The sequence below is a fragment of the Momordica charantia genome (assembly GCF_013281855.1).
Source record: "Momordica charantia cultivar OHB3-1 chromosome 10 unlocalized genomic scaffold, Mcharantia_2.0 BLBB01000010.1, whole genome shotgun sequence".
NCBI classification, from domain to species: domain Eukaryota; kingdom Viridiplantae; phylum Streptophyta; class Magnoliopsida; order Cucurbitales; family Cucurbitaceae; genus Momordica; species Momordica charantia.
In genome coordinates, this window is record NW_028275158.1 from 1023479 (window position 1) to 1249153 (window position 225675).

Here is a 225675-nt window from a genome sequence, read left to right on the forward strand (position 1 = left end):
TAGATCGAGAGTTGAGTCCGCCACCGTCCAATGAGTCATACAAATTATATACCTTTTAGGTACATAATTATTTAACAACTTCTTAATTCCGTGAATTAATATTTTAGACAGGAATAAAGAAATCTACAAAAACAAATAATGAGATGACACGTGTACTTTAACAAATCTAGACAATTCAGATCACACAATATTTATACAATTTTTTAATGGTGCAATTTAAAGAGAAGATTTGGAGGAATATCCATCAAAATCTTGGAATTTAAATCAAGTCCACGTGTCCGGTAAAGAATGGTATTGATGCAAAAAGCAGCCTCAGGAAAAGTGCCACGTGGCTGGTTTGACTAAAATTAATGCGGATATATTCTGGCTGACTTGGTGGCGATCCCTTTCCGCTTTGTCTGCCTGTCTGTTCAATCTATCATGAAAGATTAGCATCACATTAAAAGAATAAAATTATATTATTATTATTATTATTATTATAATATTATTTCATGAACTTTTTCTTTTGACAAAATAATCCCAGTTTTAATTTTTAATGCATGGAATCTAATGTTTCTAAACCTTTCCTACTATATTTTCATTTTTCATGTGTAAAGTTTCGAATATTTTCATTTAATATAAAAGATAACTTCAGTAACCACAATTTTTTTATTAAATTATTTAACAAAAGCTCACTCAAAATCGCACTTCTAACATGTTGTTCAATTTTGAAAAGAGATCAATACAAAATAAATATAAAAATCAATAGATGACTAATAGGATTTTATTTATTATTAAAAAAAAAACATTACATCAAGGTTCGCAATGAAAAAAAGAGAAATCAAATTTTCGATGTATGGAAAAGAATATAAATGTCTAATCAAGGCTCGAGTTAAACATATTACTTAGTGAAAAAAACATTCCATCAATGATATGAACTAAAATAAAATAACACCAAAGGGAAAAAGGATAATAAGAAAAATGTGGTAATGTATATTCGGTAGTATACTAAAGGACGAAAAAACATGTTGGGAGTGAAATTACAATTTATTGATTGAGACTTGACGTAAATAAAAATAAAAGGAGAAAATGTGGAAGAAAAAGATAGGGAGTGGCGGCGGTCCAAAGTGTCAATTCGTACAAGAATTTTTGTTTTTGAAGTGAAGACGTGTCGAGTTTTGAGAGGGTTTATTCGGTTCAACTAGTTTTCAGGCCCATCCAAAATCTTCCACGCTTCTATTCCATTCCCTTTTTCTTTTTTTCCTAAGGTTCGTTTTTATTATTTCCACTCAATTTCTTACTCCCTGAATCATATGAATATGATATTATGACTTTGAGCAATGTATATGTATTTATTCTTTTCTCTTCAACATGTATAGTAAAAGACGAAAAATAAGATCTTCAGCTTTCTAAAAAATATAGATGTGTTATTCAAAGAATTTTACAAAATGAAAGTTCAGTATCGTAAATATGAAAAATTTATATATTCGTCAACCATACATCCAGATGAATGTATACCTTCACACTTTTTGGACTTTAGCTTTGGGATGGATGGATTGTTTTGAGATGCAATGGTTGACCATCTCAATTATAAAAGTTGGGAATTAAAAATGAGATACATGGTTTGTCTTTTTTAATTTTAGACGAAAATTAGAAAAAGAAAAGAAAATAAAAGGAAGTCTTTTTTTCGTTATATATCACATGGATTGTAGATTTGTTGTAGTGGGATTGGATGTTACTTGCAGAAGATCATGATGTGAGAGAGAGGACCGATGACCTCCAATGGCGGCTAAAAGTTATTTATATATATTATGAAAAATCTTAAAATTTGAATCAATCTATGTCCATTCAAATCTTTCGTATTATTTATGTACATTCATTTCTTTTAGAAATATTCCTGAGCTACCTAATGATAGAAGAGATGATGATATATATATATATATATTCTAACTTTAATAGTGAAACGCTAGTTAGGTCAAAAAAGTATTTTTTTTTTCAAAATGAAGAAAAACGAGTGTATATATATAAAATCTATCATACTATTAAACAATAATTAAAATTAATTATTTTCTTAGAGAAAAGCTTGAATATAAGTTGCGTATATTTTTTATTTCTTGATTTTACCATAATACTTTTATAGATAAAGTGATGATTCAAATATACGATTTTCAAGGAGATACTCATACTTAGTTTGATAATAACATTTATTTATTTGAGCATATATGCCTGATGGAACTTTTCTTTGCCTATATAATTGACTTTAGAATGTTTACTATTTATAGTAAAATGCAGATTCGGATCAAGTTAGTTTTTACACGTAATAATTCCCATTCCAAAAACGTAATTAGTTGGAAAAAAAAAGCATATATTATGGCAAAGAGAGAGTGAAGCACATTAAAAGTTGAATTCCCCATTTGCCAAAGATATTGTATTTTAAAAGTGGGAGAGAACAAAAAGTTTATATTCTTTTTCACTCTTCTCAACATCTCACATACGTGTTCGATTCTAACGTTAAGGAGTAACATTAACTTTCATTTTCTTAACTTTTGGCTGATCATAAGAATAATAAATCTGTTGCGATACCAACTCACCAACATCGCACAACTCTTTCTGATCCATAGCTTAATTAAAGCTAATTAATGCCCTATCTTACGTGTTTTTAATTATTTACCTTTTTTCTTCTATGGAGATTTTTATTGGCAGAGAATATAGCATATATTTGTTTCTGCTGAACAACCAAAAAAATCAATACCTTGGGAAAGATAATTACAAAAACTGTTTTAGGGGTTCACGTTTAACCAAATTATGATTATTTATATTTCATACTAATTAAGTGAAAATTTTGGTTAACAATAACTTTTTATATGGTAAATTACTCACAATTCACTCCTATATATCATATGACATATTCAATGGTTGATAGTCATAGTTAGTTCGTTGTCTCAAGGAACATAAAAATTTGAAAGAGTGATATAGATCAATCGCTAACTAAGTATTGGTCAACTGGCTAAGAGTACATGTAACTTCGTTATTAAAGATCATGAGTTCGAATCTCTAACTTTCTTAATTAAATGATTCATTGGTAATATTGTGTTAGGATAAAAAGGTTCTTTAAATTCATTTTTTTTATTTATAATCTTTTGGTCGAGACATATACCTTAAACAAATTGAATTATGCTGGCTCATATATTTTCATTTAATGATATGATAATGTTGATTTTGCCTTTAATCTTGCTGGGTAGACATTATCTTAAAAATATTCTCACCTCCACCTCAAAGTGACTTGGATAATGTTTTGCATTTCCCAATAAGAAGAAAACTATCACATAACACAACCCACTATTAACAAATATTTACAATGTTCCATTCCACTAAATACTAATGAAGCTACCCTGGAATTAGGGCTAAAGAGGCTTATTTTGATGGGAATCCAAGTTTTGTTCCTCAAAAAAAAAAAAAAAAAAAAAAAAAAAAGGTTTGGTACTTTCTCATAGGCCCTTTTGGTCAGTCCATGTTGAGATGGGGAATTTTGAATGGAATCTCTTGAAAGTCTCTCACAGTGTTGAGCTTAAAACTCCAGTCCTATAAATGCCCTTCATCTTCTCTCCAATGTTCCCCACAAAATCTCCAACATTGTTATTTTTAATTTCCTCTCTCTCTCTCTTTGGAGTGTTAAATTTGGAAATTAATTAATTAAATTATGTCAAGGGGCATTATAGAGCCACTTATAGTGGGAAGAGTTGTGGGAGATGTTGTTGATCTTTTCACTCCAAATGTGAAAATGAATGTCATCTACAATTTCTCCAAACAAGTCTCCAATGGCCACGAGCTCCTCCCTTCTTCCATTGCCTCCAAACCCCGCGTTGAGGTCGCCGGCGATGACATGAGATCTGCTTTCACTTTAGTATGTATAAACTTTCAATCTTTTCGTTTTCTCCTTTATTAATTAAGATAATTAATTTCTCTTTCTAACTTTTAATTTGTAGATTATGATCGACCCAGATGCTCCGAGTCCGAGTGATCCTTACTTGAGGGAATACCTCCACTGGTTCGTAATCTATAAGTTTAAGCCTTTGAGTTCATTTGGTTGTTTATTCATGTTTAAGACGGTGTTTGTTACGTTCAGGATGGTCACGGACATTCCTGGAACCACGGATGCTTCTTTCGGTATGCTTTTGATCATCCATTTAGATGTATTCACATGCAAATTGCGGAAAAATTGAAACTTGGGTTGAATTATAATATAAATACAGGGAAGGAGATGATGAGTTACGAGAGTCCGAAGCCGAGCATCGGAATCCACCGTTACGCGTTCGTGTTGTTCAAGCAGAGCGCGAGGCAGACGGTGAAATTGTCGTCGTCGTCGAGAAGCCATTTCAACACCAGAAGCTTCTCGGAGGCCAACGGCTTGGGCCTTCCCGTCGCCGCCGTCTACTTCAATTCCCAGAGAGAAACCGCCACAAGAAGAAGATGTTGATCATCATCAACTAATAATTAATTTACCTCTTTACTTTTTTACTTCCAGCATGCCCTTGTTTCTGCATCTCTCCCCTTTTAATTTGTTTCTCTAATAAAATCTCTCTTTCGCTGCTAGTAAACGTTTATATTTCTCAAAAATTAGAAATGAAAAATGACAAACCAGAAACACGAGTGTTATTTTAGAAATATTTTAAAAAGAATGGGTGATCGTTTGAGTGTGTTTATTAAGAAATGCGTTGCCTTAAACTGTTCTACATAATCTTTTCTTCCAGAAGGGTTTTACACTGTTGATCATGTTGTGTTAGTCCAAGTGTCAACTAATTTTTACTGTTCATTGCTCATAAGAATTGTTTGTAAGAAGAACATAATTTTGATGGTTATCCAATAAACTGTTTCTATTTATCTTTTTCAAATAAAAAAGTATAATTTTGAGAGTTTCAGAGTGAAGACTTATTTTAAATTATCAAATTATTTGGTAAAATATACGTATCATAATCAAGCTGACTTAGACAATGCTCCTAACGAGCCCTTTTCCTTCCATTGGGATACTCCTACCCATATATCATCCTATACTCCCATTGAAAAATACAACTTAAATTTGAATCAAAATAACATCCTCGCAATTGGTAGGATGAGATAGTTATAATCTTCATCTTCATCACATCGTAACCTCATCTTTTGCTTCGATTACCAAAGAATGTCTTTATGTTGATAGAGGTTCTCTCACCTACGTACCTAACTTATATATGTCATTCTCCAAAAGTAACTATTCATTCTATCATCAAATATCGTACTTACAATATATTTCATTATCTATAACTATCTAAACTTATCTCTAAAGTATTGATTTAAATTTAGCTATTTATCACCACATGTGATCTTTGTTCAACCCCCAAAGATTAGTGAAGAAAGAGGCTAGAATTTGGTAAACAAATTGGCAAAGGGTTATTGAAGAAAAAGAGGGGGAAGATGAGATTATTGGAGGCTTGAAAAGGAAAGGGAGTGGGATACAAATGTAGGTGAACATTGTGTTAGGGGTATGGAATGGTATGTACATAATGACTGAAGTAGGGCTGTGCGGGGGCGTGTAAGCAGGTGATTGGTTGGAATCATTTGGTTGGGTAACTTTAAGGATCTGATTGGTGACAGACACATAATAATAATAATAATAATGATAATAGCATCTAGACCAGAGGTAAGTGGTCCTGGGAAGTGGGTAACGTGGCAAGCAACGGGAGGGTCTGTGATGGTGTGTTCTGTCACCACCCAATCAATGAACAGTGACGTTTTATAAAGGGCTTTGTTTTGCCACTGTTTCCCCCCCAACTTTTTGGTTTTTTGTTCAGTATTTTGGGCGGCGGAAAAAGAGGTTTTTACTGCACTTGCATGTGCCAGTGCCATTTATTCCCCCAACAATCATATGTTTTTATCAAAAAGAGTTTTTTTTTTTCACATTATTTCATAAATATTAGGAAGATGAATCAGAAAGCCCAACAATTTAAGTAATTGGGCCGAGGATTTAGTCCATCTCTCCACCGTAGTTCTTAGGCAGGTGTGCAAGGAATGGGATTTCGTGGATTTCTAAACCAAAAACCAAACTGTAAAGTTATAACGTATAACCAGATTTTTTGAGTTGGAGAAACAAGTACATTACATCAGAAACAGTTTTTTCACGACACAAACAAGAAAATAACTCCGTCCTCCTCACCGGTCGTCGAGTCAATACCCGAACCACCCACACGACAACAACAACGTTCAGAACCTGACAATGAGTCCCATATTTGCGGTTCGTTCTTGACTAGAAACCTGTGTTTTGACGATTCTATGCTCGAGCTCTTTTCATGTTGATTCTATCAATTCTTCCCATAAGCTTTGCATTATGAGACTACTCTTACCTTTTTGACAAAAGAGATTAAAAAAGAGAAAAGGAAGACACTGAAAAGCTTGATTACCGAGCAAGCATCGTTAAGATACTTCAAGGGAAGTTTTGATCTTTTGGATTGTGCAAGAAATGAGATTGTTAACTGTCTCAACCGACTCGACGGTGAGTTTAGCTGTTGGAAGGCTATTCACCAAAATCTGGAATGCAACTGTGAGCAGACATCCACCGGAATGGCCAATTTTGATGTCCGAAGTGACCGAAGCATCTTTGCCGTTGTTTGTACAAGCATAGCTGGATAGACCGTCAGGGAGAATTGCGAATCCTGATGGTAGTAGTGACACATAAGTAGAATCTCCTCCGCGCATCACCAAATTAACCGAGGCTGTGTCGACCGGAGCATAAACAACCAGTGAGCCTGATATGTCAGTCCAAGTCTCTTGCAATATAAGCATGGTGCTCTCATTAGCATTCATGGGCTGCAAAAAGCAAAATTTTAGTAAGCAAATGAATGATATACTCTTGAGGATAAGAATTCAACATCGTTCATCATCTTCACGGAAACTATTTTGAGATTGCTCACATTGGCACGTAGAAGAGAAACACGGTTATCCAGTCCCTGGCCCTTTGAGATGTGAAGCATCTCTAGCATTGGCCTGCCATTGGATAAAATGTCCCACTCGCTCCGTAAATGCTCGTTTTGCAAGAATGCAAACAACCTCTGCTGGGCTACTGGCATCCAAACAGAAGTTGAAGCACTCAACACGATACCTGGTGGCTCACCGGGATCATCAATGCTCTTTCTAGCCATCACCTTCACATCTTCACTTATATTACCAACAACAAGTTTGTCCCACTTGTGCAAAGTTGAAGTACAGATCCCAGAACAGAAGTTGTCAACCATACGCTGTGATAGTTTCAGCATACTTCGTCTACCGCATGGTGATATTCCTGTTTTAAATCATACACATAAGATCCTGAAAGCAAACATGATAAGGAACAATAAACAAGACGAAACCGAGACCTGCAGAATCTTCAGTATGGATAGTAGAAGACATAAGAATTGCCAAACAGTCGCATTGCCTTTGGAGGGTAGCAAGCCACCGTTGTGCCCCAAAGCCGATGCCCGAACTAATTAACCGGCGGTAGAGTTGGTGCATAACAGTCTCATCATATTCCGTATGCTCAACCCATGTAACCTGAAAACACAAACCATCAGTATAATGGCAGCAAAAGGAAAGCCCCACCAAGTATTTGTTTATTAAAGAGAAAATGTTTGGTCCATTTTACCTCCAAATATCTCATTAACGACTAATTAATTTTAAGTGTTAACATTTTAAAACTCATATGGGCCACATTCTTGCTTAGCTTAGTAGTCCATCAGAGATGGAACCTATCAGAACAGTCTACGTTGTGAGCTTACTATATTGCTTGGAAATGGAGGGGAAACAATTTGAGGGTATAAAAAACAATAAAGGAGAGAGGAGCTGAAGGTGAGAGATTTCTCTGAAGACTAGCAAATAATCGTGAAGATTCTGATAGAATAAGTTCAGGAATCTAGGTGTTCCAAAACCTTGACCAGCAGATTTTATGGAATACTTTAATACATAAAAAGGCTGTCTAGTATTTTTAAAACAAGGATAAAACGTCATCATGTTTCATGAGGTTCTATGTAAGATATAAGAAGACCAGATCCAGGTCGTACAATCTCGTGGATCGAAAACAAGACATCGGTGAAAGAGGGAGCAGAATACAGGCATCAAATGAATAAAATATGCACATCATGTAATGAGGATTTTATAGATCCCATTTGATAAGGATTTTTCTTTTAGTTTTCTACTGTTTTGTTTTGTTTGTTTTCATACATTTTTTAAAACTACATCTTTAGTTTTTAAAATTTGGCTGACTAGATTGAAAAACAATGTAAACAGAAAATAAGCTTAATTTCTATAAAAATAGAAAACTAAAAAAAAAAACATTTTTATCAAACAGACCCTTTGAAATTGACCAAGATTAAAAAAATATGCAGTTTCCTTGTTTTGCTCAACTCTGATTAGTTAAGGACTTTTAAAGTACAGACAACAAGTAGCCTGTTTCTTAGAAATCCAAAAACTAGTAAATAATAGGATTGAGAAGCATCTCCTACATTAAGATATTCATAAAAGGGTGCAGATTCTTAGGTTAAATACTTTATTATTTCTCAAAAGCATCCCAAAGAAGCCCATCCTGATGGATAATACTGATAAATAAATCATGTTTGGTTGGGAAAAATCCATGTGCCAAATTATTTTAACCTATAATAGACTTGAAAAGAATGAAACCTGAAGATAAGCAATTACCTTGGAGAAACCATTAGGCATATCTTGCACGACACAGCCTGAAGGAAGCCTCCTGCAACTGAAAAATGAGTGTGAATCGGAACCTTCTCCACTAAAGTCGATGGAAACATCAACTACAGCCCATAGACCATCAGCATGCTGCTTGCAGAAGCGGAGGAACTTCAGTGTCCGTACAGGAACCAATGGGGAAAGCACTCGAAGTTCGGCATGTATCTGAATGTACCGATGTCTGTTAGTTTATCTAAAAGTATCTGTACGTTTAAGGTTGGTAGAAGAGGGGGCAAAAAGAGAAATGTACCACTTGTAATGCACCATTCCTAGTTCCGCCCATGCCACTTGATATCACATCAACTGTGGTAGCTCTAGCAATCAAGCAAGGAAACATCTCTGCCCATCGATTCTATTTTAAAGCCAAACAAATAATCTGTTATCAAAGCATGTAGACTCGAGAGGATACACAAGGCCAAAAATAAAGTAAATCATACGAAGAAAGAGAAAGACTACATAAATTTGATTGCATACATCTAAAGAGATAATAATTCATAAAGAATAGTTAATCGGGTCGAGAAAACATACTGCATCCATCAATGTCTCAACGAGTGCCAAGCTGTTGATGATGAGCATAGTATTATCTCTGGTAGCCTCTGTTGTCCAATTTCTATGCTTCATGCGAGCCGAAGAAGGAAATGTCCTTGAATATTCGTCAAGGTTCAGTGTCTCTCTGCCACCGCCATCCCGACTTTTGATCCAAAGGGGACCATCCATTTGAGCCATCTTAACCAATTCATTCATTGCTGCCAAAGCAAGATCCACATATATTGTTCTCTCAAGTGGTGTATCATTGCCTGGCATGCCAATTCCAGGCTTAGTGATAGGCACCATAGGACCAGCACTGAAAAGTCCGTCTCCCAAGTTAAGCCCCATAGGGATAGAATCGTTGATGGTACTCAAACTTCCGAGTCCGTTTCTTCCTACAGAAAGTTCCAAGCAAGAGTCAGAGCTTGGTGTAGAGCCATGACTGACAAAGGGTAAGACCGGCCAGCCCAAGAACTTGTTCGTGACAGAATATAACCGGTGCAGTTCATCCCTTAATCTGGCATTCTCAATCCTAAGCTGGTGTTCTTCAAATGATAGATGAACGGGCATTGAAGGGCCACCGCATGTATTGCACGTTGGGTTTTGAATAGCATCCTTCATCACACTATTCTCAGCTCGGAGCTTATCGTTTTCTTGCTTAAGAATTGCATTCTCATGGCGTTCTATTTGTGTCTGATACATTCTCAAAATGGTTAATTGCCACAGATCTTAACAAATAAACATAAATCATCAGGATATGCAAATGCACATGAATCATGGTTATTTACCTTCATCTGCGTTCGGCGATTTTGAAACCAAAACTTTACTTGCTTTGTCTCCAAGCCAAGCCTCCTACTGAGCTCGCTTCTTTGTTTGTCATCAGGATGTGGACATTCCTTGAAGAAACTAAACCAAACAATAAAGCAAGACAAAGAAAAGACCCAAATCATCAAGCTCGTCTATACAGTTCGGAAAAATATTACCATGAATGCACAACCAAAAGCAAAAAATAATCGAATGAGCAAATTAAGAGATATACTTCTCAAGCTCTTGGATCTGATGGGGAGTATGCCTATGATACTTCTTCTTTCTTGGCGGTTGTTCATCATTAGCATCTTGATCATCCCCAGATACGGCACCATCGATGTTATCGCTCCCTGATCTGCTATCATATTCATCTTCCCTTAACCTCACAACTCCACTCGGATCAAAGCTGTCTCCAAGCAGACACACTTCGCCATAACCATCCATTTTCCTCTGCAACATAAAGCCATTAGCAATTCATTCACAGACAAGAAAGGATCCTAAAACTAATGCACAACATAAAGTTAGTAGGAAACAATGATACATATGGAAGTGGAATAAAATGGTTCATACTATGGAGGTGGAAAGTTCAGAACTGGAAATTGGGTAAGCCAGAAAGCTTGGGTCGGCAATTGCACCACTAGGCATAATGTGGTTGTATTAGCCACGGCTCTGGAATTCTGATCAAACCACCAAAATTCAACAGATTACGCAACTTTTTTTTTTCTTTTTTGTTGTTTAGAATAGCAAGTTATCTCTCTGTGTGTGTGAATTTGAGGAATTTGACGTCTGTTTAGGAGGGTTTAAAGGTTTACAGAAATGTGAGTTCTTGGGAGATATTAGTAACCGCCTATTTGATTTTCCAGGTTTGACTATAGCTAAGCAATTCACATATTCAGCAAACTGACTGACAAGTCGACATTTCTCGATAGAGAACAGAAAGTTAAAGGTTTTTTCCTTGTCAACGCCCATGCATGAATCATGACATTTTCTCACCTCCCTGTCTCTATCTTTTGAACACTCTCTCCGTCCAGAAAAGCAGTTGCAGAACAGTACAAAAACAAAGGAACAGGACAAGAAAAGTCCTTTATTTCCTCAGTTCCTTCCAGTTCACAACTCTATCTCTCTCAAGGAAAAAAAAAATCAACCAAAGAAGGCTGATACAGTATGAAACATAACCCTAATATTCAACCTGCTTGACCCCATTATCTGTCAGAACTGAAATAGACCCAGAGAAGAGAAAAACAGAAAGAGCCTAACAAAAAGCCAAAGGAAGACAAAGAGCCAAAGGAAGAAGTTGCAAGCTTTTGTTTTCGTCTCTGTTCGTATATTCACACTGTACACCGTGATTTTTACTCTACCTAAGATCGAAGACCAAGAAAATAAAAATAACCCATTGACCTTCCTCTATCAGATAAGTAAGAATGGAAGAAAAATAAAGTACAGTGTAAAAAGTGGCACCTTTTAGATTATTTAAACGTGAGAACCAAAGCAAAAAGAGAGCAAAAGGGGGTCCTTTCTTACAAAGAGCCAAGAAATTAATGGACTTTCAGATTCTCGCGATGGGATCTGTGGAGGAGAAAAAGACAGATAAAATATACAATAAAAAGAAAAACCCTTCTTCAGTGTTCACTAAAGATGAGATTAAGACTAAAATAATTGAAAATTTAGGACAAGAACTGTAAGTACTGGAGCAGACTTACAAAGAACCTAGAGATGAATTCTTAATGAAGAGTCAAATGGGACTCCTTAATACTATTTATAAATTATTTTTATCATAAACAGAACAGGAAAAAATGGAAAAAGAAAATACCATTGGACTGTTTGGATTCTCATTCCCAAAAAAAAAACCCAAAATTTTGTCCTGTTAATTACGTTTGATTGATTTTGATTCCTTTGTTTCTCATATTTTTTCTTTCCATCAAACTGATTTTTCCTTCCATATATAAAAACCATTTTCCTTTTTTTCCAGATTCAACAAAAAAGGTATATATTTTTCTAGACCCCTCTAGTTAGGGAAGTGCAGAGTTCACTTATTGGTCATATTTTATGAAGTATAATACATTAAACTAATAAACTATGTGATTTTAACTATATATATGTAATAAAAATACATATTTTATAGCAAAAAAAGTAATGCTCAAATTTTATTTTTAAGAAAATACTTTTTCAGGACAGACGGTTGTGGATCCCACATAGGTTCCTGGGTGTCCTCTGATTGGTTGTCCTCTGTCCTGTTATGGAGTAGGAATCCGGTGTGCGCAAAACTATGTTAAGCTGGTAGGCTGCCTAATCTCGACCAATGAGGTAATGACATAGCAAAGGTCTTTTATTATTATTATTATTATTATTTTATTTTTTGCAAAAGAAATAAATGGAATCTTTCTCGGTTGCGTTAGAAATTGAAACGCCTGATTTTCATAACTTACCATGATTGTGAGTTAGCAAATTTGTCCTCTTCAAGTAGAAAATATGAATATTTTTTGTGGTATAATTATTTTATGTAATATTTTCAGTTTGGAATGTATTTGTTTTCCATGTAGGATCAAACTCAGTATGAATTTTCTTTGTTTTTGTTTTTTCTTAAATAGAAGAAGGGTAGTGAAGTATCGAAATCATTATTGAAATGATTCATTATCTCCTTTTGTTTGATAAAGGTATGAGTCTATATTGAAAAAAATTACCTTTTCGGGAAAAACACTAACTTTAAGTTATCTTGTGAGTTCGATCTCCTATCCCTCATGTTATACTAAAAAAAACTTTAAGGTCATTGTATAACGCGATTGATGTATAAACATCGCAACATCACGACCTTAAAATAACATTTTGGTGTTTTCCACCCGAATATGTTACACTGAGTTATTTAATTCGAATCATATCATGATAGGGGTTTAAGGTCTTGATGTTCATTTTTCAATTGTATTACACAATGACTGTAACAAGATCGCATTGTGAATACTGCATTCTTGATTTCAAATACAGCCACGATAGTGTCTAATATCAATATTCATCTTCATATCATATTACATGAAATCCTATCACAGTAATAGCCACTCAATAATCCCATCAATTCGCTTACAGTCAAACAACTTATTTTCATAACTTTGTTCAATTATATGAATCGACTCATGCTCAGAATGGATAGAGAATGATCTTCATTTATGCTCAAAAGAGTTTAAAACTAAATTAAAAAATGATCCATTCATTTCTACCATAGAGTCCAATCATTTTAGTTAGATACTTTTAAGTCAATTCCTTAAAACGCATCGGGACAAAACAAACCTACAGGAATATTTTTCCAATTGGACAATGCTTAAGTTTGCAAAATATTTTTAAAAGTTTATTTGTCATGGCATGTATTTGTTGATAAAGTTGAAGAAATTGTTTCAGCAACGTTCATTTGATACCAAGTTGCCAAATTTTTATGACTCACTATTCATTCTCATTAAGGAAATCTAGTTGTAAACACAGTAAATTCCAAACCAGATTTACAATGGGAGTGACCCAATTGTCCTTTTCCTTGAATCAATGTGTAAAAAAAAAAACAATGTGTAATCTTATCTTAGAAATACATTTTGGAAAGAGAAAAAGTTTTTCACATTTCCAAACATTATCTCAATGTTTCTACAGTTCTTCCAATATCAAAATGTTCAGCCAAATGGTTCAGGAACTTGATTGTCTCGGCTTCTGTTTACTTATATGAACCCGTTCTTTGCCAGTTCTAAAGGAAACTTGGTAGACACATTGTAGAAGAAAAAACTCAAAAACTGAATGTTCGGTTCAGAAGGGACATGAATCTAACCAAAGATGAGATTAAGCTCAGATTCTCGTTAATGTCAGTCAGTAAAGAGATACAGAGACTTTAAAAACAGCAGCTTGGCTTCTATGACAGTAAAACTTAACTAACAGCAGCTGATGTGCCTATTTACTGCATGATAACAATGGAGCAAACCAGCCAGCCCGACCATTGTTGATAATATCCAAAAGAATATACAATTGTGCAACGATGGTGAATGAAATACGAAGCGAAGTTTCATGTTAATAGCTAACTATAAACGCGAAAAAAAAGTAGGAGAGAAATTCTATGTGCCATAGAATACTTGTATGCCATGCTCAACAGCCAAACAGCAGTGAATATAAAAACAGCTAAGTATATACTTCAATGACAGATGCACTCATTTGAAGCGGCCTTCACCTGATTCCGAATGAGGTTTCTGAATCGTGTCGTTGAGCAGCATCCACAATTCTGGCTTTGCTTGATAAGCACCACATCAAGCTTCAAACAAGATTGAGCATTTGAGCAAAGCCAAACCTTCTGCCCATTGTCATTAATATCAAAGTACAACAACAAAATTTATTTTTAGTCAATAATGTCAAAAAGCAATGAATGTTACTCTCATGACCATTTGAAGAACTTTGTTCAGCATGTTGTATCCAAGCCTTTTCAAAGAAAATGAATCTCCTAAAAGTTTGCCTTTCCTTTCTCCCCAATGTCTATCAGTTCAAATGCCTTCTTTATATCGACAACTTTCTCTATTACAGATTGTTCAATTCAACAATTTCCAAAGGGAAGGAAAGTTCAAAAGTTGAGGTATATGAAATATTCATTCATTAATGATAAAAGGGAAACATATGTGGAAAGTACCTTGCAAATTCATTCTTCAGCGGCTCTTCGACATGAAAGACTTGAGTTTGAGATATTTTTGGCATCAAGAGTCCGACGGTTTAGAGCAGACAACAATTAAAATGGATTAAAGAATGCATTGGTCATATTAGAGGTGTTTATACTATATCTAGTTCCTCCTATTGGCATCTGCAGGAATAACTTCAAAGAACCCAACTCATGAAGGAAGTTTTGTTAAGTAAACATCATATTAAATCTTTATTATAAGAGTCAACTACATGAATAAATTTTTCATGCAGAGACCTCTACTTCTACTCCAATCAAAAGCCCAAATAGGCTTGAGAATTGCAATAACCACGTAAACGTAAAGTTTGGCAGGTATCAAATTTCTCTCACTAAAATTTATATTTGATCTAAAAGAATGAAATAAAACATATATGCTATTTCCTAATAAATACATGCTTAGGAAGCCTGAATCTGCTTCCTATGAATCTTGTCACAAAAATGTGAGTTGTACACGTGCCATATAAATAATAAAAGAATTACCAATAATCTCCACAGGAGCAAGAACCATCCCTGAAATGGTGGAATCTATTTATGTCTCTAATTATAATCTCCCGTGCAGAGACTTTGCAGATGAATTTGAATGCAGTATGACAATCAATACAAACCCTCAGATTCTTCTTAACTCTGATGGGAGCCCCTGGTGGAGTTGCAATCAACCCAAAAGCCACCGCTAGTTTCTCACTGTGGTGCCATAAGAGTTGTTCTTTTTCAATTTGTTCTACATCATGCAGATCAGTCTCAATCATGGGAAAATATCCCGCTTTATTCAGAAGTTCCCGCAAATCGTCAAGTTTTGCATATATTTCTTTACTCCTAGGATGGCTTCTATCTCCAACGATGAAGGTGTACACCTTATCTTTCACCTCAATCCAGCTCATCCCTGGTTCCTTCTTCAGTGAGCTGTCTTTCATCAATCTTCTTACCTTTGCAACATTATCCCACATTCCCTTCGATGCGTAAATGTTTGCTAGGAGTACATGGGTTCCAGATTTTTCGGGTTCAAGAGCTACGAGCATCTCAGCAGCCTGTCTACCGAGCTCAATATTTTTGTGAATTCTTGCAGCACCAAGCAGTGCCCCCCAAACAGCAGCATTTGCTTGAAATGGCATCTCTTTTACAAGCTTCATTGCCTCATCCAATCTCCCAACTCGACCGAGGATATCAACCATACAAGCATAGTGCTCTTGCGTCGGTACAATTCCAAACAATTCTTCCATTAATCCGAAAAATCGACGAGCCTCTGTCACCAAACCAGCATGATTGCATGCAGAAAGGACGCTGACCAAGGTTATGTGATTTGGAGGGACACCATCTTTAAGCATCTGATAGAACAGTTGGAGGGATTTTTCCCCATGGCCATGTTGAGCAAGTCCTCCAATCATTGCAGACCAAGATACAATTCCTCTCCAAGGTATCTCAGAGAAAATGCAACTAGCATCATCTATACTTCCACATTTTGCATACATATTAACTAGTGAATTTCCAGCAAAAACGTCTGATAGGAATCCACATTTCAGGACATGGACATGAATTTGTTTTCCTTGTTCATATGCTGATAAATTTGCACATGCGTTAAAAAGCGAACTGAAAATGAATGCATCAAGCTTCATATCTTGATCTTGCATTCGCAAGTACATCTTTAGAGCCTCCTCTCCCAGGCCATATTGGGAATAAGCTGTAATCATTGATGTGTACGCTACCAGATCTTCTGCAGGGCATTCTTCAAAAATTTTTGCTGCATCTTCTAATTGACAACATTTTCCGTACGAATCAAGGAGGCTGTTTGCAACATATCCATCATATTGATAACCTGATTTGATCGATATCGCATGTACTTGTTCGCAAAACCCAATGGCCTGAGAGCCAGCTGTAGATTTGAGGATTGTTGACAATGTGGTCTGGTTGAATTCTAAACCGTCTTTATACATCATTGTGAAGAGAGATATAGCTTCCATGTCATACCCACTATTGGAGTGACTAGAAATAATAGAATTCCAGGAAATCAAGTCCCTTTTAGGCATTAAATCAAACACCATCCTTGCCTCTTGTATCAAACCACATTTGGAATACATATCTATCAATCCGACACTCACAAACGAATCTGATTCCATATCCATCTTCATCAATGCTGAGTGCAACTGCCTACCTAATTTTATAAGCCCGATCCCGGCACAAGCTTTAAGAGCACTTGATAGGGTAAACATGTTAGGAGTCACTCTAAAGCTTCCCATTTTCCCAAATAATTTAAGAGCTAAATCATTATATTCATGAAGAACACAGCCAGCAATTACAGCATTCCATGAAACAATATCGGGTTTCGGAATTTCATGAAATACGGTTATTGCAGCCTCAGGACATCCAGCTTTTGCATACATGTCAAGAAGTGCATTTGTAGAAAATGGATCAGTATCATATCCAAGCTTTATCAAATACCCATGAATTCTCGTTCCATAATCTTCGTCCTCCAAACCGGCACAAGCATTCAATACAGTGGAGAGACTAAATTCATTGGGAGTAATTCCAGTGGAAATCATCTCTTGAAACAAATTAATTGCTTCTTTAAAGAAATCAATCTGCACATAACAGGAAAACAATGCATTCCACGACACAACATTTCGGTCTGGAATTGCCTCAAATAGCTTCTTCGAATCACCAAACTCCCCACATTTTGCATACATAACGACCAAAGTGTTGGCAACAAACACATCAGACTCAAAACCAGTAACCAAGGCAATCCCATGAATCTGCTTCCCCAATTCCAAGTCCCTCGTCAAATAACAGGCTTTTAAAACACTAGGGAAAGTGAACTCATTGCCCTTCACTCCCAACAAATACATTTCATAAAAGGTCAAAAGGGCTTCTTCACCACGCCCATTCTGAGCATACCCAGATATCAGAGCAGACCAAGAAACTAAATCCGGCTCTGTACTGTCCATAACAAGTTTTCGGGCAACTCGAAAACACTGACATTTGGAGTACAAATTTATCAATTGGTTCCTTAGCCCAGTGTCTCTACACAATCCTAACCTGATCAAACGAGCGTGGATTTCCATGCCCGAGCTCACATCCTTGGAAGCAGTAAACTGCAATAAAAGCTTGGAGTAGGATATGGATGGAGTATTGCTACTACCATTTAGAATAAACCCAGAAACATCGTTGATTCGTAGGTAGCTCATACACCTAACCGATGGGTTGATAAAATTGGTAGAAGTGAAAAAATGGGTAACGGGAGCAAAGGGTTTAAGAGGTGTGCAAAGAAAGCTCCGTAAAGAATTAAGGAAGGAAAAATTGACGGGCCACATGATAGAATACAATCTATTTGCTCATTCAAGAAACTAAAGTCACCTCTTTTACCTCCAGATTTTCGGCTGCCGACGATTTCTGCTTCTGACTGGGCTTGAATCCAACTCGGCGATGGACTTTCCAGTACGAGGATTGAGGGGGAAGTCTATAGACCAACCCCGCCGCCGCACGCCAAGACAGAAAAGAAAAACCCGCCTTTGAATCATCTGCTAAGTGCTAATATTACTTGAAAAGCTGTGAAAGAGAAATATTGGAGCTTGACAGTGCCCTGCCTCCCCGGTCGTCTCTACTTTTCCTTGTCCATTGGCTGTGAATTGAACTAAATGTTGGAGCTTGACGCTGAAGAAGTGGTAACGTAGGATTCTCCTTGAATGGCCATTGCCCACCACCACTGTAGTCGCCATATTTGCAGAGGCGGCAGGTCTAAAGTTTGAGACTTTGATCCTCCCAAAGTGGGGGTTGCATTGCATGTATGATGAAATAGAATTGTGAAAACATTAACTTCAGAAACTTTTTAATTTCTAGTTTTCAATTTTATTAAAAACTCTAAGCATATCTTTCTTATTTTTCATTTGTTATAAATATTTTTAAAATTATATGAAAATTTTGAAAACAAAAATATATTTTCAGTTTCTGTTTCTAATTTATTTCAAAATATAAATAAAAATATTTTTTATCATTTTCTAATACATAGATATTGAAGTCCATTTGATGCTATTATTCTAGAAACAAAAAGCAAGAAATTGTAACGATATAGATGAGCCTATATTATTCTTTTCTATTATTAGGTTAAATGGTAAGATTAACTCTCCAATTAAGTCTCAATCAACTTTCAAGTAAAATGACATCTATTCCAGAAGGAAAAAAAAAAGACATCTATTCCTTCCTTCTTACTAAAAGTTCAAATTTTTGCACATTTACATTTGTTGTGCTAAAAAAACTTTCTAATCGTATAACTAAAATAACCTTAATTGTATTTATTTAGTTGTGTAGTTAATTAATCTATATGATTAAAAAAACATCTAATATATTATTCAACTTTCAATTTGATGTTAATAGTTTCGCGACCGAATCCTTTTAATATGTTTTTTAAGTACAATCCTTATTACTTATATGATATGTCAATTGTGTATTATTTCATAATTATGTGAGAGATTGATTAGGTTGCCTTAAATAGTATATCTATACCATCATTAAAATAATGGAGTTGATGACATGGACCTAAGTGACTAATCATTATTTTTTTTAAGTATGAAGACTAAATGATAATTTAACTAAACAAACACAACAACATAGGGACAAAGCTTCTCATACCACCTTAATATCAAATTAATGTTGGTTCAAGTATCTCTCTTTTATATATATATTTATATTCAAATTGTCGAGTTAGCATCATTCAATTGGTAAAGACATATATCACAGAATAAAATATAGATTAGAAAATTCGAATTCATGATATTTTAGTTATAGATAGATATAAATTATCACGGGTCTATGTTGATGTTAAACGTTATTTTTTTCCTTTTTAAAGTTTATAAGGAATGCGACCTTGAAAAGATAACAAAAGTGTGTTGAATATTTTGAGAGAGAAAATATTGTTAAACAAACCATGATAAATAAAAAGCGTCTGGTGGATAGTTGGTGTGTTTGAGGTCACGTCGCAATGATGAGCAAACGACATGTCGTCTTAATGGCTTGAGCTTGTGAAATAAAAATTGTACGATCAGTCTCCAAACCGTTGACGACCCCATTTGGGGCCGAAGAAAAACGCGCTAGTGGTTCGGATTAACCGCGAAAGGAAACTTCTTTGTAGTGGGATGAAGTGGGGGAATCAACAGAAAGTGAAACCCCACGTACCCACTAGAACTAATCCACCGTTTTCGTTCACAATCCCATCAAAATGCAACCTTCAACCTAAACCATTAACTTCTAGATTCAACGAAGACATGAATTCGGCCACTTGAATGGAAAGAAATTACTGGTCGATCTTGCGAGGGCGTTTGAGTTTGAAATGCAGAGGATTCCCGATCAATATGGCAGTTGATCTCTCTTCCATTTCACTCAATAAAGACCCTCCACCAAACTTCATCACCCCAAGTTTTCGCTGGCGCGAGACACCCACATCCAATTTTCGATTCTGAGTTTCAGGGAGAGAAAGTATGGCCAGGCAGGATATTGAGAGCCGGGAAGTGACCGGAGGAGTAGCGAAGAACAGAGGAAGCAGTAGCTTCTCATCTTCCTCGTATTTGATTGAAAATACTGAAACCCAATGGACTTCTTGGCTTGTTCCTATGTTTGTTGTGGCTAATATTGCTGTATTCATTGTGGTTATGTATATCAATAATTGTCCCCAGCACAATGATGGTCTTGAGGGGAAGTGCGTGGCAAGGTTTCTGGAGAGGTTCTCTTTTCAGCCTTTGAGGGAAAATCCCCTCTTCGGCCCTTCTGCTGCTACGTAAGGCTTGGTTTACTTCCCTTGATACCCATATACCAATTTTTGGTTTCACTTGATTTTCTCTTGTTATATTTCCCTCGTGTAAGAATTGTCATCATCGCGTTGCTTAATTAAGAAAATTTAAGTGCGGAATGTTATGTTGAATATGAGGTTTGGTTGTATGTAAATGTGAAATTAAGTTTTGATGGTTTTGGTTTCTTACAACTCCACTCAACCATGTGTTCTTGTTATTGTGAAGTTGTTTTTGGTTTCACTATTGTTATTAGTATGGTCTGACTCTCATTTGCTTAGTTTACCTTTACTTAAGAAGCTCTGCGAGCAATCATTTCGGTGAAAATTTGGCGAATTTTTGCTGGGAGCATGGTGGGATCTTAATATTATTCTCATAAATTGCTTCTTTTTATTGAATTTCTGATGACAGATGTGTAGATCTTGTTTTCTCTTGTACTTCTTCATAATGCCTTACAAATGTTGGATGACTTGTCTAAGTAACTTCGTAGATGAGCAGGAAGAACAATGTATAGTAGTTAGCTTTGTAAGAATTTACTGGTAGAAGAACTAGCTTTCAGCTTTTTGGATGCGCCTTTTTCCAAAATTGAACTATGTGGTGAACTTTCTTCATCTCAAACTGGACGTTGTTATGCGTTTTGAACTTGAAAGGAACCAATCAAGAGTTTTTTTATTTTATTGCAGATTGGAGAAGATGGGAGCTCTAGAGTCGACAAAAGTTGTCAATAAACATCAAGCATGGAGGTTGATCACCTGTATCTGGTTACATGCCGGTGTATTTCATCTGCTTGCTAACATGCTATGCCTGGTCTTTATCGGCATTCGCCTTGAGCAGCAATTCGGGTTTGGTATGTGCAGTTTTTTCTTTTGTAAGGTTAATCTACTTGATAACTAAGCTAACGAGTGCTTGTAAATAGCTGACCTAAAGAAATCATGGCTGCAATTATAAGTCAAATTGTATTCGTATGCATTTTTCAAATCTTCTCCAGGTGATTAAAATTAAAATGTCTACTTCCATCCATTTCCCTTTCATATATTATGTGAAGATCCTTGCAAGATACATTAACATATAGCGTACTACCTATTATAATAATTTTTTGTTGGCTGTTCTTGGAGAATCAAGCCCATGAAGTATATTTTCTTTTCACTCTAAGAGAGCAGCCTTTATGCTTCCTTTAAGGCTTTTCTTTTCTGCGGCAGAAGTATCTCCACTGTAAGCTGATTTCTTCCTTTCATCACATATGTGCAGTGCGAATCGGAGTTATTTACTTGCTCTCAGGATTTGGAGGGAGTGTTCTTTCTTCTTTGTTCATTCAGAACAATATCTCTGTCGGTGCTTCTGGTGCTCTTTTTGGTCTTCTTGGAGCTATGCTTTCAGAACTTTTCACAAACTGGACTATCTATACCAATAAGGTTGGAGATTTTAGACCAGAGAGTCAAATGCATTACCTTTTACATGATAAGTCGAACATAATTTCTCTCATGTTGTTTATGTTTGTTCTTGTGATGGATTTGGCATTTCTTACGACTATAGGTTGCAGCATTGATCACACTTCTGGTTATCATTGTCATCAATCTCGGGATTGGAATTCTGCCACATGTTAATAACTTCGCCCACATCGGTGGATTTTTTACTGGATTTCTGCTTGGATTTGTATTGCTTCTCCGTCCCAAGTACGGATGGTTAGAGCAGCCAAATCTTCCTGGTGGAGTTGGTCCGAGCTCCAAATACTACGCTTACCAATATGTTCTATGGATTGCTTCGGTAGTTCTATTGATTGCAGGGTAAGTCCATCTTCATGTTTTCATATATAGTCGATAAAATCTAGATATAGATGTGCGTCATAGTGGCGACTTTGGTTTTGCTGCTTTTGATAATTGTTTTACTATCAAGACAAGGCTAAGTTCTTCGCATAACTGCATACCTATTGTTTATAAATATGCAGATCAACCACTGCACTTGTGATGTTGTTTCGTGGGGAGAATGCGAATGATCGCTGCCATTGGTGCCACTATTTGAACTGTGTTCCCACCTCAAGATGGAATTGTGATTAGAAACATCTTTAGATATTTTAACATTTGGATCATTCTATTTCCCCTGTAAATGTGTAGTTCACTAGAAATATAGTTTACACTTACAGTTTCTAGTTGCTTGGCTGAATAATGATAATGGTGCTATATTGAAGTATATGTTATTTATATATTGTGTTCTCATCACATCGTAGTAATGGTTTGTTTTGTTTACGGCAACTTTGGCGATTTAGCCGATCTGTAGGAAAAAACAACTGCCTGCCAAATTATGGATCATAACCCATAATAGTTCTAATCTCATTTTTGCCTTCAAGGAGATTTCTTATCCTTACAATTCAAGGGCGGGAAAATGGACCTGGTAATCATTTTTCTGCATAGTTTAAAACTTTATTGTCAAGATTAATGCTTCAGACTGCAGAAGAACTTTAGCCATTGCTCAACCGTGACAGCACTTGTCAAGAGCCGCTCGGTCTTCATGAATGGCTCGTCGGGATGCAATGATGAGCCTCAAAGATCTTGCTATTTTCCTGGATTGCCAGACCGATTTTAGTAATTTCCAGATGAGACTCCTCATATTTTAACCACAATGCCCCCGCAGAGGCTACCAGCTTACCTGGCTTTGACAGAGTTTCAAAATTTCTAACTGCAGGTTCCATCTCTCTCTTCCTGCACTCTTCAAATCTCTGACTTCAAATTCAATATTCATTTTAGTTTCTTTAGTATTTTATGAATTCTTACAGGGAAACATGACCATTAGGGATAGCATTTTAGTTTCTTGTGACTGTTCAAATTGAAACATTAACTTCCTATCCTGCATTAGACTTGGATAGAATGATGGGCCAACACCTTAAGTTCATCAATGGGCTGTAAAGATTGATTTTAGTTCCTTCATAGGCAACAGTAGAATTGTATAAAAAAATTGTTCTTTGTTATAATTTTTTCATTGTTTGAATTGGGCCTAAAGAAGCACTTAGTAGGACAAGAAAATTATCACTTATGATGACTCTTTGTTGGATTTGTCTTTAATACTCTTATAGTCTTATGTTTACATTTCGAGTCTCTTTTTTCTTCTTTTATACTGTTTTCATTGTCAAGCATAGCCACGTGAATTGCATTAGTAGAAGACAACAAGAAGGATTCAGAAAGAAGGCCTTCCTCAGCTGTACTCAAAAAGAGAAATAGTAATATTTAGACTTTCTAGTGGTAAACATTAAAAAAATGGAAGAAATTTTGAAAAATATGTGAGTTACTACTACTACAGAGCCTATTTCATCTAACATAAAAAATGGGATTACAAACAACTTCAAGTTCTTCAAGAGGCTTAAACTCTCCTCATCTTATTGAACTCTAGAATGGTATATTCTCTGCTTGCCACCTCACTCACTGCTTATTCCATGCCTTTACATAACATAATGTTATATTATTTGTTACTACAAAATGCCACATGTGCACGAGTTTAAGAGTTCTCTCATTCTGAACTACATTAGGATCTCATCCACATTCTTTGATGATCCTATTAGAAGTGAACAATCCTAGGAGTGCAAGTCTGCAACTTAATTTCCTTTCGAATATTACATCATAAATATTAGGTGAAGATGTAAACTTTTGACCAATTGAAGAGGCAGAGATGCATTAACCATTAAACTATATTATGTCTAAACAGTGTAAAACAAAATCATAGAAAAGACCTCATTTAATTGTGCTTCTGTAGCTTTTGAAGATATCAAATAGTTGTATCTTTTCTTTTTCAAATTTCAATCATTTCAAATGGGAAAACTCAACTGAATAATCCAAAGAGAAAAAGAAATTGCCTCTTAACAACTGACATGATTTTGCACATCAGATTTTGTCTTGAGGCTGCCTTCCATGATGATTTTCTGGAGGTGGAAGGGTCAACCAGACAGGAACTGTTATAATTGCATTGATTTTTAACTTCCAAATTAATTCAACCATTTGGAGAGCAATTAATTCTCTCTTTTAGAAAAGCAAGCTGCATTGCATGCTCTCAAAAACAGGCCCTTTTCACGTGAGACTGAAAAAGTTTCATCCTTTTGCTTTAATCTCCAATGGTCCCATAAAGGAATTCATAAGCTGATATTACCAGTAACAATGAAGAATCGAGAAGGAAAAAGAAAACAGAGAACCATTATAAACTGCTTCCACTTCATTATCTCTTTCTTCTGTGTTTCTGAGGTTTTCAAAAATACTTTTTGCCTTAATGTGCTTTTCGTTAGTTAAAGACATTTTTACGCTATTCTAAAAGTCATGTCAAACTCAATCTAGGAGATGGTAAAAATTTTGAAAAGCATTTTTAGTGAGTAAATACAACTATTTGGAAACAACCCCATCTACTGGAGCTATTCATACTACTCGAGGACAAGTCACATTTGACAGTGAAATCTAGAGACATCTTAACCGAAGCTCTTGTACCTTAATATTCTCCCTCTCTCTCACTGTGTAACTCATTGGCCTGTTGTGAGTATCCGAGGCTGCGTTTTGTATTCACCATCCTATTTTGAATGCATAATGCATTGCAGCAACTTGCTGTGGTGTGGTCTTGTGGCCGCCGAGACACAAAAATTTGTTTAAAAGCGAACTTATTTAAAGTGGTTTCATTGTCCGTGAATGCATAGTGATTTTTTACAACTCCAAATTGCGCCATCTCTGTTGCCTTTTGAAAACACCTCTCTCCAACTTATTAATTGGTCTTATTTTTTCACCAAACATTAGCTTTTTCAACTTATGAGATCTGGATTTTTTCCCCATTTGCCACGCCCGTGATTTCCTTTTTGGAGTAGACTATATATTACATTTCCACTTTCAAATTTAGTCTGTTTCTAAAGTTCAGTTCCTGTCAACTTTGTAATGATGTTGATATGATATTTTACCATATGGTAACTTTTCTACTTGAAAGTTGTTAGAATAGTAGCCATGGCTGTTGCACTTTGATTCGTAATTATATGGAACTATTTTTGGAAGGATAGTTAATGGATTTGAGGAATCAATACGTTGGTTTTTAGATCATATTCTCAGCGTGGATTTTGAAGGCATGCACATAACATATGCAGACTTGGGAGGAATGTTCTATGGTTCTAACTGTCGCTGTGTGGTCTGTTATACATTGTCACTCGTTATTGTTTATTTACAACGTGAATCCACCTATCAGAATACTCAATCACAGCTGAAAATTGAATATAATCTCCTAGAACATGAAAGATTCCCAGATCAAGGTTCATCGAAGAAGTTGCAAAATTGCAGCAGTGTTTGAAAATGCACAGATTGTAGAGATGAACAGAGGTTGATGAATGGTCATATTGGCGTACAATTAAAATTTCAAAGTCATTGGCTAGCACTCGAAACATGGAAGTATTGTCTATTTGTGGTCAACAAGTTGTAGACTAAACATCAGAAGTGGTCAAATAATTACAACAATTACAGTGCTACTGAATAAAGAAAGGCACACGCACACACACAACATAAACCAAAAAAAAAAAGATGGAAGGAAAGTTACAAAACAAACAAAGATCATCTTGATTTGGTACTTGCAAACTTAGCCATGCGGCCAGCTACAGAATTGACATTGTTTGATGAGTTGGGTTCATGGGAGATACCGTTGTTAGAAAAGCTCCCTGCATCCCAAGATCCCTGAGCATACCACTTGTTCGATCCATATTTCTCAAACTCGACCCTCTGTTTCGGGGCACTTTGCGATCTGACTTTTGCTTTCGACGACTCTGTGTTAGCCATATAGTTTGGATAGCCTGCATAGCCGCTAAAATATCCCCATGCGTACTCGCTTCTTGTTGGCGACAAGGTAGCTCTCCTTGCGCTATTTCCGCGCCTGGATGAGGCAGAATGCACTTGCGGACTATTTTCTGCTGTTCTTGGAGCTGCTTCATATTTTCCAACAGGGAATTTTAAAGAGCTCAAGGATGCTTCACCCGATGAAAGACTTGACATTGGATTTGCAGCCTTTGACGAGTGTTTCAATGGGGAGTCGACTGTAATAAAGCTCTGATTTTTGAAATCTGGAGCCATTTGAGAATTCTTAAAGCCGCTGATGTTGCCTTGTTGGGACTTCAAATGAGGTTTCCATGTATCTACTTCAAGGATTTTGTCAATTTTCTCATCTTCAGCATGAATATTTTTGAGTGGCATATCTCGATTATTCCACAAGTTTTCTTCCATCCAACGGTCTAACCAACTCGACCCGACTTGCGGTCTATCAATAACAGTGCCATCCTTCAAGTTTGCATTGGAACCACATCTCTGCAAGAGTTGGTAATGAGAGTTGAAAATAAATATTACTCTTGGGGTTAAAATATTCAAGCATCAGAATCTGATCGCAATATCAGAGTCTGCAATAACTTGAATCAATTCAAGCATAACAGAATATAAAGCGCAAATATGAATGAAAATCACACCAGAGCTTAGAAAAACTAAAAAAAACAAAAGCCATCCAGCTACAAATGACTTTAACTCTAATACCTTCAGAAGAGTGGAGTTGTCAAATTAACTGTGATGGACACAGAGTTGATGTTCATTTCCGTTGGGGATCGCTTGGACCTACCAAAAGAAGGAAGGTAATAGTGAGCATTTTCAGAAAAAAATAGAGCTAATTAAAATGCTAAAACTTTAGTGTATCAAACGAGTAACCAGCAGAGAACTTTTCCTGCATATATTATTGCATTTGCAATGAAGGAACAACCAATTCAAATATTGGTTTTGCCACTGCTGAATATTATTATCGTTTAGATCCAAGTACAGAGTAAAATGCATTTTCAATAGAAATTACCGCGGGTGGTATATTATATTGTGATTATATTCAGAATTACTAGACATTACATAAAGTCAGGAGGCAAACAGAAATTCAACGATTTGGTTTACCAGATTCCAGGATCTTTTCTATTGAGTTGAACCCACAAAACAGGAGTTCTAATTCATTCTAAGCTTTATGGTTGTAGCAAGCAATGAAGCAAATGTGCAACAGCTCCTTTGGAGCTCGAAGAAGACAATGTGCTACAATGGCATTAACAAAAGCATCAAAAAGAAGGATTAAAATAGGATGACGAACACGTACATGTACATGAGCGAGTGAGGACTTTCTGGTAGAATGCACCGAATCGGATAAGTTTGAGCGACCAGCACGAGCTCGGGTCTGCAATCTAACCAGTGTCTGCATCCGCCGTAGCATGTCAGCCATTTGCTTTCTCACAATGTGACCTCTCACCAAAGCTTGAAGCTTTACTAACGCTTTTAGTGCCCTAAGTGCCCTCCTTGCCTACAAAGTTTCACCCAAAAGTTAGACACAATAATAGCCAAAACTCTTTCTGCAACTCATACTAAAAAAGTCTCTTGAATTACTATTATTTGGTCAAATGAATGTGGAAGGAGCCATGATGGGGGAAGGGGAACAAAGCGTAAAAGAATTGCCAGCAATGCCAAAATGCAGCTTTTTTTAAAAAAAATGCAGCTTTTTTACAACCATTTGAACAAAACAAAGGCTATGGAGTCACTTTCATTATTATAAGCAGACCATTTAATTAATTATACAGCAGGTATAGCTTTTTATTTCTCCCCACAATTTATGAAACAAATCCCAAAAGTTAACGTTAAACTCAAAAAAGGAGAAGCATGGCTGGCAATGATCCACTGGATTAATTATCAAGGAAAAAACCTAAACTTGAAAGGGAAGGACCCACCCCACCAATGTCATTTATAATTTAGGCAAAGAAATAGGCAATTAGTTGACAAAAGAAAGTGGAATCATGTCAACAAGTATAATCTCCTACGGCCACCACCACAAGAAATGGTCGTGATCGCCTTGGAATTGGTCGAGGAACAGCAAGATGTCAACACGTGTTGATGCAATACACGTGCAACCATTAGAACAGTGGATGGAGATACAACACAAATAGACATCCATGGACAATACGGAGTTGGATGTTCTAAGATGCTGAGATCACACATCCACTTGTGTCGGCGCACTAACCCAACCCATTTTTCCTTCTACCCACTTAATTTTCCGGGAAAATTATAAGGACCACTTCATTTTTTGTGCTTGAACTTAGCTAAGAATCAAGACCAGAACATAAAAGAAAAGGGAAAGTGAAGTATCGGATAATGGAACGTGGAGACGCAATCCCGAATGCCCATGTGAAGTTTTTTTTTTTTCTCTTTTTTCTTTTCACTGTCTGAAAAGATAAAGAGTAGCTATTCTAAAGAAATGTAGAAGTAGCCGAGTAGGTAAGTTTTTTTTTCCCCCATTTGGGTCAACAGGGAAAGGGGGAATTCAAATTTGTAGATTTGAGCTCAAACGAAATCAAATTCTAGAAAACTACGGCGAAATGCAAACTTTCTAAAAGTTAATGTTTGAAAAAATTGAAGCGAAAAATTATCTCCAGCCAAAAGCAAAACCCACTTCGAGTAACTCGAAAAGGTCAAAACTGGGGCTTGGAAACGGACCCCCCACTATTGCTAAAACTAAAATCCTCCACTATTCCAGGTCAATGGGAATGATTACAGCCATAGTGGAAGGGGAAATTTGAGGGCAAAAGAGGGAACTCACCAAATAGCCCCGAAAAGCCGACTGGATTTGAACGGCAGCCGCGTCCTCCATCCAACGGCGGTTGGGATTTGCGTGAGTGGTGCCGGTGGTGGTGAGGCGGACAACCTCGGCGGCGGCGTGGGCGGCAGCTAGGGCGGCCTCGGCGACGGCGGCGGTGGCGGCGGCGACCGCAATCGCGTGCTTGTTGGCATCGAGAGGCTCGGTGTAGGAAGAGGAGGGGCCAAATGCATTGGGTTGGGGATTGTGATCGGTGGATTTCGCGAAGCTCCAGCGCTTGTTCTTCTTGTTGGAAGGGTCGATGGGGGGCTTTTTTGGAGCGAAGAGCCGCCGGAGAAAGCCCATGAAATGGTTGTGGGAACAGAGGGCTACGAAAGTGAGGTGAAGACCAAAGTATTGGGATTGGAAAGCAAAACCATGGCTGTTCTGGTATTGGTAATTTGGTAGTGGGTTGGAAAATAAATATCAGAGAATGGAAGAGAAGAAGAGGAGAGTTAATTCGTGTAGAAAATAGAAACAGGGAAGGGGCAGAGCAGAAGTAAGGGAGTTTTGGATTTGGGAATTGTGATGTGAGCAACTTACGCGCCAACGCGCTTCTACGACCTGTCTACATCACGCGCCCAGCTTCCATGTTTCTGTGGTTCAGGATTTCTGATGCTTTTTTCATTTCTTTCTGATGCTTTTTTTCTTGCTAAGTTTCTGGAGAGTTTTTCATGAGTCCATTTTCTCTATTAATCAAAATATCGCGTCAAACTTTATCTTGGTTAATTTAATGATTTTTTTTTTTAGAGTTTTCTACGTTATTTTATGTTTAAATTAATAAGCGAATTAAAGGAAGTTTAATAGATGGTATAAATTGCATTGCCTATCTAAATTTATTGTTTAAGATCATCAAATTAAAAGTTTTTAGTTATAATTTATAAAATTTCTCGAGTTTACGGCTGAAAAAGGAAAATTTCTGAAAATAATTTATTATTAAGTTTTCTAAAATAATAATTTAACCAAAATACTTATGAAAATACTCTTCAGATTTATATAGCTTATTTAGTCTATAGACTTTCAATTTGTTATTTTGATTTTTAAACTTAAAGCAAATACGTTATTTTAATCCTTGTTGTGTTATTCTCTGCAAATGGATATTGTGATTCCAAATATATGTGTGTTAATGTATAGATGTGGATATGTATTTGAAATAAATGGTAGATGGCAAAATAATAACATACTGCATTTGTTAAAGAGCGAATTCTCAATTTAATAGAATTTTGTAAAATTATAATTTTACCTTCAATATATTCCAAACGATCCCGTCATTGGGTAGAAAGAAGGTTAAGATTTAAAAAAAAAAAAAAAAAAAAAACTCATTTATCAATTATTATTACTTTAATTATTTTATTGATTGAGAGGTGGAATTTGATCAGTGAACTGAGTTGAGTTTCATGAGCGGTATGTTCACGTATTCAAATATATTACTTTTTTCGACAAATTTTAACGATTTCTTGCAAGAACGCATAAAAATTAACATTGAATTGATTTTAGACGGATTGAAAATGTGACAATACCTGGCTTTTTGTTGTTGTTCCTGTTTCAAATTGATCTATTTGAAAGAGATTCTTGAGTTGAGGATGAGAAAGAAAAGGGTGTGATTCTCCTACCTCATTTTCAAATTGTTATATTTGAAAGACATTGTTGAAGAAAAGAGTGTGATTCTCCTAACAATCGTTCATATCTACCCTTCAACCACAAATTCATTCAGCAAACAGCTTAAAATCATCTCTCTTTATCCCTCTCAGATTTGGTTGAATTATCAGCATTATTAATGCAGGATTAGGTAGTTTCTTTCCTGTTTATTGTTATTCAACCCCAACTTCTGCTCTTATTTCTTCAGTTGTTGTAAACTAATAATAGAGAGAGGAAAAAAAGCTTCCATTTTATTCAACTAAACCTGACTTCTGTGAACATTGGCCTGGCCTCAGATCAGAGGACACCAGAAACAGTAAAGAAAAAACCAAACGACAACAAAACAAAACCAAATTATAGAACTCCACCATTATTCATTTGCTTTGAATCTCCCTCCATTTACCTTCTCCTCTAGTTTGTGCCTGAAATCAAGCAGAAATAAACCCCCTCATCATTCAACACACCCAATTCAAATGGTTAAGAAAAACAGAGAAAAAAGGAAAAAAACTAACCACAAGAGAGAGGTGGGAGGTGGCAAAGAGAAGGGAGGGTGGAGGCAATTCTGATGGTGCTGCAAAGGCAATCCTGCTGCACACCTTGGAGCGCACCACAGCACTCTGGGCTTGGGTTGCTGGCTGCACCAGGCAACACAAATGGTGCACAGCCATTCAGGTTGCTGAGCTGAGCTGAGCAGCTCTGTGCCTGTCCCTGTGCCTGACCCAACCAGCTCTGCCCCATCACCACAGCCACTAAAAACACCACCGCAACTTGCTTCATCATGCCTGCCATTCTTGATTGCTTTTATTTCTCTCTTCTTTCTGCTTCTGCTTCTGTTGTTTGATGATTTCTTCAGGCTTTTGGGTGTTATTTATAGGTGAAGGAAGATTCAGTTTTGCATGAGTTACCTACACACACCAATTCTGAGTTCATAGCTTTTTTGTGTTGGGTAGTCCAAAATCAACCTCAAATGGAGAGATTCGAAATGCTCATTCATCACAACAGTTTAGATAACACGCTTTGTTCAATGATCCACAGTTCTTTGATTGATTACACCAAAAAGGAAAAGCAAAAATGGGAGGGGAAATGTAATTTTATAAAGCCTACGGTAGGTAAAAAATAAAGTAGGAAAAAAAATGGAAAGTGAGAGGCAGTGGTTAAGTTGCTTTAGATCCCTGTTGATCTGAAAGTGCAGGAGCTGTCCAATAGTTTTTTACTGCAAATAGAAGTTTCTCATTGTGATTAGGTCCATCTTCACCATGCACAATTTGACTGCTCCAGTTCAACTTATCGGTTATCGTCTTGATTTTTGCCAAAATGTCGATGTTTTCTCGGAAGATTACGCTTCCTTCTGGCCTCAGAATTCTGTCCATCTCTAGTAGAATATCTTCCATCTCACATCTGCAATGCAGTTTCAACAAAAACACCATTTTGACATCTTTTAGAAGCAATGGAAAATCAACAAAAGCTCAAAATGCTCTGCTCTCTACAGAACTTTGTTCAAACTGTTGCATGAATAAATCTTCACATTTTCATAGTCTATGGAAAAAGGCAATACCTATTCTCATAGAGGCTAAAAACTGAATCTGCGTGAATGAAGTCATAAGTTCTTGGATAAGTAGACATTGCCTCACACCTGCAATCCATCCACAGGACATAAATTACTCAAAATGAACAAAATCCAATGAGTTTTTTAATGCATGATCACATGTCCATTTTCTTGTGGTGCTCATTAAGTAGTAAAATCATCATATTTAGGCGTGTGTCATGGTAACGTTTTCGTTTTCTGTTTCTTGTTTCTCACGTCATGGGCGTTAAATACTTACCAATCTTGATACGTGCCGATCAAACCCCTGTCGTATATGACTCCGAGCGTATTGACTTTGACATTCACAGGGACGACATTCATCACCCAAACTGGATCATCAACCAGAGCAGCAGCAAATCCACCCAAGAAAGCATTCATGTCTAAGAAATTGCGGTAGCGGCCGGGCTGACCCAGCTGATTGTTGATGGTTCTGTAATATGACAACCTCTTCTTCCATAGTTCAGAATCATGAATGAAAGTTTCCTGTGTCACCCCTTTCACATTTCCCCTGCTGATCCTCTGTGGGATTGCATTTAGCCTCTCTGGCCATCTCGCCAACTTCCCTCCTGCAATTTCCTTGCTGCTTGAAACCTCTGGCAAGTGTGTCAAACAAGCTTGCATTTCTGTATACCTGAAAAGTGAAAAGGATCAAATTCAACTCCAAATGAGAGGGCAAAAGTTCTGAATGAGAGGAGAATGAAGAGAGGATACCAAGCTGTGTCAGGATCTTGAGCATCACAGAAAGGTGGATTCTTTGCTATCTTGCGGTTGGCTTTGCAGTTGAAGTGATTGATGGGCTTCTGCCAAATGGCAATGTCACCATCTTCCACCAGCTTAGTCCAGCACAGGCTTTTGGCCACCCTTTCAATGGCAGTCTGCTCAGCTTTCAAGTCCTCTTTAGTCCTCTCCCAGCCTTTCCAATGCTTCTTCCAGTTGATCGGAGGGCCCGACAAGATCCAGTACCCGCCGGGGCGTAGAACTCGGTCAACTTCTATGAGGAAAATCCCATCTGCAACATAAAAAATGACATCAAAACAAAAGAATGACATTGCCAAAGAGTGCAGGAATATGGGAGTTTTTTTAAATTGTTGAAGTAAATACCATATTGGGACCAGGGAATGAGGCAGCGAGAGCAATGAGCCATGTCAAAGGCGGAAGAAGGATAAGGCAATCTCTTAGAAGCAAGAATGCCAATGAGTGCAGGAACTCCCCTCTCCAAAGCAAATTGAACTTGAGCTTCGTGGGTGTCCCTTGGAGCAAACGACATCGTTACAATGTCCCTTGACAGCAGATAAGCTCCCCAGCTTCCCACCTTGTTCACCATCACCCAAATTTTTTACTTAAGTATTATTAGTTCGTTAATGAAAAGAAACAGTTAAATTATAAGTTTAATACACCAACTTTTTGTGTCTAATAACTTCTTACTTCTACATTGTTGTGGTTATATAGAAAAACACACTCGTATTAAAATTCAATATAATGTATTATATTATTTACCCTTTTTATTATATGTCTAAAGAGTAAAGACTCCCTTACAGCAGAGTTTTACAACAGAGTTTCATGAATGAAATATAGAATGAAGATGGTCCCTAAACTTTAAAACGCAATTTTTAATTTTCAATTTCATGGTTAATAGCTCACATGAGTTTAACTTTGTAGTAATTGACACTTGTCTCTAACTAAGATGTCATGAGGTTGAGTCTTCCACCTCCACTCTTTGTATTCAAAGAAAAAAAATTATATCTAATAAATTCTCCAAACTTTTAATTGAATATCTAATAGCCCTTAATTTATTTGACAACTAAAAATTCATAAATTTATTAGATACAAAATTTGAAGTTAAGGATTTTATTATCTTATGTTAAATAAATTTGTCAATTTTGAAAAGTTTTAATAAATTGAGGACTTTTAGACATAAAAGTTAAATTTTCAAACATATGCTCAACTTCAAAAACCTAGACACAAAATTGTACTAAAAAAACAAATTGGAAGTTGAAAAGTTTACTACGTAAAATACTAATAATACAAAAAGAAAAAAAAAGAGAGAGAGAAATATTTTATTGGGAATACTAATATTATTATGACAGAGAGAATCATGGGATTTCCCAAACCAATTTCTGCGCCATGACTGCCACTTGGACCGTCCATTTTAGGGTCAACCAGAAAAGGAAGCGTTACCCTTATGAACAGATTTCAAAACTGCCTTGTTTCCTTTTAAATTCTTTTTTTTTTTTCATAAAATTATATTTGTACAAAAACTGCTACATACTTTCTTCACACTGTACTGCATGTTCTAAATATCTTAATTTTCAAACCTTCACACTTCAAAAATACTTTTTATGTACACCCGTTTCAGAAAAGTACTTGAATCAATTTAATTAATTAAAAGATCCATGATTTTCTCCAACCCATTCTAATTAATCAATGACCCAATTTCAGATTTTTGCACTTCCCATATGTAGAATAATAACATTATTCTAAAATAATAAAACGGTTTCCTGTCCTTTCCACTTCATCAGACATGATGGGGGAATGTTTGTTAGCAAATTAAATGATTTCAAACAAATTTAAAAAAAAAAATTGAAGTAATTACCCCACAGCCGGTATCAATGGCGGTTCTGATGGAGCCATCTTTGAGATTAATGAGCTTGCCAATATGGTCAATGTATGCATCAGCTCCATCAGGGAACATGGTCCCTCCGCCGGGGAATCTGAAGGTGTCGCCTTCGTATCTGATCCAATTCTGCACAGCCTTCTCCACCGTCAGATCTTTATGTGGCACGTTGACGTACCACGCGAGATCTCTGCTGTGGGGCCACACGAAGGGATTCCGGTACCCCGGCGGCGGAGGAATCCGGCACTTCAAAACCTCTTCCTTTTCCGGGCAGTGCCTCTCTCTGTAAATCAGTCTGTTCCTCGTGAATTTCAGCGACCTCTGCGTGTCCTCGCATGGCGTGTACTCGCTGTACTCCACGCCGCACGCCGGAAAGTACTTCACGGGCGCGGCGGCGGCGGTGATGGTGGTGTTTTTGTTTTTGGTTTGGATGGTAGTGGTGCATTCGGCGGCGCCGGAGGGCTGCTGGCGGAGGCCGAGGAAGTAAGAGGAGATGGAGAGAATGAGGATGAGGGAGAGGGTGTAGATTTTCCTCCATTGGCCATGGGAATTATTAGTGGGTTTTGAAGATTTGGAGGCCATGGGGGAGAAATTTTAATTAATTGAAACCAGATTGGGATTCTTCTAATTGGCCATGGCCATGGAGAGATTACAGAACCAGAGAGGAGGTGATATATTTATATAAGGCAATGAAATAGAAATTGATTGTGAAGGATTTTGAAATAATATTATTATTCTCTGTCTCTGTGCGACCAAAATTTGGAAGGTTCAGTGCCAGCCAGTGATATGTGTAAGAATGGTATTATGTCAAGAGAATCATTGTTCGAAAATATTCACCACCCATTAAATTAATTGATAAATAAGATAGAAAAATGAAAAACAATAAATTGGTGGTCGTCGGTATATACACATTGTTCATAATTGTTTTCCATTCATTAACTTGGTTGTAACTTAGGATTTGTACGTGTATCTTTTAAAGAGGCTTTAATTGGTTTCTTTTAACTTCTAATTTTTGTATTTAATACACATTCTGGTTGGTTAGATATTTACTTGTGTGCATGCATTGTTGATGGTATTATTTTGAAGATTATGCGGTGGACTTGGCGGCGATAAAACTAGAGAGATGCAGATGATAACACGAACTTCTAAATGTAAATAGAAAAAGAAAATACTTGGCTCATTTAACGGCGGCACCAAATATTGCCCTTACTATTATTGAAAAATTGACAATTCATTAATTTTTATAAACAATTTATGTTTTCATTTATATCTCATAGTTGTCAAATATTTAATAGTGACGAGGACAAAATTGATCGTTAAGGAATTAAATATTTTTTAATAAAAAATTAACCATTTTGGAGCACGTTATACATTTTTAATGGGTAAGAAACTTTGAGTATAATTTTTAAAAGTTTTGTCACAAATTTATCGTCTATCATATGGTGTTGGTCCATTGGTTTCAAAGAGATCAAGAATGTAATTCAAATTATGATGGTCATCTACACGCAATCTGACTCGAATACTCATGGTTATCAAAAAGACAAGTTACAAGAATAAATATCTCATTCATACTGAAAAAGTTGACTGTGTGCGAAACAGATAAGTTCAAACTTGTTTTAAAATTTTAATGAATGTCATAAATGATTTTGACTTCACAATTTTCAAAATTTTTATTTAATTTGGCTCCATTAAAAATGCATTATTGTAGAGAACTATGCACGTTTGATAATTAGATTATCTCGCTATTCTTATATTTTTAAATTTTAAGTATTTGGATTTACTAATTTCTCTTTATATATATACCTAAGGGTTAAAATAATTATAAAGATAACTATTTTGTTTATATATTAATGTCTTTGCGTATATGTTAATAATCTCTCTTTCTAATTAAATTGGTCATCGCCTACGTTTAGGTATTTATGAGTTTTATATTTTATTATGTTTTTAGCAACTTTGATCAAATAACACTGGAAATAAGTTAACAACTTGAAAAAATCTACTATTTACAATCAAAAGAAAAAAGTTGTCAAATAAACTTAAGTTTTCAAAACTGAATAGTAGAAATCAATTTGTTCCCACATGATAAATTGTTTTCCAAATTTGGAAACATATACAAAAATAAATTATTTCCAAATAAAAAAAAGATAGAGAGATTATTTTCCAACAGTAACAATCTCTTTGAAAAAATAAGAGAGAAAACCCACAACTCTCCGATGCCAAATAATATATACTTTCAAAAACACATTAAAATTTTAAAGTAATGATAATTTTAGCCCAAATTTTGTCCCCGGTGGAAAAAAAAAAGAAAATTTGGTTGTCCTGGAAAAGAGAATGGTCCTTACAAAGTTTATAATAAACATAAGTTACTCCTCTTATTATTAACCGATTTTGATATGAAACTCATGAATGTTGACATGGTATTCCAAAAAGTTGAAACGAATATTCGGCCAAAAAATGAAATTTGGTCTATCAATGGACCAAAAGAGTCACAATGGACATTGAACCATTCCTCACGGTATCAATTAATATTTAGATAGAACTATGAATATTGAGGCCTATTTGATTGGCTAAATCAATATGATATATCAACCATATTAACATTAAAAAATATCGAAAATTTGTTACAATTATTTATATTCCGCGTAGTAATGAAAAAAATCGAAAATAAGTAATAATTGACTAGTCAAATAGATTTTAAGAGGGAAAAAAACAGTAAGCTGTGTAAGGAAAAACCAATAGATATTGCTGAAACAGGACACATATAAGTTATAATTGGCAAGTCTCCTTTCCTTTTCGCGAAATGCCAAAGAGGTAATTAATGAAATTTAGCATTTTCTCAAAATTTCAATAATATTTTCACTTGGACAGCTATACACCCATTTTACTTTTCATTTTCATTCTTTTTTCTTTTTTTTTAAATAAAAGTCTATTTAATACCAACCTAAATATAGCTAAAGCATCTCGCTAATTCTTTACAAATTAGAGGTCTAATCTTTCATCTCTATATTTGTTGTACTAAAAAAATATCATTCATTAAAAATTACAAAAGTCACTTGAGCTACATTTGATCTCTAAGTTCCAACAATATCAATAAAAAACCAAGGAAGAAAACAAGTATTCCAAAGAAAGAGTGACGCAAAGAAATAACCTATTTAGCTAACAGAAAATGAACAATAAGAAATGGTCAAAATTTCACCAATATTAAAAATAACTCAATTGGTTAGTGTTAGGGATGGGGACACATTCCACATCTCCAATCGTATGATATTTTCTACTTTTGAGCACCAGCCCTCATGATTTTGCTCCTGGTATCACCCAAAAGATCTTGCATTTATGAAGATAATGTCCCTAACTCATGTGCTAGAGATCTTTTTCTTTTCTAGCTAGCATGGACTTTAATCGTATTTCCAACTGTTTTCATCTTGATTAAAGGACTATTGGTGTAACTTTGACTGCACATCTAACAGTTAAAAACATACATCATTCAGTAAGAAGTTAAATTATTATCTAAAATTTAATAATTATAAAGATAGTTTTAATTTATCATCTACCACATGATGGGTTTTTGAGAAATTCATATCATAAATAATTAAACATATATTAAAAATATTAAAAATCTTAAGAGGGATTCAAACCTTCCCACTCTTCATTATTTGCCTCTTCTGAAAGACACTGTTCATCATTTTTATTAAAAAACTATTAAAAATTTAATATTTAAGGCAATTATAAATTACCTTTTTTGATTTTGACAAAAAATTTTAAATTAAAAAACACAAGTCCTTTCATAGAAAAACTTGGTGGGGGTGAAATTTAGAATTTCAAGGAAATTCAGGAGGACTAGTGATATTATAGAAATTTAGGGGGAAAACTGATATTTTGAGGAATTCCAGGAGGAATAGTGATATTATTAAAGTTGAGGGGGTAAACTGATATTTTAAATAATTAGTAGCTATTTTTATTATATTAGCGTGTTTTGTTTGAGGTTCGCCGTTACGGTTATTTCTGAAGTTCTGCGACTGAGGGTTTTGGGGAGGAGTAACCAGAGGTGAGAGGCTGACCAAAGCTTTTCTATCGAGTATCAATGGCGGACGACGATTACAATGACCTGGATATGGGGTTCTCCCTCTCTCTTTATCTCTTTATCTCTATTAAAATTACTTTTCTTGAATCTTTTTACTCTCTCCTTTGGTCAATTGGTTTAAAAATTTGTCAGATGAAAAACCCTAATTTTGAAACTAAGTCTATTTTTTCAAGTTCAACTTGGTGTAGAATGGATTTGGAACTGAATTTGCAAGGAAAACAGTTCCGCATGATGGAATATCATGACGGTGTTCGGAAGGAGATGCTATCATGCATCGGAACCAAACTTGATTGTTCGACCAGTACTGCATGAAACCGATTTTCTATAGCTTTAAGCGTGTGACGAGGAACTTACATGAACAATATTCGCAAGTGCCTGATTTTCTGGCTGCCTAACAGCTCACAATACCAAATTTTGAGGTTTAAGCGTGCGCAATAAATTTAGATAGCGGCTCGCGATATATTAATTTTCTTAGGTATAAATTATTGACTTCTTCAGCACTCGAAAGCTTGGCTACTGGAGAAATTTTTTTAATTCAAAATTTCAACTTTTTGACCTTCATAATCAGATAACAAATTAGGTTTGTAACTGTCACTCGTAATTGTGGATCCTACAGCATAGGCCTCGTGATCTGAAAAGATTCTGACAGATTTATGCTTATTACCGGATGCTTATGTTCATAAGTATTATGTTTTACTGAACAACTTTAGGTTGTGGTGGTTTTGCTTATTTGTTGGGGAATCCACGTTTTCTTTATCAGTTAACAGGAACTCTCTTAACTTTTATCTTTATAGTGGATTACTATGTCTAAGAATTAAACGATATGGGTTGAAAGATTGTTTCTTAAGTTTTTCTGCCAGTGGTTTAGTGCATTAGGATATTCCATTTGCTGCATATGTATCATCAATCTTCATTTGCAACATCCATAGATTACTGAAAATTATCAATTCTTTGAAGCAGGCATCTATGTTTATTGTTTTTTATGCCCCTTTCCTATTTGCATGAAGGACTCAGCCCTGCATCCAGAATACAGTTTCATCAGATTGCTGTACCAGCTCTATTTTGTATTTTTATTTTTACGTATACCATCTGGTAATTTAGCAATAGATATATTAGTCTTAGTGTTTTACACCACATTTTCAAACTTTTGTCCTTATTTGGGTAAGAAAGTTTAGTAATCCAGAGTGTACACTAGGAAAACAGATAAATGGAGTTTGGTTGTGAAAGTCTATAGATGAGGAGCTGTTGTAATCCAACTTTGAGGCTACACATTCCTATTTGATGTGAATATACTGATATCTTAGTTGTAGTTTGATCACATTGGTATAATCCTGTTTTGTGAAAGGCCTTTATATTTTCATCTAGGAGTGGAAGGTACAAATATCTTTCAGCTCTTATATTAATATTAATAAGTGGTTTTTGATGCAGATATGAAGATGAGCCACCAGAACCCGAGATGGAGGTAAGAAATCATTGGTTCAATTCTCTGTGAAAGAAAGTGGATTACTGTTCTTTTTTATTTTATAAATAATAGTGGAACTTGGATGATTCACAGGAAGGGGCTGAAGAAGAATTGGATAATAATAACAATGATGATGTTCTTGGTGAACCTGTTGAAGCTGAGGAAAAGGAAGATGAAGAACCTGTTGAACGTGTGCGTAAGACCTCAAAATTTATGACAAAGTATGAACGTGCTAGAATTCTGGGTACACGTGCACTCCAGATCAGGTTTTCTTTCTCAACTTTTGTTACATCCAAATTTTTACTTGTCAGCACGTTGGAAAATAGTATGACAATTCTCTTTCCTTTTGAGCAGCATGAATGCTCCTGTGATGGTTGAGTTGGAGGGTGAGACTGATCCACTTGAGGTTAGATTTTTAAATGTTCAGCTTTTGAAAAGTTCTCGTTTGGTTTTGGCATTCAGTACATGTATTTTAGTTGCCCCATATGTGCATGCAATAGTTAGTACGCCTACTCAAAATTAAAATTTATTGGATGATACTCTTGAATCTGGCTCATCGAGTTAACTAAAACATCTTGTTGTTTACAGTTCGATTAACCCATGCTGAACCCAAAGAAATGTGTTGCATGCCATCGTAGATCTGACTTACCAAGTTACTAAAACTGATAATATTGTTTGCAGTTTGTAATAGCTCATGCTTTTCTGACATCTCGTCTAACCCTATACTGTTTCAGATTGCAATGAAGGAGCTTCGTGAGCGAAAGATACCCTTCACAATCCGTCGCTACCTGCCAGATGGAAGGTTAGGACTCTTATTTCTCATACTTCATTCTTTTTGTCATTCGGATTTACCTGTCAGCAGGGTGTGTAGAAAACCACGAAACTGGAAAGGAAATTTAATTTTTTAACTAAAAAAGAGAGAAACACTTGAGCTATCACAATATGCATTCTTTTACCACCCCACCCCTACTCCACCCGCAGCCGCCTTCTGCTAATTGCACCTGATTAATAATCGATTGCTGGTTCCTAGGATAGGATAAATTGGTTGATAAGTGAACTCTCTCCATTTTGTGCAGCTATGAGGACTGGGGTGTCGATGAACTGATCGTGGAGGACTCGTGGAAGAGGCAAGTTGGCGGCGCTTGATTGAATCTTGTTTGGTTGTGTAGCTGACACCGTATGAATAGTTTCAACTGCATAGCGATTGTGGCACCATATTCCCACTTAAGCACCTTGTGAACGATGCCATGGTTGTGCTTTTGATTGACTGCTATGGTTTTGTTGCATAACTATCTATGATATATTGAATAGGAATCACCATTGACAAACATTTTTTACTTTTTTAAAGCGTACCAGTAACAATTATTTTTCATTAATCGATATACCTTTTTAATCTTCAATTTCTCTTTCCAACTAATGGAAAATCTTGAAAGAACTCTTACATTGAGTTTGTAATATCATTTTCTAACAAAGAGTTGAAAGAAAATATAGCACTTCATCAAGTTAATAAAAGTCACCACTCTTTTTCTATAGCTGTTGCTGTTGTGGCTGCATGAGGGATGATTAGGCATGATTATACTCTTCAAAGTAGATATGTACGATGCTTCAAAGTGACGAGAAAAATAAGTTTATATGATCTTACGAAAAACATCATAAAAAGTAAGTATTATTACTTTATAAGGTTTAAGAAAAGTAAAAACAATCGACAACAAAAATAAAAGAGTTGAGTAAATGACATGTTTGTAATATAAGAAACCTACGCATATAACCTTTGAAGATGTGCAACGTGATATTTTCAGTTTATTCAATCATATATTAAAAATTAATGATAAATTTATCAATTCACACCGAATAATTAACTTTTTATTGTAAGTATTAAATTAAAGACGTCAATCCTACATAAATTTTTAAAACAAAAATAGTAACAAATTTAATTATAATATATATTTTATTTTCAATTATAAAGTAACTTCAACACATCAACGTGATTGCTACAAGTGTTTGAACTTAGAAAGAGAACACTAAGTGAGGAAGGTACGAAATTTTTGTAAAAAAAAAAAAAGTAGAAATGAGAATATAAGTTGAAGGTCGAAATCTATTAAAATTTCAAAATTTTTGAAATTCTATTGCTAAGTAAAGGTCAAGTTAAGTTTCTTAAATAATTTTTAGAAATAAATTAATAAAAAAAATTTATATTCAATCTTCTTATTTATTAATTTTATGAACTTAATATAAAGATTAAATTATTGTGGCACGTGGAACTGCGAAAAGAATTAATTAAAAAAAAAGACTATGAAATTATTTAATTGATATATAAGAATTAATTAAAAGCAGAAAAGTATGATGCTTTGAGGGTATTATGGAGTGTATACGTACACGTAAATCATGCTTGAATTTTATTTTATTCTTTGAAGAATTACATTCCTCTTAACACTGAAAACGCCATTTCTAATACTAAACAAATAAGATGGTATTAAATAGAACTTGAGTGTAAAAAGAGGAATGGTGAATCTCTCCTTATGGCTGCACCATTCACATAATGATGCTTATCAAGAGTGATAAAATTTCAGTAACACAATAGTAGTTTGTTCCTTCAGAAGGAGATGCAAGTATTTTCATAATATAATAATTGATAAGAAGGAAAAAGATAACAAAGATCCGCCAGGCAGTTGTCCTTTTGAACTACCGAACGAAAATGCATAATCCACGCTAAACTTATGGATCTAAGATAAAAAAAAATAGATAAGAAGAAACTGAGGTAGTTCCTGAGGCTGTTTTTGGGGTTTCCATGTTAGTTGATTGAACTTGGGATCATGGAACGAAAACCCCAAAGAAAGAGCTAAATCAGGCAAGGAGTTAACACACAGAGAGCATCTCCACAACCAGCAGTGCCAACAGTGGGGAGTATTCCTCAAGGCATTCAAATCAAAGGTTCAATCGTATGATCCACAACAAAGCCAGATTACGAGGGGAAAATAGAGAGGGAAAAAAAAGACCCAACTACTTCAGATTTATCATCCTGTACACATTTCTCCACCACAATTCCGGCAAGGGATGGCCAAATTACGTTAGTCAAGCCTTCCAGACATAACCCAAACATCATCCAGGTCATTGTTAATAAACCCGTTTTCTGTGAAATCTTGGCCTATATCTTCAACCAGACCCTCTGGCAGATGAAGATCATGCGGCAAATCAGATCCCTTTTGATTGAATCCACTGTTACCAGCGGAGGACTCGCTGTTTGAAGCAGCTTTGAAACTATTGCTTCTACTTGGGCCAGGGACACTGCTCCCAGACAGATTTGCAGATGTCACAGCTGCAACCGAGGTATTTCCAACAAAACCCATTCCCCTTCTTGCCAAACTTCTATTTGCATTTGGTCCAGCCAGGGGTTGCTGTTGTGCACCACCACTCTTACTGTTACTTGACATCTGCAGTAGTTGCTGGATCATCTGTTGTTCTAAGGCCTGGTTGCCTTGGACCGTCTGAGGATGATTTTGTTGGACCAAGGAGCCAGCAGTTGGTGGATGCTGTTGCAGCTGCTGTGATTGCTTTTGCAAGGGTTGCTGGACGCTTGAAAAGCCACCGACAGAAGAGTTCTGCATGGATCCAGGCATCAAAGATGCAGTCCCCTGTAGTGTAGGGGATGGATTATAGCTGGAGTTATTATAGGAAGATGAGGCCTCCTGTTGATGTGGGCTGGGGTTCGAGTTCATAGAGTTCTGTCTCATGAGAATATTCTGGTATGTAGACAGTGCCAAAGCAGCTTGTGCCGACCCACTCAAACCTCCACGACCGATCATTTGATGGTTGTTCATCCCATGGTTATCAAGTTCAGGATGCATTGCCATCAACTTATTAATTGTGTTGCGATCTGTGGGAAGACCTTGAATACTGGCTAGCTGCTCCATCTCCTGCATTTTTTGCATCTGGAGCTTGGCTGCAGTCGCATGTCGGGGGTAATTTTTCAAGCCCTCTGTAAAAACATCATTGTAAGTTCCAACATATAGTAACAGAAGACTCGAATTTACACACCACCCCCCCACCTTTAAAAGGAAAAATGGAAAAACGCAGTGCAGAGCACTAAAGAAATAAAAGTAGTCAATTCAGAGGTGAGAAAAATATCCTAGGCAATAGGCATGCGGAAAACTTATCCTCCACCAGAAAAGAGATCCCTAGAAAAAGACAACACGAAGGAAAGGAGTGATTAGAAAGAAGGGTGGAACTGTGAGAGAAGACTAAGAAGATACACATGAGCAATAGGAAACTGGTTCTTTCAAGATCAGGCTGTTAGGGTTTAGGGTTTAGGGTTCTTTGAACAATTTTGTTCATTTTCATTTATCAATGAAAAGTTTGTATCTTGTTCAAAAAAAAGTTCAGGCTGTTAGGGGGATTAGGATCAGATGCCGCAAAGACATTTGACCAACATGATTTTAGGAACATGACTTTAATCCTCAGTTAGTGCCAAGGATGTGTTTCATCGCTGATTGTTGATCTGAGCAGCATGATTTTAGGAAGTTAAGTTTCAGACTAATTAAACAGATGTAAAGATTCAAGAACGAATGGCTCTTTCTAAAATCTAACCTTATAATTGATATTAAGCCCACTCAAAATGAGGGTGCTATGCAACAGGAACCTCAGGAAAGTTCTCGTGTAAAATGTCATTTAGATCATTTATCCTCCATCCGTAACATTTTGGAGAAAAAGGCTTTGCACTTGAAGGGCTCAAGGACTCAAGAGACCGAAGAAGACAGACTAAAGCACTTCCATGGGTTAATGGATAGAAAGGAAAGGGTGTTCTTGACACGAGTATAGTCGTATAGAGTAGAGTGATTGTTGAATCTTATTTTGTTTGTTTATTCTACTTGGTGTACACCCTAAAGAGATCTGACTGGAGTGCCTTTTATGTAAGCTCCTAGGTTTCTAGGGAGAATTCTGGTCTTCCACCTTTTTGTTTACTTTCCGAAGGGTGTATCTGTGTAATGATTCTATCTTTAGTGGTAAAAAAAGGGTTTCTTTTCCACAGAGAGAGGAAAAAGATAAGACCATATTTCAACTAAAAATGGTTGATACTCAAGTAATCATTTTCGGTATGCTAACAGCCTACTCTCTTAGAAGCCATACCGAGTAATGATAGGACCAATAAACAAACCGCACCTCAGAAAATAATATTTAGAAAACCTTAAAAAGTAATTCCTATTAAAAAAATTTGAAATATAGTAATGGATACAAATACGTATTTGAGAACCACAATCAATCATCAATAAGTTGCAGTATATGGGGATGTAGGTGCATTACCAATAGGCCCAACTTTTTGATCGCGGCAGAAACCAATCAGATCTTTCATACTGTTGACAACCTCTGATATCTGAAATATTTGAAGGTTTTAACGAAACAAACATTGTGTGAATGAAATGAAAAAAATTATTCTCCAGTAATGCATTTTAAGAAATGCACGAAAGCCTACCTGCAAACACCTCACGTATCTTTTAGAGAAACCCAAATCATTCAGCAACTGCAACTCCAGACTCTTAGCAAGCTGACGGCCAGCCGTCAGTACCCTAAGAAATCAAACATGTTAGTACATCATGCTGCACAACGAGTTATTCCAGCAGTCCTGCAACTCAATAGTGAATTGACAAATCTCCAACAATTATTCCTATTAAGAGAACTCTAGATTCTAAACCGGTGTTAACAAAAGATTGTAGTACCACTACCCCTACAAGTTCTGCATATGTTAAATTGACAGAACATTTCACAAGGGGAATCAAAATCCTGTACACCAAAAACAACATGGGCAAACAAACCCGCATCACACATCACAGTGGACAACAGAGGCAGCCCGGCCAGAAATTGATGCATTTGGGCAGGTTTCTGATGTTATGTAAAATTATATTGATGGAGGATGTACAGTTTTTTTTTTTTTTTGGGTACTTAATTTTATTATTTTTAAAGTCAATTGAGTTCACGAAGAAAAAAGCTTCGCAAACTAAGCAGCAATGAATCACTGTGATAAGTGCTGTAGTTCAAACAACTCACATATTGCTATTTGTCTGCAAATCTTTCTGAGAAACACCATCAGGCCCACTTTCAGCAATTGTGCTTTGGCATTTCTGGGCAACCTGTACCAGCTGATTTACCTGCAAAATATATATACCTCATTGAATTACAAATGATTTCTCTATCTGAAGGGTTTACAAGAGTGTGACTGAAAATAAAAAAATTTATAATTCTAATACTTTAAAAGTAAAATTAGAAAGCTAATCTAAAAGGTCAAATAAGGATAAGTCACTACATGAATAACAAAATGAAACTTTTGAACAAGTTCCTACACCCTAGAACTGGATGAAAAAGATAAAGTTTAAAATGGCCTTTAACAGGATAGTATAGAAGGGCGGGCTAAAAATATAGGAAACTCGGGAAATTATACGACTATGTTAGTATGTTTTCATGCAATTACTACAGAAGGATGGGTATGCAGACTTAGTGTGGTTCAGAATAATATCTAGAAAGCAGCCTGTGAACTTTTATGCACGGCCAACCAGAATCGTGCTATGGTTAAATCTAAAAAGGTTTTATTGGTTTGCTCTTAAAATATCTTCCTCAGCTTTCATATTACCCTAGCCCCCTTGTGTGCATCAAAAAGCAAACACATGTCAACTGCTATTCATGTTTAATAAAAGCTCAAATGAAACAGATTCCCCATGCCCATTAGCAAAAAAGTTGGCTAAAATAACCTGAAAAAGTTAATCAGTCCACTCCATATTAAGTACAATTGTGATAAGGTTCAAAACCAATACCTGAGGTGCAACCAACCTACGTGGAAGAAGTTCTTCATGGCGCCTTGCACAGAATTCCCAAGACAAGATCTGAAAAAGATTACACTTACATTATTAGGCTACTAACAAATAAATTAGCTGACAACGCTGGTCATTTAGAATAGAAATTTTTAAACCTTTAAGTCTTGTGTGAATATGATGCGAAGCTGACCCTCACGAACAACACGAAGTTGCTCATACACGCTCTCTTGAATTGCTTTTCCATATTCTAACATCATAATTCCAGAAGGAAATCTCTTTTCATAAGGAAGCTCTAGAAATAAAAGCTCATCAATAACTCCACTTCCAAATTTGATCTCACTGAGTCTTGGGAGTACTTCAAACGTGGCCTCTTCAATTCAATTCAATTCGTTAGCATGAGAGCAAAATGTTAGATCTCACAAGAGATCAGAGTGCTAAAACCAGCATACATGAAGTTCAAATTCAAAATTATAACTCACCTGATCTTCTATTAGTAGTTCAAAGAAGTAAAGTTTTATGGAATATAAAATGCCATCCAATGGGATTTTTATGTCGTTTTTGGTCATCACATGCTTAGTAGTTAATATCATTGAATCTTTCACAGACGCCAAATAGGAGAAAGGTAATACACGAAAAATAAAGAGCACAAGGGCTAGATTAAATCGAGTCTTTAACATGAGAAGAAATAAAGTATTTCTTTTAGAAAGAAATGCTACAGAAAACACAGCTTTTAATAGGGAAAAAAGAGACTAGAAAGCCATTGAAAACTGACAGAACCAAATAGTTTCAACAAACACTGCCAGCTAATCCGAAGTAATTTCTCAAGGAACTACATATTTAAATGCAGACCCAAATAAAATACTGCATATTTCCTTGCCTCATACGAAATCGAGCACCAATGAATATCAAAGACTGATCATTCTGCATTGTCAAAGAACATAGAGTACTTTACGTATGGACAACAGGAACAATAGCTATAGATCATATACGCTTATACAACTAAGCAAAAAGATATAATGAAGTTAAATACAAGCATGCTCAAGCTATGTTTTCCTTTTTCCTTGTTTATTGTCCTTTATATCCTACATATTTTCTTTATTCGTACGGTCATTTATTCTTCCTTAAGGGAAATCAAGGTTTTCAATGCGTCGCTGTGTGAAAATATGCAGTAAAAGATCACTTTCTTTATCCTTACCAAAGCCCCTTCCTGATTTGGAACCGCAGATGTCGCACTGCCATGCATCCTGAAAACAGTAAATGGAACACATATGGACATAAATTTGTGGGCAAGTTAACAATAACTCCAAAGCGGCAGTTAGAGTGAATTGAAGTGAATAGCTAATAGCATTACTGCAGCACGGACAACAATTGAAACAAATAAATCTGACCGCAATACTGAAGCATTTATAATTCTAGAAGGAAGAATGAGAGATATTCAAGACTTAAATCTGGACCCATTATCAAGGAATAAATCTGACCGCAATACTGAAGCATTTATATTTCTAGAAGGAAGAATGAGAGTTATTCAAAACTTAAATCTGGATCCATTATCAAGGAATTCTTTCCTCTTTAAAGCTTGAATGTGGAAAAATAACCATATTTCAAGAATATACAATCCTATCTTTTCATAACATTTCTGAATCACAAATGTATAATATAAATTAAGAGCACAAGAAGGGAAACTGATGATATTAAGCAAAGAATATCACAAATTTATAAACTGACCATGGCTGCCTGGGGAAACACACCAAGAGCATGGTGGCCAACATTCTCATACAATGACAAGCACCATCTTTTCTTTGCACGAGGAGAGTAATACTCTGCTACAAACTTTCTCCAGTAAGCAATACTATTCTCCTACAAAAAGGTCATTAGTAGGAAAAATAAGGCAAAAAGGGTTAAATGAAGCCTCAAAATGCGGGAAGAAATACATAACTAGTAAAGGAAGACAGCCACGTGAAAAAATTAGGTAATATAGATGAATATAAAATAATAAAAAAAAAAGATATAATCAACATAACTAGAGATAATAACTCACCTGAGGTCTTTGCCGCTGATGATATAGATATTGCATGAGCCGACGAGCACAAACACCACCACCGTCATATGGGCGCTTCATGGGTGATACTTGCTGCATTGCCTGCTGTTGTTGCAATTGCTGCCTCAACTGTATTTGCTGCTGCTGATGCTGCTGCTGCAACTGAGCTCTCTGGAATGGGGGCAGAGACAAAATTTGCTGCTGCCGCATTCTTTGTTGATGTTGAAATAAAGCTTGTAACTGTGTGTTACGGTTTTGTGACTGCATGGAATCCTGTCTCTGAAATAGCTGCTGCAAAACTTGCTGTTGCAGCACATCTTCCTGCTTTATATCCAATCGTGGTTTCTTCTGCACCTGAGAAAAATTATTTGGATCTGGAATGAAAGATCCCTGGAGTTTTGCACCCATGGGAAGTGATACTTGGCCCATTTGCGATGTTGGTAATGATGTGGCATGCTGTGCCTGTTGCTGCACGTGTTGGATATTTTGGTCCTGTTGAGGATTTTGCTGCACTACGCAGGATCCATCCATAACTGAGGACCCTGACACACTAATGTTATTTGAATTGAATGACATAGGCGATGCAGGCAAGCGCATGTATGACTCTGTATTGATGCTTGCACTCCTTTGCAAATGTGGCCCCCCTGAAAGGGCAGAGTTCGCATCCGTAACTAGTGAACTTGCACCAACACTTGGTCCTGAATTTGCAACACTATTTAAGACTGCATTATTCATGTCTCCGGAAACTGGACCAAAATCAGAACATCCAGTTCCTGGAATTGAATTTGATGAATTTGCAAATGATTGGCTCAAGTGAGAACTAACAATAGCTGGTGACTGCCCTTCTCCTTGGTAGAAAATCCCGGAACTTGATGAAGACTGTGCTAATCCTCCAGCCAGACGAGAAGATGCCATTGAAGCCACCACCCCTTGGTGGCTAGAATCTAGGTAGCCAGCCAGACCTCACCAAAATAAATATTCTCAACACGCTCAATAAGATAGCAAAGCCATACCCATGAGAAAGAAATCCCGAAACCCTCACAAATTCCACATGTCAAAATTTAGAGAAGAGAATGTGGATAATAACATTATTCCACTTGAAAGATTAAGTAGAAAGTGTCTAAGCCCTTTTACCCTTGAGGTCGGGGGAAAAATAATTACTATAAATTCAAGCTCTAGTCAGCCCACTTGAGGCGCAGTGCTATTGGAGTTTCAACAGTAAGTCGAGAAAACCTGGGAGGAAAAAATAATAATAATAATAAAAATAAATGGTTAGCAGATGAATGCGAAAATGAGAGGAAATAAATCCAATTTAATCGAGATCAAAAGCAATCTCTCACAGAACCCAGACAACTTGCTCTAAACTAACAAAGACAAATTTTCCTTCCGACTGGTGAAACCCTAAATTAGCTCCGTATGAAATAAAGCCCGAGGAGAGCCAAGACTGAAAATTAAACTTAGCGCAATAAGGTTACTTCATTCTCTTGAATTACCCAAAGCAAATTCATCCCAATTTCTCGTCGTTCGAGAATATAAAACGGCGATGCAACGGGAATCAACTCAAATCGAACATGAAAACACATCCTCCCTTCCCTACCCAGAGCAAAGAGGGGAAAAAGTGATAGAAAGAACCCAACTCAGCAAATTAATCAGTTCCTCAGTTCAGCATCTAAACAGAAGCTGAAGATGGACAGCAAGAGCTAACATTTGAAAACAAAAAGGAAAAACAGTGAGCTTTAACAGTGTCTCAGAGATCAAATCATGGCATCCAATGAATTCAACGGAGAAGCAAAACAAGAAAACTTCAACAAAATTCTCGCAAATGAAGACAAGCAATCAAACCTCGTCGGGAAGGTGTTGAGAACTTAGCAGAAGAGCGTCGCCATTTTTCTTGCTTAATTCGGAAACCTGAAAATTCATCCAAAAGAGGGAGAGAGACACGGAGAATACTCCCGGTACGTAGCGTAGGCAGCGGAATTGCAGCCAGGGAGTGACCGGCTGCATTGATAAGCCAGTCATCTGTCACCGGCTACTCCCGGTCTATCTCGAAACACGTGTCATTGCGGTGATCGAGAAACGTAGACGATGCCCGATCTTGCGGTGACGAAACGAGGTCGGTTACTACGTGGCGGGTTTTCATTAGTCTGTTTGGGGGTCGCTTATGATGGGTTCTAAAATCTTTCGTCACCCTAAGGGAAAAAATCAGGCGCATTAAAGCCCATCGATGTAAAACATCCCCGACTGCCACCTCATTGATGTGGGGTCATTTTTTTAATTTCGGAAAATATGTAGGGGTCGTATTGTACTTTTGCAGGCAATATTACGTGACGTGTCTCTCATATATTGGACAGCGGTATGATTCTTAAACAACGTGAGCATAGATTTTCGAGGGGATATTTTCAATCACGGCTAATGGATAGAGATTTAAACTTCAAATACCACGTGTAATTCCACTGTACGATATAGATTAATTTTGAATATTTGCAAAGGTTGGTCTGCAATTTTAAAAAAATTAAAATCTTATACCGCTTATAAATTTTAGACTAAATATATATAATTTTATTTCACCATGACTTTTCAGAAGTATTATTTCTAAGAATGATGAACGGTATAATTTAATAAACCGTGCAAAAAAAGGTTAAAGTTTATCAACAATAATTGATATACTTCCAACCAAGAAGTTGTGAGTTCAAATACCTTCTCCAACGTGTTATACTAAAAAAACAAATATGTTTGTCACATTATTTATTCACATGAATATAACATTTATTAGAGTAAATTATTTTAGTACATTTATTCAAGTAATTTTAACGATTAACACAAATGGCAAATCTAGATGTGTGGTTAGAAATTTAGAATAAAATAAACGTGTAGGTGTTAATATAATAACATTTAAAACTAAATTTGGGCATAAAAGTTACCAAAACCCTTAATTTCCATATTAAATTAAAGATATTGAGATAATTTCTTTGATAAAACTTAAATGTTTATTTATCAGCGTTTTTTTTAAATGTTGTAGAAGGTAGAAATTTAACTAGTTAGATTGTTTGGCACAGTAACAATAAGATTTGTAGAGTAAATCCTTGATGTTCATGAAAAACTTTGCCCGGATGCATTCTGAAGCTTTGTTTGTTATTTTAATATAAATACATATGGTAAAGGTGAAATGTTATACAAATCAAATTAGAGAAACATATATATTTTTTTTATGTAAGTTAAATGCGTGAAAATTATAACGTCCCCTATATTACTATTTAGGCATACATTGAACTACAAAAAAATACTTTTAAATTGCAATGCTTTGATAATTTATATATCTCGGTGAATTTTTTTTTATCAAATTTATAGATTACATTGTAAAGTGTAACTTATAATATTAATTTTACGAAGTTGGACACGAAGATCAAAATTTCTAAGAGAACATCAATGTTGATCCAAATGTGGTTGAATTTCTTAAAGTTCTTTAGAAATTAATTGTTTGATCGTTGAATTGAGAGTAATTTGATATTGCTTTTGAAAATAGTTGTTTTAGTGAAGTTTGTTTCTATGTATAATTTTGAAATATACTGATTGATTACTTTAAGGTATAAAAAATACTACTTTTAATTTCAATTTACTAATTTTCATTCACCAACAAGACTATGTTAGCCCAATTACAAATGATAAAATAAAACCGCACTTTGAAAGTTCTAGTATTACTCTCTCGAGTACGGAATAGTAAGTCGACCACGAGGTCAATATAATTAATCGCACATCATATCTCAATTTAACCCCACTAAGGCAAACAAAAGTTTTTTACCCTAGAAGCAATTAGCAACTTGACATGTTTGGTTTAGACCGGGCACCATAAATGAACTTGAGATAATTAGTACAAGTAAGAAATACTTTAAATTGTACTCCTATTTGACATTATACATCATGTCATTCCCTGACACTTTACATGACCAATGTGTTCGTTTACTTTTATAAGTGACACATGAAACATCAATTAATTAATTACATATTTTCAATAAAACTAATATTATTATCACGTTAAATCTCGGTATAAACTCAAAATAAGTGAACTATATCAATAAATTTTTGTATCAACAACTTTTTGAATTTCAACCCTACTAATCAATTTAGTATTTAATTTCAACCCATACAAATAAATTTAACAACCTTAATTAAAAAAAAAATAATAAAAATGGGAGACAAAATGTTAGAAAATTAATTTAGGCAGATATTTTAAGGTAGGTACAATGAACAACCTTTCATTGCTCTCTCACATTGAGTTGCTTGGAAAAAGGGCAAAAGGTCTAGTCAATGAGCTCCATCAAATGATTGCTTGTTTGGTATGGCCCTTTATTTAATTCCTTTCTTGTTTTTTTTTTTTCCAAACCAATTTCTTATTTATTTAAAACTTAAAAGTATTTGTATAAAGAACTACCCTCCGCTTTCTGGATATTGCAAAGATATTATTCATGGAATTTTAATTTGATTAATTTTTGCAACCGTGTTAAAAGAATTTTACACTCTCTAACTATTAGTATAATAACAATTTGGACCCAAAATCTATGCTATTATCTCAACAACTAATAATTAGTTTTGACGGATTATATTCTTCAAATAAATTTCAATTATAACGATAGTGATCGAATCTCTCTCTAATTTAATTATAATTAAAACACTTTAATTATTAATTTTAGTAATCAAATAGCCAAAGCTGAGCATAGCTCAGCGGTAATTGGCATATATCTCCAACCAAGTGGTTGTGAGTTTGAATCCGCTCCTCAACATGTTGTATTCAAAAAAAAATTTAGTAACCAAACATCCTTTTAATTTATAATTTCGTTTGGTTAAAAATGATTTTTACTCCATAATTTTTAACTATTGCATCATAGCAGTTTATATATAGTGCTGTTAAAAAATTGTTTATAGTTTGCCATTCAAATCCTTACTTATATTTGTAGTGTAATATTATTAAAATAAAAAACTATCGATGTATAATAGTGCAATCTTTTCATTTGATTTAAAATATGAATTTCAAAGGAATGGAGGTGGCCTACCACAAAGTTTTAATTGACCATCCACCATGATGTGAGGAGGCACTAATTTTCATGTTTAGAAAGCAAAAGCAACAATTTGTCCTTTATGTTTTAAACAATAAAATTCAAAATAGGGAATTTCTTTGAAACAAATACCAAGTTGCTTTTAGTTTTAACATGCTTTATGGTACAATTTACAATAACATACAATATTTTAATCAACCCATTTCTTATTTCCAGCATTACTATATTTAGAAATTTAAATTTATTTGCAAGTTGACCAAATTCATTAATAATATAAATTTGTATATATTTTAAGACAATTATTTACACACACATACTCCATCTAATCACAACTCCATTTGAATCGATATACATGAATACCCATTAAATATCAGATCTATAATAGCAAAAGAAAACCTATGATGCAACATTAAAAGAAAAAGTTTCTTTTTTTCCTATGTGATAATAAAGTAACGGTGGTAGAATTTCAAAAGAGAATATTAATGTAAATAATGAAAAGCAAAATAGGTGTAAAGGGAAGATAAGATGTTGCTTGCTTTTTCTTGAACTTTTTTGTGAAAAAGAAAGGATTCTTTGACACATTGTTTGATTCTTGGTGCTGTAATCAATCCAACTTTTGATTTTTTTTTTCTCTTCTTTACTATATTTGTAAACTTCTAGGTTTCTTTCATTTTCATATCAATAGGATTTTTCCACTCCCCAAATTTGTAGACAACAATATACAATCAAATTATTTGTGTGAGAGACAACAATTTTTCTTTCTTATTCATCGCAACAATAGAGATACAAATAAAATAATTTAGAAAGCATGTCTAATTTATTGAAAATTATATAATTTTTTAATGTAATATTAAATCACAAATAAAAAGGGGTGTATTTGAATCTACAACTTATCTCAATTAGGTATAAGTATAGTAGTTAAAATACCTATTGTTTTTTATATAATTGAAGAGGTAAGTCAAACAAGTATGAAATTTGATAAAATTTTGAGAATTAAAGGTGCCAAAAGCATATTTTCAAAACTTTGGAGCAAAATATAAGATATATTTATCTTTAACATATCCCAATTATTTGTGGTATATTAAAATATTGAAAATGTGCATGAAATTTTGTTATATCCACTCATGTTTCGAGGTTTGCGCTTTCGAGGGTACAAGTTATCATATTTTTGGGTATCGAGATATCTCATAGATATCCTTTGCAGAAAAAGAGAGATTTTAGATTTATGAATTTCATATTCCCCAAAAAGAAAATACATGGAAATTTGTATATAACGAAACACGTGTTTGATAAAGTTTTCTAATTTATCAAGACTACATGCAGGCAAAGAAAAAATAAATAATGCAAAAAAGCAAAAATTCTTCTTAAATTTTGAAGAATGAATAATACTTCGGATTCGCAGGGGGCCTCAGGCCCTACTTAGTTGACTGACAATGACGAGTGTGACTTCATAACGTGAATTTGTTTAGACTTTGAGTTATTTATGGCTCGTTTGGTAACATTTTGTATTAATTTTTAGTAAAGAAAAATAGAATTGTATAGTTCAACCCTCATGAACTCAAGGATGATAACATAATATTTATATTTATGTATTGTAACAAATTGGAAACAAAAATAAAAAATAAAAAATTTGTTTTGATTGTTTCTGAAATTTTTATAGAATTTTGAGAATGTTTCCGTATGACAAACAATAAACATATTTAGTTGCAAAATGCTTAAGTATTTTAATAAAATTTGAAAACAATAACAAAAAACAAAAACGTTACCAAATGGATCTTTACTTTTTCTTTTTTTCTTAATGCGGTAAAAGTCTTATTTTAACTAGATAATAAAACGGAAAATCTACCATTAGACATTTCCATTATCATACGATATTTTATCTTAAGTGATATATGCTATTTTGGGTGAAAATAAAAAGTGCAACTTTTAGAATTTATGCTCAAGTGAACAATATCACACGATCGTAGATTTGTGTAAGTTCCATTGAAAAAGTAGTAGGGTCACGACCCAAACAAATCATATTAGTATAATCTTCGAGTGACCGAACAAAAAGGATGTGAGAAGAGTTTGCAATATTGTCCACGCCCTATAACAAGTTAATTTTCTCTCTCTATATATTTTATTATTTTAATCCATAATATGTACATTATCCAATTGAGTTAGGTTATGATTGTCCATATTTTTTATATTTCATAAAGGCAGTATTGTTATTTAAAAAAAAGGTGCCATGTAAATATATATTAATACACACATACTACACATATATTTAAAAATTTGTTTGTATTGTTGGCCCAAAAATCAAATCTAGATCATATCATACTACAATGTACGTGAAAATTTTAGAACAAATGAATGTTCAACAGAACCAACTCCAATTTGTCGAATAAGGAAGTATATTAGGGAGATTTTTTTCTATTTATACTTATTATAAACATAAGTTTCAATTTGATTAAAATTCTGCATCGAGCCCAGAGATAATGTAATCTGTAAACAAGTTCGTCAAATTGAGACAGATTGAAGGGGTTTGGATGTGGATCAAACAGCGAAGCGTCCAGCTCCAGCCCACAAACCCTCAATACTGAAATTTAGAGATTTTCTAATGTAATTCGTTTTCTCGGTTGCCAATCATGACCGGCTCAATTCTCTCTCCCAACCCGTTAATTCGGTTGACATCCACTCCCCGATTTCGCGCTAAAACTAGGCTGAAGGCTCCAGCAGTTTCTGCTCGTCTCGACGATTCTAAGAACTCGGCTAATCAGCAACTTAATCTCTCTGTCCTTCGATTCACGCTCGGTATCTCTCTCTCTCTCTCTCGGCATTTTCTGATGCAATTAGAGAATTTGGGGCTTTGGGAAGCAGTGAAAACTTTGTGTGTAACATTTCGTTGTACTTTGGGGTTCAGGGATTCCTGGATTGGACGAGTCTTACTTACCTAGATGGATCGGTTATGGATTTGGTTCACTTCTTCTCCTGAACCACTTTTTTGGTTCGAATTCAGCTGCTCCCACCACCCCAGCGCAGTTAGTAAGCACACACAATTTTGGGAAACGCCTTTGTTTTCAGATTCTCGTTGGGTTTTGATTATTTCTGCTATTTGATGTGATTTTAATTGCTCGTAGAGGACTGAGGCTTTAGGCCTTTCCTTGGCAGCATTTTCTATTGCACTCCCCTACTTGGGAAAGTTTCTTAAGGTAACATATTACATTATTGTTCTGCTTACTTTCGTTATTTTTTTCATTCCCTTCCTCTACTTACTGAAAATTTCCGTTAACCTCAAAAAGGAGGATTAGAGGTCCTTGAAACTGCTGGTTTATGTAGTCCTTAGCATTGCCACTGTCTGCCAATCCCCCAGTATGTATTGATGGGGGAAAGTTAGTACTCTAAGTAGAGACTGACGAGGAGTAAAAATATGAGATGGAAATTGTAAAGTGAGAATGTCCTTAATGATGATCGGAAAATCTAGCACTGAGGCCGTGATGTGGGAATACTTAGTAATCAAAATTTCATGATTTTGTTCTCGTGTAGGACTTTAAGTACTGGAGATTAGATTGAGAAGAACTTGTGTCAGTATGTGACAGTATTTGTGAATGAACTCCAAACCTAGGGACCTAGAAATCTAAAAAGGAAGGAGTGATGTCTTTCTAGACGTTTGGGTTGGATGGATGGCCATCAACAATCCTATGTAAGTTCAAAGATTCTGGATGCCTTGTTCAGCCCAATTCTTCTCAAATACGATCCATCCTCTCTTGACTTCGAATAGGTTTGTCATTCATCAACCTCAATAATTTTAGTCTTCTTATGCTTCTACTTGTAGAGCCCATCTTGGAATATCCCTGTAGACAGAAGCTCTATCATTGCTAAATTATTCTCTAACATCCTGTTCTTGTTACATCTGTTCAGCTCAAATGTCACCTCATATCTCAACATCTAGCCTTTTTCATATCTGATAATGACTTATTTGCTCAAATATAGGACCATACAACAAAAAAGAGTCTCACCACCTTCTTAAATTATTTTGATTAAGGTTGCCCACATGACCTTTTTTATTAAATAATATCTTCTCACATCATTGACGAGGCCATTGTGACATGCTTCTTCTCAATTCTAGCATCATAGCATTCCACAAGTTGCTGACTTGAGTCTTAGGGTAACTTAATCAAGGCACCATGTTCATGTCTAATTGAAGCATTGAGACTATTTCTCCCCCACAGTAACTAGAGTCCTGTTTTTGCTTTTCGATTGATTGCTCTACATGTCAAACTGTCAATTCATTTAAATAGTAGTCAATAGATATCCAATCTAATTGGCTCTACACTTGCATGGGCAATGGTTACTGCTTAGATAATTGAAACAAGAAAAAGAACTCTCTGATTGCAGGGTGCAGTTCCATCAGGCGAAGCTAGCCTGCCTGAAGGCACTGAGCAAATATTTGTCCTGTCTCAAAATGTATCAGATAATGTAAAGGAAGACTTGGCTTGGGCAACATACATCTTGCTGCGCAATACAAATAGTATATCAGTGGTATCTCTCAATTTTGTGTCGCGTACATTTTACTTCACAAACATATAGAAAGAGAATGCACTATAGTCTATATTCAAAAGATTAAACTATTTAGCTTAACTTGATGCTGACCAAGTTTTAATCCAAGTTTTAATATTTGAATCATTTCTTATCTTTGGAATCAGTTAATACAAATTCGAGGGGAATTATGTGTTCGAGGATACTGGAATAGTCCAAATGATATATGCGGAGCAGATTTAGTTGCCTGGTTTGAGGAGCAGCTTCAGAGCATTGGTCTGTCTGCATTAAATGATGACCTCTATTTCCCTCAGATTTCAGGTATATGATGAGCTTAGCCGTTGATAGTGTTTTCATCAAGGTCCTTTTGCCTTCTAGTTGCACATTAAAGAATGTGTTAGAAACCACCATAATTGATGGAGAAAATCTTGTTTTCTTCTTAAAGAGTCCCTGATGCTGACAGAGGAATAAATTGATAAATTAGGTTGAAGACAGATAATGCTAATTTTGAATTTCTATATTCTATTTGAAGTTGTAATGATAGGCCACCGGTAATACATGTTTACCAGAGAAAACGAGTTAAAGGGAGAGGGGCAGAGAGCACAGTATTTATTAGTTAGTTGGGTTGGCTCACTCATGTAACTCGTGCATGTTGCTTGGAAAGGAGAGAAGCCATGAGTGAGATGGGATATTAGATGGGGGTATCCAAGGGATATCTACCCTTTAAAAGATTCAGGTATTGATTATCAACCGATATCAAAATTTCAAGTAATCTTCAAAGTCATATTGGTTTCTTTTCCTTGTGGTGATGAGGTGTTACTCCTGGTTGTTCTCTGATTTATACATGCACTGATAGTAAATTTAACGAATACCATGATTTTCTATGAAACCTTTCAAGGTTTTCACAACTTTTTTCAGATTCTGAACTCTGGAAAATGCTGCCCAATGGCACTCGCTCAGTTTTAGTACAGCCAGTGAAACAAAGTGGCAACAAGATGGAAAAGATTGGTGGATTCATATTGCTGGCTTCAAGTTTAAGTTATGCCTTTAGCGACAAAGACAGAGCCTGGATAAGAGCTCTTGCAAACAAGTTCATAGATAGGGACATACTCTGAAATTCATGGGGAACTAAGTAATGACTCTCTTCTATATCTTTTAGCTTTTGGCATGTGCAATTATCTGAGGTCATGAGCATGGTCCGGTACTTCTTTTTGCAGATATAAGACAGATTAATTTTGAGTTTACCCAGAAACTTGAGAAGGAAAAATCTATATATCAGTGCTTTTTCTTTTTTCCTCATTATCATTAGGCCATGGCAAGTGCTTTGTAATCTTCTCCAAAATATATTGTTCTAGGAACCTGCCTTTTTGTAGAGATATCATGGAATGTGGAATCAAAATTTGTAATATCCTCCACCCATCTTATAGATGTGAAGTTTTCACTTGGACAATCAAATGAATGGTTGTTGTGAATTTGTATGGAACAGATGCCCAGCAGATTCTTGGCATGAGAGTTTGAACAAGTAGCAGTATCAAAGTTTTTTGAGATCCACTGATTTTTCTGGCCTGATCTGTTGACCGCAACTCTTTTTCCTCAAATGTAAACTATAGGACGAAATATGTACGAATCCATTAGAATCTGTGTTTTCACGTGAAAAAAAATGTACCTTGAAAAAGTATATAAAGTGAGGCCATTTTAGCTGGCTCCTAGTAACCATTTCTTAATGGTTCTTTCTTTCCCATTAAACTGAAAATTAGATTGACATTCCAACTTGGTTTAGCTAATGCCAATTAGGATATTTAAGTCATTGTTGGGTTGAAATATAGACACTGAGGTTGTCATAATCTCAGAGCGGGTGTGTTGTTAGCGGCAGCAAATTTTGAAGTTTTCTGGAGATGGGTAATTGGGCAGAGAATGATAAGGAAATAAAAAACATTGGACTATAACCCCTCTTGAAGAACTAAATAATTTTAAGTTTTCCATGTACACAAAGGAAAATGAAAAACAAAAATTTTCTTTCAAATCTCTCTCTGGCTTGAGCTCCTAACTTTCCTTTTTGTAAACAGGCTGAGATGGTCGCTCTGTCGAATGAATAGCAGAGATTGGGCTAATGGGTTGAAGCTTCACAAAAATTTCTCCAAGCCGTACACCAAACTCTGACACAGAAGCAAAGAAAGGAAACAGTCTGACATTTTCAATACTGGATGAATAAGATTATTCAAGAAAATTGAAGATGTATATATTGTCGTGTGTTGAGGTACCTTAAGGCGCACCACCTTTCTAATTGCCAATAACAAGCCAGGCATGAGGCATTGCACATTTATGATATCATGTTTGAGAGTGTAAACCTGTGATGCAAGCCAGGGTAAGTGTTGGAGAAGGAAAAAACCAACCAGTCTCGTTTCAGAATGAATTGAAAAGATAAAATTCACCATATGCTACAGCTTGAGCTCACGGAATTTCTTAATTTTAGTTAGATGAGGATAGAAACACAATCTTGTACTCACCTCTCCCGGGCGAGAGAAGTAGACATTGGTGCTGGAAGGAAGTCCTGGAAGGACTAGGCTGTGAACTCGAACTCCATCTTCTCCAACAACTTGACCCCTTGCCTTGCAAGGAGAAAGGCAAAATAAGCAAGCTAGTCCTTTACATGGGTTTCTAAGTTTGATGTCTTAGCCATCAGTATGATGAATTCTCATCATATTTCTAGAAGTTCTACGCCAATCTTGTACATGTAGTTGGGTTCTTGTTGGTCAAATTTCTTTAATTCATGTCATATGCATAAGTTTTTTCTCTCATATTCTTTGAAATTAAAAGATAGTTATATGATGTGAAAGTTAAGAGAATTCAGTGGTCTCATATTTTACTTTTACCTTCTGTCTCTCTATTCTTAATGAGTACTGATCCATCAAATTAAATGAGGCAGAGACTACTCATATGGAGTCAGCTTACCACAACTTCTGTTGAAATATCTTCTCTGTTGTAGATCTGGCCCAAGTTTGAGAGGTTGTTGGCTATTTGGGCTGCATCTGAAGATGGCAGATCCTGCCACCCAAAAAGTCAGTATTTAATGTCCATCTGCCACATTTACTGCTCTCTCTCTCTCTCTCTCTCTCTCTCTCTCTCTCTCTCTCTAACCTTCCAATGGTATTTTTAATACACAAATGAAAGTGGGAAGGCTAAAAGTTGTTTACTTGATTCAGATGTTTAACTAACCCAATGTAGGTGAGTGAGAAGAAGGCATGTTGATTTGTCGTATTTAATGACAAAGGTCACGAAGCCTTGTTTAAAGACGATGAAATGGAAAGGTAATGCTTATTTTTCTTTCCCCCTGAAACTGAAAGAGTAAATAGTTGATGATGTAATTGGATAACCTGTGCATTCTCTCTGGATTCCACAATCTCTACATTGCTGTAATGGAATGAAGCTGAAATTGCAGCTTGCTGGAGAAGAATAGAACCAATGGACAGAGTTGGGGCGACAAGACAACCCTGTAACAAGAACCATAAAAGCATTCATACAGGGAGAGAGAGAGAGAAGAGAGAGAGAGGGTTGAATTAAAATCTCACCCTGTGCTCACCATGCTAGCTTTCTCACAGAAGTTGGATAATGCAGCCACTGTGTCCACTTCTAATCTGGGCACATAAACCACACTTCTCATGCCAAATGCAGCTGCCTAATTTGAAAACAAAGCAAATCAGAAGGATGAACTTTTGGGATTTGAACATTTCTAGAAGAAGAAAAAGTTTGATGTTTGCCCATTGAGGAAGAAATATGAAGATTCTAGCTACCTGCTTCACATTCTCATATACTTTAGAAGGTTCGGTAAAATCAACAACAACTCCTGTTGCCTTTGACTGCAAATTAGCAATGAAATAGTAAAACTTTTGAGACTTAAACCAGACATGCCATTAAGTTTTAGTACCTGAGATATTGAGCCTAAAACCATGGTGAGATCATTTAATATGGGTATTTCCAGAGGTTCTTCCATGTCACACACCTAATTTTACTCATACGGATCAGTAAAACTTAGAAGTTTAAACAACAAAACCACACAGAGGAGAGAGAGAGAGAGAGAGAGAGAGAGAGAGAGAGAGAGAGAGAGAGAGAGAGAGACCTTTCCAATGTCTTCTCCTACAGAGTGTGAATCAACAGCACCAGCAACCTCCATTCCTCTTGCCTTTGTCACTGCAATAACTGCAGCTCTTCCAATTTCCTTTGCTGCTCCATTTATAATTACCTGTTTTAATCCAAAAGAAAAAATTGAATATTTGGTGTTGAACAGAACAATGAGATTTATTAGAGAGTGCTGTTGGGTCACCTTGATATTGCTCTGACTCTGAGATGGTTGAACCGAGCAGAGAATTGAAGAGTTGGGTCTCTTTCTCTCTGAGTTTCTATACACTGTAAAGGGAAATTGGCAACCCAGGGCCGCCATTGTTGTTGGTTTCAAAGCTCTGTTTCTTCTTCTCCGCAGCTGAAATGGGTCTAATTCCCACAAGAAGATAAGCCCATTTTCACCTTACCCTTATGTCTTCGTTTGATAAGGTTTTTGTGTTTGTGATGTGCCAATTTGATCCCATGCGACAACGATAGGATATCAATTTTCTTGAGAAAATGTAATGTAATTAATGGGTGTGAGATTTTTTTACTCCAAATCAGATTTTGGCTATTCTCTCTCTCTTATATTTATATATCTTTTCTCTGGTTGAATACAACAAAATGTGGTGATGGGATAACGAAACTCCTAACAAAAAGAGGAGAAAGAAGTGTCTTGATCATGCTCGTATCACTTATGAAGATAAGGATCGAACAAAAACAAAAAAGTTGTAATATTTTTATGTTAAAAGTACCGACCATCCCGATACAATTAACGATTTTATAAATTTTAATTTGCAATGATCTGGTTTCATGTACTTTCGGTGACAATTTAATTCAAAAACTTTAATATATAATAAATTGGATTATATGGTTTAAAATTTGTAATACTTTAGTTTCTATTGTGAAAAATATAGTTGAAATTTAATAAGATTTTTTTATATGATGGATCATAAACTAACAAGAGGCCAAACCTATTTATAAATTACAAATATTAAATTGTTATATGTAATAAGAACCGACACTTAATTTTGATAGATTTTTTACTGGTAAAGATTAAATTGTTACAATTTTTAATTTATAGGAACTAATATTAAAGCTCAAAGATGAAATTATTTCCAATCAAAAAGTATATGGACTAAATAATTATAAACTAATATTATTAAAGCATAGGAATCAAAATTATTTTTTAACCTTATTATTATTTAAGTTGAACATTCGCAGGAATGTAAGATCAAATTATAATGGGTAGTTGTTTTTATGCATTGCGCTCTATTGTCCCATATTATTGACAATATTTTCCTATTGAAGCCTTATCAGAGAAGGTTTTTATAGCCGTTTTTGAACTATCCTCGGTTAAAATATATATATATATATATATATACTCCGTAGTTTTAAATATAAAGGATGGTGTTATTTTTCCAACCTGAATATAATTTAAAGGATTAAAACATGAACAAAAATTCGTATTCAAAATTCTACCCTACATATTGTTGTACTGAAAAAAATACAGGATGGTTTTGAAGAGAAAAAAATGAAAGAGAAATAGAATAAGATTATATGATTGGAAGAGGAAGGTATTAAAAATTATAGGTGAGCTATATAGATTTGTATAATTGAACCTGATTTTTATCAAAATTAATACCAAATTGACATGTGAGTTTGAGGAAAACAAATAATTTAAGACTAAACAACAAGGACGGATTGAAATAAATAAGATATCAATCTTACTTATTTCCTATGTATATAGGACTTTATATATAGAAAAAAAATATTTATATATGTTTCTTTGATCTATGATTCCTCAGATTTGACCGATGAAAAGTAAGCAAATCCAACGGTTCAAATTAATCCACTAGACTACACATTTCCATCATTGTTCTTCTTACTTCCAAAAATAAAATAAACCTTTCAAACCCAACCACTCCTCTAGAGAGAGAGAGAGAGAGAGAGAGAGATTTCCATTTCCATTTCCATTTCAATAAAATAATTTATTTTCTAGTTTTGCATTATATCAACATCATTATCTTTCCATCCCCCACATAAAGAAAGGGAAATAAAATTTCAATCTTTAAATCCTCTCCCCCTCTAAAAATAGTATAAAAATTTAAAATTGACAGTGTTAGTACAAATAATTATGACTTGTAATTGGGTTATTACTTAATTAAAGTTCTTTTATACAAATATTTCTTTTTTGTACTTTGGAAGAATTCCCCCCCTAATTGGTTGCATGTTTTAGCTTTAGATATTTAATCTTATAATTACATGCTTTGGTTATTCATCAATCATTTAGAATAAGTGGGAGTCGAAAAAGGGTAAAATGGAAAATTTAAAATTAAAATTAACCCATCCACTCAGAAAAAGGAAAAAGATATGATTTGATTTTGTTTTTTGATCTGATATTTTCCAAACGAATCAAACTTATTCAATAATTGGGGGTTTTTTTTAAATCAATAATTGGTATTTGGTGACTCGACATTGTGAAAATTAATAAAGTACGAAATAAAATCATATATCATAATTGATAAAATAAAACTCCATTTGAATTCTGAACAAAAATCAAATTATCATCATAATTCCATCGATTTACTGATTTTTCAACCTAAACAATTAAACAGTTTTTTTTTTTGGTAGATTTCAGAGTTTAACATTAAAAAAATGTGGGTAAGATGCAAACCCTCCCACTTAGAAAAAAAAAGATTCATATCTTTGACTATTTTAAAAAACATTACATAAAAAATATAGAGTCGACTTGCCTATTCAAAGAACTAGGAACATGAACAAAATTTAGCCCACTAAACACCTCCTCCAAAAGTCACAACATCCCCAACCTCATTAAATGACGTCGGGAAGACTCTTTAACTAATGAAGTGATCTTGTCAATTATGACACATTTCTTTAGAATTTGAAGGAAAATAATTTCCTCCAAAATTGCCTTATTCTACACTATGACAAGTAACGAAGGATTAGACAAATTAAGTTCGATTACTTTCACAGATTCTAAAACAGGGTCGATGCCTTCAACATATAACCTCTTTTTAACCATACGTTTTGAAACTAATTAAGCTAGATTAGAGATATTAAAAACGTTTTGAAATTAAGAACAAATGATTACTTAATAGCTTAGATATATAGGAAATAAAAAGTGATATTATTTATGGTCATTTTTAAAGAAATTTACCAAATGGGTAGAAAATGCTATTTCCAAGTGCACCGACAGCATACAAATTAATTGAAATATTGTTATAAAAGTATTAGAATATAAAAAAAAAAGGTGTAAAGTATATAGTTTAATAAGAGGTCAAGTCATAATAAAACAACTAAAATATTATAATTGGATGAATAATTAAGAGTCAACGAATATAGTAGGTTGCAACGTCACCATCGAAACCACGTCCGCATGGGATAAACTCTTGATTTGACCTCCCACAGGCAAAATGACTTTTCTGCCCAATGGATAGTCGACACGTGTTTTGCACGCTCCGGAGTGTCGGTGGTGGTTGCCAATTCGTCAGACCAAGCCACGTAGATGTGGCGCCCTTCTGTCTACCGGGCCCCACTGCCAAATGTAATTATCGCATTTTTCATTTTTATGATTTTAGATTTTAAAATTTTTGCTTGACATTTCAAAAGCATTTCATAAAATAATAAAGAATTTTAGATGAGTAAATTCCTGTGATCAAGTTTAATTTTTAAAAAATAGAAACTAAAAATATTTCTGTTACTAAACTGGCCTGAGTTATTCTTATAAATTTGGATAATTTAGATCTTAGTTCACGTTTAAATATTAGGCCTAAAGCGAAATATGAAAATATTTCCACTTTAATTCTAAAAAAAATGTATACTCTCAAATCATAATAATAATAATGCATCCATTATTTTTACTTTATTAATTAAAAAACCTACATATTATCTATATTATCTTACTTAGAATATGTAAAAGTTACCTCCCATCATATTTTCAACAGATTAAACTCAAATGTAATGGTTCAAATTAAAAAAAAAATAGAAAAAGTTTTTCTGTCAATATTTTAAGTATACAAAAATTAATAATAAAATTAACCTAAATATAACGGATTAAGACGTAGAGTTTGAATTCTCACTCCACTCCACTCAGGGTTGATGTACTCAAAGAAAAAGTAATAACAAAATCTGAAAACGTGAGATTTTTTCAATCTGAATGAGTTTGTGTGGTTTTTATTTACTCTAAAATTTTCATAAAAAATCAACTTAAGGAAGTTTGGGAAATTTCAAAATTGCCCTAATTTGGAGAAAAAAATACTGGAGGAAAAAAAAAAGGGAAAGTTTGGATCTTGCTTTTGGAGTTCCAAGGCTTCCAAAACATTCCAAAATGACAAAATGATATTCATAAATCAGATCAAATTGGTACCGTTTTCAGAAAAGAAAAGAAAGAATAAAATTAGTAATATAATTATATGGAAAGTTTTTTTGTACCAAAACCAATCACCTTATGCAAAACTTATCGTGGAAAGGAGAGAAATAGTTATGGGTGTTAATTTCATATAAGAATATTGTTGTTAGATTTTCTTTAAATTTCTTGGCAAAGTAATGTTATATGGAAATATTAATTAGAAAGAAATCAGTTTCCAGTGGGAGTAGTTGAAAAACAGTGACCAGTTTAAATAGATTCCTATTTGATCTATAAATTTTCCCATTTTATTCCTTTGAAAAAGAAAAAACATTTATTATTATTTACTGAATTTTTAATAAAAAACTATTTTAAATTTTTTTAGTACCGCACATGAAAGTAAAGATTTGGACTCACGACTTTTTAATCGAGAGTATGTGGCTTAACCAATTGAACTAAGGTCTCAGACTAAAAAATTTATTTTGGTGGTGGTTTATATATAGAGTTGATAAATTTTCATCCTAATTTTTTGAATGACAAGACCTCACAGGCCATTAAATATTATGAAAAATCAAACATTTCTAACTTCCTATCCCGAGCATAAAGAAAATTAGAAGAAAAAAAGGCATAAAAAAATAAGTATATATAATGAAAGAGACGTTTGAGAAGTTTAAACTAACTTTTGAATTTCCAAAAATGACTGGAAAAATACCATATACCCAATTGAGAAGACAATAAAAATCTAGAGAAAAAAAAAGAACACGTTTGGTGTCTAAATTTAATAAATAATTCATCTTAATCCATAAGTTACATAGAATGACCTCTTTCCATCCCATTTGAAAGATTATTTAAATTGTTTAAAATTAAAAAAAAATGTAGAAGACGGTTTTAAGAAAACATACCCTAACCATCGTTACAATATCGTAACTTATATCAATAAATCACATGTTAAATGGTTAAATACCTAGCAATTTTTGTGCATTAAATGGATCAAATACATTCGTGTTCTTTTAAATTTTTTGTTTAGCTTGATTAAAAAAAATCTTTTTTTATTAAGTTAAAAAAGAAAACAAAATTACGAGAGTTTAATATGTCTAGACTCAACAATATTGTAGAAACATGAAGAGTAGTTTGATTGTCTTTAAGAATTATTATTCTTAACCAAACCAAACGATAGGACAAAGAGAAAAAAAAAATTAACTAATTAGGGATTTGATAATTAGATTGAAAATCAAGCCCACCATCGAGACCTCGTTTTTTTTAAGTACATTTCAAAGAATAAAAATAAATATTTTTATTAATTTGTTAGTGTTTACTAAAGTATAGGTATAAAATCAATTTTGTGGACCAAGTTACGCTTGTCTCCCATTGAGAAAGTTGTAAATTTGAATAGTAACAAAGAAAAGAAAAAAATCATTTTTTTTGGCGGAAAAAAAACTACCCTGTCAATTTCATTGCCATTCATCTTTCTTTCTTCTTCTTCTTTTTTTTTTCCCATAAACTTCACACCTTTTAGGTAGTTACTTTACATTTTTTTATAATTATCTCTCATTTATTAACCTTTTTTTATTATTTTTTTTTACAAATTTACTATTTTATTTATTTATACTTATAATAAAAAAATTATACATGTTTTTTAATTGCTGTGATATTATTATAAAATATTTGAAACTTATATTTAATTGATCAATTATTTAATTTTAATTTGTCATTATTAATTAATATCAATAATATTATTAAAATATAATTAATTATTTTTAAAATTATAATAATAAAATTAATAATATTTTATATTAATGATGAATGTTCTAATAAAAAGTTAGAGTTGAAATGCCATTTTAGCTAATGTAGGTTTTTTCCTTCATTTAGTTTTTGTACTTAAAAACATCGTTTTTTACTTTCAAAAACATTATTTTTGGCTACAATTACCCGCGAAAGATTGTTCCAAGTTAAACACGCTTAATTTTTGGAATTTTTACGATTGAGTTACTGAAAAGAAATGTAGAACTTGTTAGTACATGTAGTACTATCAATTTTTTTAAGTCTTTCCTTAACCAATCTTTCATTGTCTCAAGATTTCTCTCATTCGGATAAGACATGGGTTGTACCTCTCCGACGTCACGAAAACATTCACTGATTCCCTAGATTTTGAGAGGGGTACTTTCCTTTGGTTTCAAGAGAGAGAAATAAAGGAGAGTATAGAATAACGTATTGGAATTAAGACCACACACTTCCTCCGTACATACGTAACTCATAACTCTTAACACTCCTTTTACTCTCTGTTTTTTTTTTTCCTTTTGCTTTATAACCCACTTCCAACACAAGCTTTGGCGGCTTTTTTCTTTCCTATTATTATTAATTCTCATTCTTTTTTTCTCTCTTTTTTTCCATTTACATATATATCTGATCAGACATCAGAGTACCCAACAGCCAAATTAGCTGGCCTCCCCACTCGTTTTTTTTTTTTTTTTTTATATTTTCTTTCTTCTTTTCCCTTTTTCATTTCTTCTACCTTCAAGTTCAACAGAGCGATACAGTTTCTTGGGTTCTTTTCTTTCAAGTTCCATGTTCTTTCAAATTCGAGACTTCCGCAAGTGGGGGAATTTTTCTCCCAGGTAAGTTCCAGGCTATTTTGGCTGCATCCTGATTCCCTCTGCTCTGACAGATTCTGGGTTCTTCAGATTTTACTCAAACAAGAAACATTTGTCTCAAAGATATCTATTGGGGAAGTGATGGGAAGGGGGGGCCTCGGATTTTAGTCTTGTGAGAAACGCCATTTCAGATTTAACAAGGAAATTTTGGTTCCTCAATCGCTATTTTGGAACGCGTGGCTTTTGCAATTGCTTTGGAACTCAGTAAATGCAAGCTGCCCTCACTGGATTCTTCCACAATACCCTCTCAACTTCCAATTCTCTCTATTGGGTGTCCTTCATTTTCTTTCGCAGATCGCCGGAAATTATTTCCTTCGCCGCCGAGATCTGCCGCTTTCCGATTGGTCCTTGGGTCAAAGATGATGAAAATGAAGACTAAGACCACAGGGCTGTCGCAGATGAAAGGGAGTTCTGCCGTCGGTGACGCCGGCGGCGAGCCCCGGCCGATGGATTGGGAATTACGGCCAGGGGGGATGCTTGTTCAGAAGAGAACCCCAGATTCCGACCAGGAATCTACTCCGCCGCCGACCATCAGAGTCAAAGTCAAATACGGCTCAAATTACCACGAAATCAGTATCAGTTCCCAAGCTACATTTGGTAAACACCAAAAATCCGACCTTTTTTAATTTTTTTTTTGCTGTACAAATTCCTTAGAATCCGAAAAGGAAGTCGAAACGATTAGGGGGCTGATTCGGTGCGAAATTGAAGGCTGATTAGTATGGCTGCTGCTGAAGCTTTACTTATTTATTTTTCTTTTGGTGGTTCGTTTTTTTGGGGTTGCAGGGGAATTGAAGAAGATGTTGGTAGGACCTACAGGATTGCACCACCAAGATCAGAAGCTGTTGTTCAAAAAAAAGGAGAGAGATTCAAAGGCGTTTCTGGACATTTCTGGGGTCAAAAACAAATCCAAGATTGTTTTAATGGAAGACCCAATTAGCCAAGAAAAAAGGTACCTTGAGATGAGGAAGAATGCCAAAACGGAGAAAGCTTCCAAATCTATATCCGAAATCAGCTTGGAAGTTGATAGACTTGCGGGACAGGTAACTAATTCTTGATAAAATGAATGAATCTCATTTCATGTTTGTTCTGTTTTTTGTGAAATCCAAGTTTGGTGGGTAATGGAAAATTGGCAATGCATATAGGTTTCTGCTTTGGAATCTGTGGTTTCTAAAGGTGGGAAGGTTGCAGAGAATGATGTGCTGAATTTGATTGATTTGTTGATGAATGAATTGCTTAAATTGGATGCTATTATGGGAGATGGAGATGTAAAGTTGCAGAGAAAAATGCAGGTTCTGTTCTGTTTTTTTATGATCATATCATTCATTTTCCTGTTCTTGAATTGAAGGTTTTGAACCACTTGATCATTTTCAGGTAAAAAGAGTGCAAAAATATGTTGAAACTCTTGATATGTTGAAGATCAAAAACTCCATGGATGCATCCCAAATACCAACTCAACTCCAACACAACAATAGTTCTAATCATCAAAGACAAACAACTAGGCCTTCCTTTGTCAACAGTAAGCTATCAACAATTTTAGAGGAGCAGCCACCACGCAACCCGGCCCTCATCGACGATGATTTGCTAACATATCAGCAGCAACCTCCACAGCTTGCCAGAAAGTCGTCGACCACATCCACCACAGTGGTCACAACAAAATGGGAGACATTCGATTCTTCCCCGGCCTCTTCGACATCGGAGCATCCCGTCCCGCCGAGGTTCAACTGGGAATTCTTTGACTGAGAGCCATACATTACATTTTGTGAGGATGTGTGATTTGGATTCAGAATTTAGCTGGTTTGCCCCTTTATGATGAGTCTTCCATTCTTTACTGTATCTAGATGGAAATTTAGACACCCACCCCCGTCTTCAGAAAAATAAAATGGGGCTATAACAATAGTGAATCATCACTTCTCTTCTTGTTTGGCATTCTGAAAATTCTTTTCTCCCATTTGTATCTTCTCCCCTTTTCACTTTTATAAAAACACATCTGTAGCAGATTCTTTTTCTCTGTTTCTGAGTTTCAGAACCAGAAATTTCAAAACCTTCCTCCGTTACAATAATGCTGTTTTCTCTCAAAACCCATAAAAATGCACAAAAAAGGTTCCCTCTTTCTCTCTCTCTGTTACCCAGAATTATAATTAAGAAGCAATGATTGTTTTTCTGGGTGTTTCCAGGATCTATATCAAGCAGAAAGGGTTAATCAGAAGAAAACAATGATCTTTATTATACAAGGCTTTTGGTGGGGACTACAAGCTGACAAAAAGAAAAGAAAAAGAAGTTGTTCTTCTTGTTGATGAAGATGATTATGATAATCAACACAACTAACCCATCCAAGGATACAAAGCCAAGTGTAACTAAGTGCTACCATAGAATGATTACACCAGATTACTACTTTCTCTTTATATATATCATTATTATTTTTGGCCTCTCTTTTGGATATAAACTTTCAACAGTTTGAAGCCTTTCCAAATTCAGAAGCAATAATGTGAAGTGACCAGAGAAGAAGTTTGGGTTTCAGTGGAGACTTATTTTCCATTGCCTTTCTGTGAAGCAAAGAAGCAAACAGGCAATGATAAAAAAGCTCAAACTTCAATCAATGAATGGGAATGGCTATAAAGAATTATAATGGGAATTATTGCTTATGCTCTTAGGCTTTTTGCAATGGAAATGGACAAATCAGCAACTTAGCAACCACAAAGCTCAACTACTACTTTTGGCCATCAAATCTTGTTGCAACCAACACCTACCCCAAAATTAGCCCCATTTCATAAATCTTACTTTCTTCTCTCTCTCTCTCTCTCTCTCTAAATTTATAATTCTTTTTCCCTTTAACCAAAGATGATGATTGCAAAAAATCCCATTTGGGGAGTTTTGCATATCTTATAAACAAAAGTAGAATGTTTCTTTATATGTGTCAAAATCTAAACAATGTTTTGTATTTTAATGTATCACACCCTGTTTCATGTGCAAAGCATGGGTTATTTTTATTGAATGGCCAAGCTTTGTTTAAATGTGTGTAATTAATTGTGACTATTCATTCATGCTTTTATATGAATTTTGGAATGTAAGCAATGAATAAGAAACTAAAAACTATACGTGTTAAATTAAAAGAAAGACATTGATCAATGTACATGTATTAAAATTAAAAAATAAATTGAATTTTGTCATATAATATTTCCTCCTTAGTACACAAAAAATTCAATCCCTTTATTTAAAGTTCAAATAAAAAATGAAATAAGAAAAATGAGTAAAATGAGTTTTTAAAGTCTTTCAAATCTAAGCTTCATTTAAGTAGAGTACACATGCCTATTATTTTAAAATTTGGCCTTGTATATTCAATAGGAAATGTTATATGATGTGATCATGGTGAAGTTGAAGATCATTCCTAATGAGTACTTTTTCATTCTCATTCACATTATGTTTACTCTCTTTTTCCCCTCTTTTCCCTCAAATTAAGATGGTAATAAGGGCTATTTGGTAAGATAAAAATGGACTACAATTTCAGTTGTATAAAGCTCATGGGCCCCCAACTATGCATTGGGTCAACCTCAAGGCCCATCCATTCATCAAATGGAATAAAATCCCTCAACTTATGAAGATATGAAATGGGCCAAACAAGTAGTTTTGATTCCCAAGCCCAACAAAACTTGGTGATCAAATGGATTAGAATTGAATGCTTTCCCACTTGGACCCAATAGATGATAAGAAAGAAGTGGCCAACTTGTTGCTTAGAAAGTCAAAGAAAGTGGAGAGATGATGCTAAACACAATGGCCAAAAGAACACTTTAAAAGCTAAATTATTGGCCACAACTTACAGCCAAAAGGGAAGGGGGAAAAGTAGTTATTTGATTTAGTTTTGGAATTTGGCCATCTTAGTTCCCACTTGAGCGGTTTGAAGTTTTCAAACAAAAAAGAAGATGAAGAAGCATTTGTTGTTTGTAAAAGGGGAATCAATTCACAGGCTCTGCATTTGGACATTCAAACAAATGGTGCCGTAGCCTGTCAAAATCTTAAAGTTATATTGGATAGCAATTTCGTTTTTAGTTTTCTGCAGCTATTTCCTCGCATAATTCTCTTCAACATTATAGGATTCCATATAGGGATGAGTATGACTCTAAATCGCTTTATTAAAAAGGGAAAAAAATGCCAGCTTTTGAACCCAGTTTTGAGACGGCTCCTACTAAAGAAAGAAGGAGAAGCCACAAATATTTTGGTTCATTAAATTTATATGCTAGTGGCAAGTTCCTCATCAACTTATCCTTTTGACAATTGACATCTCCTGCTCCTTAATTTTCCGACTAAAACTAAACATATCTTCTTCTCATGTGTATTTCACAAAAAGTAGAGACATTTAATCTAATGATTCAAAAACCAACCAACATAAAGAAAGTTTTGTTGGGAGCCCATTCGGATAACAATAGATCCTCCAAATTTTTAAATGTTCTTAGTTTCACAAAAAAATTTCATACCAATAGAGATATCGTCTCTCACATGTATTATCCATGATAATCTTATCGTTCCTTAGTTAATGTGAAACTTTATTTGCACTTCTTATGAATAATCCAATAAAATTTGATCATTATTCTTTCGAGAATTAAACCATATAATAAATAGATGGCTATAAATTAATCTGACATTAATTAAAAGGGTTGGTTTTTTAATTTATAGATATGAAAAAAGGGTATTGTATGATTATAATTTAGAATAAAAAAAGAATTAGGGTTTGAAAAGGAAGAGGCAGTTGACACGGAAGCAAAGGCAATGGGTGCTGAAGTTTTGTCTGAAAAATGCAAGACGACCGAGCCCACAGTAACATCCCACAGTTTCTGTTGTGTCGCCTCTTTCTTTTGGATTCTGTCTCCTCCTCTCCCACACCATATCCATATTCTTCTTCTTCTTCCATTCTTTAACAACATATATATTATTAATATACAACAAATGACGCTTATGTTCATGATAACGAGGACGTGATCGATATGCACAACGACAACAATTAATTGTGTATACTAATGATAATGATAATGATGTTACTATATATAAATGTCTATATAACATATACAACTGATTTTTGCATTATGTTGAGATATTGAATAAAGGTTTTGCTTATATAGAGATTAGATGGGTGTAATTCAAAGTTGAGAAACTGAACTAAAGTTTCACAAGAACCCGACATTTATAAAATTTTGATTGAAGGTAGATGAGTGACTCAAATATATATAAGTTGTACATCACCAAATAAATATCATAATCATTAGGTCATATATGACAAATTTATTTGAAAGCATTGTATAAAATTGGAACGAATTTCCACTTGGGTAGGATTAATATTTTAATGTTCTCTTCGAAAATCTCACATGAAAATTTTGATTTCAAAAAGATCCCATTAAGATTCAACACTCTACTTTTGTTTAGTATATTAAAAATTAAAAGCTGTGCGATTGAACCCATTTCTCACTACTTTGAATTGAATTTGATAATTTAAAAACTAAAAGGTGACAGCTTTATCTCTCAAGCATAGATTTTTGCCCTTCTTTTTCTTCTCTTTCACTTTGAGATGAAAAAAGGGACAAAACCCACTAGTTTTTGGGTAAGTTGCTGTGGATAATCATAGCAAAATCTCCTACCCCAAATGCATGTCAGATTAAACGAAACTCTCAAAGCACAAATCTCATAAAATATGGAAGGAGATAATATTTATTATGAGTTAAGATAATGCTAATAAATTAGTAAATGGGGGGCTTTCCCTCTTTTCTTTTTGTTCTTTGTGTTGATGAGTTTATCTTTGGCCTTAAGAAACTATTTTGTCTCCCTGTAGAAACTCATTTTCCTCACCTATTGTGGTGTTGTTTGGCCTATACAAATGGCTACTTTTCTAGGGCATGATATTAAGGTTAAAAAAAATATAAAGAAGTTGTTTTGTTTTTCTAGATGTTGTCAAATCTTCCAACACTAAGGATAAAGTATAATTAAACAGCCATTTTTGAAACTTCATTATCTACATCGACCAATGTTCGTGATTTCAAATGGTTTTTGTTCTTTTCTACCCTCTTAATTAAGTACCTCAATTGTTGATTTTTGTCCGTTTAATTCAAAAGGTTGAATAATTCATCAAGAATAGTACGCAAAAAATAATTCTTATCAAATTAATTAGTTAGATTGCATCCCATCAAAGAAACCACGTGTTGTAAATTTAAAGACAAAATTTTCTTTACTTATCCATCTAGATAGAATTAATTTCTGTGTCTTCAAAATAATACGACTTTCCATGCATTTAAATCAATTTTTTTTTTTTTTTAAGATTTTGAACTTTATGATATAATAATAGTAATTGATCGATTAAAAGTGGATGCCATTAAGGAGTTGGAGAACTAAGGTAGATATGAACTCAAAATGAATATGTGATGTGATGCAACCCTGTATATTTGATATAGGCCTAACTAAATTAGGTAGTATCTTTTATTTTTTACTTTGTGATTTATTTTTTCATTATTTTTCTTAGGGCATTATCTAAATTCCCCTTGTCACCATGACAGAGATGGGGTATCTTATTCTCTAAAGATGATTTTATATCATTTGTTTTCACAAAAAGTACTATGCTTTTAATAACAAAATAAGCTTGTCCGTCAAATAACATCATTTATCAAAATTATTTTATAAATAAGATATTAATAGTATAAATAAATCATTCTTTATTCAGAAAAAATGTAAATTAAAAAAAAGCATATCGAACGTGAATTATTATATTTACTAACTAATTTAGATTGAATTAAATTGTTGAAGGTGAATTAAAATTAAAATTTAATTATTGTCAAACAATAATTAAATAGGAGCTACAAACAATTACTATTTCATTTAGAAAAAACATAAACCTTATAGATTTCAGTTTTAATTTCAAAGTTAATAATTGGCTAATGATTATATCAATCATTAACTAAATTAAAAATGTAATTTCACTTAACCTATTGATTTAAAACTAGCTACAAATAATATAAATAGGAGTACATGTACACACACGAAGGATATTTAAAAAAAGAAAAGATAAAAGAAAATTAAGATTTAATAATTGAGAATTTTAAGAAAACTAATAAGAAACAACTAAACCTTATGATTTTATATGTTATCAATTAAATGGTATTACGTACATATCTTTAGACACATCATTATGATGATGATTATGATTATTTTAATATAAAAATTATATTTGGGCAAGTTGACAATAAATATATACTCTTTTTTAAAAAACAAGCTTATTAAAATAGGGATGGGTTTGAATTCAGAAAGCCGAAAATTAAATTTAAAAAAAAAAAGCGACTTTTTTGGGGCCATCCGCGATCTTGCCGTGACTTTAGCCAGCCGCTGCGTGTCGTAATCAACAAGTTCGGCGCGTGATGCTGGAACATTCTACACTGAAAGTGGGCGAGTGGGTGGGTGAGGTGAATTCGCAATTCGCATTTTGTTATTACGTAACTGTCACTTCTTTTTGAAAAATCTAACCCCATCCACGTCCACGAACCCCACACGTCATCCATCACGCGTGGCTCTCACTTGCTGACGTCCACCCCTATTCAAGCTATTGCCAACTCCCCCTTGTTTATTTACTATTGGCACTGCGTCCAATCAATTTTTAAATTAAAAAAAAAATTTAAAATCTATATTTTGTATTTCTTTTAGAGAATATTTTGTATCCAATATATCACTCAACACAAGATTTCTAAATTTTTAATTGGGTGTCTGATCAAATTTTGATTAAAATACGAGATACAGATTTAAAAGTTTTTGAGTTTATTAAACACTTAATAAAGTTTAAAACTTATTAGATACATATATGAAATTTCATTTTTTGACTTAATTCAAATTTTAATTATATTTATTCTCTTTTTTGGGTTATTTATATAAAAAAAATAGAAGAAAATAAATTTATTATTTTTTGGATATTCGCCTCTTGGAAGATGATGCAGCAGTGAGGACTTAAGGTTTTGAAGTATCACATATCTTGAAGTCTTAAGTTCAAGTTCTACATTAGTAATAGTGGACTCAATCTTGCCATAGTTTTAAGGAAAAAAAATAAGAACGACTTTGTTTTTTTATATATATTTCTATGTATATAAATTAAAAGAAAAAGTATTGAAGAAAAATAAAACTATAGGATAGAATATCTTATTTTTATAGTATTCCCTCTCTCTCTCTTTTCTTTAAAATTAAATTAGTGGTTAGAATGGAGGAGTGGGAACGAAACTTTTTATTTATTTAAAAAATTGAGGAACAAAGCATCATAGTAACCTAGTTTCTGTAAACATGAACTTTTCTTCTTTTAACTTAAAGAAAAAAAGTTAAAATTTTCATTCTTTTTTTTTTTTTTCCATTAATTTTGTTCCATCTTTCTAGAGGGCAACCTAATCAATCTAGAGGCCAAAAGTTGCTACATCAGCTAGCTAGTCCTCGTTGATTTTTTCAATACCCATCATAATCAATATATAATTAGTAATATTCAACTATATGTAGAATTTAATTATATCCCTTAATTTTTGGGGTCTCTACGTAATCTCCAAATAACTTACTATTAGTCTACAATTTCAAGCTCTAGAGAGAGAAAGGAATTAAGAGAGAGAGAGGCTTGACTTTGAGGCTAGGAAGCAAAAGATAGAGAAAGAAAAAAAAAAGAAAAGAATTGGCTTGATTTGCATGGCTTGGAAAAGAAGAATCTGTTCCCTCCACACCCACCAAAAAAAAAAAAAAAAGTGAGATTTGAAGGCATAATGAGAATGTGATGAGCTACGGAAACGAAAGGTGGGAGAAGAAGAGGACGAGAGGAAAAATTATTGAACTGAGATGGTTAGAATGAGTCCATTTCTTAATAACCGCTTAATATAAATTTGAGATATTTTACCGCTTCCTTCTTGAAAATTCAATGATGTAAAACTGTTAGCTACATGGTAGCAATTTCTTTTAATAATTTTTTTGTGGGGGATGATTGATAAAAATCTAAGTATAAAGGTCAAGAGGAGCTGGCCATATGAGAGGAGGAGAAGGGAAGTGAGGGCCAACTCTGCATGCTATACTATACTATTAATTATATATTTGTAGCATGTATTATTTATATAATATATATATACACATATATGTATGTGCTACGCCTGTTATTCTTTTATTTTTTTCCTTCTCTTGTGGCCTTTGCCTTTTCGCGGCGGCCAAGAGCCCCAATATTAATTCTAATTCTTTGACTCTCCCTTCATATACTTCAAACAACTTTTTTCTTTTTCCCCATTTCATCTAAATAAATATCCCTAATATTTCATGATTCACGTGTATAATTTAATTCACCTTTCTATTTTTTTAATTCATTACTTCTTCTTTTATATATATATATACATACACACACCCCTGTACACCAAGTATGTAGCTGTTTATTTTGTTTGTTCCATATGGCTGTAATCTATGAGATACCATTTTTTTTTTCTTTTGGTTATCCGGTATATAAATTTTTAGGCTAAATTAAAAATTTGTTTATTAACGGTGATGTTTGTGTTTATGATTATGCATAGTTTAGATTAATTAGTAATGCCATTTAACTAAGCAATAATGTGTGAGATGCCAACAAACATTGATCTATTATTTTAGCATGCTTTATTTTGCCCATGTTGTTCGTGCCCAAATTTGTGAACGTCTATCTAATATAGGAACGTGAAACACAATTGTTTAGTCAAATATGTTAACGATTTGGGATGTGTACGAAGTCACAGTTCAAAAATTCGAGGACTTAATTGAAATTTTTTAAAATGTAGAGACAAAATAGTCAACACTTAATTTATAATTTAACATATATTTTATTTCCTCCCTTAATTTTTAATTATTTTCAAAATGGTCCCTCCTGGCTTTTATCTGGCGGAAAAAAAAAACCAAGTAAAAACTCAAGAATAAATATATTTTAGTGATAAGAATGAAGTAGATATACAATGGTACAACTTTAATACCTCTGTATCATTTAACCCCATTCCAAGATATGATTAAAGATAATACACAAAAAATATACAAAAAAAATAATAATAATAATAAAGAAAGAAAAGAAAAAAAGAAATGGATCATACGAGGAAAAAGGCTACAAAAAGTAGAAAAAGAGACCATCCATAAATTGGAGATATAGGAGTAGAATTTAAGAAATAGTAACACACAATTATATTTGCTCTTAATAAATATAAATAACTCATAAACTTCATAAAATAATATTTAAAAAAATTAAAATTGGGCGATAACTCAAGTTCAGTTTTAGTTATAGTCTAAATGATCTGGGCTGTTTCATCAAGAATTTGATCAAGTCTGCAAATTTTGGTTCGACAAGAATGAGCTAAGCAGCCAGCTTCAGATGATGTGCAGAAGACTTCTAAAATAGAGTAGAAACTCCGAAGTCAATTTGAGAGAGAATTGGTCTGATTGCATCCCTTGAAAGGAGGGAAATGGGTCTATTTATAGGCGACTCCTCCGACAACCGTCCCTCAACGGCTCTTTAAGGTTGTTGTGAATCACGACAGCATGTCGTGGAATCTGTCGGAGTCTGAGGCTGAGTCAAGGTAAGACTAATAAACTAACCGAAGTGATAATAGAGTATTTGAACATTTAGATCGGCTCGGACACCCAAGACGTCGGCTCGGGATGCATATAAATGTGTCCGAGATAATGAAACTTGAGGTTTACCGTTTGCCACGTGTATTATTTATTTGAGATCCAGTCATCACAGGCCACGACTGGCTTCAAATTTCTCACCTCATATTTTACATATGGAAGAAGTATTTAGAGAAAATGAAATTTTAAGGATAAGATTTCACAATAACAATCGAATCCCCGACTAGCTTTATTCCAATGTGACCCCATTATCAATGAAAAGGTTATAATTAATTAATCATAGATAAATACAACACATATATTTTGCAATCACATCTAAACTTTCTTGATAAAGTAATAAATTAATTTAATAATCAATTTTTAAGAATAAGATTAGCAGTAAAGTAGGAATCAAGTGTTGTTTCCCATCCCCAAAATAGTATTTACTAAAATTCGACTTTGTTTTTCCCTTTTTTAAGCCGTTGGAATCAAAGAGGGAGAAACGAATATTTTAGAGATTAATGTGAGCCCTCCAATGTGTTTAGTGTCACCTCGTGTTATATTTTTTTTAATACAATGTTTAGATTCATATTCATACTAATTAACTAATTAATTGAAAATAATCTTAGACACATTTTTTTATATATAAAAGAATCAATACGATATTGGATCGTAACCTTTAAGATTGGATGATTTGATGATGTGATGTATTGATGTGACTTAATTAAGTCAATTTCAAATTGTTTCTTCAATGGAGGATGGAAGATTTAAGAGTGTCTTTCTCGAACAAATATTTAAATTAAATAAGTTTTGCAATCTTGTTTTCAATCACATCTACCATCACAATTCATAATGGGGGTTTTTTTTTTTTCTAAAATTAATTTCCTAAAATCCTTTATTTCTTTAACGACGATTAAGGTGGAAAAAGAAAACATGGTGGGGCTATTTAAAGTTTATGGCATAAAAATTTTCTCTCTCTCTTTCTTATATATCAAAATCATAAGAAAAATTATTAACCCCTTCCAAATTATTCTATAAAGTTGAAATAGCCTCCACTACTAATACATGAATATTCCTGATGGTTAAGAAAAGAAAAAAGATATCAATTATAAATTAGAGTTCAACTCTAAAGGACAAAAGTTAAGATAGCCCAAATCCTTAAAATATAACTAATGTTATTACTATTAATTTTTTTAAAACATTATCATAATTGCTAGAGCTTTCCATTAGAGTTCTTATTAACTAAATCAAGAATTTAAACCAATATGATATTTTGATCTATTAAAATATTTATAAATAAATCAAACAAAGTCAAATCTAAAGTTAATGTAAATTAATATGTGGATCACATGAGAATAGGAATGTTAAGACTATAATACAAAGATTAAGTTTATGTTAACTAATAAGCTTAAGTTTATGGACTCATATTTTAGTGAAAATGGACTAGGAATTTATCTTATATTAATTTAGGAAACTTAAGGTATAAATTGGCATAAAAGCTTTTGGTACAAGGATTGGAATAATGAAATTGATTCTCTGAGTGTACACATGGATGCCCTGTCAAATACAAGAAAAAGGAATGGAATATATATATATATATATATATAAAAGAAGTTAATTAGAAGCCAAAAAAAAAAAAAAAACAAAAAGAAATATTCTTTTGGGTTGACTAAATTAGAAGTTTGTAGCACAAGTTGAGATATATATGCTAAGTTGCACTAATTTTGATAAACCTTTTGGGACTAAAACTGATTAGCATATATGCATTGGCATTTGCATTTGTTCCCTTTGGTTACTAGTGAATGATTCCACTTCCCTTGCCTTTGCTCTCTTCTTTTTCTCATTTTTAACTCTAATTCTTGAGTAAAGCTAAGTGCTCACAAAAGTTTTTGTGTTCTCTTTTCAAAAAATGGGGTATGGGAGTAATTTCAAGAGATCTTTATCAAACTAAGACTAGTGTTAAGATTGGAGAATAAAATTTGTTTGAGAGACACAGGTTGTCTTATGTGAAATTTAAAATTAGTTCATACCTTAGAGAAAAAGTATGAGTTCTTTTAGTAAGTTAGTGATATATACTAATAATCATACGATTGTTTTTTTCTATTTTTAGTTCAAATTTATATATGTTTTACGGGAAAAAACAGGCGGATCAATTAAGGGGCACGTCGATTTGGTGACATTAGCTCAACTGCAAGGGACGAAGTCGAACTAGGTTGACCTTGCCTTGTTGCTCCCACCAGAGGCGGACTAGAGCATAGTCATCACCCATCGCTAGTCTGGCTACAACCGAACTAAAACTCTTCTAATTGTTACTTAGTTTAATACGAGGAAGTAAATATAAAGTAGAAAAAAAAATATGTTGACCGAATTCTAAAATTCTAAATTGCGATAGATGTCGATGGAAAAAGTTAGCTACGTCTAAAAGAAAAAAAAGAAGGTGAGAGAAGAATTAATTTGACCAAAGTTTATAAGTTGGGTCTTCAAAATTAATATGATTGCTTACGGGTATTGAATGGAATAGTAAAGATAAATGAAGATGTAAGACTAAGTCGTTTGGATCCATTTTATACGTTATTTTTAAGCTAACTAACTACCAAAATTGACAAGATGGTTTCTAGAAAGTCTTAATTAACAGTAATAAAAAAACCCTTTTCTCACGTCATTAATTATTTCAATTCCAAGCATTTGAATTGAATAATCAATATGATGCTGTGGGTACCGTGGGATTCATCAAAATTCATGCATGCTGCTAATCAAACTTTATATCATTAATATTAGTCAAAAAGAAAAAACTTTATATCATTAATTTTCTCAAAAAAGAAAAAAAAAACTTTATATCATCAATGCATAAATCCAAAAAATATATATACCGATCTAAATATAAGTGGAATAATTCGATAAATGAGATAAACAACATTATCAAATGCTTCCTTTTACGGGGTAGACTTTTTTTTAAAGGCTTTATAGGGTAGATTTGAATCTCTTGTAATTCTATATATATATGTAAGAAATTAAGAATATTTTTTAAAATTATATTGTGGGGCTAATTAAAATTTGACTTTAAAAACTTCTAAACTAAATAACGATTGAAATCAGTAGGAGATCACTCAATATAAATAAAATTTTAATTAATTTTTTAAATCAAAGGTTTAATTGTTATATATATATATATGGACTAGAATTAACTCAGTGGATAGAGATTTAGTTTGTTTTTTCCTAATTTAGATTTTTTTGGTAAATGAAAATAATTAAAATTAAGTTTCAAGTAAAAATGAGTAGTTTCATGCACTTTCTATAACTTTGAAAATAAAATTCAAAAAAGAACACAAGAATATTGGTTTCCATATTTTTCAATTTGTAAGAATAATTCTCCACGCTTTTACCAAGGCTGCTGCTTAGACCAAGAATTTTGATGAAGACAATGTTATCAAACTCATCAACTTCTCTGGAGAAACTATATATTTATATATAAATACAATTCCAAGAGACAAACTTTGGTAAACAAGATAAAACATTAATTTGGAAATGCTTAGAATAATATAAAAACAGACAAAATTTCAGCTAGGTGTGTACAAAGTTGGTCAAACATCCATATATTAAGAGAAAAAAAAAATCAAATTTTGCAATCATAGTAAATCACATGATATACATATACATATATATTTATTATTTATTATTTAACCATGGCCGGAAATGATATAAATTTTCATTCCTTGTAATTATTGAATGGCCATGTAGTGTTCAAAGCATAAAACTACTGACTTTCATTAAATAAACTTTAAAGGAAAAAAAAAAAACCCCTCAAAGGGGTCGCAAAATAGTGACATAGGATTTATGAGGCGAATTGTGAAGAAAAAAATTGTATATATATATGATATGATATGATCTGAATATAATATATCTTATAGAATCAGTGAAGTAGCTGGCCAAGATTCTTGTATTTTTAATTATTCCCTTAACATTTATTAGACTTTTTTCTCTTTTTTTTTTTTTGGAAGCCACTTGACATTTATTAACTTGAGCATATTATAATTAAGTGGATCACGAAGATACAATATGGTTTACTTAGAAGATCCTTAATCTTAATATTCAATCTCAAACCTATTATTTTAATTTGGCTCAATTCCAAATTTATGAGATTGTTTGTGTATTTCTTCCCTTGTGTGTGTACTCAAAACTAAAATTTAAGTATAAGTATTTCACTCCTCTGACAACCCACTTGATAATTAAATTTTAGGTAGTTTTAAATAATACCATCAAATCTATTCTTTTTATTCTTGGTTACTTCTATATATATATATATTCAAGCTTTTCCGGAGCCAACTCATGTCAAAATTGTGCTTTTTTTTCTCTCTCTTAAATACATAGTACATTAATAATTATCATTAAACAGCATAAAGTTTAAATCCATTTAATTTTTTTTTTCTGATTTTGATTTGAATTAAGCTATTTAAGTAAAATTACATACTTTCTACCCTATTTAAAAATAAATATTCGTTTAATTTTCTTTTCGAATACAACAAATTAGGATTAGGATATGGATTACATGTCAATTACCGTGCTAAGCTAGGCTCATATTAACATAAAATTTCATTCTATGCTATTCAGGTAAATGGTTCTAAATATATTTTTTATTTGATTACAAGTTTAATATCCATAAATTTTCAAAATATCATTATATACTTAATCAGATATGAACATAGAACTCACAAATGAAGAGAGGTAATACATAATGTGCAATCAGTTCAGATTTGCCATTTATGTGAGAAACTTTGTTTCATTAAAACAAGTAGTACCCAAAAAAAGGGGGGGGGGGGGGGGGGGGGGGGGGGGGGGGGGGGGGGAAGAAAGTAGCAGCAGCTCCTTATCCCATATGATAAAAATCCTATAGTATAAAAGAAAAAAAGAAGTGTCCCCCCCTCTCTGTCTCTCTCTGTTCCTTCTGTACATCCCCAAAAAATAAAATGTTTTTAAAAGAAAAAGAGATAAACAGATTATGTCATCAGCTTCATCTTCATCTATGTCACAAATTTAATTTGAGATGCCCTGAATTAGCATTTAGCAGCAATCTTGGTTGAAATTTTTAGTTACAAGTGGCTTAGCCTCCACAATTTCATCTTCTCCAACACCACCAGTTAGCTTCCTAGCTCTAATGGCCTCAAATTCCCAATCTGTGAAACCCAAAACCACCAGCATCGCCGCCGCACAGCAGCCCTGCGCCGCCAGCAGCCCCAGCCACAGCCCCCGGAAGTCAAACCCACCGTAAAACGACAACCCCACCGCCACCGGCATTCCCACCAAATAAAAGCACCCCAAATTTATGTTCGCCCCTGTTTTGGGCCGCGCCGTTCCCCGGAGCACGCCGCACCCCGTAGTCTGCGGGCAGTTCCCGAGCTCGCACAGCCCGATTATGGGCAGAACCATGGTTGTCAAGGCTATGATCTCTTTGTCATCCGTGAACATGCTCGCCCAAATCTTCCTTATCGAAACTGCGAAAAACAGAGCCAAAATCCCCAATACGAAGCTGCAGGACAGCCCCACAATGGCCGCCAGTTTCGCCTTCCTCGGCTGCTCTGCCCCCAATTCGTTCCCCACCCTCGTCGACACGCTGAAGCTCAGCGACGATGGGAAGATGTAAATCAATGCGGTGGTCTGAATCAAAATGCCCATGGAAGCCACCGTCGACTTGGGGTTCAGCAGCAACCCACAGAGCAAAATCATGATCTCGTACCACCACCACTCGAGGCAGACCGAAACGCAGCTCGGAATTGCCAGATTGAGAAGATTCCCCCATTCTCTAAAGCATTCGAGAGAGAATCCCCCCCAGGTGTCCTGGTGCACGCGGAACACGATTATGTAGAGGATGAGAGATGCGACGAGGTTGAAATTAGTCCAGACCCCTGCAATCGCAACTCCTCTAATGCCCAAATTGAGATGCGAAACGAGGAGGTAATTGATGGGTAGATGGAGGAAAATGGAGAAGGCGGCGCAGAGAGTGAGGGGGAGGGTTATGGATTGGGTTCGGAGGTAAATTCGGAGCGGGTGGATTAGAGATTGGGCGAAGAGGTCAGGAACAGAGTAGAGGAGGAACAAGCGGGCCTGGGAGGCTATGGCTGGGTCCTGCTTGCAGAAAAGAAGGATTGTGTTGACGTTGAGCCAAAGAATGGAAATGGGTATTGAAATTAAGGAGAGGAGGAGGACGGTCCTCTGGAGGGCGAGGCCGAGGAGGGTGAATTTTTTGGCACCGAAGGCTTGGGAGCAGATGGGTTCCATGCCGACGGCGAGGCCGGAGAGGAGGGAGTAGCCGGTGATGTTGGCGAAGGCGATGGCGAGGGAGCCACCGGCGAGAGGGAGGTCGCCAAGGCGGCCGAGGAAGAGCATGGAGATGATGGAGCGGGAGTAGAGGAGGAGGCTGGTGAGGACCATGGGGAAGGCGATTTGGGAAATGGAAATGGCCTCTTTAAGGGCCAACGACAAATGGCTGTTGGCGTTGGTGTTGTTAGTTTGATGATCGGTTGGTTTTTGAGTTTTGTGGGAATGGGATGTCGGGGGCTGAGGGATCAGTGGGTTCGTGAGATTATTATGGTGCATGCTTTTGCTTCCCATCTGCTTCTGCTTCTGCTTCTGATGATCTGCCTCGTTAATTGAGTTGTTCTCGTATGCAACTTCAGGGTCGTCGCATAATTTGCTGCACTTGGAGTTCGAACAACTTACACGACACATGATTTCTATCTCTTACTCACAAAAACTTGTGTTACCAACTTTAAACACACACACACAGAATTAGCACTTAAGATAGAGAGAGAAGAGAGAGAATTGGAGTTTGGAGTTTGGAGTTGGGGGCATTTTGGCAACCACATCCGTGCCTTATATAGCTATTGCATACAAACCCCAACGCGGAAACTCTCTCTCTCTCTCTCTCTCTCTCATAGTGAATATAAAAAGATATTGTGAGCTATTTTGGTTAAACCAAAAACTACAACTTTATGGGTGACTCCACTTGTAGAGTTACCTTCTACTTTAGTTTATTTATTCTCTTTAAAACTAATTCTAACAACTACCCTTCTAAATTTGTTAGTTTCTGCCCTCCTCTTTGTATTTTGAAAATTTTCTAATAAATCTTTGAATTTTTCAATTTTATGCTTTAGCAAGACTTTAATCATCATTAGCTTAACAAAAATACTAATAAATCTTTGAATTTTTCAATTTTATGCTTTAGCAAGTCTTTAATCATCATCAGCTTAACAAAAATACTAAGGTATTCATCACCTGGTTAGTATCTATTTCTTGTCGACCACTATTAAATTTTCATAAGAGAGAGGAAGGCAGGAAGTGAGATATTGTTTTAGTTTAAGAAAAAGAAAACTCATCAAATTTTTAATGGTGATTATTAGGAAGATGAGTGTTGAACTACCTAAATATTATCTTTAATTTAACTAACTTAACACCCATGTGGTTTGGGGACCAGGATTATATGACATAGACAAGTTGGAGGTGTTTGATTGGTGCAAAGCATAAACAAATAGAGTTAATCCTAAAAATCTACAAAACTATCGTAAGTAGTTCATTGGTCCAAAAAGAGTAAGATGAATGGAGAGAGAATGGATTGAAATCCCATAATAACCACCTATCTGACCAATCTATTGGACGGGATTGTTGGGAGAATATAGTTGGGCAATGTGTGGTGTGAATATTATATTAGAAGATGGATAGAATTAGAGGGAGCTGAGAAAGCCCAGAAGGGCCCATCGACTATGTGTCTTTGCTTTGGATTCACCTACTATATTATACTCTCTCTTTGTTGGACGGGAGCCTAATTTAATTTGTAGTATATTCAGTTTATATGACAGCAAAATACAAACATTTAGTTCCAACGTTGTTGTATTGTATTCTTCCTTCACCTCGACAGCTGGATTTTCTTCGTACAGTAGTACTGTTGTGTTGTGTTTCACTATAATACTTGTTTGTCTTATGGATCAGTCAAAAAAGAGTTGCTCTTGTCCACTACTCCCCTTCCACCCTCGTCGCTAATGATAATCCATTTTTTCAATGACAGTTTTTGGCAGTTTAAATATGTATAAGATTTTCTTTTCTTTTTCTTCACATCGAATTATAGAAAGGGTCAAAACTTTTCACCGGCCTTTCCTGTTTTGTCTGCAGTCTATACCCTTTTCTCGTGTATTTTCCAATGATATGTGTTGTAGTTGTTGTGTTATGTTCATGTAGGTGAGACAATATTAAACGTCCTCTGTAGGAATGTTCGAACTCCTGTATTGTTGTTTCCTCCCCATTTATAATGATTTTCACTTGTTGAGTCTTGTGCAATTATCCAAACCCACGAGTGGGGGGAGTACGGTTAGAAGACAGGTTTATGTGTGTTAAGGATCCCACATTGGTAAGATAAGGACTTAACAAATGTTTATAATAGACTTGAATTACTCTTCTTATTGACAATTGATTTTGAGATGATATTCTATGAATATTGATAATGTGATTTGTGAAGAGGAAACAACAATAAGTTGTCACTTTTTCAATGAACAAGATTTGATTCTCACCGATGAGGAACAAAGTATTTTCCAAAATGATTGGATTAACAACCTAAAAGGGTTAGGTTTCTCCTTTTCTTTTTAGTTTAATATTATTACATCATGCTGATTAATGTCTAGTTCTCTGCATGAGGGGTTATAGGTAGTAGAATACAAAATAGAGTTAGCATAGTTGAGAGGGAGGTCCAATTATTTGACTGGGAGGAAAAAGGGGGGAAAGAAAGCTATGAGATATATATATATATATAATATGGATAGGGGTTAATATTATGGGGTTGGAGGAAAAGGTCAAAGGGCAGAACTCAGAAGTCGTTCATTTTACACCAAGATTTTAATTTGGTCGTAAAGAGTCAACAGAGTGGATTGGGAAATGCCAAGTGGTAAATGATGGTGGATTGGTCGTTTATAAGGACATAAGACGAAGCCATGATCTCACGAAGTGACACTTCTTTCATTGTATTCAATTTCTCTCCCACTTTGAAACAACAATTTACACACTCACAACTCTGTGCTTTGGTCATAAAAACGTGTCCACAAAAAGTCTAATTAACCCATCATCTCCATCCACATATAACAACAAATATATATATGCCATCACCTTATTGCTTAATTAAAACATTCCATTATTCATAATATATACACTTTATTTGACTCTTTCAGCTTTTAGAGGGAAAAAGAGAAAAGAGAGAACTTTTATTTTTAATCTTATTTGATTTTTGCGTTCCCATTTTGAAGATTTTGAGAAGGGATATTCGTTTGAACTGATGAGAAGTAAATGAAACGAACCAACTTTTTTCTGTATGTTGTGTTTTATAGCTACCCCATTTTAATCTTTTTCGTTTTTTTTTCTCTTGGGTGGCCTTTCGGTGGAACCTCTTTGGGCGTGCTTGTGAAGGTGTGAGGGAAAAGGAAAATACCCAATTTGACGAGCAACAAGTCCAAAGCCCTTTTTGAAGTACAAAAAAAAGTTAGAAAAATAAAAAGACGAGAATGATATTTGGGAAGGAAAAATCTTCGTGTCACATGAATGTGTAGAAGTGTCAATGGAGCTGGGAAATTAAAATTTGATGGAGATTGAAAATTGGGTTCTCCATTATTGTAGAAGTTCAAATAAAATGTCAAGATATCAAATATCGTAGCATTGTCCTAAATATTTCTTGTTAAAAAGTATTATTTATTTAAATCCAATTTTTATTAGTTTAGACGTCTACAATTAATTAATATGTAAATTATTATGTATAATTTTTATTTTGGGAAAATTTTGATGCATGAGAATATGTTTATAAAATATGAAGCCTAATACATATAATATGAAAGAAAGTAGTAAATATTATAAAATAATGAGATCAAGGGATTGAGAATGAGAATTAGATGGGATCTGGAGAGAATATATTTCTCTTTTCCTATCTTCAAAATTAAAAATAAAAGTTCTAAGAGATAGGTCGGATGGCTTGAGATCTCAAACAATGTTTGTGAGATCCATAGGTAATCAAAAGAAAAAAAAAAATAATAAAACGAAAATTTCTAAATCCTTGTCCACGACTACTACGAAACGGAAACATCTCTGAATAAATTGATATCTTAAAGTTAGTTGATTTATTATTAATATAATATCTTTGGAGGAAAATGAACATAGATTTTGGCAACTGAATTCAAAGCGAAAAATAATTGTTGTCGAAATTTGGCCAATCAAAAAGTTCGCCTAGGCAATAATTTGAAGACTAATTAAGTTAAATTAAGCTTCTTAGATCACATGATTACTTGTGGGATTAAATTCGCAGTAATTAGAAGAGCTTTTTGAATAATTTGAAACAAAACAAGGTTGGTTTAAAACGTAATGAACTCAACCGACAGATGAACACTAGCCACAAATATTGCATTTCTGTAGCATTTTACAACTGCTTTGGACTTGGTCTTATGATGTTGGCAAATTAAGTCTTTTGATTCGCAATACCTCAAAAAAAAAAAAAGAAAAAGAAATCGTTGAAGATAGCTCAATATTACTATTCAAATATACAACTCTAATCTCTCGTAATATTTTGTCAAAAGCTCCGTTGTTTAATCTTACGGTTAAATTGATACGATAGGGTGTAATGGTAGGTTATGCGTTGATATAACACGCCAAAGATAATCATGTCGCGTGGACATATCATCCAATTCTATTACATTAGTCAAATCTTATCGATACACATTTTGAATCCTTAAACTTTTTTTATTTGATATAGACATAAATAATGAGGAGAGAAATTTAAGCTATGGAGAACCAACTACAAATTAATCAATGGAACTTTACCAATTAACTAGAAAAATTGAAACATAAAATTATGAAACTTTCTTTTAACTTAAAGACTTGAAAAGAAAGCAAACATGGTTTAATTCAAGACATTTTCTGTTTTAATGTGTTGAATGAATTGCCACCCACATAATACACAAAAAGCACCTAAAGAAAATAAAGAAAGGAAAGGAAAGAAACGCACGACTAGAACTTTTACCTCTGATTTTGATTTCGCTATGCTAAAAATTGAACTTGATGTCAGCATGTTTCAAATTAATAAATCAAATTTAGTTGTTAATTAGGTTATTTATGTTAACAGTGACGGGAAAAATGAGAAAATGAGTGTTGGGCAGGGATTAGGTTGGTATGAACCAAATTGGGAATATGCTCTCAATTAAATTTTGAAATAGATTTTCAATATGTTGGAGCCGCACCCCATTATCAAAAGAAAATCTTTTGAAAAAGTGTAAAAAGGACTGCTGAATTTTGTTTAATATTTGATGAAATATATTGGGATAGTAGTTAGGAAAGATTCCTTTCCTCAACACAAGTCTCTGACTTAAAATCCACATTTGAAATTAAAAAAAAAAATTCAAATCCACATTTATATTCTCAATATGTATTTTTTTTAGTACACATTCAATATGTAATTAAAAAAACAAACCCCATGTGTTCTAATTTGTCTCCCTTTCTTAAGTCCTCGAATTTAGCTGAGTAATTGATGTTATATAGGCAAGACTATGAAACCTTTTTGTGAAACTAAAAACAAAGTTACGAGACTTATGTCAAAAGTAGACAATATCATATTAAAGAAGACAATATAAATAAAGAATCATTTGAGAAGAAGCTTATTTTTTTTTTCTCTCTTTTGAATGGAGGGGTGGTTTCTATACCAACATAATCCAAAAGTACAATTCAAAAACGAAAAATTATGAAAGTTCAAACTCAATGTAATTAGACAAAGTCATATATGTAAATATTATGAAAAAGGCGTGTGGAGCGAATATATTATATCTAACCGCCTACATGTGAACATTTGAGAGTATATATCACTTCATAAGTCCAAAATCATTATCATCTTTTGCATACTGATCCATTTATGATTTTCTTCCCCCTTAGAGAAAGCAGCTTATGGAACCAATGTGACATTATGTTTATGAAGCAAAAACGAAGGAAAGATGCCCAAACAGATCTTTTCTTTTTCCCATGGAAGTCTATACTAAACCCCTGCAACTAAAATGCTTTTAGTTGTATCATTAGCCAGCATATAAATAAAGTGTTTAGGTATCTATGAAAGATTAAAATTATAATTATCATAACTCATCAGTTTAAACTTTTAAATTGATTGATATGATTTAACATGGTATTAGAAGAGGAAGGTTTACTCCTATAATATTGATTAACACTGGTTGGACATTGTGCAATTAAATTTCCTAGCTCACAAGTGAAAAAGAAGATAATCCACCCACTTAAAGTTTTTGAATTAATTGGTGATTTAATGTTAGGTTTTAAAAAATCCTATCCAAACACCTAAAGTTACTGGATGACAATTTAGAGATTAGGAAAAGGAGAAAATTTCTCATTTCAAACCAATCCTTCGCAATAAAAGTAGTAAATATGATCCAAAAGATCAAAAGATGAGTGTTTTTTGAAAGTGTGGATAAAAGTGGACAAATGTCATAAAAAAAAAAAGAAAAAGAAGAAGAAAAGAAAGAAGTAGGGCTATTTTTTCTAAGATTGGATTCTTAGAGTTTCAGTCGAAAAGGGAGGTTTGAACCAATCTTCTTTCTTATTACACAAAGTTAAATTGATATGTTCGAACCAATTGTAAGAAGAATGTTGTTTGTCTTGTAATTCTCTTCTTTGACTTTCTTGTTTCTTTCTCTGTCTCTTCCATTTTTAAAGCTTGTTTTCCCATTTTGGTTGGTAGTTATGGCAGAGGAAGGTGGAGACACGTGTCAGAATCCTATTATTGAAGATATTTCTCTATGTTTTCATGTGTCATATGTAATATTTGTTTGCATGTCTTTTTCTGCCGCAAAGATGACACTTTCTGTGATAATTTTTTAAAACCCACTCTCTTTCCGACAGTAAGCTGCCGACCAAAATCTAGTCATTATTCTTCAAGTGATAATATGGACAGATTTGGATCAATCTCTACCTCGGTTTTCCGAATTTCGTCGCATCTAAAATCATCCATCCCTGCCATGGTAATAGATTTCTTATCTTTGATTTAGGTTTCGAAAGTTGAGAAAATTCTAAATATGTAGTTAAACAGATATATTTATTAATAAAACATCTTGGATAGAGTCTAAAAATAATATATGATATTAGGTCAAAAAGGGTAGCTAGTATTATATCATTTTGGAGATATGGGTAGGTCAAAAAAGAGTCAATTCTCTATTATTTCACGTTGAAAGAAAAGTTGGTAAAAGTAAATAAAATACCCGAAAATTACATGAATTGTGCTAACAGAGAAACTTAGAGTGGTTGGTAATTTAATTATGTGAATAGCAATAACTAGCTAAGTTTAAAGCATAAGGAAAAAATAAAAATGATAGTGAATTAATTAAAATATGGAACTTACACGAAGGAATTTAGCAACATTACTGGCTCCATAGATTGTATGAACAGTGGCAAATCTTTGAGGGTTATTGGAAGGAAAGAATGGGGAAAAAATGCAATCTGAAGGACATCTTCTTCTGAGATACTTGCAAGCTGCACAGCGACCCGAAATCATGCTAAAATCTAGACACAAAAATATTTGGTTTTATTTCTCACTCTCGAAAATAAGACCACAACAAGATTTTGATTCGGATTCTGCAAATCTTTGTGTTTATATATATATATTTACATTTCATGGAGTCTTGCGTGTGTTTTGGTTGAGTAGAAGGAAGGTTTTTTCTAACGGCTACTTTTGCTTTTCAAATTATTAGGGTTTCAATGGAAGGTTTTTCAAATGGTAAGAACTAATTTTGGGTTATGATTTTATTGCCTAATTTTGAGAGAGGGAGAGATCACTTTTAAAATGGAATAATGGAAGTTTGATGGTAATTTATTTATTTGACAAACAATAAAACCATATTTATGGAGGACAATGTTTTTTTTTTCCCTGCTTGGATGGGCTCAGTTACAGAAAAATGGGCATGGGCCGGGCTTCTTGGACATTGGAACTCAGAAAAGCAATCTCAGCCCGAGTTTTGGCCAGCTGGGTTTCCGCCACGTGTAATTGATGTTGTAATTGAGAAATAATCCCAACGCACCCATAAACTGGGTCTTCAATTCTGCACTTTGCCTCAAAAAATAAAGTTTCTGCTGCCTCAGCTCGGAGATGCACAGGAAGTTGCTGATTAAATTAGCAAAAAGAGAAAAGGAAAAAAAAAAAAAAAAGAGTCAATTCTCTATTATTTCACGTTGAAAGAAAAGTTGGTAAAAGTAAATAAAATACCCGAAAATTACATGAATTGTGCTAACAGAGAAACTTAGAGTGGTTGGTAATTTAATTATGTGAATAGCAATAACTAGCCAAGTTTAAAGCATAAGGAAAAAATAAAAATGATAGTGAATTAATTAAAATATGGAACTTACACGAAGGAATTTAGCAACATTACTGGCTCCATAGATTGTATGAACAGTGGCAAATCTTTGAGGGTTATTGGAAGGAAAGAATGGGGAAAAAATGCAATCCGAAGGACATCTTCTTCTGAGATACTTGCAAGCTGCACAGCGACCCGAAATCATGCTAAAATCTAGACACAAAAATATTTGGTTTTATTTCTCACTCTCGAAAATAAGACCACAACAAGATTTTGATTCGGATTCTGCAAATCTTTGTGTTTATATATATATATTTACATTTCATGGAGTCTTGCGTGTGTTTTGGTTGAGTAGAAGGAAGGTTTTTTCTAACGGCTACTTTTGCTTTTCAAATTATTAGGGTTTCAATGGAAGGTTTTTCAAATGGTAAGAACTAATTTTGGGTTATGATTTTATTGCCTAATTTTGAGAGAGGGAGAGATCACTTTTAAAATGGAATAATGGAAGTTTGATGGTAATTTATTTATTTGACAAACAATAAAACCATATTTATGGAGGACAATGTTTTTTTTTTCCCTGCTTGGTTACTCGGCATCTGGTCTGAATACCAGAATTTATTTGTAGCTGATCCTCTGGCAGATTTCTTTTTCTAATGTTATTTTTGAGTTTGTTTAATAAAAAAAAAACTTAGGAGTGGAATGATAACCAATATTCTATATATCGAATTATGTTCAAATTGACAATATTAAAATTAGCAAACCAATACACGTATGAGTTACAAAATTAACTCCAGCAATAATAACCATTCATATATTCTTCAAAGAACATTTTTTTGGACTGCTTAGTACATTTGTATTCTACCATTCTACTGTGTAGCTACAATTATTGTGTTATTAAATCGATCTCACATTAGTTTTAAATACTAGTCTGAGTATAAAAGACAATAACATAATAAAAAAGAAGTTTTTTAGGAATATCGATCCAATAAAATATCTTTCGTTATTGGCTCTTAATAGTTAATGGTGACTTGCTTCTTCCTCTGCGTGATGTGATGAACCATCCAATACAAGATTTCTATAATCTATTCTCATCGTCCGAGTTCTGCAAAGAAAAAAAATATTAAGTGAAAAGTTAATTTAGTAATTATGAATAGAAACTCAGAAAATATTTTAGTAAATGACCTTATAGTATAGAGCAAACAAAGAAATTTTTATTTTTTTAATAAAGTCTATCAATATTTTAAAATGTAGACGAATGAGTAATGTTGATGATACTAAAATTAGAAATGAAAAGATTTTAATTAGCATATGCGTTTATGCCTCATGAGTGCGAGTAGAGAGGAGATCTTTCTTTGGTGAAGTATTATTATCCATTTCAAACTCATTCCAAATGTCGGAGAGATCCATATTTCTCATTTCCTGCTCCTAAAATAAGACAAATTTAAAGTTGTTAATCATTTATCTTTACCATTTAAGGATTTGAACTCATGACTTTTTAATCTTTAATCGGATGAAGTAAAAAAACAGAAGAATAGATGAAGATACGTGCCTTAACCAATTAAAATATGTTTAGATTTGCTAAACTATTTGAATTGAATATCAAAACGTACCCGTAAAGAAGGTTGATCACCGTTCTTGTCCATGAAGATCTCACTGAGAACATCAAAGCAATCTTGGAGATCTACACCAAAATCTCCAAAGGAAATGGTCTCATTAGCTGCAAATTTCCAACCACTAACATTCACTTCTTCTTCTGATGCCACCAAAACACAACCATTCTCATTCTCCTTCACATTTGTGTTATTACAAATCATTTCCAAAAGTTGGTTTGTGCCTTCAAAATTCCCAGAAAATGACCTTGACCCTCCACTATTATGGTTGACATCATGGATGTTACGAAATATCTCACTTTGACTTGAACTCATTCTTGTTTCGTTGCTAGAAAATTTAGGCTTTTCATTTCCTAAGGACACGAAATTTTGGTCGATTTTTGTCAAGCTCGAGACAAGCCCGTTGAAAAAAAAGTTGTGTTTTTCGTTGTTCGTCGATAGATCACTTGAATAGTGTTGATTCCCCAAATAGGGCAAACGGAGATTATTGGCTTCCAAGATAGGAGAGTGATTCATTTGGTAAATTTCTTGGAATTTTGGTCTGTATAATTGGGGTTGAAAGTGAGCAGAAGCAAAGCTTGATCTTAATAATCTGTAGTCCGAATTATGTTCCTTCATTGAACGATCAGCTCCCTTTTCAGCGACTCGTTTCAAGAAAATTCTGTACTTCTGCATCCATAAACAAAAACCAATTGCAATTTAATTACTTCTTTAATTAAACACCCCATTAATCAATAATATATATAATCTCTCCCCTTTATATATATTTTTTGTTTTCATTTTATAAGCCTATTAACGATGCCTATATGTTATTTGCAATATAGAAAGGAAAGGAGGCCAAGCAAGTGTTGTTTTAAAAGTATACCTCTATATCACCGAATTAATAATGTGTGTCAATCCTTCCTAAAAGAATGTGTGTTAATTATCAACTAATCAGTTATTTATTTTTGTATATATGTGATTAATTTAGAAAGGGTCCCTATTAAAGTTCATAGTACAGCGATAAAATATGTACAAAAAGGGAAAACCTGTAAATGGCTGGCAACATTTTCTCTAGTCAAGCCAGGCACGTTCATGAACTCAAGGATCTTCTTCGGAACTGCCTCTGAACAAAATTATAAATAATTGAAAGCATTAATTAAGGATAGAAAAATTATAACTAAAATTAAACCATAGCCAAAAACATTAATTTTGTGGAATGATAGAACGAAACAATCATATTTTCAATGACACTTCTAGATTATTGCCAACTATAGGAGGACATACAAGTTTGTACTTCTTCATGTTCATTTAAATCGTATCTCTTTTATAGTTATGATATATCTATATCATTTTTCTGAACTGAAGAGTTTTTATATAACCTATTTTTGTATGTTCCTCATGTACCATTCAGGAACAAAACGACAAGAAATAAAGCTAATGCACTTACTGTCAAGACCTATTAGTCTAATGGCCTGTAGAAATCGATTGTGAAGAGAATTTGTCCAAATCACTTTTGCCTTTTTTATGGCAATTGACTTTTTGGTAACCCTATTTTCCTTTGCCTTCTTGTTCTTTGATTTTGCACCTTTCTTCTCTTTCGGACAAGGTACTATAGAGCTCGTCTCTTCTAGAGACGATTTTTCAATGGACAATCCTCGTCCGGCAACCGTTTTCGCTTCATTGGGTGTAACCTCTTTGGCTGTAATAGCATACTGCCATACATGTTTGACATCATCTAGGCTTATTGGTTTCACCATGTAAAATGCAACTCCTTCCTCTAAACTCTTCAATATGACACTGGGCTTTTCATCAGCTGACATCACTACATGAAAGAAAAGAAAATGGTTTTAGATCATATGGAAAATGTTTCGCTTGTAAATTAAATGGGATGCAATTGCGCGTCTGGATAATATCGCGAGATTGTATATGTACTTACTAATAACAGGTAGCTTGAATTCTTGCATTACTTGCTTTTGTAATTGCAGACCATTAATTTGAGGCATGTGGAGATCAGTGACAACAAGGTCAAAAAACCCTTTTCTTGCCCTAAGTGTATGAAGTGCTTCAATTGGGTTTCTCATAGTCACAACTGTGGAAACATACACAACACAAACATGTCATGAAAACACTACCTACCAACAAACTCCAACCAAAAATATAATGTTGTGAAAATTTTAGACAAGTGGGAAATTTGAACGATAGTTTTACACCACATTCAAGATTTTTTTTTTTCTTTACTTCAGTAGAGGAATACCAACCTTTAACCTTTAATTTTGTCTATCAATGTTTATATATTTTTGTTAAGTTTGTCAATGTCAATATATATATTTTCATTTATTGGCTTTATATGAAAGAAAAAATTTTAATTATAAAATCTATCCGTGTGGCCCACACTACGCATTCTTATAACCAAAGCTCGTTATCTGGGTTGAGCAATACCATGAGTAGTACCAAGACGTTATGGTAGGTGATACCACAAGGCACGGGCCCTTTATTACTACTCATCATCCCTCGGGAGATGTATATCGTCCTCTCACTTGGAATTAATTTGTTAATATTGAGAAAATATTGAAAATATTATTAATAAAAAAAACCATGATAATTCATTTATGTAAAATGCATGTGAGTTGACAATACTCTTGTTAGCTAATTATTTCAATTAAACTAAAGAGAGATTAATTAGAATAAGTGATGCATGTACACAGAGGGTATACATGAATGTACATGTATAATTGAAAAAGTATATGGAAAAATAAATATGACTTTTATAATCAGCTTCGTATCATTTTTGTTTCACTCTCGGTGCATATGCGAATTCAAAGCACTTCATTTGAAAAATAAACAAGAAACTAAAGGTAAAAGATACAAAAAAAAAAAAAAAAAGAACCATACGAATATATAATTACTTATTGTAAACATAGAATATGCGTTTTAAAAAAAAAAAAATAAACATAGAATAATATGTGTACTAGCCTGAATTATTTAAATTATTCTTGTACTTAAGTTCCAAAAAGGATTGATTAGACTTAATAAGAAAATTGTTAAACAATATATTTGAATCAAAAACTTGTTTAGACAAAAAGAAATTCAACATTCTTTTATCTATCATTTAAGAAAAAAAAACAATAAAAATTCGTTTGAAAACCGAAAATCAACCAAAAAAATTTGTGTTTTAGAGATTTTCCATTATATACCATTTTTCGAAAACGGTTAAAATTGATTGATGATAATTTACTGCATGAAGATCGTCAGTAAATTTTAAAAAATTTAGATGAGAAATCTAGCTAACCTAAAAGAATAATAGTCAAAATATTTTATCTAACTTTTTTTTTCTTAAAAAGATTTATAAATTTAAAGCAAAATGCAGGTGGATTAAGTTGAATCCTTTTAAATTTCAGAGACTAAATTGAAAATAAAAAATAAAACCTTCATATCTGCAAAGTCTGAGCATGGCAGAGACGACAGCAAGAGAGGTGGCATCATCATCCACCAACAATATATGAACATCAACATCCATCACCCTTCCTTCCTCCATATTCCTATTTCTTTCGATCACTGATCACTGATCACAAGATAATATATACTTTTTATTCCATTATATTAATCTTTCCAAGATATATATATAAAACCACCACTATGTGTGTGTGTGTTAATTTTGAAATGAAGAATTACATGTAAAAGAATCCAACACCAAAGTTTACATTTAATGTAACTTTCCAAACATATCACCCTCCCACTTGGAGTTCTACTTAAAGAAGATTCGCAATCTTTTCATTTAATTCCTCAAATTTAAATCCATATCATTCCTCTCAATTTTTCAAATAACCCACCACTTCCCACATGCATGTATCTGCTTATTGCCTTCAATATTACAGCAAAGTACCAACTAATCAACTTCAATGATTTCAATCTTTATCTATTAGGCTGACTTTTTATGTTTGCTAATAATTTAACATAATATAAGAGCGGTACACAATGGAAAAATGAGGAAAATGAAGAAACTCTACCTCAATTTTCAGTTGATTTATTGAAGGATGGATTAATTCCAGATACAGCGATCAAATATTATCTTTACATAAAAATTTTGAATGGTATATATTCTGAGATCAATTTTCAGAAAATATATGATTTGGAAAGGAAAGCAAAGCAACAGCTAAGGTACTACATGAAGTTGTTTCAATTGTTCATATACAACCCACAACACAACACCAATTACAGTGTCTCTAACCAAGCTCTGTACGAGACCGCTAACGAAGCCATTGGAACCCTGATCCCCAGCTTTCTTTCCTGCAAGGTCTCGAAATCGCAAGTTTCCTTGGTCTGATATTATCGCATAAACGACACCGTTCATATGGCCCCTTCCAATCACCCCCACCACTCTTTTACTCTTGTTCACTGCCTTGCTTCGTTTTAGAGACCATGCCAGGTACTGCAAATGCAACTATTATATTAGGCACTTTTTAACAGTGACTGACGAGAAAAAATTGCGATGGTGAATAAAAATACAGAATCAACCATGGATCATAAATTTTCTTCTCACTCACAGATAAGAAGTAATTAAGAGCTGTAAATGCATCATAAGATTTTACACTTACGGTATCTCGTTCATGAATAAGAGGTTGAAGGAGGGATGGATAAGAAAAGCCGAGCTGCTCATAGAGCTGTAAGGAACTACCATTTTCACCTGATTCCTGGAGCAGCTCATTCAAAAAAAAAAAAAAAAAAAAGGTGAGAAAGGTAAACTTCAAGAAAAATATGATATATAGTATCCTGGTTTTTCAGATGTCAATACACAAGACCGTTAAGAAAAGAAGCTATCATTCAGAAGAAACACAAATGTTCTGAAAACGAAGTAAAAATGTTTAACAAGAACCGCCTATCGATGCAGAGTTTTCTGCTTAGAGTTAGATTTAGACAATTCCTCAGAAATGTTTGCGAGTAGCCAATCTATATAGCTGTTTCGATATGGTATGTCTGTCGGTCACCTCTGACTCGGTTTGAATTCCTCCTCCCTTATTTACTACTCGTTCTTTGTGTGTGAAACAAATTGATACAACATTTCAGGTGAGAGAAGAATAATACCTCATCATTGTTCTGAGAAAAATTAGATTCTGACGTTATTCCACGAACAACTGAGCTTACTAAGCTCAACTTCTCGGTGCATGTCAGCGCGTTCCATGCCCTTTCTAGCTGCATGAATAAAATCATATTGAAGTGACTGAGAGGATTTATATGTTTGTAGTATAGTACTCATCCAAATTGAATTCTGAATAGCCCAAATTCTACTAGTCATCTGCACTTGGCAAAGCAGAAAATTGTCTCGTCTTACAGTTATCTCAATTGGCCGGTCCCCCAAAACTATTTGAGCACTAACTTCTTCAGACGCTTTACGAGCAGCTCGGAACTGCACGATTGATTGAAAGTTTCATAAACTGGTATGTAGAGTACAGTAGTGTATACATCTAGTAATTACTTGATGATTTGAAGAATACTGTTTCTTCGAGTACCTCATCGCCAAAAGGACGGTTAACATCTGAAGAAATTTTTGACGAAAAAACTGCTAAAAGCAGACGTAAAGCAAGAGCAGTTTGGCCTCCTGAAAAGTGAGAAATTTTTAATGCAACTTATATGCCAAAAAACACTTAACAAAATGTTACTACTTACTTACCTAGGTTTATGCTGCGACCAACAGCACCCAAAAAACCATCCCCGCTCAAAGAGAACATGTTGGACTTTAATTTCTGGTCTGGCTCACCAGCATCTGAGGTATACATGATACCAGCTCTGGAACAAATGTCTGCAACAATTTTAAGATGTTGATTTTTTTTAAAAGAAAAACAATAACTCAACAGGTCAGAATTTCTAACTTCCAGTTCAGTAAGAAATAGTATTTTAGACAACTTATAACTTAGGCAACTTAGTTTCCATTTCGTTTTTCACCTATTTAAAAACATATTTGACTTCTTTGCCGAATTTAAAAAACAAAAACAAAAACTACTTTTTCAGTTTTCAAAACTTGGATTAGATTTTTAAAACGTTTAAAAAATAAGATGATAAAAAGAAAAAGATGTAAATAGAAGTAGCTTAAGGTGTGTTTGGTATGCAATCAAGATTTTGTTTCTTGTTTTCAGATTCATTGAATCTGTAAATAAGTGGATTGAGTAAATAGCTGTTTGACAAATTTGTTTTTATCCGTATTAATATTCATGGAATTTCATCTCAAAACTAATTGACAATGAGAAGGGTAGTCTACTTATATTATAAATCCTCGTTAGGTCCCTTATCTGTTACAAGGTGAGATCCTTAACACATATATGTTAATAAATTAAAAAATATTATCTTAGATTTAATTAAATATTTAATTAGCAACTACCATTAGTTTACAAATATACTTACTAAATAACTTGAATAGTTTTTTTAAATTAAGATTCAATTTCTAAATCTAGTACCAAATAGATATCTGAAAACAACTCTTTTTAATTCCTTGTTTTTAAATGAAACACATCATTAATTTTCAAAAACAACAAAATGGTGATTAGTGGCGCTTGGCTGCTAACATCTAGTTATTTTATAAGATCCCTTGAAGAAGAAAGATAATTACTCATTAGTCATTACCTTTAATTCATCCTACTTTGTAGATGTTTTGAAAGAGATGTGATGCTTATGTCTTAATCTTACCTGAATTGTTAACTTTGGCTGACACAAGGAGGCAGTCTAGTCTTTTTCCTTTCTATCCCCCTCCCCACCACTCAATACAAAGAGGCAGAGAGGGCAAATGGGACATTCACAATTTAAGCTCTTCCCCAATTCCTCCTAGTCTTTCTAGAGTTCATCACAAGATTGGTGGTGGATTCATGGGAATAAATCAAAATCCTAATCAGAACTGTGGGACATTCTTAAAGTTTTTGAGCTCTTGAATCACAGGCAAGGTGTAGGAGATAAGACCAGTACTTGTGGAGTCGGTCAATTCAGAACAATATAGTCTACTGCTTAATTTGCATACTTTCAAAGAGAATTTTACTATATTTGAATGAATAACAAAAGCCCCCAAATTCAAATTAAAATTGAAACTTGCCTGCTCCTGCAGAGCTCGACCACCACATTATCAGGCTTCACAGCTCGAACAACTCGCTGGACATCCTGAACCGATTTGGGAGAAATATGCGAAGTTCCGACCAACCAAATCGCTTCCGGCTCTACAAATTCGGCCCTCCAGGCCGGGACGGGGCCAAATCGTCTCTTCTCGAGCAAAACCAAGGTGCCATCGTCAGCCAGATCGAGCAACTCGGGGTGAGATTGAGCAATGGCGGCTCTGGAATCGTCAGAGATTTCCGATCGGAAATCGAAACCAGGCGGTGGCGGGTTTATCGAAACCTTGAAGGGTTTGAGAGATCTAGGGGAGAAGAAAAGTGGGTAGGGTTTGAAAATGGGAATGGGTGTGGATGTAAGAGCCTCCATGGATGAAAAGAGAACCAGTGAAATGGCAGTGGCAGAGGAAGAAGATAAGGGTTTAATTTTTTGGAGGATAAGAATTGATATGTGGCAGTTGTGGTGATTTGACCATGGAAAGAAAAGGGAAGAAGAAGAAGAAGAAAAGAAAAAGGGAAAAAAGAAAAAAAAAAAAAAAAAAAAAAAGTACCGAGAAAATGACCATCTTGATCTTCATTCGATGTCCTAGCAGTGGGATTGAAAGGACAGTGATATATATTTTGTGGACCGAATCAATTTCCACTCTCTCTCTATTTATTAAATTAATCCTACCTTTTACTTCTAAAACCGTGTTTGGCTTTCGTTTCGACAAGACTTTAAACAAATGCAATTTACATTTTCTAAACAATGTCCTAATTGCTCAACTGTGTTGATGCTAGGTTAAGGTTTAACTGGAAGAATTTAGAAAATTTCAACTTAAGTGAATCTACCAGATTGCTCTCACCGTTAAGTGGCCAAAAAATATATTCCAACGCCCACAAAAGTAAAATAGAAAGAGGGTGAAGTAAATGAAAGAACTTTAGTTGGAATGGAGAAAAGAAAGCATTTGATTTAATTAATTTAGTGTGTGTTTTGTTGGATTGAAGTAAAAAGAGAGAGAGGTAGTTGCCAGTTGGGAGGGTGTGCAGAATAGGAATACGTGTGACCACTTGAAGCCTCACACCAACATTAGACAGTAATTAAGTAATTTGAAGGTTGAAAGGGAAGCGCAATTGGCAATATCTAAAACAAATAACACTGTGCCTTTCCCTTCCCCTCATCTCCGCGAACTCCCCACGCTCTCTACCCCTCTTTTTGTTTTATATATAAACCCAACGCCATCCTAATTTCATCTCATTCCCTCATATCTATCTAAAATAATAATAATAATAATAATAATAATAATTCCACATGTCTCTCCCTTCTCCTTCTCATCACGAACCCAGTTCCCCCACCACTCACGTTTCTACCCCCAATTCCACATCTTCGCAACCGCAACCGCAACCGCCTCGCCACTCCAAGTATCGCGGCATTCGCAGCCGCAGCGGCAAATGGGTGTCCGAAATTCGCGAGCCACGCAAAACCACTCGCATTTGGCTCGGCACCTACCCCACCCCCGAGATGGCCGCCGCCGCCTACGACGTCGCCGCCCTCGCTCTCAAGGGCCCCCAAGCCACCCTCAATTTCCCCAACTCTATCTTCTCCTATCCCATCCCCCCCTCCACTTCCCCTACCGATATCCGCGCCGCCGCCGCCATTGCCGCCGCCGCCGCCTCCAAATCCCAATCTCCTCCTCCGCTCCCGCTGGACGATGGTCCTGGGCCCGGGCCCTCCGATGCGCCGCCCACCGGAGACTTTGTCGACGAGGAAGCGCTACTCAACATGCCCAATTTGTTGGTGGATATGGCGGAGGGAATGCTGGTAAGTCCGCCGCGGATCAACTCGCCCTCCTCCGATCACTCTCCCACTAACTCTCATGGGGATGATGGATTATGGAGTTACTCCTAGTCCTGATTTTACAATTATAATTAAAAAGCACCACATTTTCTTGTCCCCTAAATCACTTTATTTTATGGTTTGAAGGGGCAGTTTTAATCTTTTCTTTTCTACCACGATCAGTTTTGTGGGTCAGCTCAACTTGCCTAGTGTGTAGTCTAGTGTAGTGTAGTGTGGGTTTCATGAATATATTAATTGGAAGTTTCGATATTTCTAACCATGGTTACGGAATTGGTAATTTTTTTCACTCTAATTCCTGACTTTGTAGTTAAAAATGGGTGCTTTCCAGTTGAATTATACTAGTTTTGGGAAATTTAACAACCACCTCTTTGTAATATATATATATATATATAATATTGGACTCCATACTGCTCCTCTGCTGCACTTAATGCAACTCACATCCAAACCTGTCACATTCCATTAAATATCTTCGTGAAAATTTTCATTTCTCATCCCCAATAATGTCCATCGATTTTCCCTTTTTTTTTTCTTTTAATCTTTTCCACGTGAAAATGTTTGACGCTGGGGAAAACTCTTTCATCGAATTAACAACCGTGTAAACTAATAATAATGCTTTGTGGTTAAAAACATTTCCAATCTCATGGCTGTACCTAATTAAGCTCTTCATACATTTTTGGCCCATGTCTTTTCATGGGAATTAAGTGGGAAATTTTTACTTTTTACCCCATATAGGAAAACTCATTAGGTAAATTAATTCTCTTTTGACCCGTGTGATATTTGTTTTTGAACGAGACTTAACTTTACATACTCTTGAAGAATGTACACATCTTCGAATCTTTGACCAGCCATAATTTAACATCATGTCAACTATATATTCTCTTATTAGACATCAAATTATTCAAAAAATCAATTCTTTTATGATAAAGTACCCTCAAATAATTTTCAAAGTATCAACATTCCTAGCTAACCATAATTTAAGAGAGTATTTTCAAACATTAAATAAGAGTATGGAAACTTTTAATTCTTGCAGTTTGATTTCTCTCTCTAAAAATCTTAGCTAACAATTATTTAAGAATTTTTTTTTTTATGTTTTCCAAAGAAAAAAAAAACCTTAGTCAACAAATCAAATATAGAATTTTAAAGCTTGCATCGAAACACCCAAATGGAGCAAAACTAAATGGTAAACCTAGCCGCAATAACCAACACCAAAAAATATAGCTTTGTCCAATCATAAATTACACCCACACCCACACCTCCACCTCACTACAAATTTCTAAGAAATATCAATTTATTTAATAAACTGTACTGTTCATTTTTATAATTTGAAGGTTAGTTATTTTAACTTAATCAACTCAATGTATAAGGTAAAACCAAACAATTTACCTCAATTATTCAATATTAAATGATAATCTCCATTAATTTATATATATTAGACGATTGTTTTGTTTTAAGAACCATTTGTGGGCAACTTCTAAAAGTAAAAATTTTGAAAAAGAAAAGAAAATCAAATTCACTTGACTTTTCATAAACACCCTTCATTGGAAGGAAGAATCACATCATGCTACATTAACCAAGTGTTGAGGTCAAATCAACCTCATGATACCAATCTGCTCAGTTCGCTACTTACGACTTAAGACCCAAAGCAAAGGTAAAAGATCATTAGTTCGTTTCGCTCGAGCTAAGAAATCCGACAGTTTCCACGAACAATCCAGAGTAGATCAACAACCTTAGTAACAGAGAATGTCTCCTAACCCCTCTAAATACACCAACACTTTACCTAGTGTAGAGATCTGGAGTTTGGACTGATTTAGATGTCAGAGTATAATTTATTCTTTGTTGGCAAGTATTCTATTTCAGCTCAGTCTAAGTTTGGCAAAAAAAAAAAAAAAAAACACTTATGTGCAACCCTAAACATTCTCGATGATTTTCACAATTACGAATAGGCAATTAAAAGGAAGAAAAAAACCGGTAAATTGAACAATAAAAGAATTTTAAAAAATGGGGTTAAAAGAAAAAGAACATAATTCAGAAACGAAATGGCGATGGAGATGGGGGGGCGGCACGTAGTGAGAGAGCATAGCGGGTACTAATTGTACGGACACCACATATTGGCGCCGTGCAATTCATGCACTGAAAATGGGGGTCCCAAAATATTTAAGTTCTTTCTGAATGGAGTAAATCGATGTTCCCATGTTCGAATCCCAATAAACAAGTTTTTTTTGTACCTTCTCCCCCTTTTTTTTTTTTAATATTTATATCTTCCTTTCAGTCGAGCCTTATATATATATATATCTATCTATCTTTAGACAATTAATTCAATTCCCACATTCATCGGTCTATTTTTTGTCCAACTCATATTTATATATTCATTTTTCAAATTTGAATTACAAGCCATGCTCTTTTTTCAAATTTTTAATATGGTACAATTTTAATGCTAATTATCTAGATATTTTAAATTTCTATATCACTCAATATACTCTTTTCATTTTTCTTAATAGGTATAACATTTTAATTAATTTAATTGGACATATTTCTCGACTCGATTGGAATTAAATATTGGATATGTTTCTCTTCTCTTTCTATTTTATCAATTAGTAAAAATATATCAAATTTTAGAATGAGTTCAAATTATGGTAACCACCTACTTAAGATTTAATATTCTACAAGTTACCTTGACAACTCTAATTTTGTGAGATTAGTAAAGGTGCGTGCAAACTGGTTCAGACACTTATATCAAAAGAAAAAAACATCTAACTTACTTGAAAGTGATGGTTAATTTATGTGTTTAAAAAGTAAAATAATTTTTGTAAAATACCTTAGTATTATATTGGTAGGTATTGTGTGTGTTAAGTATAACTTTTTGGTAGTTATTAGTATTCTGTACTCTTTGTCTAACAAATAAAGTGCGCCACCAGCTGACCCATGTGCGGACATATATTATTACACAAATATAAAGTACTCTCATATTAAATTCATTAAAGTAAACATTAATATAATATACATATAATTATTAATTATTCTATATATATATATATAATTTTGTACCCTCTATCTTAAATAAATTTCCATGAGAGGAAATAGAAAGCTAGCTAGATTAGCTTAACCAAACCAAGTTTTTTAATATAATAAGTGGAATGGAAGATTGGAACTCTTAATCTCAATAGGAGAGAGAAGTGTGTCAATTATTACTGAACTAAGCTCATGTTGGCGATTAACCAAGCCAGTTACTCCAAATTAAATATATCGAGGTAATAGATTATATTAGACCTTTCCAATTCTAGTGAGCAAAATAATTCAAGAGGGGCGTGGTACCTTTCATTATTAATAGAACAAATATGGAGTTGTGAGATTTAAACAAATTTTAAATGTTTTAGTCTATTAACAGAATTTTGTTTTTAGCTCAACAAATATATGGAGTTTGGAGACATTATTTCGATTCATTATTCTTAAAGAGAGCCTAAGATAATTCAGGTAATTTTTATTGATTAATTTACGTAGGGTAACTTTGAGTGGAGCATTTCCATTTCTATTTTTCTCGATAGGATGGATTTTCATTGAAAAACTCACAGTGAATCATCCTCTTTTCATTTTTTTCAGGGTTAATTTTTTTAGTTGAACAAGGATAGAGTTTTTTTTTTTTTTACCTATATGTTTGGACCAGCTTGTGCTACATTGACTAATTTTAGACGGGACAACTGTCTGATTTGGATTCATTCTCTCAAGTTATCATATGGTCCTCCTCCTGGACCAACCAACCACCATAATGGTTAATAATGGTTAACATAGAGGATATAAAGATTGAAACATCACACCCCTAAAGATAGATGCATGGTATGTTAACCAAGTTATTGTTGAGTTATCTTGCTAAGATAAATTTCTCCGTTGAGAGCTTGACCTAGACATTCTCGTTCACATTTTTTCGGATCAGTTCAATAGTTTGTTTTGTTTTTGTTTTTTTCCTTTTCCTAAGCTTTTCATGGACCCCACATTACTTTAAATTTTTTTCTTTAAGTAAACTGTAAACAATGCTGATGAAAATATTTGTATTTTAAATTTTTAAATGATTTAAAATAAACCTAATTTGAATTTTTTATTTATCATTTCTGTTATAAATAAATGGGGTCAGTACCTCGAATAAATTATTACTTTTCTAACTTTAAAGTTAGATACAATTATTGTTGGCTTTAATTAGCATGTTGTTGTTCAATTTGGGAAAGTTGCACTCCCCTTTTAATAAACAAAACTGGATTACCTTATTCATGTTTTATTATAGGACCTAATCATAATTAGTTGGCCAAACACAATATAATTAAAAGCAACTAGGATCATCTTCAAAAGAACCAACTCATACAATCTAATTAATTTATAACTCTACAGTTTAGGTTTATATAAAATCAATTTAATTTAATTAGTACTAAGAGAATAAATACTATATCTATATTAAACTTCCTTTTTATATATAATGTTATTAAAGAAACATCTAATTTATGGACTTTCATAATTCTCGTGGCTTTACTTTTGGTTTCATCTAAAAGATTTCGTAACAATAGGAATAATTGTTCATCAACATCTTCCCTAGTAATTAATGTGGACTATGTTTTCATTCTTTCCAACTCTAATAATTGGTAAGTAACTAACAATTTAAGTATGTTCTCTGGAGGATGGTGTACTAGTAGTAAGCGCTTGAGGTCTTAGAGGTACAATCGACTTTGAAGTATCAAGTTCAAGTCCTGCGTGGATCACAATGTTACTTAGCTCAGACAACGAGCCACGATTATAGTGATCCACTAACGTAAACCACGCGACATCGATCAGGAAAAAAAAACAATATAAGTCCTACATATAGTTTAGAGATGCAATTGGTCTTTGAGCAATTTATTTTTTCTTCAGATGCAAGAAATTTGCAACTTTAATAGATTTTTTCACAGCAAAGAATTGGTCATTAAAAATTTTAAGTTACAAAGACCAATCATTTCACTACAGAGACTTAAATGGTTAAACATAAAAACTTAATATCTAAATTGTTACTCCAAATTTATTTTCCTAACCTTTTTTTTTCATAAGAAAAGTTAAGGCTCTTATTTCCCATTTAAAATAAATATAAAAGCGTTGGAGGATTCTCTTCAAACCATTTTCTTTTACTTTTATTATAAAAAACTATAATTAAAAACCATGGTTGTAGGATTACTTTTATAAAGACACAATTTTCACTCGTTCAATAAAATAAAAAAGAAAACCTGGTTTAGTAAAAGAATGATGGATAGATAAAGAAGAGAGAAAATGTAGTATAATCAAATTCTAGTTTGTAGGAGCTTAGGTTTAGTAGCAGGATCGTCCCTGTACCACTGCCATATAGATCATGTTATTAATTATTGTGAGGTCCAAAGTTTGTACGGTGAAGAAAAGAATATCGTAAAAAATATGTTAGAGTTGAATAAATGATGGATTTAGAACGAGGTAGAAATTAAAGCGCAGATTTTTCAATTTGATGTGTATTTAATTTATAAATTGCTGCACTAAGAAGGCTATAAAAATTTTGCAGAAAAACGACACATCGTACAAAACCCCAATGGGCTTCCGCCCACTCTGCAGCTGAAGCAGCTGCTTCTGCTGCTGCTGCTAAATTAATATATATTTTTTAATTTACAACATATATATATATATATTATTATTATTATTTATGGTTGTTACAGCTGGTGGTCAGTGGTCACCACTTTCCCCCTTAGAAAATGAAATATGATCATCAATCTTCTCTCTCTTTCTACAAAATTTCCTGTTTTAATTTAATTTCATGGAATATTAGTACACCAACGAAAAAACTTTGTAATCGGAAATTTCTTGGGTATGAAAATTAAATATGATCGCCCATCAAAACACAAATATTGCCAGAAACTAGAATGAGAGGGAACATTGTTTTCAAGCCATGCATCAATTTGTTGCGTTGTTTAATTAGGTTAGGTGTGTACCAATTGGGAGAAACAATTAAAACTAAAATAACGGAAAACTGAGAAAAAAGAAAAGTAAAATAAACTTCCTTTGCATGTACTATAGGAGTGTTAGTGGTACACAATCGTTTCAATTGAATCATATCGTTACAAATTTTATTTTATTAGTGATTGGGGTTTAATTAGGGGTAGAATGAATCAGGTAGCTTTTTTGTTCGAGAGGGGAGGAGATTGAGAGTGCGGTAGAACGACCCTAGGTGTTCCCACAATGTGATCCATATAGCGAGTGCTCTATCTAGACATGTTGGATATAAGCGGACTCTCGTTCTCTGCTGGGAGTAGATAAGTTGCATGACTATTCGAGACAAGATGCAAATGCAAGTAGCACTTTGTTCGAGGGGAGGATGGTTGGGGTTGCAAGGTATGCAAACAAAGTCTCACTTGAGATACCGTTGTCCTCTATGGAACGAAGGAGCCCCCGCTAGTTTGCTTCTCTTTCGAAATATGTATAGATTATGAAATATTTTAGTTTTCCTCTAGGTTGCTTCTCTAAATTTTTAAAATTAAAAGATTAGGAAGGTACAAATTTGTCCCTACCAAATAAATTTCTAGCTCCATGTGCCCCAAGTTTAATAGTAAGTTTGAGATATTACTACCCTACTTCCATGGTTTTACGGTGATTTAGGGTTTAGAGTTTAATTGTATTTTTTTTATAGATAATTTAAATATAACTACCCAGCTTTTATGAATAATTTATATATTTTTAAAATTATAATAGATAGAATTATAATCCATCTAAATATAGTTCAATTAATTAAGACATATATCATCGATTAAAATGTCAAGGTCAGAATCTAGAAAGTTAGAAAATGCAATTACAAGTACAACTGTTTATATTTCAGGTGTGATTTTTGTAATTTTTTTTTTTTCAATTCCCACCGTAGTTAATTAAAATGATGCAGGTTTTAGATTAGCAATAGCATGGGGTTTCATAATAGAAAAATATATATAGGGATAATGTTGTGGGAAAAAAAGCAGTAGGGTAATGAAAACAAAAGATGAAAATGTGATGATTTGCAAAAGTCAAGCGAAGTAATGAGTACAAAATAATTATAAAATTAAAATAAGTAATATTTATGAATTTTAAAAATTTAAAGAATAATCATTTTGAAGAAGAAAAAGACATAAATATGTATGAATGATTCATACGAAACTGGGTGTGATTTCAGTTTGGAAAACTTGGTCAATTGGACAAGTTTCGTTTCAGTATATGGAACAGAAATAATTGAAAATAAAAGTTAAACGTCACATCACAATCAGATAAAAACAGGTAAATTATTATAAAATGATGAGATTTAAAGAAAAAGAAAAAAGGAAAAAGAATACAAGTGGGAGGTTGTGGTTAAGGAGTGGACCCGATGTGTCACCTACATAACAGGCACGTGGTTGGTTGACGCGTTTCCGCGGGAAAACCACCGGTCGTACTAATCCCTAATTCTCTTCTCTGTCACCCACTCTCAGTCACAGTCAGTCACCGTATCAGTATCGGAAAATCAGTTTTCCATTAACTGTCACGGAAAAAACCGTGTCCTGTTTTGGAGTTTTCTGCCACGTCACCGAAAGGTATTCTTTTGTCTGCGTCTGCCACGACGCCTTGCATGCTGTCACTCATTCGGAAACCCCCCAAGAACCTTCTTCTTTTCTTCTCCATTAATATTTCCTTTTCGTACACATTAATCTTTAAAAATTACTTGGACCATTTTATTTGTACCGTTAATTTAGATTTTATGTTTTAAAATATTCCTCGATAGACACGTAGGAGGATTTCGCCAATAATGATGTAGATTTGTAGACATAAAATTGAGAAGATGAATGGAGACATGTGTCAAAGGGTTGTTGGAGAATTTTGGTCAAAAGTTAGTTGGGTTGATCTGTTAACCTGATTAGAGACAATAATGTTGGAGAAGGTTATACGTGAGCAATGGTTGGAAAGATGTGCCATGTGAAAAGATTAAAAGATGTGTATTTTTTAACTCATATTAGAGTCCTGGGTTATCTTGAGTCATGTCTTTTATAGGAGAAATACAATCATTTACGATAGTCGATACGCACATGTGAGTGTACATAAGTCATATTAGATTGTTTATCAAGTGTTTTATTATTTTCAATATTTTGAACACTAGTCACTTCAAGTTGTGTGTTCGGTGTCTAGTTTGAACAATATATTTTGACATAGATCATGTCAAGATGTATATTGGATATCTCATCTAATCGAATGTATACACTAACATCTATCATGTTAGATTAATGAACGTGTTTGATCATCTTACTTGATACACTCCTACCATATCATGTTACTTAAATTAGGTTGGCTCCACACTATCTGATTGAATAATCATTGATAGTAGTTAGTGGGATTTTTCTTAAAGAACCAAACTAGAAAGAGCCTCATGCCTAACCAATCTCTCGAGCTTACCTCTCCTTGCTTCGGTACCATGTTAGACATTTTCTAAAAGCTTACTACTTGTTTGGTGTCTTCATGTCGGGTTGACTTTATTGGGTAGGGTTTGCAAGATGAAGGAGCCTAGCACTAATTGGTTTATTGTGGAGAGTATCTAAGGTAGACTGAAGCAAAATTCGTTGAGAGTCAAGTGTGATAAGAATGCTAACTTTATAAAACCAAGTGGTGAGAATGGGCGATTTTATGAATCTATTAACTTAAGACAATAATTTATTTTGAAAAATTTATCTCATAATATACCTTCTCAGATATAAAAGACATTTTCTCGTTCAAAGTTAAAAGAACTTTTTTAAAGATACAATATTAAGACTTCCAAAGACTTCCAAAGTGATCACTCAACTCAGTATTATTCTCACCCAAACAAGTTTAACTTCTGATGGAATTGTATCAAAGATATTTATTATAACTTTTATAGATCAAATTCAACTCATAAATTTTGGTATAGTTTTATCATTCATAAAATATCTTATAAAAAAAACTCCCACATGGCGATTTCTTGTCCCCTCAACAAAAAAGTAATAAAAAAGAAAAAGGGAAAAAAATCTAAAAAGTGATTAGATTGATTTGAAGGAAGTTGTATGAAAGAGAGAGGCAAGTGTATCATTCTCATAAGTTGATTAAGTTAAAAGTATCAAGAAAACAGTTCAAATGTTAAAAAAATAAAAAATTTGTTGTTCTTTAAAGCATGCTTAATAAAAGGAGCAAATTTGATGCATATTTTTTTAGAAGTTTCATAACTTTTTTTTTTTATAAAAATTATAGTATATCCATGATTTTTACATTTGAGTTTGATTGAGGATACAGTCTTTTATATTTTATATTATTTATTTAAATGCTTGTAATTAAAAAAAATGGAGTATCTACTTCATAAATGATTTCAAATTCAAAACGGAACCCATAAAAATATCTAAAAGATACAATATTCTAGACAAATATATAATAAATAATTAAACATGAGCAAGTAGAATCTTCCAGGGTGAAGTGAAGTTCAAGAACAAGTCAAAGTGACACGTGTCAGACAGTGAAGTTGACTCGTTTCCTTTCAACTTTGCCAAAAATCCTTTTCTCCCTTTTTTTTTATTATTTAATAATTTTTTAAAGGGAAAAAAAAAACAGGGCAAAACAATCCAAAACTGTGGATGCCGTGGGCAGCCAGCACAGCCTGTCCTGGCTTCTTATCAGTTAACTCCGTGTTTTATCAATTTTCAAAATTCAATCCACAATCCACCAAACACTATAAAACCATGATCCCTCACTCTTACTCCATCAACCCCACCTCCAATTCCTCGAAATTCAATTGTAATTTGGACTCGAAATCAGCTCAGTGATATCAAAAAATGGAACCTTTTCCAAGTTTCTATGAAGAGTACTTGTCGAGCTCTGAGAGTAGCAGTTGCCGCCGGAGAGCGTTGTTTTCCGACGAGGAGGTCATGTTGGCGGCGAGCAATCCGAAGAAGAGGGCCGGGAGGAAGAAATTTAAGGAGACTCGGCATCCGGTGTACAGGGGAGTGAGGAGGAGGAATTCCGGTAAGTGGGTTTGCGAGGTAAGGGAGCCCAATAAGAAGTCTAGGATTTGGCTTGGGACATTTCCAACGGCGGAGATGGCGGCTCGGGCTCACGACGTGGCGGCGATGGCGCTTAGAGGTCGCTCTGCTTGTCTCAATTTCGCCGACTCCGCGTGGCGGCTGCCGCTGCCGGCGTCCCCTGACCCCAGGGGTATTCAGAAAGCGGCAGCCGAGGCGGCGGAGGCATTCCGGCCGGTTGAGTCAGATGGGTCCTCCGTAGACGACCCACGGCAGGAAAATGGGACGGCGGCGGAGACGACGGCGCCCCCGTCGGAAAACGTGTTTTACTACATGGATGAGGAGGCAGTTTTTGGGCTTCCTGGATTGCTGGAGGATATGGCTGCGGGGATGATGTTGCCTCCACCTCAGCATTTTCGTGATGACAAGGATTTTTATGATGACATGTCATTATGGAGCTATTAATTTTTTTTCTTCTTTAATTATCCATAGCTCTTATTACATTCAATTTACGTCCATGTACATAGAATTTGAAGAAAGAGTGTTTATTTAGGTATTGAAATAGCAAAAGCATCAATGACTGATTTCCCCCCACTTATTTTGTTGTTGTTATCTTCTTTCTACTTTTGGTATTGCTTTTATTGAGAAGTCCATTTCCATGAAAACGATATCTCCTAAAAAAGTTACAAGTTCTGAGTTCAAAAGAAAAAAAAAGGGTCATTAAATCTTCCTCCTATTTTAAGCAAGTTCTTTGCTACCAAACGAATATCCCTCAGGCCTCAGTTGATGCTACCAAGTACTAAAATGCTTCTCCAATGGCTCCATTATTGAGCTATATGTTGAGACATCTTTAGGAAACTAGGTTTTTCTCGTTCTTTCATACTTTTTATATAGTTTGCATATCTTTCCAGATGTGACATTTTTGTATCCCTTTACCATAATTAGAGTGTCAAGGAAGACGCTGTAAACAAACAATAAATACCAATCTCTTTACACATCATTCCGGTTTCAACAGTTTATACATTAAAAATGGTCTTTCTTTTAGTTGTCCTTGACCACAATATTCAATTTGAAACCACTTCATGATTCACACACATTATATATATATATATATATATATATATATATAAAATGGAAAATGAAGATTCATATGAAGACCCCATAAAGGAAATTGGATTTCAAGATTACATTGCAAAGCAAAAAGATTGTGCAAGGATATTTAGCTTAGTATTTGAAACAAACATCAAGAAGCCACAAGTGAAATCCTTGTGGCAAAATGGATTTGAGGGTTGCGAACTGCATAATATCAGATCCTGAATAACATAACCTGCTGATATCAGCATAATATTTGCATGTTTACATTGTGAAGAACTGCAGTGGTGCTGAGAGACATTTAATTATGTGTTGACCAACAAATTTCTCAGGACCAAAAAGTAAAAAACTAGAGTGAGAAGAAAAAGAAAACTTATTGGTCCTGATATTCAAATATCATTATACAAAGAACAATTAAGGGTAACATTTTGCTATTTTGCCAAGCAACACCAGAAAAACAAGGGAACCTACCAGAGTGTTGATGAACTAACATTGAAATGCAAGTGCTTTGAGAAATTCCTCCATCTGATTAGTGCAGGTTGTGAGATTGGATATGTTACTTTTCTTTCTTGAGAAGAGCCGAAGTCCTAAATTCAGCATCATCCCTCACAAAACTCCACCACATGTACGAAAGAGGAATCGAAGTTGCATGCCAGAGTGCGTGGGCATCGACGTATCCTCTGTATGGAGGGAAATCGAATGCCTCCAGAAGCATGGCAATGGTGCCGCCCAAGACTAGCACCCACAACTTCCATTGTGATGGATAGTGAGAAACGACGGCAAAAGCTGCCCAAACAAGAAGCTGAGTAACGCCCATGACCAGGCAGACCTTAGCATTCAGACCTGAAAAGGTAGTCAACTTATGTAAATCATACTTTTGATGCCAAGTAATAATATTATTCTAGAGATGGATTCTAATAATTCATTTATCTATTAGAATTTCCTTTTGCATGGGCTAGCAAGGATATTGGTACTTAGGGAAGATATTCAGACAGTTGATAACATACAAGGGATCAGAACAAGATCATCTGACAGAAAAAGAATTGAGGCGGGCAAAATATGTAAAATAGATAACAACAAAATTGTTTTAAGTGGTCAGGCTCACTAAGTGGATCTACACTTTTACGTACGTCCAAGAAATCTAATGTTGAAAAGATAATGATAAATGCCATTGAACACAGGAAAAATGCTTCCCAGACAGGAATTTATATTTACATTCAAGAGATACGACCTAAAGCAATTGATGCATTACCATAATCAAGTTTATAGAAGTTGAGGTACAAGATGTGGGTCGTCACGAATGAGATAATTGGAGCAGAAACCATGACCCTAGCAGGTTCATCTCTTGCATTTAAAGCTCGCAGCAGGGCTACAATTAGGGAAAATCCAATAAATGCCACAGCTGAAGAATAATCCAGCTTCTCAGTCAACTCCACATCTCTACAAACAATTTAATTCAAAACACCATAGCAACGCAAGTAGTAAGTTAGAAATGTGAAGCCAAGCATATGGTAGGTCACCCTGCAATAACTTCAGGAGTTCATGAGAAAATTATTCATTTCATTATTTGGTACTGGTGTTTTACAAATTCGAAGTTGCATCATGAATAACACCATATTTTATTTGTATATAAAATTCTCACAGGAACATCATCTACAAGTGCTCTTTTGCCAAAATCTTAAATGGTTTAGCCTATGAAGCACCAAAATTTTTGTTCCTGTTTTAGGAAGATGGAGCAGAAATGTGTAATTTGACAATAAGAGCAAGCAACTAGCTATATCTAAACAAACTATACTCAAGGAACCAAGCTTTATTTTTTCTAAGAAAATAGGTAATAAAAATTTCATGGCTGTATTTTGAAACATCAGTATTGTCATAAAAAAACTTAGCTTCTCAACCCAGCTGTATGCAGAATATAATGTCATGTTAGGAAAAAAAAAGAGACATCCAAAGGTAAAATTAATATAATTTCTTACCTACAGTGAAATGCAGCATTCCAAAACGAAGAATTCATCGCTAAGATCCCATAGATATGCCACAATCCTGTAAATTCATAGTAGGTCCTCTTATCCGGCTTCAATGGAAGCTTGTAGTACAGAAGAATGAAAAAGGATAACCAGCCATGAAATTGCACGGCAAGATTGAGAGTAGCAAGAGCAACTGCAACCGGTTCCTATCACATCAATAGCAAAGTTCAAGACGCGAAGAACAGCACAAATGGCAACAGATTTAGCAGCATCATATTAGATATCAAGGCAGTTAAAGTCATTGGACAAACCTGGATGCCATAAATTCGTCTAAACGGCCATTTCCCATGGTATTTGACAGGCTTATCGCCAAGATTTGTTCTTTCTTCCTCCCTAGCAAGCATGCAGTGGTACCTGCAATCGCTCTGGCAGTCCCACTGTTTCCAGCGTACATACAGAGGTTCCTGCAGATACCATGGACCATCAACAGACTTCCCATCAGATGAGAATTTACAATGCTGAAAACATTTGTCACCAGCGCATCCAGATTTCTCACACTGCAGCACACAGCCCCTGACAAATAATGGAGGAAGAAATTACGAAAATAAGTAGCAGGTTTACTCAACTGCCGCATTTTCTCTCCAATACAAAGAATGAGAAATGACCACCCCCTGCTAACACTCGATCCAAACCAATGTTATAGCCCAAGATTTAATGACTTCACCTAATAAGTAATACCTACCCTCTGAAGCAAGTGTCTAAATAAGCAGGATTCTCAAGTTATTCATCATCATGCTCAAATCGTGAACTGAATGATCATCACTATGATTCATGCAAAAGGGGGAGAAAATTTTGAGCCAGAGGAAATTTCCCCAACAAACAGTACACAATAGAACGATTACAATTATTTTCAGAGTCAATTAAATAGGAAAATGAACAGCTGCAGAACCACAGAACTATTAAACATTGCATTCGCGGAATTTCACACCAGCACAGAGCAATCCACATTTAAAAAGGAAAACAAACGAGTTCCATTAAAGCAGACCAAAGCGTTCAACAATCAGGAGTAATAAATTGAGCAGATATCGGAATAACCACGCATTAAATCTTCATTTAACGATTGAAAAGAAAAGCAAAATGAAAATGGGGAGTCGAATTAAACCAGAGGAAGAAAAACGGCGCGCAGAGGAATCAATGGGGTGGTGAGAAGGAAAAAGAGATAAAGGGAAGGGGAAATTACTTGTAAATAGGATCAGCATCACCAGGGCTGGCGTGGAGGTGGAGAAGAGGGAAGAGAAAGCAGAAGAAGGGAAGGAGGAGAAGGGAATGAGGATGGGCCATCCGATTGCTGGAAAAGTGAAAACAGGGGAGGGAAGTTTTTGAAAGATTTCTTGTAAAAGGAATTAAAGGGTGTGCGAATCGAGGTTCGAGTGAAGATTTGACTGGTTAGGTTCCATGAATCAGAGAAACCGAGTCAGTAACTGAGTCGAGGCCGAGTCGGGGAAGAACAGAAGAAGAAGAAGAGAGAGAAGTTTTTGGTTGGGCAAAGAGAGATCGGAATCCTCGTGAGCTGATCTTCGACTCAGTAGTGATTGACTTTTGGACACGTGGACGCATTGATGCTCTCCTCCATTTTACTGAACAGCCCCTCATTTTTTGTCGCTTTCTTTTTTTTAATCTCTGCCCTTTATTGACCATGACGTTTTTTTATTTTTTATTTTAATTCTTCAATAATATATTATTTTGTTTTGAAATAAAAAATAATAATAATATTGCGCTACAATAATTCCAAAAAAATTAATATCAAATTTTGTTTTTCGTATAAACACACACTACACAACATGCTCGTCACTCACCTCACCTCTTCAGTCTTATCCTTTTATATTTCTCAAAAAAAAAGTTCTCTTGATATTTACTTCTAAAAATCAAATAATATTATACTAGTTTCATAGATTTATTATGAAGCTTATAGGCTTTAATGTAAGAAATTTAATATAATATAAACAATGTCAAATTATTCTATACCCTTAGCTAAAAATGTGGTATTTTTTTTTCCTTTTTTGGTTTAAAACCTTTTCATCTATAAAATTTTTGGTTTTGGTTCATCCCGACCTAGTCTTACTCTCAAAACATCCACAAATTGATTTCTATACTTTCAACTTTTGTTCATCTTATTTTTTTTATTTTTGAAGCGTTTATTTTGATATTTGTACTTTAAACTTTTATCTTCCTGTATTTTTGAAGCGTCTCTTTTATTTATGACTATATTTCGAGAATTTTTAGTGAGTGAAATGTTAAGCTACAATTTTGATAAAAGAAAGAGATAAAAAATAAAAATGAATATACCAAAATAATCACTTTGTTAAAGTACAAGACCAAAATAAAGGTTTCAAATGTATATGGACTAGAATGAACCAAAATTAATGGACGAATTGAAAATACGAGGACTATGTTTAATTTTTTTTCCCTTTTTATTATTGTTCTAAATGTTATTTTTTAAGGAGTGATTTTCAATATCTACAAATCCAAATCCTTTGTGTTTACTCCATGTAGATCTCTAAAACATTGTATATAAAAATCATCTTCGCCATTATCACTATCACTACTTTCTATAAATTTTTTAAGCACAGCCACATCTCGTGAACCCAAATACACAACTAGCAAAGTTTAGAATATCGAAACAGATTCTAAATCTTATTAAATAACCAATGAAAAATCAACCACTAAAACTGTAACAAATGTCCTCGTAACAAATATATATATATATATATATATATATATATATATCAGCCACATAAAACTTCAAAAGATATTTTATTATATAGTTATGCTCTCCACCAGACAAAGCTTATTAAAAATCTAATGTCAAATTTCAAACACATATTATGGAAGACCAGAACAACTACCTATGCGATATATTATTGTTTTCTATATGTTATGTGTCTGGGTTTGTCCCAAACAATGCTGGACAAACCATGATATTATAGCAATAAAATACTCTCTTTCTAAGAAAATGAGATTATAGCATTGAGGATGGCAATGCATTCAGTGGGGAGAGAGAGGAAGGAATTAAGAAGAAAATCATCAATGGGGTCAACAGTAGCCACACCCACCAATCTGCATTTTCCTTCTTTGTCTAATCTTTCCCCTTTTCCTCTTCTTATGCTTCCTTCTGATTCCTCAGATGTCAGCACTGTCTTCACCAGTAATGGGGGAGCCTTGTATATACTCCCAACAGAGAATATGAACTTTGCCTTGAATTCAAGCTCAACCTGCACCCAAATTTGCCCGGATGACATCTCAAATCTGTTATTTCTCTTCATAATCAACCGTTTGCTTGGATTAACACAGAAATTGTTCGTTTAGGACTTTTAACAAACATCTTACGGGCATTGAATTACCTTGCCAGATTCTTTGCTGATGTTCCCATGGAAGAATTCCGGGAGGATGTCGATTTTCAGAAACGGTGGCAATGGCAGACCCAGAAATTTGGTGGTTTCAGTTGTCAATGGCGGGATGTAGAGGGTCCCAACATCGAAAGAAACCGAAACTTGGTCGCCGCTGCCGTCAGTCTCGGCAGAGGCAGTTCCTGTTCCGCCTTCAGCATTGTACTCAAAATCAGGGTATCTGGAAATCCCAAGCTTACAGGCCCTCAGAGTCTTGAAATGAAGAGTGGAAATTTCAGATTTTGGGATCTGGGTTTGATTAGTTGTGGTGGTAGAAATGGTGGGTGCGTCTTGGTTTTGACTGTGGATGGAGAAAGTGGGACAAAAAGTGGTGCTTTTGCCTCCAAGTTCTGCCCTTTTTGTGGGAAATTTGAAGAGAATTTGGGTATTGGGTGTGTTTATTTTACACCCCATCTGGTTCCCCTCTTAGCTTCTGTGAGTGTTAAAGAGAGAGAGAGAGAAGAATGATAAAGCAAGAATATCCAAATTGTCCCTGAAAGCAAAGCATAATGTTTCATGAGGCTATCTTGAATTTGTGTGATCCTAATGGCTTATCTGGTCTTTTGCAATTTGTGCTTCACACCCATAGTTCAGTCATTTTCAGTCCCAACCAAACATTAAAAGGAAAAGAGAAAAACTTTGTGGTTCATACTTTTAGAGGATCGCTTTGTAATCATAAGTAGAATTAAAGGATAACGTTGCTTCTTTTTCCCTCTCTTTTCAATAATGATAATTTTTCATGTGCCAATCTCTTAAAGGGCTTCCTAGTAGAATAAAATGTTTTTGAATATTGGAAGAGACCTGTTATGAATTATTTATCAGCACATTGCTTTTAAAAAAATCCCACTTCAAAGACTTAATAAACGAAGAGACAGGTAGAATATATTATCACGATTTTTATAATATATATATATAAATATGAGAGGCACTTCATTCTATAAGCTAGGAAGAGCACTAATCTTTATATACCACTAGATATGAGGATTATATTTATAAGAATATATTTATAAAATAATTTTCTTTACCATGCATCTCACATTAAATAATTTTTCAAATATTTGTGAGCTATTAAACTATTCAATAAATATATATTCCTTTTGGTACTTATCTTATTAATATCTAACATTTTATTAACATTCTTAAATTACTTAAAAGTTCTTTAGACAAGTAACTTTCAACATTTCGACAATAGTATAATATCGTTTGTGTAAATCACCATTACTTTTCTTTTAAAATCATCCAAAATGTCTCATACGATGTAGAGAAATGTGGAATTTTAATTGCATCCGACCATCAAAATTTGAAATTTATACAAAATTTAACTAAAATTTTGAAAGATAGATAACATTATCCTACCAACTTAGTCTTAAATATTTAATAGCGTATGAATTCCTGAAAAAACCAGAACCATAATTACGAAGCCATAAATAGATACAGGCTCAGAAGCCTTAAGCCTCATTTCTCAAAGTGAAATATAAGATTCACTTTAAAATCGACCTTTTTTTTTTCCTTAACTTATGAGGAAAATAGATCTAAAACATCCACAGTATAATTTTGCCCCCTTCTCAATGAGGGAGAAGAGCTCACAGGCTGAACATAACCTTAATAGCATTACCACCACGAGCACTGGTTTCAAAGGCTTCTTCCACCTCTTTCTGTGAAAAACCAAACCTGTGTGTTATTAGCGCCTTTACATCGATCTTGCCACTTTGTATAAACTCCAAGCACACTGGCCATGTGTTCTTGTACCTGAACACGCCAATAATATCGACTTCCCTGCCGTTTCATTCGATACAAAAGATTATACTCAGCAGGGTGGAAAGAAAGAGCTTCTGAGTATACATACAGAAAGCAGGAATCAAGTTACCTTGCTGCAGCTAGAGTTAGCGGAACTGTAATCTCTTTGTGACCCATTCCCACGAGACAAACTTTGCCACCAGGTCGGGTGGCGCTTAAAGCTGTCGACATAGTCTTGTTAAAGCCAACACAATCAAAGCTCACGTCTACATCGGTTTTCATAGCTTTTTGTATCTGAGCAACATCTTGCTCTACATCCTGCAACATTCGTCGCATTTTATGTACAGGTGAATGTACATTTTTCATTCAGCTCTCTGGACAAATCATAAAGTTTGTACAGCTGAATGTAAATAAAAGAAAGAACAGAAGAGAAGAGAAGAAGAAACCTGAATGTCGTTTGAAACTTTAACGACATCATCTGCTCCGAGATCCTTCGCAAAAGATAATCGAAAGTCATCCACATCGACAATGATAATTCGAGTTGCGCCAAATGCACGAGCAGCCATCATAGTGACGAGTCCAATTGTTCCAGCTCCCATGATCAAAACATTTGCTTCTGGACCAATGTTAGCACGTCGACAAGCATGAACACCAACACTTAAGGGTTCACACATTGCTCCTTCCTCCAAGCTGACATTTTCTGGCAGTTTAAAACATAGCTTCGCTGGATGAACCACCTGTCGGAAAGAAAATTAAGTGCTCATCACACAAATTTGAACTCCTCAATAAACTTGATATACATCATAGATGCCTTATAATCAAAGCATAAGGAGAATAGTCATTTGCCTTTTGTGTCTTTTCATTCACAAATCCCATGGAATCTCAAGAAGTGAAGCACAGAGATCGCTTAAGTTGATTACCTCATTAGCAAGAGAACCATGAAATGGAGCACTGCCAGAGAACTTCATCTCTCGGCATAGATTGTAGCAGCCTTCTTTGCAAAGATTACATTTCCAGCAACTAATTCCAGGCTCTAGTGCAACACGGTCCCCCGGCACCAAATTCTTCACTTCAGCCCCAACTTCTGCAATAATCCCTGCACATTCATGACCAATGACCATTGGCTCTCTGATGACAAAATGTCCACATCTCAGTGTCTGAAAATATGCAGACAGTTCAAAACAGAGCATAAGTAGTAAATGGAAGAAGAAAGAGGAGGTTTGATAGGACATGGATCCAACATAGGAAAGAACAAAACAGAGAACCCATAATTCCCAAATGAGAAAATAACGAAAATGGTTGAGAAAAAAGCTACCTTGTAGTAGTGGACATCACTGCCGCAGATACCAACTGCTTTCATCTGAACTCTAACATCATGGGGCCCTAAATTTGATATCAAGAAAGATTTGACTTGATACTAAGATATCATATAAGAAGAAGAGGAAGAAGGAGATCCTATGAAGGGAAGCGGATGATGATTTATCAGGAACAAACATAGAAGAAAAAAATATGGGAAATAACAGTTGCATACTGAGAGGAGGAAGGTGGAAAGGTTGAATCTTTAGCGTTTTAACAGCCAATAGCCAAGCGGCCATATTCTCTTCAACTTCATCTTCCCCAGTGCCGCCCTGTGACATTCCTCCTTTTCCCATGCTCTCTCTCTAGTCTCTGATGAGCTCCGTTTTATTGGCTTCAAAATTTGAGGCACCTTTGTAGCCATAGAGTTGTGGATGAGATCCAAAGCTCACTTGTTTACTGCAGATTAAAGTGAAAAAGAAAAATTAAAATTAAAAAACTGATAATATCTCAATCATTTCTTTTCGACATTATCTGTTATTTCAACGGGTACAAACTTAAGGACTAGAATTTCCGCAAAGAATAAGAGCATTCGAATATAAAGAAATAGTCATACACTTGATAGTAGACTAAATTCCGTGCAAGCCTGCCACCTCCCTGAGATCTTCGACCAATTTCAGAATTATTGTCCAAATTTGTCGTTAGCCACAGTCATTATAAAATTTTATTTTTTGCGCTTACTTACAGGATTTAATATTGATGATGATTCCTTCCCTCTTCAAATTCTGGTCCAAAAGATTCGATATAGATCACGACTTCAGGAAATAAATAAAATGAAACTAAACATGCATATAATATCGGAAAGATACAAAACAGATCGAAGCATAAAAGAGAAACTTAAGATTGAACTAAAAATCGATCTTGGTCGGATTCCATTTTTTGGACTGGTTGCTCGTTTGAGCTTTTGGGCTCTAATATCATATTAATATTCATGAGTTCTATCTAAAACTCAATTGATAATGAGAGGAAAAGCCATATCTATTGTAAACCATTGTAAGACCCCTTCTTTTTCCAATGTGGATCCTTAACATATTTATCATAACCACGAGGGCACAAAAAGCTCAAACTTTACTCTGGTGATTTTCGCAGTTGGATGTGAAGCAGAACTGGACTGATTTTTTGGAGGCAAATATAGGCACAAGTGAGAAAATTAAAACCTTCTGCAATTACCCCGAAGGATAATTTCCATTGTTTGATAGAACTTTATTTAGGCTTGACCACTAAGAGAAACCTTTTTAACTAGCAGGGGAGAGTGCTGGCTTCAAGGATGTGAATGCTTCTTTAGTGCATATATAGAATGCAAGTGTGAATTTTCTGCAGCAAAGAAATTGATCTGGAAAACCAGTAGCGTTGGATAAGCACTCGGATCAGTTAGTTTGTTGACATCGAGTCAAATCAACTCATGCGATTTAGTTGGTGTCATTCCATTTAATTCAATGGAGCTACAAGCATATGGTTTCTGCACATCAGTCTCTTCCATCAGCTCTCTAATCTCCAGAACATCATCCCACCTATCTGAACCTGTATATGTACTTGAAGACATAACATAATTCCCGCTATTTCGAGGATCCAATCAACTTCTTTGAGACAATCTCATCCAAGACCATATTTCTTTATGAACTCGTAGGCCTTGTCTAAATACAGCGTTTCCTTCCAAGACCGTCTCTCTGTTGTGTACATTTTGTTTTTTTTCCCCTTAATGGAAAGACGAAAAATGCATATTCAAATGTTCTATTAATATAACAAACTCCTTTTGAGCATTACCTTGCCAGATTCTTGGTTGATGTTCCCATGGAAGAATTCAGGGAGAGTGTCGAATTTCAGAAACAGTGGCAACGGCAGACCCAGAAATTTGGCGGGTTGAGTTGTGAATGGCGGGATATAGAGGGTTTCAACATCGAAAGAAACCGAAACTTGGCCGCCGGCCGCTGATCTTGGCAAAGGCAATTCCTGTTCCTCCTTCGGCATCGTACTCAAAATCAGGGTATCTGGAGATCCCAAGCTTCTCAGTCTTGAAATGAAGTGTGGAAATATCAGATTTTGGGATCTGGGTTTGAGTTCTGGTGATGGTGGAAATGGCGGGTGTGTCTTGGTTTTGACCGTTGAGAGAAAAAGTGGGAACAAAAGCGGTGCTTTTGCCTCCAAGTTTTGCTCTTTTTGTGGCAAACTTGAAGAGAATTGGGTTATTTGGGCAGAGAGATCATAAAGCAGGAATCTAACGACTTATCCTTAATCCTGCTATTAATATTATGATTATCTGCCCCACACAGCCCTAGTTCACTTCTTTTCAATCCCAACCAAAAGTTAAAAGTTCGTCGTTCATTCAAAGTTTGAGGTTAACTTTTTAATCATTACTATTTAAAGGATAATGCTGCTTCTTCTTAACCCCCAATAAGATTTCATGTGCCTTCCTTTCATAATCTCATATGAATTTGCCAAATATATTCCCCATGATAAATGATATGATATTTACCCTATAGAGTCGAAAATTCAACACCCCTCCCCACAATGGTTATGCTAAAGAAATAAGTCGAATATAATTTTTTTTTTATTTGGATAGAATTCTTATGAATTTGTTTGTCCACAAATCTATATACATTACTTCCATTAAAAAAATTTTCATTTCTAAATGAAGTGAAAAACTAACATGAATATACCTCACTAGTTCTCATTTTCTAGAAGTTAGAGATTCGATCCTTAAAATATATATATATAAAAGATCCTAAAACATAAAAACCATAATCATCCTGTAAACTAATTCATAAATACTCGTAAACGTCTCAGTATTCCAAAACAAAAACATTACCAAACCATGTATTACAAAAGATGATCCCATCATTTTGAACTATCTCAAAGTGAAATATAAGATTCCCTTTATGAATTACCTTTTTTTTTTCCCTTAACTTATGAGGAAAACAGATCTAAAACATGCACAGTATATTTCCCCCCCTTCTCAAACAGGGAGAAGAGTTCACAGGTTGAACATAACCTTAATAGCATTACCACCACGAGCACTGGTTTCAAAGGCTTCTTCCACCTCCTTCTGTGAAAAACCAAACCTGTGTGTTATGAGCGCCTTCACATTGATCTTGCCACTTCTTATAAACTCCAGGCACACTGGCCATGTGTTCTTGTACCGGAACACGCCAATCACATCGACTTCCCTGCCGTTCCATTTCATTTGATACAAAAGATTATACTCAGCAGGGTGAAAAGAAAGAACTTCTGAATATACATATAGAAAGCAGGAATCACGTTACCTTGCTGCAGCTGGAGTTAGCGGAACTGTCATCTCGTTATGACCCATTCCCACAAGACAGACTCTGCCACCGGGTCGGGTGGCGCTTAAAGCTGTCGACATAGTCTTGTTAAAGCCAGCACAATCAAAGCTCACGTCTACTTCAGTTTTCATGGCTTTTTGTATCTCAGCAACATCTTGCTCTACATCCTGCAATATTAGTTGCATTCAACAAGTTGGGGCTTTAAGAGTAAGGAACACTGATAATATTCTGTCTGAATTCGGCCTTTTTCCTTTCTCATTAAGCTCTCAAAATAAATCGTAAAGTTTGTGCAGGTGAATGTAAATTACTGACACTGTCATGAAAGGCTGGAGAGCTTTCAATGGATTTGATCAAGAAAGAGTCCTAATTCTTTTTAATAAAAAAGAACATAAGAGAAGAAGAAACCTGAATGTCGATTGAAACTTTAACGACATCATCTGCTCCGAGATCCTTTGCGACAGATAATCGGTAGTCATCCACATCGACAATGACAATTCGAGGTGCACCAAATGCACGGGCGGCCATCATAGTGACAAGCCCAATTGGTCCGGCTCCCATGACCAAAACATTTGTTTCTGGACCAATGTTAGCACGTCGACAAGCATGAACACCAACACTTAAGGGCTCACACATGGCTCCTTCCTCCAAGCTTACATTTTCTGGCAGTTTAAAACATAGGTCAGCCGGATGAACCACCTGTCCAAAAGAAAATTAAGTGCTCATCACACAATCTTGGAGAACAGAAACTTGATATACATCATACATGTCTTATTATAAGCAATCTCCAAGAATCATATCATGAAATTAAATCAAATGAGAATGTAGTGAAGATGTACAGACAGCTGCTTCTCACAATGAATATCTTACAATAACAGAGACTTTCCACAACATCAACAGGTAAAAATTCAAGCGTAGGAGCACCGACAAGGGATATCCACACCAAAAGTATGCATTTAAGAATGTATGATCCACTGCACAGATTTGTCCAAGAAGGAGAAGACTAGCAGAAGATAGCAGTGAAGAAACAAGAAAAACATAACGGAAACATAGCCACCTTATTCCAAAGCTATACATAAAACAAGTCATTTATTTTTCAATCATACAAAATAAGCATATTCATAAACAGAACATTCATTTGCCTTTTTTATTCTTGATTATTAAAATCCCATGGAATCTCAAGAAGCACAGAGGTTGCTAAGGTTGGTTACCTCATTTGCAAGAGAACCATGAACTGGGGGAGTGGCAAAGAACTTCATATCTGGACATAAATTGTAGCGGCCTTCTTTACAAAGATTACATCTCCAGCAACTAATTCCGGGCTCTAGTGCAACACGATCCCCGGGCACCAAATGCTTAACTTCAGGCCCAACTTCTGCAATAACCCCAGCACATTCATGACCAATGACCATTGGCTCTTTGACGACAAAATGTGCACACTTCAGTGTCTGAAAATATGCAGACAGTTCAAAACAGAGCATATAAGTACATGGAAGAAGAAAGAGAAGATTTGATAGGCCCTTCCCGCCGCCAATCTTTTCCTCTCAGACCTTCAAACAAACACAATTCTATGAGCTTTTAAACTAAACCAAGTATAAGAACTTTCCTGGATCAGCTTCCCACATATTTTTGTCATCAATTCAGTTTGTAATCAATCAAATAGGATATGGATTCAACATGGGACAGAAAACCCATAATTCCCAAATGAGAAAAAAGCTACCTTTAGGTAGTGAACATCGCTGCCGCAGATACCAACAGCCTTCATCTTAACTTTAACATCATGGGGCCCTAAATCCAACATCAGTTAAGTAAAGAAAGCGTTTACTCGATATTCGATACAAAGTTGGCAAAAAGAAGAAGAAGAAGATGATGATATAAAAGTAAGCAGATGATTCGTCAGGAACAAACGCAGTGAGCAAAAATGGTTGCATACCGAGAGGGGGAAGGTGGAAAGGCTGAATCTTGAGCGTGTTGATACCCAATAGCCAAGCAGCCATATTTTCTTGAACTCCATCTTCATCAGTGCCGCTGCCGCCGTGAGACATTCCTCCCTTTCCCATGTTTTCTCTCTAGTCTCTGCGTGGACTGAAACGAAAAGGGTTGTTCAATGAGTTTCGTTTTATCGGCTTGACAAGCCGTGGCGGTTGTGGATCAAGATGGGATCCAAACCTCACTTGTTTGCTGCTGTAGATTAAAATGAAAAAAAGAAAAACCGATCGCATCTCAATCAATTCCTGTTTCCACATTATCTGTTATTTTAACAAATACATACTTATACTTGGTTTTAATTTTTAACCAGATCAAGACGGTTAAAATTTCCCCAAAAAAGAGACGCATTTAAACTTAAATAATAGTTATATATTTATAGTAAATTCTGTGTGCGTCTGCAATCTCTACGAGATCTTTGACCCATTTCACAATTCTTATCCAAATCCTTAGCAAAAGATTGCTCTGTCAGCCACAGTCAATATAAAATTTATATATAAAAAATAAAGTGGAATTACACTCAAATTAACATGTATTTATAACTTCTTTGTAGTACAAAATTTAAGATATAAATTTAAACCCACATACTTAATTTTATTTTTAAAATTATTTTTTATTATAAATTTATAATTTATATCATTTTTATAAAATTTTAAATCTAACGCTATAGGTAAACATATACTTTCTTTTACGCTATGCTATTGGTATAGTTTAGAGATATAAAATTTTCAATTTTATAAAAATATTTGATAAAATGTAGATGATGGAAAACCAATGACGGTCCGTTCGAATCTATATGGTTCACGGTGAGAAGAAAAATTAAAAAGAATTAACAATTCAAAACCTCAAGCCTGTATCCATTTTCTAAATTAAATGATATGATTTTTAACGACCATTTTTTTCCCACCTAATCATCTATATAATATTAGAAAGATTCAAAATAAATATTTTTTTTTTCTTTGTCAACATAAACTTAGTTCAGCGATTAAGATACTCTGAATCTTTTTTAGAGTCGAAGATTCAATTTTCTATCCTCATATTTATTGTACTAATTTTTTTTTTTCTGACTCAAATTTCTTCCAACATGTCACTGAACCGCGGTTGATACTCTAGCAAAAGAATCAATGCTCAATAATGTGGACTAGTAATTTTCTCTCGACTGATGTGTTTAGTGAAAGTGGAGAATCTCAATATTATAGCCTAGCTGTGTAAGCTTTTATCTTTCACCAAACACTTTTTCTAAAAGAGAGACTTTAAGATTAACTTATTAAAAAAAAACCTCTCAAGATAAATAAAATTTTCTGGTTAAAAAAGCAGAGATATAGTTTAAAATTTACGTTATTTTTGTCTTACGCTTTCAAACAATTATAATTTTACTTGTTTTTACAATATTTAAGAAAACATAAAAAATAGTAAAAATCCATACAAAATGGGCTGACAGATATTCCCACCTCTAGATTTGGACGTTGCATCCTTTTCTTACTCAAATTTTGGTCATGATCTGCTAGTTCTTCTGATCCTCATTCTACTGTTTCAAACGATTTGCCAGAGCCTGCAGACCACCTTCTTCAAGTATTTTCAATCTGTACAAACCCATAAAGATGTACTCTGATTATACCAGGGGACTCCACGAGCTGTTTATCAATGCCACAAGGTCAACAAATTTTAGAACAAGCTCAACTTTTCTTTGGTGGTTTTCGTGGTTGGATACAAAGAACTGGATGGAGGGTGTGGAGGCAAATATAGGCACATATAGAACATTTAAAACCTTCTGTAGTTACTCTGAAGGATAATTTCGAATGTTCTATAGAACTTTGTATAGCATTGACCAGCTAAGAGAAATCTTTTTAACATCAATCCATTTAGCAGGGGAGAGTTCTGGCTTCAAGGATATGAATGCTTCTTGAGTGCATTGATCCAGTAAACCAATTGCATTGGATAAGCACTCAGATAAGTTGGGTTGTTGACATTGAGTTAAATGAGCTCATGAGATTTAGTTAATGTCCTTCCATTTAATTCAATGGAGCTATAAGCATATGGTTTCTGCACATCACTCTCTTCCATCAGTTCTCTAATCTTCAGAACATCATCCCACCTGTCTGAACCTGCATATGTACTTGAAGAGAGGACATAATTCCCGCTGTTTTGAGGATCCAATTCAAGAAGCTTCTTTGAGACAAGCTCAGCCAAGACCACATTTCCATGCAGCTTGCAAGCACTTAACAATATTCTCCATATTACAACGTCGGGAACCATCGGCATTTTCTTTATGAACTCGTAGGCCTTGTCTAGATGGCCAGAACGACTCAGAAGATCCACAATGCATCCATAATGTTTCATTTCTGGTGTGAGTCCATATTTCTTCTCCATGCTCTCGAAATGCTCCATTCCCTTGTCTACCAATCCCACATGAGCACAAGCTAGTAAAACTCCGACAAAAGTCCCATGAGTTGGAAATATGCCTGCTTTCAACATTTGATAGAAGAGATTAAGAGCAGAATCGGCAAAACCATTCACAGCAAGACCTGAAATTATAGAAGTCCATGTCACAGAGTCCTTATTTTTCATCTCATGAAAAACATGCAATGCCTTCTCAACCACACCACACTTACAATACATATCAATCAACGCGTTCCCCACAAAAATGTCTGATTTTATGTCGTGCTTGCATACATAGTCATGAACTGCCTCTCCGACATCAAGTGAACCCAGATGGGCACAAGCAGAAAGCACAGTAGCAACAGTTATTTCATCTGGTTTCAGCATAGACACCATCATTTCTTGAAAAATCTTCACCGCCTCGCCATGTTGCTTAGCTTGAGCATAGCCTGTGATAATGGAGGTCCATGAGATCACATCCCTTGAAGGCATATCATCAAAAATCTTCCTTGCAGCAACTAAATTTCCAACTTTTGCATACCCCATGATCATTGTATTCCATGATACTATATTTTTCTCTTTCATCTGATAAAACACTCTGCCTGCCGAATTTGCCATACCACGGCGTCCATACATATCTATCAAAGTGTTCCCTAAGTAGATATCAACCACAACACTATTTTCATCAATGTACTTCACCAAATGGTCAGCCATCTCCCATTCACTCAAAAAGCTACAAGCTAAAACAACTTTCATAATTGTCAAGGAATCAGCTTTCACATTTATAGCCTGCATTTCCCTAAAAAGATTCAAAACCTCCTTAAATCCATTAAATTGACAATACCCACAAATTATAGAATTCCAAGAAACAACATCTCTTTCCGGCATTCCATCGAACATCTTCCGTGCAATATCCAACTCACCAAAGCAGGCATACATATGAATCAAAGCATTGGAAACAAAAAGATAGGATTCAAACCCAAGTTTCATAGCATGCACATGAACCTTCTGGCCTCGCTCAACATCAGAAACTCTAGCACAAGCCTTGAACACAAATATGAATGTCAAATTATTCCCGTGTAATCCTTGGCAATACATGCTGTTATAGAAATGAATTGCATCAGTAGGTCTGTCGCCCTTTGATAGACCGCGGATCATGTGGTTCCATATCAGGAATGTGGGTCGCTGGATTTGATTGAAAACGAAATGGGCTTTGTGCAAAAACGGTGGAGAAAGAGCATAATACTTGATAACCTCAGAGATGGAGGATGGGTCGGTGTGCATTTGGGTTCTAATAAGCTGGGCGTGAAGCTCCTTGATCGAGCTGAGGGAGATTGAACAATTTGTAGTTCTCTGTGACTTGGAGGTCTCACTGAAGGTACTGAACAAGCGGAAAACGGATCTGGAGAATTTCATAACAGATTCATGGGGGTGGATGTGGATGAAAATGTAAGCAGCTTCGAAATGGAAAATCAAGCAGCTTACTAAAACACTGGGACGTTTTGTCGCAAGGCCATTGTCAACCATTGAAGAAAGTTTAAAATTTTTTTATTATTGTCAAATTTTGATTGTCATCAATCAACACCTAGATATTATGCCAGCTGTTTTCTTCCTTTTTTAGTAGAATGTATAAGACTCAAATGTTTTATTAATATAATAAATTGATTGCATTTTATTTTTATTTTTTTACATTATTGCATCGAGAGCAAATTTTAGGAGTATTAACCTATAACATTTTTTTTAATACAACAATTTAGATATGACGGATCGAATCTAAAAGAAATGAGTACGTATCAATTATCGCTCAACTATTAATGCTACTAAAATAAGGTCGAAGAAATATTATCTAGACCCAAACAAATTCATGTCAATTACCGCTGAGCTAGGCTCGCTTTGGCATAAGGTATGCTATATTAGATATGAATTAAACTTAATTAGAGATCAATCCAAAACTAGTTTGTAAAGAGATCGATACCTCAAAGAATGAATTTTAATCTTCCTTGAACATGTTTAGCCCATCAAATTATCGATATGTTTCCCTTTTTTCCTTTTAAGTTTAACCATGATAGATGTGAAATTGAACTATAAACTTTAAAAATGATGATATAAATATCTTATTCACTCAACAAACAATTTGGATTTAGAAATAAAAATTATTATTTTATTTTATATAAATTCCAAATATTATATTGTTCATTTTTTTTGTTTCTTTCTATAACTTATATGTGTCCAACCATTACTTATTTATTGCATATATTTTTAATTAAATATTTAAAAGAAACGTGTAATAAACAACATGTTACAATTTTCTCAAAAAAAAAAAAACAACAACAACAAATGTTACAAAATACATTAATGGTTTGGAAAACCACATAACTGGAACAAGGAAATGAGAAGCTAGCTTGCCGATTATCTTCGACAAAATATTTACTTCAATTATTCTAAAGCTTAAGTTTTTTTTTTCTTTTTTTAATTATTATTCTACGTGATTAAAACTTAATTAGTATCTCAAAAAAAAAAAAAAAAAACTTAAATAGTAGGCATAGGACCTTGGACTCTTTATTTATTTATTTGGTGTCTATCTAAAGTATACAAATGAATTGATAAATAAATTAGATTGTCATCATCTATTACTCTTCATCTTTTAATATTTTGAATTAAAAATTTTCATCACGTTTTATTACAAATTTTTTTTGTTCAAGTTTCCTATCAATTTTTTTCCTACTAATAAGCGAATATAAGAATCGAAGTATTCAATTATTTTTTGTGGGTTTTATTTGTCACGGTAATCTACAAATAATTTACTAATAAACCTCACAAATTTTGATTTACTTGGTGTCTTGTCTTTATTTGAAACTGATCTAATTCCATTCAACTTTGTTATATAAACCTTATTTAACTTCATTGAATTTATTATAGATTTTATCAACTAAATTAATTAGGTTTATATATCTTTGATGGATTTATTTTCAGCTTTAGTTTATTTTGGTCATTTTTAAAATGTTTATTTTTGTTTCTATATTTTCAATTTTTGTCCATTTTAGAATAATAACTTTATTTTAAACATTTATTTTGATCTTTTGTACTTGAAGATGAATTGATCTGAAAGTCACGTTCTAAAAGGTTCATGGGAGTACAATGGTCGTTTCGAAAGTTTAAAGACTAAAATAGACAGTCTCCCAAGAGAGTGCTTGGAGTCTCAGAGGTACCACATATCTTGAGATCTCAAGTTAGAACCATGTGTTGGTCACAATACTATATTTGACCCATACAACATGGGTTAGTTATAAAGATCCACTACTGAAACCCCGTGATATACATCTATTTCGAAAAATTAAAAAAGAAAAGAGAGACTAAAATAGACAAATTTTAAAAATACATAGATTAAAATGTAGGTTTGAGAACTAGATGGACCAAAACGTATGAATAAAATTGAAACTAGTATTTAGTATTTACACCAACTAATAACTTATATGGACCGGTGATCGAATTAACGTATTGGAAATAGTAATTTGAATACATATTCCAACTTTAAAAAGATGAGATTGAACCCACTCAAAATTAGAAAAGTATGACATGTTGCAAAGGTCTGTCACATTCTTCTGGTGTATTAATCCAAGAAACAATAAAAAAGAGAGTTTAAAATTAAATATTTTTCTCTAATGACTGAAAATAAAATGTGTTACGTTATATCAGAGTATCAAAATTAGAATTCTTCAAAGAGTGGAAAATTGGATCCCCTCTTTCTTTTCAAGTTTGAAAATGATGCTCCCATTGACTCCCTCAACAAGCCAACAATTTGGTTGGACCAGTTAAACCACGCCAAACACACAACAAAATTTTGGAATAAGACTCCCACAATGCACAAAGCACTCAAAATCAACCACAAGTATTGGTTTTGTTAGGGTGGGGGGTTTTTGGGTTAGGGTTTGGATTGTTAATTAAGTTAGTGCTCTTTTGCTCTGGTCAAATTCCATGCCCCCCTACCCTATTCCCCTTCCTAGTGGGAGAAAATATGCATTTTATCCGGAATTATTGCCTATTCAAAATCATCCAATCACAATTTTTAATAACACGGTTCTAAAATGATCAACTTTTGCTTTCAAAATAGTTTCCAAACACCCCTTCAAATTCAACCTTTTTCATTTGCCACAACTTGATTTTTATTTATTAAATAAAGTATTTGGTATGCAATAATGGAGGAAGAAAAAATTAAATTAAGTCATGGTACCATATATATTAAATATTGATCATATTGATGCCCTTAATGCCACGAAAAATAATTAATATAAAAATTAAATCTCACTTAATTTATAAATCTTTTTCTTACAACGTGTGGGATTGGGGATCAAACTCAGATACATGTCAATTACTACCGAGCTAAGCTCAGCTCACTTTAGTTTTAATCGCAAGCATTTTATCTTATTCCTAAATGTGATTTTGTAATAATCTCTTATAAAAAATTGTAATAAATTATCAAATGTAAGGTATAAAACATATATATCATGAATAAAAAATATCACATATTCGGCAAAGCGATCATATTTTAGCAGAAAATTAACATATACGTTCAACCAATAGGTTGTGAATTTGATACCCTACCCCATATGTTGCGGACTTAAAAAAGAAAAAAAATCAAATATTTGAATTCTTACTCCAGCATGTTGCTATTAAAAAACATAAAAAAATTTGAGTCTTGGAATATTGATAAGACTCATTTTAAATTGCTCAAACTAAGTGGGAGCCGCCCTATATTGAAACATCAAATTGGAATTTTTGCAATCTTGTAGATTATTATATGATTATCACGCATGCGAGACTTAGTAAATTGACATATGAACTATGATGCCTTAAAAGAAATCTTATTATTATTCAAATACTTATTATTTTTATGTTTCTTAATGGCAACTATATATATAATTCTTCGTGCGTGTGTATATATATTAATAAGCTCACTACCGTATTATATATTTATCCTTATTATTAAAAGACTGACTTCTAAATTCTACCAAATATATCAATTAAATTTAATTAATCATGAATGCTACAACTGATATTCTAACCTTATGTGATGCAAAAACAACCTTAGATCAAATAATGAAAAATAAAGACTAATATTAACAAATAGTTATTTTTATTTTTAATTCTATTTTAATCCTTATATTTATTACATTTTAGTCTCTAAATTTTTAAAATTTTTATTCTTAAACTTCTAAGTTTATTCAAACCCAACATATGACACCCCGAATACCTCTAGAATGATATTATCTGTTAGGCTTTATTTTAATTTCACCAAAAAGACATCATACAATAAAGATAATTATTGTTATTTATATACCATGGATCACTTTCTTTCCTAGCCAATGTGGTAATTTATTTGCACTCTTTACAAACCCAACATATGTGTATTAAAACTTGTTGACGTGAGCAAGTACGAAATCATATAGGTTGGTTGAGACGAATATTAGATTGATAGAATAATAATAAAAAATCATAATGAATATATTTTGTTCAAGTTAATGGACCAATAAAATAAACCTAAAAGCTTATCAACCAAAAATAGGATTCACACACCATTTATTTTCTAGAAATTAAAGTCATATACATATATAGTATATAATTTTGAAATAATTAAAATCCCATTGGAGTTATGTTGTTTGGTGAAGGGGTTTTCTTAAGTCGTTGACCAAACACACCCAAAAATAATATGATTGCACAACTCGGCACGTTCCTATGTTATGCTGAAGCCACGAAAACCACTTCCCACCATATCAGAAAACTTTCGGCATTTCGATCAATCCACTTGTCAAAAATCTGTTGGAGCTACGTGTATAATAATTTTGTATTTCCCCTTCCGTCCACGGCTATATTATTATGTAAATTATTTTATACCTAATCCCTTATAATCCCTTATTTACTTCAATACCAAAATTGGGTAACCAATCCACCCCCCATTTTAATCATTTAGCCCCTCAATTAAGTAAAATTAATATCATATTTGACAATTTTATTTTTAATTTATTTACAAAAAAAAAATTATCAAAATTTTTTTGTTTTATGTTATATAAATTACATTTGAAATCTTAACTAATTATTTTCTTTCAAGGAAATCTTGAATTCTTACATTTTAGTGTACAATTTTTTTTTAAGAAGGTTTCTAAAAAGATTAAAGTTATAAAATTATCTCGTAAAATAGACAAATAAAAATAAATCCCGGAGTTTTTCGTTTTTTTTTTGACATATTTCAAATTAATCTTTAGTACTTTATTTCAAGTATGGATATGAATTGTAGTCTTGATTTTCGTTTTTTGTATTTTTGTGAAATAAAGATTCCAACTCATAGTTTTTTTTTTTTTTGAGATAGGTTTTTTAACCAATCAAATTATGTTTAAGTGGGTAATATACCTTTAATTTATATATCTACTATATGAGTTATTTAACAATTCTAATAATGTGTATACAATTCAATTTCATGATCTTCCAATGCGTTTAATCTAAACTAGCCTAAAATTACCTAAGTTTGGTAACAACACAACCCACACCTGTCAAAGAAACTAAACCTTGAAAGAGTTGAGGTAAATTAGTTAATGGGGTATGAGGTTTTTAGTAATTTGGATGAGTTTTGAAGGGTAATTGAGACGACTTGAAAGTTTGAAACCGATCCAAAAGGTGGAACCCAAGTCGTCCAAACCTCAACCTCCTCCCCCAGTCCCAACGCCTACTCCACTTTTCTTTTTTCTCTCTCCAACAGTTATTTAAATAAGTATTATATATACTTCCGTTCCGTTTCATTTTATTTTTAATTTTTATGTGTCTCGGTACTCCCAATCCCAATAAAGGGCCAAAAAGAAGGGCTTAAAATTAGTCTTCCACCATTGCCATGGACGGCTCTCCGACCAGAAGAATTAGAAGTGGGGCTCCCTCTTCACGGCCCCAAACCGACGTCGTCTCATGGTACTGCGCCGTGGGCATGCTGGCCTTGATCTTGATCGGGTCGATCAGAGAAAGCACCTACTCCGCCGGCGCCGCCGATGACGGCCGGCTGGCCAGAGGAAACTTGGTCAGGGGGCGGCCGTGCGACGAGATATATGTGGTCGGAGAAGGGGAAACGCTGCACACCATCAGCGACAAGTGCGGCGACCCGTTTATCGTGGAGCGGAACCCGCATATCCATGACCCGGATGACGTCTTCCCCGGCTTGGTCATCAAAATCATCTCCTCCTCCAACCCTTCCAACTCCGGATTAGAAACCGCTTAAATTTCTTTTTCTATTTTTACCAAAAAAGAAAATAAATAAAAGTTAAAAGCGTTAGATTTTTGTTCATAGTTTCCAATACAAACACAGTCATGGAGGTTCGTGTTTTCCTTTTTCCTTTTTCCTTTTGAGGATATAGAGGTGAAATAAATAGAATTTATCTTTTCTTGTATGTTTCTTATAAATATTTCAGCCACAATAATGTCTGTTTGTCTTTTTCCCCCCTTTCTTACTTTTATTGATGTTTTTATTTTTTTAGAAAATTAATGCACTTTTTATTTATTGACGTGAAAGCTGGTTTGACTGATTTTTTATTTTTTTCAACCTCGACTATGTTATCAATTAAAAATCTGAATTGAAGATATTTTGTTGTTCAAGGTAAAATTCAAAATTTTAAGAATTAAGATATTAACGATGAGATTGGAAAAGAAAAGGTGTATACTTAAAAACCTAAACGGTATGTTTAGCTCTAATATTTACATGAAGTTAGTATCAAATCTTTTAAATTTTATCTCAAAATTTGTTATTACAAAAAAAAAAAAACCTCTTTATTCATGTCTTTAAAATTAAATATGTTGTTTATTAGTGAGATTTACCCATGATTTAATGGGTAAACAAATAGTTGTTAACTATTTTACTTCGAATTTTTTTAGTTCGGTAACATTTCAGATATTTGAACTGACGATGATATATGTCTTAATTAATTTGTTGATGATTTTTACATATATATAAATAATAATTATAATTAGTATTTATAATGACTTTTAGTTTGTATTTAAAAAAAAAAGACTTTTAGTTTGGGTGAAAAAGTGATAATTTGAATTTATAATTAAAAAAAAGTTGATCTACGTCTTTACCTATAGACTATGTTTAATCTCGTTTCAATTAATAAATTAAATATCAATAAAAAAACTTTAATATAAAAAGAATAGGGAAAAAAAAAGAGAAGAAAAGAAAAGGAAAGTTTGACGGTTGCAGAACGGAGCAACGGCTTCGTTTCCTCACCTAGCGGGCAAGTAACGGTTCTTGTATTGTACTTAAAAAAAAAAGATTATCGTTTATGTACACGTCATCATAAAATAAAACTGATTTTTCAGATTTAAAAAAAAAAAATCTTCTATCCTTTGATTTATATCACCAATATTTTAAAAATTATTTAACTTAAAATATAAATTATTGTAACTTAAACCTTCCATTTGTTCTATCATTAGAGATGTGGTTGGGTATAGTAGAGTCAAAGTGGTTCCTTCCTGGATACTTTAGAGTTTAGAGATTCAGTTCAATTATTTTAAATAATTTTATGGAAAAATTTAATCTACTTTTTGCCTATCTCAAAAAATAATTTCATTAGAATAAAATAAAATAACAACAATTTAATTAATAAAAAAATTAACCGAAGGTGGGGCAACTTTTGTATGTAATTAATTTTCATCTTACTTGGTCAACAAATTAATTTTTCAACTCGTATTAAATGAGAAATTTAAGAAACGATTTAATTGATGGAGTTGAAATTCCAGAAAAAGTGATATATCAAAGTTTGTTTGAAAATTAATTTGGATACCGTTTTTTTTTAGTACAAAAAGTTAATAAAGAGACATATTTAGAAAGCTATACATGACTGGAACAAATGAAGTTTTTTTCTTTTCTTTTTCATTTTATAGTTATAAATTTATAAATGGAAATTTTAATGTGTTGAATAATATATATTTTTATAGTCACTGATCTTGAAAACTAAATATTTGTGAAAGAAAATTCCAAAATGATCATCATTATTGTTTATTTTTCTTTTTGGATTCTGGCCAACATGTCACATCCCGCTCGATACGCATTAAAAAATTGATTTATAGAATTAATAAATGAATGAGATTATATTGGCCTCGTAATAATTTCAACCATTTTGTGGAGCAATTAATCTAACACACACAATAGTGAAGATTAATTGGTTGTGATTAGATGAGGTGATGAGAAGCATCGTTCACACGTGTGTGATATTCTCTATGCACAATTGTATACTAATTGAGTCCAATATGGTTACGTGAAATAAAGGAATTCAATTGAGAGTAATAAAATAGTAGGTTTGGGTGGTCCTATATGATAGGTTTGTCTCGATTGGTTCGATATTGACCTAATTATTTCACCCATAACACTTAGCTTTGGTTAGAGCGAATTAGAAACATTATATATATATATATATATAAAGATTAAATGCTGATCTGTAATATGGTAAGGACCATATGACACTTTTGTCCTTAATCTCATTGGCATTGTGACTCAGATTAAGTGGCAAATTACAAGCAATTTGGATTGAGAATATTGTAATGCTTTTGGCCTTTGTTTCCTTCACCAAACTTTCTTTGTGTGTTTTATTTTTAATGGGTATTGGAAGATAATTAATTGTTATTTAAGTTTAATTCCTAATAAAATATAAATTTATTTGGAAAGAAAACCAATGATTGGTGCTATATCCACAAGAGCATAATTCAATTGGTCAACATATTACTTATTTCTCTAAAGATTAGAGGTTCCAACTCCTTAAATATTAGATTAGTGAAGTAGTTTCGATTTGACAGCATATGTATACTATTTCCTATCCAAAAAAAAAAAAAAAAAATTAGACAAAATACTCGAACTACATGAACAAAAAATACATAGTTAACCTTGAATTGATCCCATTTGATCGAAACAAAACATATAAAATGGAGAATGAAATGGAACTCTATTCTTAAAGTCATATTGAATTAGATCGTAATTTATAGTTGAAGGAAATTTTGGTGAATATATGTCTTCTTTTAATGCATGTGGGTTGAACCAATTAATAAGATACCAAAAGTAACCAAACAAACCTATGCCATACATACGTAAATGATCAGTAAGAACCTCTTTTTGAATAGTTCCAATTATTTCCATTAATTACAGGTAGAGAAGTAGAAGATCAGAATTAAATAGCATGGATTCTTTGACAGAAAATTACTTGTTATATAGATAGTTTCGACGCCCCACGCAATCAAAATCATTGATAAAGATTTTAGGTCATACCATCTTTTTCGGCAAAACAAACAAGTATTTTTCTCTTTCAAACCATTCGGCTCGCTCAGGTTATGAATTTGATATACAAGGGAGGGATGGCTATGGCCTATGGATGACACTGAATCTTTATATGAAGTTGGCTATGGATGTTGTTGAACTGTTAACTCTAGATGGTGTTTGTTTCTGATGGGAAAAGATGGCCAAGTGAGATGTTTTAGGAGATTAAAGAATGTTAGGATCAAGTTGAAGTTTGTCTTTTGAGTTATTTAAAGGACAGAATTTGGTGTTTTTCTCTGCGAAACAAGACAAGAAGATACCTATTATAATTTTTTATATTCATTTTGGCATTGACAATGAAGCTGTGGAAACTATCTGAGGTTTTTGTTGCTGGTTTTCTTTTATTTTCTAGTTTCTCCTGCTCAGAGAATCGTAAGTTCGTCTCTCTCTCTCCCTCTACTCTCTCCAGCTCATTTCTCACACTATTTATATGTTATGTTGCAGCTCCTTATAGAACTTCTGTAAGAGAAGCGACTTCAGCTCCGCCAATCGTCTACTACGACTACATTATCATTGGCGGAGGGACCTCTGGTTGTCCATTGGCAGCCACTCTTTCACACGGTGCCACCGTTCTAGTCCTTGAGCGCGGTGGCTCGCCATATTACAATTCAAACGTAACGCATATCAGCAAATTTGCCACCACCCTTTCAGACACCAGCCCATCATCTCCAACCCAACAGTTTGTCTCTCGGGATGGGGTTCTCAATGCTCGGGCACGCGTTTTAGGCGGCGGTTCGGCCTTGAATGCCGGATTTTACACCCGAGCAGGTCAGGATTATGTGAAGAAAGCTGGTTGGAATGAGACATTGGTGAATCAATCTTACAGATGGGTTGAGAAACTGGTGGCATTTGAGCCACCAATGTTGGAGTGGCAATCTGCAGTGAGGGATGGTCTGATTGAAGTGGGAGTTTTGCCATACAATGGTTTCACTTATGATCATATCTATGGGACTAAGGTGGGAGGGACGATCTTTGACAGAGAAGGATACAGACATACTGCTGCTGATTTGCTTCAGTACGCTGATCCCAGAAGTCTTGAAGTTTATTTGCATGCAACTGTACATAAGATCTTGTTTATATACCACAAAGGTAAACATTATTACTGCTTTCCATTTGATACAGGACCTACCAATAACAAAGTCACACGCTTTCGTGTCTCATTCGAATGACAATAACGTAACTCCATAATCTTTACAATATGAACATTTTGATGCAGAAAGAAGACCTAAAGCTTTTGGAGTGATATTCAAAGATGCACATGGTGTTAAGCACAGAGCATATCTGAAGAGAAACTCCAAGAATGAGATAATTCTCTCAGCTGGGGCAATTGGAAGCCCACAGTTATTGATGCTGAGCGGTATTGGGCCGGCCCATCATCTTAGGGCCCATAAGATCAAGGTGGTGTTAGACCAGCCCATGGTAGGGCAAGGAATGGCTGACAATCCAATGAACATACTCTTCATACCTTCGCCCCGGCCTGTGGAGGTCTCTCTAATTCAAGTGGTGGGAATAACAAAGTTTGACAGCTACATTGAAACAGCCAGTGGATTGAGCTTTGCTCACTCTTTGGCTCATAGACTCTCAGAAAGCTTTGAATTACTCTTGAATCAGGTTCTTGATTTCCACCATTGCAGCTTGTTTTCATTTTCAGCATATAAATTGGGAAGGACGTAACTGAAATTCAAAGTGCTTTTCGTAAGTAAGCTGAATGCATAAAGTAAATGTTTTACTTATCTAAATCTGAAGATGAAATTTGCAGAGTGACCAACCATTCACAATAGCTCCAGAAGCATTTGGCAGAGCAACTCCATTCAGAGAGGCAACACTAAAAGGTGGAATCATACTTGAAAAAATTATGGGTCCGAGATCCACAGGTCACCTGGAGCTTCAGAACATTGACCCACATGACAATCCTTCTGTAACCTTCAACTATTTCAAAGAACCAGAGGATCTGAGGAGGTGCGTTGAGGGGATGAGAACAATCATAGAAGTAGTAAACTCAAAAGCTTTTTCGAAGTTTCGTGATAGGAAATATCCAGTGCAGACCCTTCTCAATATGATGGCGAGTTTGCCTCTCAACTTGAGACCTAAGCATGCTAGAGCTGCAGTTTCTTTGGAACAGTTCTGCATTGACACTGTCATGACCATATGGCATTACCATGGTGGCTGCCAAGTTGGTAGAGTCATTGATCAAGATTACAAGGTTTTCGGTGTCAGTGCTCTTAGAGTTATTGATGGATCAACTTTTCATCACTCCCCCGGAACCAATCCTCAAGCTACTGTTATGATGCTTGGAAGGTAAGAACAAAGAAGATAATAACAATTAACTAATAGTATCTTAAATATTAAAAATTGACATTAGCATTTGGGTTTTTCTATGACATTGGCTCACTATCATTTCAAAGCTTTATTTTACTGGCCCGGATCTCCAGATTTTCCTGTAACTTATATATCAAGGAGTTTAATTTAAATTTATCTAAACGAATTAGAAAGTTAATCAGTTGCGTTACTGAGTGGCATTTGAGACCTTACTGTGATATGAATCTTCCATGGTGCAGGTATATGGGAAGAAGGATACTGGAAGAGAGACATTCCAAGGGGGTGAAGGAGAATAGAGTTTGATACTCTGAATTTTAGAGTTGAAAGTTGAAAAAGCAAGACTAGCATAAATCATTTGTACCGATTTTCCTTTATGATTTGGAATTGCGTCCTGTCTGTAAGTTGTACAATTACTTTGTTTACAATAGAAAGATTACATATTGAGGAATCTTTACAGATCCAACAACTACCAAATGAAACATTGACGATCTTTTCCCATGAGACTTTTCCAGAGCTATTCGTTTCATGTTATTTTCTTAGAATATAAAATTATACAGAAATTAAAAAAATGTAAATGACTGCATACCATAAATCATCAATCTCTTACATTGCTGCAAGATCTCTCTTGATCTACTAAAACTGTTGGCTGCTTTCTGATTTGTCAGTGAGAAAGATCTCATTAATTCGGTAGTAGTTCAATCCTTATTTGAAACTTTCCGCTGTCCTATCTTCAACGTCCAACCCAATCTTGACTCTTGAAACTTCAATGAGCTTTCTGGATGTAGGTGGGCGGTGTCTTCATGGCTAGATAAGAAGATAGTTCTCTTGATGGATTATAATGAAACAAGAAGATAGCAATTTCCATCCTGTTCATTGCTCACCGCTTCCTTGATAGGATATTAATTCATCTTATCAATTTTAACTGCAGACTTTAGAATTTCCTGCTGCAATAAAGCTAGACAAAGTGGTAGATGATACATCTGGACAAAAAATTGAAGAAAATCTGTTCCAACGTAGCAGCAGTAGATGCTGATGAATCGGTCTAAACAGGGTTTCGAAGTTGTTATCCAAAAGACTTGCCAGAAAATTGACCATTAACCTAAAATGGATGCATCAAATGGGCTTCATGATGGACAGAGTTGACGAGGTTTAACAGTTGGTAGATTTCTTCAGTTTTATGGTGGCTAATATCTCCAACCACGAACTCGTGAGTCTTACCATCCACCTCGATGACACTTGATCCTGGTGCTTTTTTCACACCTCTATCCTTCATCAACCTCCTTAATCGGGTCACGTCAGTCCATCTTTCACTAGTAGCATATGTATTGGACAGCAGCACAAAGACTCCACTATCCTCTGGATCAAGATCTAAGATGTAATCTTGTATGTGTTGAGAGAGCTCTGCATTTCCAAAAGATGTGCAAGCATTGAGTAGCACTCCCCAGATAAGCACATCAGGCTTCATTGGCATAGTCCTTGCCAACTCCACAGCTTCCTCCAAGAGTCCAGCCCTACAGAACAAATCAATCATGCATCCATAGTGCTCCAACTTCGGCGATAGATTGTACAGTTTACTACTCACTTTATTCCAATACTTGCGCCCTTCATCAACCAGACCAGAATGGCAGCAAGCTGTCAAAATCGCTAGAAATGTTACCTCATTAGGCTTGACACCGGACATTATCATTACTTCAAAAAGATTTAGTGCTTTATGCACAAGTCCATGCATTGCTAGACCGCATAGCAACGCGTTCCAAGTGAAGGTATTCCTTTGAGGCATATTATTAAAGATTTGCAGCGCCATTTCGATACAGCCGCACTTGGCATACATGTCAACCATAGCAGTTCCGATATGGATGTCCCATTTGATTCCTCTTTGATCTATGTACTCATGGACCCATGTGCCAAAATCTAGAGTTCCTAGGCTAGCACAAGCAGAGAGAACACTAGTTAAGATGATCCCATCTGGACTAATGCCCGAGGTCTGCATCATCGAAAACAGTTCCAAGGACTCTCTTGGATGGTTACTCTGTACCAATCCAGTGATTATAATAGTCCATGACACAATATCTCTCACAGGGAGATCATCAAATACTTTCTTTGCTTCACACAAACATCCATTCTTTACGTACATATCTAGAATCGCATTGCCTAGCACTAAATCTGACTTAAACTTTCGCTCAATCAACCCATGAATTCCCTTTCCCATACCCAAGTCTCTCTTTCTCGCACAAGCAGCAAGCACACTGACTAAAGTTGTAATGCTTGGCTCCACATCCATCCTGAAAAACAAAGCAATGGCCTCACCATAATGTCCCGCCTTCACCAACCCAGATATCAAGCTGTTCCAAGAAACTACATCTCGCACAAGCATTTCATCAAACACCTTACCTGCACTAGGAAAAGTCCCACAAGCTCCATAGAAACGAACCAGCGAATTTTGCACATAAAGATCACTCAAAAGCCCCAACTTAACCACCACACCGTGTACCTGTGTGCCTTCTCTACTCCCTGAAAAGTTAGAACATGCTTTCAAAACCACTGGAAAAGTAAACAGATCAGGAACAAACCCATCTCTAACCATCCTCCTATAAACTGAAACAGCCATTTGCGGAAAGTCGCCACCAACATACCCATAAATCAGAGAGTTAAGTGGAAATGAACTCAAGCGCGTGTTGTCTTGTTTCATATAATCACAGGCATAGTCACCAAACTCCACAAAGTTGGCAAAGAATTCCACCACTTTGTTTGTGACAAATTCATCGTAAACTAATCCTGATGTTACCAACTGAGCATGAATTTGCCTAAAGATCCTCAAGTTCTTACAATCTTTGATTAAATCCAATAAAACCCATTTTGGATTGAACATAATTCTGCCCCCAATTTGTTACAAAATCCCCATTGCTAGATCAGCTTCACTCCATGAGTTCTACCGAAAAAAACTCATCTCATTATTATTTTAATGCGGATGGAGCACAAAAACTTCACAAACAAAATTAAGCACATGATGTAAATCGTGATGTTCTCATTTAGGGAAAAAAGAAAGTTTTTGTTTTCCATATATTTTTTTTTATTTTTAAATTCAACAACACGATATCCCTGGACACTTGACCAGTTGAGTATCTTGAAAAAAAAAGGAGGTATTTTTGTACCTTAGAAGCATCAATTTAAATAATAACTTTGTAATAGCATACGTATATTTTTGTAGCCTAACTGGAAGCAAGATCAAGGCTAATGGGCCCAACCCAATTACTATTTTGGGCTTTCGGCCTTCTTTGAATTAGTGATGTTCAGGTGGCTGCACTACACATACACATAAAACAGGGCTAACAGCAGGAGTGAGAAAAAAAATTTAATTGACAAAAAGTATTAGATATTGTGAAAATGACACATGACTTTTCGGTAAAATCTAAAATTTTATCGAGATAAATTTACCCCTAATACAAAATAGTAGTGATTATTATGATCATAATTAGTGGTTATTCAGTGAACTTATATTATATAGAATAAAAATATTTTGATTGCTACAATCTAACTATTAATCAATGACGTTTCTTTTCTAAAATATTGTAGGTATAGTTTTTTTTTTTTTGAAATGTCATATTTTCAATTATTTAAAATAAAAGACATATTTTCATTTATTTTTCAAAATTTAGCTATCTCAAAAATCTTTAAAGTGGCTTATTATTTTGGATTAATGAAAAAGGAAACTAAAACCTTTCATCTTCATTCTTCATCACCTTGGCATTTACAATTACATAGAGAGAGAAATTCTTCTCTCGTTTATTCTTTTAATTAATAAAAAGATTTCCCTTTAAAAAAATTAATTAAGATTTACATAAAAGATTTTTTTTATTAAAAAAAGCGCAGGGGAGGAATAGGAGGGCGGCGTAATCGAAACGTATCAAAATCTGGGCGAATAGCGATTGAAAGAAAAGATCTGAACCGTCCATAAATTTTACTCCATAAAATAAATAGGGTTTGAGGGTTGAGGGACCCCCTTGTTTGTACACGAAAGGATAAAGTGGGGTTGGCTTCTGGCTGCTGCTCCTGCTCCTCTCTAGGGTTTGTTTCTCTCTTTCTTTTCTTACCTTTTTTTCCATTTTTTTGTGCTAAAAAGAGAAATTTTAACCCTGATTTTGCCTTTGATTTCTCTATTACTCTATCTAATCAGCCACAGTGCGAACTGAGAACATATTCACTCTGGTCAACGTATTATTCCCTTCTTCTTCTTCTTCCTCTGTTACGTTTCTTCTGCAAAAATAGCACGCTTCACTTGTTTTTATCTCCCAAATTTCTCGATTTCAGGCGTTTTTCTTTGTTGGGATTCTGGGATTTGGCCTCAATTTTTCTGGGTTTTACTTGAATTTTGATTTCGGTTTCACCATGGAGGAAGCCAACCAAAGCCATGGCGTTGATGAAAAGGGAGGAGGCTCCAATGGAGTCTTTGAAAACCAGGCCAGTAGCACCGTAGATGATTCGAATCTTGCGAAGGCCGAAGCGATTTTATCGGCCGAACCATCGGGTGCTCATACGGAGCGGCCGTCGCCGGCGGTTCCGAAGAAGGAAAAGGAAGGGATTATGGAGCACGGATTGGAGATTTTGCATCCTCTGAGCCTTTCTCAGATACCGCCGACGGTGGCTAAGCCGGCGAAGCGTCCGTCCAAGGACCGCCACACCAAGGTGGAGGGCCGCGGCCGCAGGATACGGATGCCGGCTGCCTGCGCCGCCCGTATCTTCCAGCTGACCAGAGAGCTCGACCACAAGTCCGACGGCGAGACAATCCGGTGGCTACTCGAGCACGCCGAGCCGGCAATTATCGAAGCGACGGGAACCGGCACCGTCCCGGCTATCGCCGTCTCAGTCGGCGGGACGCTCAAAATCCCAACCACATCTCCTGCGAGGCCAAATGGAGAAATTTGCGAAGCACCCAGAAAAAGAAGACGAAAAGACTCGAACTCCGAATCCAACGATTGCAACGATCAAGCTTCCGTTTCATCCGGGCTTACGCCAATTGCTCCAATGGCGGCCTATGGCGGCGGTCTAGTTCCTTTCTGGGCTAACGCCGGCGGCGTCACAGAGCCGTTCTTCATGGTTCCGGGAACGTCAAACAGCCACCAGCCACAGCTGTGGGCGGTGCCGGCGAGACCCATTTCTAATTTCGTGTCATCCATGAATCCCGGTTTGCAATTTGGGGGTGTGGTGCCGGTTCTGACTAGGGCTGTTTCGAATGGTTCGAGTGGGTTGGAAAGTGGTTCTTCGCCGTCGCTCGTTTCACCTGGTTTGATTCCGGCGACGACCAATGCTCCGGTGACTACCAGTGCGCCGTCTTCCACCGGTACAACTCAAATGTTGAGAGATTTTTCGTTGGATATTTACGAGAAAAAAGAGCTCGAATTCATGGGTCGCTCAAGCCCTGAAAATTGTCAAACACCATGTTCAAAACCTTGAAAATCACTTTTAACTCTCTTCTCTTCGCTGTCTCGAGTAGGCATTTTGGGCAAATATTATTTTCCCTCGAATAAACACTGTTAGCTTAGCTGTGTAAAAAGAGTAAGAAATTCTTTGTTTTTGCTCTCTCTCTCTCTAAATTTATATGCAATTTTCTGGCAGTGGGTGTAGTAAGAAATATTATGAGAACTCTGCAGCTTAAAGCACAAACTTACTGAAATATCTGACTTAATCAATGGAAATTTATGCTGTAAAAGTTTCCTTTTTTAGTAGAGCTGAAAACTCATCTGTTATATCCCGACTTTATATGTGTAAAAGCCAACTTTTTTTTTTCCATCCTTTTGAGAGTTATATTTATGGAGTCAAGGAAGGAAGTATAGTTAACATTATTTCAGTAACTCAAAGATTGTGTATCAATGTTATCAATGGTACAGTTTAATCTTTCCTAAAAATGATTATTATAAAAACACTAAAAATGCGACCCCAAATATTTATTTGAAGGAATTCTGGATGGATACACGGCTTGGGTTTGTTTACCGTGGAGGGTCAGAAAAATGGTCACGTGAGTCAGATGTTGCCACGTGCAGGGTGGTGGGTTACGAGAAGATTGGGATGCACGTGTAAGGTGGGCCCCACAAGTTAGAGGGTAGGCTAGGCAAGGCGTGCCGCGTGTGGGGTCCACAGGATTGGATTATTTTAAAAGTCAAAAAAGAAAAGAAAAAAGATTTTGTGTTTTTGTTATTGCAAAGGAAAGGAGTTAGGTCAGGTGGGTGGGCCACAATATCGAGGCTAGCTGTCATGTGACATATGGACACGTGTCATGATCTGAGCCCTTTGATACCTGGGCTCCTCCCGTGCTAACGGTGGTCCCCTCGTTATCCCAACCCAACGTTTTTCTTTTTACCATGGACAGCTTATACTTATGGCCTTATTTAATAAATACAATCACATCATCATAAATAATTCATTTTGTACTAAATAATAATAATAATAATTCATTTTACATTTTTTTTTAAAGACATTTAAGAAAATTACATTGCAAGTGCAACGTGTGAACTACTTCAATTCCTTCCCCATATATGATGTTCATTTTTATATGGGAAGTTTTATTTAAAATATGTTAAATGACCGCTCCAGTTTTCGAGTTTCAAAATCTTAAGTTATATTTTATCATGGCTATAAATTTTGTATTACTTGGGACAAAAATTGCTACTAATAGCAACATGCTTTGATTTTTTTTTTTTTTAAGGTATGCATCTTTAGAAGAAATGGTAGGATGAAAAGTATTTGATTTGGGCAAAAACATATAGTTAATAATATTATCGAAACTACAAATAATAGATCATGTGACACGGATAAAAGTTGGATAATATAAATAGAATAAACGTCAACCAATAACAACAGTAACCAAATAAAGGTTAGGAAAACTATTATTTATAGTTTTCTACATTTTAGTTAGATTTTTTTACAAATGGAGAGTGAATCTAAGTTTCTTGACTTCCAAACAGAGAAGAAAATTTGCAGTACGCATTATTGTTTGTACTTGAGTTTTAGTTCTTGCCTGCCCATCTCCCATCGCCATTCTCAAACCAAACCTGATGGACATTGCCTAACGAATCAACCCTAGGTGAAAAGTCGAAAAAAAAAAAAGTCAATTTTTACCCCAACCATTTGGTTAAGGTGGGTAACATTTCATCCCATCCAAACTTTCAATTTCATTCCATTTCAATTAAAGTAAACCTTAACAATTTAACCGGAAAGACAAACTTAAGATTAGTTAATATGTACCAAAAACTTATGATTCAAATTTACAGACGTAGACTCCGTTGTATTAAACAAAAAAATCAACTTCCAAGGAACAAAATTGAATTCTACCAAGAATAAATCTCTCAAAATTAATAAAATTTAACAATAATGTAACTCTAATGTTATCTTTCTCGAAAGTGCCCATAATTTTTGTACTAGACCTCTATTTATAATCTAATTAACGTATTTGAGAATATTTTTCAGTGATTGTACCAGTAAAAATTGACTTTAACTAACTCTTGGATGTACGTATGTATTTGAACATAGCAAGAATAGAGTTTTTTGTGAAATTAAAATAACTAAAGCACATTTCTTCCTCTTCTTCTTCTCTTTCTTTTTTTTTTTTTTTTAATTTCTATTCTATGTATTTTTGTTCTTGTAAGATTTTAGTCTCTGCATTTACTTTTAAAAATTGTAATGTGATTGACTTTTCAATGATAAGAATGAAGTCCCATGGATAAATAACTGGACTGCCTTTAATTTTGGATCTAGATAGAAATGAAGCCAACATGGAAAAAATGGGGAAAAAGAAACTGGTAACAGTAAAACTGTCTAAGCTAAATCAACCAGTTGATTTGAACAATTAATATTGATTAATTTGGTTTCATAGACTATAAATTTTCAATCTTATTGGTATGTTTTACCTTACAAAAATTCGAATACTTACTTCATACATAAAGTCGAAGATGTAGCTCAATTTTGCAGTAACATATTATATCGTCAGACTTTTTATATGTAAACATTCATTTATTATTGAACTACATATTGGACTTGGAGTATTAGTTTACTTTGTCAATTCTATAATCTTCGATATTAATGAGTGCAGTATGCACTAGAAAATAGTTAGAAACAAGACAAAGTCAATCTTGCATTACATTTAACATAACTTAATAATTATATAAACTATAAATTAAAGTAAAGAAATTCTGAACTTTAAAAAAAAAAAAACCATTTAACCTTTAATTTACTTGGACTAGAGAATGATATTAAAAAAACAGCAACAGCATGGTTGCTTAAGGAATTCCCAAAGTTGGAAAAGAGAAAAAGTGGGGAGTACAGCTGATTGTGTCCTCTTCCACAATGGAGTAGCTTGAAAGTACAGTAGGATCAATCCAAATCAACACAACTAATTTGCTTCATTAACCATTCATTAACTTAATTCTTTCCCATTCTTCATAAATCTCTATATAAAGAGATGATCAAACAGATATATGCCAAACCAAAATACGTTTCATACAATACAAATGGCGACAAATGCAAGAGCAGTCTTGTTTCTAATGCTCATGCTCGTGGTTTGTGTATCTGAAGGAGTTCTTGACGGCAATTATTACACAAAAACATGTCCAAATGCTGAGAAAATCATCCTCCAGACCGTTTACAATGCTTCCATTCATGACCCCCGAGTCCCTCCTCGGCTTCTCAGGCTCTTCTTCCATGACTGTTTCATAAGGGTAATCGTAAATCTCACTAAAACTTTCTCAAGTGTTAGAATTAATGCAATGGGATTGGTGTTTGACAGGGATGTGATGCATCAGTGTTGATAGATTCAACGCCGGGGAAGCAGGCCGAGAAAGATGCACCTCCAAACATCTCGCTGAGGTCATTCTACGTGATCGACGAGGCCAAGGTGAAGCTGGAAACTGCTTGCCCGCGTACTGTTTCCTGTGCTGATATTGTCGCCATTGCTGCTAGAGATGTAGTAACTCTGGTACTCAACTCATCTTCCTCCCACCAGTTAGTTGAGGCCTATTAATGTTTAGCATCAGTGATATTCTCTTTGCTTTCCTGATTTCTTGGAAAAATATGCAGTCTGGGGGACCATATTGGAGTGTACTGAAAGGAAGGAAAGATGGGAAGATTTCCAATGCTTCTGAAACCATCAACTTGCCAGCTCCAACTTTCAATGTTTCTCAACTCATCCAAAGCTTTTCAAACAGGGGATTACAAGTCAAAGACTTGGTTGCTCTATCTGGGGCTCACACTGTTCTTCCTTCCAATCCAGACTCCGCAACTTCACCTCAATTCATCAAACTGATCCAACTCTGGAATCTGGGTTTGCGCAGATTCTAAGAGAGAAATGTCCAAAACCCAATTTGGACAAAAATGCTGGACAATTCTTGGACCCAACTTCCTCAACTTTTGACAATGTGTATTACAAGCGACTGATGGAAGGAAAGGGTGTGTTTGGTTCAGATCAAGCTCTGTTTGGTGATTCCAGAACCAGAAGGATTGTTGGGTCGTTTGCTAAAGATCAGAATTTGTTCTTCAAGGAGTTTTCAGCTTCAATGGTAAAATTGGGTAATGTTGGGGTCAGTGAAAACGGCGATGTCAGAGTCAATTGCAGGGTGGTGAACTGAGAGAAACAGAGAGAGTTTTTTTTACAAAAAATTATGTAATGTTGATGAATTTATACTGTTTGAAATAAAGTGATAAAGATGCCTCTTCCATTGATAGCCAAGAAAGTCCTCAAATATAGTATGTCATATATCAGAGATCAAGTTCACAGAAGAATGTAAAGAACAAGCTCACTAAACAGTAAGGAACTGTAACAATGACCGTTTCTTCCTTCTGTGTCAGATTTGTCATTATTTTTCAAAGAAATAAAACACTATATCAGAGAGACATATATTCTACCCTTGGTTTCTGCCAAAAATCCCTCCGTTTTTCAAGACCAAAGAATCCCCTGGTATCAATCAATTTCTTTGGCTGTTTAGACCCTTCAATAGCTATTGAATATGATGATGGAAGTGTTGTGTAAACCACAACTGGACTTCTCACCTCATGCACACCATCTTTCCATGTGATGGAACCTGATATTATTGGCACTTGAGATATCTTTGGACCTGTAATCTTTACCGTAACGGATTTCTCTTCCCCAATTGTGGAGAATGAAAGAACTGCTTCTCAACTTTCACCCTTATAGCTTCAGGGTATAAACTTCAGCATGGTAAGTTGAATTTGGCGAACCAACATTGGTAACTTTCCTGGTGAAAAATCCATTCTCCATATAAATCTTCTACTGCTAGAGAAAATGAAGGATAGTTCAGATCCGACTCTACCATGTTTGGAACTATTGCGAGCTCTTTGTTGATCGCCAGTCAATTTAACATGGTACGAGAAAAGAAGATTACGTAACATAGTAGAAGAGAAGATTACGTGTTCAAACCCTATAATATCATTTGTTAGTTTATATTTAAAGTGAGGTTTGTCAAGTTTCAAAACGAATTTAAATTTATGTTAAATAACTAATCTTTTTTTAAAAAATGTCCCCTTCAAGAAACTTTCTTTCCACCATCCATTTTACAGAAGACAGTCCAAATGGTGAAGAATCTTTCCTCCTCGAAACTAGTCTATTCAGTATTATTATCACTCTTCTTAGTGGTTTTGAGCATCCTATTGACATATTTTAGATTCATAGTTTACAAATATATGCAAAACCCACAAAAAGATGGCAACTTTGAGTTACAATCCTAACATTAAAAAATAAAAAATCAAGTTTATAAAATTAAATTCCTTTGGTCAGAACACAACTGCGAGGAATGTAAACATAACAATACATATCAGAGTGGCATATCACATATGCAAGTAGAATGTCGTCTAGTCGCCTTGTAGTACAACTTATGAAACTAAGAACTCCATTTCACCAGAGATACACTGACTTTCTTGAGCTATTTAGGAACCAGCCCAGCCCCAAAAAATCGGCCATAGATGAGCTCGGGTAACAAATAAAATGTGTTGTTTAGTCATTGAATAAAATGAGGCTACCTTAGAGACCTGTTTTTGGTTGTCACGACATCCCAAGAGATATAAACAACCAAGTCAATAGCACATCTTAATCACATTTAGGTAATTCCAATGATTTTCTGTCGAGCAGACCTCCAACCTGTCAGGAATTATGTATGAGTTAACAAGAGATATAGACTGTGGAGAAACAGAATGAAACCAGAGAATTCAAGAAAAGATAAGGCTAGATTCCAAATATAGCTAAATAACATGAAACTCAACCAATGAATCGACAAAATTACCTAAACTTATCATCAACAAAATGTGACATCTGAACGGAAAATGTATTTGATACCCTTCGTAACATTGCGAGCTTCATGCAACAAACACTTGTCCCCATGAAGGTGCAGGAGAGCCATCCCTTCAGTAGGAGCCACCTAGAAAATGCATAAGAAAAACAAAAATGCAAGGAACTTGAAGTAGCAGGAAAAGGAAAAGACAGGAAGACAGATAAGGTGTCTCTCTGCAAGTTCACGTGTGATTATCAGAAACTTTGTAAACAAATGGAGCAAAGCAATTGGAAATAAAAATGGGGATTCACCTCGGCCACAACGCCATTCCTTGAACCATAGAAAACGGTTTCCCCTCCAACCAGAGGCTCGGAAGAAGGACCTTTTGAATCGTTGGTATCGTTTTTTGTTTTGCCTTTAGAACCTCCACTTAAATATATTAACAAAGTGTAATATGTGCGCTTTCCCCCTCCAAGATCAACACTTTCATCAATATGGCGTCCGAAGCGTTGACCAACATTGTATCTGAAATACCATAGTTTTTATGTTATGGCTAGGTGTTAGACTACGGTAGATAGTTATAGCAAATCTTGCAATCTATAAAACAAAAGCGACAGCAAAGAAAGAAGCTTGCCTTATCCTAGAAGGAGAATCAAATAAAATCTGCATTATAGCTTGACTTGTAAAACTCTAAATATAATTTGAAACTTGAAGCCAAGAAGTATAAGCATATCTCCTTCATAAAAAATTTTGGGAGGAAAATTAAATATAATGTGCTCTGCACTAGGCCAAGTTCATGGATTGCTTAGTCCTATCGATTTCATCTATCACTATCTATGGCTTCACAGGCACCTCACTTGAATGTTGAGCCAAAACTTCCCTAAAAGCATAGCGATAGCTAATGTTATTCACGTGAAAACTCGTTATGCACTTCAACTAATCTCACGAGACAATTGCCTCACCCTATTATATTGGTTGCCAAGAAAATTTATAAGACATTAAATCTTAGGTAGGTGGCCACCATGATTTGAATCTATTCTCTCCCAGCTCTTAACATTAACATTTTTCATTGCTCCGATGACCACTTGGCCAAGTATTGGTGTATTCGCATGCAATCTTTTAGAAACTTGAAATAGTTTCTAGAACAACTTCATTACTCCCTTGGACACCAAAAAAAAAAAAAAAAAATTATCAACCCAATGGTTAAGAGCCTGATTAGAAAGTAAGGCTGAAGTCACCTGTAAAATCTGATATTTGGATTCAACCCAACAGCAACTTTTCCCCGTATTTTAATATCAGCAAATAGTTTATCAAGTCCCGAACGCCAAATGGTGTCTGCTAAATCGGGATCATTCACCGAGATCCGATCATTATCTCTGAAAGCTTCTCCTTTCGTGGGACCAAGGCTCCCCTGATGAACAAAACCCATCGATTCTGCAATCGTGATGAATCCTTTTGACTCAACAGATGTGAGAAAACTTGGCACCTACATAAGTTAAACCATAACGTTCATTGCCAACCCAACTACTGAAGTAACCTATATCGAATTAGTTCGTTAACAGATACATGTTCCAAACCGGTTGAGTTTGAAAGTTAGAGTCGAAAAAATAAAATACACAACAGATCCATATCTCCACTGTTTAACAAAAACCCTATAATGAAATCTTTGTTTAGCATCTACATCTAACGTAATTTCTTCAGTAATAGAATTTCACGAAATGGAAAATCGAAGAGGGTATGAAGTATTGCAAATTGCGTCAACAAGCCATTTACCACCATTATCTCCATTGTAAAAGGTCACCCACAAACGAAATGGGAAAAACGAGCAAAAAAAACAGAGGAAGGGAAAAAAATTGACGCATTGAATAAGAATGAAGATGAATCAAATGTAAACCTAAGAACAGATTGGAAGTTTGAAGATAATTTGGATATGGATTCTCACCGTGAAGAGATCATTTTCTTTGAGGCGGACGATCTGAAGATTCTGCTTGGGTTTAATGGCTGGCCAATTCGTTGTTGGGGTTGTTTTCTTGGAATCCCCCTCCCCTCTTCTACCCGCCATTTTTCTCTTCTTCCCCTGTGTTTCCGCCATCAAAAATCATCCCATCACTCTATTTCTCGACCATGAAGTTTTTGTTGTTCGGCCCAAATCAAGTAATTGCAACAAATTTCTTGGATTCTTGATGGGCTTATCAGAGATTTCCTTCCTGGTGGGCTTTATTGGGCCTACAAGATAATTGGACCATTTTTACAGTTATTCCATATTTTTTCAATATTTCAATTTTTCTTTTGATTGTATGGTTTGACAAGACATTGCATAATTAGTGACAATCATATCTTTAGCTTTTCCTTTTCTTTATAATCATGAATATATTCTAAGTTTGACAATGAGATTATCCATAAAGTTTATCGAATGCTTCACTACAGGCCATTCATGGAGCATTTAATCTCATTGAAATTTAGAGAAAATTAAATTTATAAGCTATTTTTTGAAAAATCTTAATCATTAGTTTCCTGAGATTTAATAACTTTTATTAATACATGAACAAAAGTTATAAACATCTAAATTTCTGTTGATAGATGGGTAGAGAAAGAATATATTCCTCGGCCTAGTCTCCAAAATCAAATCGAATTAATTAAAGGAAAGATTTTACGGATTTATTTCATAGATGATCGTGGTTGGAAGAATAGTTTAGCTTATATATTATGTTACTATTGCATATCTTTGGAGTCTTTTACAAGGAATGATAATCAACTTTTATATTGACAGAAGATTCTTTGGCGACATAGCTTGGATTTTTCAATTTTGATATATGAAAAAAAAAGTTAATAAAAAGTTTATCTTTTCTTGAAGTATGTTTATGCAAAGAGTTGCACAACGCTGTTTACGTATCGAGCTCGAATCCAATTCTCGGCTCAACCTGAATCTTGGAGTGAACCTGCACAAGAGGGTAATATCTCCGACGATCAAGTCAGTATAGGTCGGACTCAATATTAAGCTCGATAAGATTCCATACTGAGTGTGAATGAGACCCTCTATTTATAGGTGGTGGGTCCGACAGCACTTACGACCGGCGGTTATCTTTGTTTTTTGTCATGTCGAACCTGTCGGGTTTGGGCAGATCGAACCCCTTCAGGTCGAATCCCGACTTTTTACACTTAGTCTCGTATTTGGACAAATCTGGTCTCTTCGACAGGTTCGAGGTGGACTTGGAATATTCTTTTATTTTTAAGCACCATTGAGCGTCCTCCACGTGTCCCCAATATTTCTTCCCCCAAACAAAGTATATTACGAAATAAAGAAAATGATTGATAAAACTAATCTGGATTTGAAATATAAAATTTATAAACAAACAAATCTAAATTATTTCTTAGACCATATATCTTCGACTAAATAAATAAATAAGACACCGTATGAGATAAATGTAATAATTTGACCAACTAAATTAAATTCATACTCATGTTTAGTGGAAAAACTCATCAAAAGAATTCGATTATTAATTCTCAATTATTGCCTTTGTAATTAAAAGAAAAAATGTTTAATTATTAGAATGTTCAGTCATATTAACTTAGTCTTAACTAAGAAAAAATTATACATTACGTTATGGGTTAGGATTTAATCTCTATATTTTTAAATTTCATTATCATCCAAATCTAATTTTGATTAAAAGCATTTATCAAATATCTTTCTTGTTTGTAAGAAGTAAGGAAATCAAACGTGACGATATATTTGTGATTGCACTATAATAGAAGTTACAAAAGTTCAAACATGCATTTATCGATTGCAATGCACTGTAGAATAGACCCTAGTCTCATTTTTGTTCAATCAAAGTGGTTGATGTGCGATTTCAATTTGCTTGACACGTCAGCAAATAGTCAAGCATGGAGATTGGCATGGACTTGGTTGATAACAAAGTAGAACCTTATATTGGTGTAGTGTTCGATCGGTCACATACACTCCAAAACTTAAAGTTAATCTAAACTTGTGCCAAGGTAAGTTTTAAGTAGAATGCAAGATGATGCATACTTTTGAAACTGTGAGACTCTGCCTTTTGGAAAATGTGACTCTATCATTTTGGTGCCCATACATGTCCTTTAACTAATTTTGCGTTGACAATTAGAAGATCTTTTGACAGCAGAATCATCATTCTGCTTAATGTTAGCACTTTTTTTTTTCCCTTTCTTTCTAGTTGCCATTCACTGGTTAAAGCACACGAACAGGGACAAAATCCTACAAAGATGAAACTATGATTAAAATATAACAACTAAAAATGTAATTTAACAGAAGAAAAAAGTGTAAATGAAACTTGGGCCCATCCAATCTTATATGCTTTAAGGTAAAAGTAGGTTAAAAGCTTGGGAAGAGAAGTGGACAAAAGAGAGAGTTTGGAGTGTGACATTTTGCTTTTGAAGTGATTCTCAAATGGAAATGCATACGTCCCAACCTCAATAATTGACCTCTTCCTTTTGTCTTGTCACATCATGCTTTTCTTTCTATCTCTTCTTTTCTCCCCCTTTCCTTGTCTCATAAAAATATAAACATATACTTCCCCAATCTCCTAGATTTAACTCTAAATTCTGCATGTAACCGTTACATTATCACGAAGAATCCTCAACAATTTTCTCGTTGTCTATGTCGACAAGGTCATTTTACTTTTCCAATATCGATTTCTCAAAAAACATATAGATGTGACGGTAAGAAATACATAAAGGTTTCTGATTGTCTAAATTGATGAAGTTATTTAAACCTCTGAAATTATTTCTTCAACCGACAAAATAGGTAAAGTTCTCTCATCGTTTATGTTTATAAATTATTCATGTTTTTAGGTAAGTTTTTTTTACTACTAATAATTGAAAACTACTTTTATATTGTTAAGACTCCCACATTTAAAAAAAAAAGACGTAACAATGGTCTATAATAGAGATGAGCTACTCCTCTCATCACCAATTGATTTTGAGATGGAACTTCATGAATATTATTTAAAATTATGTATAAAAATGTGATTATGCAGGAAAGAAAATAAAAAATTATAGAGGAATATTAAAAGTACTTGGATTCAGTGATTAGGGTCAAATGTAAAACTTCTAAAGAGAAAAACATACATGTTATGTTCTTGATCTTCATCCACTTAAACAATTTAAACTCATTTTTTGTTTTTAATGGGAAATGAGAGTGAAAAGACATGTATGGTATATGATATTCTACCATACTAATGAATCTGAAGCCTCAATTTTTTTTAGTACAACAATGAGGATTTGAACATCCAATGTCAAGAATGCTGATGCTAGACTAATTAAATAGAATTATTTACTAGGATTTGGTTGATCCTCTAATTAGATTACTTAATACGTCCATTAAAATATCTCAAATATAATTAGATATGTCTTTCAGAGAATTATCCGAGCTCGTAAATTACATATTAGATTAATTCTAACAATAAAGGCCAGACATCAGATTTTGTGAGCTTGAAACTTTATTAATCCAATCCTTCACATTCAATCATACTCATTTTGAATATAAATCCTTTCACGTTCAAGGTTTTCTTTGTTGAATAGAAAGGGCAGTGGATCCTCTCTCATATCATTGTCATCACCAACATTCATATTTGTTCAAATGATTCCTCAATAATATTGTTTAAAGATTTTATAATAAGTTACAGAGAAAACCCAAACTTTGAGAGTGTGTTGATTATAATAGGTAGGGTCTTTCCTTTTAGTGGTAAATCATTTCCTTTTTCATGTCTAATTGGCTTTATGATTGGTGGGTTTTTCTTTTGGACTCATTCAGTGTATAAATATGAAGGGTTTTTTTTCCTTTTCCTTTTTTTTTTTGGTAGCCATGTTCATTGGCTGTGAGGCATGCATCCATCATCATCCATCATCTGATCTGCCAACTCTTAATTTGAACAGCTCCAACATTGGTGGGACATTCACCTTTTGAAACAGTTGTGTGTGTTGCTTTCTTCTGTTTTTGGTTGGTATTTCTTGTCTTGCTTATCAAAAAAATATTGGGTAAGACTTAATTAAGAGACAGCTGCAAAAACCAATGTTTTTGCAGTACAAGACAAGAGTAATAGGGTGTGGTTTTTGTTGTTATCCATTTTAATTTGTTCTCTTGTAACATCCTATGTTATATGCCAATTTAACCAACTTTAAATTAAAAGGTTATTGGTATTGTAGGGTTTGATGTATTGAATTGGAAAAGCACCATTTTCCTTTAAAACCACAACTTAATTTCAATGACTTGTTCGGTTTTCATTCTTTTTACAAAAAAAAGGCATATGTCATGCCACGCGAGTTTCAAGGTATGTGGATATTTTAGCTTTCACAACCTTTCCATAATGACTTATTATACGTATATCCTAATTTGATGATTATTATTATTTGAATTAAGGTTTAAATCGAAATCCAAAATTATTGGCTTCAATATTAGTTGGGCCAATTGACATGATTGACATTTCAAGATCAAGATCGTGTGCAAAAATTAAATTCATTGGAAATTAGGATGCATCGAACTCTCGTATCTTCAAGCTTTAAACTTTAGAATTTCTAAGTTAATGATGAATCCATGAAAATGCAGATCATTAAACATTGATTGGAATGTGATTACATATTACTCCATCAAAAACATTAATATCAAAATATTTGTTGATAAAAGTATACCAAGTCAAGCAGCTCGCTATGTAGCAATAGATTTGGGTAGACAAAGTCACTCCACAAGAGCAACCTCGAGTTTGAATTATCATTTTGTTATTTTTTCTCATTAAGAAAGGAAAAAAAGGGGAAGTTCTCTTCTTACCCTTTGAATTTAAGAGAATTAATTTTTACTTTGGAGGTTTTAATTTTATTAAATTGAACTCTAAAGTATCGAAATTAATACTCATTATGGGTTGAATTTTTCTTCTTTTTCAGATTTTTGACAAAAATAAGTATTCACGTGTAACTCGATGCGAGAGGATTTTATAGTTGGTATTAGTTATGCTAGATATCCTTTTAGTTTGTGAAAGGCTTGTGTGTTTTTTCGATTGTTCAACTTTTGGGTTTGGGCTTGGGTGTTTTCAAAAGTTGAGCTTTAGATGCTTTGATAGTTAAATATGAATAGCTCTTTATTTTTCGATATCCATTAGTTTGACGTCGGAAAACACACAATAATTCATTCATAAAAATATAGGTGGCCATCATAAGGTTTGAGCTCATTTCTTCTCAATTTATCCTAATCCAACAAGCCACCTATGATGGTTAGATATAGATAACTTATGGTTTACACTTTTAACTTGGTTTCGTGGATATAAAAACTATATAAGTTTATGGTTTCTAATTGTGAAGCAAATGTTTAACTCAATGTTAACAAATATGAGTTTATGAAGACAAGAGCTTTTTTTTTTTTTTTTTGTCTAGTTCAACGACATGTAGGGGTGAAGATCGGATTTGATCGAACTTTCGATATTTTTGTTGAGTATATATACCTTAACCAGTTCAGTTGAATTATATTTAGGTTGGTTATCAAGTCTACAGTTACGCTGGAACTGGAATGGGTAAATGAATGGTTACCAAAATATGAGCTACCTTGCAAATCAAATATAATATAAGGTACTCAATTTTTTTTAATTAGTTCAACTATAAGCTACCCAATTGCCATCTCAAGGAAAAAAAAAACATCTGCTTTATACCAACAATGAAATGCTATTACATTTAAAAAAAAACAATGAAATGCTATAATTATATTCATATATTTCTCTCTTTTATTTTATTTTTTATGAATTTGTAATTTGTATAGGTAACTCTTCTAGGTAGTAGCCAAAACATGATGCATTTGTATGCCTAACGATTCTTTTCTCCAAATACTAAAATAAATAAATAAATAAGGAGCCAAAAAGGAAAAAAAAAAAAAAAGATAAGAAAAAGAAAGAACAAGAAAAAGGCAAAAAGTATGACTCGCAAAGGATAGGCATGTGAGGTGGTAGTGTAGGTAAATGACAGCGTGTATGACGTGTCTAACAGTGATTGGTTTGGAGTCCATGTCATCGTACGATGATGTCAACTTTACTGAATCTTCAATGCCGTCATAAGCACGCAGACCCACAATTGTTTTGGTCGAACAGAACTCAAAACTTCAACTTCCCATTCACACTCCAAAACTCCCCCATTCCATATACTATTTTCAAATTTATTACCAACTTTAATGATTCAATCTATTTAATCTCTATAAAAGTTTGGAATTACAACTTTGATTCTATCTTTTAATCTAGTTTGTATAATATATTCACATCATTCATCAACTAAATAATGATGATAAATTTATTGAAGAAATGTTGGCTGACAATAAAATTAATAGATGCGAGAAAAAAATAGCATTCGCATGATATTTAAAACCAACTTGATATGTTACTGTATATTTTGTTCAATTGCATATACGATGTGTCATGATAAATTAACCAATATTTTTCTAGTAAACAAGCTTGTTCTATCATAATTTTAGTTAATGATCCTATTGATGTGTAATTAGAGAACGAAGTTTATGGATATAATTATAAATTTTTTTAAAGATTTAATAGATACACCTATGAAAGTTTAAGTCGAACAAGTATAGTTCAATTGGTCAAGACTTTGCTTACTTATTCTTAAATTCGAGGTTCAAATTTGAACTTAAAAGAAAAAAGTCTTTAGGGACGATTTGTTTCATGGGAATCCAAAATTCTCGTGAGTTGGATATTTGGATTCTCATGTTTGTTTTGTTATAGTGTAAGTTACCTTGATATCTCGAGATGCTTGGACATCCTAAGATGCCCATACAGAAGACATTTGAGTCGATTTGGATGTCGTTTTGAAACATGAGTTTTCGAGATTTCCATGTTAAGGTATCTCTTTTTTAAATTTTTGCCTTAAGACCCTATTTATTGGCCCATTACTTGTCCTACGAGGAGGACCCTAATGTAGTCAGGTTTGTTGGAACTTCAAAGAACAGCTACACTTGGAGCCTACGACGAAGCACTGCGTAGGTTTCTTTAAGGCAGGGATGCTTCTGGAGCTAGAAGGAAAAAAAGAGAATTGATTTCACAGCTCCTCTTTGCCCCCTATCTAGTTAGTTCTATTCTAGTAAGGTTTTGATTTACAAGGTTCTGAATACTTAATTTCTTACTTAATGGATGCACTAATGGATGAGGGGTCGCGTGAGCAATTCCTGAATATCGAGAGAAAGTTGATCAATATTCAGGAAGGGATCGAGGATCCTGATCTTTGTCAACACAAGACTCGGAGTCCCCTGCTCAAACAAAAAAGCCTTTGGAATTGAAAATGCCTTTCGGATTTATTCTCGTGGAGGGGAGAAGACTCATTTTTCATTCGAGATAGGGGGGAGCTATTGTGAAGCCTAGAGAGGCGGAAGTGGCAAATCGCTTCTACCAAGTTCCCCAACAGCAGCTTAGTAGCGTTCGTTTTTCATATATTTTATTTCATTAATTTTCTATATTTTTATTTTTTATTTTATAGTTTAAATAGATTAATGTACTCGAGGGTTTTTTGCATTCTTGTGCTTCTAGTCTTAGGATATATGCCTTCATGTTACTCAGCGAGGTTCATTCATTACTTATGAAATTCATCAGGTTAATTTTAAAATTTGTCGAAGTATATGAATTAAATTTGAACATTCAGAACTGAAATAGTAAACTATATTTTAAGTCCTTGACCTAAAAGTAATTTAAGAGATATCCATTTTTTTCCTTTTTCATTTTATATGGAAATCCGTTTTATATTGGCTGTGTCCCACGATCCTTTTCCCTATCTCTCCTGCATTTACCTCAGTGGCTTCTTTTTCCATCATTCTGGAATCTCTCTCTTTTTTTTTTCCTTTGCTATGTTCTATTTTTCTTTTTTGGGGAATGCCTTTCCTTATTTGTGTGATTAGACGATATTTGGAGTTTGGAGAGGAAAGGACAAAGGGAATAAAAAAATTAGTCTATAAATGAATGAGCAAATATAGCTTTGAGTTGTGCAGGAAGAAGGGATAAATGCCAACCAATCCTCTGAAAACCTCTCGAGGGTTTCTAAAATTTCTTCTATTTCCTTTCTCCTAATGTTCTAACTCTTTTTTCCGTTTTCCCCACTTTTGTTTTTTGCTCAAAATTGCTTCTTTTTTTGTGAGGGGCCTTCAATTTTTTTTCCTTCCCCCCTTTTAGAGGTTTTTACCAGAAAACTAGCTCTTCTTAGGTCCAAATCTTTCTAGGGTTTCTGGGTTTTGGGTTTTTTAAGCTATTTTTGGTTGCTTTCTGAGTCTTCTTAGATTTTGCTTCCCACTCTTTTTTAATTCTCTTTGACCCTCTCTCTCTCTCCTCTTCTTTTTCCCTCTCAGTTTTTGTTTTTGTAAACTGTGAATATTTTGTTAATTTTTTCTGCCAATATTTTGGACCTTGATTTCGAAGCTCGAGCAATAAACTTTCCAAAGTAATTTTGCGTCTCCAGTTATATGGTAAGATATGTGTATTTTAATCTCTTATTTTCATTTGATTCTTAATTTTGTAAAGAATATTGAATAAATGGTTAAATATATAGTAATCTATCTACTTAAACTTTTAGGTCCAGTCGCATCGAGTTCCTGTTTCGAACTTATAATTTTATTTTCTCTTGAATTGATACTCCCCTCTTGAGTCTTGTGCTTATTTCCAAACCTGTAAAATTAGGAGGGTTAAACCATGAAAAAATGATTAAGGGCATGTTTTGAAGATTTATTTAGGAGTAATTTTGTAAAACGTATTTAATAATTAAAAAAAATTAATGTTGGATTGTCAAGAACATCAGTAATTGACATATTATGTATGGCAGAAATGGTGAGAGGAAAAGTAGAGATGAAACGAATAGAAAATGCGACAAGTCGGCAGGTGACGTTCTCGAAGCGTCGAAATGGGCTGTTGAAGAAGGCTTATGAACTATCTGTGCTCTGTGATGCTCAAATTGCTGTCATCATTTTCTCTCAGAAAGGCCGACTCTACGAGTTTGCAAGCTCTGAGTAATTTTTCTTTCTCCTTCATTCCTAATTTTTACAACTATTTGTTTTTTCCTATGCTTGTTTGGTTATTGTTGATTTGCAGTAAATTTTTGTTCACTTTTTTCCCTGAATCCAACCTACTTTCCTGTGCTAGATTTTTCCACTGGCACTTCATATTTTTTTATTTCTGATCTTTGAAGATTTTCTGCGAAGCTTTCTCTCATCTCTAAACATGTTCTGTTTTTCCATTTTTTTAAACATATAAAACTAAAAGTAGTTATTATTTATTTTTAATATTAAGGAATTTTGGAAAAAGATTATCAAATGAAGTTTGCTATGACACAGTATTTTTCCGTCGTGAGAGCAATTTGTATGGTAGGGTTCAGAAATTATAATTTAAAAAGAGGATTAACTTGAAAACTTATGTAGTATATCCATAAAAACAAGCTGTGTTTTACTGTGGTGGGAGGACAAATGCCCAAAAACTAGTTCCTTCAACCAAACTAGGGATACTAAAAAAACGTCTCAACTTTTTCTTTTTTTCTAAGTTCAATACATGAGAGTAAGAATTTGAATCTGATTGATGATATATACTTAACTAGTTGAGAGCTATATACTTAAGTTGATGCCTCAACTTTTCCGTTGAAATTCATATTCCATGCTTCTTTTTTTAGTCGATATAGAATTTGTAGTAAGAATTTCAGCTATATAGTATATAATAGTGTTAAACCTTAACTCATTTATGTTATATATTTGCACTGGATTTATGAATTTTACCAAGGACGATGTAGTCGATATAGAATAAAGTAGAGATTTAGAAACTGTGATAATGTAAAATGATGGAAAATAGTGAAAATGGAAGGATGTTTAGTTAGAGATAAAGAGAGAAATGGAGTCTGTAAGAGTGATTGAAGGAAGGACGTAGGACTTGGCAGAGAATTCCCTTTTTAACTCTCTTTTCTTAGTACAACAAATTGAGAGTAAGGAGGTTAAATCTTCCTCAGGTTGACAATGGAATATCTTTTTATGGCGTGGAGAATTTAATTATGTATTATTGTATGAAAATCCATAAAAAGGAGCTGTTGATTTGGTGGATATTAATTATGATTAATGTGTTAGTGGCTTTGGATGATTGTTTCAGCATACAGAGGATTGTGGAGCGCTATCGCAAATGTGCAAGAGATGGGAAGAATAATAGCAAGATTGATAAACAGCTCCAATTACAGGTTTTCAATCCAACCCTTTCAATAAACTACTATCAAATAAACCATAAATGATTCATTCTAGTTCTATGATAACTCTTACAACTAAGCAAATTAATAAAAATATCTGTCCCAAACTGTCATCTATTTTAAAGTCCCGTTTGATAATGATTTTGTTTTTGATTTTAAGAATTATGTTTCGGTACTGCAGGAATTAAAGAATGAAGCTGAAAGTATTAGTGAGAAAATTGAGTTGGTGCAACTTTCTCAAAGGTGTGATTTTTTTACCCAATACATCTAAATTAATCCCTTTTCCAATGGCCTCAGGGTTTTCTGAAAAATCACAAATTTGAATGAACAGGAAGCTGTTGGGATATGGACTGGATTCTTGTTCTCTTGATGAACTTCAAGAAATTGATGCTCAGCTTCAGCGAAGCTTGTTCCTAATTAGGGCCAGAAAGGTAAATCTATTATCAGCAGTCTAGATTATAATTTTCTTTTATTTTTTTTCGAGGATCAGACACTTGAAAAATACAACCCTCAGCTTAATTCAAATCTGACTGTGTTTTAGGCTCAGCTATACAAGGAGCAAATAGAACAACTAAAAGAAAAGGTAATTCATTTTACATTATTTTTGGGTAAATTCCTTTATGTTTAATGTTTTGATTAAGAGTCTTTAATTTTTCTCTCTTCAGGAACGACTTCTTTTAGAAAAGAACGCAAGATTATCTTTAAAGGTGAGTATAACTCTTTCAAGCTTGTTTTGTTGGAATTTTTACATGTTATTTCAGTTCAAACCCATATTTCTTGAAGAAAATGAATGATTTTATGACATAAAACAAAAACAAATTGGAGTTATTAATACCAATACGATTTTTTTGTGAAATAATAAGTCGAAGTTTTTTATTTTAATTATAAATAAAGTGTCTTTTTTTTTTTTGAAGTACTTAAATATTTACGCTGACGTGTATAAATCTTCACTAATCTATACATGAAAAACTTAACAACCAATTGTAACGTTAATAAATAAATTTAAAAAGGAAAAGAAAAAGAAAAATAATTGGAGTTTGAGTCGGGGTGGAAGTGTCATTTCCATTAATCTTGTAAAATACTAAAATCTATATTTATTCTCTGTTTCTGCATTAAAAAAATGGGAGATTCAAATAACTTTTTTATTCTAATACCCAGAACCTGTCTAAGTATTGCCTCTCAACGGTAATATCTTTCATTATTTTAATGTTATTTTCGTAATCTAATCGGTAATCGGTATAAGGAATTGAATTTTGGACAGTAAAATTCAATATTTTAGCGCTCTTTAATAATCTTTTCAGTTTCTTATTTTCAAGATTTGAAAATGTCTTTGGACTTATAAGAAAAAGAAAATTTAAAATAAGATTCTGATTTTCAAATTTTACATATTCTTTTGCACTATTTTTCTCTCTCTAATATAATTTCCTTCTGAAAGTTTGTCTCTCTTTCAAAATTGGTTTTCTCATGTATGGCTTTTTTTTTTTTTTTAAATAGAAAATCAAATATAAAAAACGTTATTAAGAAAATAATAATGTTTGCTTTTCCTCTCTTTCTAGGCCATTGGTATTTCTTTATCTTGTTTTGGAATTTCTAATATAACGAAACAAAAAATTATATATGTTTCAAATGTCTGGCAACACATTGAAAATAAAATTTAGAGAAAAAGTGAATTATGGGAGAGTAGTATAGGATAGAGAGATAAGTTAGAAAGGAGATATTAACAAAAAGTTATAAAGAGACCAAAATTTTAGAAAACAATGTGTTAGTGAGAGAGAGAATTTAGTGAGAGTGTTTAAAATAAAATAAAATAATGAAAGATAGACTGTCAAAAAGTGAGATTTTAGAAAATACAATTTGTTTTAGGTTTTTTAACGTTTTTCAAACTTTAAAATTTGACAACTAAATTAATTATCAAACAAAATTGTTACTGATTATTCAAAAGTCAAAATAGAAAATAGAAAATGAAATGACTATTAAACGGCTTTGAAGTTTTTAACCATTTTTAAAATTTTAAATTCAAAATCATACTTAACCTTTCATCCAAAGTTTTGATCGTATAGATAAAACTTAAGTGTTTAAATAATAAGAAGGTATCACCGTCAATACAAAAATTTACAGTTATTTATTCTATTTTTTTAAAATTTTTTGATGTATTCATCTCTTCTTTTAGTTGTCTGATAGTTTGTGGAGGATAATTACTTGTGACATGAGATAACTACATATCAACAACTATTAAGTTTTATCCATTATATAAAATATTACAATTATCAGTAAAACATGTCTGTTATTGAAAATAGTAACTTATTATTAAAATAGTAATCAAATTATTATTTTCTTTTTGGTACTTGAAAAAGGGCTTAGAAGTTTTGACATGCTCCCCCTAAGTTAGAAATATAAAATAGTTCCTTGCATTCTGTAGTAACAGTAATTCACATGATAGATTCGAGAGGAAATGTAAAGAATATTTTGAAAACGTAAACTTGTTATATTGTAACATCTTAAATCCTAATGATTTAATGGATGTTAATCAAAGAACAAAATCATTGGAAGAAGCCATTCAATGTTTCTCATAATTCTCTTGAAACTAATAATAATAATAATGGAAAGAAGAGATCGAATGATAGGTTCTGTAAACATGAGCCCTTTGCCATCTTTTGGGCTGAAAAAAATTCACTTTTTTTCTTTTTCTGGTTTCTTTTTGCTGTTCATTCTCTCGTAGTTGCAGCAGTAAAATTAAAGCAGTCAAAAAGAGTTTCTTGCACGCTACCTTCTCATACTTTTAAACTCAGACAATCAATTATTTACGTTTCCACTAAATGACTGCAGGCCGCAGCTCACGGTGGCGCCGCCGCTCTCGGCTGCCGGAGTAGCCCAAGTTGTGAAGTCGACACCCAATTGTTCATTTAATCCCACGTGCATGCCATGCAGCTTTACCCACATACAAATTAAATATATAAATAAATAAACAAATAGTCTATTATCAATTTCGAATTTCCCATGTAATTGTGAGCTTTAATTGTTTATGTTATTAATAAACAACTTTGCAATTATATTTATGTGGTCTTGTATTTCACTATTATTAATAGAGTTTTTTTTTTCTTTCCTTTTTGAGTGAGATCTTATGAGTTGTTTCTTGAATTAAGTTTTGGATTTATCTTAAAGAGTCGTTTTGATAAGCATTTTACTTTTAATTTTTAATTTATAAAAATTATGTTTGTTTTTGTATAACTTCATATTAGTAAGTTTTTTTTTACCTCTTTTGAAATTATATTTAAATTCTTAGCCAAATTTCAAAACCAAGAATAAAATTTTAAAAAATTGTTTCTTTTTTCGTTTTCAAAAGATAGCCTAAATTTAGAAAGTATTTATAAAAATTATATAACAAAACAAAGAAACTGATGAGTGAAAAACTTAATTTTAAGAATTAGAAGATCAAAAAGGGACTTCTGTTTGTTTAGAAATGCAAATGTGATGGTTTGCATATCTTTGGGGGCCATGTTTTTTTGGTTTTATTAATGGAATTAGCCAATACAAGAAGATGTTATATATTATTTAGATGGACAGAAGTCAGTTCCATCTTCTATTAAAACTATAAATTGGTTTGGGCCTTTTAGGGCTTGAATTTGTACAAGTATAGAATAGAGTGTCACCGGTTTGAATGGCAACAAGTGTTGAATAAATAAAGTGTCTGGATAAAGAGAAAAGGAAACTCCTTTGTTAAGTTGAAAAAAAGAGAGTTGTATTCAAACATCAATCATTGCGTTTTCTTTAAGAATTGAAGATCAAACTCTGCCTTCCATCTATTCTATATCCAATGGCTTACTGACAATAGAAGAAGAATAATAATAATGGGGAAATGGAAATGCCCCCCCTCTCTCTCTCAATAATGGTAAAGTGTATGATTGAATAAAGTTATGGAAGGAGGGGCCTCACAACCCATTTTTCTCATACTTCCCATCTCCAATAGTAGCAATTTTGTGGCCTTGTGACCCACTAGACCAAAGTTTTCATTTACATCTTAGTAAAAGACCTTATAAGTACGTAACCCTCAGCCCAAATTGGTGCGTTATGTCCAGTTCTTCAGCAGAATATTTGGACCACCTTTTCCTCCATTGCACTCTCACATAAGCTCTATGGTTCCGTTTATTTGAGATTTTTAACACTGTCGTAGTGTTTCCAGCGCAAATTGATCACTTCATCAAGGAATCTCTCTCAGGTTAAACAATCGGAGGAATATTTTGTGGAACAATGTCGTTGGTTCTATTCTATGGTATATATGGTTGGAGCCTAATAGCAGGATATTTGCAGTCTCTTCAAAATCTTTCTCAAACCTCTGGGGATATAAAAATCTATACCTCCCTTTGGTCTTTCAAAATCCCCAATTTTATGTATTGCGATGTATCTACCATTTCTTTGAATTGGAATGCTTTGTTAAGCCTCCTCTTTTTTGTATGTTTCTCACATACCTAATGGAGTAGTTTTCACTTCCAAAAAAAAAAACCCCTTATAAATACGTTAATGAAGTTACAAACTTTCGTTTACTAGTTAAAATATTTTTCTTTGAAACTTCAACTCGTCATTTAAAAAATGTAAGAGTGCGACATCTCCGAACCGGGTTGGAGTGAAGGAGGAGGGGCAAAGTGTCATTTTGAGGGACATAGGGATGTCTGTGGGGGAGGGAGAGTGTTTTGTCTGAATGCTATTTTAGAGCAGGAACCAGGATGCATAAAAACAATGGCATCACTGCAATTCACCATAATCATATGTCCACCACTTAAATAATGTCTCCCCCAGCTTTTTCCCCTCAGCTTTACAAATTTTCAAATTTCAAATCTCTCTCTCTCTCTCTCTTCTCTCTCAGATTAAGCTGTAGGGAATATTATTGTAAGGAGGGGGAATCTGCAAGGTTTTGCTCAAAAACTGAATCTGAAACATGGCATAGTCCTAGAATAATGCGTACAGAAAAATTTTCTTTATTTATAATCTTATAGATATATCAAAAACTAATCTTTGTGGACCAAAGAATCCAATTAAAATAATAATTACAATATAATAAATTTAATTTAAATTTAAAATGGTTGGTGGAAATTGAAAATGATTTCTAAAGAAAATTCTAGATGATAAAATTGGATTCTGTTAGGATAGTTACTCCATTTGGGAGTATTTGTGAGTGAGACACTTTGTTTATACATCCTTTTGAAAAAGACACATAAAAGTTTTTCGCTAAAGGCCTACTTCTGAATTCAACCAACATAATAATAATAAAAATAGTATTCTTTCAAATTTTAAAAAACACCTCCAAAGTCCAAACGCACTATATATCATTTTGCTATGGTTTACTATTTGTGTCAAAAGATTATGCAATTTAAGAGCACTTTTCAAGAAAACTACCTGAAAAATTTTCAATAAATCTTGAGGGAGACAATTAACTCAAAATGTTATTTTTTTAATGCTCTAAAAAATATTATATTTTTAATCCCAGGTAAAAAATACTCACTTTCCTGATTTTCTCTCTCACTAATCTTTCTCCGAATATCTTATATCTTGCTATTGCTAATCTCTCTATGTTCTATTTTCTCATTAATCTCTTTCTATCCCTACACGTTTTCTCTTACTAATCTTTTCTCTTTACTACAAACCTAACTTCTCTAGACATGCACAAATCTTTTCTGTCTCCCTAATCTCTCTTTCATACACAAGCCACTTTTAGATGGTTAGGATGGAAATGGATGATAAGTATTAGATGAAAAGAATTAGAAGAAAGATTGAATAGAAAGGCAATAAAATGAATAGATTGAGTGTAGTGGTCCAATCCAATGAGATGGTTTATAAGTTATGAGGAGGCAGCAACAATATCTGTTTGTGTATGGTGGGATCCAAAACTGACCACTTTACAGGTTTTCCACTGTCCTTCCATATCCCTCTTTCTGCCCTTCTCATCTCCAAATCCAAACAACTCTCTTCCTACCCTACCCTTCACATGCATCCTCTTCAATATATATAAATATTCCTTTTCCCTCTCTAAAACCATACTTTTTCCATCTTTATAAACTATCATACCCTTCATTTAATCTCTTCATACTTTTTCTCACAAAATCTTGTGTGGATGTAACCAAAAAGCTCCCCTTTATCAGCCTTTAGCACCAAGCTTTTGGACTTGATTTTATTCCTTTTCCAACGCTATATATGCCTAACATTCAACTATAACCTCATTATTATTCAAACACTTTATGACAATATATATATATAAATGAAAGGGAAAAAAAACCCATTAGACAGTTTGAGATTAATTAAACTTTTGAGTGCATGATTATTATGAATTTTTGAAGATGTGTGTGTACTTCAATTAATTATTGTAGGTCCGATGTGTGTGTACCTAACAAGGAAAAACAACAAATAAGAAATGCTCTCTGATCACTGTTCCTATGCAAAGTTGTTGCATGTAATGGATGAGATTTCAAGTCCTTCTTAGCTTCATGAATAACCCATCCCAATTTATCCCAAAATTTAAATTTCTACACATTCAATTTACAAATCCAATTTAAAATTGATGCATGTGAAAGTTTTTTCCAAGGGAAATGTGAAAAAAAAAAAATTTGAATGTCAAATAAGGACAATTTCCTTTGCCACTTTCCCCATGGTATAATAATTAACACTGTACAGATAGAAATGAAAATTTTCATTATGCGTTTGTTGTACTATTAGATCTTCCGTCACATATAATCTTTGAAGTTTTATATCCAAAGTTTAAAATTCTCTGCCCATATACATAATATATCCCATCACATAATCAAAATTATAATGATCCCAGACCAAAAGTATATTTTACTTTAAATATTTCATTTTTATTTTAATGTTCAAAGCTAGAGATATATATGAAGACATTAATACGATAAAATTAAAAGATTAAACAAACTAACCAAAGTTAATTTAGTCATTCTGATCAAAGTTCCTTCTTTGAAGATCTAGTTTGTTTTGTTTTGAAATAGATTCTTGGTTAAATGGATGTGGTTGGTCTAATATCAATTCTTACAAAATTAAAATCCAAGTCTAAACATTCAACTTGATTGATCCCAAATAAATTAAAGATCGACAAATTTTTATTAAATCAAATTAGACCAACAAAAGCTTGAGATCATATTTTTAGATTCAAACTAGGCACAACTCTGTCGAGGAAGTTTGAAATTTGTGATAAGCGAAGCATCTGCCTTGTAGATAAACAAATAATTAGCTAGATATAGCATGAGTAAATGTAAACACCTTGATTAATTAACTAAAAACTATGATGCCCAACTGAAAATATGAGACGTTGGAGGCCCCGAATTGAATTAATTAATCTATAATCCAAAACCCAAACCCAATATTATACATCTTCTCGGCCCACGTCTGCAAAAGCCAGCCAAGTGTGTGTTCACTCTTCACTGTTCTCACCATCGTATTTTACTTATTCCCTTGGCCATTTCAATTCCCAAGAGAGAAAAAAAAAGTTACGGCTTTTATTGGTTCGGGTGCGGTAAAACTTGGGAGTGAGTGTGAAAAAGTAACAGAGAGAGTACTGAGAATACAAGAACGGATAATACTTGCGGGTGTACTTAAATTCCTGAATTTCTAATGTTGCTGCCTTATATATATATGCTTCATTTGATCCGCTTTTCTCGCTTCCACAGCAGAATCTCCTTGGCTTTTTTCTCTCTTTTTACTACATGAGAGAGAGAGAGAGATAAAATTCTCAGCTTTCTCTCTCTCTGACATTTTTTCTCATGAACAACAGCCTGATCTTTTTTCTATATAACAAACAATCTTTCTTTCTTTCGTTTGCTGATAATTGAGAGGTTAAGAGGAGGGCTATTTCCGATTATGGGGAAGCAAAGGTATTGGAGCGGACATGGAAGAGCCACCAGAAGACTCAAAAATGAAGGACCTCACAGCAACAGCAACAGCAGCAGCAGCAGCACTGATCATGAAGAAGCTTCTTCTACCTCTGCTGGCTGTATGTGCGCTGTTTTTCAGCTCTTTGATTTTCATCCTTTGAATCAAAGCCATCACCACCCACCTCAATCATCTCTCTCTGTCTCTCTCAAGCCCATTTCTCTTCCACCAGACCACCATATTCCCACAGGTTTCTCTCTCTCTCACTTGGAAGAGCAAAATCTGATTTTGAATCATGGGTTTGCTTTAGATAAAGGACGGAACAACAGCTGATAACAGACATGAAGTATTTTTCTTTTGGTGTCGTATGAAATCTTACGAATATTATTGATATCTATATCTCGTACCAAAATCGGATTTTGAATAATGGGTTGTGAAATTCAGGTACTGAAGCGCCACGAAACAGTCTGGAATCAGACGAGGAGCTTCCATCACCATGTACAAAGCAAAAGGATGGTTTGCATATCCCAGTAAGTTAAATTTACCTTCTCTAGAAAATTCTCCACTCACTTGTCCAAATTTAATGGGTTATGGTAAATTTAATCTTTTCCACCAGGAGGGTATTGTTCAAATCAAAACCAGGAGCAGAAGCAAAGATTCATCGAATAGCGACGGAGACAATTTCTCCGGCAACTCACCGAGCACCAAGACGCCAACTTTAGTGGCAAGATTAATGGGTCTGGATCTTCTTCCTGAATCCAGCTCTCCTTCAACCACGCCAAGAACTACTTCTTCTTCTTCAGTGTCTCCAATTTACCCTCTTCTTCAAAAGCCAAAGTACTCAAAAACAGGTGTCTCGCGCTCCTTGCCAGAAACTCCAAGAACATCTTGTGAAAGAAAATCAAATGCGGATCAGAATTACCACCACCGCCTCTCACTTCAAATTCCCAATTACGACAAAGAGAACTCAACTAGTCCATCGCATTACGCTAAGGAGATTGTGAAGCAAATCAAAGAATCGGTGAGTAGAAAATCTGGCCTCACCGATATCACCAATAATTACCAAAGAAGAGATCATGACGTGATGAACCAACCAAAACCCAAAAAAATATCGTCTTCGTCTTCATTGTCTCCGAAGCTGAGAGTATTGGAGGCGAAGAATACTAATTTAAAAAAATTACCAAGTCCGAAAGTTGAGGCGATTAAAGGGTCGAAGAAGGCGCCGGCGCCGGCGAAGAAGGGTAATAAGCAAGAGGAAGCATTTGTGGTTCCGTCGAGAATGACGAAGGCCACCATTGATAGTCCTCGGAAGAAGTCAAAGAAAACTCCATTGTCGAATGAGCTTCTGAGCTTCAGTTCTGTTCCGACCGTTGTGATGAAGAAAGAGGCGAAACCACCTCCAATGCAGGTGCGGATGTTTAACTTTTTCCTTTTTTTTTTTTTTTGAAAGGAGCGGATGTTTAACTTTATTTCTTAAGATAGATAATATTCTCATTTTTTGCGTCATCTGATTTAATAAAAACCCATATGCATGTGTGGATGTCATGCTCTAATTTATTACTTTTTCCAAATTTTAATAGTTTAAAATCCATTTTAGTCGGTTTTAAAAAAATAAAAACCCTTTTTTTTTAAAAAAAAAGAGAACCTTCTTGGTAACTTTCTCATCATACTCACATATTTTATATATATATATATATATATATATATATATATTTTAAATATTTGGCTCCTCAAATTTTCTTACCATGGTCAAATGGTTGATAATTAAAAAAGATAAATATAAAATAAGGATTTTTTATAAAAATGAATGAATGGTCAATTTTTCAATACTGAGACAAGATTTAGTTTTATTAAAGCGCTCCAAATATCTTATTTTTTCCTAAAAAAAATTATCTTCTCCTCTTTGTTCCTTTCTCTTAATCACACACAACAAAAACTTTCAAAATATTTTTCATTTTAAGCTCTATGCTTGGAATCCTGACCTCCATCAATAACTGAAAAAAAAACAGAAACTTTCAACTTCATAAATCTTCAAAACATTTATTTTTGTTTCTAAATTTTAGAAACAATATTCATATTAATTTTTGTCTTTATTTTCAATGAATACTAAAATGAGAGCATGTTTTGGGTTGGCTCAGACAAAAACCAAAACAGACATCTAGGTAATTGTCCAAAATAGAAAATTTTGAAACTAAACCAATTTTGATTTAATAATTAACTTCAAGAATATTTGATGGTTTAAGGTTAGAATAAGAGAGTTAATTAATTTGGTTGCGTTTTTACAGTCAGGTGCATGCAATCGGAATGAAGGTGCAGAGACAGTCACAGGCGATAAAGAATCAAAACCAGTGTTGCAGTTATCAACTTTCCACAATAACCACAAAACTCTCCATCACCAACACGTCATCCAACTTCCCAACAATAACAAACATCATATCATCTCCGCCGCCGCCGACCGCCATGACATCACGGCAGAGGTGGACTGCGTTAGAAAAATACTCACCACCCGTACTAATAATTTCCTTGAAAACAACACCACCCAAAAAGAAGTTCCAATCTGGCATCCCCATTATGATACCAAATTACTCTGCCACTTGGCGGAGGAGCTGCTCAAGCCTTACGTGGACACCATGATGAGGCCGTGGGCCGGCGTAGGGTGGCCGGCGCTGGTGGAGGAGCTGTGCGACAAAGTTAGGAGGTACCCACGTGCGAGGTGTGAGGTGTTGGAGGACATAGATGGGATTATTGAGAAAGATATGGACAGATTGGGGATGGGATTTGAGGAGGAAGGGGAGGGGATAGTGACGCAGATTGAGGAGGGCATCGTGGAGGAGCTCCTGAAGGAAACGGTGCGTTTCGTTGAGCCGGACGGCGTCGTTTAGAGGCGACAGAGATGGCAGGAGAATCACATGGGATATTCACGTGGGAGATGTCATTTGGGATGGTGGGACCCCACGTAGCTACGGTAAATGCAGCCACGTGGATTTTTACCCACCAGACACACACTCAGATTTTTCGGTTCTTAAAAGACAGGTTTTTTGGCAGAGGAATCTCATTTCCCATTCCTCCCTCTCTGTCCTCCTTTCTACATTTAATTTCTCCCTCTATATTCCAAAAAGAAAAAAGAGGAAAATAATTATATCCCCATAACATAATTAAATAGTGTAAATTAATATTTTAAAGTACTGTTTTATTGATCCAATTCCTTTCATTTCAATGTCCATGATAAATTATTGATAGAAGACAATATATATAACTCAATTGATTAATTAATGCATACCCTCGATCAAACAATTGGTTATTATATGATATATGAATAATATTTGAAATTGAAATGGGTATCTGGAATGTGTAATGCCAAAGAGATTATAATAATGAAGTAGAAAGCCAAGAAAGGCAACAAATTTCAATAGATTTTGTTGGGAGAAGGATGTGATTATAAAAAGTATTGGCAAAGAGACAATCATTAAAAGATGAGATCATCCCTACAATATTGTGCCTTTTCAAGCCAACCGAAAGTCGCAAAACCCTTAAAGATTTATATATCCGCAGTGCCAAATGCTGCCAAGTTCAGAGAGGGAGACTCTTGGACCACCTTCATAGTTGTTTTCTTATGGGCGAGCGCGAAAAGGATTCAACAGGATTTCAAAAAGTTCTGTTGTTGTTCTTCTTGGGAGAGAAATAAGAAAGTGGGGGAAGTGATAATTTCATTCATTAGTGCTCCATATAAATACATACTATGATGCTAAAAATAAACATAACTATCTCCACATAATTAGCTACTTAACTAACCCATAAGAATAGCAACTTAGACTTGACTACAACTAAAAAGAAGAATATCAACAACTTCCTAAAAAACTAGGTCTGTGACGAAACCAATTAGAAACTAACATTCAAACTTTGTATTTGTAGCTTTGAGTTAACTAACAAGTTGATTAGTTTAGTTGGAGATGGAATTTCTAAATATCATCTTTTAATTAGAATAATGGATGTAGGAGAAATTTTTTATCATGCTAAGTAATAGCATTTTACTAGTGTAATTCACTCATATATTTATATTAAGAGTTATGTGTTTAAGAATCTCCCGTTCGAAATATAAATAATCTAATAAAAATAAAGTATATATTGCGTTACTGAATAATTTTGATAAGAAACTAGTAAGACAGTGAATAGTAAATTAATTTGAATATCCTCCTCGAAGGGAAAAAATTAAGTTAAAACATCACCATATTTAATTGTTTAACTAGTTTAAATATTAAAAAGATTCTATAGACGTTAAGTGTTTGGATCTTTATCCATTTTTATTATATTATATTTTTTAAAAAAATGAATATTATATGTAAGGTGCATGCAATGAACAAAGTTTAATTAAATTTTACAGTGAATATTATTTCTGTTACAGTTTAATGAACAAGGTTTTTTCTTTTTTAATTTGAAGTTCCCAATTACTAATTTAAATATATATTATTTCACCTTCACTTATATATTGTATATATATATATAAAAAAAAAGTGTTGGGGCGATATAATATAGCTATAAATTCGAAAAATTGAAAAGTTCTGGGGATTGCGCAGAGATGTAATTTAAGGTTTAATGTCCAATGTGGATAAGATATGGCCGACATGTGGCTAACAAATAAAATAATTAAAATAAGCAGAGAAATGGAATAATTAAAAAAGTTACAGGACAAAACTAAAAGTGTGGCAGGGCACAGGGTGTAGCTTGGAAATAAAGCAAAATGCAGGGTCTGAAATCCAAAACTAAAAGATGTGCTCAGCACTTTGAAGTTCAAACCCAATTTTGAAATTAAAAAAAAAATAACAAACAATTATCCATCATCCTTGGCTCTACAAATCTCTAAAACTCGAAGTTGCTTAATGGTTAAATTATATATAATAAGATTTAATGTTCATCTAGTTTTGTTGTAAGATTTTCATCACTATGATTAATAAAATAAATAATTAATTAAAACTCCCCTCTTAAATCATAATATTAAAATTTCAGAAACATTTAGGCACAAAACTAAAAATTTAAAGAATAATCGATTTTTGATTATATATTTCTTATTACCCATGTGGCATAACGAAAGGAATTACTAAACCCAATTTGATTCATTTACCTATAATTAACTTAGAATTTTCATAATAACACGAAATTAAAAACTTTAACACCCCTAATCCTTTCTTCTCGTTTTGAGCAAGTCCCTCTCTCTCCCTACAAAAATAAATATTACACACATATATAATAATCGACATAAAATTATACTTTTAGAAAAGAAAAATACAAAATACAAAATACAAAAGTTACTATAACATATAATATTATATATATACACGTATGTATAATATATATGTAAGTAGTACGTAGATAGAGAAGGTGACAAATAGTCTAAAATTGGGAAGGTGACATTAATGGAGTACAAGGTCACGTGGTGGCATGATTCTAGATGCTGTCCGAATACACAAAAAATTGGCATGGTATGGTATAAAGCATTTTGGACAATAAATAAAACATTACAAATTAAATGTCCCTGCACAACACAGCATATATGATATAATTAAAACCCAATGTATAAATCGAGCGGGAAAATTCAAACACAGAGAAATCCATGTGGGTTGAGTTTACGTTAGGGTTAGATCGTGGTCACATGTGGAGGTTTTAATTACAATGGTCCAAACCAACTTCGTAATATATATTTTAAATATATGTATGCGCTTGAGGAAAATTGTTTTTAATGCTTAATATAATTGAGTTCAATTAATTATGATGTTTGATTAATTGTGCCATTATTAATAATGATGTTTTGTTTGCGATATATTGAGATGGGATCATCAACGTTTAAATCAAATTGGTTTTTATTTAATGCCTAAAATGAATTGGGATGGTTTATAGTTTTTTTTTTAAGGTATCAAATTCATAACTAATTAATTCGATTGAAGATATATGAAAATAACGGTTGAGCTATATTCATTTTGTATTTAATATAAGTGTCATAATTGTCGGTCTAAGCATATTTTAAAGGTTAAGACATCTCTCTTCTTGATTAAAAGTTCCGATCTCCTCCTTTGCATGTTGTATTTTTTTAAAAAAAAATCTTTGTCATAATTTCATTAGTGTAACATTGATATGACATAATCTAAGAATGATTTTGCGGGTTTAATGACATAAGTGCTTAAATTGACGAAGTTAAATTGTGAATTTATTACTCTCCCTCAATTGAAATTTTAAGGTCTATTGAAATCCGTTTAAAGCATGGGACTAATAGACCCAACTTTGTACCCATTCAAGGACCTATGGAAAACTTTTTAAATTACATATATTAAATAAATACAACTTTGAAAGTGAAACTAATAATTTAATAGCCATAGCGAGGGATTGTGAGTTTGATTCCTACCCTCATATTGTACTAAAATATATATAATAATAATAATAATTTAATTTATTTATTTAGACATAACGTTGATTTCGATTTTCTTGTCATTTTTTTAGTTACATACTATTTTGATTTCTGTACACTTTCGGTTTTTGTTCATCTTTGTTTTTGTATTTCTAACTTTTGTTTATTTTAGTTCATACACTTTTGAAATTTTCATTTTAGTTTTGTTAATTATACTTTCAAAAAGTTACCATTTTAGTCCATTCATTTTCATTTATATCTCATTTCTTTTTATCTCATATTTAGTACTAAAATTCTCAAAATACAACTATAAATTTGTATTAGAGAGTTCTTAGGTGTGAAATTTGCTTTAAAATTTTGCAAAAGGATCAAATTTGTAAGTTTTTAAAAGTACGGTGATAAAATTAGATACTTTTAAAAGAATAAATAACTAAAATAAACAAATATTTAAAATATAAAAATATTTTGAAACTACGTAGTACAGAAATCAAAATAGTATTTAAAGGGTAAGAGAATTAAACTTTAGAGCTAAGGAAAAAGTAATTGGGATTCACTGATCTATGCTCAAATTAGCCTCTTTTTCTAATTTTTTTATCAATTTTTTTAATTTACTTAATTTCAGGCAGGTACGATAGTTAAATATTGTAATAATGAACATTTTTGTATTGATAATGAAAATTTTATATTTGATTATATTTATTATCAAGAATGCACGTGTCTCTGTGGTGTTGTGCATACATAGCCTCTAGTAAAACTTTAAAAGAATAATAATAAAAATTCGACCGTTGTGATCAAGGTCGATTTTGAATACAAGGAAATTAAATAGTTTAAAGATAATGAATACTTATTTAATGCATTTCACAGGTTTGACTTCAACTTCTCTATCTCAAAATTAATAATATCCAGTATTTAAAGTTTGCCTCACTTTTTTTGATAAAATAAATGTCATTTAATAACATAAAACTATGTGCCCCCTGAATTTAAATTGTAGACGGCCAATAATGTAAAGAAATATCAGAATATTGGTAAAAAAAATTCACTTGGTTTGAACATCCAATGAACATTTAAAGTGTGGGGTAATTATTATTTGGAAATTCTGATGGGTTTATTATATTGCATAATTGAGTATGGTTGGGGAGACCCTATAAAATCTAATTTCCATGAAACAAATGATGGTTCTCCAGTAATAATTTAGGGGTTGCTTCACTTGCAAGTTGTTGCGAATTAAAGTGTACAAATAATTAATATAATATATGGTGCCATTTTTACATTAATTGGCTTTTAATGTAATCTTCTGCGTGCCCCATTGAATATAGGTTGTAGCATTTTTTCCCAGCAAGTCTTCATAAATGGCTGGTCCAAAGGCAGACATATTTCTCTGATTTGCTTCATGTAATCATTCAGAAAAATTAAACTGTCATAATGTTGCCGACTTTTAGTTGAGAAGTTGACCATAAAACGGGAAAAGTTACTGTGTACAAGGAAACTAGGATTACTCCTTTTTTTCCCACATTATTAGGATTCTATTTTTATAAGTAATTATTTAATGTTGATGGACTGTACATATTTTTAAGACAATCGGTTAAGTAGTGAATGAAAAAAATATTTATACTCCTGCCAAAAAAAAATTCGATGAAAATGGAAGGAAGTGATGAGCGAAGTTAAAAAAATACACGTAGGAAAATCAAAGGAGGGTTGGATACTTTTAAGTAGGCAGTTTTTCGATAGAATGGAATATAACAAGAATTGTATTTGGTAATCATTTCATGTTGCTCGTTCTCTAAAATTTTAAATTAAAAAAAGAAAGATAAAATTTTATGTGAAATTAATTTTTAAGATTAAATATTTGAATTTTTATATTATATTTATTATGCATTCTATAAGTTAAGAAGATCAAGAAATATTAAAATAATGTTTTTATTTATGTTTTGAAACACTAAAAATGTAACTAGAGACAAAAAAATATGATTATATTGTTTTCAAAATATCTACACAATGGACAATGGGAAATGAGAAATATGAATAATTACTAAACGCACAAATTAGAGATAAAAACCAAAATAAAAAACAAAAAATAAAAACCTTACCAAACATGCTTGTAATTTCCTCATCTTAAAAATAAAAATATTGCCCAACCTATGTCATCACTTTTCTATATGAAATTGACTAATAAGTTAGTGATAAGTTGAAAGATCTTTGTTCAAAAATTTTGAAATAGAGTAGCCTGAAGGTTTAGGGATTGAAATAGAAGTTCCTTAATCTGTTCATTTAGTTTATGCTGAATATTTCAGTCTGATAACTCTCCTTAAATACTTGAAGATCATTAATGGAACTTTGGAAGAATCAACAGTTAACAGGTAAGTTAGTGACAAGACAGAAACATTATCAAAACACAAAAATGTAATTACTAGAACTTGGGGCTAACAGTAAAGTTTCCATTCCAGCCTATAACAAAATACCAACAGAACTTTCCTTTAATAAAAGAACCATATCTTGACTGTTGATTGAATATTGATATTGACAGATTTGAAACTTGATATTATAGTGTGGTTAAGCCCAGCTCACACTCTACCATCCACATCAAACCCAGAGCCAGTCCAACCAGAGTCAGTAGAGCTTCTTCCTTTAGGCACTGCCCCAATTCCCTTCCCTCTTCCATGGAGCTGATTTTTCTTTTTCCCTCTCCCTTCTCCCTCAGAAGGGGGCTTTTGATTTTGCCCATTCATCACTGGAGGAGCACCACCACTGGTTGTTCCCTGATTAGGGGCACTTTCATTTGCTCTTGCTCTTACACCTGTTTCTGTTGATGTAGGACCTCCAGAAGAATCTGAAACTCTGCTATTCTGTGCTCCTCCCACTGTTTTCCCATCCTGTGTAATCCAATGCATATATTTTACATTATATCTCCACAGGGCCATGCTAATGGCCAACCAGAAACTACATAACAAATCAGCATTGTTATGAATATGAGATACTATATGCAACCCTTTAGAAGACTTACATAAGAAACAGAGGTCGATACTCGACCTGGATTCAAAGCTTCCATACGCCGTTTAAGTTCTTCCAGCCTTGTCAATTGCGAATTACTGCTTTCTTGAACCTATTAAGAATAAAGATACCCTCAAATATATGCAACAGTTTAACACAAGAAAACATAATGCAAAGATTTGTACCAGATGATTCAAGTCTTCACACAGCTTTTGCTTAATCTGTTCCTCGTCCTGCACTACTTTTGATGCTGCTTCCCAAGCCTGAAGGGAGAATCAGCATATTAAACTCCTTGAATACCAATTAACGATTTTGTAGTGCAGGCCAAAATGAATATATAAAACATGTGTAGTAAAAATTAGAAGAAATTGATTGATGCCCCTTCCATTTCGTGAAATCCCAGAGAAGATGTAGTTTGTGTGAAATGCAGTTAGAAGAAGAAAACGTGGCAAGCATGAGAATCTATTCTCACAAAACTTAACTTGATCGTTCTTTTTTCTACCATTGATGCAAATCTTCAGACATCATAGTTAAAGAAGCAAAGACATCACATTTGGACAAAAATAGGAAAGACTGGTTATAATTTAGCAAGACTAGAACAATTTGATTGTATTAACCACTCAAATTTTGTTTTCCCCTAAATTATAGGTTTAAAATAACACAGTTTTCTGCAACTTATGGAGCAGGCATGAAGTGGCATGCAAATGGCCAACTTCTAGTCAAGGTTACGGTCCAATACAAAGATTTTAGAAGGGGAAAACCTGCTTTGCTTGTTCTTCTTTCAACTTGGCTGCACGTATTCTCTCTGTTGCCATTTCTATTTTCTTCCGCAAAAGTTCAAGTGCTAAGATATAAAACCATTCATGATGGTAAGTCAAAACCATTTAATGACAATCAACAAGCAAAATAAAACAACTGATAATAAGTTCAACCTGCTTTTTTGGGCCCAGATGTGAGTTTCATCTCCATTGTAAGATTTGCCAACTCCCGTTCAACATCTCGAATTTTAGAATAATTCTCTTCAATATATCTGGATGAAATAACAAACCAAGCCATTAAGAACATTTCCTGTTCAAGGAGACGGGTAAGAAGAGCAAAATAAAGATCATTTCACTGAGTATAAAACTTCATTTCACTATTGTTATGCTTGGAGGGATTGTAACTGGCCAATTAGAAGTCAACTTCTGTATCCGAGGTGGGATCATTCTCAAATATACAATGGATCCTTTTTAACTTGATCAAACTTCAGTGATTTACCCCACTAGGTTTCAGCACAAAATTGGAGGTCTTAATTAGAGTTTAACTAATTTAAGAATATGCCTAGTGAAAGGAGTGCAGAATATGGATTAATAAACAAGAGCAAAGCCAAAATGATAGGACCTAACATAATCCTACAGCTTATCGTATGTTCTTGTCAACATTACTTATTGGTGCCAAATATAGCGACCACGGGTACCACTACAGTAAAAAGAGAGGCATATTGGAACCAATGTCAACTCAGTCTAAGATATCACTATGAGATAATCAAATGTGAATGTTCACATGATCACACTAAGCCTTTGATATTTCCATTTACCCCAATCAGCATCCTCCCTTGCTTTGCCTCATAGCTATCCTTCACTGGACTATATTCAACTTCAAACATAAGAGTAATAGAAAGAATGTTTTCCAAACATTAAAACTTCCTAAGTTGTGAGCATCCCCTTAATGTCATTACAAATTAAAATTAGCATTATGTTGTTGGTGTTAACATAATCAATCTGAACATAGCTCGGAGGTTAGGAATTCGTTCCTCTCCATAGATTGAAGGGAACATATGATTACCTAAGCCAGATGATTCCTTCAGGACTTCCTCAAGACCATAAATTGTATACTCGTGCATTATGAATAACGCCCCACACTTAAATTTCCGTCAACAGAAAAGATATAATCATAAGTAATTACTCTACTTTACCAATGGTAAGCAAAAGCAATGCATAAAAGCTAGGTATAATGCGCGAGGAACCAGATCTGAGAAGGCAATGGAAGAAATTCATACTTTCTCAATTGAAGTTGCTCTTCCTCGATTATCTGTAACATAATTAGACAATTAATAAACAAAATTCTAAAAAGAACTAAATTAAGAGAAATCTTGCAGTCCAGAAGTCAGATTCAAAACCTTTTCAGTGTAGGCAATTACAGGGGATTCCATTGCAAGGCCATCAGGACCAATTTCGGGCAAAAGAGAGGGATTAGAAGCCATTTTTTTTCCCTGAAAATAATTTCTTGCGGAAATCAGAAAAAGAAACGAGAATGGCTGATAGGGATTCTGAATTTCATCCAATCGAAGACACCCAATTTCCTGATGCGTCTATTCACTGCGAAAAAATGGCGAAATCTTGGAAACGGGATTCGAAATTTGCAGGTCGCCTTGGGGAAAGTAAGCTTACTTTCGCTGGCAAAACGAAGCGTCCAGGTCCAGCAATTGAATCCGCGAGTTGACCGATTGCGACGCACATGCTAAGCACGTGGAGAAAGAGAAGGCGACGCAGCAATTTAAGCCCAAAAAAAGTTCTAAATTGAATAAATTCCATGATTTAAATAAGGTATTAAATATCCGTCTACATGTCAGAGATTTTGATCGAAATCGATATTTCTATACTATTGTAAAAAATTGACAAAATATAAAAAAATATCAACAAAATATTACTAATATAGACGTAATATTAAAATTAATCATCTTTTAACTTAATTAGAAATGATAAAATACTTATTTGTTAATTTAAATATTTTTTACAAATTTGTGTGGCTTACAGTAGTGATCCTTATAACCAAGATTCGTTGTCTGAACTAAGTAATACAACGACCAGCATAAGATTCGAACACAAGACCTCATAGTATAGGTGATATTACACGATTCCAGGTTTATGTCACTACGACATCCTAGAGGACGGGACTAATATAATTTCGATCCACAACTAAAATTGTGTTATTATGCATTTTGGTTTGACTTGATTGAGATGGTGTTTTTTTTTCCAAAATAAGCAAGTGGTTTGCAGTTTGGATTGATGTTATTTTAGCATATTACATATGATTGATTCTATATATGTATGAGCATTATTGTACTATTTCTATAGATAATAAGATGCGTGATTATTCAGTATGCTTACCGGCCTATTACACTAAAACTTCATATGCTAGCTCAAATTTGTTGTCTCGATCTAACTTAATTTGCATTTGAATTTAATTAATAGGCCATGCTCCCGGGAGTTATTCTGATTTATTTTCCAAATTTTGGGATATGCTTTTCCCAAAAAAAAAAATGTAAACTCTTTATTTGGTGCATTCTCCAACCTCAATACCCATGAATAATTACTAATAAGGTACCAAACATTAGCCATTAATCTGAGCTGACGCATCTTATGTTATCGTCAATCCAAATCTTTAGACCATCTATATATTTCTGCATTGCCAGATTGCCTTTGGTCTGCTATTTTCAAGGCTTTTAACATTTGGTTTCCTCTCCCTACTTGGGTGGATGATTTCATCAAGGAAGTATTATCTTCCCCAAGAGATCAAAGGGACAAATGCTTTATTGTTTCAGTTCTTTAGAATATTTAGATGGAGCGCAACAATCTCATCTTCTCATATTCATGAAGATCTTCTGCACACCTTTGAGATGATTCCAAGATTTATAGTCAATCTTGATCATCAAAATCATTTTTCTTTTGTAAGTATGATATAGGTACCATTTCTTTTGAGGGCATCCATTTGAGCCTCATTTTTTTGTATGTTTCTTACCTACCTATCGTAATGAAATGATCTCTTTCAAAAAAAAAAAACCTACTTAATTAGCATTTGAGAATATGGTGTAGACACCAAATTTAGAGCTTGTTCTAAATATCTCATTTTTCTTTCTTTCTTTATTTTATTTTTTACATGTTTGATAAATCTCTATACAAATCAACAATAACGAACATTCACAATTTTTTGGTTTTGACTTTTCAAATTCTAGTCATATAGCTAAGTCTATGGCACACATGACTCTAGATATTATTTATTAAGATGATGATTCTCTGTATCCTCTATAATAATATATTGGACAAAATATATTTTTTGTCTCTAAGGACTGAGGTAGGTGTTTACTTGGTCCCTAAAGTTTCAAAATGATCACTTTTGATCCTTCAGGTTTGAGGTAGATGTCTAATTGGTCCCTCAAATTTCAAAGTTAATATTTTTGGTCCTAGGTGTCAACTTAGTCCATGAAGTTTTAAAATGAACACTTTTGGTCCATGAAGTTTGAGAAATAGTTCTAAATGGTCTCTGATTTTTTTTACTATTAATTAACTAATATTAAAATGGCATGGCAAATTACAATTAAATTGTTTATTGTAGTTGATGATGTGACAAATTATATTAATTAAATGATATATATTCGGTATGAATGGTGGGCAGCGGCGACAAAGACGTGGTAGTCGCCGAAAAAGAGTAGGTAAAAGAGCGAGGAAGAGATGAGGTAAGGAGAGAGAAAATACCATCATCTAAACAGTAAAAAAAATAAAAAATCAGGATCCATTTAAAACTATTTCTCAAATTTCAGAAACAAAAAGTGTTCATTTTAAAACTTCAGAGACCAAATAGACACATGCCTCAAACCTCAAGACCAAAAATGTTCATTTTGAAACTTCAAGTTACCAATTTTACTTTAATTTTAAAACCTACCGAAAAGACTTTATTTAGAAATTATATTTGTTCTCTTACTCAAATATCCAAAATCTTTCTACCATCTTTGAACTGATGTAGGATTATGTTTGAATCTCTGATATTCACTCCACCTTTAAAAAAGATGATTGTGGAGAGAAAGAGAGAGAACATACACGCATTTAATTTTGTAGTAAAATTATTAATCCTAAAGACTAAAGTATCATTCACACTGAAAGAGAGAGCTAGGAAACATATGCATTTTGTAGTATGAATATTAAACCTGATTAACAAAGACAAACATATATTTAAGAAATAATCCCAAGAGAAGTTTTTAATTTATAAGGTCCATAATCTTATTATGAAGAATATAGAAAGTAAAAATTTGAGAACATTTATATAAATATGTTAACATTTCATATCAGCCATTCTGGGATTAGGTTACTCCCTTCCTCCTGCCATGGCTGCCCTGGCTTCTTCTTCTTCTTGGACATCAAAGCACCTGTGTTTCATTAAAAACACACACATAGTTCACCCAAAAATCATTAATTTATTCGTGCATTATAAACTTAATGTTTCAGATTATTTAAGAAGCATATATCATGTACTTGAATTTGCTGGTAAAAAAAATTAAAAACAAACCTGCTGCTCATGTTTGGTTCTTCTCCTACCACTTCGTAATTAGGTACTTGTTCTTCTGGATCTCCCTGCCCATCTTCACTTTGTTGCAACCGTCGTTGTCCTTCCTCAAGCTAATACCAAAGTTTTGTTCTATTAATTAAATATTATGTTCAATAATCAACTGAAAATAACCTTAAGTTTTAGTCTTCCCGCAAATATTTTAAGTACATAAAACCTATTAAAAACCTCACATTGAAGAGATAAAAGATTTAACAAAGATTTATAATATATATGGATCGAAAAAATTCTAAAACCTGTGATAAAATAATGTTAATCAAATGGAGCCTAAAAATAGATCACAAGTGAAATAGTTTCTTTATAAGCTTAATTATAAAAATACTAAGTAACAAAAAAAAAAAAACAAATGACTGAATATATATCAAATGGTCCTAATCTCGTATATAATTCTCAATTTGGTATCTTTCAAAAATCTCAGCTTTCCTTTTGGTTATTCTCGATTAAGTCTTTCATATAAACACTTGTTAAATTTCATTAACATAGAATTTATGTGTCATTAAACTATTATTTTATTAATACATTTGGACATATGACATGTCACTCAGACACATCACTTAAAGAAATGACTTTTGGTCAATGGCGATGATTAATGGGTTGAGTTTCATGCATAAAGTATTATTCAAGTGACATATCCACGCGTCTAAATATGTTAATAAATTAATAATTTAATAATAATACATCAACCACTTAATATTAAAAGATTTTAACTTTTTTTTAACAGAGAAAGATCTTAATAAAATCGAGAATTTTAAAAGGTTAAGAAGTACCTAGGATTACTATTTGGTATATTTAACCGGAACGAAACGATTGCTATACTAAAAAAATCCATAATCACTACTGACTTTAAACACTTATACAAGTTTGCCACAGCCAAAAAAAAAAAAGTACAGGAATCGAAGTATGATATTAAATTTAAAAATAAGACCACAACTAAGTTATAATTATGATTTAAGCATGCATATATATATTTGATTGGGAAGGTGAGAAGAAGCAAGAGAAGAAAACCTTTGATTTGAGCTCAGTATTTTGATCTCCAAGGTCCTGCTCCTGTATGCCTCAAAAAAACAATTACTTAGTCACTTTTTCACCTTTTCACTTCCAAACAAAAATAAAAAAGGAAATCTAACTAACAATGAATTAATGGAAAATTAGAAAAAGAAAATAGAAGAATAAAATTAATTTCATCTCTTTATATTAATGTTGATTTAATGTTAAGTTTTAAACTACAAAGAATAATGCTTCGTATTATTATTGAACTAAAATCAAATGGAATCAAATAAATAAAAGTGAAAAGATTCAACAATTGATCGAATCTCCAACATTCTCTTCATTTAATACATATTAATTAAACGAAGTACGGTACTGTTCAAACGGTGGTTGATAAGAAAAAGTTTTATTACGTACCATTTAATTTTTCCATAATGAATGCAATATGTTCGATAATTTTCTCAAGAAAGTTTGGTCGAAAGGGCTGGGTTTTAACTTTTGTTTCCAACTTTTGAGAACGTAAGCGTTTTTATTACTTATTTCTCTTTTTTCATTAATTTTTTAACTTATAAAATGGATATTAAATAAATAAATAAAAGATTTAACATAATAATTTTAAATATTTATGCCAAACAACCAATGTTCATGTTAAGTATGGAGAGGGCTCGTCTTGTGGCGAAAGGTTTCACACAAACCTATCACATCGATTATCTCGAGCTGTTTGCTCCTATAGCCAAACTAAAAAAAAAGACTTTGCCTTTTTTTTGATCTATTATTATATTTGATCCATCAAAATTTCCTTGCCCACCTCAAAACATCCCTTCCTGGTAGGGCTAAGTGGCATTAAGTTTTTACTCAAATTTTAAAAGAACAAAATAAAAAAACAATTATCAAATATATTTTGTTTATAAAAAAGAACATAAAACAAAAAATAGAAAACATTGTCCAGGTAACCTTAAAAGATCATATACATCTACCTATAAATACACAAGCAACTGTTGGATCATACTAAAAAAACCTTGTTTTTTCATACCATTTTGCGCAACTCTGCTAATCTTTGAAGCATTATCTCTGCCTGCATTTAACAACAAACAGATTAATGAATATGATTAACATTCCCATTTTTTAATTGGTATTAAGAAAGAAGAAAAAAACATCTTAATTAATTAGACTCATTCGAAATAACAGCAACACGAGTTTTAGGTTTTTTGACCGGTTTCATCACTACTGTTTAATATCATGTTTTAATACGGTATCAGAGCAGAAAGCTCAAGTTCTATCCTCTCTTTTTCTATGTTCAAACCTATATTAGAGTTCATTTCATTCTTAATTAATGTTCAAGCTTTTAGATTTGTTAATGATTTAACAACAAATGAATCTAAATGTTTAAACTATTGAACTAGAATATACGCACTATATATGAAATTGTGATCGGACAATAACACCACCTATATTTGGATGGAGAACTTTCTAGCCTACCACCTTTATGAAATCAGTATCAGACCCCTAAAAAAATAACTTTTGAAAATTTTGGGTTAATCTTATTATTGTTGACAATGAAAAGCATTTCATGTACAGAAGTCAAAGGAGAACATAAAATAATCACAACCTCTAAACAATTTCAGAAATCCCTTCTTTCCATACTGTTTAGATAAATCATTCATAATCAATTACAAACACGAAATTTGAACTACATTGAATTGCAAATAAGAAATGATAGAACAATCATTTTAAATCCGACCAAATAGGGGTCTGCAGTAGAGATCAATCAATTACACAAGAAATCAAATAGGAGAACTCTATTCAAACAGAAATAATTATTCTAAAGAATTAGTCAAGGGTTCCAATTCCAACACAATAAAAATAAAGTGGAACCAAAAAAAAAACTTACGAACCCCTGAAATATAATAAACAAAACACATGTCCTTTTATTCTGAATTTCATACAGGTTCTGTCAAATCATGTGATTAAAAAAATGGTGTGTGTTGATTTTTAATTACCTTCCGCTGTCTAGCTTGTGAAAGAGTTTTATCCAACTGTTTCTCAAGATTGTGCAACTCCTTCAGGTTCAGTGGCTCAAGTTCTTCCCCAAGAAAGTTCCTTCATAAAATACAAAACAAAAATTAAAGAAACATTACACACACATATTGTACAATTAATAGATACTTAAATTATATAATTACCTATGGGAACGCTGAAGAGATTCATATTTGGCTCTCAGCTTTGAAACCTCTTCTATCTGCCAGAAAAAACATAAACAAAAGTTAGATGTGATCTGATTTTGTACATCCTCGATCAGAATTTGTTTCAAGAAATGGAATGAGAACCTGAACGTCACTCTCATCAAGGTTGCTGGTGGATCCAGAGCTGTAACATCGCTGGTGGTACCTCTCAAGAATCTTGTTCATGCTGATGAATATAAAGAACAAAGAATTGAATTAAGAGGGATATGGGATAAAGAATAGAGAGAGAGAGAGAGAGAATAGAGAGCTGACTCAGTGCTGGAAAATTCGAAGAGCTTGCCACGGCTGTAGAAGATGATGAGAGCAACATCTACATCACAGAGCACAGAGAGCTCATAGGCCTTCTTCAGTAACCCATTTCTGCGCTTTGAGAATGTGACTTGGCGGTTCACTTTGTTCTCTATTCTCTCAAGCACCACTTTTCCTCTACCCATATCCAGATCACACTCTGGTTTTTGTTTCTACACAACAAGCAACAATTTTTAAAGCACCCCTTTTTTGCACCTTCACTATCTTAAAGCCTAATTATATCAGTTGAGTTGCATTCACAAATAGAATAGCCCTATTTTTCTTTCTCTCTTTCTACAACATACACAAAACACAACACAAGTTAGTCTGATCTCTATGGGGGTCGCTTTCAAACTTTATCACATACAAAATGGGTGATGTGTGGGTTCGGAGCAAACACCTTCGAATCGTACAACGTGGACCAAGCTCTCTCTCATTTTCTTCCTTTTCTCTTTTTTTCTCAAAGATGGGGGGACACCCCTTTTCTTTTCTTTTCTTTTCTTTTCTTTTTTTCTTTTGTATGTTTTCCCAATATCAGAGAATAAATCATCAAATATTTTATCTTCACATTCTTCTTTTATTAACCAAAATAGACTTTAATTTAGGTCTTTCGAATATGGTTGAATGTTTCCTTTAGAATGGAGGAAGATTTTAACTTCTATTGTTTATCTAAAACAGATATCTAAGAGAAATCAAACATTTATGGAAAACTTTATTCTCTTGTCTAGTAAATGACAATTCATAAGTTCCATTAATGAGAAGGTCTAAGATGTGAAAATAAAGCCAATATCATCAATGGTTAAGGCAGATGCATATATTTTTTTTAAATAGGTAACCAATGAAACCAAATGCTTTAAGTTAGTAGTAAGGATAAATTTAATCATTTATATGATATCTAATATTTATATATTCTTTAAGGTTGAAAGTTTGATCATCTACCTCGATATTCCAAAGTTAAAAAATTAAAAGAGGTGTGATCTAGACAAAAGTATAGCCAGCCAAATAAAATATAAATGCATGATAGTAAATATATTCGTCTCTGAATAAAATCGGAATGAAATTGTCTTAATGAGATTGTGCTTGAAACTGATAAATTATTGGATAGTTATTCTTAAACATGAGCAAATTCCTCACTTCAAAATTTATAATTACATAAAATACTAAGAAAATAATACTCAAACTCAATTTCTATATTCTTAAAAAACAACTCGGTTGGAACAAATTATTGAATAAATATGTAAATAAATACTGAATCTAATTCATTATGTAAAATGAGGGCTAAATATTTGCTCTTTTAGGTAATTCTTAATTTGATTTTTAATCTTTTAAAATTTTCAATTTTATCTTAATTAGTCTATTAGAAAATCTCAATAAAGTCATTTTATACAAAATTCTTTTGAAATTTGCAAATTTAAGATGATAGTAATATTTTCTTTTAGTATATGAATATATATATATATATATATATATATTGGACAATTAGACATGCCACTCCAAATGGCTTAACATATAAAACGCAAATCCATCCATCGGTGAAATTCTACCCACACATGAATTATTAATTTATTCCAAGTGGCAAAGTCATTTCAATGTATAAAACAATAATTTAATGATATATAAATTGTTTATTAACAAATTTTAATTTGTTGGAACACTTAATTGAGAAAATTTTAAACGATAAAAGATTTAAATTGGGAATTGCCTAAAAGATTAGATACCATTTGATATGTTTGGTAAAAAATAAAATACAAATTTTTTTTAGTACATCACGACGATTTTTTATAAAAAATAAACGCTTTAACTCGTTGAAATATATTCAAAATATAAAGTTAACTATGGATATTGGTGTGGTTGAGTAATATATTTTTTTATTTTGATGGCAAGAAGTACATTAACAATTAAGTTTCTGTGGTGTTTTAATAACCAATATCGTTTGACACAATATATTTCAATAATGAATGAAAAGTAGCTTCTTTCTGTAGCATACGTCACGACTCACAGCTAAAATGTGTTGATATTAATATATGCCATTAAATAACTAAAGGACACAAAAGATAGCAAAGTACATAGTAAATATATATATAAAGTAAAAAGACAAAACAATATTTCCAAGTTGAAATCGACCATATATAGAGATGGTTACAGTACAATTTCTAGCTTTTAATTTAAGTAATTGCTTTCTAGAATTACAAAATCATTGTAATTAAACTGTATCCTCATAACTCCACTAGTGTTAGGTTAAATTGCATCAATTCTGAGGAACCTTCGTCATTTTCTAGGGTTAATTATTTATACTTTATAAAACTTAAGTCTCGGTTAACATACTTATTTTTGACCAAAATGTCATGAGTTCGAATTTCTTTTATGTATTTTCAAGTTGTTTAATTGCAACTACTTTTACTAGTGACATTGAACCATCTCGTTTGGGCAATTTTATTAATAAAATTTTTACCTCTCTTGAGAGGATATTTAAATTATTATCTAAATTTAGAAAACAAAAACAAATTTTTAAAAACTAATGCTCAAAAGGCATTCAGCAATGACATAAAGTCTTATAGTATCACAGATTTACTAGTTGATGTTATTCAACTAAGACAACGAGTTTCAGTTGTAAAGATCCATTAGCGAAAACTACACAATAACGATAATTCAGACTTTAATTTTTAAAAACATAAAACAAAAAAAAATGAAAGAATTATCGTAAGTAAAGGTCGGAAATTTGTTATTTAAAATGGAAAAGATTAGTAATTTGTATTTAAAAAAAATGTTTTAAGTTGTCTTTTGGTTGTCGTTGTTAGGAGAGAATGTGTTCTCTCCCGAATGACAGCATGTGCTTTTGGAGAGCAATTCCCGGCTTGAGAAGTTGCCACGTGGACTGACGGTAGCTTCTTTCGCTAGCAATAGTGACAGGGCTTTTCATCTCATGCCCCTTATCTTCTGGAAATCTGATTTATAGATGCTAACACGTGTCGACTTACTATTGCTCTACTTTTTATATGGACACAATTTTAATGTCCTTTGAGACCCTAGCTTATTATTATTGTCCTTCATCACACTTTATTAAACGTGGGGCCCAATTACTAAAGCATCTCTACACGTGTCACTCACACGCAGCTCGGTTCCAATAGGTGGCCATTTATTTGCTTAATTCAAACCAATGGCGACTTGACGCGTAACCCAATTTACGGAGGTCCACATTGATCAACAACGCCTCCTAATTCTCTTTTAAATAATTCTTAATTATGACATCACCCACACAAGACTTTTTATTTAGCACAGCATCCTTAGAACGAAAGTCTAAAATAATTGGCGACTTATTTATTGAGCCATCTCTAAATATTTGAAATTTAAAATTTAGAAAAACGTCCATGACAATATCTATAAAAAACATCTTTAATCTATTTTACATATTTTGAATTTCATGTTTCAAACAAAAATCACGTTTCCTCCTCTTTGCGAAATTGAACACAATCTCACCATCTGCCAAACTCCAAAGTTTCAATTTTGGTAAAAAAAAGTTCCATTATTTTAGTATATCATTCTTTACAAAGTTAGTGTGTGTATATATATATATGTGTGTAAGAGTACACAACGATTACTATTGGTTTTGAGCACAAATTGATACGGAGGCTAAGTAATCTTTTGGATTAAGAACATATTTTTAAGCCTAGTCGATTAGTTATGATTCACTCAATCAACAATTTTGGAAAAAGGTTCTATAATTTAAACAACCGATCCATAAATGAAATTGAGGCAAGATGGAGTGAGGTAAGAGCCACCTAAGCATTAGAGCTTATACATCAGAGGTTGCAACAATATATATATTTTAGTAAAAAATTGAGAGCCAAATGTAGAAATTTGTTGTGTGAGAGGGAGAGGTAAATTGAAGAAGAGAGATATGCCTTATCTTTGAGGTGGACAGATGAAGGGAAGAGAAAGATGGGGAGGTAGGTGAGAAGAGAAAAATGGAATATTAAAAAATATATATTATTTCAAATTTAATAAGTAGTGCGTTGGTTTTTCTCAATAGTACAATAGGACTGCCAATCGTATGGTTTTAAGTTCCTTTTTTCAAAAGAAGAAAAATATATATGCAAGTTGAAAATCAATTTTCCAACTACCCGACACCGTTCACATGTCGATTCAAGTCAGCCCACTGACATCGATTTTGTTGGGGTCGATCGATTTAGTTGATTTTTTTTTTTTTTAATTTAGATGTTGACTTAAAGTATTCTAGAAAGTAAAAAAGAGAAAATAAAAAAAGGAAAAAACGAAAAGGAAAAAGAAAAAGAAAATCAAGCAGAAGCCCATGTTCATGAATGAGGTCGAAATGTCCAATATTGACCCAATTGAAGGTATTGGGCTCAGTCATCACACCAAGGGGTTCGTGATCATGCAAACTCAACCGATATAGTGAAGCCCATAAACGCTTTTCGTTAGGCCCATGGACATTGTGTTGGTTGGGCCTATAAGCTTTCTTCTTTAATTATTAATTATTTTTATTTATAGGGGTTTCATATCCAGGTTAAGAAAGGAATAATCCATTGATTTTACTATGGTTAGACATTCGGTCAATATTCAAATGAATAATTTAAATGTATTATTATGGACAAATGCTAATAAGTAGACCAAATCATGTATTAAAATATTATAAGATTTCAACTAATGAATATAATTAATTTTATGACATCTATGGTGTGGGTGTGATCAGAGTCACATATTAAATATTAACTGAAGAAAAATGAATATTATAGATCATCGTAGATGCAAGAGACCTTTTTCCTAGTGAAATAAAAACAAAACTAGGAGCACTTTAGGCATGTAAAAAAGACAAAAATATCATGCCATTATAAAAACTACGAAAGACTAGGAGAAGTTAAATGAAGTTTGAACGAAAAATGTATAATGACGTGCAAGGAGACCAACTCATTTGGGAGCTGAGTGTGTACACTCAGCCATAGCCATATATCTCTCTGTGATCTGTGTGTTAAATTCTTGAGAATAATGAAGTGGGGGAAAAAGGAGAGTGTCCTATGAATGATAAAAACCAGAGTGAGAGTCTTGTCTTTGTCCTAAAACAACAAAACTTCTTTTCAATCTTGAAAATTTTCAGCTGTACCTGAAAACACTAAAACGTAAATGGGTCACCATATATATATCCACTGCTAACTTGTTCTAATGCTGTTGCGAACCATCTATATTATTCCATGGTCCTAATATTCTCTTCGCAACATAAATAACTCATATTCAACAAACTATCATGTCCACATTCGCGGTGGATCTCACCAAGATACTCCAAAAACCGTTAACATCATCATTCTACACTTTTGATTTGCAATTGGGTCTCCCTTTTTCTTTCATTTATCTTCTCTAAAAGAAGATGCATCATTATAAAAGCATAATGTGAGAGAGACGATGCGTTTTCTCCCTTGAGTTAGATAGTTTTTGTCATATTAGAAACTAGTGCTTTTTTGGTCTTCACGTGCTGGTTTGATAAAACTATACTTTTGCAATATATGTTACTGTTGGCCAAGATTCTGGACGGGGTGATGGATCGTCGGCCTTGGATTATTCGGATGTCTAATCGATTGAGGCGGCCAAAACCTGCAAACATAACTTTGCAAAATAGTGTGGTGCTTAGTAAAACGTACCTTTCAAAGCTTAACTTAGACGTACTTAACGTTAAGCCTAATATAGTTAGGTTGTCATACCTTCTTTGAGCATGGACTCAACCTTTTACATGTAAGTATTGAGAACCGTTGCCCTTACTATTTTGGCACTTCATATCTAGTGTGTCAACAAATTATTTTACGCTGGTGGTGGTATCGTATTGAGCTTGGGCTTTTTCGCCTCGGCTGGTCATGGATAATTTTCCTTGTCACCTGTTTGAGCCGAGGCCTGGACACATATTTTTTCGGAGTCCATGCTATTCCACCTATAACCCTATCTTTTTACAATTTGATAAAAAAAAATATATTAACCTCAAAGGAGTGGGATAAAGAATTTATCGAAGGTTTAAATCTCTTCCAAACTCAAATTTGTTTTCTAAAAAAACAGAAAGAAAGAGAGAGAAATCACACACTTAAAATAAAAATATAGTACTGATGTACAAGCTGTGAGGAGGGAGAAGAAAAGAAAAGGTTTGTGAATGATTCAATTATAGGTGTGGATTCCATATGCCGTCCACCTTGGGGTGAAGAAATAAAGATGACAAGTATTCAAACTTTGAAATCATAAATTCCAAAGGGTCAGTGGGAGTGGGACATTGGACCCATTATATTGATTGATTTCTGAAGATAGAAACCTTCCTCAGTCACCCACCATTTTCTGGTAAAGCTTTCCTATTTTCATTAGAAAAAGGTATGCAAATATATACCTTTTGTATAAATGATTGAGTATTGGGTTGGTCCTGTTTCCTTGAAAAATCCAAAAACACTATAAAGTTAGGATTGTATTTGTCTCCCATTTTGTAATGCAGTCTCTAAAGTCTCCACTAGAACCACAGCCAAGAAAGAAAGTGTTAATGGCACAGCCAACCCCTATGACAGGTTCGGTGGGTAACTAAGCACAGAACGTTTTTGCCCTAATTGGGACAATCGGTACACTGTTGTAGACATTCCAACCTTATTGGGTCAGACAAGTTTCATGGGATTTCAATCCTTTTTTTTTTTTTTTTTCCTTCTGTTTCTGTAGTAGAGAAGCAAATTGCCTCACCTTTAATATGCATGACATTGTGGAAACTCCCCCACCATATAACACAATTTCTTTAGAGATCATCTTACTTTTCCCTAATCTCTTTCCTCCACCATTCATTTCTTTAAATTTTGTGTGTTTGTGTGTTCTATGTGAATGAGCTGGAATTGAGAAATATGGGGAAGTCCTGGGCTTTCCGAAGTATATGCACTTAAAATTAAAGAAAAGTGGAGAAAACGACCCGATCGGGTTCAATTTGTGTGAAAATTATAGGGAGCCCAGATGTGCACATGGGTTTTTTATTTTTTTATGAAAAATACTTGACTCCTTAATATTGAGAATTCATCATTGAAAATTTTGACAATTCATTATTTCTTTTTAAGTTTTTATTTTTACCTTTCTCTCTTACTTGTCAAATATATTTATGTGGTGGCAAGGACAAGATTGGTTAATGAATTTATATAAATATTTCTATCTCGTTATATAGCTCTTTGAGTAAATTTCAAATTCAAATTCATTAGAGATGGACTTACACATATAATATATAAACCATATTATACCAAATTCAAAGATTAAGGTGATTTGTACTCGTAGCTACTAAACAAAATTTAATTAATTATATCTCATAATTACAAAATATAACGTGCTTTGCTTTGCCCGATAAAGAAAATTAATTGTTGAAAGCAATATGGTATGGTGGCAAGTGGAATGAAAACTAATCATTCAAAAGCAAAACTTTTATCTTTTTTCCCATTAGATACAATTTATGCTCAACTTAGCCGCCCTCCAACCCCTTCAAACTGAAATGATCGCACCTACAAAAGCTTGTATTTGGTCATTACTGTCTGGGAAAATATAGAAAAAGAAAGAGGGATCATCGCATTAACATCGTATAACCCTTCATTTAACACATATATTTCTCTCTACTTGAGAATAATTTACACCACGTAGTGTCCAACTGATCTCCACAACAAGAACATGTAATTACTTTAAGTTTAATTAAGATTAATATGATTAGTGGATCTGATGGTGAGATTTGAATATATTTAGTTTGGTAATATTAAAGGAAAGAAGAAGCTCCAAAAGACATTGAACAGTGAGTAATCTTATCCTCAAGATCTTGTCGTCGAGGGGAATCCGATTATCTCAAGTCATATATCACCCTATTGGCTTTGTTCGTACCCACTCGCTGTGTCAACGTTTCACAATTAGTCCCTTCATTCATGTCTTTCAACAAAAAAAAAAGAAAAAAAATTAAATTCCTTCATTATTCATTGAAAACGATTTGACGGTTTTGCCATCATTATAACCAACTACCTGGGATTCTAAAAACTGTCGTACTATCATTCTGATTTATTATGACATATTGCAAAGAAACACCTTCTCAAAGTTTTGTAAATGATTATTAATTTATCTTGCACCAACGCGAGCATGATTTAATGGATAGAGCTCTTATTAACCTCACAAAAGTCGCTTCAGTTTACCATGGCAATTATTCAACTCAAAGAAGGAAAAAAAAACATCATCCTTGTTATAATTAACTTTTCTTTTTTAACAAAAATTTCTAAGTTTAAACTATTTTGTTTTATTTTAATTTCTTAACGTTTTTACTTATTTCATTTCAAATATTAGTTACTTTAGTTTAACTTATAAATGGTTGATAATAATATTCTAACAATAATCCAAATAATCTATATAAAGAAGAGGTAAAGTTTTTGTAAGTGACATTTATATTCTGCTCTCATCACTACTAACAAGTGATGATTGATGAGTAGCACTAAAGTTATTGACATTATTCCAAAATCCAAAACAACAAACTTCAAAATGCATTAGGTTGTACTAAAAAAAAATGCATTAGGTCAACTGCATTATTCTCATTTGCTGATCAATACTAATTCCCCCCAAGGACTGAAGGCCAAGTGATATGGTACAATATCACACCATGCTTTTGGGTGGGACTATACCAATGTTGTCTGTCCTTTAGCTTGCCTGTGGCTATGGCTTTCATTTGGAGAATGATAGAGGTCAAGATGACAAATAAAACAAGAGAAAAGTATAAGAGAAACACACAGATTTTATGAAAAAGGGGAGAAAAAGAACACAAAGAGAAGAGTCGTCCACTATAATCCAAAAATCTTATATACAATCTTTATATATTCTTCTTATGATGATAACTCATAAAAATACAATAGCTTTATTTCAAATATATGTTGATTGGAAAAAGAATGGAGTAATTTTGTCCAAGTTGGGTGGTTACTATGATCTGAATATGTTGGACAGGGGCCGTTTAATGTATTATAGCAAAATTGGAAACAATTACCATGTAAATTTAGAACATATGTGTTAACCGGTAAAATCAAGGTGTCATGCGTCTTAAGCCCATTCAGCCACATGGGCAGGGTCACAGAAGAACCATTGATACTGAGCACATCGGGTCCAATCCTCTGGACATTTCGTACTAATGACAGCCAGTGAGCAGGATGCTAACACCTTGTATCCAAATCGCGATATGCCTCAGATTATCATCCAGGGCCCCACCATGACTCCCATCCGAGGCACATCGGACTAAAGAGGATGTCGGTGGTCCCATGAACCCTGAGCACTGCATACCACCTCTTTGTGTTCCTCTCACACTTGTGAAACCTCTCTCTATATAAAAGGAGCATAGTAACTCTAATGAAGGTAAAATGTCAGTCCCTATACTACATAATCTCTTGGTGAAGCAAAATCTCACCTTTGAGATTATTGTCTTTCTACTCTATTTGCTCGACTTGAATTCTAACTTGAGCATTAAAGTGTATTTGGTAAAAGCACCACACCGGTGTTAGATTTCCGTAGATAGGAAATCAAAAACTTAGAGATGAAAGACATGGGTGTGGCACCTGTATGATAGTACTTGCGTGGAGTGCATCAAAAAATCGACAACAACCATATATATTTTTTTGGAAAAAAAAAACATTTTGGATCCTTATAGATTTCATATATTATCGATTTTTACAAGGTGACTCTTGAAATTTCTAGAAATGACTTCAATTAGCATTTATTATCACTTAGCATGGAAAATCTGGGATTCAGAATGTAACTTCTTTTTATTGATATAATAACGTAAATCTTTTGGAACCAACTCCATAGTTGAACGGATTAACTATCTATCTTCAACTAAAATGTTGTGAGATTAAATTTTTACCCGACCTCTGTACCAAAAAAATCAATATGTACCTCTTTGATTGAAGTTTCAAATTTCAATTGCCTTCAAAATTGGGTACTCTTTATTTCCTTTTGAAAAATTTTAAAATTGGTAACTGATGTCTGATTACCATATATGATTAATGAGATTCATTGTATAAAATGAATGTGTTTGACTTCATTAATTCTGAGTTAAATTTCTTACACTATTGCTTCCTTTTTTATTTATCTTACGAATGATTTTTTTCCTGATTATGAGTTGGTGTGATCTAGATTAATTTCCTAAATTTGAAATTACATTAGGAAGACTCGAGAGGAAAAATTGTCAATGTGACTTTCACATTTGTTATTGTTTGATTTCTTAATTTAATAAACAAAGTCCTAACGGGGTAGATATGAGAATATAATGATTATATAAAAAGGACAATCTCGTCAACGTGAGTCTAGTTCAACGGTAATTTACACCTATTTTTAATCAAAATATCATGAGTTCGAATCCTCTCATTCCACTCGTGGTACTAATTAATAAATAAAGAGTTCAGCTTCCTCTTCAGTTATATCTGTGTGGGTTGTCTATATAGCTGTAAACAAAAATCTTGTATTATATATCTTAAGTTAATTGACTGGTGTTGTTTAAAATCAAATTGAGTAGTTTACTAAAAACAAATTTAGGAAGTGTATAATAAATAAGGTAGCAAATTGCCAACCTGAGTTATTGGAGTTTCAAATTTCAATTTGCCTTCAAAATTGGGAACTCTTTTTTTCCTTTTTTGCAATTTAAAAATTGGTAACTGATGTCTGATTACCATATTATTAATGAGATTCATGGTGTAAAATGAATGCGTTTGACGTCATTAATAATGAGTTAATTTCTTAACAAATCTAGTTCTGATGTAAAGAAAAAGAAAAAAAAAATGCATGACGGGATCTCTGGAGAGAGTCAGAGACAGACAGCACTTGTAGTCGTAGTCATAAAGGCAATCCCAGATTCCCATTTTACCCTTCTTTGTCACCTTTATAAATCTTCTCATCACCTGTTTCTCAAACCCATCCCATATTATTCTTTCCCATCAAAGCTTCTGCAATTCTGTGCATGCAAAATGGCGATCGAGTGCATGACATCATCATCACCGGTGGAATCGAAAGCCGATAATGCGGCGTTTGGAGGGTCGGTCGAGTTCAAGGCGGAGACGGTGGTGCCGGAGAAGTTCATATGGCCGGACGAGATGAAGCCGGAGGACTCAGTCCCGGAGCTCCACGTCCCACATATTGACATGAAGAAGTTTTTATCTGGAGAGGAAGGTGCTGTTGAGGAGGCCATGCGGCTGGTGGACGAGGCTTGTAGAAAACATGGCTTCTTCGTGGTGGTGAACCATGGCGTGGACATGGGAATCATGAGAGATCTCCATAAGTGCATGGATGAGTTCTTTGAATTGCCTCTCGACCACAAGCAGAAGGCTCAGAGGAAGTTCGGAGATTCCTATGGTTATGCTAGCAGCTTCCTTGGCAGATTCTCCACCAAACTTCCATGGAAGGAGACCTTCTCCCTTCGCTATCTTTCTAATGAAGATCACTCCTCTGCTGTGCATGACTATGTTTGCGACACTCTTGGCCAAGAATTCTCCCACCACGGGTAACACTTTTTTTTGTTTAGTATCCTCCCTCTTTGAGATGAGACTTATCGATCTTGGTCAAAAATTTTTGACATGCTTATTGGAAGGTTTTGGACTTTAATATCATGTTAATATTTATGGATTTCGTCTCAAAATCAATTTTTAGAAGAGAAACCTAATTCTATTATAAAAACGTTGTTAAGTCATTTTATCTCTTAAACTGTGTTAACTAACACTAGTTAATTTGTTGTGTAATGTTCAGGAAAGTGTATCAAGAGTGCAGCAAAGCAATGGCGGAGCTGAGTTTGGAGATAGTGGAGCTTTTGGGGATGAGCCTTGGCCTGGGAAGGGAAGAGTTCAAGAAAGTGTATGAGGATAATGATTCAATACTGAGGCTTAACTTCTATCCACGATGCGAGAATCCAGAGCTGACGTTGGGGACAGGGCCTCACTGCGATCCCACCTCTATAACCATCCTTCACCAAGACCATGTGAGCGGCCTTCAAGTCCACGTCGATGATCAGTGGTACTCAATCCCTCCCACCCCCGACTCCTTTGTCGTCAACATCGGTGACACGTTCATGGTAACCAATTAACAAACCAATTACAATTACAATTACAATTATAATTACAATTAGAGTTCATCCTACTTTATTAATCACTTTCAAGTGGGGGTTTTTTGTTTGTTTAATTATATGTTGTTATAGGCTCTAACGAACGGGTTGTACAAGAGCTGCTTCCACCGGGCGGTGGTGAACTGCAAAGAAGCAAGAAAATCAGTGGCCTTCTTTCTGTGTCCGGCTGCGGAGAAATTGGTGAGGGCGCCGGAGGAGCTGGTGGTGAAGAATCCTCCGAGGAAGTTTCCAGATTTCACGTGGCCAATGCTGCTGGAGCTGACCCAGAAGTTCTACAGGGCCGATTCCAACACTTTGGAAGCCTTCACTGCTTGGCTTCAACAGCAGAAATTAGGCACTGCTGCGTCCAATGATAATAATAATTAATAACAATTATTATTGTTCCCGGCCATCTCTCTGAAACAACGTTAAACACAGCCTCTACTCCGATCCTCTATGTGGCAGCTCTCCTTAGTTTAGTTAGTTTATATTTGTTAATAAGTTTCAGAGTTTAAATTTGTAGGGAAAAGAAGAAGAAGATCTTGTAGTGTTTCTCTTTTGTGTTGTTTTGGACACTGCCAGAAAAGTTTAATACACACATATACATATCTTCTCTCTTTGTGCTTATTTTTGTTTTGTGATGCAATTGATTTACCATGAATGAAACGAAAAATAATTACATAAGGTGTATATGAACAAAATGAAAGAATGAATAAATGTGAATTTGATACTCGTTTGGAAATATACAATCAACCAGCAAATATTCCTTCATGATTATTGACAGCAAAAATATGTGTTGGTAAGCACAACGGACAGCAAAACTAATGATTTTGTGAAACAGTCAACTATTATTTGATAAGCATAATGAATGGGCGGGGTTCGAACTTATGACCTCATGATGGAGCTATGCTCGATTTGGCAAGTTCTCTACGTGTTTGCTTGGATAATGCATGGAAGATTGAGATTATTGTTTTGTGCACTAATGTTGTCACGCACCACAATGATCCATGTTATTTTAGCGGTTACAAGAGTTAATGATCGATATTTATTTTCGTGCTTGACGTGGCAACGACAAACATGTTGTTTTCGAGACAACAGACAAAAAAGAAAAAAAAAATCCTTTAAAAAATACACCATAGGTGGCTATATGGATTTTCGATCATGAGGAACAAAATACTCAATCTACATCACAATATGTCACTAAATTAGTTTTCAACGATGGTGCTATGTAGAAAATTATATGAAACATACCTTCTCATTATTTGTGAATTCCTCGGTCGTTTCGATTGGCTGTTATAAGACTTTGACTGCTGTTGATGATAAATAATATTTATTAAATTCTTTTTGCAAGATATCTATCTGAACCAATATTAAAAATCTTTAAAAAAATATATTAAAAAACTTTAAAAAGAATTATTTATTTATCAAGGGTTATTAAAAACAGTAACCTCTAGAAATGTAACTTTTTATAGAAGGTTGTTTGTCAGTACCCTCGAAAAAGATCTTTATTTATTATTTTATTTCAAAAGATTATAAAATAGCTTTATTAAAAAAAATATATATATCAACTTTAATTTATATCTAAAGTGGTTAAAAACCATCGAATTAATATATATTATTTGTTTAAAATAATAACATTTCTATTTACTTATTATATTCTAAATAATATAATGCAACCACGGCTCTATTGTTTTTGTCCAATCTTGCGATACTTATTATTGTTAAGGATTCGTCAAAAAGTGAAGTGATTCAACAACAGTTTATAATAAGTTATTTTTTTGACAATTAATTATTGTACGGTGGAATATAAATAATAATATACGGATTCAAAAATAAAATCCGATCTAAAATTAGTGAACCGAGAAGAGCATGACTACTCCTCTCAATTTTGACATGGAATTGATTATTTCATGACATAACTAATTTCAGAGAGGCGAGGCGTTTTGACGAATTCTTGGAAGGTTCATAGTCCTTTGTGCCTCTGAGCTTTGGTGTATGTTGTTTAATAGCTAGGTTTCGGTAGTCTATGGGTTTGAGGAGATTGATTTTCCGGTGCGTCGAGGCGTTGTTCATTAGGAAAGCAGTTTGGTGTTAGTGCACTTGTTTCAGTTGGATTCTGCCTGTTTACTGATTTTGTAATTTTCGACTAATTTGTTGAATTGCGTGAAAAAATGTCATGATTCGGCAAAATAATTTTGGCTGGATCCTATAATTTATTGTCACTCTTCTTGGTCTATGAAGATATGTTGTTAGATGATCAGTTTTACTTTTCCATTGAGACCGAACTTAAATTCGTGCTCGAGAGATAGTTCTCCATATATTGATAAGAGATGTATGGATTTTCGAGAAGAGAGGAGCCAAGGTGATCCCTCCAGATCGCTCGGATCCCACAGAGTGAAAAGATAGTTGGATCTACATTAGATCTCACCTGAGTCGCTCCATCTATCCTCCGGATGACAAGTTTGGTTTCAAACCCCGCTTTGAATACAGGAGAAGTACGTCATGCTAATGTGCCCTGGATGATCCACATCTCCTGATGAGCACATTGAACTATCATATGACTGAGAGCCCTCACAACCTAGGCACAACAATGCAATTATCAAGGGTATGCTCTGAACTAATAGCCCGTCGTGCGAGCCTCCCGCTGGGGGCCTACTATGCCAAACGCGAGAGAAACCCCATCCCTTCCTTTCCTTTTTTTTCGCTCTCATGTCCCTCAAACTAATACTAATTTATGAATAGATGAGATCGTCTCATTTTGGAGGATAGATGATCATTCAGAGACAAGCATAATCATCCAAAGCCAAGCATCCAATTCAGAGAATAGAAGAAGACTCGAAGACTAAGACTTTAAGATATATATATATATTTTTTTTTGGAAAAAGATCACTTCATTATGCATGTGAGAAACATATACAACAAAGAAGGGAAGATTAAATAAAAGCTCTCCAATTTAGAGAAATTATAGAAGGATCATAATTACAAAATAAAGAAGATTTTGATGACCAAAGAGATACAGATAGAATAATGTCTTCCCAGATGTTGGCCAAGGATTTTTCTTTATATGTGAATATGCGATTGTTCCTCTCAAGCCAAATATGCCAGATTGTCGAACTGATCGCATTACTCCACAGAACCGTTCTCTTGCAGACACTCTGAGATGAAATGATCGATACGTCTTGGAATTGTATTGCAAATATCAAAAGTGGAGAAGAGATTATTCCAGAGTCTATAGCTAATGGTGGGTAGTAAAGAAGCAGATGGTCAAGTGTTTTCGAGTCTGATTTGCAAAGGGGACACCGACCAGGGCTGTTATATACGTTTGGGAGGCGCTTCTGGATTTTCTCTTGAGTGTTAATGCCACGGTACATAGCACACCACAAAAAGAACTTACACTTCTTGGGAATAAGAAGCTTCCAAAGAGCCGAGAAGAAGGAAGGGGGAGTGAAACTACTAATGTTCCAGAGACTGCCTTTGAAAGATTGCACCGAAAAAAGGCCGTTGTTGGAGAGGACCCATCTAGGAGAGTCTGAGCCTTGAAGGTCCGAGGGGCGAGGGAACTCGGTGGTTCTCCATGACCATATAATCGACTCTCTTTGAAGAAGAAGTCTTCTAGGCGAGAAAGACCAAATTCCATGATCCACATCCCATGCTTCAAAAATAGATAAATATTTCCTGTTAGAAAGAGCATAAAATCTGGGGAAAAGCAGGTAAAGAGGACCTTTTTCAATCCAATTGTGATGTCAAAAAATGGTATCTCTGCCATTGCCAATCTGTCACTGAATATGACTGCTGAAAGAATCTTTCTGTTTCAGAATATAGAACCCGGGGATTTTGAACTTCCATATCTACTATATGAAGGTATAATATCAAAAGCCTTAGTATAGTATTTAGCCAATATAAGAGAAAATCAGACTATAATGTCGAGGCGTCCACTATCTTTTGGGAATTGAATTGTTTCAAGCAACAAATTCAAGCTACAAGCTAAAGATCCTCGATAAGTTCAAAGCTGAATAGTTCAAAGATTCTTCGACAAGTTAGAAGTCGAACAAACTAACTTACTCGTTTCGGTAACAAACACACACTAGTCTTCAAAGTCTGCATCCGAGAAAAAACATCTTAGTGCACATTAGAGAGGATAACATTCATATACATAAATACAAATAATCAAGTTGAATTATTTTGAGTCTTTCTTATAAAAAAATTTCGTGAGCATAATCCAAATAGTGAAAGAATGAAATATAATGTGTCGAGCATGCACGTGACAAAACAAAAACAAAAAAAGCACAAAGCCAAGATTTGTACATGGGTATTTAATATTTATTAAACTTTTCTGATGGCCAGCGTCCAAACAACATAAAGAGAAACACTACACGATCTTCTTCTTCTTTTTTCTCTAGAAAATAAAACTCTGAAACTTATTGACACATAAATAAACTAAACCAAAAGGAGAGCTGCCACATAGAGGTGGTAGGGCTGTTGAGGTACAAATTAAAGAAGGGGGACATTATTATTAATTATTATCATTATTAGTGGAGGCAGCGCCTAATTTTTGCTGTTGAAGCCAAGTAGTGAAGGCTTTCAAAGTGTTGGAGTCTGCCCTGTAAAACTTCTGAGTGAGTTCATGCAGCATCGGCCATGTGAAATCTGGAAACTTCCTCGGAGGATTCTTCTCCACCAGCTGCTCCGGCGCCCTCACCAATTTCTCCGCCCCCGGACACAGAAAGAAGGCCACTGATTTTCTTACTTCTTTGCAGTTCACCACTGCTCGGTGGAAGCAGCTCTTGTACACCCCATTCGTCAGAGCCTATAACAATAATTAAACAAACCCACTCGAAAGTGATTAATAATCAAGTAGGATGAACTCTAATTGTAATTGTAATTGTAATTGGTTTGTTAATTGGTTACCATGAAAGTGTCACCGATGTTGACGACAAAGGAATCGGGGGTGGGAGGGATTGAGTACCACTGATCATCGACGTGGACTTGAAGGCCGCTCACATGGTCTTGGTGAAGGATGGTTATGGAGGTGGGATCGCAGTGAGGCCCTGTCCCCAACGTCAGCTCTGGATTCTCGCATGTTGGGTAATAGTTAAGCCTCATTATTGAATCATGATCCTCGTACAATTTCTTGAACTCTTCTCTTCCCAGGCCAAGGCTCATCCCCAAAAGCTCCACCACCTCCAAACTCAGCTCCGCCATTGCTTTGCAGCACTCTTGATACACCTTCCTGAACATTATACAACAAATCGATCCATTAGTGAACTAACAGTATCTCTATGATCGAAGCTTGTTGTCTGGGTTGATCCACTGTGACCAGGCTACCACATTAAACAAAAGATGTGAGTAATTGAATTTAATTTTTGGTTACCCATGGTGGGAGAATTCTTGGCCAAGAGTGTCGCGAACGTAGTCATGCACAAGAGAGGAGTGATCTTTATGAGAAAGATAGCAAACGGAGAAGGTCTCCTTCCATGGAAGTTTGTCGGAGAATCTGCCAATGTAGCTGCTAGTGTACCCATAGGAATCTCCGAGCTTCCTGTGAGCCTTCTGCTTCTGGTCGAGAGGCAATTCAAAGAACTCGTCCATGCACTTATGGAGATCTTTCATGATTCCCATGTCCACGCCATGGTTGACCACCACGAAGAAGCCATGCTTTCTACACGCCTCGTCCACGAGCCGCATGGCCTCCTCAGCGCCACCTTCGTCTCCAGATAATAACTTCTTGATGTCGATATGTGGGACATGGAGCTCCGGGAGTGAGTCCTGCGCCTTGAACTCGTCCGGCCATATGAAATTCTCTGGCGTCACTGACTCGGCCTTGAACTCGGTGGACCCTCCCAAAGCCCCATTATCGGCTTTGTACTCTTCCAGTGATGGTGATGGGGTCGTCATGCATTCCATCGCCATTTTGCATGCACACAATTACACAACCTTTTAATTTGATGGCAGAGAATATGGGATCGATGGGTTTGAGAAACGGGTGATGAATCTGCCAAATTTATACGGGTGGCAACAAGGGTAAATTGGGAATTTGCGATTGTCTTCTAACTTTTATGACTACAGGTGTTGTTTCTCCCGAGCATGCAATTTCTTTCTTATATACATCAGAGATTTTTTCATTCATTGGGGAGATTGTTTTTGCCATTTTCTAGGTACCACCACAATTGTACGCAAGTATTTTAGTGCCACATTTTGTTTTTGTTTTTGTCTGCCTTTTTCCTTTTAAAGTGAGCTACATGCAATCTTTCCACGAAAAGAGTGACAGCGGTATTTTATTAGGGTTGTGAAAAGAAAAACAAAGTGCGGGGAAGAAGTGATCAATAATATATATACAATTTTTTTTTTAGAAAATATAAGTAAAAGACAATTATCTCTTTTTTTTTTAATTTTTGTGAAGGAAAATACTTTGCTCCTCACTCGAGCAATCTTGTCTACACCACCTCCAATATTTGACAAAGAAATGCAAAAAACAAAAAAGTATTTTTAAAAAATAATGAGTTGTCAAATATTAAATGATGGTGTGGATAAGATTTCTCCTTACTACTTACTAGTGAGGAACTAAGTAGAAACCATTATATTTGGAAAAATACTCTTGTCCCTTAATAAATTAATGACAGTTTTGTGTTTTTTTGCGAAAAATATCAATGGCAGTTATTTATTGAAGATAAGGTCAGAATTGTGATTTATTGGGAACGGTAATTATTTGTTTCTTCTTTAATGGTCATGCAGTTGACAAAGTAGGCTAGTCTAATGCGAGTTTAACTTAATGGTAATTTACATCTATTTTTAATTAATAAGTGATGAGTTCGGATCTTCCACATCACCTGTTGTTGTACCAAAAAAAAAATAGTCTAATACCAACAAAAAAAAATTTGCTTCATTCTTATTCTCCCATTTATTTTTTGAAAATGGTTTAGATTTTTTTCTCGTGTGGATCTGAAGATTTAAACTCACAATCTTAATCTTTCGATTAGGTTGAAGTGATTTAACCACTTAAGCTACCTTAAGATTAGTGATTTAAATTCTATTTATTTTAGTTTTAGTAATAAATTTCATAGAGTAAAAGCAACATGTTTTATTTTATCTATCTATTTATTTTTATTATTAATTTTTATATATGCAAGTGCCTGAGTCAGTTTACATGGATCACGGCTAATCTTACGAAATAACTACTTGACCCTACCACATTTGATTGTCATGATAAAAAGTTATGAAATTGTTTTAAATCAATGTTAAATGATTAATGGTAAGATTAAAATTTATATATACACCGAAATAAATCTTTTTGCAAGTTTATTATATTCTCTCGGATTTTTTTTTTAATATTTATTCCTTTCATGTGTTCTTAGCCATCTTCAGTGAGACCTAAATTCTGGACCAAGTTAACCGTATCTTCAAATTCCCTTGGAAACCAAACAACTGACTTTGTCTTCTACCGTTGAATCCGCCAAAACTTTAAAAAGTAAAAATTAGGATAAAAGGTAATTTAGAAAAATATCAGTTTTTTTTTCAAATTTTAATTAAGATTACAAAAATGTTTTCAATAACCTCCTTGAAAACATTCTCTCTTTTCTGTCTCGATTCCTCCATTTCATGGGTTTTACTAACAACCCTTGTGTTTTTTTTTTCAAAATGGAAAAATCTAGAAAAGTAAGAGCGAGAAAATAAAAATTTTCTTTTTCTAAAAAACCGAGTAGTCTGTCAAATTCTTAAGGATAGTCACTAGAACAATTCTACTAATCAATTGATCGATGAGTAATATTCTTTTTCAAATCTATTTTACATATTTTGAAGAATCTTCATATATTATTGAATACTCTCACTTTTAAGATAGTTTTTTTCTTTTAAATATATATATCCTGGCGTTAGCAAAGAAGTTTATTAATATAATCTTAAGTTAATTGATTAGTGTTGTTTAAAATCAAATTTAGAAATTGTGTAATAAAATGAGGTAGCAAATTAAGAATGAAGATAATTACCAAAACAGGGTTGGTTTCATATTGTTGCTATCTTCCAAAATGGGGCATCACGTGGAAACGCAGATGTTGGAGTTTGGTTTTCCTTTTCATTTTGTATCCCCTTTCTGCATTTCATTATTCCCCGTGATTATATGGGAAAAAAAAAAGGTTTGAAATCCTACCCCTATTTCTGCATTTCATTCTCTATTCCACCAGTCTCAAACAAAATTAAAAGAAAAGGCAACGAAGTTCAGTTCTGAGAGATGGATTTGAGAATTGAGTCTCCTAATTCATGGAATTTATTTTCTTCAAAGCAACTGAAATTTGAAACTCCGTAACAGGTACAATATATTGATTTTGATGTACTCTTCCTTTCCTTTTTAAAAATCTAAAAATTGGTAATTTATTTTTAAATCTAAAAATTGGTAATTGATTACCATATTATTAATGAGATTCATTGTATAAAACGACTGTGTTTGACGTCATTATGAGTTAATTTCTTACTCTATTGCTTACAATTTCTTTTATCTTATGAATGATTTTTTTACATGTTTGTAGATTAATTTCCTAAATTTAAAATTATCTTGCTAATATATATATATATATATATATATATATATATATATATATATTTATTTAGTAAGAGATTTATCTTTTATCTACCAAATATTATGGTTGGGTTTGACCGGTGGAATTTAAATTTTATGTTTGGAATATTATTTGTTTGAATTGCAAAAAGTTGTCATTTAGGGTTGGATTTTTCCTTGTTACATTACTTGGTTGCCTGTTATGGCTCACACACATCCAATTTTGGATTCGTCACTTTTTGTTACGTTATTTGATAATATCAATCAAAGATTTTGCAACACTTTGCAGCTCTACACACATTCATTCGTCATTTTCTTTCTTTGACCGATTCAAATTCTTGTCTCCTGTAAAAGTTGGCAGAGGTAGGATCTTAAGAGCAACATACAACTTGTTTCTCGGTTTCTTGTCTAGAAAGATATGCTTACATCACTTGAGAAAGTTCAAGTGATTCTGATTAAACGAAGCTGAGATTCAGCTCAGAAATATATCATCCACAGGGACGATTTATTTCTCTCCATATCGACCTCTCATCCACCCAACAACTAGTGTTAGAGATAAAGATCACATTTTTAGTGAAGCTAAAAATAATTTTATGTGTTAAAATTTTGAACATTTTACTAAATGGAACTCTTCAATATACATGCACAAAATAGGATCTTACACGGTTATGATATGGTGAAGAAGAGAGCATTGGTTGGAAGTTAGAGGCAATTGAGGGCATTTTGTTTGTGTGTGGGGGTAATCAGAGGTGCTGCTGCTGCTGATTTCTGATGATATGGAATTTAAATTGCAAGTCCAAAAATGAAAGCAGAGAGCAGAGCAGAGGGATCACATGAGAGACTTGTGATCCAGAACAGCTGTTGTCTTTTGTACTTTTTCCCCACAACCAAACTCTTCATTTTGTTTTTGGTAAAACAATCCAACATGCATTGGTACTCACTTTATTGCATTTTCATGCATTGGTACTCTGGTTTCAATTTTTATCCATATCATCACGATTCACCACAAGATTAACTCATGCAACAATATGTACAATTTTTTAATCTTTTTTGTTTCCATACACCAAATTTAAAGTTCTATAATATATCTCAAGAGTCAAGGTTGTGGGTGGCGAAATGAGGTACGAAAACCTTAGTTATATTTGTTTACAAGTATGTAGACTGGCGGCATCGGTTTTTGCCCAGTTTGTTCCATAAATAATTGTTGTTTGTTTTGTTAAAAGAAAATAATAAGAATTGAGAATAATAAAACATATATTACTTTTGTAAAATTAAATAGTACCCAAGTCAAGAACGTGTGTGTGTCTATATATATATATATTTACAATAGTATACATTGCTGACATAAGAAATAATATAGTTGGATAGTCAGTCAACTTAGATATATTTTAATTGATTAAGATATGTATTTTTGATTGAGTAAACACTATAAATGAAAATTTTGATTCTCATTCCTAAATCGGTTGCAAGAGTAAACTTGAAAATTTCAAAAGATCATGACCTATTTAGGCTTTTTATAAGAACATATAATTACAAATATTTGGAAAAATATAATAGGAAATAGGAATATGGTACATAGTTCTTCGGCGTGGGATCGGGTCAAACTCCGAATGACCATACGACTCAACTATCCACGATGAGTGGGCCCGCCGGCTAACAGGGCCCACTTTAGAGTTCTAAACTTGGGTTGATACATATTAGCCCAAACTCTAACATGGGCCGAGATTTAGTGGCCCCTAAGGGTAGCTGAAATACTAGCCTAATTTACGTAAAATATTAAAACAGCAGTTTAAAATATAATAAAATATAAAAAATGAAAAATACGCATTTTTTTTTACAAAAAAATTCACCTTTTTCCGGTGCAACCTATGAGAGTAGATATTCGAACTCACGACTAATTGATCGAATACATAGGATAATTAACGATTTTATAAGATTATAGTTAACGACTATCTATTAATTACATTCAAACCATTATCAAGCTTTATTCTATTTTTTATTTCTACACACATTTCATTGTGGCCTATAAGCTTTCAAACATTTGAAGCTAACAAACTTTCAAATATTCTATTTTAAATCTTAAAATTTACATCAAAAATTTATTGGGTAAATTAAAAAGAATCAATTACTCCTTAACTTGACTAGGTGTATTAATTTTTACCTTAAACTTTTAATCTTATCATTTAATCTTATCAAATTCCATCTGTAAGCTTGGACTTCTTGTAAAATTAGTTGGTGGTCTCTGGGTCCCTATAATCGAGATTGTTGTCATAACTGAGCCACATGTATTTGTCACTATGCCATCCCTATAAGGAGGATTTGACATGTAATGATATTTTATCATTGGATTTAAGCAATTAATTTGAAATTTTTTAGAAAACAAATGAATTGGAAAATAATTTTTAAAAATAAACGAAAAAAATTTCACATGAGAAACTCGATACACCAGATTTTCGATACCTACAAAATTTCATGAAAAAATTTACGAGCGTGAAAAATTAAAAGGGAGTGGGACAAAGATAGGAAAGTCTTCCTGGTCTACACCCCTTTTACCTTTCTATCTCAAGTACGATATCTACTTCACTTCTTTTCGGTTTTCACAACAAAAATATAGACAACACTATTAAAATTTTTATCCTCACACTATATATAAACTTAAAACTTATTAAATTGATTTATCAGCAAAAATCTCGGAAGAGGTTGATAAAAGGAAAAAAAAATTATAAAATTATTTTCAAATAAATAAAATGAATCAGGAAAATTGTAAAGGACTTTATTAAAATATCATGTAATTTAGAGTACATTTGATGTTTTCATTTTTTTTTCATTTGTCAATAGCTACTCTTTGAAGATCGGTGTAGTTGATAACCTTTATTTTTAATCTTCATTTTAAAATGCTATAAACTTTGGAACAAAAAAAATCTTGATTTCTTATTTCAAAATAAACACGCTGTCTTGCTAGCTCGTTTTCCCTATATATTTGCTTATCAACAACCTATTAAAACATTAACAAAACAATAAATAAAATGATTGTTCTTAATAATATTTTAATTAAAAAATATTAGATATAGATAACTCAAATTCTTTAGAACCCCATCCAAGAAACTCATTGACATTTTCCCATCAGTATAAAGAACCCTTTTACCGAAATTCTCATTCCTCTACCAATAGTTTTAATTTTGATAGAGGAATTTGTTAAGAATGCGACGTAGACACAAAAATGAGGGACGATTCAAGAGCATTTTTTTTATACATCTGAATCTCATCTTTTTCATACCCAAAAAAGTAAAAAAAGTAAAAAAAAAAAAAAAGAATCAAACAAACTAATTCTTTTTAATTAAAAATTTTCAAAACTATGCAAAACTGCAAATTATCATTAAACATATATATATATATATATTTGAGAAAAAATTATCATTAAACATATACCTATTTATATTAAGCTAGAAAAAACACATTAAGAAATAAAAAGTGGTTATCATTAGAAGTAGATTGATTTCTTCCCAAAGATAAATATTGAATAGAAAGCATTATTAGATGACTATTCCATAAACCCTAGAGCCAGATTTTAAGTCAAATCACACAGTTAATCCAAGGAATAATGTACAAAAAGCAAAGGAATTTAAGGCTTAGCTAAGCATCTGCATCGTCTAAACCCTCCTAGTTTTAATCAAATGGCAAGGATTCAGCTAAGAAGTTACAACGTCTGCATTAGAAAAATCATAATCTCATTTCTTCCACATAATGAAACTCAAGTAATAAAATGAAGAATTAGTTAAGCAGCAAGTGAAAAAAAAAATTGTAGAAAAGCAAGGTAAAAAAAAAAAGCACAATGCACACTCATCGATAGAAGGAAACTAAGATATACCGATCAGAAACCGAGAAGGAAAAAAAAACACTGTTGAACTTACACATCAGTCCTGAAAGTTGGCTGATTTGATCTCTGATTAAACAAATCGGCAACCACTTTTTTCCATCAGCCGCCATTTCTTGAAGCCAGAGCAGCCACAGAATACCCACTTCCTCTCACCACCCTTCTCTTCAGTCTTCAGTCACTTCTTTTTTCTTTCTTTCTTTAAGGTATTGATTCTCTCGAGAGATATAACATCAAAAACCCAAAAAAGAAAAAAGAATAATAATAATAAAGTTTTGAGCTTTAAGTTAACTTGTCCCGACACCACCGTCACATCAGCCCCCCACCGCCAGAGACGACTGCAGCTGCAGCAGGTGGTGGTAGCAATCGGCGGCGGTCGGCCGGAGCTCAGGGTTGTGATCCATGCACCGATTCTGAAGCTCTGTCAACATCTTGGGAAGGGCAGTTAAGCCACAAGTTTTTATCAAATACCCCACGCCCCACATATCCACTTTCACCCCATGCAAACCCCGCTCCATCTCCGGCGCGTGCCTCCCACTCGTCGCCGCCTCGTGTGGGTATATCTGCGGCGCCCCCACCGCCTCCTCAAACCCACATAAAATCCACTCACCGATTCCCGATTCTTGTTCTTCCACGTCACCCCTCTTCTTCATCACCTTCTCCCAATTTATATCTCTATGCATAAAGCACAAATCGTGCAACGCCACCAGCGCTTTGGTCACGTGCTTCAGAGCCTCTATCAGCTGATCAAAGCTCGTGGGTTTCAACTTACAAACCCGTGGCTTGAAAACCAAGGCCAAATCTTTCTCGGACGATCCGAGAATAGCCTCCGAATGTGGGATTCTCTGATCCAAGAAATCGTAAATCTCTTTCACGGCGGCCCATTTTCTCCGGCAAGAGAAAATTCTGGTGACCATATTGGGCGTCATTTCTGCGACCATACCATTCCCCAAATCAATTCTCTCAAAATCACTGAAAATTGGCAATTTATTGCATCGGTCGGCCAATAGGGACAAAACTCCAGCAATTCTATAACATGGGACTAAGGCCTTGATTCTCTCTCCGGGCGTGGATAAATCCAACGAGTACAAATCGGTTCGAATGATTTGGTGATCTTGGCCACGGCTGAGTGCACAAAATGTTACCAAATACCCAACTGCATAATAGCCCAATAAATAAGGGATGTCCAAATAGGTCCAAAGAAGCTTCTCCACGATTGAATTAGAGGGATCGAGATGATGATGGTGAGTGGCGTCTTTGATTTGGTGGGTTTCTTCGCCTCTCCAAAGGCAGAAATTTCTGATGAAACCCGTCACGTTTGGCCATTGATCCTGCAGATTAGTGATGGTGGATGAATTGGGTTTGCGAATTATGGCGATTTCCATGCAGCAGAACTCGGAAATTAGGCGGTTGATGCAATCGTCCCAAAGGCCAATGAAGGAGTCCCGGCTTGAAGGAATTGTTGAAGAGTGAGTGCGAATGATTGGGCATACGATGTCGTAGATTAAGGATTTGCAATCTAATGTTTCGGTTGTGGTGCTGAAGAAGAGCTCTTTGCCTTGTGGTAAGTTTCCGTACACATCTTTCCGAATGGGGAAACGAAGCTCCTCTGATGGTGGGTCTTGAATGTGCCATGAGAGTTCTGATAAGGTTGGGAGTGATGGAGGTGGGATTCGAAGACACCCAATATAGTATTCGGTTGGATCTTGATATTCCCATGGAGAATTTGCTGAACAAACACCAAATAATTAAATCTAAAATTACCCACATTCAACAACTATTGAAGAATAATTTATCAAACAAGAGAAGAAGTTTCTAATCAAACCACAACATTTCTAGTATTCACATTATAAATTTTCATCCATAAATAATTATTTAATCTCACTCACTTTCGCATTGAATAACTTAAATTTACTGATACATTTGTTTAAGTTTATGAGTTCAGTTGCGATGCTAAATAGGAGAAAAAGTTATTAGTTTAAACACTAATGTCAGTATCAGATTAATTTTGACAACCTAGTCTATCTTATACTAATTTAAACTTTAAATCCGAGCAAAAGTCAGAAGTTTAAACCCTAATGCCAGTGCCTCTATAATCTAGTCAATCTATCTTATACTAATTTCTATTTCTAGGTGTCCGAGTAGGGAGGGTCAAGAATATGAATAAAAAACAGCTTGAATCATAAAATACCTAAAAATGTTAGAATTGCAGATGAATAAAAAAATTGGACTTACATCTTGCAGAAAGTTCGGTGGAGTGAACAAGAGGAAGTCTCTCGGGCAGACCTGACATGAAAATGATAAGACCAATGTTAGATCAATCAATAGGTTTGGAATCAGCTGAGGGACAGTGGGAAAGAGAATAAAATTATGATGCCAACCAGTGGAAGTGTAAAAAGAAGAAGAAGAAGCCGCGGATGGGGATTTTCTTCTGCCAAAAACTTTGATTTGCTGTCCTGAAACGAATCTATCCACAGAGAAGCCTTTAAGAGGGCCATCGTCATAAGATTCCATAGTGCAAGCAACCATGGATTCATCAAAGAAAGTCAGCTCTTCCGCATTTAGAAAGCTACATCCTTCAACTCTAATCCTCCCTCCTCCTCTTTGCTGCTGCGCCTGATCACCACCTTCTTCACCCCACAAACTCACCAACTCCTCCCACACCATTCTTACTTTCCCAATTCGTCGAACCTCCCTCGAATGACTTGGATTACTATTACCCTCCACCGGAGCGTAGTCCACCCCAAAAACTTGTTTCGCTCGAGCTGCATGTTAAGAACATAAATAAAAGATTAAATTGAGAGTCTACGAACTCCTGCATTGTTAGGTAATATTACTTACCGGAGAACGGGAGGGGGCCGTGATCATCTCGAAAGGGGGGCGGAGGGGGGAGGGCTCGAGTTAAAGGGAGGAGTGGGGTTGGCTTGGTTCTCATTTTGGAGCCCATGAATTGTGAAAGCTCTTCAAAAACTTGTTCATCAAAAGAGGCCGGAAGTCTATGAAGTTTCCTCTCATAAGGAGAAAGGCGAAAGTAGCTTTTGCCAACTAATTGCTCTCTCTCTCCTCCTCTTTCCCACTCATAAACCTTCCTAAATTCACCCAACATATTGTCCCACTTCGTCCCAGCCGTTTTTGCATCCCTATTAACCCCATGTTTTTGGAGATACTCAGCCACTTCCCTATCTTTGTCCGCCCTCGTTTTCCCACCTCCTCTCCCCGCCGTCGTACCTCCCACAGCTCCACCACCATCATCCGATCCACCACCTACAAACAAAATGTAAAATTGAACCATGAAATACTTCCACACCACATATAAATAAATATACAGCAATTATTGGAATAGATCTTCTATTGATGACCCACGTTCTAGATCTTGGTAATAATAATGAGAGTGAAAAAAAGTTTGAATCTTGGAATGAAATTAAGTAAGATCCTAATTGAATTGAAAATAGTTGTGTTCTGAGCGACCTTGGTATTGGACTCTCCAAGCCCTAGCTAACCACAACATCTCATTAGGTTTCCAAACTGGGCTAACGTACTTTCCCTTTCTGTATTGTGGGTGGTTTTGAGATTCCCCTTCCGCTTTATTCCCCGTCGGCAGAGGAGAATGAGATGGAGAGGATGCAGTATCCGAGGAAGAGGCGGCGGCGGCGGCGGCGGTGGGACGCTGCGACGGCGAGGGGCTGGAGTCGCTGCCCACAACCGGCGGCTGAGAAGACGAAGGAGAAGGCAGGAGCTTCCATTGGCCAGCCGTGTATCTCGTGCGCTTCGGGTTCACAGCCTCAAACGGCGTCGTGTTCCCACCTGAAGGAAGATATAGAGGAGAAGAGATGAAAGGAGTGGCAACAATGAGAGAGGAGTCCTGATGGTGGTGGTGGAGGAGGAGGCCGCCGCCGCCGCCGTGGGGCCGTGTTTCTAAAGTATCTTCAAGTGGGTCTTTAGGGGAGGAGGAATCATAGTCGTGAGTGGAGGACACATCGCCCTTTTGATCAGCACCACCCATGAAAGAGATTTAGAGATGGGCCCAAAAGGAAAAGGAAAGGACTTTGGCCAAACCTAAACCAACCAACCCTTTACTCTTACCCTTGGGGAAGAACAAGAACTAGAAAGCACCACCACTCCCATAGGATCTCACTTAGTTTAAACGATTATAAAATGGGGAAGGAAGGGTTTTTCCCAGTTCAGTTTGGGGCAGTTTCTATTTTTTGCTAAAATTTCCCCCAATACCAAGAAATTCATTATAAAATCTACAAAAAGTAGGCACACCACTAGACATGCTAAATAAAAGCATGTAATAACCCAAATCAAAACAAACACGAACCCAAAACCCAAAAAGGCAGCTGAAACAAAATTTAATTAATGAAAAAAGTGAAGGGAACTGGCATGGACAAGACGAATCGGAAATTAAATTAAATGAATTATGAGTTTAATTTAAGTGCGGGAGGAAGAGGAAAATGGGGTGATGATTGTAGAGAGAGAAGAAAAAAAGATTAGATTTTTAGGTGTTTTTTAGTTGTTTGATAAATGATAACAGAACAGAAGGGAGCAGCGTAGAGTGAGGGAGTGAGTGGAGACTGAGAATTCAGCTGTGTTTGGTTGGAAGGGATGTGGACGGCTCGAATCGATGGGCTCTGCTCCAATGACTTGATCATCGCACTTTTGGCCACGTCTTTGTCTTCCCATATTTCACTCTCTCTACTTTCTTCTTTCTCTCTCTCTCTTTGGATCCCCAACTTCTCCATGAATCATAAATCGCATACTGCAATAAACAATTTACTTTTGCATTATTTTGAGCCTTATCTTATTCACTCTCTGCAACTGGGTGTGTTTATTTGGTGGGTGTACGGCTTTTATCACATGCGAACGTGGACAAAAATAGAATTCCCTTGCTTTTAATTCCAACTCACTTCATACAAAATTGAGTGCTTCCATTTTAAGATCTATATCAACCTATCAAACATTGCTGTCTAAGACATTATTCACCTTAGATGTGGGGATTCGATGTCTTAAGATTAAAAGTATTAAACTTTGAGATTCAAGTAAAAGGTCGGTGTTGAAAGCTCATAATTGTGCCGACAAATTTTATAATTGACAAATCTACAATGTCTCAATTAGTTAAATTATCGCAATAAAATTACCATAACATTTGTAATTAACAGTGGTGTTAAAATAACTTCTTTTTTTTTTAATCCTAAACGTGGAATTTAGATGCTATCTATAAACATATATAAAATTTGAACAGAGAAAAGTAAGTTTTAAGGATGCATATATTCTATGTTAGTTACAAAATTGTTATTCATCACCACATAAAAACTTTTCTTTAAATTAAATCCAAGTAATTCGTAAAGAATGATACTTTTTTTTAATTATAATAAACCATACTCATATGCATATGCAAGTACAAACGCTTTTAAAAGAATCTAATATACATAAACTTAAATTCACAATAATATTTTTTATTTACTTCAAACAAATATGGAGTATGGAAGTTTAAACTTTAAAAAGATATAATTCATATTTTATCTATTAAATTATGTTTAGATTGAGAACATTACAAAGGAAATTTATAAAGTAAAATAACAACAATTTTATTACATTTCTCAAGATGAATACTACAACAACCATATTTGTCCTTTTATTTAATTTTTTTTTTCTGGCATCCTTTTAAAGTTCCAGACTGATAGACAAATCCTGTTTTTCTATATAAAGAAACACGCACAGCTATTTTTCAATTCAATACATCTAAATTTCTATTAATATCCTCCAAACTTCCTTGAAACCAAATATCCCCCAACTCTTATTTAGGCATTTCTATGAACATTAGCACACAGTAATTCAATGAATTAATTGTTTGTTCCCAAAATGTGATAGACCTCATATTCCCTATAGGCAATTAAAATAATCAAGAAATGTAACTATTGACTACATTAAACAAAGTCTCTCTTAATTGATTGAAAGAACACTGTATATGCCCAAAATGTAGAAATATCATTGAATGACACTGCCACAGTGTGATTTGAGAATTTTCATATCTCTTAATAACAATTTTTGTAGTTTATCTCACGAATTCAACATATAAAGGTGTCAACTATATTATGATAG

At 34.1% G+C, this 225675-nt stretch overlaps 36 protein-coding genes and 1 long non-coding RNA gene across 49 annotated transcripts; 15 read left to right on the forward strand and 22 right to left on the reverse strand.

Annotated features, from left to right (window-relative positions):
- The first annotated feature begins 3576 nt into the window (after positions 1-3576).
- On the forward strand, positions 3577-4577 carry LOC111011645 (CEN-like protein 1). The gene is made up of 4 exons (XM_022285497.2): positions 3577-3883; positions 3966-4027; positions 4106-4146; positions 4233-4577. The coding sequence occupies exons 1-4, from the start codon at positions 3680-3682 to the stop codon at positions 4454-4456; spliced, it is 531 nt and encodes a 176-aa protein (XP_022141189.1). The 5' UTR covers positions 3577-3679; the 3' UTR covers positions 4457-4577.
- Positions 4578-6036: 1459 nt separating this feature from the next.
- Positions 6037-11419, reverse strand: HDG7 (homeodomain GLABROUS 7). Its single transcript, XM_022285565.2, has 9 exons — positions 10630-11419; positions 10292-10509; positions 10041-10158; positions 9253-9945; positions 8975-9076; positions 8677-8889; positions 7362-7536; positions 6921-7288; positions 6037-6816 (listed from the first exon to the last, which is right to left on the reverse strand). The coding sequence occupies exons 1-9, from the start codon at positions 10702-10704 to the stop codon at positions 6424-6426; spliced, it is 2355 nt and encodes a 784-aa protein (XP_022141257.1). The 5' UTR covers positions 10705-11419; the 3' UTR covers positions 6037-6423.
- Positions 11420-15050: 3631 nt separating this feature from the next.
- Positions 15051-18517, reverse strand: LOC111011732 (pentatricopeptide repeat-containing protein At5g04780, mitochondrial-like). 2 transcript variants are annotated; one of them, XM_022285610.2, is made up of 2 exons: positions 18101-18517; positions 15051-17926 (listed from the first exon to the last, which is right to left on the reverse strand). In XM_022285610.2, the coding sequence occupies exons 1-2, from the start codon at positions 18253-18255 to the stop codon at positions 15223-15225; spliced, it is 2859 nt and encodes a 952-aa protein (XP_022141302.1). In that variant the 5' UTR covers positions 18256-18517; the 3' UTR covers positions 15051-15222. The 2 variants fall into 2 exon arrangements, with proteins under 2 accessions (XP_022141302.1, XP_022141303.1); XM_022285611.2 differs by having other exon boundaries at positions 15051-18244.
- A 1354-nt stretch (positions 18518-19871) lies between these two features.
- Positions 19872-22714, forward strand: LOC111011740 (RHOMBOID-like protein 3). The gene is made up of 5 exons (XM_022285621.2): positions 19872-20504; positions 21198-21361; positions 21763-21926; positions 22048-22298; positions 22460-22714. Exons 1-5 carry the CDS (start codon positions 20209-20211, stop codon positions 22566-22568), a joined length of 984 nt encoding a protein of 327 aa, XP_022141313.1. The 5' UTR covers positions 19872-20208; the 3' UTR covers positions 22569-22714.
- A 3128-nt stretch (positions 22715-25842) lies between these two features.
- Positions 25843-29763, reverse strand: IQD24 (IQ-domain 24). Of its 2 annotated transcripts, XM_088118617.1 has the most exons (4): positions 29113-29763; positions 27625-27825; positions 27033-27110; positions 26675-26813 (listed from the first exon to the last, which is right to left on the reverse strand). In XM_088118617.1, exons 1-3 carry the CDS (start codon positions 29452-29454, stop codon positions 27057-27059), a joined length of 597 nt encoding a protein of 198 aa, XP_087974743.1. In that variant the 5' UTR covers positions 29455-29763; the 3' UTR covers positions 26675-26813; positions 27033-27056. The 2 variants fall into 2 exon arrangements, with proteins under 2 accessions (XP_087974742.1, XP_087974743.1); XM_088118616.1 differs by lacking the exons at positions 27625-27825; positions 29113-29763 and adding an exon at positions 27432-27618 and having other exon boundaries at positions 25843-26813.
- A 1250-nt stretch (positions 29764-31013) lies between these two features.
- Positions 31014-31855, reverse strand: LOC111011385 (stamen-specific protein FIL1). Its single transcript, XM_022285111.2, has 2 exons — positions 31299-31855; positions 31014-31208 (listed from the first exon to the last, which is right to left on the reverse strand). Exons 1-2 carry the CDS (start codon positions 31573-31575, stop codon positions 31198-31200), a joined length of 288 nt encoding a protein of 95 aa, XP_022140803.1. The 5' UTR covers positions 31576-31855; the 3' UTR covers positions 31014-31197.
- On the reverse strand, positions 31776-35851 carry LOC111011384 (putative methyltransferase PMT15). The gene is made up of 6 exons (XM_022285109.2): positions 34965-35851; positions 33473-33683; positions 33083-33380; positions 32610-33002; positions 32342-32419; positions 31776-32184 (listed from the first exon to the last, which is right to left on the reverse strand). The coding sequence occupies exons 1-6, from the start codon at positions 35565-35567 to the stop codon at positions 31941-31943; spliced, it is 1827 nt and encodes a 608-aa protein (XP_022140801.1). The 5' UTR covers positions 35568-35851; the 3' UTR covers positions 31776-31940.
- A 3094-nt stretch (positions 35852-38945) lies between these two features.
- On the forward strand, positions 38946-41928 carry NRPB6A (RNA polymerase Rpb6). The gene is made up of 6 exons (XM_022285592.2): positions 38946-39101; positions 40495-40528; positions 40622-40794; positions 40883-40934; positions 41263-41330; positions 41605-41928. The coding sequence occupies exons 1-6, from the start codon at positions 39067-39069 to the stop codon at positions 41672-41674; spliced, it is 432 nt and encodes a 143-aa protein (XP_022141284.1). The 5' UTR covers positions 38946-39066; the 3' UTR covers positions 41675-41928.
- Positions 41929-43140: 1212 nt separating this feature from the next.
- SLK2 (SEUSS-like 2) lies at positions 43141-51364 on the reverse strand. Its single transcript, XM_022285195.2, is given in 11 exon segments — positions 43141-43626; positions 43629-44504; positions 45827-45896; positions 45996-46089; positions 46568-46668; positions 47329-47397; positions 47484-47698; positions 48524-48572; positions 49054-49185; positions 49367-50599; positions 51209-51364. Coding segments are annotated over 10 exon segments (2547 nt in total). The 5' UTR covers positions 50282-50599; positions 51209-51364; the 3' UTR covers positions 43141-43600.
- A 5473-nt stretch (positions 51365-56837) lies between these two features.
- Positions 56838-61807, forward strand: HCF208 (chaperone (DUF2930)). Of its 4 annotated transcripts, none has more exons than XM_022285398.2 (7): positions 56843-57210; positions 57320-57441; positions 57537-57608; positions 58795-58938; positions 59103-59256; positions 59854-60067; positions 60153-61807. In XM_022285398.2, exons 1-6 carry the CDS (start codon positions 57045-57047, stop codon positions 60048-60050), a joined length of 855 nt encoding a protein of 284 aa, XP_022141090.1. In that variant the 5' UTR covers positions 56843-57044; the 3' UTR covers positions 60051-60067; positions 60153-61807. The 4 variants fall into 4 exon arrangements, with proteins under 4 accessions (XP_022141092.1, XP_022141091.1, XP_022141090.1 ...); XM_022285397.2 differs by having other exon boundaries at positions 56846-57210; positions 61002-61807; XM_022285400.2 differs by lacking the exon at positions 60153-61807 and having other exon boundaries at positions 56838-57210; positions 59834-60047.
- CRR1 (Dihydrodipicolinate reductase, bacterial/plant) lies at positions 60851-63560 on the reverse strand. Its single transcript, XM_022285394.2, has 10 exons — positions 63257-63560; positions 63053-63175; positions 62861-62935; positions 62727-62792; positions 62516-62611; positions 62310-62426; positions 61888-61980; positions 61443-61544; positions 61197-61283; positions 60851-61091 (listed from the first exon to the last, which is right to left on the reverse strand). Exons 1-10 carry the CDS (start codon positions 63371-63373, stop codon positions 61059-61061), a joined length of 909 nt encoding a protein of 302 aa, XP_022141086.1. The 5' UTR covers positions 63374-63560; the 3' UTR covers positions 60851-61058.
- Positions 62001-63045, forward strand: LOC148208364 (uncharacterized). The gene is made up of 2 exons (XR_015788404.1): positions 62001-62243; positions 62375-63045. It is a non-coding gene; the product is annotated as an uncharacterized LOC148208364 (long non-coding RNA).
- A 6257-nt stretch (positions 63561-69817) lies between the features above and the next one.
- Positions 69818-72703, forward strand: BAG1 (BCL-2-associated athanogene 1). Of its 2 annotated transcripts, XR_015788487.1 has the most exons (5): positions 69818-70650; positions 70837-71093; positions 71196-71342; positions 71425-71847; positions 72228-72703. XR_015788487.1 is itself a non-coding variant. In XM_022285635.2 (4 exons), exons 1-4 carry the CDS (start codon positions 70413-70415, stop codon positions 71791-71793), a joined length of 1011 nt encoding a protein of 336 aa, XP_022141327.1. In that variant the 5' UTR covers positions 69820-70412; the 3' UTR covers positions 71794-72061. The 2 variants fall into 2 exon arrangements, 1 of the variants encoding a protein (XP_022141327.1); XM_022285635.2 differs by lacking the exon at positions 72228-72703 and having other exon boundaries at positions 69820-70650; positions 71425-72061.
- A 12787-nt stretch (positions 72704-85490) lies between these two features.
- On the reverse strand, positions 85491-87635 carry LOC148208365 (MATE efflux family protein). Its single transcript, XM_088117487.1, has one exon. It carries the CDS (start codon positions 87370-87372, stop codon positions 85708-85710), a length of 1665 nt encoding a protein of 554 aa, XP_087973613.1. The 5' UTR covers positions 87373-87635; the 3' UTR covers positions 85491-85707.
- A 6956-nt stretch (positions 87636-94591) lies between these two features.
- Positions 94592-95211, reverse strand: LOC148208366 (LOB domain-containing protein 23-like). The gene is made up of 2 exons (XM_088119042.1): positions 95059-95211; positions 94592-94816 (listed from the first exon to the last, which is right to left on the reverse strand). The coding sequence occupies exons 1-2, from the start codon at positions 95209-95211 to the stop codon at positions 94601-94603; spliced, it is 369 nt and encodes a 122-aa protein (XP_087975168.1). The 3' UTR covers positions 94592-94600.
- A 1109-nt stretch (positions 95212-96320) lies between these two features.
- On the reverse strand, positions 96321-98685 carry LOC111011596 (two-component response regulator ARR14-like). The gene is made up of 5 exons (XM_022285432.2): positions 98535-98685; positions 98046-98420; positions 97645-97721; positions 96617-97285; positions 96321-96431 (listed from the first exon to the last, which is right to left on the reverse strand). Exons 1-5 carry the CDS (start codon positions 98677-98679, stop codon positions 96321-96323), a joined length of 1377 nt encoding a protein of 458 aa, XP_022141124.2. The 5' UTR covers positions 98680-98685.
- Positions 98686-100591: 1906 nt separating this feature from the next.
- On the reverse strand, positions 100592-104173 carry LOC111011476 (TraB family protein). Of its 2 annotated transcripts, none has more exons than XM_022285244.2 (7): positions 103674-104173; positions 102267-102382; positions 102106-102194; positions 101928-102002; positions 101681-101788; positions 101194-101289; positions 100592-101027 (listed from the first exon to the last, which is right to left on the reverse strand). In XM_022285244.2, the coding sequence occupies exons 1-7, from the start codon at positions 104054-104056 to the stop codon at positions 100752-100754; spliced, it is 1143 nt and encodes a 380-aa protein (XP_022140936.1). In that variant the 5' UTR covers positions 104057-104173; the 3' UTR covers positions 100592-100751. The 2 variants fall into 2 exon arrangements, with proteins under 2 accessions (XP_022140936.1, XP_022140935.1); XM_022285243.2 differs by having other exon boundaries at positions 101194-101295; positions 103674-104170.
- Positions 104174-104910: 737 nt separating this feature from the next.
- LOC148208367 (Integrase-type DNA-binding superfamily protein) lies at positions 104911-105782 on the forward strand. Its single transcript, XM_088118974.1, has one exon. It carries the CDS (start codon positions 104978-104980, stop codon positions 105572-105574), a length of 597 nt encoding a protein of 198 aa, XP_087975100.1. The 5' UTR covers positions 104911-104977; the 3' UTR covers positions 105575-105782.
- A 9439-nt stretch (positions 105783-115221) lies between these two features.
- LOC111011475 (dehydration-responsive element-binding protein 1D) lies at positions 115222-116106 on the forward strand. Its single transcript, XM_022285242.2, has one exon. The coding sequence runs from the start codon at positions 115327-115329 to the stop codon at positions 115975-115977; it is 651 nt and encodes a 216-aa protein (XP_022140934.1). The 5' UTR covers positions 115222-115326; the 3' UTR covers positions 115978-116106.
- A 649-nt stretch (positions 116107-116755) lies between these two features.
- On the reverse strand, positions 116756-120137 carry LOC111011474 (uncharacterized). Its single transcript, XM_022285241.2, has 5 exons — positions 119812-120137; positions 118883-119144; positions 118581-118777; positions 117857-118044; positions 116756-117447 (listed from the first exon to the last, which is right to left on the reverse strand). Exons 1-5 carry the CDS (start codon positions 119910-119912, stop codon positions 117161-117163), a joined length of 1035 nt encoding a protein of 344 aa, XP_022140933.1. The 5' UTR covers positions 119913-120137; the 3' UTR covers positions 116756-117160.
- A 1235-nt stretch (positions 120138-121372) lies between these two features.
- LOC111011473 (ATP-dependent Clp protease ATP-binding subunit) lies at positions 121373-122759 on the reverse strand. Its single transcript, XM_022285240.2, has 2 exons — positions 121973-122759; positions 121373-121843 (listed from the first exon to the last, which is right to left on the reverse strand). Exons 1-2 carry the CDS (start codon positions 122429-122431, stop codon positions 121577-121579), a joined length of 726 nt encoding a protein of 241 aa, XP_022140932.1. The 5' UTR covers positions 122432-122759; the 3' UTR covers positions 121373-121576.
- A 517-nt stretch (positions 122760-123276) lies between these two features.
- LOC111011472 (L-idonate 5-dehydrogenase) lies at positions 123277-125714 on the reverse strand. 2 transcript variants are annotated; one of them, XM_022285236.2, is made up of 7 exons: positions 125667-125714; positions 125286-125509; positions 125070-125137; positions 124675-124911; positions 124201-124491; positions 123885-124072; positions 123277-123793 (listed from the first exon to the last, which is right to left on the reverse strand). In XM_022285236.2, exons 2-7 carry the CDS (start codon positions 125404-125406, stop codon positions 123601-123603), a joined length of 1098 nt encoding a protein of 365 aa, XP_022140928.1. In that variant the 5' UTR covers positions 125407-125509; positions 125667-125714; the 3' UTR covers positions 123277-123600. The 2 variants fall into 2 exon arrangements, with proteins under 2 accessions (XP_022140928.1, XP_022140931.1); XM_022285239.2 differs by lacking the exon at positions 125667-125714 and having other exon boundaries at positions 124675-124882; positions 125286-125445.
- A 2141-nt stretch (positions 125715-127855) lies between these two features.
- On the reverse strand, positions 127856-130577 carry LOC111011471 (sorbitol dehydrogenase). Its single transcript, XM_022285234.2, has 6 exons — positions 130322-130577; positions 130109-130176; positions 129600-129836; positions 128797-129087; positions 128371-128558; positions 127856-128274 (listed from the first exon to the last, which is right to left on the reverse strand). The coding sequence occupies exons 1-6, from the start codon at positions 130446-130448 to the stop codon at positions 128082-128084; spliced, it is 1104 nt and encodes a 367-aa protein (XP_022140926.2). The 5' UTR covers positions 130449-130577; the 3' UTR covers positions 127856-128081.
- Positions 130578-131696: 1119 nt separating this feature from the next.
- On the reverse strand, positions 131697-134314 carry LOC111011469 (pentatricopeptide repeat-containing protein At2g29760, chloroplastic-like). The gene is made up of 2 exons (XM_088118648.1): positions 132987-134314; positions 131697-132899 (listed from the first exon to the last, which is right to left on the reverse strand). Exons 1-2 carry the CDS (start codon positions 134278-134280, stop codon positions 132349-132351), a joined length of 1845 nt encoding a protein of 614 aa, XP_087974774.1. The 5' UTR covers positions 134281-134314; the 3' UTR covers positions 131697-132348.
- Positions 134315-139633: 5319 nt separating this feature from the next.
- Positions 139634-140011, forward strand: LOC111023841 (peptidoglycan-binding LysM domain-containing protein). The gene has a single exon (XM_022301323.2). The coding sequence runs from the start codon at positions 139634-139636 to the stop codon at positions 140009-140011; it is 378 nt and encodes a 125-aa protein (XP_022157015.1).
- Positions 140012-143016: 3005 nt separating this feature from the next.
- LOC111011686 (protein HOTHEAD-like) lies at positions 143017-145909 on the forward strand. The gene is made up of 5 exons (XM_022285546.2): positions 143017-143464; positions 143537-144181; positions 144309-144703; positions 144852-145390; positions 145651-145909. Exons 1-5 carry the CDS (start codon positions 143389-143391, stop codon positions 145712-145714), a joined length of 1719 nt encoding a protein of 572 aa, XP_022141238.1. The 5' UTR covers positions 143017-143388; the 3' UTR covers positions 145715-145909.
- On the reverse strand, positions 145754-148182 carry LOC111011685 (Pentatricopeptide repeat (PPR-like) superfamily protein). Of its 2 annotated transcripts, none has more exons than XM_088118929.1 (2): positions 148045-148182; positions 145754-147922 (listed from the first exon to the last, which is right to left on the reverse strand). In XM_088118929.1, the coding sequence occupies exons 1-2, from the start codon at positions 148046-148048 to the stop codon at positions 146511-146513; spliced, it is 1416 nt and encodes a 471-aa protein (XP_087975055.1). In that variant the 5' UTR covers positions 148049-148182; the 3' UTR covers positions 145754-146510. The 2 variants fall into 2 exon arrangements, with proteins under 2 accessions (XP_087975055.1, XP_087975056.1); XM_088118930.1 differs by lacking the exon at positions 148045-148182 and having other exon boundaries at positions 145754-147693; positions 147803-147940.
- Positions 148183-149345: 1163 nt separating this feature from the next.
- Positions 149346-151130, forward strand: LOC111011648 (TCP family transcription factor). Of its 2 annotated transcripts, none has more exons than XM_088117444.1 (2): positions 149346-149476; positions 149720-151130. In XM_088117444.1, exon 2 carries the CDS (start codon positions 149798-149800, stop codon positions 150860-150862), a length of 1065 nt encoding a protein of 354 aa, XP_087973570.1. In that variant the 5' UTR covers positions 149346-149476; positions 149720-149797; the 3' UTR covers positions 150863-151130. The 2 variants fall into 2 exon arrangements, with proteins under 2 accessions (XP_087973570.1, XP_087973573.1); XM_088117447.1 differs by lacking the exon at positions 149346-149476 and adding an exon at positions 149483-149623.
- A 2738-nt stretch (positions 151131-153868) lies between these two features.
- LOC111011620 (Peroxidase superfamily protein) lies at positions 153869-155301 on the forward strand. Its single transcript, XM_022285471.2, is given in 4 exon segments — positions 153869-154119; positions 154188-154376; positions 154478-154640; positions 154643-155301. Coding segments are annotated over 4 exon segments (975 nt in total). The 5' UTR covers positions 153869-153879; the 3' UTR covers positions 155026-155301.
- An 843-nt stretch (positions 155302-156144) lies between these two features.
- LOC111011396 (2-oxoglutarate (2OG) and Fe(II)-dependent oxygenase superfamily protein) lies at positions 156145-158799 on the reverse strand. Its single transcript, XM_022285126.2, has 5 exons — positions 158624-158799; positions 157920-158167; positions 156993-157206; positions 156694-156828; positions 156145-156551 (listed from the first exon to the last, which is right to left on the reverse strand). The coding sequence occupies exons 1-4, from the start codon at positions 158771-158773 to the stop codon at positions 156706-156708; spliced, it is 735 nt and encodes a 244-aa protein (XP_022140818.1). The 5' UTR covers positions 158774-158799; the 3' UTR covers positions 156145-156551; positions 156694-156705.
- A 7670-nt stretch (positions 158800-166469) lies between these two features.
- LOC111011422 (MADS-box protein AGL42) lies at positions 166470-172009 on the forward strand. 2 transcript variants are annotated; one of them, XM_022285162.2, is made up of 8 exons: positions 166470-167146; positions 167500-167683; positions 168804-168888; positions 169076-169137; positions 169226-169325; positions 169436-169477; positions 169560-169601; positions 171721-172009. In XM_022285162.2, exons 2-8 carry the CDS (start codon positions 167502-167504, stop codon positions 171799-171801), a joined length of 594 nt encoding a protein of 197 aa, XP_022140854.1. In that variant the 5' UTR covers positions 166470-167146; positions 167500-167501; the 3' UTR covers positions 171802-172009. The 2 variants fall into 2 exon arrangements, with proteins under 2 accessions (XP_022140854.1, XP_022140853.1); XM_022285161.2 differs by lacking the exon at positions 166470-167146 and having other exon boundaries at positions 167493-167683.
- A 4423-nt stretch (positions 172010-176432) lies between these two features.
- On the forward strand, positions 176433-179945 carry LOC111011419 (uncharacterized). 2 transcript variants are annotated; one of them, XM_022285158.2, is made up of 4 exons: positions 176433-176884; positions 177208-177293; positions 177380-178171; positions 179049-179945. In XM_022285158.2, the coding sequence occupies exons 1-4, from the start codon at positions 176752-176754 to the stop codon at positions 179643-179645; spliced, it is 1608 nt and encodes a 535-aa protein (XP_022140850.1). In that variant the 5' UTR covers positions 176433-176751; the 3' UTR covers positions 179646-179945. The 2 variants fall into 2 exon arrangements, with proteins under 2 accessions (XP_022140850.1, XP_022140849.1); XM_022285157.2 differs by having other exon boundaries at positions 176437-177013.
- A 5597-nt stretch (positions 179946-185542) lies between these two features.
- On the reverse strand, positions 185543-188641 carry LOC111011714 (junctophilin-like protein). Its single transcript, XM_022285582.2, has 7 exons — positions 188307-188641; positions 188187-188218; positions 187081-187178; positions 186910-186992; positions 186334-186411; positions 186162-186260; positions 185543-186030 (listed from the first exon to the last, which is right to left on the reverse strand). The coding sequence occupies exons 1-7, from the start codon at positions 188388-188390 to the stop codon at positions 185722-185724; spliced, it is 783 nt and encodes a 260-aa protein (XP_022141274.1). The 5' UTR covers positions 188391-188641; the 3' UTR covers positions 185543-185721.
- Positions 188642-191115: 2474 nt separating this feature from the next.
- Positions 191116-195347, reverse strand: LOC111011649 (agamous-like MADS-box protein MADS3). Its single transcript, XM_022285501.2, has 8 exons — positions 195010-195347; positions 194842-194923; positions 194698-194753; positions 194515-194614; positions 193548-193589; positions 192533-192574; positions 191471-191580; positions 191116-191330 (listed from the first exon to the last, which is right to left on the reverse strand). Exons 1-8 carry the CDS (start codon positions 195189-195191, stop codon positions 191270-191272), a joined length of 675 nt encoding a protein of 224 aa, XP_022141193.1. The 5' UTR covers positions 195192-195347; the 3' UTR covers positions 191116-191269.
- Positions 195348-205983: 10636 nt separating this feature from the next.
- On the forward strand, positions 205984-207768 carry LOC111011612 (gibberellin 20 oxidase 2-like). The gene is made up of 3 exons (XM_022285457.2): positions 205984-206557; positions 206800-207121; positions 207245-207768. The coding sequence occupies exons 1-3, from the start codon at positions 206025-206027 to the stop codon at positions 207536-207538; spliced, it is 1149 nt and encodes a 382-aa protein (XP_022141149.1). The 5' UTR covers positions 205984-206024; the 3' UTR covers positions 207539-207768.
- Positions 207769-211449: 3681 nt separating this feature from the next.
- Positions 211450-213134, reverse strand: LOC111011662 (gibberellin 20 oxidase 2-like). The gene is made up of 3 exons (XM_022285514.1): positions 212523-213134; positions 212060-212381; positions 211450-211958 (listed from the first exon to the last, which is right to left on the reverse strand). The coding sequence occupies exons 1-3, from the start codon at positions 213059-213061 to the stop codon at positions 211665-211667; spliced, it is 1155 nt and encodes a 384-aa protein (XP_022141206.1). The 5' UTR covers positions 213062-213134; the 3' UTR covers positions 211450-211664.
- A 6276-nt stretch (positions 213135-219410) lies between these two features.
- On the reverse strand, positions 219411-224262 carry LOC111011595 (Protein kinase superfamily protein). The gene is made up of 5 exons (XM_088117949.1): positions 223042-224262; positions 222415-222837; positions 221955-222338; positions 221809-221859; positions 219411-221302 (listed from the first exon to the last, which is right to left on the reverse strand). Exons 1-5 carry the CDS (start codon positions 223574-223576, stop codon positions 219888-219890), a joined length of 2808 nt encoding a protein of 935 aa, XP_087974075.1. The 5' UTR covers positions 223577-224262; the 3' UTR covers positions 219411-219887.
- Positions 224263-225675: the final 1413 nt, after the last annotated feature.

Excerpts from the sequence above, each read along its gene's own strand:
- LOC111011645 (XM_022285497.2), top strand. The coding sequence starts at position 3,680 with ATGTCAAGGGGCATTATAGAGCCACTTATAGTGGGAAGAGTTGTGGGA. Across the intron at positions 3,884-3,965 it reads TGAGATCTGCTTTCACTTTA|ATTATGATCGACCCAGATGC; the intron begins GTATGTATAAAC and ends TTTAATTTGTAG. Across the intron at positions 4,147-4,232 it reads AACCACGGATGCTTCTTTCG|GGAAGGAGATGATGAGTTAC; the intron begins GTATGCTTTTGA and ends ATATAAATACAG.
- HDG7 (XM_022285565.2), bottom strand. The coding sequence starts at position 10,704 with ATGCCTAGTGGTGCAATTGCCGACCCAAGCTTTCTGGCTTACCCAATT. Across the intron at positions 10,510-10,629 it reads CTGAACTTTCCACCTCCATA|AGGAAAATGGATGGTTATGG; the intron begins GTATGAACCATT and ends TTTATGTTGCAG. Across the intron at positions 7,289-7,361 it reads CCATACTGAAGATTCTGCAG|GAATATCACCATGCGGTAGA; the intron begins GTCTCGGTTTCG and ends GATTTAAAACAG.
- LOC111011732 (XM_022285610.2), bottom strand. The coding sequence starts at position 18,255 with ATGATTCAAAGGCGGGTTTTTCTTTTCTGTCTTGGCGTGCGGCGGCGG. Across the intron at positions 17,927-18,100 it reads CGGCAGCCGAAAATCTGGAG|GTGTATGAGCTACCTACGAA; the intron begins GTAAAAGAGGTG and ends CCCATCGGTTAG.
- LOC111011740 (XM_022285621.2), top strand. The coding sequence starts at position 20,209 with ATGGCCAGGCAGGATATTGAGAGCCGGGAAGTGACCGGAGGAGTAGCG. Across the intron at positions 21,362-21,762 it reads TGAGCAGCAATTCGGGTTTG|TGCGAATCGGAGTTATTTAC; the intron begins GTATGTGCAGTT and ends ACATATGTGCAG. Across the intron at positions 21,927-22,047 it reads GGACTATCTATACCAATAAG|GTTGCAGCATTGATCACACT; the intron begins GTTGGAGATTTT and ends TTACGACTATAG.
- IQD24 (XM_088118616.1), bottom strand. The coding sequence starts at position 26,732 with ATGGAAGAAAACTTGTGGAATAATCGAGATATGCCACTCAAAAATATT.
- LOC111011385 (XM_022285111.2), bottom strand. The coding sequence starts at position 31,575 with ATGGCAGGCATGATGAAGCAAGTTGCGGTGGTGTTTTTAGTGGCTGTG.
- LOC111011384 (XM_022285109.2), bottom strand. The coding sequence starts at position 35,567 with ATGGCCTCCAAATCTTCAAAACCCACTAATAATTCCCATGGCCAATGG. Across the intron at positions 33,381-33,472 it reads CATTCCCTGGTCCCAATATG|ATGGGATTTTCCTCATAGAA; the intron begins GTATTTACTTCA and ends TTTATGTTGCAG. Across the intron at positions 32,185-32,341 it reads TTTAGCCTCTATGAGAATAG|ATGTGAGATGGAAGATATTC; the intron begins GTATTGCCTTTT and ends ACTGCATTGCAG.
- NRPB6A (XM_022285592.2), top strand. The coding sequence starts at position 39,067 with ATGGCGGACGACGATTACAATGACCTGGATATGGG. Across the intron at positions 40,935-41,262 it reads GTGAGACTGATCCACTTGAG|ATTGCAATGAAGGAGCTTCG; the intron begins GTTAGATTTTTA and ends ATACTGTTTCAG. Across the intron at positions 41,331-41,604 it reads CGCTACCTGCCAGATGGAAG|CTATGAGGACTGGGGTGTCG; the intron begins GTTAGGACTCTT and ends CATTTTGTGCAG.
- HCF208 (XM_022285398.2), top strand. The coding sequence starts at position 57,045 with ATGACCGGCTCAATTCTCTCTCCCAACCCGTTAATTCGGTTGACATCC. Across the intron at positions 57,211-57,319 it reads TGTCCTTCGATTCACGCTCG|GGATTCCTGGATTGGACGAG; the intron begins GTATCTCTCTCT and ends TTTGGGGTTCAG. Across the intron at positions 58,939-59,102 it reads ATACAAATAGTATATCAGTG|TTAATACAAATTCGAGGGGA; the intron begins GTATCTCTCAAT and ends CTTTGGAATCAG.
- CRR1 (XM_022285394.2), bottom strand. The coding sequence starts at position 63,373 with ATGGCGGCCCTGGGTTGCCAATTTCCCTTTACAGTGTATAGAAACTCA. Across the intron at positions 62,936-63,052 it reads TAGGAGAAGACATTGGAAAG|GTGTGTGACATGGAAGAACC; the intron begins GTCTCTCTCTCT and ends GAGTAAAATTAG. Across the intron at positions 62,612-62,726 it reads TATATGAGAATGTGAAGCAG|GCAGCTGCATTTGGCATGAG; the intron begins GTAGCTAGAATC and ends TTTTCAAATTAG.
- BAG1 (XM_022285635.2), top strand. The coding sequence starts at position 70,413 with ATGATGAAAATGAAGACTAAGACCACAGGGCTGTCGCAGATGAAAGGG. Across the intron at positions 70,651-70,836 it reads CAGTTCCCAAGCTACATTTG|GGGAATTGAAGAAGATGTTG; the intron begins GTAAACACCAAA and ends TTGGGGTTGCAG. Across the intron at positions 71,343-71,424 it reads AGTTGCAGAGAAAAATGCAG|GTAAAAAGAGTGCAAAAATA; the intron begins GTTCTGTTCTGT and ends GATCATTTTCAG.
- LOC148208365 (XM_088117487.1), bottom strand. The coding sequence starts at position 87,372 with ATGTGTCGTGTAAGTTGTTCGAACTCCAAGTGCAGCAAATTATGCGAC.
- LOC148208366 (XM_088119042.1), bottom strand. The coding sequence starts at position 95,211 with ATGATTTCGGGTCGCTGTGCAGCTTGCAAGTATCTCAGAAGAAGATGT. Across the intron at positions 94,817-95,058 it reads ATGTTGCTAAATTCCTTCGT|CAACTTCCTGTGCATCTCCG; the intron begins GTAAGTTCCATA and ends TAATTTAATCAG.
- LOC111011596 (XM_022285432.2), bottom strand. The coding sequence starts at position 98,679 with ATGAGAAACCCAATTGAAGCACTTCATACACTTAGGGCAAGAAAAGGG. Across the intron at positions 97,722-98,045 it reads TAGACTAATAGGTCTTGACA|AGGCAGTTCCGAAGAAGATC; the intron begins GTAAGTGCATTA and ends AATTTTGTTCAG. Across the intron at positions 96,432-96,616 it reads GTGATCAACCTTCTTTACGG|GAGCAGGAAATGAGAAATAT; the intron begins GTACGTTTTGAT and ends GTCTTATTTTAG.
- LOC111011476 (XM_022285243.2), bottom strand. The coding sequence starts at position 104,056 with ATGGAGGCTCTTACATCCACACCCATTCCCATTTTCAAACCCTACCCA. Across the intron at positions 102,383-103,673 it reads GTCGAGCTCTGCAGGAGCAG|AGCTGGTATCATGTATACCT; the intron begins GCAAGTTTCAAT and ends CATTTGTTCCAG. Across the intron at positions 101,296-101,680 it reads TTTCTCAGAACAATGATGAG|CTCCAGGAATCAGGTGAAAA; the intron begins GTATTATTCTTC and ends TTGAATGAGCTG.
- LOC148208367 (XM_088118974.1), top strand. The coding sequence starts at position 104,978 with ATGTCTCTCCCTTCTCCTTCTCATCACGAACCCAGTTCCCCCACCACT.
- LOC111011475 (XM_022285242.2), top strand. The coding sequence starts at position 115,327 with ATGGAACCTTTTCCAAGTTTCTATGAAGAGTACTTGTCGAGCTCTGAG.
- LOC111011474 (XM_022285241.2), bottom strand. The coding sequence starts at position 119,912 with ATGGCCCATCCTCATTCCCTTCTCCTCCTTCCCTTCTTCTGCTTTCTC. Across the intron at positions 118,778-118,882 it reads GACGAATTTATGGCATCCAG|GAACCGGTTGCAGTTGCTCT; the intron begins GTTTGTCCAATG and ends TTGATGTGATAG. Across the intron at positions 118,045-118,580 it reads AATGCTGCATTTCACTGTAG|AGATGTGGAGTTGACTGAGA; the intron begins GTAAGAAATTAT and ends AATTGTTTGTAG.
- LOC111011473 (XM_022285240.2), bottom strand. The coding sequence starts at position 122,431 with ATGGGGTGTAAAATAAACACACCCAATACCCAAATTCTCTTCAAATTT. Across the intron at positions 121,844-121,972 it reads TCAGCAAAGAATCTGGCAAG|GTTGAGCTTGAATTCAAGGC; the intron begins GTAATTCAATGC and ends ATTTGGGTGCAG.
- LOC111011472 (XM_022285236.2), bottom strand. The coding sequence starts at position 125,406 with ATGGGAAAAGGAGGAATGTCACAGGGCGGCACTGGGGAAGATGAAGTT. Across the intron at positions 124,492-124,674 it reads ATGGTTCTCTTGCTAATGAG|GTGGTTCATCCAGCGAAGCT; the intron begins GTAATCAACTTA and ends TCTTTCCGACAG. Across the intron at positions 123,794-123,884 it reads CTAACTCTAGCTGCAGCAAG|GGAAGTCGATATTATTGGCG; the intron begins GTAACTTGATTC and ends ATGAAACGGCAG.
- LOC111011471 (XM_022285234.2), bottom strand. The coding sequence starts at position 130,448 with ATGGGAAAGGGAGGAATGTCTCACGGCGGCAGCGGCACTGATGAAGAT. Across the intron at positions 129,837-130,108 it reads GCGATGTTCACTACCTAAAG|ACACTGAAGTGTGCACATTT; the intron begins GTAGCTTTTTTC and ends GCATATTTTCAG. Across the intron at positions 128,275-128,370 it reads CTAACTCCAGCTGCAGCAAG|GGAAGTCGATGTGATTGGCG; the intron begins GTAACGTGATTC and ends ATGGAACGGCAG.
- LOC111011469 (XM_088118648.1), bottom strand. The coding sequence starts at position 134,280 with ATGGTTGACAATGGCCTTGCGACAAAACGTCCCAGTGTTTTAGTAAGC. Across the intron at positions 132,900-132,986 it reads CGCGTTGATTGATATGTATT|GTCTTGCTGTGAATGGTTTT; the intron begins GTAAGTGTGGTG and ends CTATAATTTCAG.
- LOC111023841 (XM_022301323.2), top strand. The coding sequence starts at position 139,634 with ATGGACGGCTCTCCGACCAGAAGAATTAGAAGTGGGGCTCCCTCTTCA.
- LOC111011686 (XM_022285546.2), top strand. The coding sequence starts at position 143,389 with ATGAAGCTGTGGAAACTATCTGAGGTTTTTGTTGCTGGTTTTCTTTTA. Across the intron at positions 143,465-143,536 it reads TTTCTCCTGCTCAGAGAATC|CTCCTTATAGAACTTCTGTA; the intron begins GTAAGTTCGTCT and ends GTTATGTTGCAG. Across the intron at positions 145,391-145,650 it reads ACTGTTATGATGCTTGGAAG|GTATATGGGAAGAAGGATAC; the intron begins GTAAGAACAAAG and ends TCCATGGTGCAG.
- LOC111011648 (XM_088117444.1), top strand. The coding sequence starts at position 149,798 with ATGGAGGAAGCCAACCAAAGCCATGGCGTTGATGAAAAGGGAGGAGGC.
- LOC111011396 (XM_022285126.2), bottom strand. The coding sequence starts at position 158,773 with ATGGCGGAAACACAGGGGAAGAAGAGAAAAATGGCGGGTAGAAGAGGG. Across the intron at positions 158,168-158,623 it reads AAGAAAATGATCTCTTCACG|GTGCCAAGTTTTCTCACATC; the intron begins GTGAGAATCCAT and ends TAACTTATGTAG. Across the intron at positions 157,207-157,919 it reads CCAAATATCAGATTTTACAG|ATACAATGTTGGTCAACGCT; the intron begins GTGACTTCAGCC and ends ATGGTATTTCAG.
- LOC111011422 (XM_022285161.2), top strand. The coding sequence starts at position 167,493 with ATGGCAGAAATGGTGAGAGGAAAAGTAGAGATGAAACGAATAGAAAAT. Across the intron at positions 168,889-169,075 it reads ATAAACAGCTCCAATTACAG|GAATTAAAGAATGAAGCTGA; the intron begins GTTTTCAATCCA and ends TCGGTACTGCAG. Across the intron at positions 169,602-171,720 it reads ACGCAAGATTATCTTTAAAG|GCCGCAGCTCACGGTGGCGC; the intron begins GTGAGTATAACT and ends AAATGACTGCAG.
- LOC111011419 (XM_022285157.2), top strand. The coding sequence starts at position 176,752 with ATGGGGAAGCAAAGGTATTGGAGCGGACATGGAAGAGCCACCAGAAGA. Across the intron at positions 177,014-177,207 it reads AGACCACCATATTCCCACAG|GTACTGAAGCGCCACGAAAC; the intron begins GTTTCTCTCTCT and ends TGTGAAATTCAG. Across the intron at positions 178,172-179,048 it reads CGAAACCACCTCCAATGCAG|TCAGGTGCATGCAATCGGAA; the intron begins GTGCGGATGTTT and ends GCGTTTTTACAG.
- LOC111011714 (XM_022285582.2), bottom strand. The coding sequence starts at position 188,390 with ATGGCTTCTAATCCCTCTCTTTTGCCCGAAATTGGTCCTGATGGCCTT. Across the intron at positions 188,219-188,306 it reads TAATTGCCTACACTGAAAAG|ATAATCGAGGAAGAGCAACT; the intron begins GTTTTGAATCTG and ends ATTATGTTACAG. Across the intron at positions 186,261-186,333 it reads GTGAAGACTTGAATCATCTG|GTTCAAGAAAGCAGTAATTC; the intron begins GTACAAATCTTT and ends TATTCTTAATAG.
- LOC111011649 (XM_022285501.2), bottom strand. The coding sequence starts at position 195,191 with ATGGGTAGAGGAAAAGTGGTGCTTGAGAGAATAGAGAACAAAGTGAAC. Across the intron at positions 194,615-194,697 it reads TCTCTTCAGCGTTCCCATAG|GAACTTTCTTGGGGAAGAAC; the intron begins GTAATTATATAA and ends TATTTTATGAAG. Across the intron at positions 191,581-192,532 it reads ATACTGAGCTCAAATCAAAG|CTTGAGGAAGGACAACGACG; the intron begins GTTTTCTTCTCT and ends CTTTGGTATTAG.
- LOC111011612 (XM_022285457.2), top strand. The coding sequence starts at position 206,025 with ATGGCGATCGAGTGCATGACATCATCATCACCGGTGGAATCGAAAGCC. Across the intron at positions 206,558-206,799 it reads CAAGAATTCTCCCACCACGG|GAAAGTGTATCAAGAGTGCA; the intron begins GTAACACTTTTT and ends TGTAATGTTCAG. Across the intron at positions 207,122-207,244 it reads ACATCGGTGACACGTTCATG|GCTCTAACGAACGGGTTGTA; the intron begins GTAACCAATTAA and ends ATGTTGTTATAG.
- LOC111011662 (XM_022285514.1), bottom strand. The coding sequence starts at position 213,061 with ATGGCGATGGAATGCATGACGACCCCATCACCATCACTGGAAGAGTAC. Across the intron at positions 212,382-212,522 it reads CAAGAATTCTCCCACCATGG|GAAGGTGTATCAAGAGTGCT; the intron begins GTAACCAAAAAT and ends TATAATGTTCAG. Across the intron at positions 211,959-212,059 it reads ACATCGGTGACACTTTCATG|GCTCTGACGAATGGGGTGTA; the intron begins GTAACCAATTAA and ends TTATTGTTATAG.
- LOC111011595 (XM_088117949.1), bottom strand. The coding sequence starts at position 223,576 with ATGGGTGGTGCTGATCAAAAGGGCGATGTGTCCTCCACTCACGACTAT. Across the intron at positions 222,339-222,414 it reads CGGCCCCCTCCCGTTCTCCG|CTCGAGCGAAACAAGTTTTT; the intron begins GTAAGTAATATT and ends CTTAACATGCAG. Across the intron at positions 221,860-221,954 it reads TTCTTTTTACACTTCCACTG|GTCTGCCCGAGAGACTTCCT; the intron begins GTTGGCATCATA and ends TTTTCATGTCAG.